At 31.4% G+C, this 203,086-nt stretch overlaps 2 protein-coding genes and 1 non-coding gene across 4 annotated transcripts; 1 reads left to right on the plus strand and 2 right to left on the minus strand.

The window, feature by feature from the left end:
- Nucleotides 1-2,301: 2,301 nt before the first annotated feature.
- On the minus strand, nt 2,302-163,135 carry LOC113401556 (dopamine receptor 2-like). 2 transcript variants are annotated; one of them, XM_026641509.2, is made up of 4 exons: nt 162,839-163,135; nt 49,777-51,210; nt 4,202-4,286; nt 2,302-2,952 (listed from the first exon to the last, which is right to left on the minus strand). In XM_026641509.2, the coding sequence occupies exons 2-4, from the start codon at nt 51,033-51,035 to the stop codon at nt 2,893-2,895; spliced, it is 1,404 nt and encodes a 467-aa protein (XP_026497294.2). In that variant the 5' UTR covers nt 51,036-51,210; nt 162,839-163,135; the 3' UTR covers nt 2,302-2,892. The 2 variants fall into 2 exon arrangements, with proteins under 2 accessions (XP_026497294.2, XP_026497293.2); XM_026641508.2 differs by lacking the exon at nt 2,302-2,952 and adding an exon at nt 3,554-3,792.
- Nucleotides 163,136-165,030: 1,895 nt separating this feature from the next.
- Trnap-agg (transfer RNA proline (anticodon AGG)) lies at nt 165,031-165,102 on the plus strand. The gene has a single exon. It is a non-coding gene; the product is annotated as a tRNA-Pro (tRNA).
- Nucleotides 165,103-166,409: 1,307 nt separating this feature from the next.
- On the minus strand, nt 166,410-191,336 carry LOC113401553 (endochitinase). Its single transcript, XM_026641505.2, has 11 exons — nt 191,240-191,336; nt 183,037-183,097; nt 181,581-181,750; nt 179,325-179,490; nt 175,614-175,836; nt 173,822-173,945; nt 173,445-173,642; nt 170,270-170,566; nt 168,797-168,997; nt 168,303-168,377; nt 166,410-167,212 (listed from the first exon to the last, which is right to left on the minus strand). The coding sequence occupies exons 2-11, from the start codon at nt 183,089-183,091 to the stop codon at nt 167,090-167,092; spliced, it is 1,632 nt and encodes a 543-aa protein (XP_026497290.2). The 5' UTR covers nt 183,092-183,097; nt 191,240-191,336; the 3' UTR covers nt 166,410-167,089.
- Between the last annotated feature and the right edge of the window lie 11,750 nt (nt 191,337-203,086).

Below are 203,086 nucleotides of genomic sequence, written 5' to 3' on the forward strand. Positions count from 1 at the left end.
AACGTAACTCCATGTAGCCAAAGCTAATTATTGATTATTATGAATCTTAAAACTCCCTCTATCTCTTTCTTTCTGTAATTTAGTAGAACTCCTTACCAAGTTTATCTTTATAGTAGTGATTAATTTTGATTCAGAATAGATTATTATTATTTATTTTTTAATATTATTTTTTACCAATCTGATACTTATATTTGAATTTGTAACGAGAACAACTGTATACTGGCATACGAATCAGTTTTAATTGAAATTGAAAGTTTTTTTTTTCAAAAGTGAGTTTTCTTTTGTAAATTAAGATAAACAAAGACAATTAAGGTGAAATTTACTCACGTAACACCGTTATTGACATTTCACAAGTTCGATACAAAGTGAGTTCTTACAAAATATCAATGTCGACCTTCTTTTTGATCATCATCATTAATAAAGATTGCTTGGCTTGACTTTTAAAAAAAAATTCGAAATTACAGTCAAACATCTGTTTAAGTTTCGTGATTGTCATATTTTTATCAATTTAGAAATCATAAACTAACCTAAGCGAAGCTATTTAAAATATAATTATTAATCTAGATTTCTAGAAAACAGATCGTTATCTAGTCGTTACTAGTTTTGATCATGGTACAAGTTTGAATTGTTTCATTTATAGTTTGATGGTAATCATGGGTCTGTCATAATCGCATTTTAAATTACGGAGATATTAAAAATATGTAACTTTTTATGTGCCATTAAATATTTCCCTTAATTAGTTTTTTTTATTATTGTTTTTAAATACATTATCCTTTGATATTTTCGTATAAATATTTAAAATTAGTTTCATATCCACATGACATTTTATTTATTTATATATTTTGGTTTGCTAGCTATTAAAATAACATTTATACATATTTTGTTACTGTAAATATAATAATTTAATTTTTTTAATAACATCTTATGTACGTCTGATTTTACTTTCTAAAAGAATCTAACTTAAACAAAGTAAGGCATCTTCTAGTATAAGCACAATAAAAATGCTTAGTCAAAGTTCAAAGCAAATAATTTTGACTTTGGTTATGACAGACCTGATGATTTACTAGTCTGGTCTACCTAATCCTTTTCTTTTCATTCAGAATCCATGTAGGTATTAGAAAGCCATTTGTATTTTTCATCCAAGAATTATTTTTTAAGATGTTTCTTCTCTGTAAAAAAAATAATTTTATGTTTTTATAATTGAATCTAGTATTATATATACTAGTTTTCGCCTCCAGCAAAGCCCGCATACATGGGGCATATATGGGGATGGTGCCAGGTGTTAGATACCTAATTACATTCTTTGTAGCCCTGACAATATGTATGTAAAATTTCATGATTGTCAGTTTAATAAATAATGTGAAACGTAATAAATAATCATCTTATTTTTGTATTTATAGTATTCATTTAAACATTCGAAACTTGGAGTAGTAGTACAAAAACTTTAATTGTAAGTATCACCTTTCCTTATTGCCTCCACTCGTGACAGGAGGATTGGTTTCATTTTTTGCCCAGAGGATCGGGATTGCAATTCAACGGGGAAAAGCTGTTAGCATTCTTGCCACCATTCCACACGTTAATTATATTTATTTAATTTTTATTTATAAATAGTTCGGACGTATGAAATAATTTATTATCGATCTACATGGAGTTACCTGTCATTTTGGTAAACTATATCAGTAACTATAAATACAGTCCATTTATAATCTAACACATTTAGAATTATATAAAACTATTTATTTGATACGTAGGGAAGAAAACAAGTTTTTATAATCAAACCAATTACGTGTTTTTCTCACAAGCTTTTATATTTACATGATGACCGTATATTTAATTAAGTCTAAAGAGATATCGACTTCTAATATTGATAATGATACAATTGAATAGTTAGATTACTTACAATTAATTTAAAAATTATGATTCCAATATGAGAATAAAATATAATAAATAATAAAAATAATCTCTTTGTGTTTTATGCTTGTGTGAGTGGAAATATCACGTAATCCGGAATCGTAAGATTTACGATCATAAATATATCTATTTATAACCTTACTTATAAACGCTGTTTAATTAACCAATTTGTCTCTTTCAGTCAACAGTACTTTGGCATTTGAAAGAGGAAGACACAGCATTGTTAAACTTATCACTGCTTAAACAACATTGATAGGTAAAGCCATCTCACTCGTTCCACCATGCTTCTCCAGGGTGTGCTTGGATTATTTATATACAACTTTTTGCAATATTGTTTTTAGTTTCTCATCATTAATCAAAATGAATCATTTACACGAACGAACGATAAATCTGTTTCCGTATATATTCAATATTTTATAAACACTTATAAAACCTAGGAGTATTGGATTGAAACGAATCTATATTTACAATAATATGAAGCGTTTTTATTCCCTTATTATTTTTATTTACAATATCAAAACCACATGAAGCATAAATGCGTGGATTTATTTTAATTTATACTAATATTTACACAGCTAGTAAATCACAGCTCCTGATTGAATTTTTGTTTTCACAATGTGAAAGTCATGACTAGACACGTACTATTCTAAACTAAATCTAAGTAGAGATCACGTCAGCTTTGGTTTGGTAGGTTACACGCTTCTTACTTATATTTCGTTTTATTGATGGATTTCTGGATTCACTGTCTAAGCTAATTTCACTAACAGACTCCGAGTCCGGGCAATAGGATGTGTCGGGGCAAAGATGACGTTCGAGACATTTGATCGGTTCGTCGAACGTATTCGTCTGTTCTATAGTCCTCATAGGGTAGTCGTTTGAATGTGTGTCGCCGTCCCTTCTGCCCGTACGCAGAGCACGGCGGTCGCGACATCAAGAGCAGCGCGCGCGCGGCGGCCGACACGTCCCCGCGCGCGCCTGATGTCACAAGCGACACATCTCGTGTTGCGTCACCGACGAATACATCATAGTTGTCACCGGGTACTGTAATTTATACAACAAAATACACACCAAAATTATTTATTCTTAATTTTACGGATGAATACTTTCTCGTCAACCGTAAATAAATAAAAAACAAAGTACACATACAACTGGTCATTATATGTATCCAGCGTAAAATAATAATCAACACAAACGACACAATATACACAGAAATAATTCAGGGCATAGGTAAAAAATTTCGACACAAAAGACGTACACGATGGTGCGGCGAGTGCAAATAACACGAAAATTGGGTTATAAAGTTTTTGCAAGCAGAGAAACGTTTTGTTACTTAGATTATTTCATGCAAGAGACGAAACGTGTAAACGTACAGGTGTTTTAAAGTGGAAATAAATGTTGCAACGATTTAGAAAATCACGGATAGAGTAAGAAAAAGGATTTTCAAGAAATTCCAACAAATACATGCATTTTGGGACAGAATCATTTGAAATTATTAGATAAATTGGTGGTTTTAGGAAAGCGATGATCACATTGGTAACAATAGAATATTGGACGTGGAACATAGATGCAGCGCGTATAACATGCCGAATAAGGCGAAGTGGTCAAGTGCAACAGTTTGTTAGATAATCGAACGTACCTCTAGCTTTAAAATTGATTGAAGATATCAAATCTTGCAAGCATGTCATACAACCCTAAGCCTAACATGATTATTTAAAGGAGGTATAAAAATGTTACGAAGATATTTTCAGAGAAGGCACTTGGAGTGAGAGAGATAATGAGGGCGAGAATTAAATTGAACCGCTAAATATAAGTTTGTTCGCAGGAGTTTTGTCGAATAGCTTGAAGTTCGCCGGTGGAGTAATAACGGCGAGTCGTACGCCACTGAAAGGAAAATCATTTATAAACCAAAGTTAAATATAATTATTTTATTACGATTACGTTTTTCGTAATCAAAACGCATTCGTTCTAAAGTCAGAACTGTAACAAATATATTCGTTATAAAAATATTTATCAGGGATTTTTTTTTATAATTTAAAGAAGTATATACTTAATTTGTTGTACATACGTTGTACACTAAGACGATGTTAAACGTTTTAAGTAAGATTTTTTTGACCAGAGTTCGAAGATTTTGTGTTTATGCAATTTTATTTTTATGGAATGATATGTGTGGTATATATACCTAATATATATGTACAGCGGCCCTTTAATTTAACGTACTGTTATCCTTTGTACGATAAAATATTCAAAATACAATCTAAACTATTTAACTGTACAATTTGTTTTATAATACCTGAGATTGTTTGAAGCGAAGTTGTGGTTGATATTTTCTTCGCAATTTTCTGGGGCAGCAGACACAGAGTATTCTAAGAAATGCCCTGCAACAATAAAACACATTAAATTACAATGAAACAAGCTTTTATTTCTTAATAAACAATTTAATTAATTTAAATACATCTGAAAAAAAAAAAATATAATTCAGTTAGTTAGTTAATAGACTTTGAAACCGTTTGAACATTCACCATGAAAGTCAGCACAAGTATTTTTTTATGAAAACGTTTCATATTATTCACATTGTTGTAACTCGCCGCTAGATGGCGCTTTATAATATTAATTTCTATACAGTTTGACCGATTGCCATCACAATTAAGATATACAAAAAGGTATAAGTACAAAGGCAGTATAACGTCTGCCAGGTTCCACAAACAATGTGCCTTCTAATTATATAATTTTATTATATAATAGATTATCATCAGACTTAAGTTTGGACTTTGTATGACATAATTTCATACATTGATTAACTTACTAGCGACCCGCCCCGACTTCGCAAGGGTGGAATGATGATACTAAATATACTACAGAAAGTCTTTAAATACAACGTTCTTAGCTTTTTTAGTCAGTTCAGGGCCATGTTGATCTATATTAAGTGCACAATGTATTTAAGGTATTTAATTGGATAAGGTTTATAGCATTAACCCTATACTGCTTAAAATCGCTTTGTAGTCCATACTTCCATACTTACTTAATATTATAAATGCGAAAGTAACTCTGTCTGTTTGTCTCGCTTTCACGCCAAAACTACTGAACCGATTTAAATGAAATTTCGTACACAAATAGTCTAGAGCCTGAGAAAGGATATAGGCTACTTTTTATTTGGAAAAAAGTGCTGTAAAGGGTTGAAAAGTGGGATGAAAGGTTGTAAGTTGTTAAAAGTATTGTCATTTTTAGAACTAGAAGCATAAAACTTATATTTTACGCTGTACACTTATAAACTAACATATCATGACACCCATTAAGGAGCGAATTATAGAAATTCTACCCCTAAAGGGGTGAAATAGGGGTTTAACGTTTGTGTGGAAGTCCGACATTTTTTAAGTTAGAAGCATGAAATTTTGTTTTTATGTCATTGATTAAAAATGAGTAAAAACGTATTTAAGCGTTTTTTGATATTCTACCTCTGAGGGTTAAATAAGGAATGAAAGTTTGTATTCAAGTCCGTCATTTTGAAGTTAGAAGCATGAAACTTTATTTATGGGCTACTGATTAAAAATAATTAGATATGTATTTCAGCGTTCCTGCAAATTGCACCCCTACGGGAGTGAAATAATGGTTGAAAGTTTGTATAGAACTCCGTCATTTTTTTAGGATAGAAACATGAAATTTTATTTTTGGGATATTGATTAAAAATGATTAAATACGTATTTAAACGATTCTGGATATTTTACGCCTAAGGAGGGAAATAGGGGTGACAGTTCGTATATAGGATAGTCTGGAAGACCGTCATTTTTGAAGTTAGAAGCAGCAAACTTTATTTTGGGCTACTGATTAAAAATACGTATTTAAGCGTTTCTTGATATTTTAGGCCTAAAGAGAAAAATAGGTGTTTACATTTTGTATACATGTTAGTCTGGAAGTCCGTCATTTTGAAGTTAGAAGCTCCAAATTTTATTTTTGGGTAACAGATTAAAAATGAGCTGATTTGCATTTAAGCGTTTTTGGATATTCTACTCTAAGGGCTGAAATGCCCACCAATGTGGTATACAAAGAGGTCTTACATTGGCGTAATATTTTAAGTTAATTTGTAAATATATTCATATTCTACGCGAGCAAAGCCGCGGGTAACAGCTAGTTTTTCATAAAAAGTAAAGGATAAAGAATGGTTATTGTGGGTTAACCGTAATAGATAGACATATACCACCGCGGACTTTTTTGTAGACTTTTTTAAGATGTATATACTGTAGTACTTTTGCATAGTAAGCGCAAAAAATGTGATTTTTTACGACATTAAAAACCTCCAAAATAATCAATGTTTCTCTATTATATTATGCATGTATTATACATATAAACCTTCCCCTTGAATCACTCACAAAATCACATTTCTAAAATCACATTTATAAAAAATCTCAAAATCTGTTGCGTAATTTTAAAGATCTAAAGGACAGACAGACAGCGGGTAGCGACTTTATTTTATACTATACAGTGATAATAAAGTTATTACTATACTAAACAATACAATACAGTAATACAAATTCAAAGGTGAATACATATTCTCACTAGAATGTGTAGTAATAAATAATTTGTTAATACGTCTATAATGAATAATAGTCACTTTAATAAAGCATTATTGACGCATACTTTTGTAGCTTCAGTTTAATGTTGCGTGCGATGCATTCGTCTTTTGTTTTATAATCTTAGATGTTAGTATTCATTGTGGGTACTGCGTGCAAGTAATATACAGAGCAATTGGAAGTTTAAAGTTACATAGTCTACAGTATAGTTGGATTGGTGCATGTTACAGCATCGTCCGAAAATTTGAATGTGTTTGAGCAATATGGCGCCGACGATATTGACTGTTTATGTTCAATTTTGAGAATTCTAATATCACTAAACCATGGTACTTTAAAATTCGATTTTGTTAACACTTCTTATCCGTTTTTATTTGGTAGTGCAATATCGGGATTACTTTGGGTATTTTATAGATCATTTTAAAAATAATGTTAATTAAAAAATATATAAATGAGAAAACGAGTTTGTTTGTCACGTAATAACTTCTCATACGTTTCGTTGGAGATACGTAAATCTTATAAGGTACCTCATAACTGTAACCCTCTCTCCTGACAATCGGGCGAAGCTGTGGACGGAAATTAGTTATTAATAAAATGTCTCGTAATATTTTTCTGGTATAAAAGAACTCCATTGTTATAAATGGTGTTAAGATGTGTGTGCTTTAAAAATCAGATTACGTCTATATGACCTTTCTTTTTTTATGGCATAGTTAGACGGATTGGCAAATGGGACACCTGATAGAAGGTGGTCACTACTACCCATAGCGCCACTAACCTTGGAAACTACAATGTTACATCTCTTGTGCCTGTAATTACACTGGCCCACTCACCCTTTAAGCTGGAACCATATTAAGTAAGCTATCTAGACAGCCTTGCACAAAGATCTACCACCAAAAATGAATTATACTCGAAACTTACTATTTACATATCTATATGTTTTATATCAGATCACAGTGGGCTATTTGTGAGTCTATGTAATGTTAACAAATATAACCTTTGCAGAAATTTTCCGACTTTGTGCAAAAAAACTTTGGATTTTCGTTTAAAATTATTATCAAGTGTAAAATGTTGGCCGGGTCGAGAGGCAAAGACTCCATTAGCATTGTAATTTTCCCTCCTTTCAATGTCTGTGGGGGAAATTCGATTAAACCTTAATTTTGTGGCCCTAAAAGTTTATTGTAGCAGGAAAAACATCCGTGTTCTGTCCAAAAATCATTTGTTATCGGTAATTGATGTACACAATCTTATTTTAATTTAGTTGTTAACAATTACATAGTATAAAACAAAGTCGCTTACCGCTGTCTATTCCTATGTATACTTAGATCTTTAAATTACACAACAGATTTTGATGCAGTTTTTTTAATAGATAGATTGATTCAAAAGGAAGGTTTATATGTATAATTGGTGCACAATGTAGGAGAGAAACACTGATTATTTTAGAGGATTCCAAAGTTATATAGTAAATAAACATATTTTTTGCGCTTACGTTGCAAATGCTGGCTCAACCTTAGTAGATAGATCAAATGAATGTACTACAGTATTGTACACCTTAAAATGGTCTTCAAAAAAATCCGTGGTGGTATATGTCCACAACAACCATTTTTTGTCCTTTACTTTTTACGAGAAATAATGGCTTGTTTTCGAAGCGATTTTAAGCAATACAGCATTAATTCTTATCCATTTAAGTACCTTAAATACATTGTGCATTTAATATAGATAAATATGGCCCTTTACAACATGTAATTCAAATGAATATTTTCGAAGATATTACAGATTTAAAACGCAGGGACATAGCGGTTTTTATTGTCTAACGACTGAAAAACTGTAAACGTTGTACATTCTGTAGTATATTTAGTGGGATCACTGCACCCGTGCGGAGCCGGGGCGGGTCGCTAGTAAAAGAATAAAAATAAAAAAGTACCACAGATACTGTAAAACTCGTTTTTGGTTGATAGAAATGTGGTAATTCTAATTCGAAATATAGAATATCACCGAGTACGATATGAATTATAAACAAAAAAAAAAATACTTGATCAATTTAAATATCGTATCGTATCGTAATAAGTATTGTACGTTTTTACCTATTATTTATCTGTCTGTATTTTTTTGTTCTTTTTGGGTGTCATGGAAGAAATGTTTTTAAGAGTTAGAATGCATTGTATTATGTTATTGTGTACTGTTTACTTTTGATTCAATTTTGGTTTAACAGAATAACTTATTAAAATATAATATATTATGTAATTATAAAGCGAATACCACAGAACTCAAAACAAAACCGTGTATTACCATAAATTTCTGCACAGTTCGGTAATTGGTTTAGAGGCTGCCTGAAACAACAGGATGCTAGCAGTCTGCACCTCGCTTTTAATCAACTTGTGTTGTCATGTAAATATCTCTAGGATAGTCTATATACTAGACAAAATGCGAAAACATAAATACTATAGTATAATGTACATATTACGTAAAATGAGGATCGTAATACGTAGCTCCGAGGAACCCAGCTCATTCAATTCTGAGACCAATAACACTCTGGACTGGGCTAAAAAACTAATTTAGGTATCAGCTGCTCGTCCCGTTTATTTTAGAAAAGACGACCAATAATATAAGAAATGCCCATATAAATTATCCTTTGTCGTTCGTTTACACATTTTTCCATTCCAAAAATTTTAATTGGAGCATATGCTATGATTTACGCGCTTTGCTTTTTCTAAAATACTTTAGTAAAGAATTGGTTTGCTTAGATATTTATTAAATCGCATGGAATAGTTTATTTATTTTAATGGATATAAATAGCACAATAAAGTATTTTAAATTGTATACAATAATATAATTATTGTCACAAAAATAAACTGGTTGTGTGTTGTAATTATATACTTTTGATATTGTCAACATTTATACAAAGGGGAAAATAGTTCAGTCAAATCATTAATTTAATGGACAAATTTATTATTTTTTTCGGTTGATAAAAGCATATATTTTTAGTTTATTGATGTAATGAGGCTACGAGTGATATGGTCTTGAATTCAATACACCAGTAGGATCGATAAAAAAATATTGGTTTTTTTTGTAAAGAAATTGTCAGAAGCAGCTTAAAAGTAAGCAGGTTTGAGCAGTGTTTACATTTCCCTTTGTGCCTCGAAAAGCAGTTGCTCTTCGTCTGAAATCTTTGTCTTTTGAGAGTAAACACGATTTAAAGTGCACTTTAGCGCACACACTTTTTCGTGCAAAAAGTGTTTTCTAATACCCGTTGTGGGTGAAATTTGCCTCGGAGACATCACTATCTTCAACACCAATTATATATAAGTATATAAAATAAACAGTATAAAGCAATAGTGGACAAATTACGCATTAGCGATGAAGGCAATTTTCATGCAAAAAGAAATCCAATTGAATATCAATGTTTTCGACTAAGATCCCAGTTAGCCATTGAAATAGCCACTATTTGTTTTGTAAACGTTCTTTTATTTTGATATCGAAATAAATTCAACCACTCCTGATTTATATCTACAAAGTTTTATAGAAGTTTAGTATTTTTAATGAATCATCAAGAGCGGTAGGGTTTTTATAGAACAATAATTCTTTAGGCAAATGTGAGAAGCATTAATACCTTCGTGAAAATATATTTACCCAAAAATCAAGAGGTTAGAATTTAGTAATTATTTATCGAAGTTATTCAAATTAAAGTAAAAAAATTAAAAAACTTAAAAAATTAAGTATTATTGAAATCTAAATCCATACTATATTAATATTATAAATGCGAAAGTAACTCTGTCTGTCTGTCTGTCTCGCTTTCACGCCAAAACTACTGGACCGATTTAAATGAAATTTGGTACACAAATAGTCTAGAGCCTGAAAAAGGACATAGGCTACTTTTTATTTGGAAAAAAGTGTTGTAAAGGGTTGAAAAGGGGGATGAAAGGTTGTAAGTTGTTGAAGGTATGGTCATTTTTAGAACTAGAAGCATAAAACTTATATTTTAGGCTGTACACTTATAAATTTACATATCATGACACCCACTAAGGAGCGAATTTCGGAAATTCTACCCCTAAAAGGGTGAAATAGGTTTTGAACGTTTGTTAGGAAGTCCGCAATTTTTTACGTTAGAAACATGACACTTTATTTTTGGGATATTGATTAAAAAGGAGTAGATACTGACTTAAGTGTTTCTGCATATTATACCCCTACGGGGATGAAATAAGGGTTGAAAGTTTGTATAGAATGTTCGTAATTTTTTCAGATAGAAACATGAAACTCTATTTTTGGTGATAAAAAATGAGTAGATACGTATTTAAGCGTTTCTAGATAATCTACCACTAAGGGGGTGAAATAAGGGTTGAAAGTTTTATGGAAGTCAGTAATTTTTTAAATTAAAAACATGAAACTTTATTTTTGGGATACTGATAAAAAATGAGTAGATACGTATTTAAGCGTTTCTATATAATCTACCACTAAGGGGGTGAAATAAGGGTTGAAAGTTTTTATGGGAGTCAGTCATTTTTTAAGTTAAAAACATGACACTTTATTTTTGAGATACTGATTAAAAATGAGTAAATATGTATTTAAGTGTTTTTTTATATTCTACCACTAAGGGGGTGAAATAAGGGTTGAAAGTTTTATGGAAGTCATCATTTTTTAAGCTAAAAATATGAAACTTTATTTTTGGGATACTGATTAAAAATTATTAAATACGTGTTTAAGTGTTTCTAGATATTCTACCTCTAAGGGGTTTAATAGGGGTTGACATATCTTGTATAGATAAATCTGGAAGTCCGTCATTTTTTAAGTTAGAAGCACGAAATTTTATTTTTGTTACTTATTAAAAATGAGTTAATACGTATTTAAGCGTTTCTTGACATTAACCTCTGAGGGGGTGAAATAAGGGATGAAAGATTTTTTGGAAGTCCGTCACTTTTTAAATTAAAAACATGAACCTTTTTTTTGAATAGTGTTTAAAAATGAGTAGATACGTATTTAAGCGTTTCTGGATATTTTACGCCTAAAGGGAAAAAGTAGGTGTTGGCATTTTGTATGCAGGTTAGTCTGGAAGTCCGTCATTTTGAAATTAGAAGCTCGAAATTTTATTATTGGGCTACCGATTATAAATTACTTGATATGTATTTAAGCGTTTCTGGATATTCTACCCTAAGGGCTGAAATATACACCCATGTGGTATACAAAGAGGTCTTACATGAACGTAATATTTAAAGTTAATTTGTAAATATATTCATATTCTACGCGAGCAAAGCCGCGGGTAACAGCTAGTATTTTATATTCCAGTCGACTCTTATAAGCATTTCTGTATTGACACGTTGTGGGATTAAATCAAATGTAAAGTCATTATCGGTTTAGTTAGATCCTGCCGAGATGAATTGCTAAAAAAACTACTTACTCTTTTACGTTAAATTACATAGCTATAATCTGTTTTATTATTTGTCCAGAAAATCGAAGAAGACTCCTATGCGTGTTTAATTTTGTATACAGTATTTTATCAATTAATTACTCTTTAGGTATTTTAAATAATCATTTAAGTATTATTTAAATTAAGGCTTTAGGTATAAAAAAATAAAAAATAAAAATAACTGCTGTCTAAATCATGACCATATGGAATAAGGGTAAGAATGTCACCAGCATTAAATTAAACTATTAAATGTTGTATATCATTATACTGAGGTAAAATCTTCGAAAGGGAATCGTAGATACCCTAGATTATCCAGACATCTGGCAACCTAATCTAGGATTCATTAATTTTGTCTCGAGAACCTTTTCTCGACCAAGCCTAAAGTTCGTCTAGGATTTAATTAATTCCTTCAATTAACTCTAGACGCTTCCGTGGATGTAGCCCCACGGGATTCAACTTTGAAGATTTTAGTGCAATTAAGACTCATAGTTGACATTAAGTGTTAAATAGGTTTTTAATTTATTTATCTTTTAAAGTGAAGCTATGTCGCGTACCTATGGGATGCGTGAAGTATATACATATTTTTTTCAAATGTTTTAAGTAAAAACCCATTTTAGAAAACAAGCTTTTATCATATACAAAATTTCGTGTTGAACCTTTCTTCAGCTGGAACCAATCCTGGGTGTAGAATCAAGTCAAGCTTAGCATGAAAATGCATTGTCATCGCATCTGAACCAACAAGTAAAGTTTCAAGTACGTAGGATAAGATAAAGTGGATCTAATTGAGCACGCAAGATTTGCCCTAAACAAACAAACGAAACAAGTTTAATAGGATCTTGTAATAAAAAATAAGTAGGTACGTATAAGGTTTAGCTTTGATTTTGTAATGCTAAATTAAACTTAAATATTTTTTAACCAATTCTATATGTTTTGCTACAAAAACCTTTACCAAAAAGAACGTTTTGCGAAGCAATACTTGATAATAAACATGAATTATTGAACTAGTATCGTTGTGTTATATTTTTGTTAGTTACCTCTATTTCAAATTCTGTAAGCACATAAAAATGAGCTTAGGGGCATTATTATCCGTATTTATTTAATATGTATTCAAGTATGTATTTTGCTAGTAAAGTTTTGGCCAAATCGTAATTTTAATTATATTAAGGTATATTACTCTTACTGTAAATTTACCACTGCGGGGCTAAGACCTCCTCCTCTCTCTATGAGGAGAAGGAGAGCATATACCACTATGCTGCTCCAATGCGGGTTGATGGAGTATACATGTGGCGGAATTTCGTTGAAATTAGACACATGCAGGTTTCCTCACGATGTTTTCCTTCACCGCCGAGCACGAGATGAATTATTAACACAAATTAAGCACATGCAAATTCAGTGGTGCTTGCCTGAGTTTGAACTCGAAATCAACGGTTAAGATGCACGCGTTCTAACCACTGGGCCATCTCAGCTCTCATTAAGGTATAGTTATAATGTAATTGTGGTAATCTTATAAAATGCAAATATCTACACCATCATTATCTTTTTGTGTATTATCATCATTCTTAGTAAGAGATTATTTGCATATTATAAATATATATTACTACAATTACAACTATACCTTACTGTAAGAAGAAGGCCTTACCCGCCTAAGGGTGGGTAAATAAAACAGTAATGATGCTCACACGAACTGGGACACAATAATATTGATTATTGTTGTGTCGCGGTAGAACACCTGATGAGTACTTATCCAGGCGGATATTACGAAGTAAATATATTAGCTTCGAACATACATTTATAAAAAAATACCGGCAAAGGATAATCTCCTTCTTTTTAAAATTCACTAAAAAGGATTAACAATTAAAATAAATTCAATTAGTCATTCTAATCAAGAACTAATTTACTCCAGAGAACGACTAAGACGATTGGACGTATACAAAGTCTGGGAATGAGATTGGAAATACAGACTTAGAATAAGCTGCTTAATTGATTTTATAAAAATAATAAGAAAATACCGATTCAATTTGAATTATTAATGGAGTTACTGTATTACCTGTAAAACCTAACAAACAGTTTAGTTTTTTAATTTGTCTTAAATGCTTTCAGGCACAGCTGCCATACTCATGCGTAACTAGACAAGTGCGCTGGATAATATATTATACTCCACAAATATTTACGCAAACTATAATCCGATGAGGTTGAATAACCGATACGACTTGAAACATTTCGGGTTCAATATCGGCTTTATATACTTTTCGAGGGACGAGTAACACTATCAACTTTCTGACTCCAGGTTGCTAAAAAACTAATACTTTATTTACTGGTCCGTTCCGAGGTTTAATCCTGGGACCTCGAGATACGGGCTTACTAGCTAGTCACTAAGAAAGGAGGCAGTCAATAGGATAATGGAAGAGTGAAAAACAAAAGCAATTTGTTTCAACCACTTTATCGGGACTTGGCGTGAGGAAAAAAGCGGCAAATTGTTTATTTGATCGTCAGTTACATAGAAGGTAGGCTTATTGTCGGTCTTCTATATACATATAATAAAATTGGAATGTCTGTTTGTAATATTAAAATAACCGCTTTTTATATAATGCATATGAATGTATTTTTTTTTTACATTAACAGCCTGTATTTTTCTCATTGCTGAGCTAAGGCCTCCTCTCCCTATGAATGAATGTATACACGGTAAATATACCAAAATATCTTTTTTTTCTGTCTGCTTGTTCCGGCTAATCTCTGGAACGGCTGGACCGATTTTGACGGGACTTTCACTGACAGACAGCTGATGTAATAAGGAGTAACTTAGGCTATTTTTATTACAGAAATATATCAAAAATAAAGTCACGCTGTAATATCGCAAAGTCGCGGGCACCGTTAGTTATTAATATATAGGTAAAATAAAGCTACCAACTCTATTATTCCGTAATATTTGTTTTAATATTATGGTCTTAGATTATTTATATATCCTGCTAGTGTATCGTACCAGAAAAAACTAAAACAAACGAAGCGAACTCACATGTTGGTTTGCGTGACGGCTACGCTTGACACTGGCCAAACGTCTGGCAAAAAGATTGTGGCACACACACTATTAAAATAGTAAATTTTAATAGTGTGTGTGCCACAATCTTTTTCAAGGCGTTCTCAGCATTGACATTCTATGTAGACATTTAAGTAAGCTGTACATATAATAAAATTATTATCTATATGCATATACTTGAAGAAAAACTTTGTAATTCTTTTCACGATAGTTACGTCGAGGGAGAAATATGAAATTTAAAATTTAATAATTTTATCTTAGACACGCGTCATGTCAATATTTAAAATCAATGACTCTTTATTAACATTTTTGTCGTCCAGCTGAGTCTCATTTTTCGTACCTTTCAAATCACCGTGTCATAATATAATTTTATTACCAAGAAGGACGGAATTTCGTACAACAAGTGACCTCTAGTTACTATAAATATTTTACCTAAACACAAAACCGATGTTCACAACTAAAGTATTATATATATATACATAAAATATAATTGATATATATATTTATTCGATTATATTTATAGTGTTTTCGGGTATCATAACTGAAATATTAAAGTTGATTGTTTAAAATAATTTATTTTTGGAATTAAAAATCACTATATATAAAAAGTTCATACAATATAAAGCACATCATTTTATACTAATATATATTATTATCAATAAACCGATTATATAAAAATAAATAAAAGTAATGTTGGAGTTTTTTACGATTTAAAAACAACCGTGATTGGCGTCGCGTGTAAGAGGGACCTTGTTTGATAATTTCGTAGCTATTAAGTGATTTGAATATTGAATTAATGATTAATAAATAATAATAAATAAATCTTGGACAACATCACATACATTACTCTGATCCCAATGTAAGTAGCTAAAGCACTTGAGTTATGGAAAATCAGAAGTAACGACGGTACCACATACACCCAGACCCAAGACAACATAGAAAACTAGTGAACTTTTTCTACATCGACTCGGCCGGGAATCGAACCCGGGACCTCGGAGCGGCGTACCCATGAAAACCGGTGTACACACAACTCGACCACGGAGTTCATCAAATTACATAAGTATTTGAGTGATTATCTTTTGATATCATTAAATAGTAGTTGAATTCGAAAATCACTCTTGAAAATAATCATTGTCATTAATATATTAGTAATATAAAAGTGAAAACAAGTTTGTTTGTTACGTACACGTCTGAACTGTTACGCCGATCATCGTAAAATTTCCCATATAAAATTCGTTGTCTTATCAATTTATATATTCCCAGTATATTACAATATGAAATCATTTAAATTTATAAAGATAAGTTTCATTACTTTTCTGATTTTAACACTTAAGTATCTCATAGGCTATGATGGTTGAAGAATGTAGAATCAACGATTTACGAATCGAAACAACTATTACGAATCCAACAGCAAACCAACCAAAACACGTAAAAGTATCCTGTTGTACAGCAGATACTTTTTCAAACAGGTAACACTGTGCCGCCAATCCTACCAAACCATTTCAGTCACTATAAATCCATAAAACAAAACGATACTAGTTTAATTGTATATTTCCAATTTGTTATTTCAATTCCGTACAATCATAATGCATTGTAAACCATCGAATCTAAATCATTATATCCCGAATTAAAATATTTGAACAATTATAATATACATTCTAATTTTGGTTTCGTTCATTTGTCACGTACATATGTCAGGATCAAGTTTACAATTAAAACTTGTTTCATTCGTGTCGTACATTCGTGTCGTACATTTTTATTTAATGACTCATTCATCTGCTAAATAATATCATATTCAATATTATCCGTAATAAAGAACGAATTAATATAAATCAAATACACCGATAGTATTAAAAAACAATCATATGAACTAAATTCATTATTTCACGCATAATTATCGTGCTTAATTAATTAATAGTTTTATGAAAACTGATGTGAAATGAGAAAGAAACATTTGGTCTATGTAGATTTTTATTGATACTTGAAAAATTTGAAGTACAACACATTATCGTACATTTCCATGGTATGGTCAAATAATATCAAAGATAAAACTACCTTCTTTAAAAAAAGGTATTTTATTTAAAAGAAATAAAAAATTTCATTACATAAAAAAATAGTAATGAGTTGATGAGTATACCAAATTAGAAAGGATCCAGGAGGTTTGAGGAAATATGACAGTAAGTATTAATACAGTTGAGCTGAATAAATATTATAGTAGCAAAATATTTCTGTGCTACTTACAAAACCCCACCGATTAACCTTCATCAAAGACTCATCAACTATTATTGGTTATTTTAATTTAGGCGGGGTATTGTGATATACTTCTAATGGCATTTGTTCATACTTTAATTGTCTTTAACAGAGAGACCTTATTGATTTATGTCGAAAAAAAAAGTATATAATATACATGTTATATATTTTTTAAATACACTGCATAATTTAAAACAATTTCTGGGAACCAAAATTCAGCAGTAAGCTTCGTTCAGCATAAATATGTTATCTTTACAGAAACTAATCTATCATTTTTACCTGCTACAATCCAGAGACTAATACCGTCATATAATAATCTTTCATTTTATTTATATCTGTTTTTTTAATCACTAAAAGTGTATTTTGTTTGATGATTTGGATATTCTATTTTTAATAATTAAAGTAAATTATTGTCAAGGGCCACTAAACATATTAAAGCTATTTGATTTATATTGATTTTAATTAATAAAATATTTATAGAAAATTTTAATTAAATAGTCCTACGTGACATAAATTATTGTTGCTTGCAACACTATTTCACAGGAACTTAACTTCACAATATAAACTTAATGTAACACTGCAACTTGTCAGTTCCGGTGACCGACTTCACACGACGGAAGAGTAACAATATAGTTGTGTATTTGACTATTTAATAGCAGAATAGATGGATTTAATAGTTTCAGTATTGAATTAAATAAATTCAATTAAACTATTTGTTTCGTAAACATAGTTACAGTATTAAATCAGTTTAGTGGCGGTTTATTCTATCCTTCTAATATTTTTTTATTCTGTCTACGTGTTTTTATTACAAGGCAGCATCACAATCTAAGCTAAATTTCAGGACCACGACTTTAATTACCTTTTGTGGTTAATTATAGCTTGCCAGTCGTCTTCCTTGGAGGGGTGTTATTGATCATAAATTACACAATATGTTAGTAACATAAACCACGTAATATATATATATTATAAGTAAACACTATGATTAACTGCTTCCTCGTAGGCAATGCTGATTTTCTGGATGGATATGGATTAATAACGATCTAAGGAATATTTCATTAAATATCAAGAAGATTTCGTTAATACAAAGTGTTTTTTCTTGTAACATTGACATTGAAGTGAAGACATTGCTGAGCAAAAAATCCTCCGCATCATCTAGGCTCCATATTATTATTGGTTTAAAAGTTGCATTAATGATTTTTGTTATAGATTTCATCTCAAGACGTTGATTAGTATAAAATATTTATTTTATCCTGTTTCACGTCCCTTAGGAAAATTACGATTATAAAAAAAAACATAAGACATAGACACCATTAGAATGATACTATAAGAATTCACTTCGTATCTCACTCTGGAAAAGTTGATAACCAACTTACGGTCTTACGCCATTTTGATTTGTGTATCCTATACATCTAATAATTATTGTCAATACATTTTCACATTTTACTCATTTTCGCGATCTTGTCTTACACAATACCTCTATATATAACTATATATATAATTTTGTTACTGTGTCAAAATATGAACGAGTTCCAAAATCAAAAGATATTTCAACGATCGAGTCGGATATAAAGTCAGATTTAGTTGGATCTATAAAAATACATGTACGTATGTTAGTTTGTATAGACTTATCACATAAGATAAGCATATAACCGCATTATCGTGACTCACGAACTCAAAATACATAAAATTAAATTCTTTGTTCAATCTCCGATATTGTTTATGCATACAATGTTCTCAACACATTTTTCGATAGTGTTCTGTTCAATGCGATATTATTAATCTTTGGGTTGATAATACGCATATATTTGATTCAATTTTCGGAAGAGACTATAAAAGTCATATAGTTTTTAAGGATTCTCTATAAATATAGCATAGGTATAGAATAGTAATTCAAAGTATTTGTCTGACATGTGTTTATAAACAGATTTACTATAAAAATAGTTTCCTGTTCCATATGTTTCTGACCACGAGTCCCACGAGACCGCAACATGAGACCCAATCGGTATGAAATGACAAATTTGATCTTCTAAAATTCTTAAAAAATCAATAAAGTTACCTCTAAAAAAATCTTTTAACAAATAATAACTATACTTATATACATTCAATAATTCTGGTATTTTGTCAGATTATTCTACAAGCAATATACTACTTTACCGCTGTGTCACTTTTTTAGTAACATCAATAGATTTTTTTTAAATCAGATATTCTTATTTTCGAACAAAATGCGTACGCATGTGAGCGTAACCGTGCCGTGTAACCGTGTACCGCCGTAACATTGTCGGCCGAGGCCTGGTGCTATACAGACGTGTCGATCTTTTCGCCGCATCATTACGTTACGAGATATTTTTTTGTAATTTTAATTGTAAATTCATTGTTTCATGTTTTCTTATAATAAATGTTATTCTTTCTTGTAAATAAATATATTAAGTTATAATAGTGTAGTAGTAAATAGGCATTTGTGTTTTATTATATTATTTGTTATAAATTTTAATTGTGTAAATATGGGAAATAAAGTGGAACGCGTGAGGAAAACTAAAAAACGTTTATATAAATTAAGCGCCGAACATACATATGAACGATATTAAAAGGTAAGAGTATTTTATTAATAAACATATTTTTTTTTATATAAATTATAAATATTAAAAACATCTATTAGAAAAAATGTGCAATCAGTTCGCATAGAATCAGATTTATCGAGCTATTCTTTAAATATTATGATAGAGTATTTGGTCGAAGTAAGGAAAACATAAATTGAGAGTGACTACATTCGATCCCCATGAGCTCGAAGCATTATGATATTTTTCATTAAAAGTACTATGGGGCATATTTAGATACTTACATATTTTTTAAATACATACTTTTATAATTAATAAAAATATAATTACTAACATATATTTATTATTTACAGAATAAAGAAAATGGAAAACAATAACACGGAAGCTATTTATATTGCGTAAGAGTTTAACTTTATCGATTTTGTTTATAATAGGAATTAAAGTTATGTATGAACTAATTTTAATAATAAAAAAAAAGTAAAGTCGTAACAAAAAAAATGTAATTGTTGTGAACCAGAGAACTAGAATATTTAGAAGTTTCATTTGTACGTAATTCAAAAATTTTAAATTTTTTGTAACGTCCGCCATATTGGATTGAATATGGCAGCAATTCATGAATCGTGGATTGTCATCGAGACTAAATATGTGTGCCAACTTTCAGCTCCATAGCTTCAGTGGAAGTGGGTGTAATATTGATTGCAAGATTCCAGGACATACATATGTACATACAGTCATACGCGGCCCCAGCGTGGTACGCGCTGACAAGTGAAACAAGCCGCAAGTCGTTGCGGGCGCAGCAGTCTCTAGCGCTACGCACCATCACCGGAGCCCCCCGATACGTGAGGAACGCAGTGATAGCAAGAGATCTGCATATAGTGTGCCTCGATGACCACGTTCGCCGCCTGAGTACCTCTATGTTCGCGAGGGCCGACGGAGCGCGATCCCAGCATCTGCGGGGTATTGCGCCATACCACCGGCGACCACCGGGCCCAAGAGGATTACCACGCGACCTCACCCAGCAATGACCGCTTCCTCGTCGAGGGTTGTCTGGCGCTCGCCGGGACTCACTGGCGAACTCGATCTCGCTGCGCGACGAGTGAAGCCATGACATGGACACACCAGAGCGGGATCCGCCGCAGCTCGCCGATCGCTGAGGCTCGATCGCTCTGTGGCGTGAACTCGACCCGGTTCAGACATCACGGATAGTAATCCACCCAGTTACCCGTCTGTAGTTGCAGACGGCGTTGCCACCACTGTAGGGGGCCATCGGAGCGTACGTCTCTTTAATCGCACTTTGCGTTAGAATAATTATTGTTTGCTTAAAAGTCATTAGAATATGAATCATTATTTGTTGTAAACATTGGTAAATTATATTTCTTTTTTTAAAAAACTCAACCCGCTTCAGATTGCTGATATTATTATCATAAATTCACATACAAAATAAAAATAACTTCATATCATAATTTAAAATAACTATTAACAAAATTATTTTATTTATTATTCTCATTCTATTTACGAATTTATAAAAGTGGGTTGCGTATTAAATAAAGTTCATTATTATACATAATTTAACGCATAATAAATATAAACAATGTGTATTAAAGATTTTTATTTTTAAGCAATTTTCGTCAATATGACCTTGTAATTGTTGTAATGGTTTTATCTAAAAATGTTAAACACTTAACTTTAAAAATGACTCAAATAGTTATATAACACTGGTAAATACCAAAAATTTTAGTTTGACTTGATAAATAGTTTAGCTTGACTTTCAAAGTCAAAATGCAGGAAATTAATCACCCGCCCCCACCACACACATACTTCCTGATTCCGCATGCACGAAGGTCTGTGTGATCAATAAAGTTAAAAGTCTTTATCATATTTATAGTGTAAAGTACGGTTTGTATATTTTTACAAGTCGTACTTTATACACTCCATTCAACACAACCGCCTTCCACGACTTATACTTAGCCAAAAATATGTAGATTCAGATGGCACACTATCGTCAGTGAGAAAATCCTTTGCAAGGGGTATCCTTGCCTAGAGAAAGTGATGAATCTTAGAAAAAAACATGCAAACACAAAATAATCATCAGTAGGAAATAGGCCGGAAAATTCAGTTGACCTGCAATTATTCTAATAAAGAACACAATTTGGTGGTAGGGTACTTTCTCCGTCTGAGTAGATACTCCCATGGGATATTTTTACACTAAACAGCAATACTTATTATCTTTGTGTTTCATTTATATACAAAATGCAATTATTGTGATCTTGTAAAAATGGAAGACTATAAATACAGAAGTGATTTTAAATATCATCGATTCAAATTCAATATACATTTCAACGGAAACTTTTCTAAGGATAAAATGACGTCGATCGCGTAACTCCATAGACTTATGAACATTGGCATTCTACGACTTAAGAGGAAACGGAATGTTCCCCCGAGATAAGAAACAAGTAAATACTGTACATAATACTTTGGACAGTAGTAGTATTAGGTATCTTTATGAATGCTCGATGGTTAGGTTTGCGGTTTGAAAGGTAAGTGAATCAGTGTAACCACAGGCATAAGCAACATCATAATTCCCAGGGTTGGTGGTGCATTGGCGACCTAAGGAATGGTTCATATGTATCTAAGCGCCACTGTCTATGGGCGGTGATGACAGCTTACCATACCAGATGGCCCATTTGCCCGACCCCACCTATATCACAAAGTACGGTTCAATTTCGTAAATTGAATTCTTCTTTAAATTCTAAAACAAATAATTCAAGCTCCTGTATTCATTTCTAGCTATAATTATATGTGTGTTATATTATTTCTTAGACGGAATTCCGAATTCGAACTGTCAAATTATTATTAATTATGGCAACATTAATTAATTAATCAACTCAAATCTAAATGTTACTTCGTCACCTTAATTAAATTTGAGCTTAAGTTTACTTCGCTTTATTAGAAACCAGTGACCTGATTATCAAATAATTATTAAATGGACATAATAAAAAGAGCACGTGCTGATCAGTAGAAATTTTGTGTTACAAATGACCAACTTTAAAACATTACATAAACAAACATTGCACTCAAATTAGATCCAAACATCATTACTTAGTATTGTGTTCTAGCTTAAAGTGTAAGCGAGCCAGTGTTGCAGGCATAAGGGATATAACATCTTAGTTCTCAAGGTTAACGGCGAATTAGCGACGTAAAGAACGGTTTATATCTCCAACAGCGCTAATGTTTATGGGTAGTGGTGATCACTTAGCATCAGGTGGTCCATTTTAAAGTCCACCTAACAAATAATAGAAAAAAATATTGGATATTTTTAGATAAAGCTAAATTTAAATTTCACGTAAAATATTTTGTTGCAAACTCTGAAATTTTATACGTAATTATACAATCAAAACTTTTATGTATAATATAGGTTTAGTAGTTTTTTTCGGTTAGGGAACGCAAAAAAAGAAACGTATGCTCATTTATGAGTTTGAGAATTTACACCAACTGTGTTTGTCATATTGCCAGAAAGAATGTCACTAACCTCATTCAGGTGCTGGTCATTGGCAAATTAGAAGTTAAAAGAGACGAAACCGCAACCTGAGACCCAAATGGTATGAGATGACAATCCCACTTTGAGCTACTTCCTTTTATTTAATAATATTAGAAAAAAAATTATTAAAAACACAAAGGCTCAATTTTAATCACACTGTATTTTTTTCTTTCTTTTCAAAAGCAAGCAAAACTGGGCAAGTAAATAAGTCGTTGGTAAGTAGATAAGTTTGATTATATATAATGTTACGAATTCTAGTTTTTATTATAATAACATATTGTATGTATATTGCTCTTTTACGACCAAACGACTAAACCGAATTTGTTGAAATTTGGTATGAAATGAGCTTGAACTCTAAACAAGAACATAGACTTTTTACGTGCAACACCTGACGACCAACCCTTAACTACAACGCAAGCGAAGTTAGGAATAAACTAGTAATATATAAATTTATAAACATTTATCTAAACACACTGAGAGCGATATTTCTTTTGACTACAACTGTCATTATTATCAGTTTTCTCACAGTGTTAGTACTTTACCGCTGATTGACAGTAATAAATAAATGTAATCCGTCATTTATGTTTCGTCAGGCAAAGTAACAATATTCATAATTATGGCGTATCATTATTATTATTAATATTATGTGTATGTAGTTAATTGAAACATATATTACAATCTGTACGAAATATTATTAGAATCCAAACTAGTTTTGATCAAACTTGTACGCGTACAAAGAATGCATAAGGGCTCATTTGTGAACGAAAAATAAAACATATTCCAATGAATTGCTTTTTATGTAACTCTTTATACAGACTTGCGAAAAATTTGTATTTATTATTAAAAATATTCTTATTTGCTATACACTGATGAAGGCGTGGATGAATCTGGTAATGTCATTTAGTTAAAGTTTTTATCCTGCTGCTTAAAGATGCTACGATCGTGACTTACTTTGAGATTATATTTGGTAATCTTTATAAATCCAAGTTAAAAAAAAAAAAATTTTAACATACCCTGTTCCCTGTGACTTCACTGGAGTCATTTTTCCGTTAATAGTGTAATTACGTTATATTATATGAATTTATATAGTTATTTTGGTTCCAAGCTATGTCAAATTTCATAAAGACGTGATTGCTTCGGCGTGATGACGTAACAATATGTAGTTTTGATTTACAATATTAACTTGATAAGGATTAATAGAGTTAAGTTGTCTTTATTAGTTTTCAATGCAATAAGTAATAACAATTTTAATATAGGTACATATATCATATGAAACGAAATAACGCGGGTATCATAAAATTCTATTCGAAGTAGTCATTAAAAAATACATAGCATGTTAGCAACCGTGAATATCACTGTTCGTGATTTTAGTGTGAAGGGAGTGACTATATCGTTTATTGAATTTTTAATGTTATGGAAAATAAAACAAGTGAAGTGCAAAATTGTATCATTTTACAGATTACGATTACGATTATTACAGACAACATTACGATTATTGAATTTTATTTAATAATTGTATTGTCAAAATATAATAAATGTTAAACAGATTTTTGGGATATATTTTGAATTTAAAATTTCATAAATTTTCTTTCTAAATTGATCTCTTCCCTTGTCCTTTGGGTAAATACAAATCTAATACGTTTTTTTTATGATATAGGTAGGTGGACGAGTAGAAGACCATCTGATGGTAAGTGGTCACCAAGTGGCCCATAGACAATGGCTCTGTAGAAAATATTAACCATTCCTTACATCAATATTGCAACAGATAGCTAATCGCTTCCCATTTGCTGAGTTTCCTAAGCTTCCATTAAAAAAAAAACTGAATCTATTTCAAATACAAAATATTGAGTCATTTTGAGTGAGGCGTAAACGATCGTTCATGGAATATCGAAGCAACTGTGCAATACTTCATTCAGCCTGATGTAGAGCTGTTACAACGCCCCATGGGCGTGACAACAGAGATGTTACGAGAGTAATGAGTTCAGCAGTTTGATCGCTTTAATTTATTCTAAAGAACGAATAAAGGTATCTTTAAAACACAATAAAATATAAAGTATTGTTAAATTTCATAAAAAGACGTAATATGTAACATAAATTCAAAATCAAAATCAAAAAATCAAAAAATCAAAATCAAAAAATTTATTGTTCAAGTAGGCAATCGCGAATCATTATTTTCAAAAACTATTTTAAATTAATCGCTTCGTAATTTCTATAACCTACGTAGTTTCTAGAACCGACAAGAAATTCGGTAGTATTCAATTAAATAACATAGGTACATACAATTGATTAATACCAGTGGCAGCTTTACATTAAATCGACACGACAATTCAAAAAGTGCTTTTATCAACGTACTTGAATAAAGAATATTTTTATTGTGATTTTGATGTATCCTGCATGGAAATCAAAGAATGCTATCATTTGTACAACGATTTATTAATTCAATGTTTTTTATTTAAGATGAGATTTAATTACGCTTAGTAAGTTTTTTTAAGTAGTACTAAGTAATTAAGGATTTTTATTTAATCTATAGTTATTTGGGTTATATGTTTTTGCGAAGGAAATGTATTTGTCCAAGCGGGTTTCCCCCAACTAACATTTCACACGTTAACATACCACCAACAGTTCATACTTCGTACAGTTCCAGTGTCTGTGGTTAAGGCGGCAACAATCACTTAAGTCAATAAAAAAAAAAATTAGTTCATCTACTTTGGTCAATTAAAAAAAAACAAAACTAATATTTTAAGTACGTATCAACTTAATACATTTTGTTAATTAATTACAGAACTTAACAAAGACAGAAAAAATAGATACTTTATCTTATTTTAATTTTACTTTTATTTCAGCTTTATGATACTATTTCAGATATAAAAGGATGCAAATGGCGGTCAAAAAGGCATTGTATAAGCTGAGATTCTTGTGGTTTACGACGTTTTATGTAAGTTACTAGACGTTGCCTTTATTTTTATTATATTTTTAAATTAAGAATAAACAGTGAAATGAAATGTAAGTGGTCAAATAGACATTGACATCGAAACTGGTAGAGTATATGACGAGTGCAAGCCTAATCATCAAGCATTCATATAGATAACAAATATAATTATTTACATTTTGTCCTTGTTAAGTATTATGTACCGTATTTACTTGTCTCTTATCTCCGACGAACATTCCGTTTCCCCTCTAGTCGTCCGTAGAATACCAATGTTCATAATTATATGGAGACGCGATCAACATCATTAGACCCTTAGAAGAGTTTGTTTTGAAATGTATATTGAATTTGAATGATATTTTTTATAAATTACGTCAATACTTATAATCTTCCTTTTAGCCTAAAGAACAATGATTTCAATTTGTATATAACTGGAACACAACGATACCAAGTATTGTTTGGTGATAAAATATCTGATGAGTGAGAGGTAGTTATCCAGACGGACAAAGCCCTAACATCAAATTAAGTTCTTTGTTACAATAATTGTAGGTCAATCGTATTTTTTAGTTTTTTTTTCTACTAATTATTATTTGTTCGCATGTTTTTTTCTACTATTCATCTCTGCTAGTCGTATATTCAATTAGGTTAAGTTAGTTAGGTCATAAACCTGGCTCATGAAATATATTTTATATACAAAACTCTATATATTTTATATGGATTTATTCTTATTTAGGTTCAAATCAACTTGGGGCTTTTAGGGTTAGGAAGACAGACTGTAGACCGTTAACGCACCGCCAACCATGAGATCTACAATGTTATAACTGTTGTGCCTGTAACTACACTCACTTACTACAGTTACTCATCATACCGGAACATAAAATAAATACAGACTATAACTATTTATCGGTTGAATTACTAGTAAAACCGAATTTCAAAATCTAGATTAAAAAGACGACCTCCGTGGTCGAGTAGTGTTTACACCGGTTTTCATGGGTACGCCACTCCGAGGTCCCGGGTTCGATTCCCGGCCGAGTCGTTGTAGACAACGTTCATTAGTTTTCTAAGTTGTTTTGGGTCTGGGTGTTTGTGGTACCGTCGTTACTTCTGATTTTCCATAACTCAAGTGCTTTAGCTACTTACATTGGGATCAGAGTAATGGATGTGATGTTGTACAATATTTATTATTATTATTATATTATAAAATACTGTCCAACGGCCAATGTTGCCAACATACTACCATATATACTATATATAAATTATATTTATAAAAATATATTGTTACTTTTTTTTTATCAATATTTATGATTTGATTTACTTATCGTCTGTTACCTACTTTTTATTTTAATCATAATATATTAGATTCGATAAAAAAGGCATTATTATAAACGCTGTATTTATTTATTTTTTGCTCTTAGAATGTCATTTGTTTTTCTACCCCTGAAAGAACTTGGAGCTTAAGTCAAATTATAATATTCCCATAAGTAAATACAAGCCGGAAGGTACATAAAGGTAAGTAGAGTTCAGTGATCGTTAAGACCAATAGCAAACCGTAACTTCCTGATCCAAACCAAAAAGCTGAAACAAAATTTTGACGGTGGTTTTTTGAATATCATTTTGAAATACATTGTTTTATGTTATCCATACTTCCATACTATTAATTATTAATATTATAAATGCGAAAGTAACTCTGTCTGTCTGTCTGTCTCGTTTAACGCCAAAACTACTGGATCGATTTAAATGAAATTTGGTACACATATAGTCTAGAGCCTGAGAAAGGACATAGGCTACTTTTTATTTGGAAAAAAGTGTTGTAAAGGGTTGAAAAGGGGGATGGAAGGTTGTAAGTTGTTGAATGTGTTGTAATTTTTAGAACTAGAAACATAAAACTTATATTTTAGGCTGTACACTTATAAATTAACATAACATGACACCCACTAAGGAGCGAAATTCGGAAATTCTACCCCTAAAAGGGTGAAATAGGTTTTGAACGTTTGTTAGGAAGTCCGCAATTTTTTACGCTAGAAACATGACACTTTATTTTTGGGATATAGATTAAAAAGGAGTAGATACGTATTTAAGCGTTTCTAGATAATCTAGCACTAAAGGGGTGAAATAAGGTTTGAAAGTTTTATGGCAGTCAGTCATTTTTTAAATTAAAAACATGAAACTTTATTTTTGGGATACTGATAAAAAATGAGTAGATACGTATTTAAGCGTTTCTAGATATTCTACCACTAAGAGGGTGAAATAAGCGTTGAAAGTTTTTATGGAAGTCCGTCACTTTTTTAATTAAAAATATGAAACTTTTATTTTGCATACTGTTTAAAAATGAGTAGATATATATTTAAGCGTTCCTGGATATTTTACGAGTAAGGGGAGAAATAGAGTTTGACATTTCGTATACAGGTTAGTATGGAAATCCGTCATTTTTGAAGTTAGAAGCGTGAAATTTTATTTTTGTGACATTGATTAAAAATGAGTAGATACGTATTTAAGCATTTCTGGATATTTTACGCGTAAGGAGGGAAATTGGGTTAACAGTCCGTATACAGATTAGTCTGGAAGTCTGTCATTTTTGAAGTTAAAAGCATGAAATTTAATTTTTGGGCTATCAATTAAAAATTATTTGATTCGAATTTAAGCGTTTTTAGATATTCTACCCTAAGGGCTGAAATACACACGAATGTGGGATAAAAAGAGGTTTTATATTAACGTTATATTTGAAGTTAATTTGTAAATATATTCATATTCTAAGCGAGCAAAGCTGCGGGTAACAGCTTGTAATTAATAAAATATGAAATGAATAGTTTAAAAATACTTCGAAAATAATAAACAGCGTGTTAACGCTCGGAGCTAAAATAAAAAGCCAATAAAAAATTGTATGCGCTTTACTTAAAATATGGTTCGTGTCATTATAGTTGTTACAATTTTATATATAGCATAGAAGGAACAATCGCTGTCGTTGACGTCAGTTTGTTGAAATTAGTAAATTAACGGTTTTATTTATAAGGAAAACGTAAGTCGATTTTCAAAATTTCACGAGTGATTTACGAAGTGAGTTCTTACAGTACGGTACTGGAATTTACTTTTTAATAGACAGATGTATCATGATAACAGTAGCTTATATTATTATATGTTATACGTCGAACCCGTAGTAGATATTTTCATACCCAAAAGGGCTTTATTACATTTTAATGAGAGCAGACTTCAAAAATATTTATATCGCTGGAGGCTGTTATGAAACATAATACTTTCTTACCTTCACACCGTCCGTTGATAACGCTTCGTATTGTAATAACAGCTTATTTAACTTATGGAATAGGATGACCTTTCCGGTGATCTCTTCACAAAACAGTCCCTCGTCACATTGTAATCTTTAATTAACTCGGAGTTTTTATGTTGTTGTTAGTTAGAAGTTGTTTTAGATTGAGATCTTTATTGTTGATTGTTTCAGGTAGAGGTTTGTCATTTTTTTAGACGCGAATCATTTGACTACGTATTTATATATAATACGCAGTATGGTCTCATTTCGTCATGCCTCTTGGCCGCAGCTCTCTGCTCACTTGTGTTTGCGTGGCGCTATTACAATATACATGGTTCCGTGTGTGCGTGTACTGCACACGAAGTAATAATATATTTATTTTTTTAACGAAACTTTACGTTTTTGTTTCATTGATGTCTTTCATTACAAGTTATAACCATTAACTTCGATGTATCTCGTCTGACTCGTGACGGCCAAAGTATTATTAAGTATAACCAATTGGACCATATGATCAACCCTATTCATTAAAAATAACGATAAAATAATTGTTAAACAAATGCCAACAAAATCATCGAGATTACGCTTTATGTCAAATAATAGCTTTGTACTTTTCTATCTGATACTAAAGAAGGGAAACAAAACTATTTAGTACAATTATTTATATCCAATCTTCGGGTTTAATTACTTAAACGTGCGAATTTATCTTTCCGGAGTTAAAACACGAATCCACACTTAACACCCATCGGATCAGGAATTTATTTCCGGCAGCTAATAAATTCAAATATATGTGTTAGTTATGTAAATTTTATTTGTTAAGGGTAAAACGTTAACAATCGTAGAATTATTCCAATGCAATAAAATGCAATCGGTCACATTAAATCTATTAAAATTGCTACGTAAGAGCATGATATAAAAAATAATAATAATAAAAGTAGTAATCCAAAAAGTTTTTAGTCTAAGAATACCTACATACGTAGTTTTCTTAAAGTCGATTTTATACATAATATTTAGTTGTAAAGTAATTCTCAACACGCCGCTCCAATGAGACAATTCAGTTAAAAGAAACGAGTGACAAATCCCCAAGCTTATCATCCTTGTTCGACACTTAGGGTGCTCAAAATAATATCATTTTCAATGAAAAAATAATTATTTAAATTTGTTCACAATTTGCAATGATATCACGTAACATACAGATAAATAAAGAGTCGAATTAATAATCTCTTTCTATTTTGAAATATGCTAAACAATACAAAATTTTGGAGATATTTCATCGGAATTAATCGTAATCAATGTAAACGTCTCTATAATTAATGACGTATGAATAATTTAACTATTTTAAACACACATTTTTGGAAACAATATCATTGATTTTTGTATCAATATTTTGAACATAAAAAAGTAATACTCAAAGTGATCAACAGTCTGTTAATAACCCACGGTTGAGGTACCATAACTTCACAAGGAGCTATTCTTGTAAAGGTTGGAGCTCCAATCCGAATACACTTGGGGCAAATTTTCATCCGAAATAAACCGGAGATTTGGTCACGATGATTGCCTTCATCACCTAGCATGAGATTAATTGCGCGTTCAATTTCAGTTGTTCTTTCTTGCGATTTTGTGTTAACCACACCACAAGGCCCATAATTTTTGGTATTGTCGTTTAACAAAGTGGTTTTCTTTGAGGGTATTCCAATAGTACGAGGAAACGTCACGAGATGTATTTTTTCACATTACAATACAAAACGGTAATCGATTTCCGCCTTTTGCTTGCACGGAACCCGTGAGTGCATAAAAGTGTACAAGTAATCTTGTAATATTGTAGGGCGAACTTGATTTATGACGTATACGTGAACAGCGTCGCTGGTGGTGTTTCGATTACGTTTTGTACTAACACTTACAGTAAATTTCATTAGTGTTGAACAAATTGGCGATAAAAGTTATAATATAATATTTTTGTTACTTTTATTCCGTGTGTTTCGTATATAAGCTGTGGTCGCTTAAGTTTTACTATATGAATTAATTTTTCACAGACAGACAGATAGACAGAAGATGATAGAAGATCTATTGTATATTTTGGATACCTTAAAGAGATTGTTTAATCTGCTTGGTGGAAATTCAATTGCCAAACACTTATATTGTGATTATTATTGTGACCCGGTTTCAAGGATGAGAGAGCCAGTGTAAATACAGTCGAAAAGAATCTTAGTTCCGAAGGAGGTGGCGCATTTGCGATGTTAGGAATGGTTATTTTTTTCTTAAATAAAATGGTAGACATTGGCAATGTCAGAAAAAATAGTTGAGGTGGTGGTGGCCCGCCTACCAATATTATAAAATAAAAACGTATGTAAAAATATTGTATTCATTAACGAGTTTTTCGAATACGATCGAATTTGTCTGTTATATAAAGATTGTGCTTTGTACAGAATAATTAACAATAATTGAAATTTTATTTTATCTTGACAATGAATGGATTGAAAATTCACACAGTCAATATACAATTAATTTAAATTATATAACTTTCAATATGAGGTTTAATTAAGACTGAAGGCTGAAGATTTTTTTCTAAGTGAAAATGTCGTCGTTCGTTGGACACGATGAGGAGAATAATTCAGTATTACGGACTCGGTCTTTGAGATTGATGGCTCTACATGACTCTGTGCTGCTCTGGTTCAGTTTACTGCTACTTTGGTGAGCATTTACGAGTATATTAAGGCACCGTTAGTACTATTACTCACAAATGTGGAACATTCTGACCCAACCCGCATTAGAACAGTGTGATGGAATATGCTTCAAGCCTTCTCCTCAAAGGGAGAAGAGGCCTTAGCCCAGCTGTGGGAAATTAACAGGCTGTTAATGCATCTACCGCATTTGAACAGTATAATGAAATATGTCCATTATTTGTTTTTGAATGCAAAGTTATTGTATGATGGAAAAGGATAGAAAGTAGTTTGCCTGGGAAGAGAAAACGAGATACCTAGATAAGTTTCACTTATATAACGTATGCTGAATTGCAAGCGCTCCATTGCTATACTTGATTTATGCTCTTAAACTTGATTTACCAAAGGATGCTTACTGATGCATACAAGTCTTCCACCTTAAGTAATGAATGCACAGTCATGTTAACGAAGGAATTTACATAACATAAGATATATGCGACCATGAAACAGCCATTTATAACGGCACACGTGCTCTGAAACTAATAGCAATAATCTTATAACTTAGACGTATGTTCGAAATATAACAATGCCGTCGAATAATCGCTGTGTTGTTATCGATAATACGGTGAACGTCGAATCATCTACGAATTCGTGTAAGGTTTCAATTTCAGGCTGCGGTATGAATGATGATATTTTGGTTTTGCTGATGTGGCTGCTGAAAGGTCTAAATTAACATTCCACGTCTATTTCATAAGTGTACGTTGATATTTTTTTGTCATATTTTGTCATAACCTGCGGTTTTACCCGCGCGAAATTTATACAACTTTACCTATAGCACACAAACTGTCACACTTCATTTTACCCCCTCAAGGGGTGAATTAAAAAAGTAGCCCATGTTCTTCCTCGGGGCTCAAAGTATCTCCATAGCAAATTTCATCTAAATTAGTTTAGCGCTTCAAGCTTCAAGCTTAAAGCGCTTAAACTTTAGCATTTATTGTATTAGTATAGAATAGAATATAATATAGTAAAAATAATTGGAGAATATTTGTCAATTATAATTTTTATAATATCAATATTCACATTTTAATTTAATTACAAAAATATTAAATGTCAACATTAGTATTTGATTATAAATATGAATTCAAAATCAAAATAAATATTTTGATTACCGAAATTATTAAAGGAGCATATTTTTCAAGACTTATCAGCATTGTAGGTATCGAAATATAAGTAGTTCCGTCGCGTGGGTGTCTACGTCATTTGTGAAGATCCAAAGAATTGGAGCTGTACTTTTGTCAAACAATACCTATAGTTCTTAGGCTTGCGGCACTACAGTTCTTCTGAGACAATAGATAGGGGCTTTATACCTTTACGTAAAACATTCGAAGAATACATCTTAGGAATAAAATTTTATATTGGCCTGAATGCGAAATTCACTTGATATGACGATTTAAATTCGATACTATTTTCAAAAGGAATAAAGTTTATTAAAAAATATATATATTATGTTGATGAAAACGCAATGGCAATCCCAGTCCACTTAACAAGATCACTAATGAATATGTATAATTTTGTTATTTGGCTCAAGCGCGAACTATCTCAATGAAAGTAAACTAAAACACTAAAACAAGTAATAATTTGGTGACGTACAAGTCGTATTCGTTTTTAACGTGGTAAAATAATCATAACCATAAATATATAAAAATCACATATCAGCCACCTGCTTGCGCAAACTATTACATGATAGTAGTTCAATGTTTCAATAACTTAACTGCCCGAACAACGATTCGACACCTCGTCTCTATGACGCCGAGTCGAACGGGGCCCTGTGACGTCACGGCATTGGCAGCCGGCCACAGGCTAAACAATTTAAAAGCGGGAAGGAAAAGTATCATAACAACGTTATTTATAAAGATAATTAAATAAAATAAATCACCGAACATTATTCCAAGCATAACATGATGTAAAAAAATACCCTTCCTTACTTTTAATTCTCTTTCTTTTCCTGAAAATAATCAAATTTACGGAGAGCCTTGCAGATTGCAGAGGCATTAATTTCCAAGACGGAGTTTGTAATACGGAAATACGAAGAGGAATTAAATTAAAGTTCGAAACGTCAGATTTGCAGCAATTAATCTTAAGTGAAGCTGAACAGGACACGTGGTTAGGTGAAATGACAAGATGATGACGGGATTCCTGTTAGAAACAAGAGAAGTACCGGCCGGGACGTGAGGTTGCAAGATGAGTCGAACAAATTGCCAAAGTCTGGACTAGATCTGTGCAGGACCGAAACGCCTATATTATCAATTTGATAATGGCTACGGATGATGATGATGATGATTGTTGATTAGTATTTTTATTATCAAGTTTCCATCTCCATAACTTTAAAATCCGTGTAATTTTATAAACCCGCAATTCGTATTCCTATTTCATTGCGCTGATAATATCCGTAAATTTTTTACGTCGTTGACCCCAATACACACTTTTTTTAATTTTAGAAAGGTCGTCAAGGGATAAGGATAATTTTCCGCTCGACTTGCTCTGGTAATTGCACCCTTCCTTGGGCTAATCGGATACTACAGGGCAGATGTAAGTGATACTCGTTTAAGTGTTTTCCTTTTAGACCATTGCCCGAGTCAATTGGGCGTGATATTGTGGATGTCGTTTTGTGTATTTACAATATACATTATATACTATAGATTTGAACACGTTATACTATACATTGATATTATATGTATTTGTGAGAAACAACATATAATTAATGTATTCTCGTATATTTTTCATCATTTTGAAATGATTCCATTTTCAATTTAATTTTTTTTTTTAATCCAATGCAAAAAGGTTAAGGTTAATTTACTTAATATCTATTTGCCTAAGAGGTTAATATCTTATCTGTAAAGAAGTTTATTAGAGAATAATTTTTAAGTTCTTTAAGTGAATATTGTTATTTATTGTTATGAAGAAATTGAGACAAAAATAATTTGATTATTTTAATATGAATAAGAAAAATGTTTTTGTTCACAACTTTTTTCATTTTTACGTTCACATTAATAATGATAAAATATATCACAGATTAGTCTATATTCCTTTTTACTTAAGATAGATTATACTAGTGTTATACGGAGTTGTTATGTGTAGCGCGGGGAAAACACGCGGAGTATCTAGTATCTATACCATGTTTAGGTTAGCTTGATCTTTTTGACGGACGGGCTAGTGATGAGAAACAGAAAATGTAACATATATAACAGTCGATGGAACGATGGAATAATTTAAATTAGAATTCAATTTTTTTTAACTTTTTTTTCTAAAAAGAGTTATACCCTCTAAAGAGACCCCAACCAAAAGGACCCCCGTTCGTAACAATTCGTAACAATAACTTAACAATAATCTTTAATAAGGATTTTTGTAATCGATATTTGTAGCATTTATTCGCGTCCCTACCGTCCGACCGATGTAACATTGTACTAGCGTCTATTATTTTCAGTGTTTCTATTTATATTTTACCTTCAAGCAATAATATATAATAGAAAAAGTCTTAAAATTTTCGGATAACGCTTGAATCTTTAGGAACTTTTGTATTATATGTATTTTTTTTTTAAATATTTTTACAATTTTTAAAATCATTAAATTAAGAAAATAATATGTTCGTCATTACAAAGTTATGTCGATCAGAAAATTTACATCTGTCAAAAAGATCAAGCTATCTTGTACAGGGTATAGTGGCAATAATTTACACGATGTCTAAAAGATTTTTATATAATATATTCCTATAAATAAAGAAAACTCCCCTTCTCACGATAAGCCTAACATAACCACTGAGAATATTTAGTGGCGTTCCCAAACATTTATCGTGAAATAAATAGAATATGACAGAATGGCTATAAAACATTTATTCGGTTGCGTGGCCAGGAATGATTCAGCCCACAGAAAATATTCTTACGTAAAGGTATCACTGTGTAACGGACCCGAACAATGAACCCGTGATGTATCAGCGGTTTTTCCGAAGGGAACACGAGGTTCTTACAAACTTTCATGTTAACATTTACTGTTCATGCTTTTTGAAGTAAAAAGAATAATTACGTTCGTTGGCTGTATGTAATAAATACGAAATAAATTAAAAAAAAAAAAAACTTTTTCTTATTTATGTGGTTTGTAATATGTGTATTATAAATAAAACAAATTAAAACAATCTAAGCTTGAATAAGTAATTTACCGCTAACCCGTAATTTCATTAAACATAAACTTTTCAAATTTTTTGTTTCAATTAAATACAAATTTCCAGTCTTTATAAATAATAAATTATAATTATAAAATTATTTTAAATAACTCTTAAAACAAATGCTATAATTTTTCACCGACGGTTCTAATCGCGATGATGAGCTTCGACCAACTTTAAATGGATTATTATCGGAGCTGTTGAAAATTGCTAGAGGCCTTCGCACCGAGATTATGATTAATAGAATTTGCTTGATAAATTAAAGAACAAAATATTGTTAGCGCGCTATTGTATTTCACCGACAGTATAATTATTATTAGTTGTTTCGAATGACTGGAACTCCTGGACTAAAATTGTTCCTTCTTTATATAAAATCTATTTGATAGGAAAAGCTTCTGTACTATAGGAAAATTAGTATATATGTTTGGGTTATTCTTCGACACCGTTTGACAAATCATCATCAAAGTTATCACATATGTGACGTATTTGTATTTTTCATTGAAAGGTTCAATATGATATCCATTTTTTTTTTCTTAATAATAGTCACTTCCAGCCATATATAGGCGTTGTAAGAAATATTAAACATTGACCAACCGAGAACTAAGATGTTATGGCTCTTGTGCCTGTAGTTAACTTACTCAAATACTCACCCTTCAAACACGAACACAAAAATACTATTGATTTTTGGCGGTAGAATATATGTTAAGTGGGTAGTGAAATAAAAAAAAATACTACAACGATTTTTTTAGATTCGGCGCTAGATGACGCTGCAATCCCTTACCTTAAAGTTCAATCAGTCGAAAAAAAAATGTTATAATACACAAACAGGACAGCGACTGAGTTTTGCTAATCGTATAAAAACCCTGTTTTTGATATATTCCCTTTAATCAAATCAAATCAAAATATACTTTATTCAAGTAGGCTTTTACAAGCACTTTTGAATCGTCGTTTAACAAACTATTTAAAGTAAAGCTACCACCGGTTCGGAATGTAGATTCTACCGAGAAGAACCGGCACGAAACTCAGTAGTTACTCTTTTTCAACAAAAAAAAATTCAGTCATGTTGATTAAATACAATTATATACATATGTTATGTCTCCTGCCTGGAAGTCAACAAGCATTAACTCCACGCTTTTTTATCATCAATATAATCTTGTATCGAATAATATGCCTTCTTTACCAATGTATTTTTTACAATAGACTTGAATCTATGAAACGGCAAAGTTAAAAATGTCTGCCGAATTTTATTATCGATCGATCAATTAATGGATCGATCATCCAATCGAGTTAACACTTTGTACAGTTGTTCTTGGGACTTTTTTCTATGGGATAGTACCTACTCGGTAGACCAAAGTCCAGTAGCAGGCATGAAATAAAGTAAGTTGTGTCATATAGTTTAAGTATAAAATAAATAAAGATATCGCAACGTATGCTGATCATTAGCAATCATTAAATAATATTATTTTCTCATATAAAGTAACATTATTACATGCGATGTGAACAAGAATAATAAATTTATCTTGATTGTATGTTACGGTATAGCTGCAAAATTTTCGAATAAAGCGTATTAAATGTCGTTATAAATATCGATAAAAGCTTTTGAGGGATGTGACATCACGACCCATATAGTATGCTTGAGAGTAGGCGAAAAATAATAAGAGAATGTGAGAAATCAATAGGTATTCGTTTTAAATTAAATTAGCACATTTAGGGCCTGTCCAATCGTTTTTCCTGATTGATTATATCAACACACAATCAATACTGTTGAACCTAGAAACCTAATGTTTGAAACATACATTACATAACATTAACAGCCTGTAAATTTTCCACTGCTGGGCTAAGTCGTGTCCCTTTGAGGAGAAGGTCTTGGAGCATATTCCACCATGCAACTCCAATGCGGGTTGGTGGAATACACATGTCGCAGAATTTCGTTGAAATTAGACACATGCAGGTTTCCTCGCGATGATTTTCCTTCAATCAGATCAATTATAAACACTAATTAAGCACATGAAAATTTACTGGTGCTTGCCTGGGTTTGAACCCGAAGTCATCGGTTAAGATGCACGCGTTCTAACCACTGGGCCATCTCAGCTAGTATTTGGAACATAGGTTTATTTAATTACGTAAGAATCCCCTAAGGCAGAGTTTTTGTGATTTTTCAACTTTAAAGGGGAGGGTGTGGTTCACTTTCTGATAAATATTTACCGTGTGAGGAGCGGACAGCTTATTTATATCGTAATTACTAGTAGAGACTCTACTATATGTTACTTTACTTTTACCGTCGTATTTTTGCATACTCGACTAAGTAATTACACCAAATAAACGTTAATATATTTTCCTATAAATAAATAAATAATAAATATTGGACAACATCACATACATTACTCTGATCCCAATGTAAGTAGCTAAAGCACTTGTGTTATGGAAAATCAGAAGTAACGACGGCACCACAAACACCCAGACCCAAGACAACATAGAAAATTAATGAACTTTTTCTACATCGACTCGGCCGGGAATCGAACCCAGGACCTCGGAGTGGCGTACCCATGAAAACCGGTGAACACAGTACTCGACCACGGAGGTCGTCATCATCCTATCAATTAAACCTAACTCCGGTTAATATAATTTATTATATATCCTTGGTGGTAGGACTTTGTGCAAGCCCGTCTAGGTAGGTACCACCCACTCATTAGATATTCTATCGCCAAACAGCAGGATTCAGTATTGTTGTGTTTCGGTTTGCACGATACGTGAGCCAGTGTAACTACAGGCACAAAGGACATAACATTTTAGTGCCAAAGGTTGGTGGCGCATTTGCTCGTCCGCCAAACTATACCATAAAATAAAAGTCATGCACCATAAAAGGAGAAATTACTAATGACTAAATATTAACGTACCTCGTATTATAAATATTTCGCATAGTGAAGCGTGAAGTTATTATTTTATACATCCTGCACGAAACACGTGCAGGATGTATAAAGTTATACCAAGTTTTAAATTTAACCTAAATTAATTAATAATAAAAATAATAATTTAATTCTAATAATAAAAAGAACGGAGACCTGTAACGCACTTCTTAATTTGATTTTTTTATTATACATGTGTGCGTTGCTCTCCATTTAAGGTTACCGCATTCGATGCTAAATTAATTTAAGAACACGGAAAGTACAATTTTCGTGCCAAATGAAAGCGCCTAGCTGTAACTTCGTTTACGCCTGTAACATAATAAACAGAAGAAGCGACATTCGAGGCCCCTCGTGATAAAATCATAACAATCATTTTATTCTAACGAAGATTTTTTTGTTTGAAATTAACAAAATTTTAAATATAAATTTAATAATCAGTTTATTGTTACTAAAGGAACTTATATTTATTAAACTGCCTCGTATTATTGCTTTTTCAAATGATTTTTTATTTGTTAGTATTTTTACAAAATCTTATAGGAAATACAATTTCACTTAAGCCAATAAGTCAATGTTATGATTTGTTAAATTCTCACTGTAAATATATTTTAGGAAATATTTATTTAGAATTAAAATATGTATATCTTTAAATTCTGCCACATGTCTATCCACCCCACCACATTGGAGCAGCGTGGTGGAATAAGCCTCAAGCATTTTCCTCAAAGGGAAAGGAGGCCTTAGACCAGTGTGTTTCATTTGCAGGCTAATTTTGACTTTTATATATTTCTGGTATGTTTATCTGCAATATAAAATATATTTTACATAAAAAATTAATCGGTGGTATTCTGCTCAGATATAGCTAGTCTTTTCGAACAGAAATACTACCTGAGAGAAATCTCAGGTAGTTCGTTTTTATAGGACTAATAAAATCTATCAATATTGAGTGAGCTGCTGGGTTAATAATCTCTTTTAGTTTGTGGTAACCTGCCCCCGTAGTCACAGTAAGGAATATAAAGCATCTTGGAGATAGTAGCTAATACCGTGGGCCCCTGGGGCTGACAGCCTGAAGAATTTCGAGATGTTTAAATGCTCCTGGCAGTAAAGAAATATAGAGAGGATTTCCAAAAAAGTTTCTCGTAAACAATCGATCGTGAGTCAATTGATCATAAGCTCAAAAAGATTTCGACGTGCAATGTGAAAACCTTTCAATACACCAATCTACTACTAACCGAAATTGTTTCGTGTGACTATAATTACATTAGGTTACTAACCCTTCAAACTGAAACACAGGAATACAAAGTATGGATCTTAACTTAATATCTTGTCCCATTAATTTTCAATACGTCAACACATAGCACACGAAGTGTTATCTTAACCCTAAGCTCGTTACAATAACCTCAGAACTATTGTTTTAGTGATATATAACATTATCTAATATGTTATTATAAGTTCGGTTAGAATAATCAAATGTTATTACGCACAAAATAATATTTGTTTTTTTTTCATAAGAACCAAAATAGATCAGTGGTGAGAGCACGCGAATCCTAGTCGAAGATAGCAGCTTCAAGTTTAATAACAATGTCGATCAAACTTCCTACTGAAGCCTACATTTTTCAGTTGAAATTGAGCTATAATTTCTAGAACAACGTGATGGATCAGACTCCTTTTCTTTAATAGGGAGAGGCCATTAGCCAACAGTTAAATATTTACCAGTTGCTATTGTTTATTGTTATTAAACGGGGCAAAATAAATTTCACATAAAAATTTTGTGGTGCTTGTCTTGTTTCAATTTTATGAAAGATTCAAGTGCTTACCACTGCGCCATCCCGGCTTCATAATATAAGAGAAGAATAATTTAAATTATTAAAATTTCATTACATCGAAACGACAAACGAAATTGGTTTATCTCAGACTGTATGGTGTATATCAAGAAATATGAAATGCATTCGACATTATAATTTCGTTATTAAGTAGTACATAGTTCATAGCTGTGACGTAACTTGCACAATGAACATGATTTGTAACCGCTCGCTCATCATTTCATGGGATATTCTGCTTTGTCATGATTACCATTGGATAATATTTTTTATATTAAAAAGTCATTACTGTCCGTATAACTTATTATTTATTTTTTAAGCATCTCACTGACTCTTTTTAATCTGTGAACATAAACGTGTTGCTGAGAACAGACAAACAAACTTCTCTTATCTTAAAAATCTTTTGACTCTTAACTAGTAAAACAGAGACAGTATTTCCAAGAATACTGTTGTGTTCTAAGCACGTTTACCAAAAGTGTTCTCGATGAAACGCAAATATCTGTTGTATTTATTAACGTCCGAGATTCCGTCTGCGCCATCACTTACATTTGAGAGGGGAGAGCAGCGGGTGTCCTTTCCCATACCTCTGACATGTATGCCAAGTTTTATAGTGGTTTGGGCGAGGTGCGTCGTTGACAAGGCGTCGCGGCCAACTGACCTATTTAATGTGATACCTCTGCAATTGCTAAATTTTTGCATTTTATAAGTTTTTATTTTTGATCTTTTGATAATTTATTAAGCAGAAAAACTGATTTTTAAAATATTAGGTTTAATCCTCTTAAAAAATAATATTCCAACAGGTTATACATTTTTCAAGGTATTTTCTAAAGCAATGAAAATAGGTTCTAAAGTTGTCACTGCCATTTTTTTCTACCGTACGAAGTTTCTTTAATCGTACATCGATTTCCTAAAAAAACTCATATAAAACCTCAAGACTATTAAGACTCATGATTTTATTGTAAGAAAATACAATGTATCCACATTTTTACAATTAAAATAAATAGTATAAAAAGGGCCTCAAAGATAGTTTGAGGTTAGTCCGTCGTTATGCTACTCGAAGCAAACGTTAGTTTTGACGCTATTAACACGTGCTATTAGAGTAAAACGTTTTATGATTGTATTCATAATTTAAATGATCTAATTATGCAGTTAATGTGAAGTGATTTTTGTGGTGTTGTAATTGAAATAAACTATTTGATAATAAAATTAGTGTGTTTGATTATAATCGACACCATCGAAAAACATTGATTTACATTATATAATTATAAATAAACATTTTTTTTTCTGTATTATGAAATACAAACTAGTTTTAAAATTAAATCAAAATTGAGACTAGAAAGCGTAACAAACTAACTCACATTCGCATTTATAAAATTATTTAAAGAATAGTATAAAAAGACTAAATATCGTATGTCTAGGAAATAAAGAACTTTGTTGTTTTTTAATATTTTTCTTTATTTATTTAACGATGTTAAATACTTCTTAAACCATGTAGAGATTATTCAACATTCATGTGACGTTATAATTATATTACTATATTCATAAAGTCACTGAAGACGATCTCATTTCTATCCTGTTATGATCTATGACCGCTTGCATATCTACGGGAAAAATTGATGAAATTTTATATTAAAAAATTCTATCGACCTCAATATTCATGCATTATTATACACATATTGTTTTTATTATAATATGTTGTAATTACTAATTCAATAGTAGAAGAAAATGAGGTCAACGTATGGAAAACTTTATCTACCAAATGAATTTTATATTTGAATTATAAAATTCATTACTGTATTTCAGATATTAAATTGTGATTTAAAAATATATATCTTATTATATACATAATTAAAGTGGATTGTTTTCGATAAACTCCAATTCTCATTGAACTAATGTATACTATTCGATATTAAAGATTTAAATTTAGGCCTCAGAGCTGAGTCTATTCGCCAATCTAGAAATGAAAACAAAACAAAACAAAACCTATCATAAGTTTCTAAATCCTTAAAAAAATATTTTGAATAGACGCGAAGTTTCGCGTGAGACCCACTAGTAATAATTGACTCTTGGTTGTTAAATTTAATACAAGTTTATGTTTCTAAATCATTTAATGTACTTGTAATTCATTTTACGTATTCGCGTCGCATGATTCGTCTTGATGTGTCGTTCAATCGTCGATGTAAATATAATTGTTTTCTATTGATGTTCGAAATAGGTCACCTGATGGCAAGTGGTCACAGACATTGACGCTGTAAGAAATCATAACCATTCCTTACATCACACAAAGGTATATTTATTAAATGCAATTATAAAAAACAAATCCTATTTAAAGAATGATCTAGAATAAAATATATGTTACGTGATAATTTATTTATTATGCAATAACCGTTTCCATAAACAAATTCGTCTTTATACTGTCATGATTGATGTAAGCGTCCTTAATTGGTTTGAACAACGAAAATACCATTAGTGGTAGCGCCGTGACCTAAATTATTGCACCTTTCTATAACAGTAACAATATAGATAAAGAAAAATAAAAGTCATTTCTGTATTCAACAATCTTTCACGATTTGCGAACGCCTTTGTGCGTGACCTCAGCATGCGATATTTGGATTCTGATTACGGTTGCTTCGTTATAGGTCGGAGTGTATTCGGTAGAGCTACTATTCGATTTTCAAAATAAAAAGTTTGTTATATCTCGCTAACTTTGTGATTTCCGTTATTGTATGTCTTATAAAATACGTAATATAAAACAAAGTCGCTTACCGCTGTCTGTTTGTATGCTTTGATCTTTAAAATTACTCAACGGATTTTGATGCAGTTTTTTTTAATAGATAGATTGATTCAAGAGGAAGGTTTATATGTATAATACATGCATAATTTAGTAGAGAAACACTGTTTAATTTAGTGGTTTAGTGATTTTAGTCAATATAGCATTAATCCTTATCTAAATAAGTACCTTAATTACATTGTGCATTTAATATAGATCAATAAATAAATAAATAAAGAAAAATGTATAGATGTAATCCATACACGATTATAAGTAGGAAAGTGGAGTTAATGCTAGTTAGGTTTAATACATTCAAACATTCAGATTTCATAAAATGAATTGCTTTATACAATATATTCGAATTTTAATGGCGATCATATTTATTTTCCCTTTGACAAGAGCACGTATTCTACAATACACTCGTACTTTACGAAAGTTTACAGTTAGCTTTATACTGTTAAGAAATTATACTTTGATAAAATAATTATATGGCATGAGGTGACCACTTACCACGTGGCTCATTTGCTCGTCCGCCTACCATGTCATAAAAAAAAGATGTTACGTACTTTGTGACTGTAGTTACACTGGCATCATTTACGCCGGAACACAAAAATAGTGAGAGCAAATTGTTGTACACACAAAGACCTATCACCAAGTAATAATAAAAATAATAGATTCTATATTCCTACAGCGACACTCTCGTAAACAAAAACAAAATATTTATTGTTCCATGATATATTACAGTACTGACACAGGATGGTAATTTGAAATGGGATATCACGGCTAGTTAACCTAATCTACTTTGGCTGTAGGAAAACGGCATTGACTCAGTTGATGAATTTCGAAGATATTCACAGTTTTTAATAATTCGTCGGTACTATAAATTAAAAATAAATTTAATTTATTTCAGGAAATTTTATATTTTAATGATCAAATACTTTAGACAATATAAAGTAGTTGTTCATAAAATTATATAATATTTTATTGTTCGAGACACACTCTTCAACTATAGTGTGCCCGAACGAGTTCGCTGAATTTGACGAGGAATAGTAATAAAATGCACGAGCGCGCAAGACCCCGACCCCGCTCTATGCAGCTGTTTATTATTTAACCAATAGCGTGACTATTAGCTATCTCTTTCTATTTTACAATTCTATATTTCTATTACAAACTAAATTACACATTACAGTTAACAAATTATTTGCCTATCACTATTGTGGTTCTTATATTTAAAGATAGTCCTGAATATTTACATATATTACTATTGTAGTGTTTTTATACTTAAAGATAGTCCCGAACATTCCTCCCACCGTGAACTGCTGTGATTCACAAAGTTCACCTATTATTAGTGGGGAGGGCTATCTTTCTTCGTTATCAGCACTAATTTCTTGGCAGGTCGTCGAAGTATTCCACCCTTGGTCCGGACGTCTACTGCTCGTACTATCCCGTCCTCTCCCGGGAATGTCTTTTCTATCTTCCCGATCGGCCATGTGTTGCGCGGCAGCGTGTTGTCTACGATGATGACGATGTCGTTTACATCCAGTTGTATTCCTCTTCCGTGGGGTTACCGTCGCTGTTGTAGGTTGGGTAGGTATTCTTTGACCCAGTCGTGGTCGTCGAAGATGCCCGGTGAAGGATTCATTGCTAGCCCCAGGACATGTCATGACATGTGTCAGAGGTCTATTGTTCACTGTAAATTCCGCTTCTGCGAGGAGTGTCGACATAACTTCCATTCGGGCGTCGCTCTCGTAGTGTGGCCGAGAGTGCAGTCTTCACACTCCTGACTAAGCGTTCCCGGGCCCCGCCCATAAATGGGCCTCCGGGAGGAATAAAGCGCCAGCTGATAGCGCGTTTGCTAGCTTCCTGATGTGTAGCGTTATCGATGGCTTGCCTTAATTCTCTGTCTGCACCGTGGAGATTAGTACCGTTGTCTGACCATAATTCTGTAGCCTCGGCGTGCGATGAATCTTCTGAGTGCCATCACTGTAGATTCCGTAGTGAGTGATGGAGCTATTTCCAAGTGGACTGCGTGAGTCGTGAGACAGGTAAACAAGGCCACGTATCGTCGTGTCGTGTATCGCCGTCGCGACTGTAGAGACGCAATAAAATAAGCAAATGTTGCTAAAGATTTTATGTCATATAATATTATGTGATATGATACAAAATATTCGACATACCGTTTTTATCTGAATATTAAAAAACCGTTTCAAAGCAAAGCATACTAGCTTGAAATATATCAATTATTCATATAAAGGTCAAGAATAAATTTGGGGACTTTTATATTGCGCAATTGTGTAATGGTGCGATTCCATTAAAATTGTTTGCGATTTCTATGTTTATATTTGTTTGGTTTTATCAGAGGTTTCAACCACCACACAAGATTTAATCAATTTTTGTTGACAACTCACATTTACAGAAACTTTTTTCATCAACGCGTGCTGACAAAACTCGCCGGTTTCTCTTTGGTGGAGTCAAAAACTTAATACAAACATATAATTTATCTACAAATATGTACGAGTATGTTCAACAAAAAAAAATACAATAATTTCAAAAGTTGTATTCAATGTATCCAAGTTAGCGTTCTAATAACTTAGAAATGCGAAAAGAACAAAATACTTTTATATCTAAAAAGGTTTAAGCTAATAAAAGCAAAAAAACTTTATTAAATATTCTACACGTATGTATGTTTTGCATTTAATTTTGCTTAGTTGTCAAAAATATATCACGCGTTCGGAAAGCAATAACTCAAACCAGAATAGAATCGTCGAAAGAACCTCTCATGTTTATTGTATTTTAATCTTCACATTAAATATTATATTACGACGAAGAAGCGCAATTTAACTCGCACTTCCCTATTAAAACTTGATGAATCGCTAGTTTGTGGCACAGGGAATGAGCCTGTTTCCATTAGGTCGACGGAATCAGGGGCATGTTTTATTATTGTGTTCAGTTTCTTGATATTCAGAGATTTGTCGTAGGGTAACATTTTGTTTATTTTTTTGATATAATTGTGTGTATATACAATATACATATATGAAATCATGAAAGTTGGCACATATATTTTTTGCTTGCTCCATGGTTTTTATGTTCTCCATATTTTTGTTAATCGCTGAATGAGTTGCAGCGCATATTCGAACATATATTTATGACAGTTGGTATATATGTATATATAGACAGGACAAGTCCGTCAGTTTTGCTAGTTTTATTTAAATTTTATAAAATTTCAAACAGCTTGGACAAAAAGAACGCGGAAGTAATATGTATGAAATTTAGCAATTCTATGTAGGACAAAAAAATATAGGGTTCTGCCCTGAGATGATTTAGTGTGGCCTTTAGGTAGCATAATAATACACGTAACGTGATTTACGGGGCCTCATGTTGGTCACGATTCGATAAGCTCTGAAAGCCGAGAGGATTTCGTGTAATTGACGGCTTCTGTTCGACAATTTTATAGACTGTGGACCTAGATAAAGTTAGATACGACTCGGCGATTTCAAATGAACAAAGATTTATTCAGATCAAAACGATTAAAAATTACAAAAAATGGAAAACAATAGTTTTTTTCTAGTCATTGATCTACTTGGCGATGTTTTTGAGGAAATCATTTCACGCAAAATTGTAGACAAATGTTCATTGGGTATATTTCACTAATTTTATTTCATAGATTTTCAATTGTATTTGCCTTTTATTTTGTATTAAATTTATTATGAGTAATCTTGATAGCTACTGAGTTTCTAGCCGATTCTTCTCGGTAGAATCTACTTTCAGAACCGGTGACGATTCAAAAGTGTTTTTTATAAACCTACTTATATAAAAAATATTTTGATTTGATTGAATTATTCTCCGTTAGAAGTAATGGTAATGAAATATAATAACACCCCATCTTCGGCAAAAGTATCTAATTGCGATTGAAAGGGGAAATGCATAAGTATCCTTGTCAATATTCACTTAATTCTGATTTGTTTATTTTTAAATAAGTTTTCAATGTAAATGTTACACACTACATAAAGTCAAACAACATATCACTGTAAGAAACTGGTCTGTTTCGAAAATAAAAAACATTCGTAACAACCTATTGCGGTTGTTTGTTTCGTGCTCGTCTCGTTTTATTCCTTTCCTGCACTTACTGATTGGATGTAAGTGAAGTAGCACTTTAAATATCAACACAAGTTACGAACGAATGTTTTAGAGTGCATTTTTTTGGTACCTTAAATAGAGTAAATCAATAAATAAATTGTCACTGCTTTGTTGAAATCGCTAATGAGAGCGAAGTTACAATTCGTTTCGACATTTTATAGAACGTACCTACACCGGCGGTTTTGCCTGCGTTTTATGGGCAGGTTGTCTGTTGCTAGGTATATAAAAAATAACCTTTTTCCTTCCTTGGAGTTTAAGCTTGCTTCACACTATATTTCATCAAAGCGTAACATGCAGAGTTACTTTCGCATTTATAATATTCGTATAGATTTTGTTTACATCTACAGAATTTCGATTATGACTGTATTTATGGACTTTTTTTTTTACATAGACCTTCGATTTGTTAATTATTTAATGCAAGCTAATGTTATATATATAAGATGGGTAATACCCTTTTATCCGTTGCTTTATTTATAAATCATAATATATTTATTGGTGTTTATTTATTCAAAAATTAATCCGATAGTAAATATCAAATGACCTTACATTAATATGAATTGTAAAAATATTTACTGTTTATTGGCAGCAGCAGGTTTATTCGCTGAGTAAAAAAATATTGTTTGAAAGAGTCAAAGTCTATAAGTCTGTGATATATCGTAAAACAAGAGGAAAATAAAGAACGATAATGTTCACTCCATCCTCTATATTATGTATGTTATTGGTTCAATGTTAAAGTTATAATAAACATAAACGAGTTGATAGGTAAGACTTATAGTTAGTTTTAAAATTACTTTCCGCACTATCGTATTTGCCTTTAAACAATTGCGTAGTGTTTGCTTTACATAACGTAAAAAAAAATATATTTAAATCTCAGTTGCAGTAATAACGATCACATTATTAGTTACGTTGAAATCACTTTTGTTTAAAATTTCAAGTAATTCTTGTATTTTAATTCTTATATTTTTGTTTCAACTAAGTTTTTGTTATTTGATTAAATATTTTGTAAACTAACTGAATTGAAAAAAAGAATTGTTTCACCTTAAGATATAATTAGCACAAACAGTTAAAAAAAAGGTTATTGTGTTACATACGAAGGGATTAATCTATAATAACGTAGGTACCAAAACCTAGTAAGTTACTGTTAAGAACTAGTACTACTTCAATTTGTTACTGTAATGTTATTTTCAATTTAATGTAATGTTTAGTATAGTTTTAAATTTTAGTAAATAATTTAATAGCACATTAGTTCATAAATTAAAATAATTTGTAAAAAATATGTTCATAAAAAAGCCATATTATTCAATACATGATAATAAAGATAACATAAACCGTGCAGCTAATACTTGTTGACTTCCAGACAGCATATATCATATACATATATAATAAGATTTTATTTGAATAACATAACTGGGTATTTTAAATGTTGAAAAAGATTAACTACTGAGTTTCTTCTTAATATACTTGAATACAGTATATTTAATTTGATTTGATTTGACTAGAAGCAACTAATAAAGTTATGTGAGTAACTATTAAAATTTTTCTAGCTGAAAGAGTTGAGTGACCATGCGTTTTATTAGTCAGCTGTATGCTATTATATCCCAGTCGTAATGCTCGTTCGTTTTAATTCAATTTTATATGACTAATGAAATGGAAAAGCACTTTGTTTGACGCATACTATCGAATACTTTTGAAATATAAATTAGCTTTCGTTGAAAATATTTTTTCGTAGAAAATAAGGTCACTTAAATTCTGTCTTAGTTACCAAAAAAATATCATCTAATTTGTAAGATTGTTAGCCTAAAGTAATTTAAATGTATAACAATATTATATAAATACGAACCTTCTAAAGTCTCTGCTCCAGCACGCGTAGATCACAGGGTTCATGGATGAGTTGACCCACCCGAGCCATGTGACCACCACGTTGACTATCTCTTCATGTGTGATGCATGACGAACATATACCAGATAGGAGATTAACTACGAAAAATGGTAACCAACAAACTATAAAAACACCCATTACAATTCCAAGTGTCTTTGCGGCTTTCTTTTCTTTTGCAAATTTAGCAAGCTTTCGTGAAAGGGAAAAGTTTTTGGGCAAATGTTTATTATGAGTAACATTTGTTAAACGTGTCGATGACCTTGAAAGTCCATTGTTTTGTAATGCGGTCAATGGTTCCTGGTCCGCTTCCTCGGGAGTACAAGCACCGTGACACACATCAGTTCTTTGACGCACCGTGCCACCCCTATGTATACGTAACGTTAGTTCTAGCTCCCCACTTGGTCTCATCACTTGTTTTGTCCCAATTTTCAAAGACCTTGTCTGAATAGTCGCAGCACGATATATACGGTAATATGTAAACACCATAACAAATAAAGGTAAATAAAATGAAATTGTCGAAGAAAATATTATGTACTCTAAATTTTCCGTGAACGGACATTTATAATCTGGTACTTCTTCCAAGCGCACTGCACGCCACCACGCGATAGCCGGAAATGATATAGCACCTGAACACACCCACACTGCTGCTATGAGAAATGCAGCTTTCCGGCCACTCATCCGCATCGGATATGTGATAGGATCAGTGATGGCCCAGTAACGGTCTAATGATATAACACACAAATTAAGTATTGATGCAGTGCTAAAGAGGACATCCAAAGATCTCCAAACATCACACCAATCCACGCCAAAAAACCATGTATGTTCCAAAACTTCATAAAGTGCTGAGAATGGCATAACTACTAGACCGACGAGGCAATCAGCTACAGCTAGTGACGTGACGAAGTAATTCGTAGATGTATGAAGATATCTTTCCCTCACGACTGCCAGTATCACTAACATATTTCCAAAAACAGTCGTCAACGAAAACAGAAGTAAGAAAGAAACAAGTAGAGCGCGGTCACGAAGAAGGTTTATGTAATCATTCCAAACCTCACCGGAGATATTCGATGAATTAAAAATGTTGTTATTGTCAAAAGTAGCATTGAATTCTAACACAACGTTATACGGCAGTCGTGGGTTCTCTACGAAGTACTCAGGTCCTCTTTGCAAAATGTCTAATTGGCTTCTTGCCACCAGTATTTCTGGTTTGGTCGTATTCATATTTCCTTGATGGTTATTCGCTTACTAGCGCCATGGTGAGTCTTTATGTTTTCCTTGTTTTGTCCGCAGCCATTTGGATATTAAGTTTTTGGCAGGCATTCTGTTTTCGATTTTGAGTATCTGGCACATATTGCGTTGGCATGACTTTAGTCTTCACTGATATTTCGTCGGCATCCTGAAACAAGTAAAAAATGCGTTAATAGGCAATGTTCAAATGTTATTTTATTTAAGTTAACTTAAGCGAAAGAGCTTTTATTATATTATTTGTCTAGGTTTAATATAAACTAATAATCTTTACAATTTTATAGTGACATATATAAACTACGGATGTAATAAAGTTTAAAACTAGTAATCTTTTTTTTAGATATGTAAGATATACGATTATATATGAGTAGATATTTATGGATTCCAGATTTGGAAGCCCGTCTGATACTATTTCTTCGACTTCGTTTTATTGGAAAAAATGTATTCAGATAATTGTGTCATTGCCATGTGTCATGTATATAGTCATGAATGAATGTCCTTGGTTCGCTGGGACATAAATAGTGCTTAGCGAACAGGCGGCGAGATCAAACGAATTGTGCTCCGTGGGCCGTGATCAGCCTGTGCACATGAGGGCACTTCAATCGACCCCTCCCTATCCCCTTTACATTCCCCGTGCCGTGATCAAAATTTATGTTGACTGGCTTTTGAGAAATCCTTAATATACTGAAGCGAAAATATATTTTGAATAGGTTACGTCTAATTTGAAATAAATTTACACACACAGCCATGGATAATATTTTGTATCTACAACACTAGTAACTGTTGTAGTTAGTATCCTGCTGATATTACGTAAATAAAACTTTAATAAAGAAATTCTTACATAGTTACCTAATGAAATTTCCATCAGGTGTTTTTTATACAATAGCAATGACCGGTAGTAGTAAGTTTAGATGGCTGCATGAAAAGTCCTGAGGTTTAATTCAGTATCAAGTATTGAATTTTCAGTCAGCATAATGTCATAACATTACTAAGCAATTATGTTTCGTGAAATTGTTTTTGATTAAATATAATCATTCATACTCGTTTAACGTATCAATTTTCTTTTTGCTATCAATATGAAGTGATTTATTTACCTCTTATTATATAATCAGACAAAAAATTAACAACGAAATAGCCCAGAAAGTCGAGATGACCCAGAGGATGGAATCTATGTACGATTTTAATCGAAGACCTTTAATTCGTAATCGGGCAAGCATCACTGAGCTTTCATGTGCTTTATATGAAAAACTTTAATTACTTTTACTTTGATGTATGTTTATCTAACATCCCAGGGTGAAGCAGCATGTTGGATATAGCTCCGCTTTTAAGATAGGAAATTAAAAGCGGTGATATTTATCCAGCGGTGGGATATTTACGCGATATTAGTTTTACGAAAATTGTGTCCTCGCTAAATATGAGTTGATTAAGTACGTAATATTAAAGGCATCCATTTAAATAACTTTAGAATTAATTCTCAGCAGTAAAGTACGTCTTCATTCCTTCGAGCCGTCCGATGGCTACAGATACGTCATAGAAATTTATTTTATTAAATATTAAGTTTGCACTCTGTAGCAAAAACAAATTGCCATATATCATTCTACGCAGATATACATACAAGATTTTATAAATTTGGATACTAAAATTAATTCTATTTAGTATACTAGATTATAATTACTAAAACCAACGAAATGAGCATAATTTTAACTCAATCGGTTAGATGGAACAACTTTGAAATTTTTTGCAAGAGTTGATTTACTCCGACTAATACATGTAAATTAAAATAAAAACACGTAATATTATATTCTTTTATATATTAAAAGTGATAATCATTATACTTTCAGAGTCAATAAATGACTATAGAAGATGAACACTTAGCTCGCTCGATCCTAATGATGCTGGACGACACTATTGCTTAATAATAAAACAAATAGCGAATCTTGCCATTGCGATGTAGAAATGTCTACGATTTGACATAACGTCATCTAGTATTCATAAGTTAAAATATAAACATTAATTACATGTACAGAAGTCATAACAGAAAGGAGCTCCGTCCGATAATATCACCATATAATATCATAATATCAGGGACCACCGATACACATGTTTAGTTTATTTAACTCTTAACTATACGTCAATATCCTGGTTCTGCTATAGCCCGGCCTCAGACTTGCCAACAAAAGTAGCAATAAGGGGGCTACCTTTCGATACCCCCCACCCCCAAGAAGTCATAGCTGCGCTGAAATCCTTGGGATTCCCAGCGGAGAGTGCCAAGGCGATCCAGGGTGATAAAGGCAGGCACTGGTGCACATTCTTCGTGCAGCTGCACCACCTGGGGGAACAAAAGCTCGCGGAACTTTACAACGTTACAGAGCTCCTGTGTATGCCTGGTCTGCTGGTGGAGGCATGGAGGGGAGCAAGGAGCCCCCCGCAATGCCACCGCTGCCAGGCATTTGGCCATGCCTCGGCCAACTGCCACAAGCAGCAGAAATGTGTTCGCTGCGCCGGCGAACACTTTGCGAGAGACTACTCCCGGCCAAAAGAAGACCCACCGACCTGTGCGAATTGTGACAAATCGCACATGGCAAAGGACCGCCGCTGCCCGATCTTTAAAAGAGAGGCGAGGAGAAGGGGCATCAACATCGCTCCGCCCTGCCCTGCAGAAAATAGGGCACAAAAGGGACGTAGAGAGGAGTGTTCTCCCACCCCGACCTGTATGAGTACCACGCTTGGCCCGCTTCGGATCCTGGTCGCGCATACTCAGGGCCAGGATATTATACCGGCCATCTCAGCTGGAATATCCGCACAAGCGCAGTTAAATTCCAGCTGAGAATTATTTATTGGAATCCAGGCGGCATCAGAGGCCATATCCGAGAGCTAACTTTACTCGCCCAGTTGCAGAATGCTCATATTATTCTCCTGGGCGAGACCAAGCTCTCGGAGCACATCGAGCTCCGCATCCCGAACTTCTTCGTGTACCGGCGCGACGAAGTCTCCCCACGGTGCGCCCCATACAGGGGCACGGCAGCCCTAGTGCGGAGGGACATCGTACACGAAGAACTTGCGCACGCCTACTACGTGAGTCTGCGAACTCAGGAACACAGACGCATGTTAACCCTATAGCAAAGGCGCCAGGCCCCAACGGGATTACCAACGCTGTGCTGATGCAGCTACCCAAAAACTGCCTCGTAGCGCTCACGAGTGCATTTAACGGTATACTCCGGACCTTACACTTCCCCGAGGCAGGCAGGTGGGAAAGGTTACCGTCCTTCCCAAGCCGGGCAAAGACCGCCGACGCCCGGCCAGCTACAGGCCGATCATGCTGCTCTCGCACGTCGCCGAGCTGTTTGAGCCTCTGTTGCTGCGAAGACTCTCGCCTCATTTGCTACTGCTCGAGGAGCAGTTTGGGTTTCGCAGCAACCACACGACGACGCTCCAGCTAACGACATGTCCTCAGCTACTTGACCAGCGAGCGCAACAAAGGGCAGCGCACCGTCGGAGTCTTTCTCGACATGGAGAAGGCTTTCGACTGGGTGTGGTATGCCGGCCTCCTGGCCAAGCTGCTGAACACGACGACGCCTCTCGCGTTAGTGCGAGCAGTAGCGTCGTGGCGGCCCGGTCGAAGTTGCACACCCTTCTCACCTCCAGGCTACACATGAGAACCAAACTGAGGATCTACGGTGCCTACCTCCGCTTGCGCCTGATGTACGCGGCCCCCGCCTGGTACGCACTCTGTTCAGCACACCAGAGGCGAAGGATCCGGATCCAACAGAATCGAAGCCTGCGTCTTATAGTAGGAGCTCCGAGGTACGTCAGAAATGACGTCATCCACAGAGACACCAGGACGCCCACCGTGGAGGAATTCGTCCGCCACCTCGCACGCACCATGTTCGCTCGCGCGGACGCAAATGTCTGCGGTCAACTCTACGGCATTGCCCTGCTTCATGCAAGACCACCTGACGGGCGTCCTCAGCCTCGCGAGCTCCTACTGTTGCCAACCACCTGCCCTGACGCAGGCATTGACGACGACGATTTGGAGCAACGATAGGACGACGTAACCACTGGACTTGACAACCACCTGAATTAGACGACTTTAACATCGGACTGGACATACCACTGGGCCAAGGAGCCCTGACCCACAGGGTCAAAATACAGTGATACGGTAGCTGTTGCTACCGTTGAGGACATGCCCGGGCAAGAAGGTTTGCCTCGAGGCCCGTACCCCGCTTGGCCTAGGTCAAGCAGGAGGAACCAACACACAAGTCATAACAATTACCTAACTATTGTGTATAGTGTACCGTCCCTGAAATGTTAAAAAGATTTTATGACTGATTTTATTTCATACACTTTAATACTGATGAAATAAATTACGTTTTAAAACTTAATTTGATGATACCAACACCTGCGAGTGTGTTAACAGACAGATACAGGAAACATACAATCTTCTGCTCCGTTTTTTCGAATTAATATAAAACTTAAAAATCTTTGTTCTTCTAAATTAGTTTGTCTATATTTTTTAAGCGTTTGCTTTTATTTTTCTAATAAAGTATCGCGACAATATTTATTTTATGACAAAAAAATTACCATATTCTAATTAATCATTTATTCTTTGCGTGCTTACGGCGAGTACGAACCAGGAATTTTTTGGGAGAAAATATTATAATATATAGAATTTTAAATAATATTGTACCGTGTAATTTTGTTAAAATAACGACATCATATAGGTATATTTCAATGAATTCAATCGTTTTTTATTTTGGAGAACATTCGTTAAAAAACATATCGTTCTATGCAGAAGTCATTAATATTTAATCATGTGATATTTTTTTGTTGTCGCACGGACAAATTAGCCACAGAATGGCAAGTGGTCACCCCCATAGACATTGGCGCTGTAAGAAATATTATCAATTCTTATAAACCTTGGGAGGTAAGATTTTATGTCCTTTGTGTTAGTTACTAACCCTTCAAACAGACACACAACAATACTAAGTGTTGCTGTTTGGCGGACGATCTGATGAGTAGATACCGCTTATCACATACAGACGGGTTCGCACAAAGCCGCATCGTAATGTGTAATGAGGATCATTGTTATCGTAGATCATAAGTTAGACTTAAACAGAATACATTGGAATTACAAATAAACATTAGATATGACTGTGAATCACATACTCACCATAATACTTCGGTTTTATTTGAATCTATATCAAAGAATAAAAATCAAAACTCTTTATATAATCTCAAATGTAGCAATATATCCATATTAGATATAAAATTAATTTATTCATTTTTAAAAAAATCTACCATTGGCTCGTAATGAAATACGACGAAATATCAGATCAGATAAGAACCGGCGAAAAAAAAAATCAGCTCGATTATACATTTTTATTCTTTGTTTTATAGATTTTTTTTTAAATGAAAAACATGGACATGGAGGCATCCATGTCCTCCAATGTCCCCCAAAGCCCAGCGAATACACAATATTTATTACGCATGACAATTATATTTTTTCAATGTAAAAACTTATCTAAGGAGTTAACAATAAGATGCAATTGTCTTTTTTCATGTAATATGAAGGCGAATGGTCCACTTGATGTTATTTCTGCACAGCACCCATAGACATTGGCGCTATCAGAAATATTAACCATTCCTTACATCGCCATTGCATTACCAACCTTAAGAACTAAGATGTTGTGTCCCTTGTGCCTCTAGATACTTTGCATCCTATCCATGGGGGCAGGTTTGTTTCTCGCCGGATGATCCGAGCGTTGTTGCTGACTCTGTCGCCGACGTGGTACTTCAGGGTATGGAACTGTTCATTCCGTATTCTGCGGTCCCCATCGGTGGCAAGTCCCAGCCCTGGTTTGGTCGTTTCTGCAAAACGGCTTCACGCCGATAATGGGAACGCTACCAAGACTGGGCTAACGCATCGGCGTCTCCTGATGTAAATACCAGCGCATTCAGAAAAGAATATAACTCTGCCTCTAGATCCTTCAAAAACGTGATTGCTAAGGCGAAGACGGAGTACATTGGCAGAATTGGCGAGAGACTGGTGCGCCTCCCTTCAGGAACACATGCGTTCTGGTCTCTCGCTAAGGCTGTCTTAGGGAATTTCTATCAGCCTTCTTTTCCATCTTTGCACAGAGACGGCGAGTCATTGGCCCATACTGCGAAGGAGAAAGCTGATCTTTTAGGCTCTCTCTTCGCGGCGAACTTGACTCTGGATGACCGAGGAAAGTCACCACCAACAATCCCGCGGTGTGATACCACGATTCCGGAGGTTAAATTCCGGCAAAGTGCAGTTCGTAAAGCACTACTTTCCTTGGATATTCATAAGTCGAGTGGACCCAATGGCATCTCTCCAAACGTGCTACGGACTTGTGCTCCCGAATTGGCGCTGGTCTTAACGCGTCTTTTCCGGCAATCCTATGCATTCGGCGTCGTCCCCAACTCCTGGAAGACTGCTTTGGTGCATCCGATCCCTAAAAAGGGCAATCGCTCAGACCCGTCCAATTACAGGCCTATAGCCATCACCTCCTTGTTCTCCAAGGTAATGGAGTCCATTATAAACTGCCAGCTCCTGCAGTACTTAGAGGAGTACCAGCTGATTAGCGACCGCCAGTACGGTTTCCGTTGGGGTCGCTCAGCCGGTGATCTTCTAGTTTACCTGACTCATAAATGGGCAGAAGCAGTTGAGAGCAAGGGGGAGGCATTAGCAGACAGTCTGGACATAGCGAAGGCCTTCGATCGCGTGTGGCACAAAGCGCTTCTTTCGAAGCTTGCAATTGAGCTAGCAATTGCAATCGAAATGATGCAATTGGATTACTAGTTTTTTGGCAGATCGGAGCATCAAAGTCGTTGTCGACGGTGCATGCTCCGACTTAAAATTCGTCAATGCTGGTGTTCCACAAGGCTGCGTCATATCACCCACTCTGTTTCTTCTGCATATCAATGACTTCTTGCAAATCAGTAACATTCACTGCTATGCAGACGATAGCACCGTAGACACCTCATACACCGGCCGTGCTAATATTTCTCGGGAAAACGTCGAAGAAAATCGGAACAAACTTGTGTCTGAAATCGAGTCTTCGTTAAACAAAGTCTCGAACTGGGGCCGGCTAAACCTAGTCCATTTCAACCCCAAAAAGACGCAAATTTGCGCGTTAACTGCTTAAAAAACACCATTTGTCGTATCTCCACGATTTGAGAACATTTCATTAGCCGCCACAGCTAGTATCGGAATACTTGGCGTCGATATTTTAAGCCTCGTTCAGTTCCGCGGTCAATTGGAAGGCAAAGCCAAATTGGCATCAAAAAAGCTCGGTGTGCTCAGCAAGGCAAGACAGTATTTCAGGTCGGCCCATCGTCTAAGACTCTACAAGGCACAAATTCGGCCTCACATGGAGTACTGCTCTCACCTCTGGGCGGTTGCTCCCCAGTACCAGCTTCTTCCATTCGACCGTATCCAACGTAGAGCGGCTCGAATTATCGATGATGGCCCTTTCCGATCTGCTTGATGCTTTGGCTTTGCGTAGAGATGTTGGATCGCTCTGCATCTTCTACAGAATTTATCACGCGGAATGTTCCGAGGAATTACTGAATTTCACCTTCGGACATCTCGTCAATATTCAAAATATCACCCACACCACCTAGATGTCCGAAAATCCACAACAGCGCGATTTTTAAGACATTTTCTGCCTCGCACAACCACTTTGTGGGACCAGCTTTCGCCGGCGGTTTTTCCGAACCGATACGACTTGAGAACCTTCAAGAAAAGAGCGTACTCCTTCCTGAAAGACCGGCAACGCACCTGCAAGCCCGCCGGTGTTGCAGATGTCCATGGGCGGTGGTAGTCACTTTCCATCAGGTGCCTCCTGCTCGTTTGCCACCTCTAAGATAAAAAAAAAAAAAAGAAAAAATAAATAAATACACTTGCTTAGTCACCATTTAAACCGGAAAGCAACAATAATAAGTATTTCTGATTGGAGGCAGAATACCAGATGAGTGGATGATATCTACTCACACGGGCTTGCACAAAGCCCTCGCTCTCTATCACAACCAAGTATGTAGAATTTCGGTTCCATAGTAAAATTTCACTCTCGACGCGCCTAAAAAATGAGAACAGTCAAAGTAATAAGTAACTGTTTCATCAACCACAACGTGCAACGTTCTGAATAAATTTTCAGTAATTTTAATGACATATTATTCAGATCAAGTGTGAAATATAGTGGCACGAAATTTTCTCAATTCCAAGAGACGGGTCCCGCTATCAATCAGAATGAACTCCCTTGTGATTAATTGTTCTCGGTAACTCGGGATTGGCGGCGAATCCCGGGTCAGACCCAGACTGATAGCTATGTCCTCTGTAACTTTGACTCGAGCGAACGTGTGTAATTAATAAATGCTCTGGATACATCGTATAAGAAACTTTTTTAGTACCCAAATTAATTATATACACTTTGACATTAAATGAAGAATACCGATGTGCCATTGTGCCTTTATATACGGTCCTTGTTGAACGCAATTGTTTGGGTATTCAATCTCTTCTTTTTATAAATAATGATATATTATTCAATTTAGAGTTCTATTGAATTTCAGTAAATTGCGGAAATTATTATTATTTATTATTTTCGGAAACGCCAACAAATACAAAGAAAAAATAATTATGATAAAATAAATAAAATAATAAATTAAAGTCGAAGTTGGGATAACAATTTTTTGTATAGTAGTTTTTGATTGATTATGCCCTTCTAGCCGATTGCGGCCATCACAGCTGGTCGACGGAGACTAAATAACTGCGCAAGACTTTAGTTAGTTTACATGTTTTAATTGAAATCACTTCAAATTGTATACGGAGCGAGCTAATGCGGCTAAGAACTCAAATAAGAAAAAGTTTAAATACAATTAATTTTAAAGTAAATAAATAATCTATTCAATCGTCTAACAATTTACATTTTAGTACTGAATGATAAACTTATTTTAAACCTTACTTCAAACTGTACAAACTCTCTACAAACCTCTCCAGACTTGTGACCCGAGAGCTAGAGCTTACTTGGAGACTTGCTATTCAGAAAGACAGTACTGACTTAACTAGTAAAGTAAAAAAAACTAGAAACTAAAAGTGTTGAAGGAACCTTCATTATTATCATTTATATTTTTATTATATAAATCTTCAACTCAGCTAAATTTTTGTAACAAACAAACATATATTCAACGATAAGTGTGGGTTTTGAGTTTCTTTCGCTAGCTCTTCTGACGTTTCAGGACTCCGCTTTTCCAGGCCGGGGTATTTTCTTTTCCAAATCGGTGGTGCTTTTTCATTTGACAAAAAGGAAGTATAATGAATTAATATTGAATAAAGGATTTTGAGTTGAGTTCAAATTGGACTAATTTATTACGTACGCGTAATCGTGAAAATGAATCGAAACAACAATTCAAAGTGTCGTTACAGCACACCGATACAAATTATTGCTATCAAAATTTAAGGTTTTGCAAATATAAGGTACTACAAAAATTATTCTCGTGCTTATAAAAATGACCATCTAAGTTTATAAATCGGATACAAATGAATGAGTGATTGTTGATAGAAAGTAAGTTAAGTTAAGATATAAATAATTAGAAAGTTTTGAGAATATTTGAGCTTCTGCATTTTATTAATGTTTACTCAAATCTTAGCGTAGCGACGGGACTCGATATTTTTATTAAAAAAGTACAACAATTTTTAATCCGTCAATACAGTATTTTGGGTATTGAGGTTCATTGATGCCATAGGTTCGCTTTATTGGTAGAATATTTTTGTTATTTTTATTTAAACTATAAGTATTTAAACTGACTTTAAAAAATAACTTTTGTGTGAAAAAAATGCGTTAAATTCAGTATTATTATGTTTAAAGTCCTGTCTCTGTTTCATTGTTAATGTTACGTTTATATTTGCAGCGTCTTGCAAATTTCTAAAGTAGATTTTTATATTCTTGTATTCGATTATTGTTTAATTGTATTTACGATGTACGTTTAACAATTTATTAAGAGAGAACGTTTTCAATAATAGGGTTTATTTTATATTAACTGCACAACTACGATAAGACTTCACAACTAATTCAGAAAGCAGTTTTTTACTCATTCGTTTGTTTTATAGAATAGTTCGATATTCAAACTGTGAATTAAATTTCGAGAGTTATAGAAAATAGATTTGTTTGTACATACACAAAGTTTCTAAAGTCATCGAAAAGGTTTATCGCGTCCTCCCATTTATTGCCGTTGACAGTGACAAATTTGTCAGGTTCTAGACTAATTTATTGACTATCAAGTAGCGGACAGGATAACATCTCTATCTCTGTCAGCACCCATTGTTCCCGTTTTAAACTTGATTGTAATAATAGAACAGTTAACAAGGAATTTGATTGCCGTAACAGGGATGTCGACGCCTTTCAATTTTATTTACGACTATTGGAAAATATATTAGGAAGACTGAGGCGTTTATTTTGGGTAATAAAACCTAATAAATAAGAAACAATAAAAATGTAAAAGATTTGATGACATTTGATGACTGTTTTAGATTTTATTCCCAAAACGGTCCTCACTGACAATATGCCGTATCTGTTAACTTCTATTACTTTACTAACTTACTATCAAGTACTACTATCAAGTAAAGCTTACTAATTACTTAATATGACCAACAATTTTAAATGTGTAAATCTAGATTTAAATACTTTTTACAACGCAGCTTTATAATGTCTATGAGAAAAAAGGCATCCATTCGTAGTTTCGTTAAAAAATAAATGTATTTTATTTACTTGTTAGAATCAACATTCCAAACCACAGATCATGGTGATCTGTTAAAAAAACTTTAAATTTATTTTAATGAAAAATGACACGTCAAAAGTACTAACTTATTTGAATAAGTTTTGAATAAGTTTCATAAGTTTTGATTACAAAAAATCCCGCAAATGTCTCACAGATGGGCTAAGGCGTCCCTTTGAGGAGAAGGTTTAGGAGATTATTCCACCACGCTACTCCAATGCGGTTTGGACACACATGTGGCAGAATTTACTTAACTGCCGAACACGAGATAAATTATAAAAACAAATTAAGCACATAAAAATTCAGTAGTGCTTGGCTGGGTTTGAACTCATAATCATCGGTTAAGCTGCACGCGTTCTTATATATAAATCAATGATAATGCAAATTTATTTCCAGACAATTTTTAAGAGTAATGATGTATCATTCGTCAATACAATTTCATATAAATATACGTCACCAATAGCAGATATGAATCTCAATAAAAATAAAAAAGGTAAGTATTCTAAAAAAAAAACTGCGCAAATATATCTAGTCCTTTTGAGGAGAAGGTTTTGAGCTTAATCTAGCATAGTGCTCCGATTTCGGTTTATAAAAACATACGTGACTGACTTTCATCCGACACATTTAGAATTAAACACAAAAAAAATCATTGGTGCTTGCCCGGGTTTTCACTAGTAATATTCGGTTAACATCCAAGAGTCCTAACCTAACGTAACCATTAGAGAATCTCGTCTCTTGTAAATATAACACTGAAACTCAATTATATAAGCGCTTCTGTGCAATTTGCGCTATCTTAAAACTTAGCAAGTAAGCGTAGTGGCTACGTCTCGCCTCAAAACTTGTGAATGAATATACAAAGCTTAAACCTTCTGTGTAAAACGCTTTTGTAAGTGCAAGATTTGGCTTGGAGGTGCAATTTAATAATAGTTTAACGTAATTGCAGTACGACTTCTCTTGTGTGTTTAGAAATAGTTCTAAATAAATTAATACAAATATATATAATAAGAGTTACTATTGTTATTAATAATATGTCATGTTTTTATCAAATACTGATCGTCATGAAACTTTAATCTATAATTCTTTCTATAAATCGAATTATATCTATTTTTTGGTGGTAGGGCTTCGTGCAAACTTGTCTTGATGGTAAGAGGTCACTTACCATTGTCTATACAATGGCGCTGTAAGAAATCATAACAATTTCATAATTCGCCAATGCTCCACCAACCGTGGTAACTAAGATGTCATGTCCCTCGTGGCTGTAGTTACATTGGCTCTCACCCTTTAAATCGGAACACAAGAATACTGAGTACCGCTTTTTGGTGATAGAATATCTGATAAGTGGGTGATACCTACCCAGAGCGGTTAAGCAAATACTGTATTTCTAATTATAAATATAATTTTTTTATCTAAAACTTATTTAAATTAGATGACGAATAAGAACTCTCAAGCAAAACTTCTTGGAAATTCGTTAAGTAAGATTTAACATCGCGGATCGTAAATTATATCTGTCAAAAATATAGTCGCTTACACATCTATTTGATTGCATAAGTTTTGCTTTTTCTTTTTATGTATAATAAAAATCGATTTACCATCTGCGAAACTTTAATATAATCTTTATAGTGTAATAAAAAATGTAAATAATATAACCGACGTATGACCGAACTAACAATAATTCACCCGATGTCACTCAGATTGCCAACTGCGGATTCGAGGTCGTCCAATCCTACATATATTTCGCTGATTTAATCTCGAACAGCGGAGGCTGCGAATAAGGGGTAACGGAGGCGACGTATGATGAGCAAAAACTACGATAGATAAGCTAAAGAAAATATCGAAGGAAAGAAACATAACAAAAGTTACGAAGGTCCGGCTTGTTCTGACATTTGTTTTTTCCGTACATCATACTCTGCGTAGACATGTGTACAACAATTTAGAAGTAGAATATCATTGAAATTGTAATCCTGAAAATACGGCTGTGGAAAGTATGAATAAAAAAAATTGTGGCCGTCGCTGGACGCTGAGCAATAATAAAAAAGGTCGATTTATTGTTAGTATTTCTTTTTCTGATATTAATAGTATATAACTCAGTGATTGATATTTTTATCGTATAGAATACTGGCTGTACTTGCGGCTATGCCCGCGTCAAATTTGCAACGTTTATTATATAATATATAGTGACGTGCATGCCTTTTTCATATAGTTCGCCATATTGGTTGACGTTTATCGTTACTGCATCATAAAGTTATTAAGCCCATAGCATTGATATAGCCGTACATGGCGTGAATAGTTTTATATGATAATACGTAAAATTTTCAACGGCTGTAATCTAAATTTTTGCTAATTTTTTTATTGATATCGTTATTTGTTTTATTAAATGTTTCATTCAATAGTAATATTATTTGAAATTGATTCATAATCTATCATTGTATAATTTGGACTGAAGTTCAAATAACATAACAATCCCTGTGAATAAGGGAGCAGGAATCAGTAGAGGGACATGCTCCCTCCTTTCTCCTATTGAGGAGACTCTTCTCCTATCGAGAAAAAGATCGAATTTATTAAATAATTTCTGAATAAAGGTTTGTTTTTTTGTTAAATCAAAATGTTGTGGTCATCAATTATTTTCAGTTCTTGTTTATATACAATATTTTAAACTGTTTGCAACAGTTGAACACAAGCCTTAAGTTTACCTACTTCCTTAAAATACCCGGAAAGTTTTTAGTTCCAAGATTACAAATAACCTCTAGCCGTCTTAAACGCTTCCACATACCATGCGCTGAGGAGCCGAGTGTACTTGTTAGGTGTGACGAAATGAGAATTCCACTGGAGCTTCGGATCTAAAGTTAATCTTAAAAATAAACTGATTTTAGAAACATTTAATTTTTTAGTACTAGCTTAAAATATATTTTATATTTGCTTTATAATACGGTTATTTACATCGTCTAAGTTTATTGTATTGAATTTAATGTTTACTTGAAAGGTTTAAAGCGTTTTAACTTGTTAATTGTGTTCCGATGAAATATCAATTTTAATTAAATAATACACTCTTTGTTTAGGACCGCTTGGTCATATATATATAAGTCGCTGCCATCTTTTTTTTTTTTTCTTTACCAAAATTTAGGCCACAATATTATAATATAATTACGAAGTAAAATTAGAACGTCATGTTACAATGTTGAATTAAACATAAAGCTACCACCGTTCAGAAAGTAGATTCTACATAGAAGAACCTGCTAGAAACTCAGTAGTTACTCTATTTCGCAATTTTAATTAAAGAATATCTCAGTAAACAACATTTTTTTATATATACTGCCTAATTGTCAATAAATATTAAGTTCTCATAATTAATATTTACCTATACGTCATAACTTAATATATTTGAACACAGTCAGACAGTTAAATGACGGATTATACAAATTGAATAGACGTGTAACTTGTAAACAATATCGTTGAATAAACATAAGACTATATTGTTTGAAATCATACATGTATCATGCGACGAATCGCAATGTATCAATATGTAACTACGTGGTTATCATACAGTTACTAATGTAAGACTCCATTAGAATGTAACACTAAATATAAAATATTATACGAATTAGTATTATCTATATTTTACAGACGAGTATCTGTCACTTTGTTTATTAATCATTATAATATTTTCTTTTTAATCTGGCAACATAAACACTGACGGATACTCGTCATGGCGGCAAAATGTATTTGATAGATACATCATTTCATTGGGCGTCGTGTAAAATATTAACTATAATTATTTTAAAATAATATAATAACACTTAAGAAACATCGTTTTATTTCTGAGTAAAGCAAGTACTTTTACTATCTATATTAATAATTTCGTGCAGGCACAATTATAGATCGTTAAAATATATGTTTTTTTTAGTTTACAACATATATAGGCAAAATTCGTATAATCGAGATATTTCGATATCCATGAAATTCAATAACATGACAGTTCAACGGGCGGCCATGTTTGACGTTTACGGGTGCAATCAGAAAATGTGTTCCAAATAATATTTTTTTGCAGTTATTTAATATAAATAAAAGTTACAAATTGTATGAAAATTAAATCATAAATCGTATTCGTTTTATCATTTACTTTTCTGTTATTTATTAAGTTTTATTTATTTTACCCGAGCGAAGCCGGAGTTTCATCTAGTATCATATTAATTCGTGGGAGAACATAGACGGTTACCCTCTGTTTATCATTATGGTGTTTGTGGTTTAATTTTCAATGTCTAGTGGGACGTTAGGACTTAATAGCCTTTGCTAATATTATGCTTACGATGAATTTTAAATAATGTTCAGCCGCTGCGAAAATGCGCACAATGTGTTCGATGATATAATATAAAAATAATTTTATTTTTTTATTTGTCTTACTAACGAACATTAACATTATTTTGTAAACTATACAATTATGTTGATGAAATTTGTAAATCAATTTTATAATATAGTGCTGAGTTTATAAAATTGATTTACAAATTTATTTTTAGATATTATTTTTTTTTAAATTGTAAATTTTTATTGTATTGTGTATTATTGATAACCAACAGACGCCAGGAAAACATTCTGTCAGCTGTTGGATTTTAATATACATTGTTTTTTATTGGTTCTAGGTTTGATAATGTCTTGTGGTTAAGTAAATTCAATACATAATGTTTTATTTCCCTTTATTATACTCACATCCAGTATTAACAAATCATTTTAGAGAGTCCTTTGATAAAATATTTTTCCATAATTTTTATTCTGTGAGTAATTTTACACTCATCTTGTAATAAATTTTTACTTAGTAGTTCATGGAAAAACCATTTTTGAGAATCTTCGTCCCACAGTCGCAATTAGTTAATTGTAAGAATTAACTTGGGTAGCTTAATTTTGCGAAGAGGGACTCTATCTCACATCTTAATCTTTTGTTCTCGTCTCATGTAATTCCTAATATATAAATTCGCAATGTATAAGTTAGCTAAATCTCTACATAGTATACAACAAAGTCGTTTACCGTTTTTGTTCTCGCAGATCTTTCAAACTACGCAACTCATTTTAATTCGGTTTTCAACAATAAACAAAGTGATTCAAGTGGAAGTTGTCTATGATATTTATTTTTATATTTAATAATACATGCATATTACAGAAGAGAAAAGCCGAGAATTTTAATTTTTCTACCCGAAAAAAAAGCAAGATTTTTTAAAATGTTTATTATTTTTAATATTATCTAAAAGTTATATCTACTTTATTGTACCCGCGTGAAGCCGGGGTGGGTAGCTAGTATATACTAAACAAGAAAAGGAGATTTTAGCTGTGTATTTCAGTCTCATCCGTCTGATCGATCGTCCCGTGCGGTTTCACAAGTTTCATGGAAAACAAACAAAAAATAATACAATTTTGTTTGATAGATTGCTTCCAAGAAATCAAAAAATAAATCGTTTTGCGAACTGATCGGATGCCTTTGATCCCTTCTCAATCAGAAAAAAAACTAAGTTATATATATGTCTGCTTAACATATTTTTGATGTCTTGTAAATGTCGCATCAAACAGCTGTCTTTATTATTATAAAAATCCATAAATTATACTTGACATGAAATTCATGCATCGTATATCTCCCTCCCTTCTTATGTAATAATATTATGTATTTACTACCTTTTCGGAAAAGCGCTACATCATCGTTGTCACTTTATAACTCAAGAACGGGCTCATCTATCCAAAACAAATTTTCAGGGTTTGTTTGGACTATTTAGTAGATGGTTTATGTGAAGTTTGCACAAAATCGGTCGAGTGGTTCTTCATTTATCACATTTTTTGTAACAAATGATTTCAATAAATGGCGGGTCATTTTGTTAATGGAGATTTTTTAGACGAGGAATTGTCTTTCAAATTAAAAGTAAGTATCAATTAAAAATGAGTACACATACACGTATAAATACTGATACACCACTATTAATGTAGCAATTTGTTTTCAATTTCATTTTTTCTTTTGTGTATGAAGGATGAAGGATCAATGCCACGAGCCAGACGAGCAAATGTAGGTCGGCGAACGCGTAATACAAATTATGTGACATCACAAAGACGATCACAGACTGCAGATGAACGCACACAAGCTAATGCATCGCAGCGTGAACGTAGTGCACAAAATAGATCTGTGCCTGTACTGAATCTTCCACGGCGATCACGAATACGTCGTGCTACTTTGACTGAAACGATGTGTGCTGCTTTTAATTACAACAGTCAGATTGATTATAGTATGTACGGATACATTGGAATGATGGACGTAACATGTCCACATTGTGATGCGGCAAAATTTTCAGGCGAAACGCCCGGCATGTGTTGTGCTAATGGCAAAGTTAGATTGCCAGCATTAGAAATTCCACCCGAACCATTATAATCATTAATATTTGGGACATCTCAAACATCGAAGCATTTTTTGAGTCATATTCAACAATACAATACGGCATTTCAAATTACTTCTTTTGGTGCTACTAAAATTATTAGAGATAATTTCATGCCGACGTTTAAGGTAAATACTTCAACTGGATTGTCCCATATTTATATCAATCTTAATCATAAAGTATTCGATAGTTTTAAAAATTCTTATCCAACAACCTAAAATTGCATACATGTTACAGATTCAGGGCCAGATTTATCATCAAGTTGGTTCGTTATTGCCGTACCCCTACGCTGATCATCAATTTTTGCAAATTTAATTTGTTGGTGATGAAAATCGTGAATTGGATCAACGTTCTACAATTGTTTCTAATAAAAGACGAGAAATTATTCGAGAGCTACAATGGTTTTTCCATCAGCATAACGCATTAGTTCAATTGTTTAAAATTGCTCTCGATCGTATGCCATCTGATAATCACAAAATCGTAATAAGGGCTGATAGAACACCTTTTGGAGAGCATGCCAGGCGATTCAATGCACCGACAATTGATGAGGTTGCAATTGTAATTGTTGGTGATCAATTTCAATCCCGTGAAATTGTACTTCATCGCAGAAATGAGGAATTGCAACGTGTTTCGGAACTTCATCGTAGTTATGATGCATTACAATACCCAATATTGCAAGGTGACGATGACTACCATATCAATATACCAATAACTGATACACAAACCGGTAAATAATTATCCTATTTTCTGTGTGTTGACATTTTCATTTTCCAAAGTCACATTTTGCATTTATTTTCAGGTCTACATATACAAAAAAAAAGTTAGTGCCATGATTTTTTATTCGTATCGATTGATGGTTCGTCCACAAGCACAAAATTATATCTTGAGATGTGTAAACTATATCATCAGTACATCGTTGATATGTATGCCAAAATAGAAACTGAACGTCTTAATTTTATTCGTTTCAACCAAGCAAAATTAAGATCCGAAGAATATATTCATTTGCAAGATGCGATAGCGAATGATGCTAATGTAAATGACATCGGGCGATTGACTATATTGCCATCTTCGTTTACTGGTAGCCCACGGCATATGAACGAATATGCACAAGACGCAATGTCTTATGTATGAAAATGTGGTCGACCTGATCTGTTCATTTCATTTACATGTAATCCGCAGGGGGATGATATTAAAAACAATTTATTTGAAGAACAGTCGACAATTGATCGTCATGAGATTACAGAACGTGTTTTTCGCCAAAAATTGAAAGCACTTATGGATTTCATTGTAAAATTATGTGTATTTGGTGAGGTGCGTTGGGAATTTTCGTCAAACATTGCCTGTCATTCCTCGATCAACTCCTGCTGATGAAATAAATGCCTGTTTGAAGTTCTTTGGAGATATGTACAAAAATTGGTACTAAACATTAATATGCGTATTAACCTACAAAATGATCCAGCTGCCCATGAGTTTTCAAAACAATTGTTAGAAATTGGTGATGGCAAAATACAAATCGACAGGACCAACGGATTGCTCGCTATACCGAACAATTTTTGTACTATTGTGCAATCGATAGATAAATTGATTGAATGTGTTTTTTCGAATATTCTTCAGAATTATATAAATCATGATAACATTTTTTTGTGAAATTTCATTTAAGAATGAAATATAATACAAGTTGTATTCAACGTAACAACGGATACTATTGTATTTCGTTTTAAGAGTATCGACGACCTTTATGTAATGAGTAAGACCGATAATACTTTAGATATTATTTCAATTCGTATTTGAAACAAAATAATATTTAAAATGATTAGAATTTTAAATTCATAGTCATGCACGGTTTTTATTACTCATAAACAGCATTGCCAGCGATTTTTTTTTTAATATGTATTGTATATGTAAACAATTAAAGTTTTCGATCAATTTAAAAAAAAAATAGGAAAATAAAAGAAAATTATAACGAAACTTGTGTAAGTGTATGACTTGAACAAATCTTTAGTAAAGTATGAGGTTTTTTATTCATAGGATATTATTACACTGTGGAGTTAGGAGGATAATGCCGAATTCGAAACTCAAATTAATGAGAAACCGCTTGAGCTTCCTTCAACATTAAAAGTTTTATCACTTTCAGTTACGTATACAAGTTTCGAACGTCAGTTGGAAACTGAGAGCATCTGTCTGTTTCAGAGGAAATTTCTCTTGAACTATTATTAGAAACACCAAATGTCTCCGATGCATTACTTTTCTCGCTTCGTCCGTTGTTATTCGAAAGTCGAAAACAATTGGTAGTTTCATATTTTCAAATCCTATATCGAGTAATAGTGGTTAGTTATAAAGTAAATAAAAAAAATACATTTATGTTAAATCCTATTTGTTTTTCTAACAAAATTACGTTACTGTGTAGTTTTATAAATTTATTAAATATATAGTTGACAAAGTAATCCTGTTTTATACAAAAAAATATTCTCGTTTCGCCACGAGTGGTCCCCGTTCCATCAGACTCGCTGTGGTCTATTGAAAAATGTTGCTTTTGTCTGAAATCAACGAGCGTTTCGCACGTTAAAATTATTCGCTAGGAAATACAGATACACCTAGAGTCCATTGAAATCTCATAAAATTTAGGACGCTTTTCGAAAATTCTATTTTAATTCAGACTCGAAAAGGTTTTGCATTGAAAATGTAAACGAGGTTAGTTTTGCACGATGAATTATAATTAATTATCTACTAGTAGATCTCTATACAGTATCAAATTACCCATTGGCTAAAATTTGTGAATTTTAACGAAAGATTACGTGTTTGAATCTGGACGAACACTAATAGTTTTTTATGCATCTAATTTGTATTCATCGTTCATCTTCTGTTAAGGAAAACAACGTTAGAAACCTGCATATATCTGATGGAATTCTGACACTTGTGTCTCCACCAACCCGTATCAAAGCAGCGTATTGGAACACGCTCTCAAAACTTCTCAAGAAGGCTTTAATCCAGTAGTTAAACATTAAAAACTATTATTTTACTTATTTAATAAGATTTTTAAAATCCCATTTATTTTACTTACACATAACTAGGTTAACTCATGAAAATGTATAATATAATTTGCATATACTTCAACGTCTAGCGTTTACTTAAATCTAGTAATTTATTTCCATCGCAGAAAGCACCATTTACATTTCGGAATGACATTTAAAGAAAATTGGCTATGTTAATGAGACGAAGATGAATACAGTCGAAGTTTCCCAGAACGCTTTGTGTTTGACAGAATTAAGATTCTTATTAATCGAATGATAAACATCATCCTTATTCCGCGAGCGTCCGATGGCGTTAATTGAAACTAGCTATTTAAATGTTGAAGCATTAATGAGTAGGCTTTTTGAAATAAAAATTTTAGTAAATTAAAACGTTAACAATTAATAAAGTTATTTCAAAATTATATTTTATTATTAAGATTAGTAATTGGTTTCACATAAAGAAATAATATAAACATGTATTTGTTCATTTATTAAATGCTAAAATAATCTTAACTATGTTTTTTTGTTATTTATTTTTTTGCAAGAGGTAGGCGGACGAGCAAGTGTGCCACCTGATGGTAGCATTCACCACGCCCATTGACATTAGCGGTGTAAGAAATATTAACCACTCCTTACATAACCAATGCGCCACCGAACAACGATGTTATGTGCCTTGTCCCTGTAGTTACATTGACTTACTTACCCTCTAAACCGGAACATAACAATACTAAGCATTGCTGATTGGCGGTAGAATATATAATGAGTAGGTGGTACCATAGGCGGGCTTCCACAAAGCTCTACCACCAAGATCAAGCAAACATTTATTTATTGTTAAGAAAAAAACACTGGAAGATTGAGTAGTCTACTAAAACATAAAATATAAAGTCAAATAAATCTGCACGATTATCACAGTGATATAATTGAAATATACTGTTCCGGGTGTAAAGAAGGAATGAGATGTCAACGTCTCTGTCAACGGCCGAAGCGTAACATCAATAAAATTGTTTATCGGTGTTGACGAATGTACGTATAAAAAGGGAATTTCCAATTCCGGCGGCTTCCTTTTCCAAAAATAAGTCAGTCATAAAAGTAAATTTATCGCCCGCAGTAAATAAAGCGTAACATATTGTCTATACTTCTAACAATAAAAGCGACATTTTCTGTGTCTTTGTGTATTGTTCTCTTGATTATATTATGTATTATGCCTATTTTATTGATGTACCTACTAGTCATTACGTCATACTTGTTAATTGTAGAACGTTTCTGAAGGAAAAAAATCGAAATACGCCATACGTCATACGTCATGAACTGATGAAGCAGCATTTTTTTATGATATAGTTAAGCGGACAAGCAAATAGGTCACCTGATGGTAAGTGATCACCACTAACCATAGACAAAGGCGCTGTAAGAAATAATAATCATAATTCAAACCGAAACACAACAATACTGAGTACTGCTTTTGGCAGTAGTATATCTGATGAGTGGGTGGTACCTACCCAGACGGGCCTGCACAAAGCCCTATCAAGTAGATTTTGATTTAAAAATTGGTACATTTTAATATGTGGTCATAATATATTTATTCAAATGACAATTGATAAAGTAATTATTATTTTCATCTATATATTTTATTAGCGTTTTTTCAGCAAATTAATACATTGGATGGAAAATATTCAAGAATGGCTCGAGATAATGAAAGAAACAAGCATATCATTAAATACTACTATAGTTTAACTATAACAAATCCGTAAATGTCCCTCTGCTGGCCTAAGGCCTGATTCCATCATGCTTCTTGAATGCGGGTCCACGGTTACACGTGGCTGAATTTAATTATAATTCGATAGATGTTTGATGTTTCCTTCAGCGCCGCGATGAATTATAAACACAAATTAAGCACTTGGAAATTCAGTGGTGCTTACTTGGGTTTGAACCCGCAATCATCGGTTAAGATGCGATATAACTACTAGGCGATATCGGCTAAAAAAATTAAACATAATTCACTTACTCACGTTAATATAATAATCATGTTAAGCAACGCAGCAAACCGACCGATGTTTCATAATTAGTTATTTCAATAACCTTTATAAACCGACCGTGAATTGAGCGTTCATTATAATTATTATGTTTAATCTTGCATATAAATAAAATGAACATATTTTAAAATTCGAATTCGAAAGATGCTTTAGTTAGTCTGGCTATTACGAGCATTTTTGAATCATCGCTTTACCGGCACGTCAACTCTACGTGATTCCGAATGTGAATTTCACGAGAAAAATCAGCAATCGAAAACATTTATCATCTAGCGTCGAGTTGTTTTTGAAGAGGCAGATGCTCTTAACGGAGAATTTTCTGTGACACTTTGAAGCGCGATTCGGGACGTTATAAAATAATTGACATAAAAATGTTCTCCTGACATTTTGAACTGAACATTCCGGTCTATAGTTTGAGATACTCTATTTGAATTAACTATGATAGTTACCTTAATTTTTTTTAAAGCAAGTTATGTGTCCTGTGCTACCTGCTTGAATTGCTTAAATTAATTCAAGTGGCTATTATTGAACTTCGTAAGTAGAAGGTTTTATGCCTATATAAATATGCTCCAAATTATCTTTGGACTTTCCAATAATTTATTTAAAATCTTATGTTAATTACTCAATTTAATATTATATAGATGATAAAAATGTGTAGATTTTCACGCAGCAAAAAAATATATATTAAAGTTATTTTTAAAGTATATAATCAAATTATTGGAGAAGAAGAACTTCTGCGTTTATTTTTTTTTTTTTTGGTAGAAATAACAACCCGAACAGGCAGCAACTAAAATTTTTCTAAGGGCCGACTTTTTAACCCTCAGATAAACAGTTACATTGTACTTTTTTGACTCCGTTTGGCTTATAACGCCCCTTGCTAAGAAATAAATCTATCTGCCTCTTTGAAGGGCAGATAATCGTCTATTCAATAGAAGTAACTAGATCGATTGAAGTTTAGGTTGAGGTCAGTTCTTTTTTTTCCAAAGTAATAGTTAAATTATGGGCATCCTCAGTACTATTGACGACTAGGCAATCTCTTGCCATACTTTCATACTTTAACTTTAGTTTCTTCCATGATGACTCAATAGAGCTCATAAGAATACAACTTTATTTGAGTAAATTATGTATTTTTTTGTGGTTTCGGGTGATTCCTGTTTGAGCACATTTATCTCTTCAGTCTTACATATATTAGTCGTTTTATTTGGAGGCATAATATGCCTTGTACGATACTAGATATAAAAAAATAACGTCAAACAAAATGTGAATATATTATAGCACCGTAACAAAATATCGCCTGCAGGTCTTATGCTTTAATGTAGTTATATATTACTTTTATTAATAGATTAACGGTTTTTTATAATTTGTAGAGTTTCGTTTACAAATGATTTTATGAAAGTGTATAATGGTATTGTGGTGTGTTAAAATAAATATATAACGGTGCTATTATTGACTCGCAAAAAATCAAACAAAATCAAATAATTAATTTTTCAAATACACTAATAAAAACACTTTTGAATCGTCATGTTATAGTGTTGAATTAAATGAAAAACTACAACCGGTTCGAAAAATAGATTCTGCCAAGAAAAACCAGCAAGAAACTCAGTAGTTACTTTTAAATTAAATTATTTTTTTAAATATCCTGCCTATAAAACTATTAATTTTAAGTCCTCGCTTTTTATCTTTAATATAATCTTGTATTGAATAATATGCCTTATTTATCGATGTGTTTTTTATAGTCTTTTAGTTATTTTTACTACTTCTGCTTACTACATAGGAATATAGTAGACTCAATACTTTACAGCGCACTAAACTGTCCCGTTGGTCTAATAATTATGAAGAGCCCGTTCAAATATCAAACATAGTTCAAGACTTCAGTTCGTGGAGTTAATAAATAATGAAATATACTTTAATAATAATTACTGCTCCAAATGAACTTATAAAATGTGTTATTATTAGTTTTATAACACTTTAAGGTCGGCTACACCTGCCGTGACCGAACAAAGTGGAGATCAAGATATAACAAAGAGCTGCTTGGCCTCGTATGGCTTGTAGTACGGACAGTACAACAGTTTGACTTTAAAAAATTAATCATATTATAAAAAGAATTCATATCAATAAAAACATAAACAGAATACAGTCAATTATCTTTGTTCTCGATTATGTAAAAGATTACATGAAAATATTATATAATACTAAAATATCATTTATATAAATCACGTGAGATATTTCGTAGCAATTCTTACAAAACTTAAGAACGTGCTAAAAGTTCTTTGAAACAAGCTCACTGCTAAATCTTTTTAAAGTTCGCTTTAAAAGATATAAGTATCTAAATCATATTTATCTTTTACAAGATTTATATCCTTATAATATTCATAGGCTTTAATGTTCGAAATATCATTTTGTATTTTAGTTTAAATACTAAGCACAAGATCACGTGTTCTCGATACATTATGTGGCTGGAGACACGTGAACCGTAACTGAAGTTTACGGGTTCAAGCCCGGGCAAGCGTCTTTGACTTTTCAAGTGTTTAATTTGTGTTTATAAATCATCTCGTGTTCGTTAGTAAAGCAAAATATAGAGAAGATTTGCTTGTGTATGTGTGGTTAACCAATGGCTATAACTTTGATACAGCGCAGTACATTTATAGGCTTTTTAAAAAGCTCAAATGCAATTAATAACGATATAAATGAATATTATATTATATTATAGAAAATAAAACCCAATAAAAGTTCAATAAACAAAGGAATAATAAATGGTATCTGAATATTTACACTTTATCGAATACACCTGACTTAGCATAACAAAAGATATTTTTAATGACGTTGAAAACAAACAAGGCGACTGTCTGTGTTTTGATTAATCAAAGTCAGTGGAATCATTATTACTCTTCGCTTTCATTCTCATCATCGTGTTAAGCAATGGAAAAATTAGATATTGATTGGGCGTTATTATAAAATGTTTATATTGAGGACTGACAGGCTACTTTTGATGTCAGAAATGATTTTCTTTGTTTGGGGATGGTATAATTGTTTAGGCGACGTAATTTAAAAGCGCGATAAAACGTTTCGGAAGTTACGCAGTGGCAACTGATGTTCACTCGTCACACAAAGTCGATATATTTCGATACATTCAAATATAGATTTTTTTATGTATGTATATCATAATACTATGAGTATCGTAATATCTAAGCATAAAATCAACAAATGTTCCACTGCTGAACGATAATCCTTTTTATTAACGAAAATCATTGAAGTTTATTTTCTGATGAGTTGGTGGATATTAGTGGGGGAGAATTATCAAGCCGCGATCATCGGCTCAGATTAACGAGATATATCCACTACGATATTTAGGCTGTGAATGTAAAAAATCACATTAACTCACGTCAAAAAGCACATTGTACTTAAATTATTTTATAAATAAATAGACAAAAAAAAAATCTTCTTTTTTGTTTTCATGTAAATAGGTACAAACGTAACCCCTAATCTAGACTTGGCAAGGCTTGTCTTTAGACGTGCAAAAAAAGAGCAAAAAATATGTATGAATCGAAACTGTATTTATAAATTCAATATTCAAGTAAAATTCAGATTTATATGGAATTTGCAAAACAAACAAAATATACGACTTTAATAAAAAATAAAATTAATTAAAACAAATTGCTAAACTTACCGTGCTAATAATAATAAAATTAATGATAAGAAGTTGAATTGCTTCCGGTAGCGTTAGCGTGTTTGTTGCAGTTGATGCATATTTATACTTTTCCAAGATTCACCAAGTTTTTAAAATAATATAATTAAAGCTATAAATTACATTTAAGAAGCATATTTATCGTTTTAAAGTAATGGTAATATCCCTCGTTTTCAATACTTGAAAGATAAATAGCGTGGCATTTTGATATTCCGTAAAGAGTTAATATCAAACATATTACGCGAGCGCGTTATTACGAGTAGTTCGTTTCAGATTTTTTTTTATGTTAATACAAAAAAAAATCCTTGCGAAGACTTTTCTTAAACTAACATCAAAAAACTAAATTTTATCAAATAAAAATATCTCCAATCTTAAGACATTTTACAGCGTAATTAAATAATATAATCCTAAATATATTTATTTTAAAATTATTAAAGCGAAATTAACTCTGTTTGTTTGTCTGACTAAAACACAAAACTAAAACCTAAAATGAATTTCATGAAATTTGGTATGATTCAAGTTTGAACCGCAATGCTTTTTATACCTGAAACCTGACGACCAAAAAGAGGACTAAAAAAGACAAAAGACGTGGGCGACCATTAACCTACCTAACTAACTAATCATTAAAAAAATCAAACGATTGCAATTATTTCTATACTCATCGGAGGATGAATTGTCGTTGTCGTTGGAGAAACAGCATGAACAATGCATAATAGCTATTTTTTATATTCAAATTATAATAAAGAGCCGAGATGGCCCAGTGGTCGAAACACGTAAAATGTTTTAACCAGAGAAAGCGGATAAGCAGAGACTGCGGAACTCAGTTAAGTTACGGAGTTAATTATAAATCTCGTGATAGACGGTGAAGGAAAACGTCCGGTTCTTAATAAGAAAACATGCCCTTGCCCGACAGCTTCTTATTTGTAAGCTACAATATAATATAATTCTATTACTCGGAGCATACTTTCACAGTTTTTAATCAGATATGAATATATAACATTGACTCTCTTCACTGGTGGCAGTGCTTCTTGGAAGCCCGTCTGGGTAGGTACCACCCACTCAACAGATATTCTACCGCCAAACATTAGTACTCAGTATTGTTGTGTTCCGGTTTTAGGGGTGAGTGAGTCAGTGTAACAACAGGTGCAAGGGACATAACATCTTAGCTCCCAAGGTTGGTGGCGCATAGGTGTAACGTAACGAATGGTTATTATTTCTTACAGCGACCACTTACCATAAAAAAAACACCTAAATTGCCTAAATTTGCATAAATTTGCATAATGTGTGTATTGTTATTTTAATGTTTGTTTGAAGTCCCATGCACAAGCAAATACTTAGCATATAATACATATATGATATATTATATTAACGTGTTCTTTACATCATATATATAAAGTATTAAAATACATCTACAATAATTTTGAAGATTTTAATACCATCCTCTATGTTTGTTCATTATCAAAAATCGATTTAACTCTAAGCTCATTACACTAAAGTATTTTATTCGTCGATAGCCTTATATATTTTTCCACGAACCAATCACTGACATCGCTTTTCTCTCCGCTTGGTCGTTTCTGATCTCTTATTTGAATTAATTTCTAAGACAATTTAAATTGCTCGATGACGATTGGTCGATAGGCAGACAGCCAAATAATAAATTTTCGAAATAGTTCGAGGACGTGAAACAGTGTCGTTTTGTTATATCTTAATTAAATCGCAATAAATTATTACTACGTGCAATATAGAAGTAATTTACTTTAATAAAGTTATTGTACTTTAATATTAAAACAAAGGGCGATGTTGGATTGAAATGAACGTTTAGCTAAGGTATTCTTATCACGTACGATATCTTAATTTTATCATTTTAAAAAGCAAATTGATTGAGACGCTCTTTTGAATAATCACTTTATACATTATAAATGTAATTGTGTTTGTTTGTCTTTCTTTCAAGCAACAGTTAATGTAATTTTGTTATGTACGGGAGCAAACAAGGTTTTAATTGAATTTGATAGACATTGTCTTGTCGATAGTATTAGTATTTAGTATATAAAAAAAACATAATCAATATTCTTTGAATATTTTATAACGAAACTTAGAATATTTGTTTTTATTTTATTTTACCTTCAGACATATGTAAATAAATTCTTAAGCTAAATATAATTCCTTTTATTTATTTCTATTTATTCTTAACCCTATGATATGACGATGCTATAATACTGACTATGATTAAGATTCTAATGCTCTTCGTTTCAATAAATTAAATCAAACTTATTTAACACCAGATTTATTGCAATAGTCAATCAGTTTTTAGGTAAATACTAGTCTTTGTTCTATAAAACATAGTTTACGTTTAAAGTAAAATTAATTGTTCGTCCATAAAGATACTGCGTTGATTTAGTTACTTGACTTTGAAATAGATGTTTTTGTTGAGCGAACTGTATTAGATTAAAATTAGATTTCAATTTGATGTAGGTATTTATTTATAACACTGATGCTTAGAGATATTTATTTTTTTATATTTTGAAGAGCAATTTGTGTACTGCGAGAAATTAATAGTGAAAAATACTTAAAATTAAATAATGTGTACTTTCAGTTTATAAGGGAGATCTCAAAAATAGTTTTGTATACGTTATTGGTATACATGAAATGGTCCAGAGGTACAAAACATCGCGAGTAAACCTGTATGTGTTGGATAAAAATCTGACCCGTGTAAATCTACTAACTCAAATCGGATTTTTAAAAGTATATACAGTGCGATATCTAAAATAATTGCTGCATCTACATCTTGCTAAGCCAATATTATCATTTTAAGGGCAATACCCACATAGTACTAATTTACGGTTCTGAAAGTCAATATCAGACGTTTTATAGACTGGCTTTATAACCCATTAAAGAAATATTTTTTTGTTTCTATCTAGATTAAAAAAAAGAAACAATAACTCAAATAATAACGCGGTATAAGCCATTAAAAACTGTCTAAAGTGCGATTCTGTATGTTTCTCTTCGCATCTCATTTTCAGTGAAGTGTTGACAACGGACTTAATGTGATACGCTATTTTGATACATGTTTTTTTTTTTTAATACGCCACCAACCTTGGGAACTAAGATGTTATCTTCCTTGTGCCTGTAACTACACTGGATCACTCACCCTTCAATCAGGAACACAACAATACTAAGTATTGCTGGTTGGCTGCAGAATATGCGATGAGCGGGTGGTACCTACCCAGACGGGCTTACTACCGATTTAATTTTATATACCTTATAAATTTTATAATGATTATTATGGTCTGTCTATATTCTGACATTTCACGTTCGTATTCTGCAGTGAGTTTTATGATTTTTATAATATATATTTATAATATATATTGGACAACATCACATACATTACTCTGATCCCAATGTAAGTAGCTGAAGCACTTGTGTTATGGAAAATCAGAAGTAACGACGGTACCACAAACACCCAGACCCAAGACAACATAGAAAACTAATGAACTTTTTCTACGTCGACTTGGCCGGGAATCGAACCCAGGACCTCGGAGTAGCGTACCCATGAAAACCGGTGTACACACTACTCGACCACGGAGGTCGTCGAGTTATTGTTACAGAATAATCCAGTTTCGTTCTTCAGTTTTCAATGTAATATTCTGGTGATTTTTTTCTCCTTTATACTTCCGCAACTTGTCAGGTCAATGACGTGGAATTGGCAATCGACTTAAAGACGAAGTAGGGCAGTGTTCTTCAGGGGGACGTATCGAAAACTTTATGCTTCCCAAGCGACCGTTGAGGTTTACATGAGACTACATACCTAAGCAATGTGAAATGGTGTGGTTTGTATACAAGAAAGCATTTCACCTAAAGTTTTGATATAGTAAGGGAAATATGATTAGAGTAATAAACGGACTGAGAAGTGTTTTGATGTTTAGGTTCTTTATTGCAGATTGAACTAACCTATTAAGGCGCTTCAAACTCTGTCCACGTGACACAATAAATGTGAAACCTCTGTACGCCAGAAACATTTAACTTAATTATATCATAAAAAATTGCTCTCAAATTAGATTTTTTTTCTTTCATCATGGCCTCAGAAGCTACACTCCAATTAAAAATGAAATATGAAATATCTTATAGCGCCAGTGTAAGGGCGGTACATTAGTACATCAGGTTCCCCATTTCCTCATCTGCTTTTGTAGTTCACAGAAAAAAAATAACAAAGAAAATGGAATTATTATTTCGTGAAGTGAATTGAATTATCTATATTACTAGATAACCCTCCCGACTTTGTCCATGTAAAATTGGACATTGTATCAAATATCTGTAGCGCCACCTACCGGGTCCAATCTAAACCATCAAGGACCTCCTCGAATGCAAAAAAAAAAAAAATCGAAATTAGTCCAACAATTTAGATGGAATAATTTGCGTTCACACGTACAGACGATTTATAATTATCGTAGGATAATTTGATTATTTGAATTTACTCGAAAACCCACACACTTAAACATCGTTTGTTTGTGTGAAATTGACTAAAAACCGATTACATTAACTCAATATCTATATGTCCTTGTCGGTCTTACCCCTTGAGTTTTTTTAAGAAACCGAAGACGCAAAGTGTTTGCATCCGAGTCTTTGCCAAAAATGTACAATAATAAAAAATTACTTCGGCGAAATAAATTCAGTTGTCATCTTCAGGTTGTGTTAATAATCCAGTGAATAAAAGTACATTGCACTTCGGAAAAATTATAGGAAAGCTGGATTTTTGGATGAACCTTCCTTTTGTGGTTCTAAACAAAAACCCAAAAGTCCCCATTGATCCATGTGCCGCTAAGAAAGTTATCCAGGGTCAAAGGTCGGGACAAACTGTTTTTCGCGATTATCTCGTGAATGGTCATAACTATGGATAAAAATGTGTTTATTAAATATGTAGCTCTTAAAATTTCCAATAAAAAAATAAATATCACTTTTTCTCGGAAAACCAAGCGTTTTCGAGATTTTATTTGAAATATAAATTAATAACTAAATAACAACAAAATTTAACGTCTTTTTTGTTTCGAGTGCTATTTGTGTCTGTCGGGGTCAAATTTCGACCTTGAATTAAAACCTAACGAAGGCCAGTAAAAGGACAGAATAATCCCATTACATAACATTAGATTAACCCTTTTTAGTCTTCAGCTTAAACATTTCAAGTCAGAAGCAGTGATTCCACCGAATATGTCTTAATTTTAAGCAGGCATAAAAGTTTATATGGTCTGACGTTTTATAGAATAAAACACAATAGTTACGCGTTACGTTTACGCGTTTTGCGTTATATGCGAATGTGTGAGTGTGTACTAATTATGTTTTGTAAGCATAATGTTGAAAGGAACATATTTTTTTGTATGTAGTAAATGACAACTTGAATCTGTCAGAACAACTTCAGGATATTTTCAATCCAACCGGTAGAAAGAGTAAAGTGCGACTAATTACAATTGAAATTAAATTATGAGTGATGTCTTTAAATAAAATAACGATACAATTTGTGTACACCGGTTTTCATGGGTACGCCACTCCGAGGTCCTGGGTTCGATTCACGGCCGAGTCGATGTAGAAAAAATTCATTAATTTTCTATGATGTCGTGGGTCTGGGTATGTTTGTGGTACCGTCGTTACTTTTGATTTTCCATAACACAAGTGTTTTAGCTTCTTACATTGGGATCAGAGTAATGTATGTGATGTTGTCCAATATTTATTTATTTATTATTTACTTATAATTTTCACAGTCAATAACCATACGGATTCTGAGTTGTTTCTACTCAATTTTGTTCGTTTTTCAAATAAATCCATATGTTATTGTTTTATGTCTGACACAATCAGAATACTGTCATCCATATATTGCTGAGCATTTTGCTTTTAATTACTTCTAAGCCCATAAATCATATACTTGGCGATGATTTATTTATGTTGATAATTTATACTGTATAAGAATCTTACGTTTAACATAAAATTACATCTTGGTTTACATAAAATTACAGTAAAAGTAAGGCAATTAGTTATTACTATACGCTTCACTTATATTTTGCACAAATTAATTATTTAACAACTCATTCTTAACATATAGCTAGTGTGGTCAAAACATATATATTTTATAATATAATCGATTCAAAAGATAAAGAACAGCTTGCGACAGCCATTACAAGGGTAAGCGCGCTTAGCAAAAACATAATTGTGCACTAAATTAGATTTAAATATTAAAAGGGTCGACAAATATGCTCTCGTAAATATTTTGTGGAATATTATGTCTTTTGGATATCTAATAACGTGTTACTTGTCTGGCTATACATTGCTGGATAATTTAAGGGCAGTAACTAGAGTGTACGATTGAACATTACAAAGTTATTTACCTACGTGTTTAAATAAAAAATAAAAAAATTGAATTAAAAATTAAATTTGATTTCGGCAACTAAAGGACATGACCTAATATTTCATTTGTAAATAAGCGTAAATACTCAGTCTTTTGGCAGTTCTTCTGGGAATATTTTTTCCTATAAAGTAACGATTCTAAAATGATATTTGGTTGTAGCGTTTTGTGCAAACCCGCCTGGATAGGAACCACCTACTAATTAGACATTCTACGGCCAAACAGCAGTAATAAGTATTGTTGCGTTTCGGTTTGAAGGGTGAGTGAGCCAGTGTAACTACAAAGCACATAACGTCGATGTTCCCAAGGTTAATACGTTAGAAATGGTTAATATTTCATTCAGTGTCATTGCCTATGGGCGGTGGTGACTACGTACTATCAGGTTACCCATTTGCTCGTCTGCCTACCTATATCATAAAAAAGAGTGCCTTTACTTAATAAATTACCATTTTTAACACTGAACCAATAAAAATGGTTGGGGTTTAGCATTTAGCAAATTCCCAGTAGAAGTTTGGAGTTTTGTTGTCAGTGTTATGCTCGGAAAGAATATAAGGCCGTCAGTTCCGTGCCTAATCAGTATCTTCAGTCATATAGTAGTGCTGTTGTATCATCGGAATACGAGTGAGAAGGAATGTCGGGTGTACCTGGTTACGCGTACACATTTGTGTACTGTAGAAAGGACCTTGTGGCCGAATTTACCATTTTAAGGTATCAAATAAAGTCACAACACAAAATTATATAAACTTTCACATTCGGCATTTTAACTAAAAGAATATTGTATGTCTTAATATTAAAAGAACTTTAAAGTATTTTAATATTTCTATAAATAAAATATTATATACCATATTCATTTGAATTGCTCCGCAAACTAATTGCAGTGGCTATTAAGCTTAGATTATCTTCACAGCGGATATTACAAAATTGTAAACGTTGGTTCAAAGGAGAAACAGTTTTTATTTCATAAATAATTAAAGCTATTTTTCAACTACCTTGTAACTCTTAACATTGATTTATTATTATATTTTGTGAATTAATTAATAGCAGAGTTATTCGTAAACATTGTTTTAGCTTAAAATGCATTTAGCTTGAAATAAATCGTAAAGACAGTTACAGAATTTATTGCCACGATATCTAAAGTTAGCTTAACTGCATGAGAGTTTATTTTATCTGGAAGTATAACAACTCAAGTAGCATAAACAATTGTTCAGCCATTCACTTTTAGTATTAATGTTAACTTCAAGTTCCTCTAAACATTTACTAAAGTACTTTTCATTTGGATCACGACTGGGCGTGATCCAAATGAAAAGTACTGAAGTCTTTAAATGGCAGTTGTATGAAAGTAGAAAGAGATTTTTAATATTCTTGGCATTACGATAAGAATTGGTAATTGAATGTGTCGACAATGCCACAATTAAATTAGCATCAAAAGAACATTTAATTGGTGAATATTGCGAGTAAATAACTTTAGCTTATATTGCTCTAGTGCTTAAGTTCAAAAGATCAATATTAGAGTTTATTTGAAATATACAGTTTTACGATGTGAGTTGAATGTATTAGTGTGTGATAAACATGCACACAGCATGGCGAATCAGAGGACATGGCAGTAAGATGCACCAGGATTTCCAAAGATAGCCTAGTTGGGCAACATATGAACAAAAATAAAAAAAAAGATTAAAGTGGGTTTTGTTATTTAAGCAGTAATTGTTTATAAGCAATTAGACTCGTTGAAAAACTTTCATCGGCAAAATGCGTACATTTATATAAATAGTACGTAAATACATTTATCTTTTTTTAAATATAACATCGCACCGTGGCCTTTATCCGCTTAGCTATGCGGCTGCTTATAAATTTTTCATTGCCTTTATTGGCAGGTCTCTAAGATAATTATTTCATTCGAAAAGGATGAAACCTCCGTAAAAACCAAACTACTTAAACTATATATCTTAAAAGGAGGAAGAATAGAACGCAAATGCTTTAAACAAAAATCCATACGTGTTTTCTTACAAAATAAATAAACAGTGAAGTTATGGTACTATCAGTAGAAAAACGTAAATTCTTATTTAAGAGTGTAATGTAGTGTAGCAAGTCTTGTGTAGTGTAACAGCTTCACACTTCGTTTGGTCGGCTTAAAAGGCAACTCATTACCGTTCGTAATCTAAATGTTAGTTCTTTAGTTAAGTACAAATTCAATAATTTAAATACCGAGGAGGTTATAAAGTTGTTCCCATTTAAGTTACCAAAATCATCATGACAGACTACTTGTATGTATCAGTTTGTATTGCCAGTTATATATTTAATAAAATCGGTTTTTACAACCATTCGTGGCCCGCAAAACCGTATGTCTTGTACAACTTCATAGTTGAAAAAAGTATTGTCGATCGTAGCAATATTTCATACGTTTTTAGTACCTATCAAGTTGCTTTGTACTTGAACGACTGTTTCACAAAAAAAAAGGAAAGGAAAAAAGAATAAGGGCGAGGAAAATATACGAAATAGGACGCGATAAAATTTTACAAAAGTTTCAATGAGTATATTAATATTAACAGATTTTCCTATTATGTTTAAATTAATATCGAACAATCCTCTTTTCGAAATGTGTTCGACCTTTTTTAATTGTTTTCAGCTCAAAGCGACCGAAATAACAGTATAGCATATAATTAAATAATTATACCGTTCGCGTAAAGGTCAGCTGCAGTAACCACAACGTTTGGCTGGAAAGTATCTTATATTTTAAAAGAAATAAAAAGGAAATACTATGCAATTTGGCAAAGTTATAGATAATTTCATCAGTCACAAGTCGACGGTTTTCATTAGTTCGCTAGCGGTTCCTAAGTTATCTTTGTAGCGGATACTGCATAATTACGCCCACGCTAAACGGGTTTTATTTTATAAATAGACTAACCTAAGATTATAGGTTTACTATAGAATTTAGTATCGTCTTAAAAATATATAATGTAATGAATTTTAAATTCGACAAAAAAACTACTGGTTCAGATAGTAGTTAAACACTACTAGCTGAACCAGTTGTTTTTTAACTACTAGCTGAACCAGTGGCTTTACACGCGCTTTACGAAATTTATAAAACTTTATCTGTACAAGCACACAAACCCCCATTTTAATCCCAAATAATATCAGTCAATCAAAAGTAAACAATAGGAACACAATGAATTTTTTAATGAATACAGATAAAATATTTCCAAACAAAACTCATATTAAGCCACAATATTCCATTCATATTTCAGAATGAATGAATGTGAATGTGTTTCAATGTGTGTCAAAATCTTATTCAATCCGGAATAAGCCGAGCGGGGAGCACAATTAATAAGAGCCCTTATAAATCACGAGGATGTTTCACGAGGTTCAGCTGCCATACGGGAATTCAAAAAACTCAGCTCCTTTATTTTATGTGAAAAATTTAAATGTATTTTAGCTGTGGACTATGAATAATGGGTTTTATAACCTTAAAATTGTTTTAAAAATGCGTTCTATATTCTTTAATGAGGCTTTTTGCGACGACCATTTTAGCTGTGGCAGGCATGTGTTTTACCTGTGGTTGGACTTTGAAGGGCTGTTTTCCGTGACTTATTATTCTTCCGCAAAATATTAATATTTTGTATTACCGTGTTCCGGTTTCAGGAATAAATGAGTCAGTGTTATTACAACTCACAAGGAATATCATTTTAGATTTCGAAACAATATATTACTCCGTCCGTCACATCACGTCACGAGGCAACCTAAACTAATGCGTTGAATTATTGACGCTTCAGTGACATCCCAATTATTTCTACTATTTATTTTAAAACCAATATCATATCCATAGACATACAATTTTTTTATGAATTCGAATATTTTTAGTAATCGTCAGTTAATCTAGATCAATGCTTTATTGGCCGTTGAGTCTGTATTGAATTTTAATATTGATACGCGTAAATAGACCGTCGTTTATTTTATATATATCGTTTATTTTATATATATAAAGGACTCAGTTTAAATTCTAACAATGCAAAACTTTTGGCGTAAGATTAAATATATGTTAATTTCCAACCATGAACCTGTGGTTGGTTTAAGTAGCAATAATTATAGCGGCTTAAAGTTGCAAGTGTTTATGAGCCGTCTTATTAAGAACGCAATTTATTAATTGCAATTATGTATATTTGTGTGGTAAACGACGCTCATTTATGTGGGAAGGGATTATTAGTGTGTGTGCGTGCCTATGTGTGTGTATGTGCGAGTGCGTATCTGATATTATCTTGGAATATAATTGACGATTTTTTTAAAATCTTTCACTAGTTTCTTTTTTTTTTTTTACATCGGAACATAATCGATATCGTTAAAAAAATGTAAAATGATTGTTCCTAAGATACCTGATATGGTATTGAAAAAATTAAACACTTATTGTAATATATTCAATGTATGTATTTAATCTGAATGAAATCGGGATTAAATATCAATAAAATTCTACTTATCAGATTTTTATTTTATTTATACATTCAATATGATAATAAAAATATAATAAAACTCTCTGAAAAATCTGTTTCAAATATAAAGAAAACAAATATATCATTTACAAGCAAATAAATGTCATATAATAGCTTAGTGGCCGATTCCTTAGCATAGAATATTATTTCGAATAACATTTACTTCGATACACTTAATGTATTTAAGTTGAAACTAAGTATAGTTAGAAAGAGGATTTTTTAGTACCGTGATACAATAAAGAAACGATTCAATTTTTCAAAAAAGCTACAAAAATATAAAATTTTGTATGAAATAGATACATTATATATATATATTTAGCGTTATTAATTAATATTATAATAACGCGATGTCAAAAACGGTAACTCTTTGTACTCGTATTGTCGGATATTGCAAATTCCAGTGATTTTCGGAGACCTTGTCTCATAAAACACGAAACAAGTTATATTATATTTTTTATGGTGATTTATCTTACGTCATAAAGGCTAGCATTGAGAGAACTATAAATCACTCTTTACTGACAATATTACCACCGATCTGGGAATTAACATTACAGTCCTTATATCTGTAACTAGCTGTGCCCGCGGATTTATCCGCAGTTTTTTCAGTTTGTAACTATAAGAATCTTATTGTTTGCTGAAATAATATAAATTGTTATTGCTTAATAATGGGTTCAATAGATTCAGGTTTTATCTATTGTAAAAAACAATGTATATTCATAACCCATACTCCATACTAATATTATAAATGCGAAAGTAACTCTGTCTGTCTATCTCGCTTTCACGCCAAAACTACTGGATCGATTTCAATGAAATTTGGTACATATATAGTCTAGAGCCTGAGAAAGGACATAGGCTTTTTATTTGGAAAAAAGTGTTGTAAAGGGTTGAAAAGGGGGATGAAAGGTTGTAAGTTGTTGAAAGTATTGTCATTTTTAGAACTAGAAGCATAAAACTTATATTTTAGGTTGTACACTTATAAACTAACATATCATGACACCCACTAAGGAGCGAATTTCGGAAATTGTACCCCTAAAAGGATGAAATAGGGGTAGAACGTTTCTATGGAAGTCCGCAATTTTTTACGTTAGAAACATGACACTTTATTTTTGGGATATTGATTAAAAAGGAGTAGATACTTATTTAAATGTTTCTGCATATTATACCCCTACGGGGATGAAATAAGGTTTGAAAGTTTGTATAGTGTTCGTCATTTTTTCAGATAGAAACATGAAACTCTATTTTTGGTGATAAAAAATGAGTAGATACGTATTTAAGCGTTTCTAGATAATCTACCACTAAGGGGGTGAAATAAGGGTTGAAAGTATTTTATGGAAGTCGTCATTCTTTAAGCTAAAAATATGAAACTTTATTTTCGGGATACTGATTAAAAATGATTAAATACGTGTTTAAGTGTTTCTAGATATTCTACCTCTAAGGGGTTTAATAGGGGTTGACATATTTTATATAGATAAATCTGGAAGTCCGTCATTTTTTAAGCTAGAAGCATGAAATTTTATTTTTGTGTTACTTATTAAAAATGAGTTAATACGTATTTAAGCGTTTCTTGATATTCTACCTCTGAGGGGGTGAAATAAGGGATGAAAGATTTTTTGGAAGTCCGTCACTTTTTAAATTAAAAACATGAAACTTTTTTTGGATAATGTTTAAAAATGAGTAGATACGTATTTAAGCGTTTCTGGATATTTTACGCCTAAGGGGAGAAATAGGGGTAGACATTTCGTATATAGGATAGTCTGGTAGTCCGTCATTTTTGAAGTCAGAAGCATGAAATTTTATTTAAGGGCTACCGATTAGTAATGAGTTGATACGTATTTAAATGTTTCTGCATATTTTACGCCTAAGAAGGGAAATTGAGTTAACATTCCGTTTACAGGTTAGTCTGGAAGTCCGTCATTTTTGAAGTTAGAAGCATGAAATTTTATTTTTGGGCTCCCGATTAAAAATGAATTGATTCGAATTTAAGCGTTTCTGGATATTCTACCCAAAGGGCTTAAATACACACCCATGTGGTATACAAAGAGGTCTTACATGAACGTAATATTTGAAGTTAATTTGTAAATATATTCATATTCTACGCGAGCAAAGCCTCGGGTAACAGCTAGTATTGTTATATACGACTCGGTCTGCACGGTCCACGCTGAAATACTTTTTATTGTGAATAAAATATCCCTTCTCATAAGTATAGTTAAAAGTTGTTTTCAAAAATACTTATGCTTAAATACCATTTAAAATCCTTCTGCCTTAATTACTTTAACTTCAATAACATTCGACTTTCATACAAACTACCATCCCCTGTCTTATCCTCAAAAGGGGCTTGATCATTATGAAAGATACATTATTAGTATATCTCCACACCATCTATAGAGTATTCATTTTAAATTTCAAGTCTCTTAATTCAAAAACATAGGACTTTCATACAAATTTCCAAGCCCCGTTTTACCTCCTTAGGGGCGGAGTTTCGTAAAATCGATCTTAGCGGATGTTTACACCTTACAAAGAACCTACCTGCCAAATTTTAACTTTGTGGTGTTATAATTTCTGAGATTTCGTGATTAATCAGTGAGTGGTATTTCGCTTTTATATGTATAGAAGATTACACTGGCTCACTCACCGTTAAAACAAGTACATAAACTTTTATTTAGAACTGGAATAAGAAAGGGGAGAGTCGTTAGCCACACTATTAATAAATAAATATTCGTTAGGGCATGTGGATGTCATGTTTTGCACGAGAAAAATTGTATTTTTCAGATAAAAAAGCGTGATTTGTCTCTACAAACTCGTATGGACGCAGATGAACCTTCTCAAGGATATTATAACATTAAAAAAAAATTATAGTTTATATTTACAAATGTTACTTTATTTATTTATTTATACTTTAATGTTCAGTTTCTTCTCATTAACCCAAGTGCATTTATATCGTATAAACATTTATTACTTTCATAAAATATTTAACGTTTGAATAAATATAAATCTATTAGTTTATCGTTTTTATGTAATTTGTTGGAATCGATTAATTTATCGTTTTCTTAACGACTTTCATCTATCTGGTGACCGTAATAAAAGCTGATACATTAAAATAATTATTCTAAATGAATTAAAATTAATTGACCGAATTACCCTCGAAAGCTTTCGATATACGAATTTTAATTAAAAAGGGTTTTTGTGTTTCGCTACGGTTACAGTTGTCCGCGAGCCGTGACATCGATAGAATTATATATTATGAGATAATGTTATCATTTTAATTGATATCATCCATTTTGTCATTGCGTTTTCTTTTGACAGCTTAGCGAGATATATTAGGTAAAAAAATAATAATTTTGGAACGTGTCATTCATATGTAATTAATTTAATAATCGTTAAAAGTTACGTAAATAAAATGTCAATTATTATTAGCATTTTTTATTTACTGGAACAATATTTTACAAAATAATTAATTATATTTCTTTAAGTAAATACAAATTAAAATAGCTATATAATAAATTAAATAGCTATCCTCGTGGAATAGAATGGACTACTATTTTTTTTATTAGTAAGAGTGAGACGGACTCATAGAATATTTCCTTACTCTCATAAACTGATAGAACATAAAATCCGATAATTTCATCACTAAAAAATCCAACAGATTTATATATTCTCGATCCGATATAGTCCAGTATACACTACATACAATCAATTCATGTTATGAATTGGATTTAAAAAAAAAATCTCTTTCAATAGTTTACATATGCAAATCGATTTTGATTGTTGAATATTTAAACGAAGAGTATTCCATAATTCGATTTCCTGTTCAAACTATTGTCCAAAGAGAATATATATTTGTCAGATTTTCTGATCTCAATTAATCGATACAGGAGCAACAGACTCAAATATCAAGGAACATTCGGACTTAAAAATGTGACAAAAGTCAGTGAATAAGTATGTGTTCTCCCTTTGTAATATAATAAATAAAAAAAAAAATACAATTAACAAATATTGAACGGGTGAGTGTGTAGCAATTACTACCCTAGTATTATTGTTAAAACGCAGTATCTAATTTAATATAATAAATGACTGAGTTATTTTTTTACTTCAAATTCTATAACCCCAAAGCTTCAATCCTCTTTATTATCGTACACGTATAGTTTGAAATTCTATAACGAACAAAAGCTATCTCTCCTAAATAAACCTCTTTTTGGCTGTTATAACATTGTCAAGCGAAATTTATACTCGCAGTGAATTTTATATAATTAAAAAGTTTTATCACTGAATTTTTAATTTGCATTGTTTTCTAGTGCTTTTGATATGCTATAATCTGTTTTTATAGAAGATTATATATGTAGATGATAAAAAAGCATGAGCTAATACTTAATAACTTTCAGACAGGAAATATGTATATATGTAAAATGACGATTCAAAAGTTCTTGTAAAAGCCTACTTGAATAAAGTATATTGTGATTGGCCTAGTTACTACCTTATAGGATATACATTTCAAAATCCTGCTTTTATTCATAATCTGGATCGAGCGAATATAAAGGAATTCTCAGTGAAACCCCGAGTTTAAAAAGTGCAACTTTTTAAACTCGGGGTTTCACTGAGAATTTTAAAAAAAACGAGTTTAAAAAGTGCATCTTTTTAAACTCGGTGTTTACATTTTCTTTCCTTGAAAAGCGCGTCAAACCGTTGGTCCTTCACCTGCTCTCTGCGGTTATGTCAAATTAACAGATCGGATAATTCTGCAGGAAAACTGATTAATCACTTTTCTCGGCGGTATAATGTAGTTTCAGATGTAGGTCTAATGGCGAAGATCATTCAGAATATCTTGATTATAATGCTAGTCCTTACAAACTCTTTAATGAAATAATTTAATTGGACAACGGTCTTTCTTGGTCATGTAAGTACACGTGTGAGTTAAAATTTTTATTCGTACATTTCTAAATGACGCCTACGTTGGAAATCGGTTATATAGCTATTGAGTTGGTCTAAATATGTTTCCATACTATATATGTTAAATATTATTTTTTTTTATCATAGGTTGGCGGACGAGTAAATTGGCTACCTGATGGTCAGTAGTCACCATCGCCCATAGACGATGGCGCTTTAAAAAATATTGAAAATTCTTTACATCGCCAATGCGCCATCAATCTTGGGAACTAAGATGTCTCTTGTGCCTGTACACTGGCTAACTTAACTTAAGCCTTACCCTTCAAACCGAAACACAAAAATACCAAGTATTGCTTCTTGGCGGCAGAATATCTGACGAGTGGCTGGTATTTATCCAGACGGGTTTGCACAAAACTCTACCACCAAATAATTTTGTGCTGAAGCAACGGAAGACAAGATAGGAGACTTATAGATGAAAAATTAAACAGGCTTTATCTCTCTGATAGCCCTAAGGCTATAACGAGACTTATCAGAGAGACAAAGATTGTAGCCAGGGAGTTAGCTCCTTGGTTACAACCCTCACGGTAATTTTACTAGTCACTAGAGAACTGTAACACACCTGAATACGCGTGTGTGAGTGACTTAAAATATAACGATTTTTGAAGTGTAAACTTCTTTAGCCGCGTTGGGCACTTTTTGATAGACGAAAATCTTATAGGTTCGCATCACCGACATACTCATAACAGGCGCATGCGCAGCGGCCTTCTGCTATGCACATTACACGCTTATTGGATGGGTGAAATCTCATATGTTCGCGTCACCGACATGCTTAATAACGGTATTTCTGTAGTTAACATCTGACGTATTGTGCAATATTAGTTATTTTGTGTTTTAGTTTGATTATTATTTTTATAATTTAATTGAAGAATATCTGTGTAGGAAAATAGTGAGTACTAAATAAATTTAATAATATTTTTAGGAAGAAAAATAAATTACAAAAAAAAAATTTTAAGCCGTCGTATTTATTTCGACGTTTGAATATTTTATATTATTTATTTTCTAATATTTTAGGAGGAATGAGGACCATGTTGTGAGGAAGGTCTTGAGCATGGATGTGGATAGATACAGAGGATGGGGACGACCAAAGAAACGATGGATGGATCGTGTGAAAGATGATATGGCTGGAAAGAATGTTACTCGTGAGATAACGTCAGAAAGAGAAGTATGGAAGAAGAACCGCAAATAAAATTAGGATAAATTAGTATTTTACGATGGCTTGGACATTTTCTTACTCCAAAAAAAAACAGATCTCTAGTTGTATTTTTATCGTGAATTTTAAAATTAAAAATTTTATAAAATATTTTAATAATAATTTAAAATTAATGTATTGAAGTTTAAAATATGACTATTAATGCAAAATATAGTTTATCTAATATTATTAAAATCTTTAGTTTAAAATGACAAAAAAGGCTCCGACTTTCAGTCCATTAAATACTTTATTTTATTTAAAAATTAATATTTCGAACTCATAATTCATTCATTTAAATTGTAAAAAAATTAAATATGTACTTTGACCTTTTATGCATAATGATTATAACTATAATTTAATATCATTCCATCGATGTCTTCAGACGATGGTAAAAGAAATAATTGAATTTGTAAATGGAACACTTTTTTAAAGACAATGATGTAATTGCAATTACAAAAAGTCTTAAGTATTGTTGAAATTAATGATGCAAACAATGAAAATGATGTTTAAAATCAAATACATTGACATTTATGTAAATACGAATACTATCCATAAATAATATGATTGTATTTTAATTGTTATTTAAATTAAATTGTATTTACATTTTGTCATGATCTTGTACAGCCCGTAATATATTTGAATCATAAATATAAACGTGCATATAATTGTAAATCCAAACTGTCAATAGATGCGAAAACCATGTTTGATTGATGTTGATAATTCAAATGAATTAATCAACTCTTACGATTTTGTTGCTGCCTGAGTTACATCATAAAGATAGCCACCTGTACTATATCCTATATAACGTACTAACATATTTGAAATATTGTTATTAAACCGTGTTCTGTAATGATGTGTACAGTTTTGATAATAAATTTAGAATTTTAATACTAAATGTTCTAAGTTTTCACTTCTATCGGCAGTCCCTTTAACTGCCAATATTTTTTTATATTTGTACGAGTTTATTGTGTTTATTCTTTATAAGAATAAGATATTTTTTAAATAGTAGTATGTCAATGGAATTACAAAAAATACGTTGTTACGATAAATAATAATAATTCATTATCTTGTAAAACTCGTCGCAATACTGTTATATTTTAGTTTGATTATTTTCGGAATACCTAAAACCACAAAACGACGGAATTAGAGTACATTATATTGATCATGTGTGCTTTTAGGCGGGCGCGCTATTAGCATTGAAGCGTTTTAGTGCCTAACTTTTTTCAAGGTTTTGGATCACTGACTATTATAGTTGGGAGTTGACTCTTCTAGTATATTATTATACGGTCACAAAGTTCTTGGACTATATTTGTTTAAAATGAGAGAATAGTTCATCCTGATCAATAATGATACCACTTTTCATTCCCTACTATTACTTGAATTTAATATCGTTGTACTAAACGTATTATTGAAGAGGTTGAAAATATGTGACGAGTCCGTGGTATTCACCACGTCGGGCTTGCACAGAACCCAACGCCTTCTCTTAAGATCAAGTAATAAACGTGGATAGATAGTACACATATTTTTTTCATAATTACACTATGACTGTTTTTGTAGCGGTCAATTAAAACTAAATGCATAAATTTCAAGTGAAAAAATTACAAAGTGCGTATTTAATTCATACTGTCCTATATAATAGCCTTTTTTATGTAAATGCCAGACTTTTATTTCTTGAGATATTTTCCTCCTCTTGAAGGAAATTGACACTCATTAAATGAATTGGTCCCGATTGGAATCTTAATCATGACTTTGTCCCTTTTAAGTAATATTATTTACACTTAATTAAGTTCCGTCAATCAACGAGCTCTTTAAAAGTACGAAAAACATTACGTTTAGACTTTTTCCATTTATTTTTTGCTTATTTTGGGATTTAAGTTGTTGACGTCATCATTTAAAAGGAACATTTGTCTTAAAATGTTCTAAGTGTAAAGTGTTTACTTGTTACATATCCAGGTTAGTAGGATTTTGGGATTTTATTTTTGGAATAGCGGGAGTGCCCAATTAAGGAATTACTAATATTCCTATTGACCCTCTTTTGTAAGCTTATTGCTTTTGTTAGCAGTGGGGACGACGATAGCCAATAGATGTAAATACGACAACAGCCAATAAACCTACGGGGTTAGAATCGATCCTGCGACTAGTTACATCGCTAAGCGGCCCGTGAACCATTGCGCTGTTGACGGCTGCGAATTGATTAATATAATTTTTAATTACCTTCAGAGCTTAGAAATTTATTTTACTTAACTAATAATTTTACTCATTAATACCAGATTATGCATTTTGTACATAAGATAATATATATATATATATATATATATATTTCAATTTAACTGTCTACTGTTCTCTTATTTACAGCAGAAAAATGATAGAAGATAAAGTTCCAACTTTACAATCAAAGCATACTTAAATGTCAACAAAACTATTATTTTGTGATAGGGATGTAACAATTTAAAGTTTATAGTTGACAGCGCACTGCTAATTAATAGGAACATAAATAGACAGAAATCGATATTATATCAGTACTTGCCCCGTATTACAAATTCAAAATAATGGTTCGCTTTTATTGTGGGTACCAAATTTTACTTCACACCGTCATTGCTAAATTGTTTGAAAAAAAAAATCGATACACGAAAATGTAATTCGCATAAAAGATTTTAAATATTCATAGCTGTAACACGATTCATGAATTTCATTTATATTTGACACGTTTTCGAATGATGCAAACTTTAATTTGTTAAGTGCAATGGGGTTTTTAATGCACAGTTTATTAAAACTCGTATATTGAACACACAAAACGATCTTGAGATTTATCTCCTCATAGAGGCTATTCATAATACTGTATATTTACTGCTCAATTCGAGTGTGCAAAAATTCAATATGAAAAAAAAATTAATCAATTTTTATATCAGTTTTTTCAATCATTAGAGAGAGAGACAGAAAATCCAGCACACGCTTTATAATAAAACTAGGTGCTCCGCGTGGTTTTACCCTTGTCTGGCCCTCCGTGCGTCGAAGCGTGATGTCAGCGTAAAAAATTGATATAGTTTATAATTTCAAGAGATACTTAACCAAAACGAAACGGCCTAGCGTAACCTGAGATAACTGCGTCCAAACTAACAAACTCTTCAGTTTTATATATTAGTTTGGATAAAATCTTCTGTAATGTATTAAATAGTTTTAGAACATTTTCTTTTGGTATGAAAATATCTCACGAGAAGTTACCTATTTATTTTTTTTTAATTTTAATTTAAAATGGCTGTAATAAAAACGCTCTTGAAAGTAATTAGTCGAATATTTCGAAGCATCTCCTTGTTGTCAGTCAGACCTAGGCACTTTGTTTCCACTAGCCATTCCGTTGAACAACTTTAGAGTGTTTCTCTTAAGCTTAATGATGCACTCACTTGAATTCTCTAATTAATCTTAGTTTGAAAATGAAAAATTAAGTTTCTTAAAATTTTCCTTCTTTTTTATCTTAACTTGACGTTTTACGTTATGGACGAGTTAGACAAAAAAAAAAATCACGTATATTTATTACTATTGGACTAAATTTACTATCTACATATATATTTTTTATTTCTTCTTGCGCCACCATCAATTAGATCTAGGATATTACGTGCTTTGTGTCTGTTATTAAATTGCTTCTCTTATCATTCTAACGGCTGAATAATAATAGCTGCACAAAGCCTTAGCAGACGTAGACTGCGTCTAGCTTGTTAATTAACAAATTAACACGAAATTACTCTCGTGAATTTTAGGGAATTAATTGACAAAATAAAATGTTAAAGTATCGTATCGTGATATGAGCTGGATTTAATACAAATTCTACTATTTATGTTATAGGCTGAACGTATACAGAGTCGCGAAAGCTTTACGTTACGTTAAAATTTATCTCCATTAAACTGACTATTGTTCTGTAGATCCAATTTGAACTTGACTGATCTTTTACAGACGACAATTATACAGAGGTTGGGTTTAGACCCTCTCTAATTTATTGTATAAATAATTTTGGTATCATGGACTGTAATTAACAAAATTATGCAAAACTTGAGGAGATCGGATCCCTTAAATAAGCGTTTTCCCAATTAATTCAAATCCTTTATATTAATTAGTGAAACTTGATTCCTAAGCTGTGTTGATAAACAAAATAGATATATAATATTATCATAGTTTACCTACTATATTAGGCCCTTTACCAACTAAACTAGCAAATGAACAAGAGCGCGCCTAAATACAGCAATGGTTCAGATTTAAGCCGCGCATCCCTCACACGCCACTCTCGGCACAAGATCTTATTTCTATGCTTTTCTATCTATAAAAACGTCAAATAATTTTTTTCTTATTGCCTTGTTATATTTTATAAATTATTCTGAAGATTATGGTGTTATTCATTTAACTATAATATGATTAATAAACACAAAACCGTCACATATTTTTTCATGGTTCTCTTATTTCAACAGAACAACATCTGGTATACTCATTTGGACATCTACAGAAGCAGTTACATTATATCAGCATTATATTAATTATCTGGATCTTCTATTACCCGATCTACGACGTGATCTTTGCCAATGGCTTGGATTTGACGTACAATTTTAATTCTTTGTGTTCTAGTACCTTCTTCTTGAACAATATGTGATACGATTGGAGTACCTTCTATTATATTTATATTATCTGGTTCTTCAATTGTTTCTTACAAACACTTCTTGGTACATGTTATTTACCGTCAGTGATATGTTCAGGTCAATGTCGCGTAAACTTACGCATCTTTAATCTAAGGTATTTTTACTAATTTCTGTCAGATAATATTTTACAAGCAATATGGTATAAAACGCGCGCTATGAGAATGATACGGAACTTTGTCAAAGTATATCAAAATTATTTCATAAGATTTACTTTGTAATATTTTACCATATTTTGCAACTATTTATTTTAATCTAAAAATAATTTTATAACTAAAATAAATGTACAACTAGGAAATAAACCCCAGTAGGAAAACAAAGTATCGACGCACGGATGTAAAATTTGCTGACACTAACCGCTACCAAACAGATCGCGCGTTCTCGGTTAGTAATAATCCGTATAATTAACGATCGAATTCTTACGTAATGCCATATAAAAAAAATATTAAATTTCATAAAATATTCAATTTACCCGCATAATGTTTTTTTTTATGTATTAAATTTCTTGCGCCGATTGTAACACTGGCTCACTCGCCTTCCACTCTGACGATTCATCCAGTCCACATAATACACAATGTACAATCATTTACATAGTAGTTTTCTCTTTCATATGAAAACGACAATGGAACTCTATGCAGAAGTAACTTTTTTTCACACGTTATTCTTTGTCATTGTGAACGTTTTGACCGCCTAATTGAAAATGTTTCAGGCTCTTAATGCTCTTCATCTCGTTTTTGCTATATTCTCATTCTACGATCAATCGAGTTAATACGAAACCGATATAACAAATAAATTTATCTTTTGGATTAAAATCTATTGTTTTAGAAAAAAGTTTAGTCTCACGTCCGGCTAATTGAATATTGACTTGTTACTTGGTTTCAAGATGATCTGTAATCTAAACATAAATGGAGAACATTTCGTAAAAATGAACGCAAAACGCACACCTGACGAAGTGCTACGTATGTCTACGTAATACTTCGTCAGTTTCACGTTACGTCACGCTCATGAAATGAAGCCGCACTAGAGGCATTAATGCTCGAAAAATCGCGCGACTATGCAACGCCGCTGGTTTATACGAGTCGTTGCGTTACGTGCACGTATATGCGTTATTTTTGTGCCTCTGTCCACTTTAATGATCTCGAGGACCAGTCTTTCAAATATATTTTCAGTTGTTATTTAAATGTATGCAATATTGTTGATTAAACGCAGCTCCGCGCTGCGCTTCACTAGGTATGACCTTCGCTTTCAATGGACAATCTGAACGCACTTCCAGCGAGCTTAATGTTTGTGTATTATTTCAATAAATAACAATGCTGTTGAACTAAATTTATTAGGAATAGTGTTTTTATGTAATATATAGACAACTGTACTACTTTTACTATAGTTGTCTACATATTTCATATTATATATTGTGTAGACAACAGTAGACAAATGGGCCTCTTGATTTTAACCACCATTGGTCACCACCGCCCATAAACATTGGCGCTGAAAGAAATAGTAATCATTTCTTACATCGCCAATGCGCCACCAACTTTGGGAACTAAAATGTTATGTTCTTACACCTGTAGCTACATTGGCTCACTCACCTTTCAAACTGGAACATAAGTATTGCTCTTTGGAGGCAGAATAGCTAATGAGTACATGGTACCTACACAGAGGGACTTGCAGAGTACCCAACCACCAACTACAACCTTAACTACTAAACTTTTGGAACTGTGGAACTACAAAAACTACCGTGGTGGAACTATTAAAATTTTCTTTGAACTACTAAGTAGATATTATAATCTTTCATTTATTACTAACCGTGTAACCTATTGCCATAGAAGCCAAAATTTTGATTTTAATATTTATGACAATCAAATATAACTAGTGGGTATCCCGCATAATTACGCGTTTATTCAAAAGATTTTTTAGTAATTTAGTTTTTTTAAATATTTCATTGTAAACTGCAAGTCACTCGTCTACATTTGGTGCCAAAAATATGAAACCTTTTCTAAATGATTTTTTTAATATCAAATAGTATACATTAGTTCAGTTAGAATTAGAGTTTGTCGAAAACAATTTACTTTAATTTTGTTTACGTTTTTTTATTTATTTTTCTGAAACTACCGTAGCCGCTACCTTACAGGCCAGTAACTTTTTTCCGCTCTCTAAAATTAATTCTTTAATTTTCTGCACATCTACGGCTGGGACAAGAATCGGCTTACGCTATTAATATAATATAATAAGATTTAAAAAATATTTAACTCATTAACATAAGATATACTGTTTTTCATATTTCTACCACTCAAATACACACAAAAAATTCAATCTAAATCGGTACAACCGTTTGCTGAAAAACATTTAAAGAATAAAATTAATCAGGTGTTCCTAAGCTACGAAAACATCGTTTTAAATATGAATTATTCAATAAAACAATAAATTACTGCCCCAAACATGTTTTTGCGATGAATTGTTTGAAAGCGACGTTAATATCGTTGGTATAAAAACTCATGAATAATTTCATATACATTTGACTGAAGTTCGTCACACTCAGCATTTGCATCATATTGATGGTTGAATTTATCATACATATTAAAAATAATACAATTTTTATTCTATCGAATTCGAATTCGTATGAGTAATCGCGTACATTATTGAAGAGAAATGTTCTATAACAAATAAGAAAGAAGACGTTCACTGCTTTTGCGATAAACTCAAAACTGTGCGTTCCTATCTGTACATTTAGTTTTGTACAATTTACTGCATTTCCTTTTCTCGGTTTCGTAAAAAAGAACGCTCTATTCTACTCACATGTAGGTACAGTGGAAGAAAGACTAAGTACTGAGGAACGGAGAAATGGTATTAGTCCGGCTTGAATATACGTTATACTCGATTCTGATTGTCTAATCCAATAATCGGATCGGATTCGTCGACACACTTACATTTCTTTGTTCAACTTTCTCGTTTATTTTAGAATTCGAGAACAGGATTGTACTTTGAATACTTTTAGAACATTTGTCTATATTCTTATAATGATTGATCCCTCAAATCTCACGGGACTATTAAGACAATATACGAAGGCTTTAACTTTTCATTTCAATTGCTTTTTAATACCTTTCTTTACAGGTGAAAAATTAAAAATCGATATTTTGACGTAATATCATTAGAACAGGAGCAATATATAATGATTTTAAAACTGTCTCAGGGCTGGTACACGTTCGGAGTGAGCACGTATCACGTGCAGAGACGCGTCAATGTGAGCGTGCGCGTGACGAATATTTGCTTAATTTTGCGTCTGCATGCGTGCTCGAGCAAGTAACTGATTAATCAAGTCATCTTCGTGTGTGAAATCTTCATGAATATTGTGTTTTGATGCAGATTATGTGCTAATCTCTGTATACAATATAAATATTATTTCCAACTTTAATGGAACTGGGCATGTTCTTAACTTATATTATGTTTATATTATTAAGGATACGTCTTGTTGTCCAATAAAATGAGCTTGGAAGGAGTTAACGTTGTTATTATTAATTTGTTTACTTTAATACAAGTTACAACATAAATATTATATTTATAAATGTAGACGGAAATTTAAATTATTATTTCTTACAGTGTTAATATTTTGTCCCTTTGCTATATTTTTCCCTACACTATAAAAAAAAATAATTAAAATGAACATATATGTATATACTCTATTCAAATAAACTCTCACAATTAATTACATTTGAATTGATTATTAGATATCTTACAAGAATACATTTATTTATGTAAAGCTACCTCTTGTTTCGGAATTTAGGCTCTACCGAGAAGACTGATGAAAAACTCAGACGTTACTCTTCTTAATCGACTTCAAAAAACGTTCTTCCATTTTTTAAGTTATTTGTTTAGGAGGGTATAGTTATAGGAGGTATAGTTACGGGTCCTGTTTGGTCCCGTTTAATTTGAATTCAGTTACATTTTTATTTTTTATTTATTTTTGAAACTATGTATTGTATAATATTATAAAGGTTTGTATGTATGGAACATCCATACTACTCTTTCAAGCAAAAACTACTGAATGGATTTTAATGAAACTTTACATTAATATAGATTATACATAAAAATAACACATAGGCTGTAACTAGTGGAAATATTGAATAATACCGGACAACAAACACCTAAAACGCGAGCAAGCCCATCACGACATCTAGTATTTTTCTAGTGTTTTTATCATCTGTTTTATATATTAATGATTTTAACAAGATGAGTAAACACCATAAGTAGTTCAATAATTAATTAATCGCTAAATATTAAACTTGTGCACTAATATAGCACATATTAGTTCGAAATATATTTGACAAATGATAGAAAAACATAATTGGCAGAATGTCACCAACTCCGAGATGAATATTCTAAATCATTTCGAATATTATTTATTCAAATTAGGGACGGAATTCAATCGAGATATGTTGGAATTAGTTTTTGACGCTTGAGTTTGATAAATGTATGACCATCATTTACATAGTAAAGTCACTTAATGCTGATCAGTATATGCAGTAAAGTAATAGCATGTCCTTTACTTCAGAAGGTTTGAAATGTTCACACTAAACTATTTCAATACTGGTTGTTATATACATATGTATTTGTATTTGTACTATGTTGTGAGAAAGGTTTTGAGAATGGATGTGGATGGATATAGAGGTAGGGGACGACCCAAGAAACGATGGATGGATTGTGTGAAAGACGATATGGTTAGAAAGAATGTTACTTGTGAGATGACGTCCGACAGAGAAGTATGGAAGAAGAAGACATGCTGCGCCGACCCCGAGTAAAATTGGGATAAGGGCAGGAGGATGATGGTATATACATTTGTAACAGGATCATTCATCTCGAGTGGGATTACAGGATGTTAATTGATGATGTTCCATCACGACTACGCAGATGTAGGATTATAAATAAAAATTAAACACAAGAAAACTCAGTAGTGTTTGTTCGGGTTGAAATCGGAATCTACGGTTAATATTCATGTGATCATTTATTTGTGATTATTATAAGATTTACACCAAAAACATAACACCAAAAAAAAATTTAACGAAAAAAAAGAATAGTAGTTACTGATCTTATGCAACTCAATATCGAGGGACTCACGGCTATGCTGATTACTCAAATGCAGACGCGCGGTGACTCGGGGTGTGACTAAAGTTATTTCGGCACCAACTTACACGGTAACTATTAAGATTTTCGTATATCAGCTGTTGTTATTATATTTCAAAAATGTTTGTAATCGATTGGATGCGGAAGGAGGAGAAAGCTTATTCTGTGCATCAAAAGAGTAGCCTATTTTAACTAGAAATATTAATATGTTTCAGCAACATATGAATAATACTAACCCAAACTGACTCCGAATAACCCCAAAGCAAAATATAAAAAGGGTTCAGTGTGAAAAGACCCTTAACATTCCACTAAGGCATTCCAGAGTACCGATAGATAATAAAATACGTATTCGTATTCAAGTTACAATGTGTTTATATTCTCTGTTATATCAACGGATATTAAACAAGGAAAATGCAGTTTGCCTTTACATAGCATTTCGTCGCCATTGTGCTTGGTCGTTTCGTGGACATTAAACGAAATTTATTACCGAACCAATTTTAGACAGTATTAAGAAGCGCTCTTAATGTCCGTCTGCCGAATTTGAGTTTATTGCTTTTCGACGTGACTTTCCTCGTGACTGGCAAGTTCTGTTTCAACCGGCAACTTTAGAGGAAAAACATTTGCGTTTCTTTTCAATTTTCTTTCGTGATTACACAATTCCGTACGCGGTTTTGAACGACAAGAGGAAAATCCAATTGATAATTATTTTACTATAAAAGTAAATTTGCTTTCAATTGAAATTACTTAAGTATTACTTAGTTAACAGTCAAAACTATGTACATTTAAAAGAGTTTCAATTATGAAGACTAAATTATTACAGCTCGTTGACGGGCATCACGTGTTAAATGTTATTTAAAAAAAATGTCATAACGATGCAAATTGTTTTATGAGTCTAATTCGTCGTATATATAAAAGTTTGTTTTTCGTCGAAGAAACGTATTAGTATTGAATGTAAAGCGCTATCTACATAAAAGAAAAAAAAACCACAAGTATTTTAAAAGGCTGCTCGGAAAACGTGTAAAAAATGTGAATGCTGGGAAAAGTAGCTTTACACAAACATTCAACCTACGATGTTTGGACAGTTTTTATGCTTTAAGCGTTGATAAAAAAATTGGAATTCTTTTCATGTTCCCGTTTATATTTTTAAATACGTCAGTATACATCGATAAAGTATATTTTATGATATTTGCAATAAATATAAGAGATAAGTTTGATGCTGTACCTAATTTTTTTTGATAATTTAAATCATACGACTATACCAACCGACTTTGAAAACTGATGTTTTCTGTCCCTTGTACGCACACCGGCGCGCTCACTGTTTTTACGAATATCCAATATACATAAATTTAAAATCAAAATCAAATATGGTATGTAATATTAATATAGTACGAAAAGTAAAGCTAGTACCGGTTCTAGAAGAACTAGCAACAGCCTCAGTTTCGTCACTCCTTCCAAAATTTGATTACAAAGTTATGTCAGTTAAATACAATTTTTCTCTAGTATACCCTGACTGAAAGACAACAAGTTTGAATTTGACGATTCTCAATTAAAACAAAATAGAAATATATTAAGTTTTGTGTATAACTACAGTGTCACCTTCGTCAGGTCGTCGGTCTACCTGACTAGCGGTCTATGTTTACCGACCCGCGGTCTCCATTCTAGGAGTCATCTTTTCTAAAAGTTCACCCTGGCGCAGCCTCCATATTGACACATTACTTTTTTTTTTTAATTATGTGAAATTTATGTAAATATGGAATGTTTTTTTAACACTTCATTTGTACAAATATATTTTATTTCAACATATATTAGACTTAATACGTTGGTGATAAAAGTAATGACTTCTCAGAAAAAAAATCCATTCTACAAGCCTCGGGGAAGCAAGGCTATTAAAACTTTGTAAGTGTCTGAAAATGCTTATTTTGAAGTTTGCACCTCTTAGGGATCCGTATTGTAACTTTTACTACCCAACCCTTTCTTTTAATAACAAACGATGTCGCTTAAATAGCTTAAAAATACTTGGAGGCAAATTAATTAGGTTTAAAATGTCGGTATATTCATATAACTTATTTATGAGATAACACGAGGTTATTGTACATCTATGACTTGCCATTAGTAGTATGCATGCATGAAGTATGTACAAAACTATGTCACAGGGCTTTATCAACAACATAGTGTACCGAATTACTCATATAAGTTCACACATTATGTAGATGTTTTGTTATGTATATATATTTAAAGTAAAAATATTTTTGATGTCTAATATCTTTCCTGCCGCTTACCTACAATCTGTGGGAGTAATTTCGTGAAACGGAACGGAAACGTTTGACAGGAAGCCGGGGAAGGCCACGCTATTTGATTTGACCAATGAGCGCGCGCGGTGCTAGTGTTAGTCGTCAGATGGTACCAACCCATTTTCCAAGAGGATATAACGTCAATAATGCTTATTATCAATGTATGATGCTGAACACAATTTGTGATTACTACAAGGCTCGATATATTATTTTATAGTTCTAAGTTCAAATATGATCATTTTTTAATTAATCACCCCTTGTATGTATTAATAATTTCATGCGGGTCTACGATAGACCCGATCGAAACCTATCCAAGTTATAGATCGTTACAAAATAATGATTTTTTTAGTCAACAACAAATATATCCGCAAAATTCATGCAATCGAGATATTTCGATATTAAATCCATGAAATTTAATGACATGACAGTTCAACGGGCGGCCATGTTTGACAAAAGGAACTTTCCGAATACTTAGATACTACTTTTGAACTTTATGTTAAATGGAATGCCAACAGTTATTAAAATTTATTTCTTTTTCACTACCTTGATAGAAAATATGTTTTATAAACGTAGTGATGATCACAACGTATATAAAAAGTAAATTATAAACTGTGTTTGTTTGTTGTGTTGAATAATAAAGTGCGAGCGCACATCAAAAAATAAATTGAAACGTTACATTTCTTTCTTCTAGTTTCAATAATTCGACGTAACAATGATATATTTCAAGAAAAGTATATGAGTACCTTTAAAAAATCATTGCAGTGCCGGTAGATATTAGTAACTATAAAAATAAAATTCAAAGCATTATAATTGCGAAAGTAATTCTATATATGTGTTTATTACATCGTCATGACTATACTACTAAATAGATCGAATTAATTTTGACCAAAAGGTAGTTTATAACGTGAAATAACATCATATAAATTACAATTTACGATTTACAGGAAAAATAGATTAAAACCTTTGAGACTATAAATAGTTTGAGTTAAGAGATCGAAAGACTTAAACACACAGATACACAATATTTTTGTGAAGTATTTATCACATTTTGGTATTGAATAGGTCTTAAAAAAGGATGTATTTATATACTTTTTCGCAATGCCCTCAAGACAACAAATGGTTTGTAAATATACGAAAACAATTATTAACAGAATCTCATTTAAAATGTCTCAGGAGCATATGTATATGTAAACGTTTAATGGCTCGTAATTCCCGAAACCAGCAAACGAAGGCAATCAAACAAGCTTAATGCACATTCGACGCGTAATCAGTTGCTGTAATTACGAATGTTTCATGCTAAACGATTAGCAAAGCGATTTTGTAAGAAACGTAATTTAAGCCGATGTTTGGTGATGACCCCAGACTAAAAGCAAACCTTTATTGATACGTTATTTTATTGTGTATGTTTTTTGAATAGTTTTATATATAAGTAAGGATATTATTATGAATTGTCATTTATTAATAACCGTCTTCATGGTTTTCTGTTTGACCTAAAGGTTGACTGGCAAAGAATGCCTTCAGGCATTAAGTCCGCCATTTCCGGCAGTCAATAAAGTATTTAAAAAATTAAATAAAAATAATATATTTATATAACCTAATATTAAAAGGATATACATATCATATACCCTATAAAACACAGGCATGATGATTACAACCATTGAAAAATAAATTAAACATCAGTTCCGGAGTTTACTCCCTACATATAATAAAAAAAAAATTACTTCTTTATAATATCAGTACAGGTTCGTGTTACTCTTAAGTTTTTGAAGCGCACGCCAAAATAGCTCGAAGAAAATTAAAAAAAAAAGCTAAACTTAAGCTGAAAAGATATAATCAAAAGTATTTACATTTTTTATAATTGAAATGTATTATTTCGTTATAATTATGGCTCTTTTTTATAAGTGCAAATTTAAAAATTCTGTATTTTAATGTTCATATCTTGGTAACAAAGAAATTACAAGATTCTTAAATATGTACATTAATATATGATTATAGTGCACAAATTTGTGCGCAAACATAAATGCACTCATTTTTCCACTCTCTTTATTCGATATGATGGCAAATCAGACGCGAAGGAGTTCAGACGCAGGACCCAAAGGCTCCACGTGATCGTCGAAATACGAGAGTGTAACGCCGTCAACGTCATTACTCCGGTAACTTACCCACTTTATTTTGTTATCCTTATAATCTAGCTAGAATAACCAGACTGTACTCTAAATTGTATTTGTTAAATTTAATTATTTAGTTCGTTAATTCTTGTCTAGACTAAGAAAATGTATAAACCCTTATGTGTGATGACTGTAACTGAACAGGCAGTTCCGACCTAGCAGCATACGGAAAAATATTAAAAAAAGATATTTTTTTTATATTACTTTAATATTTCAAATGACAGCCTAAAGTAATATATATAAAATTTTACATGACATAGTATTTTCAAAACGTATTTTACAAAGTTAAACTATATCACAAATAAAACGTCAACAAAACGTCACTCAGAATTTGATAAATTGATAGAGCTAGTATTGATAGGGTTGATTGCTGGAATTCTAAAGGTCATCGCTATGTTGGCAATTCACGCCAGCGAAAAACACAGAGTACGTTTGAAATCAGATAAGCGAAATGTGCGGCGCTCGATCGGAAAGCTAAAAACTTTACGCGCTCAATTTGCCAGACTATTTTTGATCTATTTGTTATTTTGCGATATGTTGTGACATTTGATATTCAATTTTTAAACTATTTCAGTCGCAATGTATCACACTTTTGTTTACGGAACACACTTTATCTGCAGTTTATTGTTTTTAATTTTGCATGTTATACTTACGATTTGTGTTAATAAAAATGGCGCGTCAAATCAAATAAGTTGTTTTGATAGAAATTATTTGGTAATCATTTTAAAATAATAAAAATACGATACAGAAATTCAATTGCTTTTCCATTAGGCAATTAAAATGTTGTCCTATTTTAGAAACATTTTTCCTTTAAAAATAATTACTGGCACTGGTTAAGTCAGATAAAAACGGCTATCAAGTTTAATTGGCAGCTGACTCCCGACTGGAAATTGCCATCGAGATTAAATTTGTTTTGACGAAGGGCTCTAGCTATATTATTTATTAATTTCATCATTTATAAACACGGCCAGTATTCAAACTGATATACTAAAATTTTAAAATAATTACCAATTTATTGTGACTATCTTCGTACACAATAAATTGGTAATTATTTTATAAAACAAAACGATAACGAAGAAATATTATTGCATAAAGTTTCACTTTGTTTTGACGGTAATATTCTATTTCTAGTATATCAAAGACTATCTATTTCATACATCCGGATCAAATATTATTTTATCGTTCTCCTAGGACTGAACTTGACGTTATTTTAACTAAAAATGGTCTAATAGTGATTACCGTTTGAACAAACAAGCAAAAATCTTCATTTATAATATTGAACACAGATTACAGAATTGTGGTAATGTAAAACGCACGCTTTAAACTGGAAGCCAGGATAACGATACGCACAGGGGAAATTGTGCTTGACATGGTTGGTGGCGCATTAATAGTGTAAAAATTCCTAAAATGACAATGTTTCTGAACGAAGATAATTAAGTACAACTTACAACAGATTCACCAGCCGTTGCCTTTATATTAAATTTTAAAAAAAATGTCAGTGTTTAGTAAGTCCCGTTAAAACGAGACGTCGATAACTTAAACAATCGAAATATTATTCGATCTCAAGTATGTATTAAATTCTAATTTAAAGGGTAAGCTAAAGATATTTTATTGAACCTAGATCGGAGATATAAAGTGCTTTAACTTACTCCCACAAGTGACCCTTCAGTAGCGAGCACATTCCTCAGACCCTTCGTTAGGGATGTAATAAAATCCTTGGAGTATAATTTCTTGATGATTTATGAGAGGCTATTTGTATATATATTGAACAGAGGATTTACTTAATTCTCTAAAGAATTCAATATCGGTGTTAAGATTACGGAAATCTAAAAACTAAATTACTTTTAAGTTATATTTGTGTATATCAGATACATCTTGGTTCTGTTCCATTGATAGAAATTATTTATATTAAGCAGAAGAAAATGTAATTTCTACTACGACTGCATATTGCAGAATTATACTAAGATTTTTTTATGTGCCTTATAGGTAGGCGGACGAGCAAATGAGCCACCTGATGGTAAGGGGTCACCACCGCCCACAGACAATGGTGCTGTAAGAAATATCAACCATCCCTTATATTGCCAATTCTCCACCAACCTTGGGATTTTATGTCCTACCTAGGTGGTACCTATAAATATACCTAACCAAACTTAAGTTATTTATTATTTAGTAAGGTCTTTGTGCCTCTAGGTATCACCCACTCATCAGATATTCTACTGACAAACAACAGTACCTAGTATTGTTGCGTTTTGATTTGAAGGGTGTGTGATTGTAATTACAAGTACAAGGGCTTGTACAAATCCCTAATACTAAATAAATGTGCTTGTAACAACTCATTTGGAGGGTATTTTTATTTTTTTTATTTTCTATAATCATATTAAGATGGTCTAAATTTTTTTTAAACAAGGTTGATTAAATATTGAATAGACGAACGTAGTAATCCAATTATACTTCTTAAAATGTTTGAATATTTAAAATATCCGAAAGTCTTAATTCGATGAATTGCTCTTCAACTGATGGGCCGTTTGTGATAATTCAATACGCTTCGCAAGTTTACAAATCAATTACCTTCGTTTATTTATCGAAGGTCTACTTAACAATATAACTTATTTATATATTTGTGTTTGTGTTTGCCGGTCATAAATATTAATATTTGTTCTGTGTATTTTATTTATATGATTTTCAAAGACGGTAAATAATTCATTTTTATTTAGGTAAGTCTAAGTCATCAAATAAAATGCCAATTAAATTGAGAAAAAAAAATGTCACAATTTTTTTATATATGTTATTTAATCGTGTCGTTTAGACGATTAAATAAAACAATAAATAAAATTTGTCCAGAAACGAAATAAATCATTTTTATGTAAAAGTTAGGTCGGAGCGCAATTTTACAATTCAAATGGTAAAAGATAATAATAGCATAACTTTATAGGTTATAAATAATATAAAACCTTTTTTCTTCCAAGTATTTTCCCGGCAATGTGCCAGGTTATTCCTTGCTAAGTTAACCCAGATCTGATTGGTCACGAATTACCAAAGACTGATCGCCGCCTGATGCCTGAGCCGAGATGGCCCAGTGGTTAGAACGCGTGCATCTTAACCGATGATTTCGGGTTCAAACCCAGGCAGGCACCACTGAATTTACATGTGCTTAATTTGTTTATAGTTCATCTCGTGCTCGGCGGTGAAGGAAAACATCGTGAGGAAACCTGCATGTGTCTAATTTCAACGAAATTCTGCCACATGTGTATTCCACCAACCCGCATTGGAGCAGCGTGGTGGAATATGCTCCATACCTTCTCAACGGGAGAGGAGGCCTTAGCCCAGCAGTGCGAAATTTACAGGCTGATTATGATCGCCGCCTGATATTTTTATTATATGCGATTATCCATTTTATAAATTGATTAGATTTTTTTATGGTATAGGGAGGTTAATAGGCCACCTGATGTTAAGTGGTCAGCACTGCCCTATTGCATAGACATTGGCACTATAAGTAATCTTGACAATTCTTGAAATCTTCAATGCGCCACCAACCTTAGGGAGTAAGATGTTATGTCCCTTATGCTTATACTTACACTGGCTGACTGGCACCCTTCACTTCGGAACATAACAATGGTAAGTATTGCTGATTGGTGTTAGAATAATATATGATAAGTGGGGGGTATACCAGGCGGGCTTATACAAACACCAAGTAATCTTATGTTAAAGATAAGTTAATTGTGATCTCGTGAATTGTCATCTAACCTTTGATTGAATTCACTTGGAAATATTGAATATAAATTGGTTCCGCTACCCACATCCTGTTCCTTTGTCCTAAACTTCTTCATCCCATTTACGACGTTCTCCCTCCTAAAGTTCCTCGTCCTATAAATGTTGAATGTTTGTTGACGTTTGTGTTTAGTCCATTTTGTTCTTTTTTGTGTAAATATATAAAATGTAATAAAATTAAGTTGTGAATAGTCCAATTGAGTGATATATCTTATTATATATAGTTTAGAGTACTAACAATTATTTGTAATTTATCCTATTATTAACCCTTAATGTTTGTGTTGTTCTAGGTTACGGATTAACAAGGAAATTACTACTACTATACTTGGCTTTAAAATTTAATTGAGTTTGTTATCTCAGCCATACCGATCAATCTCATTCGTGTGTTCTCCATCCTACGTGACATTGGCGAAATAATCTGTGCCCTGTGGCACAACTAAAAGCCATTAAACTAAGAATTGAATTGAATTGAATATAAATTGAACCCGATTTAAGGAAGTTCGCCACTTAGTCGGTTCAGAACCGAGCAAATACGATGTGAAGCTTTCATAAAACTAATTAAAATAAAGAAGATAAATTTAAGTTATAATAAGATAGTTGTTATTCGTTTTAAAATAGTTGAAACTTTAAAAGTGTTACTTTTACAAAAACATAGAATATTTAAACTAAAGCGAATTTGTTTTTTTTTTATTGTAACTAAAACTCTATTATAATAAAGTACTCCTGAACTTTGGCGCTTTGCCATCTAAATAGAATGAAATTTTAGCAATTAAGTTTAATGAGTCGAAATGAGTGCAAGGTCTATTAGAATTGAGGGAATACAAAAGTAATTAAAAGTTATCGTTTTCAAATCATTTTTATTTCACTTTGAAGACAAACAAAAATTAAACCCTTTTAAAACCATTTCTTGCTGGCAACGACGTGTAAATCATAGAATACCTGCAGGCTAATAGCCAAACTGATTCACCGCCATAAATTAAAAATGATCTTACCTGAATACTATTGAAATCAAAATGTTGAAAAATTTCGTTTGATGATAATTAACATTATATAAAAAATATTATTAATTTTCTTATAAGATATGCAGTTATATTTTATAGGCTAAGATATTTTTAAGCTTTTAATCCTTTACGCAGCGCAACATCATCTGCATAAAGATTTAACTTAAGCGGATGAATGGATAAGGAACACACAACAACAAACAAAGAAACAATTAACATAAATTCTTATAATATAGACTCACATTTGATAATAGTAATATTCATATTTGATTTTCATTTTTTTAAATAAAATTAATAGTAGCAAACCTTAATTTTAAGGAAATTAATAATTTTGATATTAATCCTTCCAATAAAGCTTAAAGCTTGTGCCAGGAGTGGAGACGACAATAGCTCAAGGGTTTAGATAAGTCAAGTTAAACAATTTCAGTTTAAATATAGCACAGACTTACTCCGAGGTAACAAGGCAATTTTTTTACTGATGATATAAATGCATTATATCATCAGTAAAAAATTTGAAGAGAACGTAAAAACTTGAGGTGGAAAAGTTTTCGGTACTCATGTGACGAATCCTCTTGGACATATTATATTTATTAAAAACATTTCACGAGATCATGTATTTTTAATTCTAAGAAACCATTATAATTCTAAAATAGAACATATTTATGGCTAATGTGGAGTGATTTGTTTTAAAGTAATCTTTTATAATAATCCATTTTTACTAGTCTTGGCTCGTTGGTGGATGGATAGGTTTTACTGTCGCAGATCTTCGTCACGGCACAGGTCAATAAAAACATATTGAGTTAACCTATCTAGGAAATCTTAATAATAGACCGGAATTAGGAGGTTGGTAGTATTAGACTGCTCATCTATAGCAGAAACTATGTAAAGCCGACAGTACTGTACTGTCCTTTTGCGCTTAAACGTCTTCTATAATAATGACATTCCTTTGAAAGAGGACGTAGGAATTCTGCCACGAGAAAATTATTAACAATATGACTTAATAAAGGGTAAAATTTGTATCTTTGTAATTTCGGAAATGGTGTTTATTGAAGTACAGCAACTGATGGTATATTCTATGGAGTACTGACACATATGATTTGGCTCGTTTATTATATTTAACATCAAAGTATCATTATGCTAATTTCCTCTAAATTTATTACAAAGGATTTGAGAAAATTTACTTCAAAAGTGAATTCACTGTGTACGGAAAGTTTGACAAATCGCATCCCTTTCAAATAGCTATTAAATAGTAATACACTAAAACTAGGCCAGTCAATAAAGTCCGTGAAGGTCAACACATTTTTTTTGTTAATAACTTTTTTTGCACTAAACAAAAAAGGTTGAAATTTTAATACAAGGTAAGTTATAATTATTTACACCTTCTGTCTAATTTTCAACCATCTAACAATTTTTTTCACAAAGTTATAAGCAAAAACGCTTTTCACCCTTTCAACCCCCTAGCGTTCACCCCAGAGGGTTGAAAATTGTAATTTGTTATTATTTTAACGTCCGAAACCACATATCAAAAAATCATAATGATACTAATTACTTGACCTTCACGGGCTTTATTGACTGGCCTAAACGGACATTTATATGTATGTGACAAGTAATTTATACAATTATTAAACCTACATTCTTTTTAACTCTTAGCCAACCATGATGTGTATTCGCCCCACCTTATTACTATTATAGACCTGGGTTCAGTCTTTAACAAGCAATGTGTGTTACAATTATAAAAAAACTGTAGTTAAAACTTTCTGGACATATTTTTAACTATAAAATATTTTTAATTCCTGCAAACATATTGTCTCCGGTTATTTTAATGAATGAAACGATTCCCCGAGTTTATAATAAATAAAATATAATAACCAAGTTGAAACGCGTAGGCGGTTCCGTACACCCACAACGAAAGTCAATGTATTGCTCGTTAACTTCGGCGTATTCGTGTGTAAATATTTATTAAAGGTAGATAAAATGTACGGTTAAAATCATAATGTACACAGCATCTTGACTTTCTAATTTAAAAAACATGCTTTACAAACACATACAAATATTATATTCCAATTACAAATCACATTCATACAAGTGAATATATATAAAAATCTATGTATATTGTGTATTATAGAAATACAACCTATTTTGTCTTATTGATTTGCTTAGTTCCAGTTTTTAATGTAGATACTATCTAGAATATCCGGGATTTTTTTTGATTTTCGAACTACTTTCGAAATATATTTTCATTAGTTTACATTAAAAAGATATTGAAGATATTTTCGATAAAGCTCAAAGATAGACATTAATAAGTATCAACGGACTACTCCCAATTCATTTATTTTACAACGGTAATTAATCGTTTTCGAGTTACGAGCCGAGTCGTTAAAGTTACTCCTATCAATGAAATTTAACCTACGTAGCGTTTTTTATAGAAATGCTTGTAAATGACGCCTCGTAAACAATTTTTACATCAATTCATTTCCTGAATATCATATTCAGACAGCCAGATCCTAACACTTAAAACTTTAAATTCAATATTAATATCATATAATATTTCATTATTTTCTTTTATGATACAGTAGGTTAGATATATGTAGCCGGACGAGCAAATGGGCCACCTGATGGTAAGTAGTCACCACCGCCCATAGACAATGGCGCTGTAAGAAATATTAACCATTTCTTACATCACCAATGCGCCATCAACCTTGGGAACTAAGAAGTTAAGTCCCTGTAGTTACACTGACTCACTCACCCGTCAAACCGGAACACAACAATACTGAGCACTGCTGTTTGGCGGTAGAATATCTAATGAGTGGGTGGTACCTTCCCAGACGAGCTTGCACAAAGCCCTACCACCAAGTAGATTTTTAATTCTGAAATTTAATTTATTAAACAAAATACGTCTGACAAGTCATTTGTTAAATCAAACTAAAATTCGTAGCAAGCTTTCACCATATAAACTTCAACCTATTTGTGAAACGAAGTATAAATTAAATGGGATTACATTTTCTCTTTAAAACTTCCTCATTTCATGCTAACAAGTTTAACTGCTCTAAACTTTTGAAATTCGATGTCTATTAAGAAAAAAACAATCTTATTTATAAACGTTGTTTTGCAAGGGTTTAGGTGTGCACCGTTTGGTTTTTTCTGACATCACTGATTTGACATTCGAAAGCGAAATATGTTTCTCTTACTGTGATATTCTTTAAAGAATCACCTTCTAAGCATAATATTTCATAGAGTTGTGATGTAACAGCATATGCTTGTATCTAGTAGATAGATAGTTATAGGACTGCAGATTTTCAAGTCCAAGTCTATTTCCTCAATCTCAAAATCGGATGGAAAAGCTCGTCATGGAAAGAGTTCAGTCTTAAGACCTTATTGTACGATATTGCTTGTTTTCTGAGCAGAGTAGAACGTCCAGGTCGTGCTAATTCTGAGAAATCTTAACAGAAAAACCCCAAATTTTTTTTAATTGGCCTGACCAGGTATATTAGCCCAAAATCTCAGGTTATGCTGCCTATCAACCTTAACATTAGCTAGACGACTACAACAAGCCAGTCAAATTCGAATGAATACAAATTAGTTATTCCGATACTTTGAAGTTTGCAATTCCCTTCATACTCATTTTAGCCGGTGAAGGAAAATATTAAAACATTTTCTCATGTTATAATTGAGGCAGCTTGGTGAATGGAGCTCGTTATCGTTCTCCTTAATAGGACAAGTAGCCTTTGCTCAGCAGTGCAGAGACATTTAAGGGCTATTACTTACTCAATAAAGTAAGTAAAAGCAAATGTAGCTTAGTTAAGTAAAATAAACAATTTCAAAAGATTTGTATTTTAAATACAATATTGTTATGATAAGGCTATGCCAGACATGACGTTGCCTAATTTTTAGTAATTAAATATTTATTAATAGGCATATAATAGAACACACATAATAGACAATTAATAGACATATATTGATTGTCATGTGTAAATAATATATATTTTAGGCCTTATATTCACACAACACTAATGACTTTTTAGTTGACTGCACACCTTGGGAATGAAATGATCGCTTCCAGGCTGTTTCAAATAACTAAAATATAATTATTATTGTACATGCAAAATGGAAAAAAAAAGAAAAAATATCCCGCTGAGTTTCTTTCGCCGGTTCTTCACAGGTCCGAGGTGTTAAATTCCGAACCTATTTAATTTAATTGGTGGATTTTTGACTATCAATAAGCAAGTGTAAACACTTCTATATTGAATAAAGATTTTTGACTTTGACATTTTAAAAAAGATAAAATAACTTAATTTCCATTTTCACCTTTTAATAGAATATTGCTGTTTTCAATTTTAAGAGCATTTTTTAATTTAATTATTCGTAAATAATTTAATTAGTTTCATTTATAATTAATTTCTGACGGCAACGTAATTTTTAATTTTGAATTACAAGTAGATGTTTAAATATTATTAAAATTATATTAATGAATTTTTACAAACTTTTATACTTTTTACTTTTTTTTTTTTTTTAATTTGTTACTATATTTTAAAACAATGACTTTCAATCCAATGGGCTGATATTTCGCATACACTTTTGGCGACAATATTTTCTACGGATCTATATATATCTACAATAATCTAATACATTACATTTAAGTCGTTTTAGTACTTAGATAGATTAAAATATACTTATTTTTCACAATTATATATAATGTATATATTTTATATTAAATGTAATCATTACATAGTATAAAACAAAGCCATAGGAAAGTTTATATATATATACATATACATGCACAAAATAGTAGAGAAACACTGATAATTTTAGAGGTTTCTGAAGTGATGTCGTAAATAAACACATTTTTTGCGCTTACATTGCAAACACTGTCTGAACCCTACGAAATAGATCAAAATAATGTACTACAGCATTGTACACCTTAAAATATGTCTATCTCTCAGGGATAACCTACAATAACCATTTTTTATCATTTACTTTTTATTAAAAATAATGGCATATTTTCCAAGCGATTTTAAGCAATACAACATTAATCCTTATTCAATTAAGTAGATTAAATACATTGTTAATTTAATATAGATTAATATGGCCTTTGAAGCATGTCATATAAATGAATATTTTCGAAGATGTTGCAGATTTAAAACGCGGGGACATAGCGGTTTGTATTGTCTAATGACATGAAAAATTATCAACGTTGTAAGACATTCTGTAGTATATTTAGTTTTAGCATTGCATCCGTGCGAAGCCGGGGCGGGTCGCTAGTTTTAAAAAATAACTCGATTTCATCAGATGAAAGCTCGGTGGTTCGTTTAAGAACTTTTTTATTTTAATAATGAAATTCGTTAAGAAGCGCAAATAACAGCAGAAGGCGTATTTGATATCATAATTATGATATATCATAAAATGAACTAAACTATACGCAGCTGTTTTGTACATCTCAATCAATGTGGACGCTTTGCTCCGAGAACGGATGCTATTAAGTTTATAACCTTGGAAGTTACATCGTAATCAGACTTTGACTTGTGATTTAGGGGTAATATTTAAACTAACATGGTCCGTTATATTATAATATTATATATAGTTAGATAATTATTTTTTTTTTCAATGCATATTTATATGTTACTGTAAAAGCTCGAACTAAGGTAAATCTTAAGATTTACCAGTAAAACCTAAGATTTACCGACATGAGTTTTACCATTCCAACCTAACCTAAACTAACATGTAAATCCTAAGATTTACCAAGTGAATGATGATAAAAGTTCGAATCCCAAAGTTTTACGGACATTTACCATTAATAATCGGTAAATCTTAGGTTTTACTGGAAAATCTTAAGATTTACCGTAGTTCGAGCTTTTACAGTAACATATAAATATGCATTGAAAAAAAAAAAACCTAACTTTCCTGGTTTCGTGAGATCAATATTAGGGCCTACATAGAACTATTCATTGAAGTTTATATTGAAAGACATTTTTTTTTTATGTTATAGGGCGCAAACGAGCTCGCCTGATGGAAAGTGATTACCACCGCCCATGGACATCTGCAACACAGGCTTGCAGGTGCGTTGCCGGCCTTTTAGGAATAGGTATCGGTTCGGAAAAACCGCCGGCGAAAGCTGGTTCCACAGATTTAGTGCGAGGTGGAAAAGAAGACATACAAACAAACAATGAAAAATTATTGTTAATTATAAGGCCAGCTGTGCGATTCCGTTAAAAGTCACTTCGTATCTCAGTCGTGAAATTATTACAATTGGCTTACGGTGATACACAATTTTAATCCATGTATGCTGTATTTCTTTTATAAATATTATAGTTTATTTCGCATATCACATACTGACATTACAAACTCGTGTTCTATGGTGAATTTCGAGTTTGTCTTTATATTAACTTTAGCGGGCCTACGTAGAACTCATCAAAGTTTCATAATAATCGGATGTATGGTGTAATAAGGTATGAAGGATATATTAATATTCATTTTTATATTATTAAGATGCGGGAATAACTAAAAAATGGCGATAGAGACACAAAAGATGGATTAATTTAAATAAAATTACGAATATATAATTTGAAGAAGAAACATTTTATCTAAATAGATAGCATATACGAGTATATCTGCCACCTCTCTTCCCGAAGGAGACAATTTGGAGCAACGTGCAAGTTGGTTAGATAATCTCGTGGATAGTATTTGATCCGACATATGCAGGTTGTCTTACGATGTTCTCTTTTAATGTCAAGCACAAGATGAATTATATACACAAAGGAAACCCAGGGTTTGTATTTGTTAGCTGACGCTTAAAGCAGTCAGACGAAAACGATAGCATTTTTTTTACAACAGAGTTACTGATAGTTTTATTTATAAGACATCATCCGTTTCATAACAGTTGTTCATTATATGCTATAATCATTTTTAATAAATGAAAAATTACGAAAAATAAATTTTTCAATAAAAATAAAATTCCTAATAAAAAATTGTGTTCCTTAGCCGTAGCTGTAGTATTGTCAAAGCTACAATACTACAGCTACAAAGATGGCATATGTTGGTGTTTTTTTTTTTTAAATTTATAATTGAACATTAAATATCCATAATATAATCATCTCCTGTCTGCTTTTGCATCATTTCTCCAAAGTGATAAAATGACTACAATAATATATGTAAAATATACGTTTGAGATGCTAAATACTTATTCAGTTTTTTTTTTATAACAATCCGCCTATCCATCTAAGCCCTGGCAGTTATTATCAATAGAAATACTATTGTGGACGAGCGTGTGTGCAAATAACAACACTATTACACACGAACTTGTATAGTCTTGATATTCATAAATAACCTTTATAGTTCAGTAAAATGAAACTCAAATCGTGAGATTTGCACAGCACTGTCCTGTAAGAATTCACTTCGTACCTCACTCGTGAACAGTTGACAACCATCATTACGCTATTTTTATACGCGTATATTATAAATGTTATAATTATTGTTAATTTCATGTTCATAACCTACGGTGAGCTTTGAGTTTTTTTTTACAGAATATCCCTACTACACACGTTTGGGAAATGTCAGAAAGTAATATGGGACATTACCTTTAATAATTATACATCAAAACAGCGCATCATGACGTAAATCGATTGTCAACATTTCATGAGCAAAATAGACACTGAGTGTTTAGAGAAATATCACTGCTGGTCTTGAGAAATCTATGAAAGGAAGCAATATATTTTAATAAAAGCAATTGGAGCATTATCTTATATCCTTATTAACTCACGATACGCGTCATCTTTGATCAGCATGTACTGCGTCTGTCGTCTATGTAATACAACTCAGAACTCGAGTTCAATAAATGACAGAAGGAAATACTTTATCCAAAAAATTCAAACATTTATTTTTCAATTAATTCGTTAATTTTTCAAACCCAATCAACTTCAATCGTCCACGAATAGACAAGGCCTTTGCCCAACAGCCCTCCATTAAATACTTATTTCACGCTTTATTACATCTTATAATCTCGTATGCAATAAAACCACACGACAAAAACGTGTTGTAAATAAATAAATTGGCAAATAAAATTAACCTGTAGTTCATTGTACCTAAAATACCAACTAAATTTAAAGAATTTATTAAAATTGGTAGATCAAGAACATATTATATAAATGATGCCTTACTGAAGTGCTATCTTCCATGTTTTAGAAGTTAACATGGTGATATCTTTTAGGAGAAGGGGAAACGAATTTTAGCGCATAAACCCCCCCCCCCCTTCCAGGAAGTCAAGTTAGTTCATATATTATTAATTTCTGTATAATGACTCTGTCTACACTGTTTGACATATTTACTACATTCTTTCCTTAAAGCATCTTCGATAAAATAATTAAATATTTTGACAATAATATAACCGACTTAAATTTAAATACCAAACTTAAAAATCTTTTTTAAAATTGGTTCAAAGCGGAAGGAGTTCTAAGCTATCAGCCATTTGACAAAAAATATCGAATTGATAATCCCTCTTTTTTTCCTAAAATCGGTTAAAAATAATTATAAATGAATTTCTTCGGTCAGTATAAATTTCCTTAATCTTGCAATTTGAGTAACCTGACGGCTAGGAAATCAGTGTGTTTATTTATCGGTCAACCTTCGATGGTTTCAAATTGACGTTATTAGGGTCCGATTGTAATGAGGGTCAAATTTTATAGCGCTCCTTAGAGACTTCTCCGATCACGATTACGATGGTCTCTCAAGACCACTTGATGTAAGCTTATGTATTTAAACTTTTTATCCAAATGCACTAAAGCGACTGAAAGGATTAGATACAGATTCTAAGGGATTACTTTTAATTGCATAATATCATTAAAAAGTAGGGCACGGATATAATATAAAGGTAGGTAAGACAGGTTCTCTCTCGGTGTTCCTTAACTTCCGTATTAAACATAGGAGGAAACCGCAAGACTTACGCCGACTAACATTTAAGCTGCGTGCGATCGATGCGATGCGAAACTACTGCGTGCGACTTCTTGATATATTCGTTGGACTTGGTAAATAAAATCTCTTACGTTAAATCTGTTTAAGCATTTTTCTATATTTCATTTGTTTGCTGTTTCGAATCTCAATACTTTTTTCACAGCTATATTTGTATTTTATTTAGAACACTTTCGCTTTTTGCGAAGGTATTCTTTCCAATTATTGTTAAGCTTAATTTTAATTCTGATCATAAGTGGTGCGTTTATTATAAAACCGTATTGCCTTTACGAATCGTGGTGGGATTTCTATTAGTAAAACCTTACAAAGAATATCAAATTTATATGCTTTTATTCTTTCTTAACGATTGTTCGTGAACGAACTATATTTTGTAAAAAATAATAATATGAGTAAAATGTAAGAACAACTAGTAATGAAATAATGTTCGTCACAATATTTGTTTGATGGATCATTTTAATATTACCAAACTGTCAGAATCACGAAACAATGGTCTATTATTATTGGTTTTATATGTATTTTAATTTTTATAACATTTAATATGCAAACTCTAAACATTAGTCACTTTTAACTATGTTAGATTAGTAATGATGATACTATAATCTTTGTAATTACATTTAAACCTTACCTATTACTTATACAAAAATCTGAGCCTACTTGGCTACTAATTTATCTACTAAACTAGGCTCAGATTTTTGTGTTATTTACTGATATTGAAAATAAGAATAAAGAAATTATTGAAGGTGTAATATTGCTAGTTACTTACGCTGAAATTTAACGACATTATCAATATGAATTAATTTAATATATTACTAAATTGCTATAGTGGAAGTTGTCTGTGTTTGCACTCCTGTGCCTCAGTAAACGCGCAAAGCCGTTGGCCTTGCGCTTCTCCTCTGTCGTGTTGGCAGTTCAGAACAGCAACCATAACAAAATCATTTAGAAGAACATAATAATTGTTATTAGATTAATATTTCGCTAAAATATTTTTTTTTATATAAAATAAACTTGAACATAGGAAATTGCCTATTATATCGAATCACAAATCTTTAATGTTTATTTTAATATATTGTATTTGAATCTGATTTTAATAGCTAGACTTCTTCGAACGTTATTCAAAGAATAATGAGGTGAGCCATTAGCGTACATAAGTTAACAATTTATTTAGAAATAGTATATATATTACTTTTAATATATATTTATATTCTATCATTACCTGACTTTATAGAATTGTAATGGAAAGAGCCTTTAAATCATGTTCAATAACTTCATTTTTTATGCACCTTTAATTTACTTTATACTTGGTAGATCCATTTGGAATATAAAGGTGATATTTATTACCTTTAACAGCCGAGGAATCTTATGCTCAAGAGTGATAAATTTAGATGCAATTAATTAGACTAATTAAATTTCCAGACTAATTGTGAAGTAAAATTATCACACGAATTAATTATAACCATGAAACCATTTTAAAATATTCGGATAATTTTAAATATCGAATTAGAAAATAAATACATACCTCGTGTCCTTATAAACTTCTAAAACAGGCACGAAAAGTTTAAATTTAATGCCACTTGTTAATTTTAAACATACTTTTAATTAAGTTTGACGTTTAAAGGCTTCGCGTTTCTTTCCCTTGTTGTTTTAATTACTTGGTCTAGCTGTTCGCAGCTGTGGTGGTAAGTCGGTATAATGTATAAAGAGATTGCTTTATTTATTTAAACAAGTATTATAATACTATAATTACTTTTAATATGAATTATAGCTTAAACCTAGGAATTTTCTTAAGTTATATTATCAATATCCTAAATAACTGTGCAGGGCACGGACGTTTATACACAAATACACGTGTACTCAATCTAATAATTATGACAATGCATTCCGACGCGACGAAAATGTTCAGCCGGGATGTTTTTATGTTTTTTTAAGCAACGGAGAATACAAACTATCTCATTCCAGACTACTGAGAATTTCTCGAAATTAAATTCAAATAACTATCTATGAACCTAACTCGGAGTCGAACCTAGGACCTTGTCATCTGCAGAGTTATAAGGAAGCTTATCTAGTCAGAATACTTACTAGTTTTAGAGCTATAAAGCTTTTAAACAGCTTTTAAATGGTATCATGTGTGTATTTCATTGTTGCAGCAAAAAATATGCAAACAGAAAAAGTACAAACTTGATTAAATAGCCATATGTTTTCTGTATATGACGTAATTTATATTGCGCTTTGGATATTTTTTTTTGTTACAAAATTGGTCATGAATCTCATACTACACATCAAACACATAATTACTAAATTTTATTTTATTTTTTTAATAAAAGATTGCTTATTCCGCATTCCAAGGAATTTCGAATATCCCTGTTTTCCCCTCCATTTAAGCTTAAAACGTTTGGTAGGAGTGAAGACGACAATAACCTTAGGAGTGAGGATCGATTCTGTGACTTTTCACTTCGCTAGGCGGCCCTTAAACCATTGCGCTATTCACTATAAATAAATTAAGCCTTCAATACGTGGAATTAGTGATTGTTCGTCGTTTTGGCAATGGAAAGATATAATTAGCTTTGATACGTAAGCAAGTAATTATACGCTTGGTATCAAAGACTAAGGCTGTAAAGTAATATAAGAGGTTGTATATATGTACATTTTATTCGAGAAATAAGTATCATTTTAGTAAAAGTAAATTTATATCAAATCTCCTTCATAGCAAACACAGCAAAACCAGACTTCTAACAAAATTTCGAGATAGGATTATTGAATTGCAAATTCGTGATAGATTTTATGTGACGAGCATATATTATATCTTAGACATATACAGGGTTATTGGTAATTCGACGTATTCCCGTTAGGAGGTGATAGGGGTGATTATTTGCGATAATTTTAACCCCCATATGCATGATGCAAAAGTGAACCATTTTTGTGTTATCACGTTTTTTTTTTGATTATTTTTCCACAAAAATGCCTTAAAAACAAAAAAAATCGTTATGAAACTTGTCCTGCAGATTATTTTAAAAACATAACCGTTTTATTAGCTCTCCAAAAATGTGTAACAACAAGGAACTTATTTCAAAACAACCGAAACAAAATGACCACAAAAGACGCTGACAGAAATTCGTAACAACATGAGCTGGGAGTCTTTCGACATTAATTTGTCGTCTCTGCCAATTGAAAAATTGAAATAATATCTTTTTTCGTCTCGCATTTTTAAATTTGGACCGATAATTATTGTTTTAATATTGACAAATTACCAGTGTTTATTCGTTTTTATAAATCAGAACAAAAAAATTGATTTTAATTGATACTTTTTTTTAAATAAATTTTTGAAGTTGCATTTTTGACTTATTTTGAAAAAATCGAAAAAACGTGCTAACACAAAAATTTTTACTTTTGCATTATGCATATGGGGGTTAAAATTATCGCAAATAATCACCCCTATCACCTCCTAACGGGAATACGTCGAATTACCAATAACTCTGTAGAAACCCGTTTAAAACAGTTTACAATAAAGATTCAGGTCACAATAATAAAATCAGGCAAATTTTTTTGAGGCATAAAGTAGAAATATACAGTTATTCACCTACATCATTGTAATAAAACGTACATATATTCATTAAACATCGTCTTCTATAACTAAACGCATTACATCCTTTGTTAGTAGCTTACATTTATGTCAATCAATTTAGTTACGAGTATATCTTGCATGCATCTTCGTTTGAGATCAGACCTTGAAACATAATTTCAACGTTAATGGCATACCGAATGCCTATTACCGAGTTCATTTGCAGAAGTGACTATGATGCAGCATATATGCATACTCACCTTGTTGTTAGAATATATATAATAAATTGAGATGATATGACGCCGTTGCTAGAACACCAAATTTAAAGAGAGTTTTGTGGATTCAAGCCTAGGTTAGCACTACTTACTTTTCATGTGAATAATTTCAGGAAATATTGTCAACAATATTATAAGTTTTGGATGAAATTCTGCCACATCCACCATCTCGCATTGGAAAAAGCTCCAAACCTTTTCAAAATGGTGGGTTTGACTCAGTAGTAGGTACTTTTACAAGCTGTTATTTCAAGAAATACTTAATATTAAGTAAGCATGATATATCACTTATGAGGTGACCTATTTCCTTATCTGGATTCCAATAAAAATATATGTTTTCATATTTTGCGAAAACAAATTTCTTATATTTAAATTCATTCAAAGCGTTCTCTATAAAATCCACTTGCGATATAAATTTGACAAACGAAGAGGTAACGAGCTTTTAAGATGTCCACGCTATAAATTCGAAAATGTCTTTGCTAGTTTGTCGTTATTTCTTCAAGCAAAGGAGCAAGGGACCTTCGTGAATACGTACATAGTGAGCGATATCGGCTCGAGATAAAGTACAATAGAAAGTTATCAACACCGGAAAAAACAACACGACACAAAATCCATGGATAAAAACTAGTTAGTTTGTATATCAGAAATTGATTACCTCGTTAGTCTAGTGGTGTTATATATGACCGCAGATCCCAGGTTTTCAAAACCCAGGTCAAGTTAATGAAACATTATTGGGTTATTGTGTATCCTACCGTGCCTTGGAAAGCCCGTAAAGATTTTGGTCCTGCATCTGAACTTTTACCGGTCGTGCGAAATTTGCCGTCCCATCGGATTATAAGAATGCAACTGGGTTTACGCATACACTTGTACTTGTTGGCAAGTCTCTCTTGAGATTGGTCGCCGTTGCCGAAATCGGTTCGTATGACATCATCATAATAATCGTTGTCCTTTGAAAAGACCAAACCAATATCTCGAATATTCCAACCATGGGGTTCGACACGTATTATCTTCAAACAGAAATGTTATGCTTTCTATACAATTAAATTATGCCAATTGTTCCGCATAACAATAATTAATCAATTGTTAATTTGCATCATTATTATTAAATGCCATCTCATTGTTAACGTCAATGAGATACAGTTATTTTACCGGTAATTTAGATGTAGTTTATAAATTAATTTTAATTAATATTATCGGTTTTATTCCGATACAATATATCCAGAAATTGAATATTTGAAATATTTTAAATATGTATTATACTTTTAGCGTTATAAAACCTCTTTAATAAAAAAAATAATAGGCAAAATTATATTTATATATTACACATTATTAAAATTACATTAACTTATCATATAGAACATATAATTATTTATTGTCTGTACTGAATGTGCTGTTACGGTATTTATTGATTTAGCAATAGGTGAATAATTTGTGATTTGAAGCTGAAACCTACCTAACAAATCAAAGTTTCATCGACTGAACCAACACGACTCTTTCAAACTTGCAATAAATATTAAAACGTCAGATTATATTCGTTTTGGTTTTACTCAACTAATTTATTCGCTGGCGTTTATTTTCAACTCGCTGTGGTGGCTTGGACGTTAATTAAGTGCCTACAACGTTCGTAGACTCCTCGAGAATTCATTTTTAATCGCTCAACGCGTAATTATTTTTCTACGTAGGAAATTATACAGATATAATAAATTAAACTTCAAACTTCGATACTATTCGATATTTCATTTTCATTTAATCAATCGATAATCGATTCGATCAAATACGATTTAAAATTAGAATTAATGTTTTTATTGGAACATGAATAGTCCCGTCAAATCTATATTAAAAATTTCGTGCAGATCTACGATATACCCCATCGAAACCTATCGACAATTATAGACCGTTAAAAAATTATTACTTTTTAATTTCGTATAATCGAGATATTTCCATATTAAGCCCATAAAATTCAATGACATTTAGTTCAACGGGCGACCATGTTTGACGTTTACGGATGCAAACAGTAAGTGTGTTCCAAATAATAATTTCGTGTAGGGTTACGGTAAACTCAATGGACACTTATCCACAGTAAATTATCAATTAATGGTAAACTGTATTCGTTTAGTTTTATTTATTTTATCCAATTGAAGTCCGAGCATTTGTTGTAACCAGTCTGTAATTTAATTTACGTAATTTAATACGCCTGTTTGTTTTTTTTGAAAAGCATCACCACAATTTAAATTTTAGGGTTGGTCATATTGGTTTCTAAACTATAATGTCAGAGTTATTAATACACAGTACTTGTTTTTTTAGTATAGGTTGGTGGATGGACAAATGAGCCACCTGATGCTAAGTGGTCCCTACAATACATAGACATCAGCTCTGTAAGATATATAAAACATTCCTAACATCGCCAGTGAACTATCAAATGGAAGCTTTGATGTTATGTCCCTTGTCCAGCCTTCCTTGAGCCATCCCTGAGTCAGTGTAACAAGTTGTTATACTGGCTCACTCACCCTTCAAATCGAAATACAACAATACTAAGTATTGGTCTCTGACGTTAGAATATCCGATTTGTGGGTGGGTGACCTTGCACCATCTAAAGCTAAAATGTATTTTTTCTAAACATCTTTTAACGCGTGAAAACTTCAGTAATCATTTTAAGGTAATCGCTTGTGTTAACTCTATAACCTCAATTCGAAGCAAGTACCTGGCCTGAAAAAAGAATTTTAAATTATCAAAGTTGTAACATAAAAACTTTTCGAACAGCGTAAGGAGAATGTTTGGTCCGGATTAGTGCTAAGCCACCTTTCGCTGTAATCACATTTACTACGGGGTTCCGAGTGGCCTTTTAAAGTGTTTCTCACCAACTACTGTTTTCGCACTTAACGTTTAACGATTCGACTATATTTAACAATTTTTTTTATTTGAGTAAAAAAAAAATACAGTACATTTTATTTTACTTATTAATTTTCAAAACTCACGAATATTAAATTAAATAATATTTACATTTATACCCGGATCCTATATTAAACAAATCGTTATTTTATGTAACGTCACATACATATACATATATATATATATGTTAGGTCTAATCTTGCGAAAGGGTTTTTATATGAATTCTTATAAATTACGATTTATTAAGCGGTATGCGTACAAATAATTATTTAAATAAAGCAATCTTATGACAATAATCGGGCATTAGATAATTTAGAAAAACTGTAACCAGAATAAAGTTGAATTGCGTATTAATATTAATAGCATTTGTAATATATTTTCTTTGTGATATCACCCCGTTTGTTTTGTCGATCGAATTCTTATCAAGTTTTGCTTATTACTTAAAAAAATATCAAGATATTTTGTTAACGATATCGTCATTTAACTTTTTTTAACAACATATCTTGATCCTTTTCAGTCACGGCAACTATTCTCAAGGAAGACTGGACTAGGGCGAGACATACTATGGGGCACAATTGTGTGCGCTAACAGAAACTCTCTATAACATCACTCTTGTACTCAGTTAGGGCGACCATTCAGACACGACTGGAAAGATTTAAGGTGCAGGAGAATGCAAATGACTTATGCGTGCTTTCCGACACAAACTTCCAATTCAGATACCAAGTTGCTTCTGAGAATTATCAACGGAAAATCCCAATAATTATTTATCGGCCCATTTGAATCTAGAACCACGAGATATACAGCTTAACAATCTAGTAACTAGATTTTTTTTTATATAGGTAGGTGGACGAGCAAAAGGGCCACCTGATGGTAAGTGGTCAGCACCGCCCATAGACAAAAAATATTAAACATTTATTACATCACCAATGCGCCTTTAACTTTGAGAACTAAGATGTTGTGTCTGTAGTTACACTGGCTCAATCACCCTTCAAACCGGAATACAATAATGCTGAGTACTGCTGTTTGGCGGTAGAATATCTAATGAGTGGGTGGTACCTACTCAGACGAGCTAGATTAAAGGTAACAATTAATTAATAATAGCGGTACAATTTACGTCCTAATATTTTGATACTTCTAAAACGCTAAATGAAATAAAACGGATAGTGGGCCTATTTGTATTCGCAAAAGCACTTAGTTGTACACAAAATAAATTTTGTTTGAGTGGAATTCGTAACAACGAAGTCTCTGCACAATGCAATTTACCGTAGCAGCGGAGGTTTGCAATATTGACTTTTCAATAAAATTGAATGGCATATATTTTACGTTTATTTACAAGACAAAAGGCAAATGATGAAGGCATAAAAAGAAAGCGAGTTCATAACAACTCGAAATAGAAAATAATTTACAAGCAGGTTTATGATTTCCTATTTTATAAAAGAGAACATTCTTTATATATATGTATATACTAACAATTAGAATGGCAAAATAATATTATTATAATAAATACGTAGATAAAATATAACAACAAATAAATAATGAACATGTACCCAAGCTAATCTTTAATTGGTTTTGGTTTTAAATGGAATGGATAAAGACGATGAATGGACGTTGAATTAAAAAAATATCGAATAAAAGCATATACGTTTATCCTCGAGCTAATTTCATAACATACCCTGTGTAACCTTATGTAATAAATTAATAAAAACTTTAAGATTATTTATTACTAATTATATGTGTTTGTATGTAAATTATTTCATAAATAATGTTCAAAAAATATCTAGATTATAGTTGCAAATTTTATTCCAAATGTTTGTAAAACTTTGTACTAATTTGACGCAATAACGGCTTAAAAATTTATAATAGACTTTAAGATCCTGTTTAAAATGTAATAGCCAGTATTATTACTGGCTCCAAAGATATAAATTCTTAGATCCCGTTGTTGGCGGCGCGTTTGCGGTGTAGGAAAAAAAATCGTACTTTAAAAGTACCAGAGTCTACAAAGGTGACCAAATGGTCACATAAAACACAATTATGGTAAGCCAAGTAGTAAGCATTGCGCCAAGTAGTATCAGTAGGTTTAATTAAACGTGAAAATATGAAATAAAAATTATTTTTTAGTGTTTTATATGGAGCGTTGGCTACTTGAGATAATATTATATTAAAAAATAATAGTGTTAATAAATAAAAAAATTAAAATATTCCACAAAAATAAATCCAAGAAACTTTTTCGATACGTAATAATACTTAAATTACTAAAATCAGATTCAATATTATGTTTGTTTACTATAGTTACCTAAACTATTCATATGAATGTGCTGAAACTTTGGCAAGTTGTTAGTTGTAGAGCGTACGCTTCCTATTGTTCAGGCCTAAAACATAACAATATTATTTCTATCTATGTATGTAACCAGGGATGTTATGGAGCTCCGTAACCAAACTATCGTATATCCGTAATAAAAATCTATCTGAAACCATAAACAACGCCGATGAAAAAAAAATTGTTTGCATAGTGTTATACTTAAAGAAAGTAGCTAATTGTGTTTTAAAGCTATTTGTTTTTTCTGTTATAATACCTAATACAAAACAATAGCCTACAAATAAAATCAAATTAATATCTTGCAATATTTTTCTTTACAATTTCAAAATAATCTGATATCCATAACTGACACTATCCGAAACAATCGATTAATCCGTAATAATTTCGTATCCGTAATAATATCTGTCACATATAAAATATTATTAATATATCCGTATCCGTACCCAGATCCAAAAAGCGTAACATCCCTGATACTAATATACTAATATTATAAATGATAGTAAATCTGCCTGTCACACTTAAACCGCCGAACTTAGACTTAGATGTTGTGTGTAAATATTTTGAGTCCCGGAGAAGGAGACTATTTTTTATTTTATTTCTTCTAATTGACTCCTGGCCAGTAGAAGAGGTGACGGGGTGTACATTATGGGATAAGTTTTATTAATTTCGCGCGGATAAAGCCGCAAATACAGCTAGTTCAAATTCAAACGTTTATGTAGACGCCTATTCTGCCATGCAAAGCCGGGGCGGATGCCTAGTTATACATTAAATCCTTGTTTTGTCTTTTGTAAATCATAAAACACCTCAGTCTCAAAACGTAGAAAATTATCAATATTACTCTTAACAAATGAACAATTTTCAATCGGGGCAAGCTATATTCGATGAGCACCAATAAATAATAAAGATATCTTTAATCATATTCAAATGTTCAACCGTTTTGAAATAAATGTCAGTTATAAACCGAATATAAATATGGTGCTTTATAATGTATGGCTTGACGTACTTTACGGGCACCTATATATATGTTCAGTTTAATATAATCTTATGATGAATAACAAGAACATGCTTCTAATATGTTTTTGTTCCGATTTAAGAATACACGTGTATTGGATATGTGTGAGTATGTGTATGTGTGTGGGGGTGTATATATTATTAAACAAAGTTACGAATACACGTGTTGGTTCGTATACCCTGGCTATTAAACCATAAAATAAACTATGTCATTAAGGTTAATAGAAGTATTTTTTGTTATGCAGTATGTACATACCTTTAAGTTTTAAGTGTTATATTATTTTTCTTCACATAACAAGACGAACAAATAGGGTTATAAAGATTAATGTGTTTAAATTAACATGTCGCGTTTAATCCAAATTTTTTGTTATGCTAGTTTAAATTGTAAAAAAATCATTAAATGTTGCTAGAGTAAAAAATGGTTTAAAATTTTAATAATATTTTCCAAGAAAAACAGCTTTTATAGTGTACTAACTAGTAATAAACACGAAAGCTGAAAATCTTATCAGATTAAATCTTAAATGAAAAATAAAAACATTTTTAATAACATCCTGTAAATTTCCCACTGCTGGGCTAGGCCTCCTCTTCCTTTAAGGAGAAGGTTTGGACCATATTCAGGCAAGTTTCCTCACGATGTTTTCCTTACCGCCGAGCACGAGATGAATTATAAATACAAATGAAGCACATGAAAATTCAACGGTGCTTGCCGGGAACCTGTAATCATCAGTTAAGATGCACGCGTTATAACCACTGGGCCACCTCGGCTCTAAAAAACATTTTTATTGAGACATTATTATAAACAGTTCAAAGTTTTAAAAAGACATATGTATTTCAATGTATCCTAAAGAAAATACAAATAGCGTTGACAAGAATGAGGTGCTCGGAAGTCTCTAATATTATGGACTTCCCGAAGGAAATTACACAACAACGAATTGCAACACGAAATGATTTCTGCGAACTCAATCGCTATATCAGAATAGCTGGCTGTTTTGGTTTTGAATATTTCATCATTCTTATGGATTAAATTTATCATCTTTCAATTAACATGACGTCATTATTTTTTGTGATATTAAATCGAATTGTTAGTGTGTAAATAAATATTCGAATCAAGAAAGAATTATTTTTAAAATTCAACAATATATTAAAATCAAAATACATACCACTAAATACAAAACGTAAAGCTAATACCGGTTTGGAATATATATATTATTCTTTTTAATCATATACATGTAATCATTACATATTAAGTATTAAAATCAAAAAACACTAATACCAAGGTCATCTTTAGAATATTAACACTTTTTGTTCGACGGTACTCCTTATATTTTGAACAAGTACTGCCTTGATATAATGTTTCTTAGAATTAGAAAGACATCTTAATTTGTAAGGATAAAAATGTTTTGTCATTTATTTTCTACAAAAAGACAAAGATGAATGTCACTTAAGGAACCGGAGCCCTGAAACTTATATATCAAGTAAAGAAATATTAAGTAACGTAGCGTTTCAAATCTTGAACATTTGTTACACTCATAATGCAAATTACTTTATGGAGTAATATTATTCCACCCTCATTTGCACGCGTCGGGGTTAAGTAACGTTGTGAGAATACCTGCTCTTTAACTGCCTATTCTAATGTTAAAGGTTAATGATTGAAGCAAATGGGATTAAATTTAACTTTACGCAACCAAACTTCATACTTCCTGTATCATATATGAAAATTATTAAGACTTCCAGAAGATGAAAACTTGTATTTATAATGCTTATAAATGTTAAACTTTCACGGGCTTTGTTCGTTAAATTATGAACATTAATTAGCCTTCAATATCCTACCGCTAGTATGGATAGGATACATGCCTTAGATTATTTTAATACGCTCAGGTTTCCTATTATTTTTTCGATATTATTATTAGACGAGCACGAGATGATTTGTAAACACAATTTTATAACTCTAAAATATCAGTGATGCGCGCCCGGGTACTAACTTTACCTCGGTATATAAAAAAATATTTATTGCTAGGTAGATTAGTTTCCCAACTTTGTGATACTATTGCATGCAATATTCGAAAGACTTACACGGGCTTATAATGAGGAAACTGTTTTAATATCGGGAATAAACAAAACAACGATCGATCAAAATATACTTTTTTCAAGTGGGCTCTATAAGCAATTTTGAATTGTCATTTTACAAGATATTAAAACTCAAATTCAAAGTTACTTATTCGGTTCGAAATACAGATTATATCGAGAAGAATTGACAAGAAACTCAGCAGTTACTCTTTTTATGACAATTCGATTTCAATATAAAATTATTATTTATCGTAGACAATATGGTCAACATTTTAGTTATCATAACTGTATCAAATAACTTAATATGACAATAAATATTACTTGTATACGTTATATAATTTTAAATATAGAACTCGAAACGCTGCGTGTATGTAATGTAATACATAAAAAAAATCGAAACCTATTAAAAGTCGATTTCAAGCCCATTCTAGTGTGTTTCACCATTCGCTGTGTGTGTGAATCTGGATGTAACTTATTACATGGCGAAGGAAAGTATATTCAGCCACGGATTTAACGAGTATGAAGTCACATTCATGATCTATGAAAAGTACATCTGAAATGAACAGCTGTTTGACGGAGCTATTTCCGAGTTTATTAAGCAGGTAATTTAAAAGTCAAGAATTACCTCGTCGTTGCCTCGTCAGATTTCACCGCATTAAAATAACTTTGGCGAACTATAAGTAAAGTGAAACTCTATTAGTTAAGTTCGCAACTTTAAAGTACTAACAAAGCTTTGTAAATTACAAACTATCAGCATGTACCAGCTTCATTGCAAAGATAATTTGTAACAGACGTAATCGGTAAAGGATATTGAAGTGAGTTCTATGAGACAATTATTTTATATGAAAAATTTATGGCAAATAAACGTATTGCTATGAAAGCTATCATAGAATATTGATCACGTGATGATTCTTTGTATAACTTGACATAATAATAAAAATATTATTATTATTTAATAATATATATTCTGTTGCTCGATGGTACTAAATATATTTCTCCATATATGTATATGAGAAATAAGGTGGAGTTCATATATATCGATTGTCATTCAATATTAATTGTATTTATTCTAAATAACTATGTACTTTGGTGGAAAATTTTTAAATATTTCTCTCGGTAGAATCTACGTTCTGAACTAGTGGTAGCTCTTCATTTAATTCAGAACTACAGAGTACAGAAGTCGATTCAACGGTGCTTATATGAGTTTTTATGAGCCCATTTTAATAAATAATATATAAAATTGTTAAAATACGAAAACATTAAATTAGTATGTCACTAACAACGCCTAATATGTTAACAATATCACATGTATATATATATACGTTTACCTAATATAAATTATTATTATAGTTCTAAAATGAAAATAAAAGAAATGTTTCTAGAATAGTATATAATCGCATTATTATCTGGTTTTACCGAGGACTCGATGGCAATATACCGTTGAATGTGTATTTCAATCGACTTTTCGTTACGAATTTCGGCTAGCTGATAAATTCGGTAAACATTTACTAGGCTTACTACTGTCAATCATTCTACGGTTCGAATGATACGATTCGAACATTTGCTAATTCCTTGTTACCGTGTATAGCGAACGTAGCTGACTAGATAATATCAATTAATCGGTTTATTTATGACATTTACCAATTGCTTTACCGTTCGTTGGAATATATTAATATCTTGTATATTATGCAGGGATGTTACGTGTAACGTCTTCTCGCTTTCTGCAATGTGTGTGTCTGATTTCATGAAAAGGGACGGAAATGTGTAACAGGACGCCGGGAAGCGCGCTCTATTTGAATTGACCAATGAACGCTTACGGTGCTACAGTTGACCGTAAGATGGTACCGACTCATCTTCCTAGTGAATATAAAGTTAATGTTGCTTATGGGTGCATAAGTGAAAAAAAATGTATTAATTTAGCAAAACTATTAAAAATGATAATTGAATTATTTTATATATGTTAGTGCATTTAATGTTATTGTAGTTGATTTAATTTTTTAGCTCTAACTTAGAAACGAGGAGATAGCTAAAAATGCTGTTTCAAGCGTAATTCAGTATTCCTTGTCTCTATATAGTAGTTTGTAATTTAGAATCCAATAGATTATGAAGAACACAATTATTGTGTATAGCAAACCTTAACATATACATACATATTTATATATTGGATATTAATCTGTCCGTCTCTATCTCTCGTCCTAGAATCACATTACATCCAACTAACGGTAACACGTGTTTTCTTCTAATATGTTTGTAATATCACTAGACCTAGGCTATATATTAACCTATATATAATTTAGCCCATGTACATTCAAAGCTCTCTCGGCTTTGAACCCAAATCTTTTGATTAACATCCACGTATTCTTACCAATAAGCCTTATGGCTCTATTAATCAATCTTTAAAAAAAAAAAAAAATGTTATATTTAAATTGAAACTTTATCGTGGTTTGCGAGAAATTCATTCTAAATCTCACGTTACTAATGTCGGTTTTCCCAGTTCTTTAAAGAAGAAAACGAACACAATAGAATGGCTTACATGAAAATACAATATGGCCAAGGACTGCGAATGATCGTTGATCGTTTGGATATTGATGACGCACCTGGCCCGATAGTCGTAGTACATATATCAATATTATTATTTTTCTTTTTATGTTGCTATAGTTCCGTTTGGCAGTCGCATTTCTCGAGGTTAAATGTATAAATAGAAAATCTCTTTTTTTAATTCAATAGCGTACAATTGTGCCACCTGATGGGACATTGCCCATAGACGTAGGTACCGTAGGAAATATTTCACACACCACCAATGCGCTCCAACCTCGGAAACTAAGATGTTATGTCCTCTGTGCCTGTAGTTAAACTGGTTTACTCATCCTTCGAAATGAAACATAATAACACCGAGTGCTTAGCGATAGCATGAGTGGGTGGTATCTTACCATATGGAGTCGTACAAAACCTTACCACGAAGTTGTGCTAAATATGTAGTTGTAAAAGAAACTAATGAGATATAAGATTTAAGTATATTTGCATAATTTTAATATAATAAGCAGATAGACTGGAATACGTGAATTTTAACCGCAGTATGGTAGTTCACGCCAGCTTAAAATTCATTAAAGGAAAACATCGCGAGGAAAGGTATCGCATGAAATTCTGCCACATCCACCTACCCACAATTTAGCAGCGTAGTGGAATGAACTTTCAAAGGAAAGGAAAAATATACCAGGTAGATATAGTTATTGTTGGTTATATCCATAATTAGTTGGTCATTATTTTAGAAATCAATGCAAAGGAATGTGGCAAGAACGGCAGCCTTTTTCGCTTTTTTTTACAATCAGTCCGTCATTGAAATAATTGCATAATCGATGCCATTTTTTACAAAATACCTTAACAAATAATAATCAACACATATTTATTGTATAAGTATATACCTAGTTACCGTCGATATATATTACGTCTAAATATAAAATTATGTATCGTTGGCTATGAATTTCTATATTATTCTAACCTTTAAAGTTTATAATAAAACGCTATAAAGGTCAAAAACTCGTGTAATATAATACCACTTATTGATTGATTGATCAATAATTCAACGATAATAGCTATACAAGCGATAATAAATAAATATATCGTTTCATATTTAAAATGTATGTGTACCCATTCAGAACTGCAAAATGTAAATCTAAATATTCAAATGCATAAACATCGTATTACAGAAACGTGCCGTGTTTCTTACTTAACCGCAAAACCATTGATAACTTTAGCAAAGCAAAATTTCTGGGCAAAAGCTGGAAAACTCGTTCGCGACATTTCGCAAAATATTTGACTTATTCAACTGCTGCGTTCCATCGCAAATCAAATAAAGACTCGTTTGGGAGACGACAGAGTGGTTAGGGAATTCTATACGAGTGACATTTTGATACAATTTATGGTTTCAAAGATATTGATATTGTTAAAAATTTAAACATATATTACGACATATGTGCATGGATACGTATATTTTTATTCATTTCCCATGTTCAAAATGTAAATCACTCGTTATCAATTTTAATATAAAATAGATAAATAGGCTGGTAAATGGACTATCTAGGTAAGTGGTCCTATAATACTAGTTACCCTTACAACGTCAATTATACGACACCAACATTGGGAGCTAATGAGTTATGTCCCTTGTACCTGTAGTTGATTAATTATTAACGAGTTGATCTTCATCAATAATTAAATTGTCAATTAAGAGTATTAATCCGATTTTGATAAATTTGTTATTTTTTTTAAATAGGTGATTAAAAAAGTAGTGGGTAATTTTACTAAAACTAGAATGCCTTTAAATTTATTTATTTTCGTAAAATTATGATTTAAAGTCTTCTAAGGTTATCGATAGCGATGTCGTCAAAGCGAGTTCTAAGACGTCTTTGTCACAAGAAGTCCGACATAAAGCGTCGCTTAAAAACGTATCTAACATACAAACGTTATGTATATAGTATCAAATCTTAGTTATACATATATAAATAGAAATACCTAAAATAAATTAAAAACAAGATCTTATTTGATTTTTTCGTATTATGTGATAGCGAATCCATTACTTTAGTAAATATAAGGAATGTTATATTTTTATTTATACAAATTTTTAAACGTTAATATAGAGCAGTCCAAAGACGAGCCATAATACTTATGACGACACTGTGTCGTATTCCGCTCATCAAACCTCATTTGATATCTATATTAACGGGGTTACTATGGATATAATAAAAAGTCATTTTGCATATCCTCCATATTGGATTTGAAATTACCGTATTTGAGGTTACGATGGTTAAAAAACTCTTTCTAGGTAACTAAGCCATCTCGTTTACATATACAATGTCTCACTGATGACATTTGACGGCAAATAGCGTCACACTGAAGTTATTAAATTAAATCTTTTAAAAATACCTTCTTTTCTTATAAAAATATGCTAATAACATTAACAAGAGTAATTAAATATCTTTTTTTTTATTCGTGGTTAAATGTAATGTTTATTGGTCTCGCTGTGGAGTTAAAGTAACTTATAATATAATATCTGTACTCCACTGCACTATTACGTACATTTATATAACTTAGCTAGAATAAAATTTAAAAACGAATGTATTTAATGATAGAATAAGGATTATTTAAGTATATAATATAAATGCAATTTTTTTTGGTGATTTACTAATTTATGTACTATCTGAAACCTGACCATTCCATTCGAAGTAAATAAGATCTTATTTATGATTTTGGTATAAGGAACTAGCTGCATGGCTTCGCAAGGGCAGCATAAGTTTATTCAATAAAACGTTTTAATGAAGGACGAGCACCCAAAGAAAAACATATACAACACAACTAACCAAAGTTTCTTCATAATCGGAAATCCATAGAGGACAATACAAACATAATTTTTATTAAGAAAAAGGTTTATATAACGCTTAAAGTTCACGACAAAATAAACTTCTATTCGGTATTTTGTGAAAATCCGTTTCGCTGGTTCCAGTTTCAAGCGAGTTTAAGCGCTTTAAAATTCTTTGCAGTAACTATAAATTATGAAATAAGAAAATATATTATATTTCTAAATTAAATTAAACACAATCCTAGCGTTTTTATAATACGAAAAATGTAAAATTCGAAAAAATATTCTACTGTATAAAGAAATTTTTTTACAAGCAATCATATTTTGATAAGTTTGACAAAAACTAACTCCGGGCCCATTTCGGCCACGGGTATTCTCAAGGGACCATAGCCAGCTGCGCAAGACATATAGTGCAATTTCTATTCCTTTACTCGTAATACGATGGTAACACAAATCCGACAGGACCGGAAACAGCTAAGGCGTAGGCCAAACATTATTTCCGACATAGCATAAACACTAACATATCTTTCAAACTCCGGGCTACTATTGAGAATTTTTAAAGGAAATATTTAGTTACTCTTTATTTTATTTTCATTAGGACAACAGTACATACAATATTACATCCAAAATAAAAAATAAATTACATTTCAAAAATATTAAAGCAAAAGTTCTACTACTTACAGGTAGTCTCACCATGCAAAAATATAAATATCATGTGTAAAACACAATGTATGTGTTGAATATATAAATTAACATAAGCAATAATTAGAAATAAGAAGTATAATACATTTTTATTAACTATTATTTAATAAATAATAATTAATAATAGAACTTAGATCTAGACCAACGTAGCTGTCTAAATTAAAAAAAAATTACGTAACCGAATTATGATTTATTAAAATCATGTCATATTATCCCAAGTACATAACCATAGACAATATTTTCGTTTATCTATTTTCAACATTGAAACATATTACAACATTTTATCCATCGCAGAGTTTCAAACGCTAGATTAAGATGAATTCACCCGCTTGAACATTTCAACTAAGCTTACAAAATAAGAACGATATTATTACACGAGTGTGCGTAGGAAATGCGAATATGATATTATAAAATGCAGGTCACTGCAGCAGCTTTGTAAAAATATCTTCAGCCAATAAAACTTTATTTTATATCGCTTGGGAATATGATTTCTCTTATTCAACGTAATAAAGTATCATTTAGTTACATTTCATAATATTAAACATTGTTTGCGTATATGTTACCGGAAATGTATGAAATCTAGGAATTGTATACATTTTTATAAAGTCTAACTTTTGTTTGGTGAGTGTGTTATTTAAGTAATTATAAATGTCACAATATTAAAATAAGTCTTTATATTATTATACCATGTCAAATGTTTTACATTTCCGATTGCTATTTAGGAAATACATAGATTTCCTCGGAAATGTGTCTAATATAATTTATTTTACACATTTCCGTGCGTTTTGAATTACATACATTTCCTAGGAATTGAATGTTGTATACAATTCCTAGATTTCATACATTTCCGGTAACATATATTTAAAGTTACTGACAATCAACTAGTATGATTCAGACGAGAATAGTTTTATCAACGTGTTTCCAGCACCAGCATGGGAGTGTGCACTCTGTAGTACTTATCTAAAAAATCAATAACTTTTTATTGGAGGTTGGAGCCCTGCAAAGAGCTCAAGATATGCAGTTTGCTTATGAGTTAGCTACTAACCAACGAGTCAGTCGCCATTATTAGTACCTTTATGTATGTTTATAATTTCAACATTCAATACTGTTATAATAAATATTTTGGTAGTAATCTTATAGTAATCGTGAAGAATATTTCAAACAACTTAACAGACCGCTTTATTGCCACACCGGAGATAGCCAATTCATTTTTCGTCGAGAGATAGAAAATGTGATTTAACCCGGTCGGTCATTATTTGTTTTTGACTATTTTATACTATGAATAATATTTTAAAATATGAAGAATTACCATATGTCTAACTATCATGAATTATAAGCCGTTAACACGATCTTACCATTGTTATTATTGTAACAAAAACGAGTATCTATATGGAGAAGGCAATTTTAAAAACCAATAATGTTCTCGACATTTTCTCTGAAGTTTCTTCCGAGCCGTGGCTCTGCAGAACATTAATATAACTTTACTAAATGGCCAGCTACTATTATCATAATACCTCGTACGGACGCCGTACAATTTCTACTTTAAAACTCAATAGTAAGATGTTACATAAAACAATTTTACGGCAGTCTTGAATAAACTCGAAAATGTAAAATTACTTTACTTTTTTTTCTGTTGTGTCGTTTGCGAAATGAAAAAAGGCGACTGGCTGCTCCCATTTTATTTATTTATTTTAGATAAGCTTCTGATAATAATCATGAGTACTTCAAGAAAGGTCTTGCAGCCTTGCTTGTAATTACACTGGCTTACTCACTGCTAATAGCGTATTGATGCTTGGAAGTATAAAAGTATAAATTAGTACATTGTTTTTGTTAAGTGAGTGATAAGTATAAAGTCAAATTTAAAGTAAAAAAATCTTTATCATTACATATTATAAAACAAAGTCCCTTACCGCTGTCTGTCCCTATGTATGCTCAGATCTTTAAAATTTACACAAGGGATTTTGACGCGGTTTTTTTAATAGATAGATTGATTCAAGAGGAAGGTTTATATATATAATACATGCACAATATAGTAGAGAAACACTGATAATTTTAGAGGTTTCTGAAGTGATGCCGTAAATAAACATATTTTTTGGGATTAGATTGCAAATGCTGGCTGAACCCTACAAGATAGATCAAAATAATGTACTACAGTATTGTACACCTTAAAAAGGTCTTCAAAAAGCCCGTATGGTATATGTCTATCTCCTATAACCCACAAAAACATTTTTTTATCGTTTACTTTTTACGAGAAATAATGGCTTATTTTCGAAGCGATTTTAAGCAATACAGCATTAATCCTCATCCAATCAAGTATCTTAAATACATTGTGCATTTAATATAAATCAATATGGCCTCGGATGGCGTCACTGTTCCAATTTGTTCCTCCCGGCTCCAGCAATTTATTCCTCTATACTAATATTATAAATGCAAAAGCAACTCTACCTCTATTACTCTGCCTGGGCTAAACCAGTAAACCGAAATCACTAACAAGTGGACGAAGCTGCGGTTAAAACGAGTGCGTAATATGGTGTTGGTGGTGTTGTTTCAATATCAAGTATAATAAATTTCTTAAACAAAGAATTTAAAAAATAATGTGTAACATTTACCCCCATTTTACAATACTACTTGCATGTAAAAATACATTATGCATTTTGTTCAATTTTATAATAACGTATTTGCATATAAGAACAAGTTGCATTGTGCATTTGAAAGTGATTTACGGACATACAAAATAAATTATAATTTTTAAAAATTCTTTCTAACTAACTTAACATAATACATTTTGTAATTTATATAGATGTGTATGTTTCTAAATGTCGAAAAACAAATGAACTCCAATTGAATGTCATCCGATATGTACTAGCATAATGAAGGCCTTATTCTAATTTCATAATATTTTATAATAAAACTTAGTGGTTGTGGTTACATAAGTTATAAATAAAATTTGAATTAATTTAATATATAAATAAATGATATGAACTATGGACACGATAAAGTATGAAATATATTCAGAAACGTTATTTATGAGCTGCTTGAAACAAGCGATTTAAAGATTAATCATTCTGACGCAAAAGGTCTTGAAGAGATTTGGGATATATTTTGAATCTATAATTTCATAAATTTTCGTACTAAGTTTACCTCATCACTAGTCCGTTGGGTAAATACAAATCTATTAAAAATCTTTTACTATTATTCTTTATGATATCGGTAGGTGGACGAGCAAATTGGCCACATGATGGTAAGTGGTCAACACCGCCCATAGACAATGGTGCTGTAAGAAATATTAATTTTTCCTTCCTTAAATCGTTAATATGCCACCAAACTTGGGAACTAAGTTGTTATGTCCCTTGTACCTGTAGTTGCACTGGCTCACTCAACCTTCAAACCGGAACAAAACAGTACTGGGTACTGTTTGGCGGTAGAATATCTGATAAGTGAGTAGTACCTACCACCTTGTATGTATTTTAATAAAATTCTATACACATTTAAAACATTAATTGAACTTTCAATATGAATGGTGCATGAAGTCGTACACCCTTTTTTGGGTCACAACGACCAAACTCGAGGATTAGCCAATTTTACTGACGAAATTTAATAATTTTGTTACTCTTATACTCGTAACCAATGATCTCTCCTGAGTGAAATTACGTCCAAAAACAACATGTACTTTTGAAGTAACGGATTACACCGCAAACTTTCTACTGACTTGTAACTGAAAATTTCTCGACGAAATAACATCTAGCTTTACACCTCAAACTGAACAGATCTTGAAACACAGAAACTCGAGATCTACAGCTTTATAAGGCCTTAAAACCTACTCTTCCAAGTGTTACAATAATTTTAACATTCATTAAAATACCTGACCACTATTGTCAAAACTATCACAGAGTATGCAGAGTAGAGCCGAGATGGCCCAGTGGTTAGAACACGTGCAACTTAACCGATGATTGCGGGTTCAAACCCAGACAAGCACCACTGAATTTTCATGTGCTTAATTTGTTTTTATAATCCATCCCGTGCTCGTCGGTGAAGGAAAACATCATAAGGAAACCTGCATCTGTCTAATTTCGACGATATTCTGCCACATGAGTATCCACCAAACCGCTTTGGAGCAGTGAGGTGGAATATAATCCAAACCTTCTCAAAGGAAGAGGAGACCTTAGCCCAGCAGTAAGAAATTTACAGACTGTTAATGTGACCATCACATAGTGAATAAATTAGAGATACGGTATTTTGCTTTCTCAATATAGATAAGCGGACGGCCAAATTGGGCACCCGATGGTAAGTGGCTACCAAAGCCAATAGACATTGGCGCTGTAAAAAATATTAAGCATTCCTTACATCGCCAATGTGCCACCAACATTGGGAGCTTAAATGTTATATCCCTTATGCCTGTAGTAACACTCGCTCACTCGCCTTTAAAACTGGAACACAATAACACTAAGCATTACTGTTTGGCTCTAGAATATCTGATGACCTTACCCAGACGGACGTGCATAAAGCCCTACCAAGTAAATATATTTTGAAAAATAATCCCTACCGGATATCGCTCACATATTTCTATATCATAATATATTGCCGGGTTTTAAGGTAATTAATTATAAAGGCGAGTGTCATATCATGATGTGAATGAACTCATTTACAAAAGCAGTAGGTATTTGAATTAGTTTCAGCAAATATATAATACGTAGGAATTAGGTTGTAAGGGCTGATATATATTTACCACAATTTTAATTATACTTTGAGATAATTAAATATCGCTTTTATTTAAACTACAAATACACTTGATTATTAATAATTTGAATACTTTAAAAGAATTTAAATGCATTTTTATTAGTTTCGACGTAGGTGATACATGAAATGAACTGGACTACATCGAGAAGGATTAGCTTAGTTATTAGACATGTGGGAAATATCAGTATCTTTGCCCAGCTAAGAACCACCTGTGGACATCAGCTGGGCAAACTGATAATAAATGTCCCCGCAAATATAAATAGGCCAACTACATATATTTTAAATAAGTAGGTACACAGAGTTTTTCTGTGAAAATACCAATTGGAACATTTTAATTAATATTGGGATTTCTATTTTGTATCAAAGGCCACAATATAGGTTGATTTTGTGCCGGGTCTCTTTATAGGCGACGGATTTTTAATGAATATGAAATCAAGTGTACTACGCGGTTTCAACTATTTGAATTCGAATTATACATGTCTTTGTTATAAACATATTTTTTTAATTAAAGTGTGAATATTATTGTATGCAGCTCACTGAAACACGTTATTTTTTTTTATGAAATGTGACGTCACGGTAGCTTGTATACATAATGTACAAAAAAAATACGTATGCGTCTCGGGACGCCCGACAGAAGTGATAGCTTAAACTAATCGCTGCTGTATGCGTAAGAGAAAGGGACATAGCCAGACAGACTAGCGCCGTAACGCGTTACGTAACGAAGCGGTTTACCCTCCCATAAGAAGTTATCATTTTAATACAGATGTTGATACTGCCTGGCAATAAAATTCAGACACATTTAAATAACATAATCAAAATTTAATAAGCTATAACAACAGCACGGACAGCACGTCTGTTGAAAAATAATAATAATATTAAAAAAATATATTGTAGAAAGATGAGATTTGATAAATAAAGATCTCAATTAAAGTATCCATTTCAACAGATAGTAAGAAAAGTTTTATATTTATTCGAACTATTTACTCGAACATTTAAATTTAATTTATAAAAAATGGTTAATCAATAAACTTTTTGAAACTGGAACAAGAAAAGCCACGCGGTCTGCGATGAGCGCGCGTTTAATTTTTAACATTTTTACTGCATGTAAATAGCGCGATAGTCACACAAAAAAAAAAACAAAGCATATCACTCTACGAGTACGTCGAAAATGTTTTTCATACCATACATTTACATTCAGAAAATTATTAAATTTTGTGATAAATATTTTATGAAAGCTTATTTAAATTTCATTAAAATTAATGCTAACAATATATATGTTTTTTCTGTTAATTTATTCTGATATCATATATAATCTATTGTCAATAAATATAAGCAATTATAACATTTAACATATATGTATATATATATATATGATTTAAGTAATAATTAAGGAACAACTTAGTACTGAGGACTATAATAGCCCAAAGATCGTACCCTGCGAGTTTTTGCATCGTCTTTAAACCATTGCGCTATGAACGCTAGTGCGCTAAGTCGTAACGGATAATAAAATATTAAAAAAACTCACTTTTGCATTTATATTATATTCAAAGAGTTTTTTCTATAAGCCCACGTAATGGACGTTGCAAATCGAAACACTAACTACAAAAACAAATGAATAATTTATTGGACTTTAACAAAAATATTACATCTTACTTACATACGAATATAAAGTTTTAAAACATTAAAGCTGATTTATTGTGGAAGTATAACTCTTGTAATTAAGTGCAGGATCATTACTAACTGCCATAAGGTTAAATCAATTTTATCCATTCTAGAACAATATGAAACTGACGATAAATATGTCGAGCTTAAGTGATTATAGATGATTCTCATTTCATTTTGTATAACAGTAATGAAGTAGTTTTATATTAAATCAGATTCGACTGATAAAATTCAATTAAAAACAAAATGAATTTTATATTTATTTTTTTTTGTTTATCAAATTGATAACTTCTAGAACATGAATAAGATGCAAGGCTACTCAAAGTAACTTGGTTGGTACTTATTCAATCGCTAAAAGGCTATACATAGTATTATTGTGTTCCGCTTTAAAGGATAAGTGAGGCAATGTTATTACAGGCAAAGGGGACAAATCTCCTTAGTTCCTAAGTTTGATGGTCATGTAAAAAATTGTTAATATTTCTTACAGCATCAATGTCTATATGGGCGCTGGTCACCACTTACCATCAGAGGACCATTTGCCAGTCTGCCTACCAATTGTAAATAAAAAACTTTTTGTGTATTCTAATATTTTCGCAAACAAGAAATAACATAAAAAAAGATTAAATTACATTTTTTCTGGGAACAGTCGGCCTGCGAACTATTTCCCACTTCCACGACATTATGACTCATAAATTGCACAGCGAACTGTCGCAAATGTGTGTAATATCTTAATTTTCCAAAAAATACGGATCCTCGAACGTTTTGTTTTGTTAAAAAATGGACCATTTCTTTTATGTGCTTTCATAAGTTTCGACGGTCGTAACGTTTCTTATAAAATATAACCATATTAATATTTAAGGTCCATAAATAAGTTTCGAAGGAAAATATTTCGAGGTTTGTGTTGTTTTTTATTGCATAATATATTACTTACACTACGTTACATTTACGAGTGGAGCGTGTGCATGGAACTGATCTTTAATCAGAAAAATATATCATCATTCACATACTAATATATAAAAATGTTTGTTTGTTTGTTAAAAAAAAATATTGACTAGAATTTTTTACAGAAAAGAGCTGTAATGTTTAACGGGGGTTAAACCTCGTTGGGTATCTTGTTATGTATACAAAAAGACAAGATTTTATGTAAACAAGACATTTGTAGTTAGTCCATTATTTATCAGGTTGATACTTCCTTTTATCTACCAGCTCTTAATGCAAGCAAAGACCAGACAACACACGAGTTCTTAGGTGACAGGAACAGGTAAGAGAATTGAGAAATGACACAGACATAAATTGCCACTGGTTGGTCTTTGGTCCCGTCTTGGTCACATCGAGTAAGTAATCTTAAAAGCTGGCGTGAAAATTCTAAAACGAACAAACGAAAACACATATTTTTCTCTTATTCCAAATTATATTTTTGTGCTGTTTGCAGTTGAAATGCTTGGTATAATTGTATAACAGTTATACTGGTGTCAAAAGACTGGACCATTTTTCACGAAGAAAATTTTAATTACGATTCAACGGAACTATACGGCTAGTATTCTTGCCACCATTCCATCTGGTCATGATTTCTACGAGTAACTATGTACTTTTGTACATAGTTACTTCAAACATTAAATTAATAAATATTTTAAAACCTTATTTTGAATTATTATAGTAATTTGAAAAATACCTAGAACTCTGTGTAGCTCACAATATAAAGTTATCTTAGACACTTCAAAATTTCAATTTAAATATTCAGTATAAGTACATATAACCTTTTTCATTTTTATGGGTGTTTAGTATATAAATATATCATACTGCTAGCTCATCAGTGCAAAAGTTGCTACGTAAGTTGAGATATTTCTATTTTACGACGTCTCGATGGGAATGCGAAAACATGTAAGTTGAATGGCAAAATCCAATAAATGTTTATGACATTCAGTAGTATATTTTTATTAATATGAAACTATTTTATTTAAATCAACATGAGAGATCAACTTAAAGAAGTCCAGACGACAATAGCTTTTCCAAAAGTAAACCGTACATATTATGGAACCACAAGGCCTTGGAATATACAGAACCACTAGAGTTAAACCAGACAGTCACAAGAATACATACTTTAAAAAAAGAGTGTATTCATATGAAAAGTAAAAATAAAAACTCAAAAAGCTTGATATAAAAAAGGGTTCTGGACCGGACAATATTCCTCCTATATTATTCCAGAGCAATATGATGTACACCGACTTCAGTAAGGCCTTCGATACTGTAAATCATGTTATTCTATTAGACAAATTAAAATCTTACGGGATATCGAATTCTTTGCTTAGTTGGTTTGATTATTATCTGATCAATCGCAATGCTAGAGTAGTGGTAAATGGTTATACTTCCAATTCCTTTCAGGTTTTGCCTGGTATCCCGCAGGGTTCCCATCTAGAACCACAATTGTTTACAATTTTTATAAACGATATCGGTAAATGATGAGTGATGAGTGATAGACTTGCAGAGTGGTGCACAAAAAACAAAATGGCTTTAAATGTAGCAAAATGTAAACATATTAAATTCACAAAAAACAAATATAAAAAACCGACAGTATATAATATAAACGGGGAAGTACTTAAAGAGGTAGAAATTATTCGGGATCTGGGTATAAATTTTGACCAAAAACTTAAATTCGATAAACATATTGAAGTCTTAGTCTTCAAGGCATCAATAATATTAGGATTTTTAATAAGAGAATCTAAGAACTTCAAGCAAACAGCTACAAAAATTGTTATGTACAATGGCATTGGTGAGAAGGAATTTAGAGTACTGTAGTGTACATTACTGTATGTAATTTAGAGTACAGTGTGTTTTCTCTTCAGCATTGACACGTGATAAATTATAAACACAAATAGAGTCAGGCCTTGAATCCACAATCAATTTATGTACACATACGAAAATTTATGTGTCATTATTTACAAGCAATATTTCCTAAATAAAACAGAAGATTGGAAAAGCTTCAATCGCCATTATTCCAAGAAAGTAAAGTATATCAAAGTTTTTACTATAAGTTCTAGTTCACATAAATTATTACAAACTAAATGACCTTTAATCTTTTTTTAGGTCAGTACGATAAGAAAAATCCTTTCTTGTTCTGAACTAATTTCAAATGCTGTAAAAGTTTTGTTTCAAAGGTCTTACGAGCACCTAGAGGACAGAAGTTTTGTTAGTCTGAACTAAAAACCTTAAATGAAAACTTGATATAATCAATTATACAGCTATATACATACAGTATAGAATAATGTTATGAACTTGTGGATAATCAAATGCCCTCTGTGAAAATAAGAAGTGATTTATTTGCACTGTACCCGAAATACTTAAAAAAAATAGTAACATTTCTAATTAAAATATCTTTATTCAACATAGAAGCATTATACTTTCTTATTAATTGTAAAAAATCTACCAACGGTCCGTAAAAGAAACACTTTAGATGTGAGAAGAACCGAAAGAAACAGCGGGATATATATTTTTAGCTTGTCTTAAATTTGTGTTAAAAATTACAAAATATTAATTTTTGACACGGCCTGGAGGCGATCGTTTCATTCCCAAGGCGTGCTATTATCTATAAAGTCGTTAATGCTATAATAATCTTTAGACCACTAACAATCTTTAACGGTTTTTTTAACCTTACAATCATAGGTCGCAGTCCAATGATGTATTTTTAAAATGTTTTTTTTTTTAACATATTATGTTGCATAAAATTGCTGATTATTTGAGAATGTCCACGTGGATTTCCTCACATAAGAACAATAAAAGCATAAATCTCATTCACACGCGTGGGCGAAAGTACAAGTGCTCTCTCTATTTCGTCACCCACACCACATTGGGCGGAAAACCAGACATGACCGGAAAGTGCTTTCTCGAAGGACGGGTGACTTTACGTGCTCGAAGCAGGAGATGTTAACACTAACGTCTCCCAAAATCCAAACTTTTATCAATCAGACCCGGTGTTGAAACCTAGGACCACAAGATCAGCAGCCTTATAATCCACTAGACCTGCAAGGCAGGAATAGAAGAATTTACTGAAAATGTAAAACACATTTCAGCTGATAGTCGGAATATTGAATTTCAAAATCTTCAGCTTACCGTTATTCGATATGAAAAGGGACCAAATTATAATATTTTGCGAGTCAATAATTTGTGAATAAAACAACACGATATATTTTGTATACTTCTCAAATTATTTTTACTTTATCGGTCATTAATTCTTCTTAGACGCGTTATCAGTTTAACATGTTCAAAAGTAAAATAAAAAATTAAATAAATTAACAGCCTATAAAATGCCTCCTCTACTTTCGAGGGGAAAGATTGGAGCTCATTCCACCACGTTGCTCACATATGAATTGTTGAATATACATGGAAGATTTTCATCCTATCAAAAAAGTTTTTCTCGCGGTTTTGATATGAAAATTCAGTAATGTTTGCCGGGGTTTGAACCCATATTCTTCAATTGAGATTCATATGAAGTGTATGTGGCATGAAAATAATAGAAAACCATTATTAAAAGTAGTAAATTAAGTATTTACAATTTCAATTAATCTATGAAAACTGTTTCGTAGAAAGCCATCAGTCTATCAGGCGCCATGTTTCATCGATTTTCATCATTGCCACCCACTTGTCTTGAATAATACTTTAGATTTGTGCATAAAAATTTTGCAGAAGTTTTGATACTTCTATTTCAAATGATAAATTCGTTTTTATTTGTATACAATTTTAAGTGAATAACAGAATCATAAACAACATCAATTTTATTGTGTTGTTTGTAAGAATTACATTTTAAGGGGCAAATAGTTCAACATTTTCCACATTTTTTATCACGCTTATTCGTTATTTCAAAATGAAATCAATTAAATTCATCAGGAAGATTAATATAAGTAACAATTTTTCTACTTATATTTATATCTCGACAGATATGCTGTTCGTTCTCTTGGTGTATCTGTATTTTTCTGACGCGTTTGTGCTTTGTCGCGCTATATACTGAAAGCTTAAGGGTATATAAATTGACATAAATGGTACAAATCTTATTAATGGTGTAAAATTATAACCTCCACTTCAACTAAATTATAATTAATATGAAAAGGAATACTAGAAGTATGTGTTTATGGAATGATCAAAACGGCTGTAGTTATATCGTCCATCAGTCGAAGTTTTGGAATGTAATATCTGTATAAATGCTTCAGCCTTCAAATGAAATGTACATTTTTAAATTAAAAATTGTACAATAACACTTTTTTAATTGTAACACTGAATTTTTTTAGGAACAAATAGGTTTTATTATATTTACATACTGTACAAGCAGGTTTTAAATCCATTAAGTTCACTTTGTGAGCAATAACCCAGTTTACTGTAAAAACTATTTTTATGAAACAAGTATGAATGTCAAATTGTAAGGAATTAATGTATGTGTATGAATATTCATATAGTTATACAAAACTGAATATAATTATGTTATCTTCAATATTATTATCATGAAAATATAGATTAAATAATATTTCATTTTATATATATTTATTTACATATTTACCGAAGATGCTTGAAATTACGATAATATTTTTAGGCTGTTTGTTTATCTGCCCTTGTTTTTATAATATTATATAAAATAAATTAATAGCTTAAAAAACTAAAAAACACGCTTTTAGCACGGACTAAAAATTACAAAAGCAAACCCTTTCATTTAATACTCATATCATGGAGGTGCATTTCAAATAGCCAATCCGCCATCTTGAATGTCCGCCATGTTGGATTTAAGTCACGTGACTATTTTTTTCGTATTCCTGACAGCAAACCCTTTCATTTGATACCTATATTATGGGGGTGAATTTCAAACAGCCAGTCCGCCATCTTGGGGAGGCCGCCATATTGGATTTGTAATGACGTTTCTTAGCTAGTCATGTATTGTCATCAGAACTCAGACCGTGTGCATAATTTCATCCTAATCGAAGACCGGGAAGTGAGTCAAATTAAGATTCCAAGATTTTCTTACATACATAGTTACAATTTAAGCTAATATAAGCGTGTTAAAAAAGAGAATTGTCGAGGGACACCCGCTTGGAACGAAGTTGCTATCGATATATATTATATATGAGATGAAAGACATAAATTAACAACGTTTGAGAATATTAAATAACAAGAAATAAAAATGTTATTAAAAATATCTTGTGATTTAAAACAATAACAAAAACTAAGTTTAAATAATGTTACATAAAAAAGAGTGGGAAAGACGGGGCATAAGTTACGCCCTAACTCAAGCGTTATGCCGCATAACGCTTTTCCTTACGTGACAATTTCTGCCAGTTAACTCTACTGTAAAAACTTCGTTCCAAAATCCGTACTTGAAGATAATTGTAGGACATAATATTGTTCATTTTTTTCATTTAAAAATATTGTTGGCTTTAAAAATATCTTTTCATTGATAGTTACTTTTTTATAATATATATTACCTATTCCAGTTATTAAAATATTTATTAATTATGCAAAATTTGATCAAAATAACTCTTTCTTTTGGTATTATATTTTTGCTGAGAATTCATAATATATTTATTTTGTTTATTGTTACATACTCTCATATAAATATATATATATGTTACCTTTCGTAAACAAAATCCAACATTTTATCATAATATAGGTCAGAATGCTTTCATTACTTTCAATAGTATTTTTATATTTGATGTACAATAATCCTAATAATTTTGTTATTCAGCAACAACAGAATATCCGAACGAATATGGCTCCCATAGTGTGCCCGGAAGTGACGCAAGGATATCTGAGTGACCTTGTACTCAACGACATCCATATTCCTAAGATAATTTCGCAAAGAATATACTATGCTTACAAAATCTACGTAGAAACCACAGATTAAATCAACTATCTGTAGTGGGATACCATATTTGTCTATGTGCTACCTCTAAATATACCGCCTTTGACCTTTTACTCGCCTACACAGTTGTCTTTAGATAGAAAATTTTAAATATCATTTCAAGGTCACTCTGATAATAAAGGTTCGGTATTATCAGAGTAATAAATTTAAACTTAGAAGACTTACTTCTCCGTATTGCTAATATTTTTCTTCGCCCTTATAATATATTTCACGCTTATATAATTTTATACGCCTGTTCGTTGAAATATATTGTTACCATTTTACTGTGGGTATGGATTTGAAGAAAACAGTGTTGTTATATAAAATTTATAAATTTACAATAAGTTTAGTTACAGCTTTTGTTACTTAATTTAGTTACAGCTTTTTTACAGTTTAGTAATATGGATAATTAAAAAATATGCCAGCTAGACTCAGCGTGGGTCACTTGGGATAAAAGGAATGTTTGAAAATTCAATGTGTTATAATTTATCTTATTAAATATTAAAATTTAGGCGCCACTGACGATTCCAAGATTGTATATTTAATTATTTAGTACACCGTTGTACACAGGCCGGTGTAACTAAGTTTATATAAAAAATTAGAGTGGGTACATCACCAAATTTCCAGCTACATGTGGATATTGTACATATCTAACGGAACAGGCATGCCATCATTGGAGTTGCACCAGCAGCTATCTGGACACACTCAACCAGGAAACTGCAGCCGTCCACACTTAATATTTCAAATCCATGTGGTGGGTAAAAAAAAACCTCCTTTCGGAGGTTTAAAGACCTGCTTACTTTAAATGATGATTTCAACTCCGGAGAAACATTCCAATGGGTCAAAAATATTTTTTTTTAAAGTCGGTAGATATATGTTGTATAATGTTTTTATCAAACTTCAAAACTTCATTATAAATATATTCGATATATTCAGTATATCGAATATGAAATTTGAATTCGGTGTTAAACCGAAGATTTAAAAATACTAAGCATTGTTAAAAGTTCTTGAAACTTTGAAAGGTGCGGGAGTGTGGCCAGAATCACTGCCAAAAATACCCTAAATCAAATAGGAATTATATCCATATTTAAATCAAGGAAATAATTATGGAATAATTATTTTATTTAATAAAAGCCAATTATAAGGCATTTCCATACAAATAAACCTTTAAATTGGATATCAGCTAATAAATTAATCTGAAACGATGCGAAATGACTTCCAAACAAATACAACAAACGAATTAGATAGTAAAATCTAATTGTAATAATTATTTCACTGCACTGATAAAATAAATGTAATTTATTTTATTATTTAAATTCAAAGAAAATGCCAAAATGATGTATTGGACTAGCAATACCGATATATGGGAAGTGGGAAATGGGTTAACGGCACGGATTTTAACGAATTGACACTTTTGTGACGTTTTATATAATTTAAAAAAAAGTTAAAATAATAAAAATATTTTTTTATGTAACAATATTCAGGTAAAAATAGATTATGACGTACCTTTGAGTTATGACGTACACACTTTTTATTAAAAGTAATACAAACTTTGTGTACGTGCCTTTCAGTTGTACGTAATTATTGGCAATTTCATAAGACTAGTGTTCGCACCGAATCGAAATTATCGGTGTGATTGCAGTAATAACTGTTAACAAAAATTTGGGGAAAATATATACGAATTTACTTGTTAACATTTTTTTCATAAAAAATAATTTAAAACATCATTTGACAAACAGAGAAAAACAGTCACTGAACTGCCTTTGTCTATTCATAATATTACGTGAAACATTTTTATTTTTAATTGTGAACTAAATGTTTGATATGTCATTGTCAGAATTTTTATTAAATCGTATATTATTATATTATATAACATTATATTTTATTTAAAAGAGATGAATGTTTTATTTTAATCGAGTGACGATAAAAGCTTCCAGATGACTTTAATGCGCTCTTAAATAACCTTTAATGGAACTGATGAGGTTTACAATCGTATTATATTTTTATTACTGTCGAAATGTCCGCCTTATGTGGAGCTGATATAATTGACTCATGAAATAACTGCTTCAGTTAAATCAGTTATAAGTTATATAAATACTTATTATAATGACCCTTTTTAATAATATTCACAATTATATAACACAATAAATGTTGTCCTGTCTGTATTTGGTGGTAGGGCTTTGTGCGAGCTTATGTGGGTACTTAGTAATTAACAATGCTTAGTATTATTGTGTTCCAGTTTGAAAGTGAGTGAGCCAGTAAACTACAGGTACAAGGGATATAACATCTTAGCTCCTAAGGTTATCTTGACGATCGATCATGTATTGTATGATCATTGCATGTATATATGGCCTTATATTATCACTAATGTGATCTTACTCGCAGCCTCGGTTTATTGAGATTAAATTTAAAGAGCGTAGTGCAGCTATCTAAAGCTTTAAAATAAAACTAGATATGAAACGAATAAACAGTTTTTGCTTAGAAATAAATAATGACCGTATCCTTTATAAAATGAGTAGGTTTTCACTTAGATTCTTGCTCTTGAATAGAAAATGCCTGGCCTTCGGCCAGCAGAGGGTTATTTACTGGTTATAACTTAGTGTAGGGGAAAACCCTTCTTTTCTAGTTACAAGAGGTTTTCAGATTTATACTCCACTTCCTAAAATTTATCACACAGCTATAACATTGAAACATAATTTATTGTCAAACAAAAATATGCCAAAGATCGAAGCGAATTCAGTTTAACGATGTCGGCGAAAATACGATTCATTTATCCTCCCCATAATATAAATCTAAACGAAGCAAAATCCGTCGTGTATAAACAAATTAAAGTAAAATTCTAAATTACTTATCAGAGAAAGAGTGTGTGGTACACAACCGAGGCCGTTGACACGATGCTTTGTCTTTTTCTTTCGACTGTTAAATTGCTGATGTCTGAAAGAGAGTTTGTAACTATACACATATGCAACGTATTAAAAAGACTGAAAACTATAATGGTCTCAAATAAAAACTTGCAAGAAAATTTACTTCATTAATTCAACATATAAATCTTACTCCGATAGCATCTCAATTCCGATTAGAAGAGAATCTTTATCGAGTACAAAATATAATGTTGCTGGTACCTCAGATAATGAAACTGCTTAAAGAGTTTTACACAGATCTTGTACGTAGCTATTGTTATATTGGATGAAAAAAATCTAGTTTTATCTTAAATCTTGTGTAAGAGGTTTTATAATATTTTCTTTGAATACAGACTAAATGTAAATGTTATATAATATTCAATTTAATTAAATTAACAATATATTTGACATAATTAGTGAAAATTATAGACTTATAATTGTCTTACAATTCCAATGGAAATCTCTTACGTCGTTTCCGTTTATGTTGTTATTTAAAATACTTGATGTATATTAAGTGTATTTGTATATTGTAGTATTCGTATGTATATTGAATACACTTAATGAGACTAATTATTTTAATTGTAAGCAAGATAGAATAAATTAATATTATAATACACGTACCCCCCCCCCCATCATGTGCGGGAAACGCGTCATGCATTTTTCCAGCGGAAAAAAAGGCATTCAAGTTTAATTGTAAGGGTAAATAGAAATATTAGTCATTTCTTAAAATGAGGCATTGTTACAACGGCTTGCTATAAATATATATAAATATATAGATACATTGTCTATATAGCAATTCTACAATGGCTTACGTACTTATGGTACTTTTTACTTGGCACTAATTAATGACCGGTTTGTGTTCACAATTTTTCGTAAAATTATTTCAAACACAAAATTACGTTTCCCGCTCTACCATTTACACGTGTATTGTACTTAACCAGATGCCTTCGCGCAATTATAAACAAAAACTGTACAAAATTTCAACGCAATCAGATAAACGAATTGAGAAAAATATGAACAAAACCAAGCATGAGTATTTTATTTTTTTAATAATATGCCTGTGTATATATCGCAGGACTAATTAGCCATTCAATTAACAGCCTAGCTATTTTACTAAGCGGCGCCGTTCAACCAGCTTTCTGAATGGCATTCGCCAAAATGTCCTCCGTAAAGTATTGAGAATAGCTAGGCTGTTAATTAAAAGGTTAATTAAATTAGTTGGCTCCAACATATATATACCAATTGGCATGAAAATCAGCATATAAATAGTTGCGCTGCGTCTCTTCTAATACATACTAACGGTCAAGATTGTTCAAGCCTTTTATCTTAAACAGATATAATAAAATCCATTGTATATGTTAGATTAGACCCAAATATAACAATAATACAATATAATATATGATATTATCTATAACAGCGACCCTAGTCCAAACTCGAAAGAAAGATTGTACGAAGCAGAAGTAAGCATTTTAACAATCAGCAAGAACGCGATATGATAAAATATAGTCCAGAACGTATATCGATTCGCTAGAATAAGTGGTAGAGCAACCTTCATTTGGATTTATTACTCACAAGTCGCGAATTTGGCAAAAATAATTTGGCTTTCTGCCAACGTAGAGCCTCTCGGCTTATATCGATCCGCGTGTAAATCTTTCTATGACGTCAGTGAGTGATACTACAAGAAATAGCGTTTACGCGCATTCGAGATAAGAGTAGGGTTGACAAAAGTGGTCCCATTGCTTTTGTCCCGTGGGGTTAGTCTGCGAAGGAGTTGTTAAGACGTATGCGTGTAGTTTCTCCAACTAAGCTATTTGTTCAAGAAACATTTTATACGTTTATGTAAAACTTAATTTTCGTTTTATGTGCTGTAATAGAAATTCCGATGTACGTACTTTTTTTTTTTACTTGGTTCTTTATAGTTGGTTTTAAATTAACAAGAAGCCATCAATTTATTGTAGAAATAGACGGGTTGGATATTGTTTTAAATATCGAATATTTAGTGTTGTTCTATATTCAACAACATTAATAATGTGTCTTGAGGTTTTATATTAAAATTTGTGAATATTATTTTAAAAAGTAACAAATAAGGTACTTATTTGTTTTTCGCAGTAGAATACACATTCCGAATTGGTGGAATCTTTGAATTCAAGATAGATTTTTTGAGATCAATTTTTTATTTTATTTAAATGACATATCATATAGACATGAATGGTAATGTTTAATTTGACCATCAATAAGAAAGTGTAATGTTTCTATGTTGAACAAAGGAATTTGAGTTTGAGTTTGAGACATTCATGAGATAAAAAAGAATTTACTGTTTCTTGCATCGTCTATACGTCAACCATGGGAACGAAGATGGAGTCCGTCGCGTTTGTAATTAAATCGGTATGCATTTTTTTTAATATAAAAGTATCTTCATTAACATATAACTTTTTTCTTATAAAAATATGCTGCTATATTATAAAATAGTCATTTTATCAATCGGTTCTTTTAGATAAATAAATAATATAATAATAATTGTACGTGTCCGGCGTATAGAGTCTCCTGTGGTTCGACTTCAATTCATCTTAAGCTCAAATCGGAGACGGTGGATTGTAAGCCAATATTGTATGCCAAGATTTTTCTTTGGGACTTCTCCAAAAAGCTTTTATGAAATGAATGAATTAAAAAGGTCCCTTTATATGAAGAACTTAAATCGTCAATACAAACATGTCTCCTTCATAGACATGTTTATTTATTAAAATCGTTGTATTTCGTTTAAATTATTTAAACGACGTCAATAAAATGGAGTCAATGTTAAAATGGAATAAATAATAGGGTTTCATTCATTCAATCTAGAAATAGCAGAATCATCTCAGTATCAGCTATTTCTAAAGAAATTTATTCCATTATAATTTTCTCTTATCTGGTGAAAATGGGAATTTTAGTTTCGTTACGATTTGAAAGAAGCCAATATGATCTAATTACATTTATGTCCTAAGACGATATAAACTGCGTGTAAATTAGAAATACTAAGTGAAGTAACATCTATGAAATGTCTCACTGCTAGGCTAGGCATACTAGGACTAGTAGCAGTCAGACATTTCCTAGCTACTAGCCCTACTTTTCGCCCTCTCTTTAGATATTCTACCGCCAAACATCAGTACTCGGTATCGTCTATAACACTTTGAAGGGTGAGTGAGCCAGCGTAACTGCAGTCATACGGGACGTAACATCTTAGTTGCCAAGGTTGGTAGCGCAATGTCGATGTAGAAATATTTAATATTTCTTACCGCGCCATTATCTATGGCCACCCGATGGTAAGTGGCAACTTACCATCGGGTGGCACTATAGGAGAGGCTTAGAACTTATTTCTATCATATTTCATCCGACGCATTTAGATTTCCTCACAATACGATCCATGGCTGCGCAAGAAATTAATTATAAACATTAAATAAATAAAGCCCAAAGGTGAGCACCGTTGAGGTGTCATGTGTCCGGTATTGTATTAATCGGAACCCGTATACATCTTTACCGATGTGTACGGGTTCCGATTATAATTGTAATTTCCGATGTAAAGCTGTTAGATCCCTAACCACTCCGCAATGAATAAGTATTAGTATATAAGATTAATTTATTAATAAAACAAACCTCGCAACGTTCTTAATATAAATATAAATAAAATATCAGTATTGTATCTCTGATTTACATATACATGTCCAAATGTTACATAGACTAGAATTCGAATTTTATCACATTAAACTAACATAAAGGTGTTGCGAGACCAGGTTCTAACGAAGTTCCTTCCGCTCTATTTACAAAGTTTGTCAGTAATTAAACGAACAAAAATATCTAAGAAATGGTAATAAAGAAAAATACAATTGTTTTCGTCATACATCCTATATTGTTACGTAACAAGTACTATACCAAATGTGAAGACGGTTGAAGTCTTACAATTATTTCGGACCAACTTTCATTCGCCTACTGTCTGCAAAGTAACGGGCGATCAGGCACTTCGCTTAAAAAAAATATATAGATAGTTCGTTCAATAAAATTGACGATAATTATTTTTTATATTTTAAAAATCTCTGGTTGCTTTTAATTTAATGATCTACATACGTGATGAATTGTCTATAAAAAATAGAAAAAAATAATAATTAAAATCAGTACCTTATGTAACTCTGATAGACAACCTGATAATCCGATTTTCTTATTGTTGCTATTGGCGAGCTTAAGTGTTATCAATAAAATAATCTGATGAAATATGCAAATTCAATAATGTTTATGATCGAATGTTCTCGAAACTCCGCAAACACTACTTTATATAATTTTATAAACTCAATATTACGATATTCTATATATTAGATAGTTAGTAATCTATGTATTCATACTCATATTACTAACGGATTTCATAGCTCCGTTCATATTTAAGTATTCGCTATCAATTTCAAATCAACTAAATATACATTTCAGCACACGCTGAATTCGTGGCAGATAATTGAGTTGAACCAGCAACAGTTACTCAGCTTAACTACTCAAATGAAACTGTAAATCGAAATTGGTGTAAAATACAGACTGATTAACAAAAATACGTTTACTAAATTCAAAAATCGAACCTGATTTCAAATAAACGGTGATTCACAAAAGCCTAGGTTCTTTATTCAAAATATCATTGTTTTCAAAGTTCGAATATAGACGGTTTAAATTTTCTAATTTGAACACAAACATTTGTTCTTTTCCTACATTTCCTACTATCTTATTCGTAGCCTTTTAAATTATTTAATAGAGAATTCTATCCTTTAGCACAACGATTCGTTTTTGGTACTGGAACGTTTATTTAACCTTGAATATTAATATGAGTCACATAGCTTTATGATTTCATTAAAAATCTTTAGAATATCATAAGGTTTTATTTACATATAATTCATATTAATATGCTTTAGTATGACGGATCATGTTTACGGATGATGCTCGATAGACATAGAAGATTCTCGAATTATTAGTAGTAGGTATTCGATTTTTCTTTGTTGATTTATTGCTATCGAAAAACTAGTTACGAGTTAGTGTGCGTTTTTTCAGCGAGACTTTTCAGAGATATTTATGCGTATTCGAGGTCGTAATGTTGGTGTAATTTCAAGCATGTATGTAAATTATGGCTTTTCATCACGAGACCATTTTAGTGTCAGCTATTTCACTAGCATTGTTAACATTTTACTGTTTAAATATAATACGACCATTTATTCACAAAACCTGCCTTTATTGGCGATATATACCGAACTCCATGTTACAAAAGTTTGAATTCCTCTAGCCAATTGTGAGTGAGAACAAAATGATACTTCGTTTCTTCCCTACGATTTTATATTGCCAAAAATTTTAAGATTAAATCCACTCTTATTGCCCCCATTCGTGACAGAAGGACTGGTTCATTATTCGAAAATCGGAATTGCGACTCAACTGGAAAATGCTGCTAGCATTCTTGCTGCCTTTCGGTGCGGTCATGATTTATACGGTAAATATTCTTCAATTTTGATCCCTATATATTAAATGATAGCTTTTATTTCGTAACGTAAATATTTAGACTTTTCCTGACCTTTTAATACCAGAAATAAGATAAATTTTCGAATACCTATTTTTATAATTATACGTATTTATTGCTTCGATCGTAACAAATGATTGGAAATAATTTTTAATACATGTTTTACTTTCAATACATAACTGAATAAAAAATATTTCATTGTAAGCAAAATAACGATACCGAGAAATTGCCGAAATTATTATTTATCTTTAAATACATTCTATAAATAACTTATTTTTAGATAATAAAAAATTTATAGCTTCAGTTAATAAATATGTTAAAAATATACTTATTATTTATAACAAAGAAAACGACTGCGTCTATGCGAGGCACGGAATACCTCTTGAACTGTACATTAATTTATTTTCATTTTATTATAATGCTAGTAGATAAACAAAAATCAGTCAGTAAAAGAAACAACATAATTAATGAAGAATATGTCACACTATTCACAATGAAATTTTGATGTCAATATATTTTCAAATATCTCATGTCATGTGAAATAATATCAAAAGTAATTAGCTAAGTTAACCAATGTAACCTACTCCAAGTCTTTAATGCAAACAATTTAAATCAAAATATAATTTCAATCCTGTCCAATTCCTTAATAAAACCAAATGGCCATGTGGGATACACATATAAAGGAACAAAGGTACATCATATAAATATGTACGTAAATTGTATGTGTGTGTGTTCCAAACAATATTAAGGGAATGGCGATTTTTTTCAGATTACGCTTGCTACCCGCTTCGCATAGGAAGTGCAAAAAAGTGCCATAACTTCTACCAGAACTTCGTGCTTTTTTAGAGCAGCGACTAAAAAATATTGGAACGCCAATATAAAGACCGCTACGTCTTTTTCACCTGTGAATCTATAACTGCATTTTGTCTTTGTACGAAAAGAAAAAAATGTAAAGTTACATCCTAGAAAGTATTTTATAAATAAAAATAGATTAGTTATTATTATTACATAATGTTTATTTACTTACCTCAAACGAAATCATTCCAAAATTTACTTTCCGTGTTACTAAAAAACAAACGTCACAAACCATAAAATTTAGTGATTCTTACATAATTAACATCACACAGTCCGATAAAAGTTTTGCATTCGTTTTGTGTTATGTGTAATAAATTCAACCCATATTAAAAAAAAATGTATTGATATACGCGGTAATTATATCGAAATGTTTTTACTACACGCATATATTCGTAGCTGGTTATACGTGTTACGAGTTTTTGCGCGCGAAATATCTGGAAGGGAGCCACGGGGACACAGTAGCGGTGGTCTCCTCGGCCCTACTAGCGAATAAAGCGAGCGCCAGCCTGCCTTTGGTGCGCCGAACGATGCGCATGGCATTTGTTACAGACAACTTTAATATTGTAAAAGTTATTTAATTTATTTTGTTATTAATATATTTGTAATGTCGTAAAAGCATTCATTATTTAATTACTAAGTAAAAAATTAACTTGTTGCGCCTGTAAGTCGACGATATACGATGTAGATATTTATGTATCAATTTATTTAATCTGAATTCAGAATTTAGAAAAATATTTATTTTCATAACTGTTTTTGATAATATTGTAAAATTATTGGTGGGCGCATAACATTGACGAAATATTCTATTCAATTATAAATTTTCTTTTTTGTATTAAAATTAAACATTAATTTTACTGGTTCGATATTTTATTATCTAATAGTTTCCAAATGAATTATCACCTGAGTGTTCCCCTGTTTCGGTGTTGCGTTACATCCGTAAAAATGTAATGCAAAATTTCATAATGTTCGGTTGAGTAGTTAAGACGGAAACGCGTACCAAACAACCAAACAGACGCACTTTCGCCTTTATAATCCTAGGATCGTTACATGTTATGAAGACTAACTGTTTATTTAGTTAAGTCAAGTTTCAATTGTACAGATTACCGATAAAAAAATGTTAAAAACAAAAACAATGATATAATTTTAAAAAAAGAAGCTGTTCCAATTTCCCATTCATAAACATTTTTTAAAAGAGGTCGGATACAGATTTATTTATGTTTAATCGTTTTTTTAATAGAAACTACAAGTTGTTATTGTGACATCTATAAAAGCAATAACTACGGCTATCGTTACAAAATAAAGTAGGAAGCGATAATATTCGATCCCATTTTATTGATACAGCGATAAAATGTGACACACATCGCGTTCTATAATATTGTTTCTGGGATTATTATAAATCACTTTTTTTATTATAATAGGAATGTCGGCGAGCTAATTTGCCACACGATGAAGTGGTGACCACCGCTCCCTCATCTTTCTATCCTAATAATAAAATAAAAAGTCTTATTAACAAAATGATTTTAAATTTTTTTTTTTTTTACTTCTTATATATTTATTGGTTTTCATTACTTACAAAATATTTTGATAACCATCATTTCGATAAACACTGGCAATTTTTTTTCTTGACTGGATAAACTCCATATTGTGAGGTATTTGGGACTCTCCGGCGCAGAAACATGGTATGTCCTCGCACAACGGAATACCCAATAAAAAAACAGTTCGCCACTTAGGGCATCAAGGGATCGAAACATACAAACTTGCTAGAGTCATTTTCATCATATTTATGGCATTTATTATAGTCAATACACTAAAATTATATCGTTAAGATCCCTTTTTGTACAATTTGCAAAGCTTGTAAAGTTGTCCAGAGCTTAAACTCTATCCGTTAGTATCGAATTTGCCATCCCTTTGGATTAGCCCTATCTGCAGTATATTCCTCTAATATTCTAATGCTATTCGTCTGATTAAATAATTCTGAACTATATCTTACATTGGATATAGTTTAGAATATTTTAAGTAAACCATAAAATGATAAACGAACCTGCATACTTGCATTTTTACAATTATAAAATTATGAAAAAGTTCTTTTTATGTTTTATTTTTTAATTTTTATTTTATTATAGGACAGCATTTTTTAAGAAGCATACAACAACATAATCAGATCAATGATAAACTTGTGTACTTTTCATTTTAGTGTATAGAAATAAATAATTAATATTATGGACATTCCATTACACACGTAATAGTTAGACGTCAGCTACTATAGTTCTCTAGCAAAGTGACGTACAGTCTCTACTAAAATAACTTTCACTTTAGATAACTATCAAATAAAACATATGGATAATTTGGATTAGTCTGTTATCTGGCTCGTTGGTCTAGGGGTATGATTTTCGCTTAGGGTGCGAGAGGTCCCGGGTTCAAATCCCGGACGAGCCCAAATTCATTTTGATAAATTTTATTTTATTTTGTGTACAATCTGTCTAATAATTTATCAATTGATTAATTTTTTGACAGTTTCTGTATGTTACCCTTAATTAAAAAATATTTTATAAGTTCTTTAATGCAAGTATCGTGACGTACTTTAATTATGACCTTTTTTCTCTTGCAAAACTCCAAAGAAATATCAATTCATATATCTATTGCAAATCAAATATAATCTACGTTTCATTCATACTTGTTAAGCCGAACAGATTAGTAAATCTTATACTCTTATCTCTAAAGATTTTTCACGATGCTTTACTTCGTTCATATCCTGGAAGAAACAAAAACAAATTCAAACGTTTAGATTAAAACATTCATTTCCACGTATCTAAAAAATGTAAAGAATTTTATTCGAGAGAATATAAATATATTTCGCTAAAAGCTGTCTGATGCGTGCCTTCATTATCATTATGATTTAAAGAACGTACGGGACAAAAGGATTCAAAGTCAACATTTATTCACCTCGTTTCAACATTCCCCAACATTATAAATACGACATTCATTTTATTTTAAATATTCAGTAAAGACTATAAGCTTTTTTTCAGTTATAATATCAAAATATTTTATTCTTTATTATGAAAAGAATCATTAAATGATAACTTGAAGTGTTTTTGTGTGCGTTTAAATATCGTATTTGTAAGTTAAAAGAGGACATTTAATGAAATTATATTTTCAAACAGAATTTGATACTGAACTAATAGTATTACAATAACTATTTATTATTTAATTAGCCGTGTACTCGATAGAGACATTAAATGCATTGACTACGGAAACATTATACAAACTCACTGATTTTTCTTAAGTACTAGAGTACAAGAATAATAGTATTAGAGCTTTTGGTAACCTACGATGCCTGTAGTCTAATTTCCATACCTGGATATTTGAAAATAACTAAATATCATCCTTAATTTAACCTCCATAAGGGATGGATATTCAAGATCATAAACAGATGGCCTAAAAATCCATAAATTAAACGTTGTGAGAATTTATATTTATATACAAAATTCTGATCCCCAATTTAACTTTTTTAAGGAGTTTATTTTCAAATATACTATACTGACTATCTTTTAATTATAAATAGAACTTAAAAAAGTGATATAAACATTTCAAACATTGAATGGTGAAGTTCGTTACGAACTTTCATCTTTAAATTCATATTGAATGATACAAAGCGCAAACGTTAATAAAGATTCAAATTTAAATGTCATAGTGAATCATTTACTTCGGAGGTATAAAGGAGATAAGAGTATTAAAAATGCAAATATATTTTAATGTTTTAATAGCTTCATTCGTTACAATAAATAATGCGATAGAAACATTATATTACTGACAAAGTACTGTATATTTAAATGCAATTAAATTGGTTCTAACCGTTAACAATGGTTTCAAACCGTTTTTTTAGAATGGATTGTATTTGTCAGTAACATAATGTTATCACAAATAGTATAATTTAACTAAGAGCACAGCTTATAACTAAATTTTGAGCAACTTTGTATTTTGTTACATCCAGCGGCAGTTTTCGACGAATTTCGAGTATTCACTTAATTCATTTAAAAAAATGATAATATAATGTAAAACAAGTTCAAACACAAAATCCTAATTAATTTTACTATAAGGAAATTTATGAATGAAACTGTTTTAGACGTTTATCTTAAATTATTTACAATTACGTTATAAAATAAAAGATACACAAAAAAAAACATTATATTTCAGATTTTTTTCTTTATAAGTACGTAAAAAGACAATAGAAGAGTTAATGATATGGCAATAAATAATGATGAATGTCATTAGTATTACAAAAAAGAAAACGCGTTTATAATTCGAATATTTCGTTATTTGTTTTTTTATAACAACAATTATAAAATTAACCTCTTTTGTAACATTTAATTTAAATATCTATTCAGTTGTCTAAATATGTACTTTAAAGTAATTTTGACATATGTTAAGCGCGACATTCCGCCCGGTTGGCACTATCGGGCCAATCACATACATTCAGCTTCGTGTTGAATACGGTGCCCGGCTGGCACGTGAACTGAATGCCCTCGCCGTTCACGCATCGCCAGTACTGACAAGTAATTATGGTATTAATTATATGATATGATTAATGTTAATATAATGATAATAACATCTGAAACTAGAATCTTGTACAATAGATATAACATACGATTATAACAAAGAAAGTAAGGAGATTGTATATATTTATTTATTATATGGCAACACCGATATAGAAGAGTTAATATTATTTGGATATCCAGTTAAATGTATAAGTATAATATTCTAAAATCGATGTTCGTCGCGTTCGTAATGATAAAGGACATAGTTTGATAAAGTATTGAAGATGAAACGCTTCTTGGTTATAAATTGAGTAGCTAAAGTACACTTATAGCTTCTACTTGGCTCGCAGGTGGAAGTTATAACCATATTTATGAGTAAAAAGAAAAGCCAGGACTTTTTGCTCAAGTCTGTAAGTCTCAAATGTCATGTTGGACTCGAGATTAAAATTAAAACATGTTTTGTTTTATTAATAAATAAGAAATAAAAGCTAAAAAGATCTAAACATTATATATTTTAGTTAAACATGTTAGCCTTAGTGATTTTTAATTTTATTATATAGGTATGTGGACGGGCAAAAGAGCCACCTGATGGTAAGTGGTCACAACTGCCTATAGACAATGGCGTTGTAAGAAATATTAATCATTCTTTACATCGCCAATACGCCACCAACCTTAGAACCTAAGATGTTATATCCATTGTGCCTGTAGTTACACTGACTGATACCTTCAAAACGGAACACAACAATACTGCTGTTTGACGGTAGAATGTCTGAGGAGCGGGTGATACCTAACCAGACGGGCTTGCACAAAGCCTTACCTTCGAATGTTGAGTCGTCGTTATACAGATAAGTTTTATAGTGTATAAGACACTAAAAGACTATTGATACATTTTTGCCTTCCAAATATATTTCTATTTTTTTGGCAATAACTTGCCAAAAAAAATAACAAATAAGAAAACTTTTAATCAAATAAAAAAATCCAATGTCTCATTGTCGAGGTTAAGGAAAGAAATAACCTCAGTCAGATATTTCAAACAGAAGGGTTGAACACAAAAGAATGTCCGAGTTTATAAAATGTGACAATTATTCAATGTAGTCTTACCTTATCGCAACTCTTTTTGTCTGGGACATAATCGTTTTCAGAGCTGCATACTTCGGGCAAGTCCACTTCGTTTTCCTGTTCAAATAATTATATTGCATCAATTTATGTTTTAATGTCATTATAAAAATGTATTTAACGTATATAACAAATAATTCTACTATTATGGTGATACATTCTGATTTGCTTTGTTTGTTAGAAAATGTGAATCTAAAATTGATAGCGGGACGAGGGAAAGCGTCACTGCATTTTCAAGTACTTAATTTGTGTTTATAATTCATTCCTGTTCGACAGTGACAGAATTATTGCGAGGAATTTTGTATGAACCATGCATGAAAATTTGCTACATTTGTATCTAACCTGCGGCGGAACATCGTGTAATAAGCTCTATAACCATCACCACAAAACGGATCTTAGCTTAGTAGAGCGACATTTTAAGGCTATTACTTACTTACTGGTAGAAGCTTATTTCTAAATATAATATGGACAATAATTACCGCAGGTGGCTGCTCTAGGTCAGGCGCGTCTTCAGTCGATACTGGAGCCTGGGTGGATGTTTGTGTGGTAGGTTTCTTGGTTGTGGTTTGTGTAGCAGGTTTCTTGGTCGGTTGAACAGCTGGTGCAACAGTTGTGGTGGTAGGTATAGGTGCACCTTCGGATGCATCGGACGGTGTGGATGGAGGTCTTGCCCATTCAGGCTGTAAGAACAAAAATATTTCTAGTACCAAGTATCGTGGAAATGATTTTTTTATTTCTTATTTATGCTTACATAAATAAACTTATTTATTTTGATATCAAATGAAACTCTTCAAATCATGTTTTTATTTATAAATACTTTTTCTTATGATATTTTATATATTCAAAGCAAAAATTAAAGAGTGTTTGTGAGTTATGAAATAAAGGTGACCTAACAAATAAGGGATTCGAGTCAACGGTTCATAGGTTTCTGCCAAAAGTTTGTAAAACAGAATAACAAGTCCAAGTCCTAACTAATTAACTTTGCCAATAACGTTCGGTATTTCCTAAGTCCCAATATTACGACCATGAAGACAAAAACATTTTCTAAAACAACGAAAGTTTCATCAATGTTTCGATTACGTGAGAGAATTATTTACCGCAACAATTGTTTTTTCGGAAAATATAATCCATTCCTACAGTTTAACTAAAGCGTTAATATTTTTTAAAAGATAATAAAATGTCTTTGGTTTCACAATATTTTTTTTTAATTATAATTCTAATTGTAATATTTTTTCATATTTTAAAATACTTACATTCCGAAACAATAGTTCCAGTCAAAGGTACTTGTCTACATGAAAAAAATATTTAAATTTGATTTTAAAGTGAATTAATAAGAACCTCTTCAAAATATTCATTGCTTTGAAGTCTGCTCGAAACATTCGAATTGTGAAGCTGCATTGGAAAAGCTATCAATGCGTTTAATTAAAATTCTAAATGTTAAAATGAAGATCCACCTTCAAGAAAAGACGAAGTTTTATGAAGCCCAAAATTAACTCAAAGTTTCACGAAAATAAGGTGAATGGCCCAAGTTTCGTATAAGACTTTGTCATTTACCTCTGAAGTACAAGAATTTTTGGACAGCTTCAAAGTATATTTAGCTTCTTTTAAAACTTTGCGCTATAAATCCTAAAATTGTTAGAAGTGACAAAATGTCTCTACTTACTTTTTTTTTCTTTTAAATAACTGTCACAATTATTTGACGTTGTATTCATAAAATTACTTCAATATGTACCTAATACGGCGAACACGATTGTATAATTATTTCTTAATAAAAAACGTAATATCGTAATTTAAAGTAGACACTAATCATGAACAAAGTATCTTAAACTGAATTCCCAATGAAGACCATCTACTTGATCTAGGTTATATTCTTCAATACTGTAGTATAATAAGCGGTTATTGAAGTAATATTAAGCGGAGTAGAAGGTATTTATATACAAACGTTCACTCACTGTTGGTGTAGTGTTGCCAGTGCGAGGAGGAGGAACACGATATGAGCGCATATGCTTATGCAGAAGTTTCATCAATGGGTTAGTCTCACCACAGAGTCCTCTAAAGTCGTCCATGTCGATAGCCCAGGTCATTGCCCCAAGATAGCCCTTCTCTTTGATCCAATTCATCTTGATATCAACACTCTTAGGATCCTCGTAGCCAACCCACTGAGTGCCTTTGTAAGCATAAGGACATTTGCCATGTTCGTCCCATTTTTTAGTCCACCCTGATTCCGGTTTGTCTACATCCGTGCAAATCTATAAAGAAAAATAAAATTATGAGCAATTAGTTCGTAGTGCTAAGTGACGTTACATGTCGCTATACGGGTATTAAAATTCCTAATTTGTGCGGAATGGTGGCAAGAATGCCAGCAGCATTTCCTTGTTGAATCGCAATTCCAAACTTTTGGGCTAAAAACGAACCAGCCCTCCTGTCACCAGTGGAGGCAATAAGGCGAGGTGTTATACTTTTGATGAAGCTTTTTGCACCATTACTTCAAGGGCCAAGTGTTTCGACAGCAAATGGGATAAAAAATAAATTAACACCACACGGTCAAAATTTATACAGTAACTAATTTTAATTCATATTTGTATATGTTTAAGCACTTAATGTTATCAATTTTTATTTTAATAAACTTTTTTTCTTAACATATTATAACGTTGTAATTTTTAGATTTCTTAAGTTTGTTTCAATAATAGTTTTATTTAATAGATGATTCTGCAATACTCTGTCGTGTATTTTGTAATATATTGGGACAATTAATGATAACAAACATTTTGTTACTTAATAAATATTCTAGTACACTCAAACTTGAACGATTTTTTCTATATACGAAAAAACAACTTATTTTTAAAAACTAATTCGAAATATCAGTATTTGAATTACAAATTGAAACTGATTTGTCCTAAAAACCACGATTTCTAAAATACGTTTCATTAAAAAAAAAAAACCTTTTCCGACATACACATTTGTTTGTGAAGTGAATAATTCCGTACCTTACATAAACCAGTTACAGGAATCATAACAAAGGAACGTACTTATTCATTAAAATATATAAAACCTTTTCTTCAAAGAAATGAAAGGAAATTTCCAATGCTTCATTTTTTTTTTAACAAAACACGTTATATCTTCCGAGCTCTATAAATATTTAACAGAAAGAGGTTGAAGTTGTTAAATATTAAAATTAATGTTCTTACGCATTTTGATAGTACTTCACATCGAGATAACGAACACCTGTCGTCTACCTTACAACGCTGATAAGATGGATAAAAACGTGATAATGATTTTTATTAAACTAGAAGCACTCTAATCAGTTTGATTAGTTTCTTAGATTCCATAATGTTGTCATAATTGGAAAGCAAACTGAAAGGTAAAAGTTAATTTTTATTAAAATTCATTGATATTATAAAATATATTTTTAGTATAAAACTGAGATGGCCTAGCTTAAGGCCAAGAATAGAACATGGAATATTGATAGAGACTGAGGTTTCGAGTTAAAGCCATGACAAGCTCCTCTGAATTGTAATGTTCTTAATTTGTGTTTGTAATAATAATAATCAATCTCGTGCTCGGCGATGAAGGAGATTTCCTTCGTGAAGAAAGCTGTATCATGAATGCAAATTTACCGTATGATTCCGATTGCATTCATATGGTAAATTTTAATATATGGAGCGCAAGCCTTATCAAAAATGCATTCTTTGTGTATTGCCTCACACTTTTAAAAACATAAATAAATATTGGACAACATCACAAACATTACTCTGATCCCAATGTAAGTAGCTAAAGCACTTGTGTTATGGAAAATCAGAAGTAACGACGGTACCACATACACCCAGACCCAAGACAACATAGAAAACTAATTAACCTTTTCTACATCGACTCGGCCGGGAATCGAACCCGGGACCTTGGAGTGGCGTACCCATGAAAACCGGTGTACACACTACTCGACCACGGAGGTCGTCAAACAACTTTTAATAATGATACATTATGCTACATTATGCTGTATTTCATTCTAATGTTATATTATTTATGGGAAGCGACTGTTTTTGCAGAATTAGAGATTTTAATGAATTTTCTTATGTTGCCTAACCATTATAAATAAGGGGTAATCAATAAGGGGGTTTAAATATAAAATTTCTTGCTGAAATGCTCGAGAAAGTACTAAATTTTAGTTGTGTAATGTTTTATCTTTCTATGTTCGTAGAATGACCCAATAACAACAACTTTACAATATATCGATAAGGCTATATTTAGATCTTTTGCCACCCCTGAGAAGCTTTAACCAAACTTGGCAATTCATCTAAACTGGTCTGGTCTGCTCATTTTTTAAGAAATGAATTTATATAAATTATAAAAGATAAAACGAAATTTGATAACTCATTAATAAAATGATCTTGTTATGATCATATTATTTTTTTAAATTATTTGAAGGGTTTTAAGAGAGCAATTTCTCTTGAACATAATATAATCTAGTTTAAATTTTAATGAGATATATTTAATCAACAATTTTAGTGTTAAAAGTTTGTTGATCAAAGTACATAATGTAATGAAATATTTATATTTTTCTATATTTAAGTAGAAAAATTTACACTTTGTGTCAAAAAGATTTTTAAGCTAAGTGTATATCAATTAGAATACTATACACTACTTACGTTGTATAGTATGAATATTAAACCGTTATTCATTTGTTAGTCAGCTTATAAATTAATACTTTATAGATATATAGATATAGATCTCTTTCCAGACGTGTCAAATTACCTATCATGTTATGATCGATAGGGCCTAGAAATACACTTGGGCACTATTGAAACACTTGCGCAAACGCAGAATGCGTTCAGAAAGACGTATCAATCGAAATTATTTTGTAAAATAATTCGAGATTCGTTCACAGTTCCGTACTTTTACTAATATTTACCTACAATACTCTTCTTCACTAGAAATAATTAATTATATATTAACCATAATTATTAGGTATATTCAGTAATAATATTAGCCGTAAACATAGCTTCGACATTTTTTTGTACATTATCATAATGTATAAAAACAACTATTAACATATATGTAACTACGACATAAACGCACACATTTCACAGGTGAATTTAAATGGACAGCAAAGTATCATTAAAAATTACTTACCTCATAGTACGACCAGAAACCAGTAGCATTAGTGTAAGGTGCAGGGTTACCGCCTCCAGCCTCCTTGTTGATGTACGTTCCTAGACCGTAGTTGTTGTTACCAGCTGATAGCGTGAAGGAACGACCGTAGAATGGAACTCCAACGACAAGTTTGTTTGAAGGGCAGCCTTTTTCTTCCCAAAGGTTAAGACCATCATTCTGGAAAATAATTTCCTCAAAAGTTAGCCAATTCTTGATGTAGTATTTAATTATCTAAGGAAAACTATATTTTTTTCAATATCCGATCATCAGAACGTTATCATAATTATATAACCATAAATAAAACTACGTATAAACAAACAACAATATGACCAAAAAAAAAAATTATCACCACATACCACATTTAATTTCTCATAAGCCCACTGATCGTGGGGACGTTTATAGAGCGGAGAGTGAACATCTGCAAAGCCGGCCCAGTTTCCTCGGAGATCATAGGACATCACGTGGATGGCGTCTAATTCTCTGAAACATTTTCTTTTATTGTATATAAGCTGTACACGTGCGTCATTCGAAACGTATTAAAATAACTTAAACTATTATAACATTTCGTTAAAAGGTTTATTATCTACAAATAAACAAAAGATACAGATTTTCTTTTCCTATTTTATCTTGAAATCTTAAAGTCCTCAAAATAAAAATATTCTTCAAATAATTTTTTTTACGATATTTATAAATTTATGATTAACAGTTAGTACGTACTAAATTATTTTGGGTTCGCTTAAATAATTCATCCTGCACTACTCATACAAGAATTGACATTTGGTCTATCATACACCGTTTACTGACCTAAAAGAAAATAACGAATTTCCATCTCTAAAATTTATTAAGTCTTGACCCCAAAAAAGCACATAATTAATCAAGCAGATATTATGGATGCCTATATTTTGAATGAACTAACTGCCCAGTTATGGAAACGCTGGTCAATACCAGATTAAGCAATTTCATTTTAATCTGAGCGCCCATTGGTCGCCTATTACGTCATCGGTTGGCACCAATGACTATTGAGATCAAGTTAATTTAGTAAATATCACTTTAATCAGAGTTTCCAAACTTTAGTCCGTAACTTATATCTTTCGTATAAATATATTTAACATAGTAATGTAACAACAATTACATAAAATAAAAATATGATTTTAGTTTGTTGCTATGTTAATGAGTTTTAAATTCTTAAATTCCAGCCTGTGACTTAACCAAAATATTCAGTTCTCGCCAAAGCGATTGCAACCGCAATATTCACGAACGTTACTTTGTAATATAGTTTGGCCGTTCAAATAACAGTTCTATAACTTTACGTAACTTTTACTACTGTTTGGTAAACAGATAATCAAGATAAATGACATTTATTAATAAACATTATATTCGAAAAATATTTATTCTAGGACAAAAAGACGTATTCATTCATTAAAAACAAATATTTTTAAACAAAATTTATGCTAGTTGGCTGATATGCCGATATAATTCAGTCTACATCCAAATGCTACTGGTCAACACAAATAAAGTTCAAAATAATAAAAAGAATCGAATTGTCGAAAAAAACTTGTTTTTGAATTATATTGGCTGCTGGTCAAACTTACGAAATTAGAGAGATAGAACATAAATATTTAAATTAGCTTAAGCAGATTAGATATACGATGTCCTTTATAATTTAAGGATAGGATACACAAACACTAAATATATCCTTTCAAAGAATATATCTTTCAAACTGAAACAACAGCTGTACAAAGTCTTACTACTTGTGATATATAAATAAAATGACCTATGCTATCTTGGACCATTGGTGTAGGGCACGACTAGGCACCGCCCGCAAGTAAATATGTTGCCCCCAAAATATAATATTAGTATGCCAAAATTTTATCTAAAACCATATTTGTAGAAGCGTAGCCCACGCTCCGTGATACTTATAATAAAATGCTGGCTAAGCCAATGGCTTGGACTGCCCGTAACCAGTAGAAATGCTTTCATGTAATAATGTTGCTCACTGACATTTATTATTAACCTGTTATTAAGTTACTTACAGAATTGTATTGAAAAATTAAATTTTTTAATTCTGTTAACAGACAACTGTTACCGTTAAAGACAATAAGTACATTTTTCTTGCATTTTAAAACAAAGTGCAATTGATCTACTCACTGGCAAAGATCAGGAACATGATAACCTTCCATCAACCGGAAATTAGCTAGTGGTACAGCAGCTGTCAATTCCCAGTTCTTTCCTTCCCTGATAAAAGCTCTCCTCAACTCTTGAACAAAATAGAGGAATCTGTCCTTGTCTGTGAAGGAACCGCCACGATCTGCCGCACCAGGATACTCCCAATCAAGGTCGAGACCATCGAAGTTGTATTTATTGAGGAAGTCTGAAATACAATATCGTAGATGAGGAAATTATACGCAGGAATAAAAACGTAATGTAAACTGTTACTAGAAATTGTATTCAGATGAATGAAGAAGTACAAAAAAAAAGCATTATTATTGAGAAAATACAAAACTAAAGCATGTCAACACACGATGTACATAGTTTAATTTACTACGTAGGTTTTACTACTCGAAAGCCTTGTCGTAACAATCTTCAGAGCCAATGCTCTGAAGATTGTTACGACAATCTTTAGATTCGTACTGAGGTATCTTTAGATACTATTAGATGAAAATATTTATCATGTGTGATGCGCCTAATATCTTATAGTATTCATTTATATTGACAATAATAAATAGAATTTACTGTAGTACCATTTAAATTGTATCTATTTTCAAAACAATTAAAATATAAAAATGAGTAAATAATTAAGCATTAAATAATTTAATATTAATTAATTAAAAACATTGCTTTTGCCCGATATTTTACTAAACACAAAGACTAAGTCGCTGACATTAATTCAAATATTTAGCCTTAAAGTTTCAATTGTAATTGAAAGATTAAAATGATGATTTAGTTTCGTTCGTTCAAAGAGTGAAGAACAATGACATTCGCACGAACTTTGTCGACATTTAAATAAACAATCATAAAGTATTATATCGAATTATTATATTATAGTAATTCAATACAATTCACAGTTCAATTGTTCTACGACTGTATGGACATTCCTCGACAATATGATTTGAATACAAAACTCACACAACGGGACAGTAATAAAAATATTATAGAATAATAAGAATTCAGTTTAGAAATGACTTTCACAGTGGTATCCGAGCTATTGTATCTATATCTATAGAAATAAATAAAATTGAAGTGTCTGCCTGTGATAAGGTTTAATCTATTTTTCAAAAAAAAACACTAAAATTTTTGTTTTTTACTTCCATGAATACTATTAGGTTGTCGATTTTTTTAGTACTCATTTATAGTACCAATTGTAGGTGTGAGCAGTAGTACCCAGTAATATTGACACAGAAATATAAACAATTATTATAAGCAATTGTATTCACTGCCATAAATGACCTAAATAGTCATTTCTAATATATTTCTAAACGAATCTTAAGCCTGTCCTTTAGTGTGAACAATAGTAGTCAACGTTAAATCTTCTCATTCTTCAGACGTTAGCTCATTAAGTTAAGCACTAACTTTTCTAGAACATTAACACGAATCAACAGCTCATCAAGTTAAGCTAGATAGTATAAAGTACGGTTATTACCCTAAATTATCTTTGTTTTATTATATTTTAAACTTTAAAATAAGTTATATAAGATTCTTATTTGAAAATATATATCGGAATCATTAAGAATTATAAGTCTTTAAAATTGCTTAATTCTGAAAGCGTACTTGTCACTTCTAGAATAGCCTATGTTCTACTGCATTTGCATATAAAAATTCTCTTTTGCTCCCGTCGACTTGAAGTCACGTCTGAATGCAAATTCTAGGCATTATTTTAATCACATACCTCACTGCCTTCGCTATACAATTCAAAGATAGCATGCTGGATATTTTATATCCAAATGGCATTTATCCAATAATGTTGAGGTACGGGGTATTATATACTTTTCGAATTGTAAACCGCATTGTTCATTCAAGTATACGTTCTGATATTATATGAATTGTATTGAACATTATTTATTCAATTGATTTAATATAAATACATAATTTTTATATAATAGTTATGTAAAAGGATATTTTAAATCACCGAATTTTGTCCGATACATCATTTTCCTTTTCAATACTGGGCTGTTTAATTATAATTTATATATAATACTATTAATAGTGGCTTATACACGTGAATCTTAACTCAAGATTTCGAGGTTTAAACTTAGGAAAGCGCCGTTGCATTTTCATTAGCTTTTATGTTTATTCGCGTAATTTGCCTCGTGCTAGGCTAAAGGAAAACATTATGAGGAAACCTTAGTCGGATAAAAATCAGCCATATGTGAGTTCAACCTTAGATTATTTATATATCTCGAGTGTCGCACTATATAAGCAGTAAGTGAGAGAGTCGTAATGTGCGTGAGCTACACTTGACACTCGTCAAACGTCATACTACTTAACTAGTGTGCGCGTATGAGTTGCCTCATTTTTTTCGACGCGTTCTCAGCTTTGACAGTATCTAGACTATAATAATCATAACTGCAACCTTACGTAACCCTCTCCTTAAAAGAAGAGGACACCCTAGGCAGACGGGGATATCAGCTACTTGGTGGTAAATGGTCACCACCGCCCATAGATATTAGCGCTGTTAGAAATATGAAACATTTCTTACATCGCTAATTCGCTAGTAACCTTAGGAGCAAAGAGGTTATGTTCCATGTACCTGTAGTTACAATAACTCACTCCCTTTCAAATCGTAAAACAATAATCCTGAGCATTACTCTTTGGCGGTATCTAATGAGTGAGTGATACCTACCCAGGCTTACACTAAGTAAGGCTTTTTTAATTTTATTCGCAGGCTGATAACTTTAACACACCTAAGTCCATGTAAAATTTCAACATCAAGCCGTCGTTTTAACTTGGCACAGCTATACGGAATACCATTACTCAGTTAAAACACGTATTGCCAGTAATCTTAATGTTAAACCTTTGTACTTCCGACGCCATATTGACGCACACATAGCTTTTGTTATAGTTGAATAAAAATGTTGAATTCGATTATTTCAAACCCCAAATATATGGCAAGAAAATATTTAATACCCGGGTCGTATATTTAAATAATCGTTATTATGTATCACAAAGCGATCCGCTTGAGATTTATAAGGACGCTTAAATTGACATTGCCAATACGATTATTTTCTTGAATATAGTATAAATTTGTTTTAAAAACAATTCGTACGTCATTTGTTATGTTATATGTCGCGATTTATTTTGTTCGTACCTCCCCTTACATTATAACGAAGCGTATAAAAACATTCAGTCCGTTATATGTGCAGATGTTTAAATTTCATATGCGAAGCGTTTAAAAGAAAAAAAAAATGTTTTTTAAAACTCTCTTAAATCTTAATGAATGAAATAGTCTTTCATTAGGACAATATTTATATATACAAAATATATCTAACTTGTAATGTATTTAATAAACTAGTTGCACCGCAAGGTTTCATCCGATTTATGTCATACTGCACTGCCTAAACATGCAAAAAATATTATTAAATCGGACTAGCAAATCTTGAGCGGTAATTTCAAACAAACGAACCCTTTATTTTATATAATATAAAATATTGTAATATATTTATTAAAACTCTGCCTTTTACTAATCTTAAGTGGTTCAAATATTTTTTTATAATGAAGCGCATGCCCAGAAATATTCAAAGATTTATGTGGTGCGTTTCCATAGAAATCAAATACATTCTCCTAGCACGCCCTAACAGACACAATATATAAAAGTACGAATAAAAATTTGTATCAGCTAAAATAATATCAAACAATACTAACCGACAACACTCTTTACGAAGGTCATTCTCGAAGACTTCTGTGCAACCATGTGGGAGTATTTGGAGCCACCCTCGGCCCATCCCCCCACCGCTACCATGAACTTAACGTCAGGGTGAGTTTTCTTCAGGGCTGTAAAGTTGCTGAAACCGTTCTTCTCGACGTCGAGCTGAAGAAAAAAATTATCTTAAGATATCATTTTTAATATTATTTTATACCATAAATTGAAATTAATTGGGCCTAGATACTCTGGGTGTAATTTTGTGACCTCACATAGCCAAGTTCATTAAATAAAGTTGGTGATGGTGATAATAATATTGAAAATGCAATATCTAGACTTTATAAAAATATATAAGCAGCATTTAATTCATTTCAAATAGGTGTCATGAATTCTAACCAAGATACAAAAAGAAAAGAAATACAAATGCCGTTCATCTAAAATTTCGTTCTCAAATCAATTTTTATTTAACGTAAAATAACACTGTATGTGTTCATTCTACGATCTAAGAAATCTTTAAAAATTAAACCGCGTAAACAAAGTAAAAAAAAACAGGCATTTTTATTCAAATAACGAGCAAAATTCCAAGCGTACAATAATTAAAGAAGGCGAAGGCAAAATTGTTAAGAATCAGAAGAAAATTATAATTAAATTATAGTAATTAAACAATTCTACTTACAAACGTCTAGAAATCCGTTCTAAACAGTAACGATAAATAACTTGAAACGGGCAACGTTAGGTTCCTTGATTAATTGCAACGCTTTATATTGAACTTTCGCCCTTTTAGATTTAAAAAAGGTAATCCGTTTTTGGCCAATTTCTTCCAAATAGAACGTACCGCTTAACGTATAAAAGTATTTGAATAAAATAAATGTAGCCATTACGTCTCACCGATGTGAAACATTGAAATTGATGACTTTTGAAATAATATATGATTAAATAGAAGAATCGAAACATATTACGCGTATACTATAAACGTATAGAAAATGGCGGCGGAAAGGATTCATGACGGCATAGGGGAGCGTCACGTGTGACGTCACGGCGTACGAGTCGATCTTTTCATTTTATTGTTATCCCTTTTCTTGTTTTAAACACATTTATTTACTTTAACTTAGTCCATAAAAATACTTATTATATAAACTTTTCATTGTATGATTTCCGACAATGCATTCCATTAAATAACCTTTTACTGACAAAAGTCTCAAAGCTATTTCGTGAACATTGTAAGCTTCTACATTTAAACTCTAACTGCTGGTGTTTTACGAGGTAGTACTAAAGGCATAAAAAGTAGCTCATACAAGACCCGTATGGAACAAGGTAATGAAAAGGCTTAGTCCCTTATTTTCTTGAATTACCGAACTTTCTAGTATATTCTAAAGCGTTAAGGTTACACGTGCTGAAGAAAATTTTATTTGAAATTTCCTACAAATACATATATATACATTTTCTTGAGAATAATCTATATTTATATGAAATTATTGTGACAGTAAAAAAAAACTACCGACTAGTAAAAATCGACACGGATTATATATGGAAGAACCGGCAAGAAACTTAGCTGTTTCTCTTTTATACAAGTTTAGTTCGGCACAATATTTATATTCAGACATTCGATTTAAATAAGCCGAGATGACCCAGTAAGCCGAGATGATTAGAACGCGTGCATCTTAACTGATGATTTCGGGTTCAAGCTCAGGCAAGAACACTGAATTATCATGTGCTTAATTTGTGTTTATAATTCATCTCGTGCGCGGCGGTGAAGGAAAACATCGTGAGGAAATCTGCATGTGTCTAATTTCAACGAAATCCTGCCACATGTGTTTTCCAACAACTCGCATTGGAGCAGCATGGTGGAATATGCTCCAAACCTCAAAGGGCCTCTCCCTTTGAAGTTTTTAGGCCTAGTTGAATTTCCCACTGCTGGGCCTTAGCCCAGGCTGTTAATGATTCGATATATCATCATAGATACTTAAATATAAAAAATAAAAAGAATATTATAATTTAAAATGTAAAAAACAACTAACACTTATATTTATAAAACTACTAGTTTTTGACCGCGACTTGGCTCTTATATTAGGTGGGGTGGTCGTAGATTTAGATATAAAAAGTAGCCTATATCCTCTCTTGGGTTTCAAGCTCGCTTCTTACCAAATTAAATCAAAGTGGTTCAACCGTGTAAACGTAGCAGACAACATTACTTCCTCTTGTTGTAACAATATTATTATAGATAAACTGATAAAGAATAGTTGAGCTGATATATTTACCTCAGGATCTATAACTAGAACTTCGTTAGTCTTCTCCGTGACACCGATGAATGAGTATATAATATGCGTGCACATTTCTACTGGGATGTCTTCGATGCCATAGCGCCCCACACCCGGCCGGTACACCGCCCAATTGCTGAAGTAGCATACTATACGCGCTTTGCTGTCCGCTGTTGAGAAACATACGTATAAATTCAGCAGCTCCGTAGATTTTAGCGTGATCTTACACTAACGGGCTATCTAACACAAATATATCAATCCTGGAATGAAAAATCCTGTATACTTTCAAATAAACTAATACACTATATATTGCGAGTTTATTGATGTTACTTTTCGCTTCAGGCATATATATATATATTATGTCACAAGCCCTTACTTGTGGCACTTAAGATACATGAGAACATATTTTTAAATAAGTATATACTAGTACGTCCTTTTTTACAACGTACTCGACATCTCTATTAAACTTTAGTGAAATATAGGAGCTTACGTAACTAAATACGCGAATAATTAAACACAAAATTGACACATTTGTATTATTATTAATAAAATCAAATATCACTATATAAACGTTTCTGTATACGATTATTAAAGTAACGATTTCTATTCTATAAAAGGATTGTAGTTGAGTTTTTAATTCAATTTTGAGAACTGAGATTAGTGCTGAGAAATGTTTATTCATAAGATGTTTTGCATTTATTGCGATTTTTACGGTTTAATTAAGAATAAAATGTACAACTTTAACTAAGTTCTTCTTAATATAAGTTTATTTTCTTATCTAAAGTTAAATTCGTTTAAATTATTTTCATTTTTTTTTTTAGATAATCCTACAATTATATACGGTATTCTTAGCCTGGTTTAAAACTATTATTTCTATGAAACTACTTATTATTAAAACGCACGGATAAATGAGCCATCATCTCGCTTGGCAAGACGTCAGAGGCAGTCTCACAGTCTCAGCACTATCTATGTACATTAAGCTTAATATGGATTTGCAGTAAGACTAAACTATAACTTACAAATTAAGACTGTATATATCATCGTTTAATCTAAAATCAAAATTTACGACTAATGACTAACATCATAGAAATATAACTATAACAAAACAAATCTCAATGATAAAAGTAATAGATTCTGAATGCCCCATAGCTGGACTTAGACCTTTCTTCCTTTTGAGAAGGTTCAATGCTTATCCACCACTATTGTGTCAGGTAAAAATGAGTTATCGATAATTATAAAAATGTAAAATTAAAGTAAAAAATAAAACTTTTAACCAGTTATATTTCCACAATATTCAAAATAAATAAATGACTAATTAAACAAACACAAAAATGATGTAATAAAAGAAAACATTTCTTACGTTTTATAAGTACAGTATAATTTTATTCTTATTAGAAACAGCGTAACCAGTTTTTCTTGTAATTAGAAGCAGGGTACTTATTTTAATTAGACTTACATTCTGCTGAAGTGAATGCAGCCAGGACGGCCAACGTGAACAGTATTACTCGCATTCTGACCTGGAAATAAAAAATAATTTAAATTTCATATATTTAAGTTGTAAATAAATTCATAACTGTCATTTCTCTTTAAAACAATTTTTGATGTATTTAACAAAATTTATCCTTAGTTTTACAACAATAAATTTCGTATTCGTAAATATAAGGAAAATGTTATTTTATCACAAATATCTTTTTAGAATGAACCAACTAAGGCGCAATTATTTTCGTTTTTCTCGTGAAAGTAGGTTAGGGTAAATAGTATTCTCCTGTCTTTGAATTCGCAATCGCGAAATATAAAATTAGTAAAATATTGTTTCAAGAAAACATTCTTGCCTTAATAGCAATCTCAAATATTTCAACTGAAAATATTTCATCACATTAACTTAATACTTTAACTTTTGACTGAAATAATTATTTGTAATAGATTGCTACATAAATTAGGTCAACATTTCATCACAACAAGCCTGTACCGAGTTTTTCTCATTTCGATTTATTACGATTAGTTGATCTTGTACGGTAAATTATACGTCTATCATTGGTTATTATTCAATGTATTAATGTTATTAAAACCTCATTTATCTCTTTTTTTTTCTTAATTATTTTCGTGGCATCGGTTTGTAACTCAGATCTCACAGCTTGCTATTTTTATTTGACAGGGCCACCTGATTGTAAGTGATCACCACTGATTATAAACATTGGTGGCGTATGAAAGTTTTAAACAACCTCGGCAACTTGGATGTAGTTGCATGCAGTTACACTGCCCTATTTATCTATCAAGCCGATGAATAACACTACTAAGTATTATTGCTTGGCGATAGAATACATGGTGGTACCTACTCAGACGAGCCTACCACCAAGTATTGCACACTTCTTTTAAAGTACTACAAAATTTAATTTTTATCTCAAATTATTAACATTCTAGAAAAACATATGTTTCTAATACATAATAAAGTCGTACTAATTTTTCAATTCACAAGCATGTGAAGACGTTTATCTTAATCATATAACTAGGTATAACGTAGTATTAGTACTTGTATAACGGTAACATCTCGTTAACGGTGTACCGGTATACTCTACATACGTCCACCCACTGACCTAGTCTAGTCAGTCATACCTAAAACAATCCATAACCGCACTAATGCAATACAAGTTCTTCTTAAGCATCCTTATTTACAGCATTTAGCTTCTTAAAATATTAACATAATATAAACAAAGAAACTCGAATTCCAATTTTAAATTTCATTAGGTATATTTAAATTTAGAATACGTGTATTTTTACTGACCGACTTTCAGCCAACGCTGTATGCTATTCTACTAAAACCCACGTCCCTAATACAGCCGAAACTCAGTCAGAGTTCGGTTGCTTGTATCAATCCTCGTACTTATTTTTAGATTTGTCTCTGGTACGATTTCTACTTTTAGAATATTCGTATTGAAAACAAACTCAATCGTAAAATTCCCATATTTTAAACTTAACAATAATAGTTTAGAATATGAATTAAAATTAAAGTGTTTCTATTGCGGAAACTGTTGGACTGCAACGCAAAAATTAAATCTCACGGCTAACACTTCCGCCTTTCCGAAGTTAAGTGTTTGTATTCAACTAGCACTGAGCCAGCGTGGTGGACTATGGACTGAGAAAAAGCTAAAAACGAAGGAAATCTCGTAACAACTACGTCAACTCCTTTCAGACAGACAGTCATTATAGGGTGTAATTAACAAAAACTCTTATTTTTAAATGGGTAGGTACTACCTAAATAAATGAATTTACACATCATATACAACATAACACTATCTTCAAAAATTAAAATTACTTAAATTAAAAAGTTATTTATTAACGGCCCCCATTGGGCCCCCATTTTGGCCTAAATTTAAAATCCTAGATATATATTTACTGCTTGTTATCTTGCCAAAGTCTGGCAACACCATATGGGGTCCTAATATATTTCATCCCTCATTAGTATACCTTATAATAGTATTAGTACATCACACCAATGTGCCACCAACCCTGGGAGCTAAGATGTTATATCCCTTGTGCCTACATTTACACTGGCTCTCTTATACTTTAAACCGGACCACAACAATACTAAGTATATTTATTTGGCGGTAGTGTGTCATGAGTGCCTGGTACCTACCCAAACTTTCTTGCACAAAGCCACATTTATATTTAAAATATAAATTAATAACAAAGATAAATCGTTCATTATATTTAAAAAAATATAACAAACTACCTACATATTATATTTTTGCAAATGGGTTATGTAGTACTGCGAGTACATTTGAACAAACACATAAACAAGAGACGCGAAGTATTCGATATCGTAAAATTGTATATGTTTACTATGGGTGGTTAGACCGCTTTGCTTAAAATCGATTGTAACGGTCCTCATTATTTAAAAATATTCAAGCTAATATTATCTATAAATATAAATATATATCAATCGTACTGTATCGAGACGAATACTAAGTTAATGCATATTATCCAAATTTAACACAGTAAAAACCGCAGGAAATAGGATTCATTAAATGATTAAATAAATACCAATGTATTTGTGTATCTATGGTATGAAAATATATTTTCTTATCTGTGTGAATAGATTTCACCCAGCGTTTCCGTCGGACATGCTGTTCTTGCATTTGATTTAGAAGACTTATAGCTAAGGATTTATTGCCGGATTATCTGGCATGTGATGCGCCATATTTAACAAAAGAACATCCTTAAAACAATTTCAATAAAAATCTAGAGTCGGAAGCAAATGTACGTTTCCTTTTTAATACGCAATTTAAGAAAATATTTAAATAAAATCGATAAGACATTGTTTGAATTTAAAATGCATAAAATACAAGGAACAATAAATCTTTGTATATCTCTGAAGGTGCTTTTGATGGTACCTATGTTTTTTTTTAATAGACATATTTATTATTATTTATTAAGGGTAAACTTTTTAATGTGTGATTAAAATTTAAAATTATATAATTACATTATTACTCTTTGTAGCTAAATATTACTAGATATTGTTTTTATAAATGTAAATTTCTTGTAAATGTTCGAAGCCATATATTAATTTAACTTATTAATGTAAAAAGAATTAGTTTTGCAGTTTCAATACATTCACTTACATAAAAAAAATGATTTTTAAATTTTATAAATGGAATTTCATATTGTAAAAAAAAGTTTCTATATTACAATTTAGTTGAAAAATAGATTTTATTTCTCCAACAGCAATAACAAAAGCAAACAATAGAAATATTGAAAGCCTCAATTCTCTTTTGTAGGCAATGGCTGCGGTTATTCTCAATTGAAGTTGCAAAGAGACGTCGTTAAAGCAAGTTTATTTGATATCAAGCCTCTCTATAATCAGACAAGAATCAAATAGACCTCCTTTATCACAAATAATATACTCTGGAAAATACTTACTTTGATTTTATTTAAGAGACTAAATTATATCAAAATCAAATAAAAAATACTTCATTCAAGTAGTCTTAAGAGCACTTCTGAGTCGTCATTTTACAACTTTAAATAAAAATTAAAGTTATCACCGATTCGCAATGTATATTCTGCCGAGAAGGACCGACAAGAATCTCAGTACCCCTCAGTATCACTAAGAGGTAGACTTTGCACAAGCCCGTAAACAGTATAATACTTAGTATTGTTGTGTTCCGGTTAGATGGGCAAAGGAGCCAGTGTAACTACAGGCACTGACATAACAGGCATTCCCAAGGTTTCCAATTCCTATGGACGGTGGTGACCACTTACCAACAAGTGACCCGTCAACCTACATATACCATAAAAAATATCCTGAATGGAAATCAACAAATGCTAACTCCACGGTATTGTATCATTTATATAATAGCTTTATCGAGTCTTATTAATCAAGGGTTTCTAAAATGAGACTTAAATTTATTGATTGGCAAAACTTTCTTTTCCTCATTTTATTAACCATATTTAACTCAATTTCTTTTGTATAAACATTAACAACATTAAAATGTTATAAATTTAACAAAATGCACTTTTTACGAATTAATAAAAGAGCTTAAAAGAAAGCAGGCTCTAATTAAATATTTATAAGGTAGAAGCTATTCTAGGACGACAGTTCTAACCAATTGTTCCGAAACAATCGTGATTTATCAAGCACTTTAACCTAAGCGTTCTCAATGTTTTAATTCGAACTGAATTCGTTATAAAATAATTACGTCTTCAGTTTTTAATAAGAAAATAAATCAAGAACACATAACCGTCTATCTGCTGCCATTTCAGCACTAGTAAGAGATTTTAATTAGAAAAAAATTAAGGATGTAATCGCTTGGCATAGTATATCTAATCACTTAATAAAATTGATTTTGATTTTTAAATTTGGCTCAAATTAATAAAAAAAAACATTGTCTATCAAAGCCAACGGGCATTGAAGTTAAAATATAAAAAAGCAAATTTGTAAAAAAACTCCGATAGAGCTATAGTAAAATATATCTAAACCTAATATCGCGAGTTCAAATCCAAACAAAGACTACTGATTTATGTGTTTATACTATAATCTGTCTCGTGCTTGAAGTCGAGCGTAAACATCGTGAGTAATTTCCATATATCGAATAATATTCTGGGGTATCCAGCAGCAACAGAGTAGCACGCTATTAAAGGCTCCAAGGTATCTTAAAAGGAAAGGAAATTTTGGTACCTACTGGGACTTTTACGAAAGGTTATTTTAATTCACTGTATAAACTACAAATGCATAAAATCTATGATAAATTATATCCTATTCCTTTAACATACTTGTTCAGCCATTGTCCACTACCGATAGACTGATGATCAATATTCAAGTCAGAGGACGAGTTCGATTACTTCGAAACAATAAAATGTTAAATAAATATACTCAGAACACAACATAGTACATATAAAAAAGATGAAACCCTGCTAAGAGAAAGAGTCAGGGATTTTTATTGTAATAATAGATTTATTAACAATTCCCAAAACTGTCTTCGAAAAAAAAAATTTAGTTTATCCATATTTCAAATTCGTTTGTTAATATCGGATATTTATGGAACAATTTATAAGAACTATAAGAACAATTAGATATCTCATAGATTTATTTTAAACAATTTTAAAATTAGAAGCGGTTGTTTCAAAAAAAACAAAAGTGTTTGTTTTTAAATTATAATATCATGCAAATATTAGCATAGCAAACAACACCAGGTGTCGTTCCCAAGCCTCAAGGCTTTATCATACTATGGTGTTTGCACCACGTGAATACAAATGAGAGATGTGCTCATGTCGATATCCTTTGTGTTTGAGGTCGATAACCAAAAGTGAAACTTTAGTAACCTACCTGATTTATTCTATGACTAAGTTACTGTTTACATATAATAAGAGTAAGTAACTGTTGAATTAAAAGCCTACTCTTCTGTTAAGATAAATATTTTATCTTTAGAACAACGCTTTAAGCCAAATTTGTTTGTGATAAATAAAGGTTGTTCTACTTTACAGAGAATCTTTAGATATACATTTTATGGCAGTAAAAATTCCGTGCTAGCCAAGATTTAAAGCCGTTACCTTTTATATTCAATTTAGGCAAGGAATATGGAGTTTCAAGAATAATTATATTCTATATATCGATCGAGGTTTATATTAATGATTAGTATACATATTAGAATTGCCTTTAAATAATTTCAAAATAAATGAAATACACTAATATTACGCCCCAATTTAAACTAAATTATTGTTGACAAAAATCTATCTACATCAAGTATTAATAGTCCTATTTAGAGTATTAATGTGTTTCTTTCATGATTAAAAAAGACCAAACATGCATGGATAATAAATCTCGTCACCCACAGAGGACTCTGTCGCAATATTAATAATATTATAAATAAGGTCCCAGTTGTAATTCGCAAATACTAACATTAACCGAATGCTACATGCTACATATCACGAAATTTTAAAGTATAGAACGTAACCTACAAACGAATACAAAATACGAATTACGAGAACCTTTATTTAAAATTGTAATGAAATTTCACACGGTAACGTATTACTTAACTAATGTTTACAATTAATAATTGTGGCGTGAGGGCGAGAACCACAAACGTGATTATCGTAAGGGTTAAACTTTACATATTATTCGCATGGAACATTTATCTTTTAAAACATGCAAGCTTAATAATACGTTGCATTCACTTTATTTATTAACAACAAAATCAGCATATAACACTCATTATTAGATAATATACAGTTTATTGTTTTTATTACTGAATACCGATGAGTATCTGTCACACTTATTAAATATCATAATATTCTACATTTTTACCTGGCAACATGAACATTGACAGTTACGCGTTATGGCGGGAAATTGGTAAATATTTAGTATTTATATTTTCACTGGACATCAGTGATAAATTAGTACGATATTTATGGTTACAAAATTATGAAGATATCCTGAAGAAAAACATTTTATATTTGTGTTTAGACTTAATCCTTTCAACAGGTACCAGAGACAATATACAGATAAAGAATAATCTGCAAACGATAAGGCCGTCTTTTGTTACATCCTATTACATTATTTGATTTGTTTTCACTGTAACTGTTTTGTCTTGGTAGGAAATAAATTGTACGTTACAGATACAATAATGACAAAAGGAAACAAAGAATAATAGGAATGGTTATCCCTTGAAAAGATTTTATTCAGTACAGTTATAAATGTAAGCATAAAAGAAAATAAAAATTAACATATAATTTTGCTATTTTCTCCTTTGATTTCTTCCGTTAATATTTTTTGTAATGCGCGTTATATATACTTTTATTGATACTTAGTGTTGTAATTTTTTTGTATATTCTGATTTTCTATAACGCTTTTTAAGTTCAATATTGTATATATAATCAAATATATATAGTAATGTATTCACTAAGAAATGACTGTACTATTTTTATAAAATAAATGTATATATATAAACATTTTTCTATAAACATAGTTAAAACTGAAGTTAATTGAAAAATATTACATACTTAGTTGATTTTGTTTTAAAAACAATACTAGCTGTAGAAGTATGTTCAAATAACGTCTAGAAGTATCTGATATCCGGAGAAATAAACTAAACAAATTGCTTTTCTTTCATGAAATCGATTAGGAAACTAATAAAATTAATATATATATAAAAAAAATTAATATAGAGCAAAGCAAGATAATTGATATTTTGCGTGACATTTGTGCGTGACATACTGATTTCTTTGTCACGTCAGCGTAACCACATGAGCGAGATCTTTTGTTTATTATTTTCAAAATATTCTGATTAAAACGAAATTATATTACTAACCCAGTAATTATTTTTGGAACTTATAATACATATTTTTAATTAAACCAACTTCGAAATGAAGTTTTTTAATTGACGCGTACGTTATGTTATGGTAAGTACATTTTTTTATGTATATATAAAATGTTAATCGAATATTTGGTAATTATGTTTTATAATATCTTAAAAAAACACATTCAATAAAGGAAATATCACAAATGCCATTTAAAACTATAATGAATTATTTTTAATAAAATATTTAACTAGTTTAGACGAGGTTTACAAATGTCCTTGATTTAAAATTGATCAATTTTGTTAGATTCTCTATTGAAATGTCACTGGCATAAAAATGACTCCTTAATAAAATGTTTTATAAAAATCTTTGACATTGCATCACATTCAGCTAGATATAAAAACTTTATAAAAATCTCATAGGCTTAAAAATTATATTTTTATAATTAATAAAGATCACACGACATTATCGTTTTTAAATTTAAAATTTATAATTTTAGATATAATACGTACTTATTCACGTTTAAAATATTTAAAAAACTATGTTTATTAAGAGTATTAATAAAATTAGGATTTTAAATAACATATTACATTTAAACCTCTGATCACTTGATATTTGTTGCTATTTAAAAAAATATATACACTATAAGAATATCGTTTAAAATTACGTTTCACTTACAAAAAATTTGCACTTTACAAAACTATTTCAATCAATATTCAAATTATACTGTTGAAATATAAAAAAAAAAAAATTGGCAAGGTGAAATATTTACAGAAATACTTAAAAACACAATTTAATATGTTTCAACAATATATTTAAAACATGTGTATATCGTAACATAAACGTATGTGTATCATGTGGATACTCACGGCTGTGTCGGCGCGGCGTCGTGCGTGCGATTGCGCTGGATCCGCGCTGCAGCCACGGTTTTATGCGCGTGCGCATTCTGGTGACATTGTAAAGGGTGTGTGAAAATACCTTATAATAAAACGATGTTCAACTTACATATTATTATTCTATTGTATTGTTTTAATTTAAAATTATAAAATGAAATAAATATATTATTAAGGATAGAAGAATAGATTAATAAGGAAAATCGTTAAGAAACATACTTGAATCGTATTACGGAATCGTTCTCAAATCGCACACTGGAACACTTCCCATATCTTATCTCAATGAAAAACATAACAAAATGACCAAGTACTTCATAATATGATAACCATAATATACCATAATTACGTCAATTTTTAGTCATGATTACTGAGAACTTGTAATCATAACAACGGTTGTGTCATATCAAAGTGAAAATAAAGAAAAGTCTGTCCGGGAATACTAAAGGAAAAAGAATCAAACAATTGCAAGGCAACAAAATTATTCCTTATTCATAAATAATATACATTGTTATTTATAAACATTATAAAATTCATTAATAATTATAAAAAATTAAAATATTTTACGTAATAAATTACTCAGGCACTCTCATATACTTTAATTAGTAAATAGTTATTATTCATAATAAATTCGCGTGTGGTAAAAATTAGGGCAATCTTTTGGGTCAAATTAATATTTTATGGCCACATATGCGCACAAAATACCTTTAGAGTCAGTTGTTTACTTATTCGCAAAATATATGCCAAAGCAATTTTAATTTCAAAAGTAATTTTCTTCTAGAATATATATGTTACAAGTATTACACCAGAAAAAGTATAAATAACTAATAATAACAACAATAAGAAAATTAGCCCAGTTGTAAGAAGACTTTTCCGAACTAACCTTTCATGTGCTTAATTTGTGTTTACGGTGGACCAGACTGGAGAAGAAAAGCTCGAGATAGAGGCAACTGGAGGAAGCTGGGGGAGACCTACGCCAAAGAGGCGACTTCCACAAAAGATTAGTTGAATGTTTTAGGAATAATAATAGTCTAAATAATTAGAAAAAAAAACAGTATACATATATATATATATATATATATAATGCAATTAAATTGATGAAATTATATAATATAATTGATATTAAATAAAATGGAAATAATATATTCGTGGAATATTGTGAGCATATTTTGTGGTAGAATAAAGGCTACTTTTATTTTATTTTTATTAATTTGTGTTTATAATTCATCTCATGGTCGGCGCTAAAGGTGGCTGCGGTTGTGAAAATATCGTGTTAAAACTAACATTTTTCTGATGAAAATACGTGGCAGATGCCACGTATTTCCACCAACCCGCATTAAAGCAGCGTGGTGTAAGCTTCAAACCTTCTCAAAAAGTAGAGCACGCCATATCGCAGCAGTGTAACATTTAAAGAACGGTACTATTGTACTTTAAAATTACCATTGTAAAATAAATACCAGACACTTTAAACCGTTTTTACATTTGTGAAGTATTAACATATACGTAGGAAATCGTTAGTTACACTATTAATAACCTTATCAAAAATTTATATAAAATTAAAAAAAGTAAAAACAAATAACAGCCTGTATAAAAGTGATTGATAAAGGTAAGGACACAATCCCGAAAACTGCATGTCTCAAAGAGCTGGTCAACTAACGGTTCGTAAACCAGTACGGGAATTAATATTGTTTAACGCCCGTTCCACTATCTTAGTACTCAATTTTTATTACAATAATGATTTTTGTTTCACGAATCAATGACCTGCTTCGAAATTATATTCAATAATAACAGAAAAATTATCATTTTTCAAATTTTTCTTATTTGCATGTAATATTATTGTTTTTTTTTTTAAATATAAGCATGTTTTAAAATTAATTTATAAAATGAAATCCACAAATAAAATTGCATTAAGATATTTTTTGCTAATTTAATATGGGATTACTAATTAATAAATATGTTAAAAAACATAATAAATAAGATATCACTCGTGACGTGATATTTATTACATTTGATAAATAATAATGATAAGTGAAAATAATAGGTAGGTACTGAGCTTCTTAGCTGTTCTTCTGATGATGTTATGATAATTCTTAGCTGTTCTTCTAAATTTGAATTTGGTTTAATCTTGTAAAGTGACGATTCAAAATTCGCGAAGAGGACAACATAAATGAATATAATTTTTTACGCTGACTTTATATTCACGCAAATATTTAAATTATAATATTCATTAAATATACAATTATACAAGTAATTAAATATAGAAAACAATATGTTTAACAATCTAAGTACATACGATGAGAATATTTCCTCATTGGACATCAGTGACATGTACTATTAGATGCATATAAGCACCGATTTTATGATCATTATAATTACTTGGTATGTAATTATACACATGTTATTTATACATAATTTTTTAAAACTATAAGTAGGTATGTACTTGGTGAAATGGCTTTGTGCAAGTCCTTCTAGGTAGGTACCACCCTCTCATCAGATATCCTTCTGCCCAACAGCAATACTTCGTATTATTGTGTTCCGGCTTCAAGGGTGAGGTAGGCAATGTAACTACATGCACAAGGGATATAACTTCATAGCTCTCCAGGTTGGTTACGTATTGTTTATCTAGGGAAACATTATTATTTCTAACAGCGCCAATGTCTGTGAGCTGTATTGACCACAAATTTCCATCAGAAGGCCCATTTGCTAGTCCACTTACATACTGATATTATAAATACGAAAGTAACCGTCTGTCTGTCGCTCTTTCGCGGCCAAACCACTGAACCGACATTGATGAAATTTCCTATGAAACAAGCTTGAACTCCAAAGAACGCCTTACGCCTGAAAACCAACACCCAAAACGGAGGGAAGTATTAATATGTATATAATATATATACACGTAGTGTATTATAAAATGTAGAATATTTACTTTTATACTACGTTATTTTAAATTACGATAGGGTACTTTTAAATAATATCCCAATGAAAAACTATGAACTAAATTAAAAAGTCATATCAGTGTCATGTTAAGCTATCTGAGTATTTTTTCTATAGATCAACAGTTAATGGTAATTTAAAATTCTCGATGAAAGTCGAGATAGGCTTTGAGTGCTTAATGCTAATTTTATTATTTACTCTAATGGCGAGAGAAAATATTCATCTACATACAAAAACTAGTCGTGATGACCTAGTGATAAAAAGTCTATCGGACTTCTTCATATAATTTATCTTTGCGTTTTGCAACCAGTTCCGAGGGTAGATATTATTTATACTTTTATAATATAGAGTACGTATTTATTTTTGTATTTTTTGTAGGGACCAGAAATCTTAAAATTTTTTGCAATTTAAAAACACAGCAGGATTAAATTACATGCGAGCAATGACACCAATTTGTATTATTAAAAAAAAACTTGAAAAGTAGCACAAACTGGTATTATACAAAATCAATGTTATAATAATATACGATTACATCTTGGCTTAAAAAGTGGAAGATAACAGTATTGAATTAGCTTATACTAACATGTTTTTATGTACTAGCCGTGCGATATCCCATCAGAACCGATTTCCATATAAAATGTTTCCCCATTTAACCCTCTTAGGAGACTAATTTAAAGATCCTTTCCTAATGCTCATCAACGTACTAAAAAAAATCCTGTACTAAATCTTATTATGTTTAATCGACCGGTTTAGTCTTAGTGCGTTGTACGTCAGTCAATCAATAAAAATAAATCAGTTTTATTTAAATATTGCGTATAACAAACGCATCTTGATTTTTTTTCGTAAAAAAATCCGTAACTTTTTCGCGCCGTCTATTTTCGTTGATGGTACCATTACAAAATACTACACAAATGCGAACTGTACTCAACTCAATCTGAACGATGCTCAGGAGTATAGAATACGAACAAAAATAGATAAGATATAAAACGTTTGGAGTGCTCATTCGCTCATTGGTTATCGATCACACATGTAGCAGGATGTATATAATTACACCACGAAAGACATCCTATAAAAAAATATTCTTCAACATTTTTTTCTAGCTTATTAAATGGCGTTACTTATCAAGGTGTCATATAATATGTTAAAGGTAAAATACAAAATATTGTTCCATATTCTACATCAATTTGAAAATAATAATATTATGAGTACATGTTAATATCTGTCACAATTTTTATCTAAATATTTTCAGTCGAGACTAATAGCTCTAGCATCTTAACATATACAATGTATAAACAGCTGTGATTTTCATCCGTTAGTTTTTTTAATAATAATATTAATTTTTAAAAATAATAATATAAATTATGCCTTAAATTTGCGTCTGATAATAGTGTGCTTAAACTTTCTCCATTATTGATACCACGACGACTTTATTCGAGTTATTTCTTACTAAAGTAATAAGATGAATTACAAGCTTAAAGCATCTATAACGTCTTAATAACTTAGTTACCGGTATGACGACTCATTAAAATTCAATAACAAGCAGTTATTTTTGTACTGTAAAATTGTCATTATTTATTACGTGATAAACGCCAATTAAAAATATAAAAAGGATTGCTACTTTTTTGTCAAGTTTTATCGCAAAACTTTTTAAAATAAAAGCATTTTTTCGTTTATTTCTACCTGAACTGATGTCTGTCTGAACTGTCTGATATGCTGTCTCTAAATCCTATGACCTTTCATTGTTTTTAATTCAATTAGCACGCACGCGAGAATGAGAGCCATATTATTATCATCTTCATTAATAGACAATGAGCACTGCAAGAAATACATACTTATGGCAAATGGGACGCCTGATTTTAAGTGATAATTTGATAACCACCATCCATTGACATAGGTACTGTAAGAAATATTAAAAATATCTTATATATCTATATTATATACGTTGATGATGTTATGACACTTATCCTGATACTTATTATTGCGGTTTGGTGGGTAGAATATATGATATATTAGTTGGTACTTACTCAGACAGGCTTGCGTAAAGCCCAACTTAGTAAATGCGACTACTACGGGATCTCAGTATTCCCTAGCGTTTGTAACCTTGCCTTTGATTACTTCAAAAATCTTATAAAGAAGCTATAATAGTTATTAAATGGAGACTAGCGCTTATTTTAATTATAATTATTTTAGCAAGGCAAACGAGCGGCGTTCTGAAACTAAATAATCACCTTTACCGAGACAACGTCACTGTGAGAAGTAAAAACAAGTGAGTGATAGGTAGCCAGGATTGGTACTTGGTACTCAAATAGGCGAGTACAAAGTCCTACCATCAAATAAAAAAATCCATCTTATAATCATGCAATATTTATACTTGTGTTTATTGGAATGTGTGTCTGTTGGTGGTGAAAAATCGAATCTAGAGTCTCATCTTGGGAATAATTTATCACGAGCTAAATCCGGTCCAGTCTCCAGTGCGGCTTAGCAATGCTAGCACCGACCTATTTTGTCGTTCTTAATTCGTTAAAACAAAAACTATATCTTATATCACAATCTCCTAAAGAACAATAACAAATCAATCGCTTCGAAAAGCTCAAGTAACGTCGCTTAGTCCTAATAACCCACTGACATTTTATTAATTAGGTCAAAATTGTCTTTATTTCGGCTTATATTAAACGATTATATAAATTAGAAAATTTTATTATGTTTTTCATTTTTGGTACTTCACTTGTTTAATAACTATCTTTAATAATTAATCACACAAAAATATAATGAAACTGGTGAAGGCTGTTAAAATAATATTAAATCGATTTCTATTACTTCAAATGATTTTATTATTGTGTATTTTTAATGATTATTAAATATATGTGTACTAAAAACAAATTGAAAAAGCTCATAATATACAGAACAGTCTAGTAAAACCAGAAGAATCTTAGCAATTCATTTTTAATCAAAATAATACTATAAATACTTTGATATATAAAAAGATTCAGGCTAATGTAAAGCGGCTTAATGAAAATATTAAATTAAATCCGATCCATAATACATCGTTTGTCATACAAGTTCAATTATCCATCACATTAAAGTTACCATAAATTTACATTTCTTGAGACAAACACACACATACACACTTCATAATCACGACATATAATACTTACGATGATATTATTACTATCATTTAAAATAGATAATCTTTAATACTGCTGATATAATGCAATATTAGATTAAAAAGATATCAATACAAAACATTTTCAAGTCTCTTTAGGATAATGATAATCCAAATAATGTTTTTAGTTTTTTTTGTAATATATATATATTTTTGTGTTTAAAAACGTATTAATATTTCTCTTGTAATTTAAGTTTTACTTTAAAAAATATAATCACTAGAAAATTACAAAAGACAATTTATAATTTTCTTCTTTCGCATTTGTATATGTGGCGTGGTGCAAATATAATTAATAAATATTAATTGAGCCAGGTTTCTTGGTAGTCGCTCTGCCTGATTAACTTTAAAATCCTTCGGAATATATAACGCATGTACCCTTATACCACGCTTGTTACTATACTAATATTATAAAACAGTAATATACAGTTATTCAGTAGAGTGACATGGTTCCCACGGATGTGTCTTTGTTTCATGTAATTACCTACTTACCTAATATATGCCTACAAATTTATTATATATCATAACTTATATGATTAAAAAAAATATATATTTTTCTTTGGGTTTATTTATTGTTAATCTATATTGGATGATGTATAAAAATATTAATAGAGTATAATGTATTCGTAAGTCATGGTCACAAGATAATTTCTGAACCGGTCGGCAGGCGTTTCTCGATGTCACCGAACTAACGGAAGGAAGAGCGATCGACTTATACTCGTGACACATACGCGAGAAGAATTCAAATTGTCATCTTAACACAATGGATCGACGGACAAAGAATATTTTTTAAATAACACATACGCGGAAATCATTTATATGGGCTAATTGTAATTATCCTGAAACTATAAATAACTCTTCCGATTGGCGGATTTTGGAAAATTATAGGACAAGGAATCGTACACTTTGAAAGCAACTAATACGATGTGTTTTCTAATTTATGATAAAACTATTGGGCTAGAAAGGAATAACAAGGAAATAACTTCATCTTTGCTTGTCCACAAAGGCGATGATACTTCGTCAAAAGTCCTGACCCAGATTCTACAAACAATTTGATAATTTATATTTTATTGAAACGTAACCTCTTTAGCTGTTTACTTCTTATGCAATGATCTAGTTGCAATTCGGCCAAATTTAATCCTAATATTGTCGGAATCATATCGTATCGTAATTAAAATAAATAACCAGAATCATCCCTGAGTTTTTTGCATACTCAAAGTTGGACCGGAATAAAATCGGGAACGTATCATAACGTTAAAGTTAGTAGAATTCTCCACTGCTTTTGTTCCTTTTCGAAAGTAACTATTAATTTTTATATTGTTTTCTTCAATTCTATTTTCTCATACATTCGTTGTTAGTTAAAACATTGGTACAATTTAATTTACATTTGAATGTTCTTGATAATAATTTCATGTAATAATTTTAACTGCTTGTTTCCTTTACAAGATAAATTATAAAAATAATGTATATTTTTATACAGATTATATAAATTTTCTGTTTTCTAATTGTTGTTGTTCAATCGTAAATCACATAAGAAATTTAATTTCATATAAATAAGCTCTTAAATTATTTAAACACAGTACACATTATTGAAAAGAAATGTTAATGTGAAATGAATTTTAATGTTATGGATTTAACATATTAACGTTTCCGAACTGAATGTCTATAAAAAACATTCTAATTAGGCTAATAGGTACAGCATACTCTCTTGATATTTATGTTAATAAATGACGCTTAAAATGTTTACATTAGCACAATATTTTATTTAATATATTCAAAAATGTTATATTGGAATATATCATTTCTGAATACTAATTAAAATTTTTATCTTTGAGATTTTTTAGTACGATAAATATTTGTAAGCAAGTTCAATAACCATCAAAACCCTTTATGCATTAATAACGACTTATCAGCGAGGGATTAAAAATATTGACATTAAATAAAAATCTATCCTAATATTATAAATGTAAAATTAACTCTGTCTGTTGCTTATTCGCGGCGAAACTACCGAACCGAAATTGATAAAATTTGGTTATACCCAAGAAGTAGGCTTGAACTCCAAAGAAAGACATAGGTTACTTTTATGCCTAACACCTGACAACAAACAGCAAAAACTTTAGTAAAGACGCGCGCAAAACTAGTACTAATATAAAGATGATTTTATCAATATTTTAATCCTGTTAATGTATTTATTGCAATATTTACGAGAACGAATTTAACAAAATCATATTGAATTATGTGTAACTGCTGGGCCCTGGTACAAGCTCTTCCAATGTGGGCCCGAAACAAATATATTTTCATACGAGACTGGTGCAGATTTCTTCACAATGAATCGAACAATCGAAAACTCAGTGGTACTTTTTCAGATTTAATCCTGCGTTCTTCGTTTTATATCCACTTGTGTTATTCACTATACCATATCCATCCTAGCGTGTATAACTTTAGTTACAAACGTATTTTATCAAAAAAACCTTGTAAACTATGCGGGTATTAAAAAATTAAAATATATTTGTATTTTATCGCTTGTCACAAAAAACTATGCTTGCTTTATCAATATTATCACAGTCACAATTATATCGGACTATAGACTTTAATTTCCCGAAAACTTTAATGTGCTATTTTTCAGGATTATTTATATTTAAGCCTCGTCTTATTTACTTTTACGCAAAAGCCTAAATTAGTTCTTTATGTTTTTCAATCTAACAATTGCAATCTTCGCACTGAAGAGGCAGAATTTTGCAAAACCCTATAAACTATATCCTAGGTTGGTCCATTATGTCGCCAAGCTCACAAATCGAACCAGCTCTCTTACTTGCACATAGCTCGGCATACATTGCAATAAAATAAAAAACACGACATACTTACACGTACATAAACCATGAAAACTTTTCACTCCTTTTTTGGATTACTGTAAGAAATAAGATACGTCTTAGCTTATACGAATCCCGCACCACGAACCTATGTTGTACATTGGTAATGGTGACTATATCATCCGATAAATAGCTTTGGACCACTTACGAGTTACATTTAAAGTAAAAGAAACATTTATCTTTATATAAAGATTATTCGCTTCGGTCGCGTTTTACGCGTTATTGTTAAGTTTTAAGGTTCATACCAATTGCTTGCTTGAATTTGATGAATCTTGCTTCATACCAAACTTAATCAAATTCGGTTCAATGGTTTGACCGTAAAAGAGTAACAGACAGATAGACAGATGGACAGAGCTACTTTAGCATTTATAATATTGTTATGAACATCTCTATAAATAAAGTATTCAATAAAAAGAAAAGTTCCAATTGGGTTATATTTATTTTACTATGTTTAGAAAAATATCATTATTTGTTTTGTTTCAAGCGTTACATTTTGTTCTTATTACTTATTATTTTATACTACTTAAAATGCCCTGCGCCCTGCGCCCTGCCCTGCCCACCAGCGTATAAAGTGTTAAGGGTCCCGCACTGGTACAAGTCAAGAGAGATTTGCAACAATTGAACGCAATCATCACAAGTTTGACAGATACATTGCAAAAATTAACCGGTATCGTCTTTATTCAATACATATATTGATGTAAATAAAAAATCAATCGATAATTAGACTTTGCGATAAAATGGGCTTAATTACGAAAATATCACGTACTTTTATTATTTCAATTATTTCAAACTGTTTTTAAAAATATTGTAGCGAAGAATACACGCGATAATTAAAATAAATTAACATATATATTTTTCGATAACGGTTACCGAGAAAAAAATATATAAACGCAATAAGCCTATTTTACATATATCTACGCCTTAAATGGGTATCTAGTGGGTATAAGAAGTTCCTTTAAATGTGACATTATCTGCGAGCTTAATACCAAAACGACGTTAACCTTAATCCTGCTCTAACAATTGTAACTTCTATATAAAGTTTTACCTTTGGGTAAATTACATTACATTATATTTAATATAGTATAGCATATTCCACCACGCTGCTCCAATGCAGTTTGGTGGATACACATGTGGCAGAATTTCATTGAGATTTAACACATGCAGGTTTCCTCAGGATGTTTTCCTTCACCGCCGAGCACGAGATGAATTATAAACACAAATTAAGCACATGAAAAATCAGTAGCGTGGGTTTGAATCCGCAATCATCGGTTAAGGTACGCGTCTAACCATTGGGCCATCTCGGCTCTAATAAATAAATTAATATATTATATATAAAAACGATAAATTAAAAAATCATATATTACATACTATATTCATAACTAACTTTCCCACCTAGTGAAACAACATAAAAAGCGAAATTGCTAGCCTCAGTCGTCAGTGACTCTGGACATTTTTTTGTGGCGCGAAGTTTTGCACCTTCGGAATTTCTGTCTACTAGTCATTCTTGTTGATTTATTGTTCATTTAAAGTAATTAATATAATTGTCGACTTTTTTTTTTTAAATTATAATATCACATAATCAATTGTGTATTTTTTTATTATATGACTAATAACATCTTATTAATCTATATTTACTACGTTCTTTTATTAAATTAAGAATATAATTCAAAGAAAAAACTAGTACATGTACCTACCATATTAGTGTGTTTGCTTATTTACACTTCGAATAATGTTATTGTGATTACATTATTTTTACTTAAAAGACAGAAATTTAATACATTTGTTCAATCTTTCAGCTTTGCTATTCTATAGCTAATCCTTGTAGGTCCGTGTTTTAAATGTTATTCCAAATTATTTGAACAAAGCAAATTCTTAAATTTGATCAATGTAAAATAGTTCTTATCATAAACGTATTAATTTCTAATTGCAATGACAACTATTTGAGGGCTTTCCTCCATTATAATGTCAAGATACACTTGCACTATGCAATGGTATGCACCATTAACGAAGGAGCTTCTTCAAAAAGTCAAGGCGATTCAAATGCATCTGTAACGTTTAAGTTTGTGGGGCTTTGGTTCAATTGATGTAATTTTAATATTTCAATCTAAATTATCGAAATGAATGTACTGACTCGTAATTCGGGTAATTATTTTGATAATATTCTTTTTATTATTTGCTCTATAAGTAAGTTCTAAATTTATTTTTTTCACTGATATCTTATGAATCCTTTATTATTGCATTCTTTAAGCTTTTCAGCTTTATCTATTATGATGATTATTCTGACTATAATCCTGTTTTATTTTTGATTCGACTCAAAGTCGATTTATTTTAAAGTTTTAACTCGATATTACCGAAACGAATCTGGAGTGTGACGTACCTACATTAAATTATTTCGGTAACTTTTTTCTTGTTTTTAAGTTTTTAAACTTTACTTTAGAACTTCATATATCAGTATTATTTATAGCGATTAAAAAATAATCATATTTTTCTTCTTTTTTTCTTTTAAACATTGGCTATAGTAAGGGTATATTTATATATTATATATGTATAAGATCTCATATTCATATAAATGATATATACATAACTTAAATTAATAAGTACTTCTCATCACTAATAAGTCATACAGACATAACATTTTTAGAAACGAGGTCAGTCTGATTTAGGAATATAAACGTAGCATTCATACCATACGAACGAATACGAATATAGGTGCATTTGCAATACCAAGATAAGGGTTTGATAATTCAGTTTGAGATGTGATATCTTTTTATTTTTATTTATTTTATTGGTAGGCAAAAAGGTCACTTGGTGGTAAGAGGTCTCCACTGCTTATAGACATCTCTGCTCACTCTTAGAAATATG

This window comes from Vanessa tameamea, chromosome 20, assembly GCF_037043105.1.
Source record: "Vanessa tameamea isolate UH-Manoa-2023 chromosome 20, ilVanTame1 primary haplotype, whole genome shotgun sequence".
Classification (NCBI taxonomy): Eukaryota; Metazoa; Arthropoda; class Insecta; order Lepidoptera; family Nymphalidae; genus Vanessa; species Vanessa tameamea.

What these genes read in the sequence shown, in the direction of transcription:
- LOC113401556 (XM_026641508.2), bottom strand. Translation starts at nt 51,035, where the DNA reads ATGAATACGACCAAACCAGAAATACTGGTGGCAAGAAGCCAATTAGAC. An exon ending in TGGAGCAGAGACTTTAGAAG is followed by an intron (nt 4,287 to 49,776) that starts GTTCGTATTTAT and finishes TTATTGTTGCAG; the next exon opens with GGCATTTCTTAGAATACTCT. An exon ending in TTCGCTTCAAACAATCTCAG is followed by an intron (nt 3,793 to 4,201) that starts GTATTATAAAAC and finishes TTTTCCTTTCAG; the next exon opens with TGGCGTACGACTCGCCGTTA.
- LOC113401553 (XM_026641505.2), bottom strand. Translation starts at nt 183,091, where the DNA reads ATGCGAGTAATACTGTTCACGTTGGCCGTCCTGGCTGCATTCACTTCA. An exon ending in TTCTAGTTATAGATCCTGAG is followed by an intron (nt 179,491 to 181,580) that starts GTAAATATATCA and finishes TTTTTTCTTCAG; the next exon opens with CTCGACGTCGAGAAGAACGG. An exon ending in CTTATGAGAAATTAAATGTG is followed by an intron (nt 173,643 to 173,821) that starts GTATGTGGTGAT and finishes ATTATTTTCCAG; the next exon opens with AATGATGGTCTTAACCTTTG.